This window comes from Herpailurus yagouaroundi, unplaced genomic scaffold (genome assembly GCF_014898765.1).
Source record: "Herpailurus yagouaroundi ecotype Mexico unplaced genomic scaffold, PumYag 159, whole genome shotgun sequence".
Taxonomy (NCBI): Eukaryota; Metazoa; Chordata; class Mammalia; order Carnivora; family Felidae; genus Herpailurus; species Herpailurus yagouaroundi.
The window spans coordinates 54692455-54980812 of record NW_024412400.1 but is presented as its reverse complement, the minus strand read 5'-3'; the positions used below and the strand labels follow the sequence as shown (position 1 = coordinate 54980812).

The 288358-nt window shown below is 38.5% G+C and overlaps 3 protein-coding genes, 3 long non-coding RNA genes and 1 other non-coding gene across 20 annotated transcripts in view; 5 read left to right on the top strand and 2 right to left on the bottom strand.

The window, feature by feature from the left end:
* Nucleotides 1–61232: 61232 nt before the first annotated feature.
* ARL14 (ARF like GTPase 14) lies at nucleotides 61233–62825 on the bottom strand. Its single transcript, XM_040479538.1, has one exon. The coding sequence runs from the start codon at nucleotides 62307–62309 to the stop codon at nucleotides 61731–61733; it is 579 nt and encodes a 192-aa protein (XP_040335472.1). The 5' UTR covers nucleotides 62310–62825; the 3' UTR covers nucleotides 61233–61730.
* A 24989-nt stretch (nucleotides 62826–87814) lies between these two features.
* LOC121033928 (uncharacterized) lies at nucleotides 87815–160343 on the bottom strand. Of its 9 annotated transcripts, none has more exons than XR_005792199.1 (7): nucleotides 159868–160343; nucleotides 156204–156349; nucleotides 115342–115716; nucleotides 112760–112889; nucleotides 112474–112604; nucleotides 109607–109680; nucleotides 87815–88407 (listed from the first exon to the last, which is right to left on the bottom strand). It is a non-coding gene; the product is annotated as an uncharacterized LOC121033928 (long non-coding RNA). The 9 variants fall into 9 exon arrangements; XR_005792201.1 differs by lacking the exon at nucleotides 87815–88407 and adding an exon at nucleotides 88693–88721; XR_005792200.1 differs by lacking the exon at nucleotides 109607–109680.
* Nucleotides 160344–160695: 352 nt separating this feature from the next.
* On the top strand, nucleotides 160696–229331 carry KPNA4 (karyopherin subunit alpha 4). 3 transcript variants are annotated; one of them, XM_040480635.1, is made up of 18 exons: nucleotides 160696–160931; nucleotides 161497–161634; nucleotides 186523–186567; nucleotides 187449–187538; nucleotides 187644–187673; nucleotides 187757–187809; nucleotides 190907–191002; nucleotides 191530–191615; nucleotides 201222–201308; nucleotides 203711–203880; nucleotides 203969–204013; nucleotides 207226–207357; nucleotides 213489–213617; nucleotides 215043–215147; nucleotides 219757–219828; nucleotides 221052–221214; nucleotides 223990–224084; nucleotides 227347–229331. In XM_040480635.1, the coding sequence occupies exons 2-18, from the start codon at nucleotides 161551–161553 to the stop codon at nucleotides 227443–227445; spliced, it is 1581 nt and encodes a 526-aa protein (XP_040336569.1). In that variant the 5' UTR covers nucleotides 160696–160931; nucleotides 161497–161550; the 3' UTR covers nucleotides 227446–229331. The 3 variants fall into 3 exon arrangements, with proteins under 3 accessions (XP_040336569.1, XP_040336570.1, XP_040336571.1); XM_040480636.1 differs by lacking the exon at nucleotides 161497–161634 and having other exon boundaries at nucleotides 160698–160931; XM_040480637.1 differs by lacking the exon at nucleotides 160696–160931 and having other exon boundaries at nucleotides 161511–161618.
* On the top strand, nucleotides 213834–214185 carry LOC121034280 (small Cajal body-specific RNA 7). The gene has a single exon (XR_005792360.1).
* A 38352-nt stretch (nucleotides 229332–267683) lies between the features above and the next one.
* Nucleotides 267684–281944, top strand: LOC121033926 (uncharacterized). Its single transcript, XR_005792197.1, has 3 exons — nucleotides 267684–267824; nucleotides 274466–274545; nucleotides 281430–281944. It is a non-coding gene; the product is annotated as an uncharacterized LOC121033926 (long non-coding RNA).
* A 65-nt stretch (nucleotides 281945–282009) lies between these two features.
* The window catches only part of LOC121033923 (uncharacterized), a 13392-nt gene continuing 7043 nt past the window's right edge, over nucleotides 282010–288358 (top strand). The window contains exon 1 of the long non-coding RNA XR_005792193.1: nucleotides 282010–282027. This is a non-coding gene — a long non-coding RNA (uncharacterized LOC121033923). The remainder of the gene's footprint in view (nucleotides 282028–288358) is intronic.
* Nucleotides 282622–288358, top strand: part of TRIM59 (tripartite motif containing 59) — an 11888-nt gene continuing 6151 nt past the window's right edge. The window contains exons 1-3 of one of the 4 annotated variants that reach the window (XM_040480629.1): nucleotides 282622–282893; nucleotides 283338–283818; nucleotides 284778–284851. The gene's annotated coding sequence lies outside the window, so the exon portion shown is untranslated. Of the gene's footprint in view, nucleotides 283819–283839; nucleotides 284066–284777; nucleotides 284856–288358 lie in introns of those variants that run through there. The other 3 variants (XM_040480626.1, XM_040480628.1, XM_040480630.1) reach the window with 3 other exon arrangements.

The following is a 288358-nucleotide window of genomic DNA, read 5'->3' as shown; positions in this document are numbered from 1 at the left end:
AGTGTTATTATAGAAAGATATGGGTTTAGAGTCATTGTGATGTCTGTATGTTTTATGCTTGTAGTGATGTCTCTGGTACATTGTCCCCCTTAGGATGTCTTGTAGGGCTGGTTTAGTGGCGACAAATTCCTTCAATTTTTGTTTGTTTGGGAAGACCTTTATCTCTCCTTCTATTCTAAATGACAGACTTGCTGGATAAAGGATTCTCGGCTGCATATTTTTTCTGTCTAGCACACTGAAATCTCGTGCCAATTCTTTCTGGCCTGCCAAGTTTCAAAAGAGAGATCAGTCACGAGTCTTATAGGTCTCCCTTTATATGTGAGGGCACGTTTACCCCTTGCTGCTTTCAGAATTTTCTCTTTATCCTTGTATTTTGCCAGTTTCACTATGATATGTCTTGCAGAAGATCGATTCAAGTTACGTCTGAAGGGAGTTCTCTGTGCCTCTTGGATTTCAATGCCTTTTTCCTTCCCCACTTCAGGGAAGTTCTCAGCTATTATTTCTTCCAGTACCCCTTCAGCACCTTTCCCTCTCTCCTCCTCCTCTGGGATACCAATGATGCGTATATTATTTCTTTTTAGTGTATCACTTAGTTCTCTAATTTTCCCCTCATACTCCTGGATTTTTTTATCTCTCTTTTTCTCAGCTTCCTCTTTTTCCATAACTTTATCTTCTAGTTCACCTATTCTCTCCTCTGCCTCTTCAATCCGAGCTGTGGTGGTTTCCATTTTGTTATGCATTTCATTTAAAGCGTTTTTCAGCTCCTCGTGACTGTTCCTTAGTCCCTTGATCTCTGTAGCAAGAGATTCTCTGCTGTCAGCTATACTGTTTTCAAGCCCAGCGATTAATTTTATGACTATTATTCTAAATTCACTTTCTGTTATATTATTTAAATCCTTTTTGATCAGCTCATTAGCTGTTGTTATTTCCTGGAGATTCTTCTGAGGGGAGTTCTTCCGCTTGGTCATTTTGGATAGTCCCTGGCGTGGTGAGGACCTGCAGGGCACTTCCCCTGTGCTGTGGTGTATAACTGGAGTTGGTGGGCGAAGCCGCAGTCAGACCTGATGTCTGCCCCCAGCCCACCGCTGGGGCCACAGTCAGACTGGTGTGTGCCTTTTCTTCCCCTCTCCTAGGGGCGGGATTCCCTGTGGGGTGGGGTGGCCCGTCTGGGCTACTTGCACACTGCCAGGCTTGTGATGCTGGGGATCTGGCGTCTTAGCTGGGGTGGGTAGGCAAGGTGCACCGGGGCAGGAGGGGCAGGCTTAGCTTGCTTCTCCTTAGGTGATCCACTTCAGGAGGGGCCTGTGGCAGCAGGAGGGAGTCAGATCTGCTGCCGGAGGTTTGGCTCCGCAGAAGCGCAGAGTTGGGTGTTTGCACGGAGCAAGCAAGTTCCCTGGCAGGAACTGGTTCTCTTTGGGATTTTGGCTGGGGGATGGGCGGGGAAGATGGCGCTGGCGAGCGCCTTTGTTCCCCACCAAACTGAGCTCTGTCGTCCGGGGGCTCAGCAGCTCTCCTTCCCTTTGTCCTCCAGCCTTCCCGCTTTCTGAGCAGAGCTGTTAACTTAGGACCTCCCAGCCGCTAAGTCGCGCTTGCTGTCGGAACACAGTCCGTCAGGCCCCTCCGCTTTTTGCAAGCCAGACTCGGGGGCTCTGCTTGGCCGGCGAGCCGCCCCTCCGCCCCGGCTCCCTCCCGCCAGTCTGTGGAGCGCGCACCGCCTCGCCGCCCTTCCTACCCTCTTCCATGGGCCTCTCGTCTGCGCTTGGCTCCGGCGACTCCGTTCTGCTAATCCTCTGGTGGTTTTCTGGGTTATTTAGGCAGGTGTAGGTGGAATCTAAGTGATCAGCAGGACGCGCGGTGAGCCCAGCGTCCTCCTACGCCACCATGTTCCTTAACTCTCAATAATAGAACATTTTATAAAAATTTAACTAAGTATGCATTCATTTTTATTTGGCTAGCATTTTTTTAATGAGTTAACTTTTTAAATCTTTAGATCTTAAATATTATCATAAACCCTTGAAAATCTCATGGGTCCTAGCACTCCGACTCTAAGGTCTCATGGATAAAATATCCCTGGATGTGTCCTAAGAAAAGGGAAGGCACTAGAAGGATGACCAATAATATTTGGAAATATATTACCAACCTTGTTGAGTAGGAAGCTCAAACCAGGTTTAATTTAGGAGATTAAAGAAATGCATTTCTTATCTTATCATGGAAATATTCATGACTGAGACAGACACTGAAGACAGTTAATGGAGTGGGTAGAGGCTTCAAAAATTTGAGAAGCCCTGAGAAGATATGAATAGTCACTTTTCCAAAGAAGACATCCAGGTAGCTAACAAACACATGAAAAGATACTCAACATCACTCACCATCAGGGAAATACAAATCAAAACCATGGTGAGATACCACCTCATACCTGTCAGAATGGCTAAAATTAACAACACAAGAAACAACAGGTGTTGGGGAGGATGAGAGACAGGGGAACCCTCTTGCACTTTTGGTGGGAATGAAAACTGGCACAGTCACTCTGAAGAACGATATTGAAGTTCCTCAAAAGTTAAAAATACAACTACCCTACAATCCAGCAATTGCATTATAAGGTATATGCCCAAAGGATACAAAAATACAGATTTGAAGGGGTACATGCACCACAATGTTTATAGCAGCATTATCAACAATAGTGAAGCTATGGAAAGAGCCCAAATGTCCGACTGATGAATGGATAAAGAAGATGTTGTGTGTGTGTGTACACACACACACACACACACACACACACACACACTGGAGTACTACTCAGCCATCAAAAATGAAATCTTGCCATTTGCAATGACTTGGATGGAGCTAGAGTATATTATGCTAAGCGAAATAAGTCAGAGAAAGACAAATATCACATGATTTCAGTCATATGTGGAATTTAAGAAACAAAATAGATGAATATATGGGAGAGGGAGAGAAAGAGAGAGGGAAACAAACCATGAGAGACTCTTAAAGATAGAGAACAAACTGAAGGTTTGGTGGAGGGAGGTAGGGGGATGGGCTCGATTGGTGATGGGTATTAAGGAGGGCACTTGTTATGATGAGCACTGAGTGTTGTATGTAATTGATGAAACACTGAATTCTACTCCTGAAACCAGTATTACACTGTATGCTAACTAGAATTTAATAAAAATTTGGAAAACAAAATTTTTTTCTTTAAAATGTTTTAAAAAAATAAAAGTTTGAGAAGCCATGATCTACTCAGTTCTTGTTCCAAGGGTCTTTAGCACCAAACAAAGGTGCTTATCTAAAGGTGCTAATTAAGAAGGAAGGCTAAGGTGTCTGGCAGGCTCATTTGGGAGAGCATGCAACTCTGGATCATGGGATCATGAGTTCACACCCCATGTTAGGTGTAGATATTACTAAATAAATAAATAGGCAGGATATATAGGATAGCTGATGTGGAGTGCCCATACACCAAATGTAGACTACTAGTTTCCAAACTTTTTAGAATAATTGCACAAATTTTGAAGCGACTCATCTCCAAAAGTAAATATTTTTAAGGGTAGTATGCCTCTTGATTTCAGTGATTTTCAGTATGTATACAAGGCTGTGCAACCATCACCACTATCTAATTCCAGAATGTTTTTATCACCCCCAAGAGAAAGCCTGAACACATTAGCAGTCACTCTCGTTTGCCCTTCCTCCAGCCCCTGTCAACTGCTAATCTATTTTCTGTCTCTTGATTTGCCTATTCATGACATCCATTTAATTGGAGTCATACAATTAGTGGCCATTTGTGCGTGGCTCCTTTCACTTAGCATATTTTCAATGTTTTAACATGTATCAGTACTTCATTCCTTTTCATGACTATATAATATTCTATTGTTTGTGTATACCCATCTTATTTATCCAGTCATCAATCAATGGACATTTTGGGTTTTTCCACATTTTTATACTTCTTGATTTTTTTAAGTTTATTTATTTTGAGAGAGAGAGAGAAAGCACGTGCACATAAGTGAGGGAGGGGCAGGGAGAGAGGGGCAGAAAGAGAATCCCAAGCAGGCTTTGCACTGTCAGCACAGAGCCCATCACAGGGCTAAGTCCCACAAACTGAACCATGAGATCCTAACCTGAGGTGAAATCAAGAGTCGGACACTTAACAGACTGAGTCACCCAGGCGTCCTATACTTCTTTTTTTTAACACTCAAGTTCCATACAATGCCATATCCCTTGAAATACTGTTTTACATCATATTCATATAGTAAAAATTGTATTTTCATCCTCAAAACTTAAAGACATTTTAAACAAAATTATGTAAGAGGAAAGTAATGGTTTATATTCTAAATAAAATTGATAGAATGTCAGAATCATAGATATTTTGAAAAATGTGCAGACTGTCAATGAAAAGGATGTCCCTCTGGGATATTGCTGGAGTTAAGAAATAGATTGAAATATCATAGTCATCTCTAATGCATAAAGTTTATGATAAAAAGTCTTGGGTTAGGTCCCTCAAAAACAGAAACCTGAGACAAGTATTTGAGTGCAAATACCTATTTGGTTAATGATCTGGGAAAAACCAGTAAGGAAGTCAGTATAGAATACACACCTCAGAGTTATTCCACTTGAGGGATAAGTGAGCAACAGCCTTTATCCACCCATTCCCATCAGTTATTGGGGAAGAACTGCTCCAGGAGGGCATTAATTGGAAGACACTTTTTACCCAGTCACAAAGTCTATATCCAGTGGACTGTGAAAACCCTCAGGCAAAGAATCCCAGGTGTTGGCAGCTAGAAATCAGATTGCTGCAGAAAAGGCCAGGGTCACAGACAGTGTCTGCAACTGTATTAGTCTGGGTTCTCCACAGAAACAGAACCAGTAGAACCACTATATGAGGATATATAGGAGGAGATCTCTTGTAGAAATTGGCTCACGCAGTTATGGAGGCCAAGAAATCCCACAGTCTGCCATCTGCAAGCTGGAGAGCCAAGAGAGTCAGGAAAACTGCTGGTGTAAGTCAGTCTGAAGCCAAAGGCCTGAGAACCAGGAGCTTTGATGTCAAGGGCAGGAGAAAATGGCTGTCCTAGTGCAAGAAAAGACAAAGAGAATTCATCCTTTCTCTACCTTCTTCTTCTCTTCTGGCCCTCAACAGATTGGATAATGCCTACCCACACTGGTGAGGGCAATCTCTTTATGCAGTCTACTGAATCAAATGCTAATTTCTTCCAGAAAATCCTTACAAACATACCCAAAATTAATGTTTTACCTGCTTCTGGGCATCCCTTAAGCCAGTCATATTGACACATAAAATCAACCATCACAGCTACATAGAACATGCAAACTGTGCACATTACCGTATACAAAGCAATCATTAGTTAATAATTGCACTAATTTTTTTTTTTTTTTTTTTTTGGTGATCAGAAAGTGATGATTTGTGCAATTTACATCCTAACATGAGCATTTTATTTATTACTTTTAGACTTTTCACTGTGTTATGTTGCATTTTAGGAAATGCTTTATGTTGACCAATAACCATTATGCTTTTTTCCATTTAAAATAATGACAAATAGGGGCGCCTGGGTGGCTCAGTCGGTTAAGCATCCAGCTTTGGATCACGTCATGATCTCCCAGTTTGTGGATTCAAACCCCACATCGGACTCTGTGCTGATAGCTCAGAGCCTGGAGCCTGCTTCAGATTCTTTATATCCCTCTCTCTCTACCCCTCCCCTGCTCGTGCTCTGTCTCCCTCTGTCTCTCAAAAATAAATAAATGTTAATTTTTTTTTTTTTTTTTAATGACAAATAGGACCTAGTTCATGTCTGTTGCACATAACACCTGATTTTCAGCACTGGACGAGTCATGTTCAGAGGGAGAGGCCTATTTATAAGCCAATGCTATACTCTAGGTCAGATCCCAATGTAAAAAGAAACATGCTTAAGGGCTGTAGTAGGTAGGAATCACTTCACTGAGACAGCCTGAGAAGAGAGTGTTCAGTGAGGAGGAAGAGCAGAACACATGCACACGGTGCATGCCTGAAGTGTGTGGGGGTCAGATTATTGTTGAAACTCCCGCCCTGCAGCTAACCACACCATAATCTTCATTGAGCTACCTTTCACGAGTGGGTATTTCCACTTTGTTGAAATGTTCTTGAGACCACAGGAAGTGGTCTCTGTCCATCCGACCATAGAAACTGTTTCCTCAACAATTGTCCTATGACTTTTTAGAACAAATCAGAGAAGCAGACATAGCAATGTGTCAGCTACTCAGTAACTTTGTAACTAATCCTTAGGAAGCCATTCATAAGAGATCCTTTCCAATAGTGCCTTTATAAAATAAACATCAAACAGAAGATATTTTTCTGTCTCCCATGGTCTCACCACTTTCACCACTTCAGAACGCATGAAGGACATGACACATCCCCACCGGTTTCTGGTGGTCTGACCAGTACTTCTCTCCCAGGCAGCAGCTCCCATGGCTGCTAAAAACATCTTGAGTTGGGTGGAGGGGCCAGGACTGGAGGGGGTGGAAGCTGCAGAGAGACAACTCCCCAGGTGATTTCGATACTCTCTCTGTGGCCATGAGAATGCACGTCTCCGACATCAACTATAGCGTAATTGATCACCCTGCACTGAAATCCATTGCTGAGTTTGGGCCAAGGCTAAGGCTTCCCACAAGCTATTCCCAGCTAATGATTGAATGCTGCAGAGACAGTAAGGACGAAGACAGGCCCAGTCCTGGGACACAGGGGACTTCTCTAGCACATGACTTTGGCTCTAGGACTCCGTGACAGCCTTGCCAAACTTCCTTGGGCTGCAGGAGACCTAGGATACTTCCCCCTAACCTTCCTTCTCTATCTCCTTCATTCCGTCAGATATGCATCGTAATGTGATAGCTCTCCCTGCTTATCTGCCTTTTCCCATTTTCTCTCACTCACATGTCTCTCTTAATCTAATCACATTTTGGTGGCTGATTCTCAGAGGACCCAGAATAACACACTTTCTTAATTTATAACCACTGATTTAGATTCTCTTTAACCAGAATTTCTGGACTGCCTTAAAAATAGAAAACGTGTAATACTCAGTTGTGAATGTTCTTCAGAATATTCCTCTAGCCAGGTGGCTGCTTTTCTATGAAGTTGGCCGCTACTCTTTACAATTTGCCCTCAAAATAAGCTCTTCCAGACTTAACTTCTCAGCTTTAATCCAACAAATTAGTAATTATTTTCTAAATGATCCATATCCACAAAACCTTTTTTTAAAAAAAGCAATTAGTTTCCTTATACTCCCCTTTTAACAACATAAGACAATCAAAAATATGTTTATTTTTCTGATACATTTTTGCTTATTTGAGATTTTTTTAAAACAAATCAAAAATATCTCTACTATTTCAAAAAACCCTGTTCACTGACCTGGTGATTTTCAGTCTTTATTGAGCTCAGAGACCATGTAGGGACCCAGCACTCACCCCAGAAAAAGACTTAAGCATGCAAAATTTTACACAAAAATGCTAGGCTGTAGATCTTTCTAAGCTAAGAAGCATTCCAGAAGGTCCTAGTTGCTGCTCTTAATTGAATATGTTTTGCTGTCTAGTCTGAGCAGCTTTTGAAAAGGGAAAGTCAAATTTGTCATCCACACTGATTCTTTGGAATCTGTGAGTAGGTCAGCCTAACAAATGTAAATCTATATTACTTGTATTTCACTGCGGTGATCTATTTCTTTTTTCTCACATAATCTTCCTATCTGAAGCAGAGAGCTTGTGAAGAAGAAGAGTGCAGGAGATAATGTGGGAGTATAGAGGCAAGATGGAGACAGACTTCCTGGGTTTCAACTCCCCACTGCCACTCCTTAAATGCCCTCTCCCGCTCCAGGGTCTTTGCACTTGCAGTACCCTCTTCCCAGGCAACCTTTTCCTCAAATATTCATATGGCTCATCCCCTCACCTCTTCAGCTGATTTCTCAAGTGTAACCTTTTCAGAGAAGCCTTCTCTATAAAAGCCTACTCTCCATCATTCTCTATCCTGACTTTGCTTTATTTTTTCATAGAACTTATGACCATTTCACAAATCACCTGTTTATTTATTTACTGCCTGTGTCCTCCTGAAAGGCTATAAGCGCCATGTAAGCCACACACACACATATATGCCATCAACTCCATGTTAGAACAGTGCCTTACATATGGCAGGTGCTCCAGAAATATTTGTTAAATGCATCAGAGAACCTTCAAATAATATACATTTTGGAATGTTTGCATAGAATGAAGACTTCATCATTTAATTAATAGTGCTATTCATCTTTCATTGAGATAGTTAAATGACTTTTCAAGGCAAATGTCTGCAAAAATACAGTATGAAAGTACACAATGATTTAGTTATCTTGGGATTCCAATAAAGCTTCCTTTGGCAAATGTATCTGAAAGTTAAATGTATCAAATAATTACAGCTAATGCTTAAATAGTGCTTACTGCTTTAAATGGTCTTCATGTGTTAACTAATTACAATTTCTAGCAACCCTATGGCACAGGCAATTATTATCTCTATTTCATACATAAAGAAGCCTAGGCTCAGAAAGTTTGTAACCTATCCAAGATCACCCAGTTGACAAATGGCAGAGCCAGGATTCAGGCAATCAGGTCCAGACCCAAGCTCTTAACCACTACCTTATACAGCCTTTTTAGTACATGAAAGAAGAAAGCTGGAGTTTATGGTCAGGAAAATATCAATGTTTTCCATTACTTGCACTTTCTACTTACAGTGTGAACATAGCACTGCTGTGATTATTTAAAGTGCCCAAATTGTCTTTTCTAAAAATTGAAGAAAAAAAAAAATAAAAGGTTAATTGCTTAAACCACAGACAATCTCAGAGCATTAGGAAAGAATTATCATTGGCTATCTGTTTCCTCCTTTTCCTAAGCAGCTTATTTATATACACATTGTATGACATTGAATTTTCAAAATCACCCTTCCAGTTCAGTCAGGGAATACATTTCCATAATAAAAGCAATTAACTTGTAAAATGGTTTTCTGAGAGAAGGTAGCAAATTCGTTACAGCTGCGGGGCGTGGATAGCGGCACCTAACTAGGAATGTTCCTGAAGGGAGAATCCTGGGCAAGCCAATCCTGGGCTTCTCTGTTCCTAGTTTGTACCACTCTGGTCAAAATGATCAGGACCGCTGAGGGCATCAAGTTCCTTTCTCAAATAGATACCACATTTTTTACTGATTCCAGATGTCCAATAAATTTGAGAACTGAATTTACTCTGATCTATAATTTTGTACAATATGCTGGAATTTTTGCCAAATCCATCTGGGAAAATAAGTTGGCAGTATTTCCAGGTTTCAAAAGCAGGTGTGAAATAGATTTAATGTTTACAGGGTGATGAGTACCTAATCCAGGCTCTCAGATGACCATGGTTTGCCACTGAGCACCGTGTGCCAAGAATCCATGCAAACATAGGCTGTGGATTTCAAGTGCCTCTGCAAATAGCTAGCTGTGTATTCTGCCAATTTTGCTTAATTTTCTGGTGCAAATGGCAGCTGTGGCAGTTAAGTGTCCGTCGATCTGACTAAATTGCATTGCATTCTTTTTTTTTTTTAATTTTTTTTTCAACGTTTATTTATTTTTGGGACAGAGAGACAGAGCATGAACGGGGGAGGGGCAGAGAGAGAGGGAGACACAGATTAGGAAACAGGCTCCAGGCTCTGAGCCATCAGCCCAGAGCCCGACGCGGGGCTCGAACTCACGAACCGCGAGATCGTGACCTGGCTGAAGTCGGACGCTTAACCGACTGCGCCACCCAGGCGCCCCATTTTTTTTAATGCTAGTGTTAAAAAAAGAGAGATAGACAACAAATCCAAATTGGACTTACTTGTGCTAAGCACCACATCAGCAAACCAAGACTGAACGCCTAATTTCAACCAGGAATGTAAACCTTAAACCAGTAAAACTGGAATTTCCTGGTCAGCCCTAATATGGTAATCCACCTGATAGGCCCATTCTTCCCCCTAAAGAAAGATGAGGCAATCCACTCTTCTCTTGTTCCTGTCCCTTTCTGCCTATAAAAAAGTCTTCCATTTTGTATTGGTTCTTCAGACCTCATTTCTATTTGCTGGATGAGATGCTGCCCGATTCATGAATTGTTTAATAAAGCCAGCTTGATCTTTAAATTCACTCAGTTGAATTTTGTTTTTTAACACTAGTAATTTTGGATTTCAGAAAAGTGAAGGTGTTGAAAAGAGTTCACAGATTTTTAAATTTTCCATTAACATTTTTAAAGAGCAAAGAGTTTGACATTTCTCCCGAAGCAGCTGCTTTAAATCACTATTGATTGCCTTGACATCTAGTTCTAGAAATAAATGGAAGTCTTGTCTCACAACTGTTCAAACTAGGACTTAGCAGAGGTTCACAGACAGTCAGATCTGTACTTAGTTCCCCAAGAGTTCACCAAATCTCATGCTTTATAGGTAACCCATGGGCCTAAGTTCATTGGTTATCTCCATCTCACATTCTTTTGAGAGTGAGCATAAGTAAATTTCAAGCACATTTTAAAAAAGTTCATTTGCATTATAGTTCCAAGTCCATGGAGTGGACACTTCATGTTTGGGTCCCAGCATTTCATTTCTCCTATCCAACCTCGAATTTTGATATGGAGACTTCTTGGAAATTTGATTCCATCCCCAGTTCCTAAAACTGAGCGTGTGACTTAAGCTAAGCAGGTGGCTCAACAGAGTTCGAGGGGTAGAATGAGGTCTGAAATAACTGTAAAGTTTTGCCACCATGAAGAAAGAAAGCCTGAAGAAGAAGCCAAAACATAGGGAGGACAGAGTTGAGAACATTAGGCAGGAAAAAAGCCAGATTGCTGATGACCTCAAGAAATCCTAAATCGAACCCCCTGAAGCCTGCCCTACCTCTGAGCCAATGAATTCCTTTTATTGTTTATTCTGAGTTGTGGCTTCTGTTACTTATATTTTAAAACTTTCCAGTAATAGTCTTTTGCAAGGTATAAACTGGCACACAGAGAAAGTTTCTTAATATTGGAACACCATCTGCCCCATTTTATGAAGTGGGATGCTTTTGGCTGCAACTGTAGAATATCTATCTAAAAGTGGCTTAAACAGTAAGATCCAGGACCGCTATGTTGTACAGTGTGAATGGCTCTCCCTGGAGTTGCAGAATATAGTGGCTCTGATAAGGCTATTTATAACATCACATCATAAGTTCAGAGGTAGACCTGAAACAGGGTCAGTCGGTATGCAACTCAACAAGATCATTAAAAACCTAGATTTCTTCATGTTTCCACTTTGCATCCTCAGAGGTTTGGCTTCCTCCCTTGCAGTCCCAAGTTAGCTGGCGAGGAGAAAAACGTTTCGCAGAAGTGTCCTGCAGACTTTGACTCATATCTCATTGACCAGAACTGGACCACCTCCCTACAAAAAAGCAAAAATGAATGCGATTGGGAAAATCATATGTGGGATCCAAGGAATTTAACAAAAATCCCCTCCCCCTAGACAAGCAGAGCAGACTAACTCCATTGTGTGCTACACCCACCATCTCATATATAACCCCCACATGACCTGCTTATTGCTTAAGACACTTCCCCACCCTAGTCAAGCCGCTGAGCACACCCTTACTGGAAACCGGCTCATATAGGAATGTGGAACCCCTAACGGCCAAAGAATGCAAACCCCGCCTTTTGCCCCCCAAACTTGTGTGCCAATTCTGACCAGAGTGATAAGCTAGTTCAAACAGTTACTATAGGGTAAATTGTAATTCAATTGGCCCCTGCGTGTGGACTGGCATGACTATGCAACTTTCTGTGTGTGTTATGATCTCATTGGCCACTGGCCCTATACAACTGCTACACCTTTTAACATAGGGGTCCAAGTCTCTGCTCCACTGTGTCGGGTATACTTGGGCCTAAGCTCGAGCTTGCAAATAAACCCTCGGGCATTTGCATCAGTATCGGCTCCTTGGTGGTCTCTCAGATTCGAAATCGGGGGCATTACACATAATTTGTGTTTTGGGGCTCAGAAGGGATCCCGCCTTCCCTATGTACATTGCCACTTGATAATTTGAAAAAAATCAGGGCTCTTAACGAGGCTGCATTGGCAACTAAGTGTTGTCATATCCACCAAGGGTATCATCAAAAAGATTTGTTACAAAGTTGTTTATGTTCTACCTTGAGGAGAAATATTTCTCTCCAAATACTCAAAGCACAATCATAAAGTGAAAAGAAAAAAGTAAAATTCAGATTCAAGTTTTTAATGTTCATTTTATGTATGTGTCAATTATACCCAATAAAGGTGTTAAAATAATCAAGTTATAATTAGTAGTGGTACCCTAACGGTCATACCTGATCCATGTTTTAATATTAAAACACAAACTCCCTGGACCTCAGTGAATTCAAGATTAAAGATATTAAACAGAAGAGGATGCTCAATTACCCATTGTGCAAGCAAGGTGTGTCAGGTGAGAAAGTTAACACACTCTCAATACCTTCCTTTGAGGAAAATAAGTTGGTAACCAGACAGTAACTGAAATATTTCTTCCAAATACTTGTGATTCAAGATGTATTATTGTAGAACCTAGCTATGCTTTTTAAATTAGAAACATAGTTTAACCAACAATAACTTAAGAAGTGAAAAATAGAAGAAACAGAAAAGATTAAATAGAAAAAAAAGGAAATTGAACCAAGGAAAAAGGGAAATAGAGAAGGAGAAGGAATAACAATGATTATTTTTTAAAAGTTGTATATGCCTGTTACCATTAAAAACACCCAAATATAAGTCATATCTATGTTGCCACAGATACTGCTATCCATTTGATACTATTTATTTTGAGTTAAAAAAAATTTTTTTAATGTTTATTTTTGAGAGAGAGAGACACACACACAGAGTGTGAGGGGGGAAAGGGCAGAGAGAGAGAGGGAGACACAGAATCCAAAGCAGGCTCCAGCCTTTGAACTGTCAGCACAGAGCCCGATGTGGGGCTGGAACCCATGAACCATGAGATCATGACTCAAGCCAAAGTCGGACACTTAACTGCCTGAGCCACCCAGGTGCCCCTCTTTTGAGTTTTTCAATATCATCAGTCCCTCACTATAGAAATACATTTGCCACGCCTTACCATTTGTTTTGCATTAAATTGTTCTAGCAATAATCAACGACATACTGTGAGTTTCTATGAATGTTCTGATGCATGGCTTTCCTTTCATTCTAATATGTTTAGATTAGTATGGTACTTTTCTGCTACCCCAGAATGGATTCTAGTAATGCAGACTTTGGCTTGGCTTCATATTTAATACTTTCACTCTTCTAACAATATGCTCTTAGGCCCCACTCATTTCAACATATGTTTCCTATCTTTTTATTGTTTTGTTGTTTATGATGTCAGTTGCAAACTCTGTGGGGGAAAAATTAGTCTAGTATAGACAAATTCTGTCTAATCCCTCTGGTACATAGTAGTAACAATTGTATTATGGCTACTCTGTTTGATATACAGAGTTTACATTTGTTAATCAAAGTGCAAATTGTTGCTTCTGAGATGCATCATTTTCTAATGTCACATCCTCTACATTTATCTCTCTTTGATGGGAGTTAAATGGACACATGTATCTTTATGTCCTCATGGATTCCACATGGCTGTGATGGGCAGCGTCTTACACAGCTCCTGACAGTCTGCCCCCTCCTGGTAGTCATGAATTTGTGCTGTCTCATCCCTTGAGTGTGGGCTGGACCCAGTGACTCACTTCTGATGAACAGAATATGGCCAAAGTGATGGGATGTTACTTCTAAGATCAGGTTACAAAAAGACAGTGGCTGCCATCTGAGACTCTCCCTCTGAGGGAAGCTGGCTGCCATGTTTGAGTACCCAGTGGAGAGCCTAGATGGCAAAAAGCTGAGGGAAGCCTCCAACTCATAACCAACAAGTAACAGGCACTTCAGTCCAACAACCTATAAGGAACTGAATACTGCGACAACACATGAGTGAGCTTAGAAGTGGATCCTCCCCTAGTTTTCAGATATCACCCAACTGCATCTTGAGCCAGAAACACCCTTCTAAGCTGTACCCAGATATCTGACCCAGAGAAACAATGAGATAATAAATGTTTTATGTTTCAGCCTCTAAATTCAGAGATAACTTGGTAAACAGGAATAAACAACTAATATAGTGGCCAATTCAGTCCTTTTCTGCCCCAAAGACTGAATTGAGAACATTGTAAAATAGACTGTCAGCTCTGAAAAAAGGAGAGTGAGTCCAAGGTTATCAACTCACTTTTCCAAGCAGCCCCACTCCCTTTATTTTAATGGTGAGGTGCAGGTGGAGGGAAAACCACAAGACAACTCTTAGATTTCTCTACCACCATACAGTATGTCCATGATTCGTATTTGTTAAGCATATTAGAGCCCATTTTCATTGCCTCTTTTTCAAAACAGGTTTGAGGAAGCTTATATTAAAAACCATAAATACAATGAAATTAATATTGAAATAAAAAAATCAAGGCCATAAGAAAGAGACCACATTGCATTTATGGAGTGTGATAGTAGTAGGCAAAATAATGGCCCTAGTCCCTAGAACCTGTGAATGTGTTATACTACCTGGCTTCAGGGAGTTAACGTTGTAAATAGAATTAGGTTTGTTGATCAGCTGACCTTAAAATAAAGAGATTATCCTGGATTATCTGGGTGAGCCCAACGTAAATCACAAGAGTCCTTAAATGGGGAACAGAAAAACAAAAGAGTCAGAGTCCAAGGTTTGGCATCAGAAGAAAGCATTGACTAGACACTGCTAGCTTTGACGGTGTGAGGGGGTCTGAACAAGGGAATTATCTTTTCAGAGTTTTCAGACCCTTCTCATTTTATCTGGTCCTCAGACAAGACAATTTTAGGAATAAGTGGGCACCAAGACAGGTTAATAATTTCACACATTACTTCCATCCTCTGTTCTTTCAGTGCATGTTGTGTGCAGGAAAGGCCCAGAAGGTGAGAAGTGCAAAGCATGGCTTCCCTGCTCTGAGAGGCTCAGCTCAGGCTCCAAATCTGTATGCCCTACCCAATCATCAAAACAAAAGCCGCATCACAAAATAAACCACACAGACCTACACATCTTTGAAGGAATTTAGTGATGATTTGTTGCTCCTTGAGCAAGTCTCCTTGGAGGTCTCATAATCTACATTCACTACCTGATAAAAGTGTTCTGGCACATCTTTTTCTCCTGTCTTCCTCCACTCCAGTGGCACTGGCCTCTTTTTTGTTCCTCAAGTGCCTCTGAAGCCTCTGCCTCCTGGCCTTTGTTTTTCTGTTTCCTCTTTGTGGTTTGTTTTCTCCCATTGCTCCCTTACCCTGTAAGATCTCTGCTCAAAGTCACCTTAATAGAAAACTCTTTCCTCTCCACCCTGTGCAAAATGCTCCTCCCATCACTCTTCCCTTTTAATCCACTTTAACTTCTTCATAGCTCTTGTCACTCCCTGGAATTTTCTAGGGTTATTCTGTACTGTTTCTATCCCCCACTAGAATGTAGTCGCCACAAGAGCAGGAGCTCTGGCTTTTTGTTCGCTACTTAACCCCAGCATCCAAGACAATGCTAGGCATACAGAAAGCAAGTAGTGAATATTTAATGAATAACTGAACGAATGCTTTCCAACGACTTTTAGTCATCTCCCCCAGGGAAGTTTTCATAAATCCGCTTTTCTCCATCTTGCTACATTTCACTGACTTACATACAAACCAGCAATTTGGGGAGTTTTCCAGCACCTGGGAAGCTCCTTGTTAACTCTCCACTTACTAGACTTTGAGTAGCCACAAATTTGACTTGTCTATGCTAGCTAGAGTGTCAGTAACATCTACTCTGTTCACCTAGAACTTACTTCTGCCAATTCAAATCTATTTCTCCAACAAATAATAGGTTTTAGGGGTTCCTGGGTGACTCAGTTGGTTGAGCATCTGACTCTTGATTTCAGTTTAGGTCATGATCCCAGGATCATGGGATCGAGCCCCACCTGCTTAAGATTCTCTCTCTTTCCTGGCACAAAAACAAACACTCAGATCAATGGAACAGAATAGAGAACCCAGAAATTGACCCACAAATGTATGGCCAACTAATCTTTGACAAAGCAGGAAAGAATATCCAGTGGAATAAAGACAGTCGCTTCAGCAAGTGATGCTGGGAAAACTGGACAGCGACATGCAGAAGAATGAACCTAGACCTCTTTATTACACCATACACAAAAATAAACTCAAAATGGATGAAAGACCTAAATGTGAGACAGGAAGCCATCAAAATCCTCAAGGAGAAAGCAGGCAAAAATCTTTGATCTTGGCCTCAGGAACTTCTTACTCAACACGTCTCCGGAGGCAAGGGAAACAAAAGCAAAAATGAACTATTGGGACCTCATCAAAATAAAAAGCTTCTGCACAGCAAAGGAAACAATCAGCAAAACTAAAAGGCATCCAATGGAATGGGAGAAGATATCTGCAAATGACATATTAGATAAAGGGTTAGTATCCAAAATCTATAAAGAACTTTTCAAACTCAACACCCAAAAAACAAATAATCCAGTGAAGAAATGGGCAAAAGACATTATAGGCACTTCTCTAAAGAAGACATCCAGATGGCCAACCGACACATGAAAAAACGCTCAACATCACTCATCATCAGGGAAATACAAATTAAAACCACAATGAGATACCACCTCACACCAGTCAGAATGGCTAAAATAAACAACACAGGCAACAACAGATGTTGGCGAGGATGCAGAGAAAGAGGATCTCTTTTGCACTGCTGGTGGGAATGCAAACTGTGCAGTCACTCGGGAAAACAGTGTGGAGGCTCCTCAAAAAATTAAAAATAGAACTACCCTACGACCTAGCAATTGCACGACTAGGTATTTATCCATGGGATACAGGTGTGCTGTTTCAAAGGGACACATACACCCCAATGTTTATAGCAGCACTATCAACAATAGCCAAAGTATGGAAAGAGCTCAAATGTCCATCAATGGGTGAATGGATAAAGAAGACGTGGTATATATATACAATGGAGTATTACTTAACAATCAAAAAGAACGAAATCTTGTCATTTGCAACTACATGGATGGAATTAGAGGGTATTATGCTAAGTGCAATTAGTCGGAGAAAGACAAATATCATAGCACTTCACTCATATGAGGACTTTAAGACACAGAACAGGTGAACACAGGGAAGGGAAGCAAAAATAATATAGAAACAAGGAGGGGTACAAAACATAAGAAACTCTTATATATGGAAAAAAAAACAGAGGGTTACTGGAGGGGTTGTGGGAGGGAGGGATGGGCTAAATGAGTAAGGGGCATTAAGGAATCTACTCCTGAAATCATTGTTGCACTATATGCTAACTAATTTGGATCTAAATTAAAAAAATAAAATTAATTAATGTATATATATCTATAAAACAAAAAAAGATAAGATTCTCTCTCTGTCACTCTGCCCCTCTCCCTCATGCTCTCTCTCGCACTCTCTCTCTCTAAAAAAAAAATTAAAATTAAAAATTAAATTAAAACTAAAAAATCTTTTTAAAAAATAGGTTTTAATGTTGTTGTTTTCAAACTTATTTTAGTCCCAATCCCTTTGTTCAAAGGATGAAGAGTCCAACATGCAAAACTAAACAAAGCAGCTAAGCTCCATTCCTATTCTGAACACTCCTCTGCTGCCTTCAGCTCCCAAGGGGGATTCCACAGCTCCCTACTCTTCTGAGATCACACAGCATGAAGACATCTGTCTCCAGGCATATATTGTTCCTATTGATCCCTCAATTCAGGAGTCAATAACAATCAAGTCTCCTGAGCATCATATACTCTGAGCATTTATTGCCAATTTACTACTATCAGAATCAGGGGAATATGTGTAAACGGTAAGAATTTATGGAGTTCCACAGTCTCTTTCTTTTGGCAGAAATGTCCCCTGGTTCTAGGTAAACTAGGGTCTGCTAATCCTTTCTCAAATTCCACAACATCTGTCAAAAGGCTTAAGATGTTTGAATCCAGGCAACTGTAAGTGAGACAATATCATTAATGAAATGGAAGGAAAGTCCTACACACTCTTTTTTTCCTGTCACAAAAGTTGTACACAGTCATTATAAAAAAATTTTTTTAATGAAAAAATATAGAAAAAATATACAAATGAGTGCATTAGATATAACCCATTTCACCAGGCTGAGATACAACCACAGTGGTATCTCTTTTATTTTCTCTTTAATTACTTTGGCCCCATATTTTCCTACATGCAGGAAGCCCCGTATCTCCTGTCTGAGGCTTCCTCTTCTTCTCTTCATTTGGCCAAGAACGCTAGGCTTACTCAGGCAGAAATATCAAGCTTATTGCTTCCAAACAGAATAGTGTCACCACCAGGGAATAGCTGACCTCTCTTTTGTCTGATTTGCTCATGTTGCTGCCATTCAGGATTGCTGTGAAAGTGGTGACCTGTTGTCCTTGCTGATCAACACTCTTGACAAAGTCACCATGGTTTCTGTATCTTTCTTTTCACAATGTGCACATTCACCTTATGCATGGGGCCAAATGTGGCTATTCAGGAAGGGAGGAAAGACTCAAACAGGAGTTATTCCATAGAGGAGTTCTTAATCTGGGGCCCACAGACCCCTGATTTTTCATTATAATTCATTTTCTTTAAAATTATATGTATTTAGGGGCATGTGGGTGGCTCAGTCGGTTGAGTGCCTGACTTTGGCTCAGGTCATGATCTCACGGTTCTTGGGTTAGAGCCCCTCATCAGGCTCTGTGCTGACAGCTCCGAGCCTGGAGACTGTTTCAGACTCTGTGTCTCCCTCTCTCTCTGCCCCTCCCCCAGTCATGCTCTGTCTCCCTCTGTCTCAAAAATAAACATTAAAAAAATTTTTTTAAGTTATATTTACTTAATTTTATGCTTTAAAAAATATTATTCTGAGGGGCACCTGTGTGGCTCAGTCAGTTAAGTGTTTGACTCTTAGTTTTGGCTCAGGTCATGATCTCACAGCTTGTGAGTTGGAGCCCCACATCAGGCTCTACGCTGGTAGTGTGGAGTCTGCTTGGGATTCTCTCTCTCCCTCTCTCTCTGACCCTCCCTGCTGGTTTTCCCTCTCTCTTTCTCTCTCTCTCTCTCTTTCCAAGAAATAAACTAAAAAATAAAGTTATTCTGAGAGGGTCCATAGGTTTTACCAGACTATCTAAAGGGTCCATAGCACAAAAAATGGTTAGGAGCCCCTTGGAGAGTGACAATTCTTATGCTTAAAAAAAAAAAAATTAAAGTTCTGTATCTCCAGACATCCATCACATGTAATACATAAAAAGTAAAAGTCTCTTGCAATTCTGTTTTTCATTGTCTCCTCAAAACCTGGTGCTCCTCCAGGAGTTCCCATTAAATTTTGGAATTCTTCCTTGACCCCTCCAATGCCAACTCTTGTGGATTATACCTCCTAAATACTTGTTGAATCCATTTGTTTCCCCTCCTCTCCACAGCTATCACCATAAGCCATCATTCATCCTTTCCCAGGAGTATGGCCATAGCCTCCCAGAAAATCCACTGCTCCCTACTAGTGCTCATTCTTGCCCCTGAACTCCTGCCTTTTGAGCAGAGACCTGATGGAGATGAGGGAGCAAGTTAAGTAGATGGTGAGAAATCTGGAAGAGTAATTGCATCCAGGCAGAAGGAACAGCAGGTGCAAGGACACTGAGAAGGAGGAATGCACCGAGACTGGAGAAACAGCAGAGAAGCTAATAGGAAAGGTCAGAAAGGAAGTGGAAAGGTGGGTGAGCAGTAAAAAGGTAGCGGATGGTGGACACATCATTGAGGACATGATAAGACACTGTATAAACTTTGGCATTTACTCAGAATATGATGGAAGACATAGGAAGTCTCTGAGCAAGAGAATAATATGATTCTATCTCTGGTGTTTGTGTTGAGAATGGACTGCAGATGACCAAGGGTGAAATCAAGGAGACAAGTTAGAAAGTCTGGATAACAATAATCCAGGCTGGAAACAGAAATGGTCAGATTCTGCATGTATTTTGAAAATAGATCCCACAGGCTGTGCTCATGGATTAAATGTGAGGTGAGAGAGATAAAGTCAAGTATGATTCTTAGGTTTTTGGTCTGTGCAACTGGTAAAATGGAATTGTCGTTTACTGAGATATTAACCACTACTAACAATGATGTCTATCTTTCTAGATTTGTTTTTTCAATACACAGAAAAAATATGTTTATTTTACAAAAATAAGATCATATTTGCTTTCAAAAGTTCCACTATAAAAGTAACACATCCCCCAGGTAGAAATTCAAGTAGGAAGGATAGGCATACATTGAAAAGTAAGAGTATGCCCCAACCTCACATTTCCACTTACTAAAGGCAATCTTTTTTTTTTTTTAATATATATTTATTTTTGAGACAGAGAGAGACAGAGCATGAACGGGGGAGGGTCAGAGAGAGAGGGAGACACAGAAACCGAAACAGGCTCCAGGCTCCGAGCTATCAGCTCAGAGCCCGATGTGGGGCTCGAACTCGTGGACCACGAGATCATGACCTGAACCAAAGTCGGACGCTTAACCGACTGAGCCACCCAGGCGCCCCAAGGCAATTGTTTTTAAAATACCTTTGGTATCATTTCAGAAAATGTTTTTGCATATATGAATGTTTATGTATATGTTCTTTTTGCATCAATAAGATCATACTATTTGTAACTTACTTTTTATATTCACCTCAAATATCTTTTGAATATATCATATATTATCCTATACTACATACATATATTATCGTATATTATCATATACTTCTTTACTTTTATGTGGCATAGTACACCACTGCATGCATGTACCATTATCCGTACACAGAAATATTTTAGGTTAACTCTAGTGTTTTGCAACTTAAAAAAAAAATGCTTTTAATATCTCAGCCAGGTGATCAACGTCAACATCAACAATGATAATCCCTGTGTGTCTTCCTCCAAAAATCCATAACTCCAGTCTAATCATAAAAAAAAATCAGACAAACTCCAGGTATTCTGTGAAATACTTGACAAGTATTCCTCAAAAATGTTGAGATATTAAAAAACAAAACAAGTCTAGGCAACTGTCAGAGCCAAGAAGAGCCTAAGGAGAAATGACAAGTAAATGTAATGGGGTGTCCTGGATAGGCTCCTAGAACAAAAAAGGACATTAGGTAGAAATTAAGAAAAAATATCAATATGAGAAGATGGATGTTAGCTGAACCTATTGTCATAATCATTTCACAATACATGTAAATCAGACCATCATGTGGCTTTAAATTTATACATTTCTGTGTGTCAATCATTTCTCGGTAAAACTGGAAAAAAACCTAAAGAATCTGAATATATTATAGAGTTTTGTTACTAATAGTGTATCAGTATCAGTTCATTAATTGTAGCAAATGTACCATACTCATGTAAGATGTTTATAACAGGGTTTACTCTCAATACTATATTCATAACTTACCTGTCTGTCTAAAACTGTTCTTTCTCTTTTTTTTTTAATTTTTTTAATGTTTATTTATTTTTTAAGAGAGAGGGAAACAGAGTGCAAGCAAGAGAGAGGCAGAGAGAGGAGACACAGAATCCGAAGGAGGCTGTGCTGACAGCTCAGGGCCTGGAGCCTGCTTCAGATTCTGTGTCTCCATCTCTCTCTGCCCCCCTCCCACTTGCACTCTGTCTCCATCTCTCAAAAATAAATAAACATTTTAAAAATATTTAAAAAACTATTCTAAAAAATGCCTCAAAGATCAGACAGGTATACATCTTTATACATATTTAGAAAAGTATAATGTTTCAGTTAGAGAATTTTTGCATTTAAATTTTTGATAGATGTTGCCAAACTACTTACCAACTTACCCTCCCTGTAGCAAGGTATGAGTGCAACTTGCTCTTTTTTTCTCTTAATGTGTAGTAGCCATGTTTTCATAGATCTATGTTGTTACTTTTAATGGCTGCTTATTCTTTTCTGTGGATATGGTTCTATGAATATGGATATGGATATGGTTCACCTTTGTCCATCTTAACACATGATACTTAGGATTAACTTCAGCAAGTAGAATTGCTGAATTCAAGACCTTATACACTAAAAAATTTCCATATATATTGTCTAACCTTCAAAAAAGCTGTACCAGTTTACATTGCCATCAACAAAGTCTGTTTCCTCACGCTCTCTCCAATGTGACTTTTTCATCTTTGCCAGTCAAACTGGAAATAAAAAGGTCACCTCACTTTAATTTGCATTCCTTTGATTTTTCCAGAGTCGCCATCTTTTCAAATGCTTATTGGTCACTTGTATTTCTTCTTTGAATGGCCTCTTCCTGTCTTTTGCTCATTTATCTATCAAGTGGGTTACCTTTTTCATAATTTACTTGCAAAATAAAGGGTATTCATGATTCATTAAGAGTAATTTTTTCTTGCCACACATGCTTAAGTATTTTTCATATTACTTTAATGTTTTCATTTATATATATAAATATTTCCTATTTCTCCAAATTATTTTAATGGATGATATGAAACAGGAATATATATATATATACACACACACATATATATACACATATACATATATATATGTATGTATGTATATATATACACCTTTTCTCACTGACTGGAAATACAGTGGCTTTATCATGTAGTAATTTATACATATATGTCTATGTGTGTGCATGTGTGTGCATATAAAATTTCTAGATATCACTTTATTTATTGATTCCTGGATCAGTACCACACTATTTAATAAATGTAATTTACAAAATGCAATATGTTTTGATAGTGTGTAGGCCAAGTCCCCCACTACTAATCTTCATCTTCAAAATATTCATGGCAATTTTAATTAATTTATTCTCCCATAGAAATTTTAGCATGCATTTTTCTTTTTTTTTTTTAATTTTTTTTTCAACGTTTTATTTATTTTTTGGGACAGAGAGAGACAGAGCATGAACGGGGGAGGGGCAGAGAGAGAGGGAGACACAGAATCGGAAACAGGCTCCAGGCTCTGAGCCATCAGCCCAGAGCCTGACGCGGGGCTCGAACTCACGGACCGCGAGATCGTGACCTGGCTGAAGTCGGACGCTCAACCGACTGAGCCACCCAGGCGCCCCTAGCATGCATTTTTCATCCCTCTTCTCCACACTCCCCACCCCAGACTCTAAGGTTTGGATAAGGATTGTATTGAATTTATTCGGGAGGATTGTTATATGTAGGATATTGAATGTCATCATACAAGAATATGATATATTTCTCAAATTATTGAAGTCATTTTTTTGAATTCAATATATTTATGTCTTAGATATTCCTTGTTACATTTATTTCCTGGGTATTTCACTTGTTGTTATCGTGAATAGAGTTTTTTTTGTTTTGTTTTCCTCTGGTTTCTTACTAACTGTAGCTAAAGAAAAGCTATTGCATAAATAAAATCGTGTGTGTGTGTGTGTGTGTGTGTGTGTGTATGTGTGTGGTTGGTATTACCATAAACTTTATCAAGTTTTGTGTTCATGAGCGCTAGATGCAACACATCTAACCTGCCTGTAATCTCTGCTTAGTGCAAATGGACATGCTGTATATCCCGATTCTTAAAAAATATATATTTATCTCATATCTGGATATCTGATCTTTCCATTGGCTAAATATGTTTTTAAGTCAACTATCCTAGGATTCCTAGGTATATATAGAGATTATATCATCTGCAAATATTTTTGCTTTTCCTTTCTGATAGTATGCTTTTTGCTTATTTTTCTTATGGCATTGACTAGAACATTCAGAAGAATGTTAAAAAATAGCAAAAAAGATACTGTAATTTCTTTTTCTTTAATGTTTATTCATTTGGGGAGAGTGAGGGGGAGAAAGAGAGAAAGAGAGTGGGAGAGGGTCAGAGAGAGAGAGAGAGAGAGAGAGAGAGAGAGAGAGAGAATCTCAAGAAGGCTCCACGCTCAGCATGGAGCCTGAGATAGGATTCAACCTCATGGCTGTGAGATCACCACCTGAGCCGATACCAAGAGTCGGTCACTTAACTGACTGGGCCACCCAGGCGCCCCATAGATACCCCTAATTTCTAAACTTAACAGAAATAGGTCTAGTCTTGTATTTCACTCAAGTACAATGTGTGTTGTTGGTTTCTGGAACATAATCTTGATATCATTAAGGTAATTGTCTTCTTCTAGTTTACAAAGAGTCAGTTGTAAGAATCAGGAATTAATATTTGATTTTGTTAAATTTATTTTTTCATCTATGTGATTATTAGTATTTCACCCTTAATTTGTTGATATATAATAACTGATTTTGTAATAATTGAAACATTTTTACTTTCCCTTGAGCATTCTCAGTTTTGCTGGTACCAGTACCAGTACTGGCTGATCCAGTACCCTGCCCCTCATCTAGTGATGCATATATGCTGGGATAGTAGATAATACCTGATCAATGCACTTCAGTTCTGTAAGCTGAGCAGGATCTATTGCATTATATGCAACCTGAAATCAAGGGTAGCTATTCCACTGACTGAGCCAGCCAGGTGCTCCTGAAAAGATGGGTTCTTAAATCCAATTACCATATTTTTTCAACTCTAGAATTTCCATCTGCTTTGTGTGTGTGTGTGTATGTGTGTGTGTGTGTGTGTATGCGCGTGCGTACGCACGCTTTTCAGTTCTCTGCTGAAATTTTTGGTCTTCTTTCATTTTCTTGAACATACTAACATAAAGTTTGTGAGTAACAACTTCAATATTTAGATCCTCCATAGATCCATTTGTATTTTGTGTTTCTTCCCTGAATATTGAACATGTTGTCTTGTATCCTAAACGTCCTTGTTACTAACACCAGACAGTGTATATGAAAAATTGTTAGGGAGGATTTATGTTTACTTCTGGTTGGCAGCTGGAGACACAAGGAATTCCAGATTTTAAAAATTCTGATTGAGACTATTTACAGCTGGGCTTCAGTCTGTCTGTTTCTGGTTTATTCTAGGGTATAGCTCTTCCAGATCACAACCCAAAGACTGGATGATTTACCAAGGCCTCCTGGTTTGATGGGCCTTGAACACCATTTTTGTCTTCCTAACTTTAGCAGTCTCTCAGAAGCTCTATGCAGTTTTTGTCCTTTGACTCTTTCTAAAATTGGCAGACGTCACTAGGAAAAAGCAGTCCCAAATGGGCTCACATTTCTATCTATGCTTTCATCTTCTCCAAAGAAATAGGGAAAGAGAGAAAGAAGGAAGGAGAGGAAGAAGGGGAGAGAGTATGTGTGTGTATGAAAAAGGGGAGAGAGAGAGAGAGAGAGAGAGAGAGAGAGAGAGAGAGAGTGTGTGTATTTTTTGAGATTGTTCTAGTCCTCAGTAGGAAGTTTATACCAAGGTTATACTGGGTTTATTATCTAGTTCATCATTACTGTTGACTCCCTGTTCTAAATAGGCACTCACATTCTCTTCCATTTTCCCTCTCTTCCTTTTAAAGTTTTTTTTTTTCTTCTACCGGTTACTGTTATTGCAAAATGAAGCTTCAAGATAAAGCCATAATCTTTGTCAGTACCATTCATTTTTACCCTTCATTATAAGGATAAGGCTTTTACTCCATTTTTATTCTGACTGTGTTAACCTTTAAATGTTAGAAAGAAAAAAAAAAAGGCCAGAGTTAACATTTTATGCCTTTCTTCCAAAAAGATACAAAGTTTATAGTGCTTTTACTTGCCCCTTCTCTATTAAACTTTTGCCCACCTTTGTACTGTGCCAGTTTTCCATGTTTTCTTTCTAAAAATCTAGATCTAAGATTACAGGCTCTTATTTTTAACTTTTTACATTCTTCTTCTTCTATTTCAAACAACCTTTTAAATTACTACATTAAACTCTACAACCACAATTCAAACAATTACTTAATTACTTACATTTAATTATAATTTTACTAGTTTTATTGCTCACTACCATTTCTTGCAAAGCAGACTACATTTTTTTTTCTTGAATTACTTTTTCTGGCTTACATTAATTTGACAAAAATAACTGCCTCAAGTACACTTTTCCTAAAGGAGATATAAGTTCTTGCATATTTAAAGTTGCCCTTTCTTTCCCATTATGTGAATGATAGTTTAGCTGGGTGTAGAATTCTAGGGATTCAACCATTCCCCCCAGAATCTTATAAAAATATTGCTTCATTGTCTTCCAGTACCTAATGTTACAGATTAGAAATCCAGTATGAATCAGATTCAATTTACTTTGCATGGAACTCTCTCCCTGATATTAACATAGCTCCTGCCCTCACCTCCTTCAAATCTTTGTCCAAATTCAACCTGCTAAGGGAAGACTGCAATTACCAACTCATTAAACTACAATCTTCATACTTACATCCCACTTCTTTATGTTCTTCTGTAACACTTAATCTTCTAACATGTCATATAACTTATTAATTTTTGTTCAGTCTCTCTCCTTCCACCAGAGTATAAGCTTCAAGAGGGTGGAGAGTATTTTCTTCCCTTTAGTTTTATCCTTCCATTGAGAACTGAAGCCTGGCTCTAAATGTCAACATCAGGAGGCTGGACTTTTTAGTTGTTAGGGATGCCTCTGATTAATCAATTACTGAAACTTTCCAAGGGATATATAAGCAGGGAAAATGTAAAGAGAATCAATTTCCAGATCCTTAACTTCCAGAGATACTCTTCCCAAAACTGGTATGCCAGAGAATGTGCCTGTGTTCACATCAGCTCTTCTCCCACTTTTAAAATAAAGACACACCTCTCACTCACCCCACCCCAAGTCTTACAGCGGAGCACTTCTTTCGGTGTAAAAACCTCCAGGGGACTAAACAAAGAGTAGACTGCTTTAATGATTAATCAAGTCATAATAAACCCTTAGAGCTTCTTGTCTTTCCTAGTCTTGTATACATTTCTGTTAAAAGGAAAGCATTGTGTTATAAACAGAGTATTTTAGACTACAGAGTCTGTTATGTGGTAGTAAGGTAATGGGAATAATGAAACTTCTCATGTAAGGATTTTGCCTCTTCCATTTCCTATCTACTGACAAAGAAGTAAAGATAAAAAAGCATTATTCTGGGGGCACCTGGATGGCTCAGTTGGTTGAGTGTCCAACTCTTGATTTTGGCTCAGGTCATGATCTCATGGCTCATGAGATCGAGCTTCACATCGGACTCTGCACTGACAATGTGGAGCCTCTTGGGATTCTCTCTCTCTCTCTCTCTTTCTCTCTCTCTCTGCCCCTCCCCTGCTCACATGTGCATGCACACACACACACATGCATGCTCTCTCTCTCAAAATAAATAAATAAACATTAATAAAATAAATAAATAAACATTAATAAAAGCATTATTCGGGAAGAGTTCCATGAAAATAAAGCAAAAAAAAAAAAAAAAAAGAATCAGTGAGGGTTATAGGAGGGGGGATGGGCTAAATGCATAAGGAGCATTAAGGAATCTACTCCTGAAATCATTGTTGCACTATATGCTAACTAACTTGGATGTAAATTAAAAAATAAATTTAAAGAAAGAAAGAAAGAAAGAAAGAAAGAAAGAAAGAAAGAAAGAAAGAGAAAAAAGAAAGAAAGAAAATCTGCAACAACAAAAACAGAAGAATCAGTGAGATATATTTGGTCCTTAAAAAAATGAACACCCCACCATATTTAAACATAAATAATTCTTTTCTGATATTCTAATATTCCTTTCTAGAATTTGTAGTTATTTGTAAAGGAAAGCACCTTAAAAATGCCAAAGTTGAATATATTAGTATATTAGTTATCTATTGATGCATGACCAAATTACCACAAACTTAACAGCTTAAAACAACACACATTTATTATTTCACAGTTTCTGTGGGTTAGAGTTTCTGGTTAGAGTTAGCTGAGTCTTCTGCTTGGGGTCTCACAGGTTGTAATCAGAGTGTTAGTTGGTCTGAATTCTCACCTGAAGGCTTGACTGGAGAAGGATCCACTTCCAATCTCACTCAGGTTATTGGTAGAATTCATTTCCTAGAGTTGTAGGACTAAGGGGCTTGGGTTCTTGCTGACTGTCAGCTTCTGGCAGTCTTTAACTTTTTTTTTTTTTTTTTAGAGAAAGAGAGAGAAAGCACATGCATGCAAGCAGTGAGGGGGAAAGCAGAGAGAGAGAGAATCCCAAGCAGTCTCCATGCTCAGCACAGGCCCAACATGGGATGTGGAGCTTGATCCCATGACTCTGGGATCATGACCTGAGCCAAACTCAAGAGTCAGATGCCTAACTGACTGAGCCACCCAGGTACCCCAGCAGTTTTTAGATTTTTGAGACCACAATCAGCTCCTAAAGGCAACCCATAGCCCCTTACCACACAGGTTTCCTCAATATGGCCAATTATTTCATCAAAACATTAAGGAGAGGTTCTAAAATGTTTCCTTGTAGGACAGAGTCTTATATAGCATTACATGGCCACAGAATCACTTCCCATCACCTTTGCCATATTCTTTTGGTTAGAAGGGAAGGGAAGGGATTACACAAAGGTGTGAATTCCAGGTGGCAGGGATCATGGAGAATCACCTTAGATACTATTGACCACAGTAACTGATTTCATGTAACTAAAATGTTTTCTTGAATTACCAAGGTTATAAAGACTCAGTGAATAAAAATTACCCATAAAACTTTACAGTGTTTTAGAATTGGTGCAATATAGAGGTGTAATCTATTTTTATCAAATTATACAATGAAATATTTCCTTCAATTACAATTAAACTTGATTTTATTTCATCTCAAAATATTTAATATTTTCAATTTTATTTTTTAAAAATAAATGTTAGCTGTTGGGTTGATTTTTTTTTAACGTTTATTTATTTTTGAGACAGAGAGAGACAGAGCATGAACAGGGGAGGGGCAGAGAGAGGGAGACACAGAATCTGAAACAGGCTCCAGGCTCTGAGCTGTCAGCACAGAGCCCGACGTGGGGCTCGAACTCAAGGACCATGAGATCATGACCTGAGCCAAAGTCGGACGTTTAACCAACCAAGCCACCCAGGCGCCCCTGATTATTTCTCATAGAACTATTTATATTTCTTTTTCTTTAAATACATAGGAAGCTTGGTCATGATGCCTAACAAAATTAATGGAGTTAATTCTAATTTTATATATGACTCTTATTTAGTTATTCCCAAAAGCTGAATACCTGCATCTCAGATACTTGTTTTTAAAATTTTTTTAATGTTTATTGATTTTTGAGAGAGAGAGAGAGACAAAATGTGAGTGGGGGAGGGGCAGAGAGAGAGGGAGACACAAACATGAAGCCGGCTCCAGGCTCTGAGGTGTCAGCACAGAGCCCAAACTCATGAACTGTGAGATCATGACCTGAGCCTAAGTCAAATGCTCAACTGACTGAGCCACACAGGCACCCCTCAGATAGTTTTTAATCATACTCTCTATCTCATAAATAGTTATATTTTAAGCTACAAATTACACTGTATCATTATAAATTAAGTAATGAGAACTAGCATTTTGATTTATTACCTATTTATAACTTGTTATAACATTGATGAATTAACCATGTTGGATCTACATCATTTAAAGCTTGACTGCTTTTAGTAATCTATCTTATAAAATATGTTCCATAACCTTTTCCCAGTTATTTCTATACTATTTTTTTAAATGCATAACACATATATTTAAAATGAAAACTGAGGTCAGACTTTTTCTGATAGACAGTAAGTCTGACCGGAGCTGATCAGACTAACAAAGATGACTAGTTTGCCTATTAGACCTTTCTACTATCCAAATAAATAAAATTTTCGGCTCCAAGATTTAGATAAAAGCATAGTTAAATGATGTGATAAGACAATAGCATTTTATAAGACATATAGTATTAGCACAGGTATAGAAAATAAATGACATTTCAGTTTTCCCGTTTCTCCCTAGGTATACTGAATTACTCAAGGTATCTCAAAGTGAAAGAGTAATATGTATAATTAATAATCACTTTTTAAGTCTTGGTAAATCCTTTTCAATACATATCCTACAAATGTGGAAAACTGAATGCCTCTGATGACTGGGCAACAAATCATTTTGCAAGTCGTGTAGCTTCCAATTCATTTCTTTTGCCCACTTGAAAGATGATCTAGTTAAATTGTCAGGTAATAAATGAGTTAAAATAATTGTTATCATTATTTTTAGCACATAATTCAGAAGAAGCTCAAAAAATTGGCTAACATTGTTATTACCTAACTCCTTCCATTTTTGCTACCTGTTTATATAAATAATATTTCTTAGCACAGATGTCTATAAAAATGAAAAAGTAATAGAATTAATTTAAACTCTGTCTGATTCCAGTAGTGAGTAATTATCATTCACAGGTTCATGAACTAATTGTAGGGAAAAACCTAGTTATTTCATTGGGAACTGGATTTCCAATAAAAATTTTGCATTTTTGTATTTATTAATGCCAAAATTTATTATCTTTATGTTGCTTTAATGATTATGTACCGATAATGGTTATAATAACTCAACCCCCAAAAAAAGGTATTAACCCTCAGAACCTTATGGTTTTTGTCAAGAAGACAATTTTCATGAAAAATTTTTTATGAAAATTTTATTTATTTTGTTTTGTTTTGATTTTATAGAAAAATAGGACAGTAAACAACAAAACACTTTCATTTTCATGCTTAAAAACGTATTGAGGGTTAAGTTCTGTGAAAGAATTAAAATGGAAATGTGAGTTCAAGGAAGAAAAAAAAAATGAGGGCAAATTCCAACCATTTTAAAAGATATTGCTCACAAATATGCAAAGACATAGTAGTGGGATATCAAATCATAGCATTTAGGTTCCTCTGGAAGCTTTTGTAAGAGTGATGAAACAGTTTTATTTTAAAATGTTAACATGTTACAAAATGCCAAAAAATACAATTTTTGCAATCATTTAAACTAATGGTGAAACATTTTAGATGCTAACTTAAAAAAATGTGTGCGGGGGGCGGGGGGGGGGATTCATAGTTTCTCAGAATGAATCTGCAAGGTTTTTAAGCTAAAAACTTGAAGACTACTGCTCTCTACAGCCACCAAAGGCTGAGAACGGCTATTGCGCCAACCCCCTACAGGCCCCTCTGGCACAGGCACCTTGATGGTATGCCACCGGCACCCACCTGGATTAAAAATCTGTTGACCACCCCTCGTGCAATTGCCAGGCTGACTGCAAAAAGGAACAGGTCGTCTCCAGTCCCTTTTCTCTTTGTCAGTCAGAGTGGAACGTCTGTCTGCTCCTTCCTTGTTTAGTAACTCATGCTGCTCAGCTGGCATTTTTGGCACCTGGGTACTCTTGCAAGAGCAGGGCACGGACTAGGTCCCTGAAGAATCAGTCTCTTGGGCAGTTACCAAAACAGATATGGCAGGGTCAAGATAAGAATCCATCTGCTAGAACCTGGGTGAAAGGCAAGGACTTTACTGTGGGAAACATGAAAGGCATTTATTATTAGAACTAGAGATACAAGGTCAAGCTGACTTGATGTAAAATAGTCATGATAAGTGCCTGGGCCTTCCGAAATTGCACCTGGCTAAGAACAGAACTTTTCCCTAGCACCTGGGTTAGCAGAAAGCCTACAAACAACAGTGAGAGATACTCACTTGACTAAATGGTACAAAGGTATTTGATCCCAAGACTTCCTAAAGCCAAAACCTCCTGCACGTTACAGATTGTGTCCCCCATAAAGATCTGTTCAAGTCCTAATGTGGGGTACTGTGAATGTTATATTTGGAAATAGAGTCTTTGCAGATTTAATTAAGATATAAATTAAGATGAGATCAGACTGGATTAGGGTGTGCTGTAATCCAATCACTGGTGTCCTCATGATACAGACACACATAGAGGGGAGATAACCATGTGGAGACAGGCAGAAATTGGAGTGATGCAGCTAAAAACTAAAAAACACCAAAGATTGGTGGCAACCACCAGAAGCTAGGAAGAGGCAAGGAAGGATCATGGCCCAGGTAACACCTTGATTTCAGACTTCTAGCCACCAGAACAGTGAGTGAATAAATTTCTGTTGTTTTAAGGTGCCCAGTTTGTGATAATTTGTTTCAATAGTCCTAGGAAATGAATACACCTCCCTATTGAGAGGTTAGAAGAAATCTCAGGAAATCTGCCACTCATCTAATATTAGGTTTTATCCAAGTTTAGCCTTTCTAAAACTCAACCCAGTTCAGCTAAACAAACATTTATTCACTGCCTACTTATACTTGTCACTGCACATTATGTGTTTGCATGTTTTTTATGGTGGTGAAAAAGACAAGACACAGCCAGCTCCTGACCCCAGGGAGCTTTCAGTCTAAAAAGAAAAAGCCTGGAGGTTAAACAAGAAACTATAGAAAACAAAGGATGATATCATGTTCTTTCAATTGATGATAACATGCTCAGTCATTGTTTATCAGATCTGCCCAAGGGTTGTTTGATTCCCTAGAAGAATTTACCTTGTTTGACTTTCCTATTTGCTATGTGATTAGAGCTCAGAATGATAAGTTACATATTAATTTGTAGATTTCTGTTCAGTAGAAAAAAAATAATACAAAAGGTTATAACTTTATTGTCTGTAGGGCATTAACAATCTTTTTTTTCCCAATAACAGATTTTTTTAAATTGAGATATAATTCACATATAACACTATGTTAAGTTTAAGGTGTACAGTATACTAATTTGATGTATTAATATTGCAATATGATTGCCATTGTAATGTTAGCTAACACCTCTGTCACCTCACATCATTATTTCTTCCAGTGATGGAAACAATTAACATCTAGCATCAAGTTTAATGTTTATATAATATAGTTTTGCTGTGTATGATCGCTATGCTATGTATTAGCTCTCTGAGACTTATTTCTACTAGTTGAAAATATATACTCTTAAACATTCTTCCCATTCCCCCTCCCCCAAGCTCCTTATAGCCATCATTTCACTGTTTTATTTTTGTTTTGTTTTGTTTTGAGTTCAGTTCTTTTTAGATTCCACATAAAAGAGGTATCATTTGGTATTGGTCTTTTTCTGCCTGACTTACTCATTTCAAAAAAAAAAAAAATCTTTCTTTGGGGAGCTTAGGTGGCTCAGCTGGTTAAGCATCCAACTTTGGTCCAGGTCATGATCTCGCAGTTCATGAATTTGAGCCCCGTGTTGGTCTCTGCTGACAGCTCAGGGTCTGGAGCCTCCTTCAGATTCTATGTCTCCCTTTCTCTCTGCCCCTCCTCCACTCGCTGTCTATCTCTCTCTCTCTCTCTCAAAAATGAATAAACATCCAAAAAAATTTTTTAAATCTTGCTCTATGTACTACACAAACCCCTCTTCCTCAAATGTTCCTAGAAACCAACTTTGCCATCTTGGGGACACCTGGGTGGCTCAGTGGGTTGAATATCTGACTTGATTTTGGCTCAGGTCATGATCCCAGAGTTGTGGGACCAAGTCCCAAGTTGGCATCCGTGTTCCATGCTGAGTGTGGAGCCTACTTGAGATTCTCTCTCTGTCCCTCTGGCCCTCTTCCTGCTCATGCTCTCTCGCTCTCTGAAATAAATAAATAAATAAATAAATAAATAAATAAACTTTGCCATCTTACTAGTTTATTTGTTGATGAGTTGAATATATTTGACATGTGTTGACTTTACTTTTGTATGAAACTCATGTTTTTTACTTTGAAATTTGTACTTCGACATAGAGCTGTTGCAAAGCTTAAATGATAAAAAGGATTAATATGGTTCCTGGAATGTGGTAGGTATTGAATAAGTGTGAGCTCTCCCTTAGTAACCGAGAAAAGCCTGGGAGATTCAAGAGAAGCAATATCTCAAGGACTCTCTTCATTGCCAAGGGAGCAGGATACACCAAAGCAGTTGTGTTATACACTAATTCTTTCCTTTATTCTCTTCCTACAGCCTCATCTTTCTTGTTCTTGTCTGTTACTAAGGCAGCCATCTTAACAGAATTTTGAAAACATCTTGAATTCCTCTGTGTTGTTGAGAAGTCGAAACCTTTAAGCATATCACCCCTGTGTTCCACTACAGAGTTCTAGCTTGCTTTTGCCGTCTTCCCTACCTCAGGAATTCAATCCTGGTCTAGCTAGCCAACCCACACCTAAGTCTTCTTACTGGTCTTCTGCAGTGACCCCTTGGTTACAAAAAGTCTCCTTTTATTTAGCATCTTTTTCTTAATCTCTTGGATATAGCTTTGTTTAAAGTTACAGGGCAAAATTTATGCCAGAATGTTGGTAAATTTGAAGACAAGTCTTGGAAATCTTTGCTCCAGTGCCAAAGTGGCAAAATCCAAGCAAGATCTCCAGGGGGAGGGGAGGGGATTAACTGAATGTTCCTGATTTCTAAGATACTCAGACTTTCAAGAAAATTAAATTACCCTTGACTTCACTTGGATACCATCACTCCTGAACTTGTAAATAACATTTACTCAGTAACAATTTTCTAATAATAGTGCCATTTTCTAGATGGGTAATGTGTATTAGGAGGCCACTTGTTATGATGAGCCCTAGATGTTGTATGTAAGTGATGAATCACTGAATTCTACTCCTAAAACTAATATTGCATCTGTATGTACTAACTAGAATTTAAATTAAAATTTGAAAATAGAGGTGCCTGGGTGGCTCAGTTGGTTGAGCATCCAACTTCGCTTCAAGTCATGAGCTCATAGTTCGTGGGTTCCAGCCCTGCATTGGGTTCTGTGCTGATAGCTCAGAGCCTGGAGCCTGCTTAGGATTCTCTCTCTCTCTCTCTCTCTCTCTCTCTCTCTCTCTCCTCTCCCTCCCCTGCTTGTATACTCTCTCTCTCAAAAATAAACACTAAAAAACAAACAAATAAATAAATAAAATTTGAAAGTAAATAAATAAATGTAAATAAAAATGGTGCCATTTTTCAGAAGTTAATATGACCTGAAACAGCAATGAATTCAAGCATTGACAGGCCGGTATAAGAAGCATAATGTGCAGTTTCTGCACAGATTAAAGTGGTTGGAAAGAAGAGGGAAAGAATTAAGCCACCTAAGAAACCTATGGAACTTCTTACCTTTGAGAATAAGAAACAGGGCCAGGTGTTTGGGAGGACTCTGGTGATTTGGGGTGAACGGATAACAGAGCTAGGCACCACATGAAGCAGAGATAATTCATTTGTTTATCCACCATTTGCACAGCAGGCAAATTTTATTTTTGCAGAAATCTAGTAACACTCGTTCTCCAAATGCCTTTTAAAGTAAAATGTACCGTGCCATATCTAATACTTAGTGACAGTAAAAATTAAGTTTTATTTTTTTCTCTTATCTTCAGTGTATTATTCTGTCCTTGATACAATGATTTTTAAAATAGACTAATTCTATTCATAAGATATTGCAAGAAGGTATGTACCTGAATTCCACAATAAGAAAATTGGACCACGGTAATTGCTGCCACCCTGTGGGAGATTGAAAGAAATTCAAGATGCCGTTACCTCCCTCAACTCCTTAACACGCTCTGATTTAAACATTCATGTATCATTCATCCTTTCATTCAACATCCTTTCATTCAACATTTACACTGCGCCACACCCTGGCTGGTCTCTGGGGAGGCGAGACAAGTAAGAGGCAGTCTGTGCCCTCATAGTATGTGGAATGCAATTGTCCAGATACAATGTGCTGTTAAAATATTGCCCCAGGAGAAAGCACTCTTCTTTTGAAGGGGTAGTAGAGAGGCCCAAAGACTTTTCCAAAGAGGTATAATCCACAGATTCAGGGATAGCCAGGCTGACTCTTTTCAACGTGACTCTCTGTTATGAAAATAATTTCCTAAGCAGGATTTTTTCTGCCCATCCCAGCTGGTTCTTTCCATTAGAGGAAAAGGAGATGAAGGAAGATGGAATGTCTCAGACTCTTAGAGAGTATGTGGAATATCTTTCCTTTGCCTCTCTGGAAACATTCTCCACCCACCTTCATCCGGCTTTATTCCTAGAAGGCTGACCTGTGTGGACCGCCTCCACCCCCTCTCTTGTACACTGACTTCTAGTTCCATTCAGAGCACATTGGTGGTGAGAAAGCATTGGCAGGAGATCTGCAAAAGGAAGAAGAATTAGATCTTGGTATTTATGTCCAGTTTCCCTCTCATCCAAGGAAGGATCCCTGAATGAGAGGTCTCAATTTATCGGTCTCTTTCAGACCCAGAAAATTTAACAGTACCCAACTGTTACTAACACAAGTGTGCTGCCCTAGTTCTTCTGGTTTTCCTATATTCTGCTCACACCTTTGTAAATAATCCCTTCAAACCATCCTAATTTGAATGTCCTTGGTTTCCCACTTCCTTGACTGATAGAGAAAAAAATTAATAAATATATGATTGAGTATATGAATTTTATGTAAACAAATGATTGAATTCAATAATTGAATGAGTGAAGGCATGAGTGAAGGCATTAATGAATGAATGAGTGCTAGAATAAATGTGTGAGAACTGAATACAGTCATTTGGAGTATATAAATATTTCATGCATGAATAAGTTCATAATGACTAAGCAAATGAATGATAACCATGTGAAAGTATGAATGGAAGCATAAATGAAGAATAAATTCATAAAAACATGAATTAAGATAATTTTTAAATAATCTGAATATTGACTTCACCATCTTCTCAGGCTCCCATCTACTAAAACATATGCAAAGAAAAGAAATGATGAACTTCTTTCCAAAACAGGCTATTATATGGAAACGTAGTTTAGAGAAAGGCATTCAGAGACTAGGTTAGGAAAACAAGATTCAGGAAAGTTAACCTCTAAGGAAAAAGGAAGACAGTAAAGGCAGAGATTTCCCCAGAGGGATAGAAAAAAAAGAATAGAGTAGAAGGAATAAGCTCTCTTTCACTAGAGGAAGTCAACATTGGTTCACAGACTCAGAGACAAAAGCTATGGGATAGGAACCCAGCTAGCAAATATTGCCATGAGGATCAATTAAGCCACATATGGGAGAGACAAGGAAGCATTTAATTGCCACATTTGGATGCCAAGGTAGGATGATTAATTAAACATTTTTCTTAAGACTCAGATATCATCCGTTAAACTACCGGTTCATGTTGCAAAAATCTCTTACCAAAGGATCATGGTCATTAGTATAAGGTCACTAATCTAACTCACTTGTTCTGAACATGAGAACCTGGTCAAGGTTCAGAGTTGCTGTATTCATGCTAAAACATTCAGGGAATGGAATTAGAAGCAATTTAAAAGTCATAAAACACCAAATGGTAATCTAAGCCGATGTTTCTTAACTTTCTTTTTCCCCAAGCTTAAATTTTTATTTAATAATTTAAAAAAGAGATAATAGAACACATTCATATTTATAAGTGAAGTTCAAGAAGGATACAATTTTCGTGCTAGAAAGCTTAAGTAAATTCTGAAAAGTATAAAAGCTATCATTCAAGAAAATGGTCATGACTTTTGCTCTGGAAATCTCATTTCTAGGAATTTTCTTAAGAAAAGAATCACATAAATATAAAAAGATGCAGGGACAAGGATGTTCACTGTAGCACTGTTTATATAAATTTTAAAGAACTTAAATGTTCATTAATAGGAGACTGTAAAGCAATAGCTAATAATAGGTAACAGTTGACAAGCATTGATCTAAGAATATACTAACTCATTTAGTCCTCACATGAATCTTAAGAAAAAAGCATCATGATTATAACCATTTTAGAGATGAAGAAACTGAGGCACCGAGAGTTTAATTTACTTTCATAAAGCTAGAAATTGATAGAATGAACAGTTGAACTCAGGCAATCTGGTGCAATGTCAAAGCTCATAAAACCATGAAATACTGCCTTTATATCATCAAAATTCTCATATACATTTACCTTCATTGTTAAGGAAAGATGCCTACAGAGCACTGATCTAAAAATATAGGTTCCAGAACAGCACATGCAGCCAGATCCCAGGCATGTACAATTATAAACACAAGCACAAAGAGTTATCTGGATGAATGGTCACCAAAATGGTAATTTTTTATAATTAGTATGTGTCATTTTCACAAAAATGATAAAGTTAACATCACAAAATGAAGCAACATCTTAGTTGGATGTTCATCTACCTTACACCTAGGAACGCCATGCTCTTTCAGCCATTGTCATTGATACTGGAGGTTGAGGCTCCTGACTGCCATTCTGACTCCTGACTTCTGATTTGCCTTGTTGCAGTAACTATACCATTTTGCCTGTCTACTAGCTCCTGCTATTCCAGAATCTCAACATCCCCTTTGACATTAAGAAGTTTCTGATCCAAAATATCAATTCTCCAACCTGCAGAGAGCAAATATCAACTCTCCAACCTGCAGAGAGCAGCAATTACCACGTTTTTTGCTTAAAGGCCATTACCAAGTTTTTTGCTTCAAGGCCAGTGGCCTGTCTCTAGTGCATTTCTTATTCTCTTAGTAAAGGGAGTGTCTAGTCTTCCTGGGGAACACAGTTAGGTTATGAGTTCTTAGACCTTGCATAGTAAATCCATTCTAACATTCCTAACTGAGAACCAATTCAATACCATGCCAAGGAAGTTCTGGAAACTCCAATTCCTGTAGGCTTGCATCATGTTCAGGGTTTGAATCATTGAAGAAAACTCTTAGAACCAATTGCAGTGTCTTTGCTGGACATTAAGTTCTAAGTCACCACTGAGTTCTCCTATGTCAGCGAGTCCTCCTTTTTGAGCCTATTATACACTCTTTCCACTGTAATAACACCTTCAAGATCCACTCACATATCTTTTTCTCACCTCCTTCCTGATTATATTACCAAAGTTCTACAATCCCTTTGATGTATAAACTATATATTCCTAGATTAGAGCTCACTTTTTAGTTTTAAAGCCAGGTTTAGAGCTGGCTCTGGTTATAAGCCTGAAGGTAATAAGGAGTAGTAGAGGAAGACCTTGAAGAAAGCCAGTATCATCTTATGAGGTACATGCTTCATGTAAATTCTCTTATGCATACTCTTCAGGCAAGAGAAGACTGTTCTTCAGAGGAAAGATCTCTTTCTGACAGCTACTAAGGCTAGGGAAAATCTGAGGTTTAAGATTCTCAGACTCATGCACCAAAATATCCTTATCCCAGATCTCAAGGGCCCTTTCTATCCCTTTTGGAGCCCTGATTTTGATGTAGGAGACCTGTTGAAGCTGTGCAATAGTCTTCCTTGCAGTTCTGCCATTCTTGTAACCAGATCCGAGCCTGATTTTCAAGACAGTCTGCAGATAGATCTACTTTTGAACTACCATAAAGGCCCTCTGGCTTTCAGAGAATTCTTTAGGTTGGCAATTAACTAACATAAGCCTATTGTTTTCTTGTTCTAAGGCCTCCCATATGGTTACAAAGAAGTATCCCATGAGCACTGAGTGTTATATGTAAGTGATAAATCACCAAATTCTACTCCTGAAACCATTATTACACTATAGGTTAACTAACTTGGATTTAAATAAAAATTTTTAAAAAAGGAGTATCCTATTCTACAATCAACAAATTATCAATGACTCCATATTGATTTCTAAATCAATCCCAAGCAGGGATTGGGCCTCACAGTACCTTGCCCTCCATCTGTACCCAATCTCAGTTAATCATAGAGGAAAGCCTTAGAAATATGCTAATATATATCAAGGGTGATTACCATTCCATTTACCACCAGTGATAAGGGTCTTTACCTACAGGTAGACAGCAATCCAACTTTTAAATCCCAACCTATAGGTCTTTCCTCTTCCCCAACTTGGATTTGTTGGCTGAAGTCCACTCTTGACAGCCATGTGGAGTATTCCCAAGCCAAACCTCCCAGCTTTTGGAAACATGAGTAGGTAGATATCAGGGAGATGATCCTGGACAATTTACATATACTCTTCTTCAAATTCTCAGTTCCATACGCTAGGGTATCTGCCTCCTGAGGGCACGCACAGGTAATTCATGTATGTTAAAAGGTGAATGATGGTCAGGAAGCTTTACAAAAGATGCTCACCTTCACTAGTAGTTAAGAAAACAAAAAATATAACAACAATGAAATGTAAATTTTTCACCCTTAAAAGTGGAAAAACTAGAAAATATTGTTGATATTCAGTATTGGTAAAAATGCAGATAAGGTGCTGTCAAATACAATTGATGGGCACATCAATCATCTCTATCATCGATCATGACTTATCAGTTATGATACATGATTTGGGGAGATATAAACATTTTTGGAAACCAATTTGGTAGTGTCTGTCAAAATTTTACATACCCACGTCTTTTGATCCAATGATGTTACTTCTAGAGATATATTCTACAGAAATATAAGCAAATATAAGATATGCACACATACTCACCAAATAATGCTTATTCCAGCATTGTCCTAAGAACAAAATATCAGAAGCACTCTGACAACCCATCAGTAAGAGAATGATTAAATAATTTGTAGAATATCCATACTATGCAACAGGCAGGCAGAGTTACATATACTGAAGTGGAAAGGTGATAATGAAACGTCAAATAATGAAAAATATGCAGATTATAGTTCTATTTATGCAAAGTCACTACGCACATTTGTAACATCATAAAAAAGTTTAAAGGATATGTACTCAGTCATTAATAGTACTTATCTCTGAGGAAACAAGTGGGATTGGGAAGGGTGGCATTGAAGGAGACTCTTACTTTTCCTATATACACTTCTATGTTGTTTGATTTTTTATTATGTGCATATATTATCATATATATTTTTAAATGTAACCTGTGCTCACTTCCCTTGCAAAATTGTTATGACTGTACTAAGGAATCTAATTATATGTATCTGATTCTGGTGTAGAAAATAGAGAATTCATTATGTTGGCCAATAATAACAGTCTGCTATTGAATTTTCAACTTGTTCCCTCATTAATAACCCAATACTTATTTCTGCTAAAAGAGCATTGCATGCTTTTGTTTTCTAGTGTGAACAGGGGCGCCTGGGTGGCTCAGTCGGTTAAGCGTCAGACTTCGGCTCAGGTCACGATCTCGCGGTCCGCGAGTTTGAGCCCCGCGTCAGGCTCTGGGCTGATGGCTCAGAGCCTGGAGCCTGTTTCCGATTCTGTGTTTCCCTCTCTCTCTGCCCCTCCCCCGTTCATGCTGTGTCTCTCTCTGTCTCAAAAATAAATAAACGTTAAAAAAAAAATTGTTTTCTAGTGTGAACAAAACAAAAGATTGTGTGTGATATGCTCATTTCCCCCAACCAATATTTACCAAATGTCTTCTATGTGCTAGGCACTGTGCTAGGTTTTGGGTACACATGGTACTTGCCTTAAACTAGTGAGACTAAAGATTGTTTTGAATAAACAAGGAAAAAGTAAATAAAACAAAATACATTTTGATATATGGAAAATGTTGTAAAAGAAAAAAAGAGTATTGTAAAGAGTGAATTTGAAAGGACAGAATTGGAGGTAGGATTAGAAACACTGAATGACTCTAAAGTTTGTGTTCTCTCTCATTATAGGGGAGGGAAAATATTTTTCCTTTACCCTTTTAAGTTCTTGGCCAAGACAGCCTGTAATAAAAGACAGATTAACAGGAGGAAAAAACCAAAATGTTAATTAAGTACATAAGTAAGTATGGAAACTTCACAAAGCCATGAGACTCATATTAAATATATATATTATATAATATATATATGACTCATATATATATTATACACACACACACACACACACACACACACACACATGGTTAAGCATGTAAACAGGTCTGGGGCTGAAATGTAAAAATGAAGAGCTTTGTCTCAACATCATGGAAGGGGCACCCCCATCTGGGCCCAGGGGGAGGGAAGGAGGATATGGAAGTGGTCACCCTCATCTTCAGACATGAAGAGTCAGCTCTGGCTGGCAGCCTCTTTTCCTCTTTTGACCTTCTTCTCACAGAGAAGTGATGGCAACACCTGAAACCCTGTGGCTGTTCAAGACGCACGCTGTGGCTTATCACAGAAGTGGTGCCTGACAGTGCAAGAACCGTGTGCCGCCCTGAGGATCATTTGCAGACCTGGGGCAGATGCTTGATCATGAGATATGGAACTCAGAGTTAAAAGGCCTCTTCGTGGTTTGGGCTGCACATGGATTACCGTCAGGTCTGGGTGGACGAGTGCTCATGGAAGGACATTAAGAGACAATTGGTCTTTCTTGGAGACTTTCTTTCAGACAAAGAAATTATGGAAAAGAGGCCTCATATCCTCTACAGGTCTGCTTGCTTTGTCCACAGCCAGAAATCTGGATGATGCAAGGAAATGCAATGCCCCCCTCTGAAACAAATTATGCCTGGCCATGCCATGTCTGCTCAGGGAACCTGTTTCTCTCCTTGACAGGAAACAGGGAGGCCAACTGGATGTCAGTTTGTCTTCACTCATGGTTCATCAGCGTCACAATTTCTCTTTAGAGGAATTGTTGGTACTGGGCCATCAACCTCACTTTAAAAAAAAATTTTTTTTTTAATGTTTTTATTTATTTTTGAAGGAGAGAGAGAAAGAGCATAAGCGGGGGAGGAGCAGAGAGAGAGGGAGACACAGAATCCGAACCAGGCTCCAGGCTCCGAGCTGTCAGCACAAAGCCCGATGCAGGGCTCAAACTCAGGAACTGTGAGATTATGACATGAGCTGAAGCTGGACGCTCAACCGGCTGAGCCACCCAGGTGCCCCCCCTCACTTTTTTCTTTTTGCTAACACAGCCCTGCAGGTACTACACTTGTTACTACATAATGTGGCTCTCAATGTGCACAAAGTTGGAGCCATGGTCTGGGACACCTGGGCCTTTGGAATATGGATTTTTTTAATGTTTATTTTTGTTTGAGAGAGAGAGAGAGAGAGAGAGAGAGAGAGAGAGAGAAAGAACAAGCAGGGAAGTGCAGAGGAGAGAGGGAGATACAGGATCTGAAGCAGGCTCCAGGCTCTGAGCTGTCGGCATAGAGCCTGACGTGGGGCTTGAACCCATGAACCATGAGATCATGACCTGAGCTGAAGTCAGATGCTTAATCGACTGAGCCACCCAGGTATCCCTGGGATATGGACTTCGAGGACTTGATATTGGATATCCAGTGTGAGTCCTGGAATGCAGATGGCAGGGCGACTGTTACAGAGAACTTTACCACCACCTTCTTTTCTTTATGACTCAGGGCAAAATTCACAGAGCTGCCAATCCAAAGGGAGAGATTTAAGCCACATAATAATAAAAAATCATAATTAATGATTAAAATAATTAAATAATAAATATAGTTGATGTCACTAATAATATAATATTTACTAGTAGTATTTAATCAGTGATACTATTAACAGAGTGGTTATTGTTCTAAGTAGCTCGGGTAAGACTGACACAAAATGGTGTGTGAAGAGGGCTCCTTTAAAAGAGCAGACCGTATGTTCTCAGAGGAGGTTGGAGTGGAAGAGATTATTTGGGTCTGGAACACCTGTAGCAGTTCCTTCCAGTCACGGGGATTCCACTTGGACCTTAGGATGGACACAGTTTGGAAACTACCTGCAACAGGAGCCTTTCTTTCCCGATACACCAGAAACTTTCCAAGGACAAGGCCTGTATCTCTTGCTTCCCTCTTCCCTGCTTCTTTGCACTCTAAACTGTGTGTTTCTTGAATGCACAAAATGTTTTGATACTTCCTTGGTGCCTGACCAGTGCCCAGAAAATGGGTGTTGAACTAACCCTGCTGCTCACTAGGGCCCCTTGATTTGGTTAGTAACTATTACTAGTTCAGGTTAAAACCAGATGAGCTATGACCACATTCGTCAGGGCTGTGGTTTAATATTTGCCTGGCACCAGTCTGGGATTTCGCCTTCTCGCAGGCCAGTATTCAAGAAGGACATGTACATGTGGAGGGTGAAGGCAGTATCCCTTCCCGTGGAAGCCTCTGCTGGAGGTCGGAGCAAGATACATTCACACAGTACAGTGAGGGGCAGGGGGAAGACCCAGGGCTTTGCAGAAGACACTACTGTGGCTCCTTATGCTCTGTAGGATCCAGCCATCCTCACATTTGGCCAGGCTCTTAATTGTCTGCTTATACTTTCCAAGCCCCAGTTTTGTTTTGTTCTGTTTTTTAAATTTACCACTTTCTTTTTTTTTTAACGTTTATTTATTTATTTTACGAGAAAGTGCATGCATGCGTGAGCGAGTAGAGGAGGGGCAGAGAGAGTGGGAGAGAGAGAATCTCAAGTAGGCTCCACACTGTCAGCTCAGAACCTGATGCGGAGCTTGATCCCACAAACCGTGAGATCATGGCTTGAGCCGAAATCAAGAGCTCACTGACTGAGCCACCCAGGTGCCCCCATGCCCCAGTTTTTAATAATAGCTGCCCTGCAGAGTATTTGGAAAATTGAAGATTATGGCTATAGATATATTGCAATATATAATAAAGAATTAAGAAGTAGGAGTTACTACAGTTATTTGTGTCTGGGATAGAAAAAGTATTTATGACTGTTGGAAGCACAATGCTCTCCCCTAGAATTAACACAACAACAACAACAAAGGATCATTTAGGGACAGAGGTGCTTCTGGTACCCACGCTTTCATTAGGGATTGAAGGGATAGCAGCTAGGGCCTTTCAGAGTTCTGGGAGCTATGAGGATGGCCCCGGTAATAGGGAATGCCACTGCCTTCACCAAATTCACGATGTCAGTGTGAGGAGCCTGCTGTTGTCAGATCATATACCTGTGCTCACGCACCTCCTCCCCGCCCGCCTGCCCTTCAACACTCTGTCCAAATTGGGGCTCAGGCCATTTGTATACATTTGCCGTCCATCCCTGGGACTGCTGTGAGAAGTCTCCTGCTATGACAGCTAGAGGGCGGGGAGAAAGTGTGCAGCTGTAAAGGGCCCTCATTGGAGAGCTTGCTAAAGTTTTGCTCAGTACTCACAGAGATTCACACACCTACCTTATCAGATGCCTCCATGGTGGTTTCTCTTCTTCCAGCTCTTCACTTCCTGTAGGATGCAGCCCAGAACTGCCCACCATCCAAATCACTACTCCCCATCTGTGCATTTCTTGAAATACTTCCTCGTATTACCTCTCTGTATAGTCCCCACACACAATTAAGGCATTGATGGAGTTCAGGACATACTACCCTCAAATATAGCACTTTGGTATGTTAAATACCTTCAAGTAAAAGAATTTTTAAAAAACAGTAGATGCAGGAAGGTTACTCTGACCTCCCATCTCCCCTCTTCTTCCCTAAAACAGGTCATAAAATTCCCATGTGAGAGGTACCCTCCCTGTACCAGGAGAAGGAAAGACATTCTTATTACCAGAGTCGGGTATTTGGAGCCAAGAAATCTGTACAACAAACCTTGTTCAACTCTTCCTTATCTTCCTAGTTACTTGTACACTATTTACTACCCCTAGCCCAAACCTCTTTATCTTGGCAATTCTTCACAAGTTTATTGTTTCTGTGTCTGAAAGATACAAAAGCTTTCTGCTCTGGTCACTTATTCTGATCGTCATTCTCTTGTGAAGGCGCCCATGCACACATACGTGTAAAAATTCAGTAAGTGTGTACGCTTTTCTCTGGTTAATCTGGCTTTGCCAGTTTAATTTTCAGACCCAGCCAGGGACCCCAAGAGGCCTGCAGAAAACTTTCCCCCCCTTTAGCATCAGAGAGACAGGACTAATAGGAGAGAGATGTTTTAAAGTGGAAACATCTGGAAGGGGTAAAACAGAACAGAAATGGTATGCTGGCATCTAGAGGAAGGGGTAGGAGGCTTTTCTTCCCCATTTCTTTTCTTTCCTTCCTTCTTCCCCAAATATTGGTCCTCATCCTGGGTAGGAATTACCTAAAATTAAAACTGTGAATTGGATCAGAGTGCCAAAAGTCTTGTCCATCTATCTCCAAGAATTTGAGGCGAAAGTTATATTTTATTCTACTGAAACAAGAATCCATCATCATTGTCTTTCTCTTGTTCTAACCCTCACCCTTTTTTTCTAATTATTTTGCTAGGTTTCCCTATGGCAAACAATGCCTCAAATTTTACGTTGTTAGTCATTATACTTATTTGCCTTTAGCAAGAAATAATACCAAAAGTATATGTAAAGAAATACTGCTAAAGGATATATATTTTTAAAGGTAAAAATCATAATTCTTATAGGAATGTAAAATGAATATGTGTCAAAAGTTTTATCTAATTATTTCATTAATGGACAGAGAAATTAGTAAGGTGTTATAGTTGGCTTAAAGGAGAATTCAAAGAGATAGCTAGATAGATGTGTATGGATTGCTGAAATGAATTGACGTGTAGATGCAAAACTGGCTTTTTACATCAGGGAGAGGAGAGAAACCAGTTGCTCCCCCAGTGAACAGAATTAGTTTGCATATTTATAGCCAAAAGTCATTGACCATTGCTCTCAATTATTTCCCATTTAGAGTTATAAAGAGCTCAAGGAAAATCAAAGGAGGAGATAACTTGGAAGGTTGCACAAGATAGAAGACTCAGTAACCTTTTTTTTTTTTTTCCGTTTCAAGGTCTTGCGCAAAATATCCTGAATGTTAAGTCAGGATACTTAATTCTGTGTTGGTAGTGTATAGTTTATATTTGCTAAAAAATAATCTGATACTTCTGGTATGGCTTTTTATTACTTATTATTCAAAATAATGCAGAGAGGAGTTCTAGCTTAGTATTGGAGTATCTAGCTTAGTATTGGTAATTCATTACCTATAAAATTCATGTTTGTCAGAGAAAAAGTGATCACTGTAAAAAATTTTTTGCTAATCTGAATCTGTTTACATAATTATATGCTACTGAAGAATATGACTGTTGGATATATTAATGTTTGAGTGGCCAAATAAAAGCACAGGATTTCCATTTAAATTTGAGTTTCAGATAATGACTTTTTTTAGTATGAGTAAATGTCAAACACTCTAAGAAAAAGAGGAAAAATGGCTGTTGGGTAAGCAACTCTATTTCCACCTCACTAAACTAGGTTTTACTCTGATTTTTCTAACTCCAAGAGATGGTAGTTTCAGAATATGGAATATGTGGAAGTTTGGAGGGGGGGGGCTTAAGCATTACTTTTATTACTCATTATAGGCAAAGAAAAAGTTTTCATTGACCCACTTAGTGTTCCTACCTGGATCTGCAAATGAAAACTACAAAGACAGATCAACAGGAAAAAAGCATTCCAATGTATTTAAGATAAATTTTACAGGACATGGGAGCCTTCATAAGGAAATGAAGATCCAAAGAAAGGGTTGATTCTGAGTATTTGAGTATTTTTATGCCAGGCTGATGAAGAGTGGGTAGTCGTGAGGGAATATGATAGGTCAGACTATGAGGTAAATACCTTGTAAACTATGGGAAGCTTAGCAAGGCCTGTTCCATCAGATTCTTCTCTTTGTCCCTTTGTCTTCAGAGATAAGGATGCTCCTTTCTGGGTATAAGGAGGGACATCTCTCATGAGGGTTTTATGACCTGTTTCAGGAAAGAAGAGGTGGGTGGGGTGTCAGAGTGACTTTCCTGCTTCTGCTGTTTTCTCAAACTCCTTCAATTTAAAATATTCAATATGCTAGCGGCGCCTGGGGGCTCAGTCGGTTAAGCATCCAACTCTTGATTTTGGCTCAGGTCATGATCTCCCCATTCATGACATTGAGCCCTGCATGGGGCTCTGTGCTGACAGCACAGAATCTCTGCTTGGGACTCTCTCCCTCTCTCTCGGCCCCTCCCACACCTCAAAATAAAATAAATAAAATCTTCAGTACGCCAGTGTGCCATATTATTACTATTATTATTATTATTATTAGCGTAGTGTGTCCTGAACCCCATCACTATCCAAGACAATGCTAAGCAATAGTTATTACTCGCATGTCTGTATGAACACCACCAGGCCCAACTGCCCAGGAGGGAAGTGATCTGACCACATTATAACTTTTTTTGAGTCAGGAATAGTGAAGCTGTGGTGACATCCCATCACACCTGCTTATATCACTTTAGGCAGGTTCAATTATGATAACTAATTACAACTTACTTTCAGGACACTGAAAGCCACATTCCTCTCTCTTTTCTCTAAAAAACTAAATAGCTGAGCAAGTATAACTCTTGAATATAGAAGGACACCCTATAGGAATTGGACAAATATGACATGTTTTCTTCTGTATTGCAGTATCATAATTTATCTTTTTGGACAGGGTCACCTAGACCTTGGCTTGCTCAACAGTCCATTTACAGTTAATTCTACTTATTCTGAAAAAACAAAGGAAAAAGCCATAATGTAGTAAAGGAGTGTGTTTCCTATAACACCAAGCAAGGCCATAATTGTGTGAATAAAGAAGAGGGTAAAACTCTGGAAGAGTTTCAGAGGTAGAGTCAACAGTTGATATGTGATTAAATAAGAGATATAAATTGAGGAAAGCATTGAGAATGATGCCAGGCTTCTGGGGGTTGTAGGCAAATGAATGGTAGGGCCATCACTGAGCCCGAAAACAGGCGAGGAGAAGCAGGTTTGGCTTCTATATAAAAGAGACTGTGTAAAGGTGGCATCTGAATTTTGTTACTTTTCTCTGCTGCATATTCCCCTTCCCTTCATAGGGTTTTCCACATTCTAAGACTTTTATTGAACAAACTACTTTAAATTTTAGTTTATTTTGTCTTTTAAGAAAACAGATATCTATATTATCCCATCAGAGCTTTTGATCCACCTAAGATTATCAGTGTTCTCATAATGAATTCTTATAAATTCCAAACCAAAGCAAATAAACATGAAATTTTAATCACCCTGTTGAAAACTGACCTGTGTTTTGGAGCCAAAATATAACGAAAGCAAAGATGGAGTTTGGGATAAAGAGGATCAATAGCTTACTGCTTTGCAGGGTGAAGGAGGCTGCTGCAGGCTAAGGCCCTCTAAACTGCAAGCCCACCAGGAGAGGGGGCGGGGGGGGGGCGAGGTGGTGGTGGTTATAGGGAACCCAAGGAGGGTTATACAGGAACTGTATGGTTTTGACAGGAATTGTGTACTGCTGCCAGCCTCATCTGTCGTGTCTTCAGGGTGGTACTGGGTTCCTGAAACAAAAGGCTAAGAAGGGAGAAAGGGAGGTTTGCAGAAGAGAGGAAAAACATTACTTAGTTTAAAATAGAGCTTCGCTGAAGCAGCCATTTTGATTTTTTGTTCAACTTTATGCATTTAAGCAGTTTCAACCCTACTCAGCCTTGTTAGAGTGAATTGCACACTAACCTGTTAGGATCTCTGGACATACTGAAAATAGCTTGGACACCCCCATCCCCACCATGTACCTGAGTCATGATTAGTGTCCCATAAATGATTGCTGAGAAGTAAGTACATCTTTTAAAATATCTCATTTAGCTTTAATGTACAATTCTAAGATTTACTAGAAACTTCTTTTGTTCTTAATCACCTACTAGTACCAAAATTGATTTTGATTAAGAACATAAGGTTTATTTTGGTTTTCTTACATGACTAATGTTGCCCAATTGGTCAAAATGTTATCTATTATAACAACACTACCAACAGAGGACCATGTCACAGATGAGTTTAAAATCTGTTGGCTTGCTGAATGGAATAAGATTCAAACTGAACTTTACAACCCTTGATGGTTTGGCTCCTATCTACCCTTCCAGTTAATTTCATTTATATTCTGTTCTCCAAAACATGTCCTGAATATACACCTCTGCCTAAAATGCCAGTTTCTCTCCTTTTCATCTACTCATATTCTCACTTTACTCATATTGAAAGACCAAACTCAAATGTTGCCTCCACTAGGTTTTATTTGAAATCATCCAGCATCCAACATAGAGCCTGCTCAAAAACAGAAGCAAATAACTAAAGAAGTGAGTTTTATGTTTCATTCCAAGAAATTTAGATTCTAATATCAACCCAGAATTCTTCTAGATTACAATTGACTTAGGCAATTAAAAAAAGACTTCTAGAATTTGAAAAGAAAATCTTTGATAATATCCTTTGGAAATTAAGCTCAGACATATTCTTTTACTCTTTTTTCATGTACAATAACCAGGTATATTTTGTAAACAAATCTCCCCAAACACTTGTTTTAAATTATTATACCTTTTGTTATGACAATTAACCACTCAAGTTAAGTGATAAAGCTGCAACCAGGGAATGAATAATGTGCTGAACTCATTAAGTGTTCTACCAGCTGAGAATACAGTGGTAAACTGTGTAGATCAGGACTTTTCTTCTTGAATTTACATACTTTCATTTTAATTGGGGGTGGTGAAATGGTTGATAAACAAATGGGTAACTCATATATCAAAGTAATCATGTTCTACAGGGATTTAAAATTTCAAATAGGATGATGGAAAATGGAAGGTCTGGGGAGCCTCTCCGAGTAGGCCATTAAGTCAAGATGAGATCTAAAGATGAAGACAATGCAAAATTCAGGGAAAAGAGCATTCCAAGCACAGGGCTCTGAGGCACAGCAATGAGACAGAAAATGGCAGGTGTGGTAGGTAAAGTCACACATAGATCAAGTAGTTGTAAGCAAGCATAAGGAGTGTGGACTTAAATCTCGTAGACTTCAAGAAAGGGAGCAACACAATCTAGGTTATAATTTTTTGTCGTTTGTTTTATAAAATCACTTTGGAAGCTGTGTGGAGAATGGATTTTGGGGGGTGAGGCCAATTGAAAGGCAGCAGTAGTAGAATCCACAGATGACTTCAGCTCCGTCTGTGATTGAAAATGGAGAGATTTATCCAATTTTGCAAGTTGAGTCAATAGAATTTGATGACCCATTGTATAGATGGGAAGTAAGAGAGATGTAAATTCATTTAAAAATATCTTTCATCCCATTTATGTGCTTCTTGGGAGTCTCTGTAACATCACACAGGTTCCTCACTAATTAATGAGTTAAACTCTTTGTGACACGTATCGATTTTATATTTGTATGTTTGCACACAAATATATTTATGTGATTTTACCTTTTAAAAACAAGCAATTTTTAACAGATAAAATGGGTTGAAGAGTGAATAGAAAAAGAGTACAGGCAACACATGTGTACAACACGTTAAAGAAGTTTGGATTAGGGACCATGTTCTTTTATTACCCTACCAACACTGCTCTGGGGAACTACTCAAACCCTACTGCATGCGGTCTCAGTGCAATAATTAACCAATGCATCCCCTCGGTCCAGATAAGCCCCTTTAAGGAAGCCAAAGCCGTTAACAGTCACTACAGGCTGACGGCACACCGACACCACGCAAGCCCAACCATTCTCAACATCCGCCTGCTGCTCCCGCCCATCAGCTTCCGACATCCTTGCGGAGAGAAGGCGCGAGTGCTGGTGTCAGCGGGCAGCGGAAGTTGGGAATGGAGTGACGTCAGGTGCGAGCCCGGAACCTCGACTAGTTTTCCCTCTTTGCTCCCGCCGCTGCACCAGGTGCATGGAGGGGCTATGCCGCGATGTCATCTCACCCTGGAGGCCTCACCCTTACTTGGGTTCATGGGCTTCCAGTAGGTGTGAGGGGAGGTCTGTTGCACGCATTCGTGGTACGTGCGCTGTCTTCGTTTGGTCTTCTCACAACTCTCGGGCCCTTCCACCACCCCTGAATCCTCACAACCCTCGGAGTAGGTAGTATTCACCTTTCGAAGTGACTTTTCAAAGTCAAAGGACCAAAGGCTCAGAGAGGAACTTGCACAAGGTTACACAGCAGAGCTGTATTCTAGATAGTCTAACTATTCTCTTCACTACAAAAGGAGCATAATCATATTTTACTCATGAAATGTTTTGAGGCACTGCACGTAGAGTACCTGACAACTTCCTCACCTGTGGTGAGTCTGCCCATCCACCCCAGAGCAGGAACCAATTCTGCTTTCCCAGCGCCTCCACCCAGAGGAGAAACAGTACTGAGCAAAAAGGCTGAAGCCAAGAATTGCAGATCTTACCCAGGTAAAGTTGAGGTCAAAATGTAAAAGTCTCAGCTGCAGTCTACCAGTCACACACGCAGGTCCTCATCTGAATGTGCACTTTCTCACCCAGTTTTTAACGTAGTCCACAGTTCCAATAGGTGTTGGCAAGGGCAGTATTCCTTTATGGGGGGCTACCCGGGAGAATCTGTTTCCTTACTTTTTCCAGCCACTGGAGGCTGCACGTATTTTTGGCTTGTGGTTTCCTTATTCCATCTTCAAAGCCAGTAATGTTGCATCTCTTTGAGCATTCTTCCATAGTCACATCTCCCCCTAACTCTGAACTCAGCTGGGGACTCAACTGGGGAGCTTTCTCCGATTTTAAGGATCCATGCAATTAGATTGGGCTCATCTGGATAATCCAGAATATTCTTCCCATCTCAGCGTACTTAATCACTTTCTCCTTGTAAACTAACATTCACAGTTCCAGGAACTAGACACGGACATCTTTGGAGGACCATTATACTGCTTACCACATTCTGGAGTCTTTTCTTGCTCTTCCTTCTAGCTTGGCATTTACCTTTCAGCATCAGCCAAATGAAGTCTTTCCTCAGAAGCATCAGGGGTCTCCTAGAAGTAGGGCAACCATATATGGTCCAAACTCAGACACTTCCAAGAATGAAAGGGAGTGCTACTAACATTTACACCGTGCCAACAGGTATACACTGAACTGACAAGACATGGCAGGATGAAATGGGTGTGTGAGCTGTGGAGACCGTATCCTGAGTTGGGGCAGATTTATTTTGGACTTCTACCCTCTAAACTGGTCTCTTCGAGATCAAGGAGTGTTGGGAGGCTTTACTTTCCTCAGAAAATCTATCCTTTAGGCTGGAGTTGGGACACTTTCTCTGGCTCAACAGACTAAACAGATTTTTTTTTCTCTGCTGCTTTAACAATATATAAATAGTAATATACAAACAGTATAATTTTATGTTAAGGACATTAGACTTCTGTCTATGATATATATTATAAATACTAACTCCCAGTTTGACATTTGTGTTTTGATTTTGTTTATGATGAAGGCTTCTTTAGTGGGTAATTCCAATATACCTTGTAGCTACATGACAAAAGATAAAAATAATTCAGGGTTAGGAAACGGGGGATCTACTCCTATTGGACTAGTCAATGCTAATTTTCAGCTTTGCTGAGAAAGGAAAAAAAAATACTAAAATAAGGATCCTGTAGCTTTCCTTTATCTGACTGATGCTTTCCATTGCAAAGTCTGTTAATACTAGATCAAAGATAGAGCCAGAAGATACTTCAGGAAATCACCTTGTGATCTTAATATACAAATAGGTTAAGTGTTATACCCAAGGTGAGTTCTTACTTTGCAGTTGTAAAATAGTGGCTTTCCAATTCTAGCATGTCCTCTACATTTTTCTGTGTAAAAGAGCTTTCCTTTCCTCTACCCTACACTGTTTCCTTTTCATCTTGTATTTTCCATGAATATCATAATGAACTTACAGCTTTTGTTTTTATTTACTCAATGTGTTATAATTCATTACCATCTGTATTCTTTTTCTGATGCTCAAATTGTCTCAGATTTGGCCAGTGGGAGTCTCTGTAAGCCATTCCTGTAACCTTTGACTTATTTCCATCAGCCTTTGAGTTCTTTCTTGTTCCCTTGCACAAGATATTTCAGGCTTACCTTGTACTTTACCTGCCCTAGATCTGAACTGTCATTTCTCTAAGGAGCTCTGGTTCCTTTCAGTGAGGTATAATATTTAGAAACCAAGATCTGGGCTTTAGGTGTACACATTGCTGCTGGGTGTCATTGCCACTTGATCCTTAGAGTTTTCTGTTGATCTGTCCCTCTTTTCCATTCTTTAGTTTGGTTGAGTAGTATTTCACTAATATATATATGTATGTGTATGTATATATATATATATATATATACATATATGTATATATATATGTATATATATATACATATATATATATATACACACACACACACACATATATATATATATATTAGTGTCCTATGGAAGAACATTTAGGTTATTTCTAATATTTTGCTATTACAAATAATGTCACAATGAATAACCTTGTACATCTGTTGTTTCAGATTTGTGGTTTTGTATCTTCAGGGAAAATTCCAACCAGTGAGATCCCTACATTAAAAGGTAAGTGTAAATGTAGCTTTGTTAGATATTGCCAAATTCTCTATAGAAGTTGTATCATTTTGCATTTCCACCAGCACTAGATGAGATTATCCTTTAATCCACAGTCTCACCAACAGAATTACAGAATATGTTATCAAACTTATATACATTTTTGCAAACAGAATAGGTGAGAAATGGTATCTAAATGTAGTATTAATTTTCATTTCTGTAGTAGTGAAGCTGATGATTTTTTCATTTGTTTAGGAATAATTTGAATATCATTTATTGTTAACCTTATGTCTTTTGTACATTTTTCTAGAGAGTTTTTGGGTTTTTAAAAAATTTTAAGTGTTATTTTACATTGGGAACATAAGACCCTTATCTATGATATACTTTGCAGATATAAACTCCCAGTTTGATATTGGTCTTTTGATTTTGTTTATGTTTAACAAAATTTCCATTTTATGTGGTTGAATATCAATATTTTCTTTTATTATGTCTGTATTTTGAGTCATAGGCAAAAACTACCATAAGTTTTGGCATTAATTTTTTCCTGTCATTAATGATTTGAAATCTACAAACTTATTTATTTTGATGTCTTCAACACATAATACTGTAGTCATCAGTCATCTAGTGACTCAGAGTTTTGCACCTCTTTTTTCCTTCTTTTTAAAGAATTCATTTAGAATAACCTGATTCTGACATTAAAATTTTTTTTTAATGTTTATTTAATTTGGGAGGAGAGAGAGACAGAGACAGAGCATGAGCAGAGAAGGGGCAGAGAGAGAGGGAGGCACAGAATCCGAAACAAGCTCCAGGCTCTGAGCTCTCAACACAGAGCCCAATGTGGGGCTCAAACTTGTGAACCACAAGATTAAAACCTGAGGTGAAGTTGGACACTTAACCAACTGAGCTACCCAGGCACCCCTGATTCTGACATTTTAGAAAGCCATTTGCCAGTATGTATTGAGGCATAAAACTATCCATCCTTGAAATATTGTTGTGGGGAAAAAAATCCTAAACCCAGCACCTAATGCAGCATCTGGTACTTATTAGGTATTCAGGCAATATTTGCTGAATGAAAGAATAAATATAGGGAAGGGTATCAGTAGACACATGGAAGTGTTTGTTGCTGAATTAGTTACATGTGAAATTGGCTGCAACCTAAAAAAACAATAGTAGAGAAATGATTAAACAATAGTATATCTACTTCACTGAAAGTGATGTAACAGTGGGGCACCTGGGTGGCTCAGTCGGTTAAGCATCTGACTTTGGCTCAGGTCACAATCTCACAGTTCATGGGTTTGAGCCCTGCGTTGGGCTTTGTGGTGGCAGCTCAGAGCCTCGAGCCTGCTTCAGATTCTGTGTCTCCACCTCTCTCTGCCCCTCCCATACTCATGCTCTGTCTCTCTCTGTCTCTCAATAATAAATAAACATTAAAAAAAAATTTTTTTAAAGTGATGGTTCTGAAAAATATATAATAATATATAATAATAATAATATGATAAAGATATATATAACATGTTAATGTGATGAGGAATAAAAAAGCAAATTACCAAATTATCAAAAAAGATGTATTGAATATATGCACACACTGAAGAAAAAGAAAGACTGTAAGGAAATGCTAATAAGGAGTTGTATTTTCCTATTTTCCAAACTTTCTATTTCTGATGAAAAACTAAAATTTCTTAAATAACCATTCTCTGCTCCATAGCTGTTCTTAGACTCTGAGTAGAGTGATGGAAGATCGTTTGAGAATGAGAAGTAGGCCATGGCTAAGAGAGAATTAAACTTTTGCACAGAGGTACAGGGTGGAATTCTCACCAAACAACGGACAGTAGGAGCTTGATTGTATACAAAAGACCACTGTAAATGCTTTCCATGATTTTAGGTGGCTGGATGACTTTGAGTCTCAGATCTCTTCTCTGTAAATGGGGATAATGATGGTACTACCCCATAAAGTTAATGTAAAGATTAAACGTGGAAATACACATGATATGCTTAGAACAGAAGCTGGCCTACTGTGAGTGCTCAACACATGTTAGCTGTTTTGTTTTTTGGTTTCTGAGTTTTTTTCTTAAATGATGAAAACTTGGTTACAATAACCCTCATGTGTTTGTACATTGCAATATTTCTGGTATTTAAAAGGATTTCTTATTACTTTAGATCAGTGCATTTGAAATGACAGTTTTAGAGCCATGCATTATCCACTCATGTCATATATAGGCTATGATGATTATATAGCTCTTTTGAAAATAATGTTTTTTCCTTGAATATAAAAATGACACACACTTACTTGGCAAAATTTGGAAAATAATGAGAGTTATAAGGAATTCTAGCTATCTAGAATGCAACCACCCAAACATTTTGATGCCTGTTATATTTTCTATCTAAGTTTATTTATGAGTATTGATATATGGGTTTTATTTTTACAAATTAGGGTCAGTGTATTCTTACACAAGATTAAAATTTAAGATTAGTGTAAAATGTATCTTTTATTTTAAAAAGAGCAGAAAAGTCACTTTAGATAATAAAGCTTATCCCATGGTAAATAATGGCTGGTAGTTTGTTACTACAATCTCTTATGATCCCCTTTAATAAGCAACTACAGTAGATACATTGAACTTGAGTGGAAAAATACTCTCAAAATGCTTTGAAGTGATAGAAAATCCAACCTGATTTAGAAATACAGTAGCACCTTCATATAACTTGAGGGATGTAGGAGAATCAGTTTATTGTACTAAGGCTTTCTTCTTTAACATAATAATGAGTATGGACTACCTTTTTATATAGCTTTTACTTTTGAGGTATGCAGATTTTCTGTTAATTAAAAAATTAAGTCAGAAAGGTAAAGAAGTCAAATCTTAAAATTGAACACAAGTAGCAAAAATCAGCTGACAGTCGGAACACATGCACCCCAATGTTTATAGCACCACTATCAACGATAGCCAAAGTATGGAAAGAGCCCAAATGTCCATCAACAGATGAATGCATAAAGAAGATGTGGTATATATACACAATGGAGTATTATTCAGCACAAAAAGAATAAAATCTTGCCATTTGCAACTATGTGGATGGAACTGGAGGGTATTATGCTAAGTAAAATAAGTCAGTCAGAGAAAGACAAGTATCATATAACTTCACTCATATGATGAATTTAAGATAAAAAACAGATGAATATAAGGGAAGCAAAAAGAATATAAGAACAGGGAGGGGGGCAAAACATAAGAGACTCTTAAATATGGAAAACAAACAGAGTTGCTGGAGGGGCTGTGGCGGGGGGATGGACTAAATGGGTAAGGGGCATTAAAGAAGACACTTGTTGGGATGAGCATGGGGTGTTATACATAGGGGATGAATCACTGGAATCTACTCCTGAAAATGTTACTGCACTATATGCTAACTAACTTGGATATAAATTAAAAATAAGTTAATTAATTAATTAATTAATTTTTAAAAATATTTTAAAACTCAGCCTAAAATCAACAAGATATTTACCATATGACTGCACAAATAATCAATTCAAATAACTTTTGAACATAACACTCTCAATTAGGACAGAAAGAAGTAAAAGGAAGTCTTGAACTTTCCTGAGTGGGTTTATTAGACACAGTGATCCTGAAAATATTTTGTGTTGTAGCATAGAACAAATGAGTAAATATATTGGTGCATTTTGAACCAGAGTTTTTTTTGTAGGATAAGAGATACAAACAGGAATGAGGAAGATAAGGAAAAATCCTATGGTATGCATTCAATTTGGAGGTATCAGTGTTCTTTTAAAATATATATATTTCCTTTTTCTACTGAATGGGCTTATAAACAGTGATACCCAGTAACAATAAGCACAGCTAACTTCATTATTCAATTTCTAAATACCATTACCCAGTGAAAAGAACCAGGGCACCTGAGAAATGGTTAATTCCAGGTCTGAGGCAGCTAAGTAGAGGAAGTACAAGGTGACTCAGTGCTCTTCCAAACAAGGAAGTGCTCAAAGGCTATAGGGACATATCAACAGAACAGAGTGGCTAGCTTGCTGGGGCTTCTTCTGGGAAAATTTGAGCATCAAAAAGAATAATAAACAGAAGTGATTTATAACAGTGTAAATAATAACACAAATTCCAGGAACTTCCTCCACCCTACCCCCTGCCCTGGATAGTCTGATTAATAGGTCTAGGTGGGGTTTGAGAGTTTACATTTCTAGGCAACTTGCAGGTGCTGCTGAGGGTGCTGATCCAGGGACCTTAGTCTGAGTAGCACTGGATTATAAAACTTTGAATTTAAAAAGTATCTATGAGGGGTGCCTGGGTGGCACAGTCGGTTAAGCGTCCGACTTCAGCCAGGTCACGATCTCGCGGTCTGTGAGTTCGAGCCCCGCGTCAGGCTCTGGGCTGATGGCTCAGAGCCTGGAGCCTGTTTCCGATTCTGTGCCTCCCTTTCTCTCTGCCCCTCCCCCGTTCATGCTCTGTCTCTCTCTGTCCCAAAAATAAATAAACGTTGAAAAAAAAAATTTAAAAAAAAAAATTAAAAGTATCTATGAAGAGAGCGAGCGAGAGTGAGTGTGATTGATTGGTTAGGGAGGAGTATAAAAGAAAAAGGTTTTCTTTACAGAAGAATGCCAGCTAATAAATATACAAGGAAAGACAGATTTAGAAAATCACCATTTTGCACTTCCCAGTTTAATAACTGAGTCAGGAAGGGATCGTCAGTGGATGTTAAAAGCATTAAGAGAAAGGCTTTGGGGAATAGAATATTCACACAGTCTCAAAATAAACTTCTCATATCAAATTACTTATTAAGAACAGAGGGGAAAGTTATATTTTCACCACTCCCCTGAGATCTTCCTGAAATCAGAAGATCCTTTTGCCAGTCCTTTAGCATGCTTCTTATATCTCTGTTATTGCACTTAATTTATTCTGCCTGGCTTGTTTTTTAAAGAACCTTCTTAATATAAAAGTATTATATGTTGGCTTGCATTTATTTTTGCCCCAGCTTTATTGAAGTATAATTGATAAATAAAATTTATATGTTATATATATAATATGTTATACGTTATGTTATATATTATGTTATAATACATTGTTATATGTTATATATAATATATAATATGTTATCTATATAATAATATCTTAAAGTGCACAGTGATGATTTGATATATATGTGTGTATATATATATATACATATATATACACATTATAAAAGGATTCCCACAATTGAGTTAACACATCCACCATCACCTTACATAGTTACTTTTTTTTAATAAAGTTTATTTATTTTGAGAGAGAGAGTGCATGCACACACAGGCGCACAAGTGGGGGAGGGGCAGAGAGAGACTAAGAGAGAGAATCCCAAGAAGGCTCCATGCTGTCAACCCAGACCCTGACTTGGGACTCAGTCTCATGAACCGTGAGATCATGACCTGAGCTGACATCAAGAGTTGGACACTTAACCAGCTGGGCCACCCAGGTGCCCTATAGTTACTTTCTTTTTTTAAATGAGAATGCTTAAAATTTACTCTCTTAGCCAATTTCAAGTGTGCAATACGGTATTATTAACTATAGTCACCATGCTGTACATTAGATTCTCAGAACATATTTATCTTATAATTGAAAGTTTGTACCCCATTACCAACCTCCCCCCATATCCCCTTTCCCCCACCCCCAATCTCTGGCAACCACCAATCTACTTCCTGTTTCTATGTTTGGCTTTTTTAGATTCCACATTTAAGTGAAATAATGTAGCATTTGTCTTTCTCTGTCTGACTTATTTCACTTGACATGATGCCCTCCGGTTTCATCCATGTTGTCACAGATGTCAGGATTTCCTGTTTTTATGGCGTAAAAGATTTCATTGTGTATACATACCACATTTTCTTTATGCATTCATCCATTGATGGATGCTTAGGTTGTTTCCATGTTTTGACCATTGTGAATAATGTTGCAATTAAACATGGAAGTGCAGATATCTCTTCAAGGTAGTGATTTCATTTCCGTTAGATATATGCCCAGTAGTAGGATTGCTGGATCATATGGTAGTTTTAACCTAGCCTGGATTTATTTTTTTAAGATTTTATTTATTTATTTTTTTAAGTAGTCTCTGTACCCATCATAGGGTTCAAACTTACAACCCAGAGATCAAGAGTCACATGCTGCAGGGACTGAGCCAGCCAGGTGCCCTTAGCTTGGATCTGTTCTTAATTGTGCACTGTAAGTTCATTGAAGACAGACACCATATGTTATTTATAAAACAATATGACAAGTAACACTACTGGCATTGAAGTTAAACAGATGAGTTTGAATCTTGGCTCTGCCACTCCTCAGTTAAAATACCGAGTAGTTTTTTTTGTGGTTGTTACTGTTGTTACCGTGTTTAGTCTCAGTAATGTCGCCTGTGAAATTGACATAATAATGCTGACTTCTCTTCAGGCAGTTGTGAACATTAAATGAGGAAATGTATGAAAGTAATTACACAATACCTGGCACAGACAAGTATTTAACCAACAGTAACTATTATCATGTGTATGTCTGCTTTATTATTTGAATCCCTACCTTGCAGCACTCCAGTCTTTGCTATAAAGATCATGGCTAAGGTGAAAAGGAAACCATGAGAGTAATTTAGGGTCTAGCACCCTTGGTTTACTGGCCTTTATATTTTCCTCTGTGACCTTAATATTTGAAACACCAGGGACTGCTGTTGGGGATTGAGGCTTTCTTCTAGCCCAAATGAACTTTTTAGAGGTGGGGCAGGAAGAAAAGTGTCATCTCTTAGGACCAGGACTTCCCTGGATGTTCTGAACCTCTCAGGGGAATTCCAATTCAATCTCTAGTTCCTTCTCCCCTCCCCCACAGTGGCGCTGCAGGGTGTCCCAGTGATGGGAACTTCCACTGACTAACCTCCACCTTCATGGGTCCCCAGGAGTTGGGGACCTTCTTAAACACTGCCTCCTACATGAAGCACTTCCTGTTTTCCCAGGTCAGAAAGAGTCTCTCCTGTTATAGTACTTATTGACCTATTCTAGCTACTAGCTTTATGTTGTTTCCTCTTGTGTATTGCAAGGTCTCTGAGATTAAAGTCTGGCTCTGTTTCCTATTTGATCAGTACAGTGAGCTGTACACATACTCCCAAGTAATAACTGTTACACTGAATTGTACCGAAGCCAGTTTTGGGGCTATAGGCTCGAGCTGAGCGATAAACCCAGGCCTTGTCCTAAACTCTAAGGTGCTAGCTTCCCTGATCCCCAGAGCTTTAAGATATAAACTTCTCCCTGTGCTAGTGGCAATTACCAGCCTGGAGTTCATTGTTTAACTCACTGTAGGAAGATCCTGGCAATAGATTTCAAGAGGTTGGTAGGAATTCAGGAAAACAAAACAAAACAAAACTTTATTTAGGGCATAGAGATTTACAAAATGTTAACATCAAACTTTTTCCTCTCCATCATTTAAAGTTCATTTTTTTACTCGCTATTCCATAGGAGCATGGTGGAAATTCAAGACTGTAACAACTGGAAACCATCTGAAAGAATTCTGAATCTATCAGCATTTTACTTAAACTTTGTTCTAGTAGTCATATAAAAATAATAAAACAATAATTTATTTGGTCCCAAACATGATTATTATGATTCATCCAACATGCACAAAATTATAAAATTTTCATTCTCAATTTATCATTAACCACAAAGTTTACTAACGTGCCTGGCCAAAAATAATATTTGCTAAGTTGGTTAGCTGAATTTAGGTGAAATAACATATCTTAGGAAAAGTTTGCTAACTCAGCAACTTGCTTTTCTCACTTGGCATTGAAAAAGAAAATTACCCTCTCAACTTCACCACTAACTCTTTCGTTGTTTGGACCTCAGTTCTGCTTGAAGAATGCCAAGGTGTCTCCTCTTGATTTCATGTGGCTTTTCACAAATCCGGTCAGTTTCCTGAACCCCTCCATCAGCCCGTCCCCACTGATGGCACAGCAGGGCTGCACATACCAGTTCCTGTCACTGCACAGCTTCTTCACTCTGAACATTCTAGTGATGTCCTCAGCAGACAGAGCTCCAGGCACATCTTGTTTGTTGGCTAATAGGACAATAGGCACATTTTTAATGTGCTCATTCTTCAAAATGTGCTTCAGCTCTCTCCTGGAGTCTTCCAGCCGCTGTTTGTCTGTACTATCCACAACATACATAAGCCCATCGGTGTTCTCACAGTAGTGCTCCCACACGGTTCTCATTTTCTCCTGTCCTCCAATATCCCAGACCGTGAGCGAAAGACTCTTTTCCAACTCGATCGTCTCCACGTTGAAACCTATTGTTGGGATGGTCGTGATATCCTTAGCAAGCTTCAATTTGTAAAGGAGGGTAGACTTCCCAGCTGAGTCAAGTCCCAGAAGAAGAATCTGGGCTTGCTTGGTTTGTGGGCTTTTAGAACTCAGTAGACCCATCTTAGAGTTTTTTTCTCTCTTCAAAGACCTTTTTCTTGTGGCCAAGGACAGTATTTATTCTTCAGGTCTCGCAAGAAAATAATAGGAGGAAAGAAGATAGCAAATGCTTCATGTTATATTTTAAGACTGGGAATTTGTGTGCATTTATGTTGCAGCTTATCAACTTGACTATAGGCAAACAGAGTTTATTTGCAGTCCCAGCCAATCCTGAGGAATCTGGTGTGAGTAAGCAGCCAATGTTCTAGTCGCTTAAAGGAGACATTCTTTGGGAGTGAGTAGGACATAGGAGGGGGTAGCATGGTGTGATGCCACAGCTTGTTCTCTTCCAGATGTGGGAAGTTTAGAGGTCACCAAATGTTTATGGGAACATGGTTCAGTAGTAGAATAAAAACTTCCCAAGTGGTTTACAAGTGGTTTATAGAACTTCTCTAGTTACTTGAACATTTATCTTATCCTGGTTGTAAATGAGTAACCAGACTTCTGAAGTCATGAAGAAAGAGTTTATCTCATACTGCCCTAAGAATCTTTAGTACTTTCCCCTTGTCCAGATTACTCAGTAGGATACTTTAACCCACCCAAGATTATCTGAACCTTACTCCCATAATATACAGAAACACTTCTTTAATTGTCTAAAAAATTTACACTATTCACAAGACCAGATTTAGAGGGATGGGAGGGGGAGTTTGTAACACAAACACTTTTGAAATTAAGCAGTCTGATTAAAGGTGGTAAATTGAATACATGTATTTATCTCCTTTCCTCAAGATTTCACCAAAATTATGGTGAAGGAATGAAAAGAACATATAAGCCCATAACAAGGGCAGGAGAGTCCATCAGAGGGCAAGAAATTTCAACAAAATCCTGCAAGGTGGAATATAGATGGAAGATGAGTGAAGTTAACAAACAAAATTCAACTGAGTAAATTTAAGGCTCTGATTGGCTTTATGAAGTGATTCATGAATTGGGCAGCAGCCGCTCTACTAAGTAAAGGGGAGTTTCAAGGAGTTGTACGAAATGGAAGCTTTCTATGAAAAGGAGGATGGGGCAGAGGATGGGCAAAATGGGTTGAAGGGAGTAGGAGATACAGGCTTCCAGTTATCGAATGAAGATGTCACAGGAATAAAAGACACAGCATAAGGAATACAGTCAATGATGTTATAATAGCACTGTATGGTGACAGATGGTAGCCACACTTGTGAGCATAGCATAACATATAGAGAAGTTGAATCACTATGTTGTACACCTGAAACTAATGTAACGTTGTGTATTAAATATATTTCTATTTAAAAAAATAAATTAAAAAAAGAAAGGAAGACAGGGTGAGAAAGTTATTAGCAAAAGAAAAGAAAGGATTGTTTCAGGCAGTCATCTTCACTTAGGGAGAAGGGCAGGGGACCTTTGTATGTTTATTAAAAAAAAATTTTTTTTTAGTTAACATATAGTGTCATAATGATTTCTGTATTCTTATGGTTTGCCTCCCTCTGTTTTTATCTTTTTTTTTTTTTTTTGCTTCCTTGCCCCTATGTTCATCTGTTTTATTTCTTAAATTCCACATATGAGTGAAATAACATGATATCTGTCTTTCTCTGACTGACTTATTTCGCTTAGCATAATACTAGTGCCATCCACATTGTTGCAGATGGCAAGATTACATTCTTTTTGATCACTGAGTAATATTCCATTGTATATATCTACCACATCTTCTTTATCCATTCATCAGTTAATGGACATTTGGGCCCTTTCCATACTTTGGCTATTGTTGATAGTGCTGCTATAAACACTGGGATGCATGTGGCCCTTTGAATCAGCATTTTTGTATCCTTTGGATAAATACGTAGTAGTGCAATTGCTGGGTCATATAATAGTTCTAGTTTTAATTTTTTGAGGAACCTCCGTACTGTTTTCCAGTGTGACTGCATCAGTTTGCATTCCCACCAACAGTGCAAAAGGGTGGCAAGGAATCTTTTTAGACAGATTACCTCATTTTCCTTTGGGGGATGGAGAGAGCCCATGTGACAGATTATCTCATTGGTGCTGTTCAGAAAATTTCTGATTGGCAGGTGAAGACCTATTTCTGGGGGGAGGTTGAAACTGCAGTTAGGTTAGGAATTAAGCCCCAGTTTGGTGACTTAGCCTGTCCCAAATGATTCCATTTTGAGCCTGTGGTTTTCTTTCTAACAGTGGTAATTGGTACAGCAGGATAAAGGTGAAGCTCGGAGTGCTCATACACAAGATACAGAGGGAACAGATGAAATGAGGGACTAAAAACATAGGGGGTGGGTAAATAAAAATCTGAATAAAGACCAGGAAAAAAAAAACACATGTAAATGCACCTCTGCTGGCTGACCATTCAGCAATAAGATGTCATTCTAGACCAAAAACAAAAAAATTTTTTAAAGAAATTGAATGGTGTTGGGGGGCCTGGGTGACTCCAGTTAAGCATCCAACTCTTGGTTTTGGCTCAGGTCATGATCTCATGTTTCAAGACTCCAAGCCCCACATCAGGCTCCATGCTAACAGTGCAGAGCCTACTTGGGATTCTCTCCCTCTCTCTCTGCCCTTCCTTGTTCGTGATCTCTCTCTCCTTCTCAAAATAAATAACCTTTAAATTAAAAAAAATGTTTTAAAGAAATTGAATGGTGTCAGAAAAAAGACCTCCAAGTTTTCACAGTTGGGAGTTTCCACATCATAATGCCTAACTCAATATTTAATTAACCTATAGCCAACCTGACAGTTGGCAAACATTGTTCATGTACACAAAATCCCCAATCAGCTTTTCAGTGCACAGAGGTTCTCATACTTAATAAATGGCATGCCTGGTTTCATTGATCTGTTCTACTGGGTTTTTTTTTTTGGTTTTGATAGCATTAATTTCTGCTCTAATCTTTATTATTTCCTGTCTTCTGCTGGTTTGGGGTTTTATTTGCTGTTCATTTTCCAGCTCTTCAAGGTGTAAGGTTAGGTTGTGTATCTGAGACCTTTTTTCCTTCTTTAGAAAGGCCTGGCTTGCTATATACATCCCTCTTATGACCACCTTTGCTGTGTCCCAGAGGTTTTGGGCTGTGGTGTTATCATTTTCATTGGCTTCCATGTACTTTTTACTGTCCTCTTTGACTTCTTGGTTAGCCCATTCATTCTTTAGTAGGATGGTCTTAGGTCTCCAAGTATTTGTTACCTTTCCAAATTTTTTCTTGTGGTTGATTTCTAGTTTCATAACGTTGTGGTCTGAAAATATGCATGGTATGATCTCGATCTTTTTGTACTTGTTGAGGGCTGATTTGTGACCCAGTATGTGGTCTATTCTGGAGAATGTTCCATGTGCACTTGAGAAGAATGTGTATGCTGCTGCTTTAGGATGAAATGTTCTGAATATATCTGTTAAGTCCATCTGGTCCAGTGTGTCATTCAAAGCCGTTGTTTCTTTGTTGATTTTCTGTTTAGATGATCTGTCCATTGCTGTGAGTGGGGTGTTAAAGTCCCCCACCATTATGGTATTATTATCAAGGAGTTTCTTTATGTTTGCGATTAACTGATTTATATATTTGGGTGCTTTCACATTTGGAGCGTGAATGTTTACAATTGTTAGGTCTTCTTGGTGGATAGACCCCATGATTATGATATAATGCCCTTTTCATCTCTTGATACAGTCTTTATTTTAAAGTCTAGATTGTCTGATATAAGTATGGCTACTCTGGCTTTCTTTTGGTGACCATTAGCATGATAGATGGTTCTCCATCCCCTTATTTTCAATCTGAAGGTGTCTTTACATCTAAAGTGGGTCTCTTGTAAACAGTATATAGATGGATCTTGTTTTCTTATCCATTCTGTTACCCTGTGTCTTTTGATTGGAGCATTTAGTTCATTGACATTTAGAGTACTGAAAGATATGAATTTATTGCCATTATGTTGCCTGTTGGAGTTTCTGGTGAAGTTCTCTGGTCCTTTCTGGTCTTTGTTGCTTTTGGTCTTTTTTTTTTCCCCTCTTTTCTCCCCTCAGAGAGTCCCCCTTAAAATTTCTTGCAGGGCTGGTTTAGTGATCATGAACTCCTTTAATTTTTGTTTGTCTGGGAAACTTTTAATCTCTCCTATTTTGAATTACAGCCTTGCTGGATAAAGAATTCTTGGCTGTGGGGCGCCTGGGTGGCTCAGTCAGTTAAGCATCCAACTTTGGCTCAGGTCATGATCTTGTGTTTTGTGGGTTCGAGTCCCATGTCGGGCTCTGTGCTGACAGCTTGGAGACTGGAACCTACTTTGGATTCTGTGTCTCCTTCTCTCTCTGCCCCTCCCCCACTTGGTTCTGTCTCTCTTTGTCTATCAAAAATAAATAAATGTAAAAAAATTTTTTTTAATTAAAAAAAAAAAGAATTCTTGGCTGCATATTTTTCTGATTCAGCACATTGAATATATCCTGCCACTCCTTTCTGGACTCCCAAGTTTCTGTGGATAGGTCTGCTGCAAACCTGATCTGTCTTGCCTTGTAGGTTAAGGATTTTTTTCCCCTTGCTGCTTTCGGTTTTGTTTTGTTTTGTTTTGTTTTGTTTTGTTTTGTTTTGTTTTGTTTTAACGTTTATTTTATTTTTGAGACCGGGAGAGACAGAGCATGAACGGGGGAGGGTCAGAGAGAGAGGGAGACACAGAATCCGAAACAGGCTCCAGGCTCTGAGCTGTTAGCACAGAGCCCGATGTGGGGCTCAAACTCACAGACCATGAGATCATAACCTGAGCCGAAGTCAGATGCTTAACCGACTGAGCCACCCAGGCGCCCCTCCCCTTGCTGCTTTCATGATTCTTTCCTTGACTGAGTATTTTGCGAATTTGACTATGATGTGCCTTGTTGATGGTCGGTTTTTTTGAACCTAATGGGAGTCCTCTGTGCTTCCTGGATTTTGATGTCTGTGTTTTTCCCCAGGTTAGGAAAGTTTTCCACTATGATTTGCTCACGTAACCCTTCTACCCCTTTTTCTCTCTCTCTTCATCTTCTGGGACCCCTATGATTCTGATGTTGTTCCTTTTTAGTGAGTCACTGATTACTCTAATTCTTAAATTGTGCTCTTTTGCCTTGTTTCCCTCTTTTTTTCTGCTTCATTATTCTCCATAAGTTTGTCCTCTATATCGCTGATTTGCTGTTCTGCTTCATACATGGAATCCATTCGAGATTGCTGTGGCATCCATTCAAGATTGCAGCTCAGTTTTAGCATTTTTTATTTCATCCTGATTAGATTTTACTTCTTTTATCTCCACAGAAAGGGATTCTAATCCATTTTCAACCCCAGCTAGTATTCTTATTATCGTGATTCTAAATTCTGGCTTAAACATCTTGCTTGTATCTGTGTTGATTAAGTCCCTGGTTGTCATTTCTTCCCATTCTTTTTTGGGGTAATTTCTTTCATTTGGTCATTTTGAAGGAAGAAAAGGAATTAATAAGGTAAAAAAATTAAAATTAAAAAATTAAAAACAGCACACACACACACACACACACACACACACACACACACAAATCAAGCAAATGATGCTAGATCCTAAGTGTGTTTTGGTCTGATTGTTGAAAGGAGCTTGACAGATTAGAGGAAAAAGGGAAAGATACTCAATGAAAAAAAAAAAGGAAAACATTTGAAAATTTGAAAAAATGAATACAGTGAAATAGAATAAAATGAAATGATGGAAGTAAAATAGAATTTGAAAAATTCACAAGAAAATAAAAAATATAGTAGAAAAAATTAAAGAGAAACATTTTTAATAAAAATGGAAAATGAAAATAAATTTTTTCTCTTTCTGTATTTAAGGATAAGAAAAGAAAAAGAAAAAATTTGAATAGATGGATCAGTGAACAGACTGAAATATGATTGAAGTTACATAGGTTTCCCCTAGGAGTCAAACTATGAAGGACTTTATAGTCTGTAAACTAAGCAGGCGGAGAGACTTGTGTTTGTCAAGAACGCTGTTGGCCCACTTGGGCAGGGTTTAGTGTAGCAGCTCTGTTCTCCACTAGATGGTGCTGTTTAGCTTACTGGGGTGGATTGTTGTGGAGCATGCAAGTGTGTATGCACATGCATGGGAGGGGTGAAAATGGTGTCACCCAACTACCCAGCCTCTAGTATAGGAACTCTGTTCTCCCTGATGAGCAATGGCATACCCCTCCTTTGTCTCTGGCTTCCATCTACTTCCTGCTTTTACACTGTCTGTGACCAAGCCATCAGGTTGCCAGGCAGCACCTCCCTCCTGAGTTATATCTCAGACACAGCTGTGTTTCCCAACCCCTCAGTTCTGAGGGACTGCTGCTTTGACCTGTTCTGACTCTCTGGGGGAGGGTTTCACTGAGCAATGGCCAGATGCCTACCTGCCCCCAGGAATGTTCACAGGACCGCGCTGCTGCTGATGCCTGGAGACTGTGGCTGGGTGCCAGCCCGCCCCAGAAAAAGTTACGCAATCGTGTAGCAGCAGCAGGTTTCAGGGATTATGGTAAATCACAACACACATCTGGCACCAGGCTTCCCCCTTAACAACCTTGTTCCACACCAGCAAATGTGATTGTTCTCCAGGATCTGCTGGGACCTTTGCCTGTGGGGTGGCCACACAGCCTCTACCAAATGTCCTCCCAGCAGAGGAAACTTCTCCCCGCCGTGTGACCCGAGGACCTTTTTTCTACTCTTGGGGATTCACCCTTCGCACCAGAGCGCCGCCACATATCAAACTGTGGAGTTTCAGACTCTGCGCTCCCCCTGTTTGTAGGGTCTTAATGGAATTTAAACCCTCTCCTTTCTCCCTTTTTTTGTTTAGTCTCTTGCGTACTCTTTCTTTTCTCTCCAGCTGCATTTGGGTGTGTATGGGGGGGTGCTTTCCCTGAACTCCCCCCCCATCTCCATCCTCTCTCCACAAGCAAAAACAGCTCCCTGCCCTCTGTGGCTTCTCTCTTCCCCAGTTCACCTCTCTGCACTGCATACCTGCTGAGGTCTGTGGTTCAGGTTGTGCAGATTGTTGTGTTAATTCTGAAATCAGTTTTCTAGGTGTGCAGAATGGTTTAGCATTGATCTGTCTGTATTTCAGGGACAAGAGACGCAAAAAAACCTTTCATACTGTTCCGCCATCTTGGCCCCTCCTCCTCAAGTTGATTTTTGAAAGAGCTTAAAAAGGCATATGATATATAGGTTTTATTTTTATTAAAACTAATATTTTGTTTATTTTTTAAAAATATATTTATTTTTGAGAGAGAGATTGCAAAAACAGGGGAAGGGCAGAGAGAGGGAGACACAGAATCTGAAGCAGGCTCCAGATTCTAAACTGTCAGCACAGAGCCCAATGCAGGGCTTGAGCTCACAAACTCACAAAGAGATCATGACCTGAGCTGAGGTTATACGCTTAACCAACTGAACCACTGAGGCACCCCTAAAATTTTATTTTTTAGAAAAATTAAGTAGACTCTTCTGGATGTAGAAAGAACATTTGTGAAGAAATTATCTTTTTTCTTTTCAATTTTTTATTTAAATTCCAGTTAGCATACAGTGCAATATTGGTTTCAGAAGTAGAATTCAGTGATTCATCACTTACACACACCGTCCAGTGCTCAAGTGGTCATCACAAGTGCCCTCCTTAATACCTATCATCCATATAGCTCATCCCCCTATTCATCTCCCTCTATCAGCCCTCAGTTTGTTCTCTATCTTTAGGAGTCTCTTATGGTTCGTTTCCCTGTCTCTTCACGCACCCCCCCCCCAATATGGTCTTCTGTTTTGTTTCTTAAATTCCACATATGAGTGAAATCTTATGGTATTTGTCTTTCTCTAACTTATTTCACATAGTATTATACACTCTAGGTCCATCCATGTCCTAGCAAATGGCAAGATTTCTTTCTTTTTGGTGGCCAAGTAGTATTCCATCGTATATATATACTACATCTTCCTTATCTATTCATCAGCCTATGGACACTTGGGCTCTTTTTACAGTTTGGCTATTGTTGACAATTCTGCAATAAACATCGGGGTGCATGTACCCCTTCTCTCTGTATTTTTTATCTTTTGATAGTGCAATTGCTGGATTGTAGGTTAGTTCTATTTTTAGTTTCTTGAGGAACTTCCATACTGTTCTCTGGATTGGCTGCACCAGTTTGCATTTGCACCAACAGTGTAAGAGTATTCCCCTTTCTCCATATCCTCACTAACAGCAGTTGTTTCTTGTGTTGTTAATTTTAGCCATTCTGACAGGTATGAGGTGGTATCTCATTGTAAATTTGATTTTTATTTCCCTGATGGTGAGTGATGTTGAACAACTTTGCATGTGCCTGTTTCCATGTGTATGTCTTCTTTGGAAAAATGTCTATTCATGTCTGTACCCATTTTTAAAAAATGTTTATTTTTTTTTTTTTTTTTTTTTTTTTTTGAGAGAGATACAGATCCCAGGCTCTGAGCTGTCATCACAGAGCCTGATGTGGGGCTTGAGCCCATGAACCATGAGATCATGACCTGAGCCAAAGTTGAAAACAACCAATGCTTAACCAACTGAGCCCCCTAGGCATCCCTACCCATTTTTTTAACTGGATTATTTGTTTTTGGGGTGTTCAGTTTTATAAGGTCTTTCTATATTTTGGATACTAACCCTTTATCAGCTATGTCATTTGCAAATATCTTCACCCATTCTGTAGGTTGCCTTTTAGTTTTGTTGACTGTTTCCTTCACTGTGCAGAAGATTTTTATTTTGATGAGGTCCCACTAGTTTATTGCTTTTATTTACCTTGCCTCAGGAGACATACGTAGTAAGAAGTTGCTACAGCCAAGGTCAAAGAGGTTACTGCTGGTGTTCTCCTTTAGGATTTTGATGTTTCCTGTCTCACATTTAGGTCTTTCATTCATTTTGAATTTATTTTTGTGTATGGTGTAAGAAAGTGGTCCAGTTTCATTCTTCTGCCTGTTGCTGTCCAGTTTTCCCAGCACCATTTATTAAAGAGGCTTTTTTCCATTGGATATTCTTTTCTGCTTTGCCAAAGATTAGTTGACCATATATTTCTGGGTCTATTTATGGGTTTTCTATTCTGTTCCATTCATCTATGTGTCTGTTTTTGTACTGGTACCATACTCTCTTGGTGACTACAGCTTTGTAATATAGCTTGAAATCTGGAATCATGATGCCTCCAGATTTGCTTTGCTTTTTCAAGATTGCTTTGGCCATTTGGGGTCTTTGGTGGTTCCATACAAATTTTAGAATTGTTTGTTGTAGCTCTGTGAAAACTTCTGGTGTTATTTTGATAGGGATTGCATTAAATGTGTAGATTGCTTTGCATAGTATAGACATTTTAACAACATTTCTTCTTCCAATCCATGAGCATGAAATGTTTTTCCATTTCTTTTTGTCCTCTTCAATTTCTTTCATTAGTGTTCTATAGTTTTCAGAGTACACATCTTTTACCTCTTTGATTAGGTTTGTTCCTAGGTATCTTAAGGTTTTTGTGCAGTTATAAATAGGATTGATTCCTTGATTTCTCTTTCTGCTGCTTCATTCTTTGTGTATAGAAATGCAACAGATTTTTGCATGTTGATTTCATATCCTGTGACTGCTGAATTCATGTATTAGTTATAGCAATTTTTGTTGGAGTCTTTTGGATTTTCTACATAGAGTATTATGTCACCTGTAAATAGTGAAAGTTTGACTTCTTCCTTGCCCATTTGGATGCCTTTGATATCTTTTTGTTGTCTGATTGCTAAAGCTAGAACTTCCAGTACTATATTAAATAACATTGATGAGAGCAGACATCCCTGTCATGTTCCTGACCATAGAGGAAAACCTCTGTTTTTTCCCATTGAGGACGATATTATCTGTGGGTCTTTGGTATATGGCCTTTATGATGTTGAGGTATGTTCCATCTATACTTAATCTGTTGAGAGTTTTTATCAAGCAACACACTGATTGATTCATGAATATTGAACCACCCCTGCAGCCCAGGAATAAATCCCACCTGATTGTGGTGAATGATTCTTTTAATGTACTGTTAGATTCGATTTGATAGTATCTTGTTGAGAACTTTTGCATCCATCTTCATGAGGGATGTTGGCCAGTAATTCTCCTTTTTAGTGGGGTCTTTGTCTGGTTTTGAAATCAAAGTAATGCTGGCCTCATAGAATTAATTTGGGAGTTTTCTTTCCATCTCTATTTTTTGGAACAATTTGAGAAGAATAGATATTAACTCTTCTTAAATGTCTGGTAGAATTCCCCTGAGAAGCCATCTGGCCCTGGACTTTTGTTTGTTGGGGGATTTTTTTTTTTACATCTATTTATTTATTTGGGGGATGGGGAGAGAATGAACAGGTGAGGGGCAGAGAGAGAGGGAGAGAGAAAATCCCAAGCAAGCTCCACACTGTCAGCGCAGAGCCCAACATGGGGCTCAATCTCATGAACCATGATATTATGACCTGAGCCAAAATTGAGAGTCAGAGGCTTAACCAGCTGAGCCAGCAGGTGCCCCAACTTGGCAGATTCTTTTATTACTGATTCAGTTTCTTTGCTAGTTATGGGTATGTTCAAATTTTCTATTTCTTCCTGTTTCAGTTTTTGTAGTTTGTGTGTTTCTATAAATTTGTCCATTTAGTACAGATTTCCCAGTTTGTTGGCGTATAATTGTTCATAGAAATTTCTGTGGTGTTAGTTGTGATCTCTTCTCTTTCATTTGTGATTAGATTTATTTGGGTCCTTTCTCTTTTCTTTTTGATAAGTCTGGCTAGGGCTTTATCAATTTTATTAATTCTTTCAAAGAACCAGCTCTTAATTTTGTTGTTCCGTTCTACTGGTTTTTTGTTGTTGTTGTTTCTATATCATTTATTTTTGCTTTAATCTTTGTTATTTCCCTTCTGCTGACTTTAGCCTTTATTTGCTGATCCTTTTCTAGCTCCTTTAGACGAAAAGGTAGGTTGTGTATTTGAGACTTTTCTTGCTTCTTTTTTTTTTTTTAATGTTTATTTATTTTTGAAGGAAAGAGAGACAGAGCATGAGCAGGGCTGTGGCGGGGGGGTGGGTGGAGGGGGAGAGCGGCAGAGATAGAGGGAGACACAGAATCCGAAGCAGACTCCAGGCTCTGAGCTGTCAGCGCAGAGCCTAATGTGGGGCTCGAACTCATAAACCACAAGACCATGACCTGAGCTGAAGTTGGTTGCCTAACCAACTGAGCCACCCAGGCACCCCAGAGACTTTTCTTCTTCTTGTTGTAGACCTGTATAGCAATATATTTCCCTCTTAGGACTGCTTTTTGCTGCATTCCTAAGGTTTTGGACTGTCGTGTTTTCATTTTCATTTGCTTCCAAGTACATTTTTGTTTCTTCTTTTATTTCCTGGCTAACCAATTCATTCTTTAGTAGAATGTTCTGTAACCTCCATGGATTTGTGGTGTTTCCAAAATTTTTTCTTGTGCTTGACTTCAAGTTTCATAGTCCTGTGGTTAGAAAAGATGCATGGTGTGATCTCAGTCTTTTTGTACTTGTTGAGGGCTGATTTGTGACCCAGTATGTGATCTATTCTGGAGAGTGTTCCATGTGCACCCAAAAAGAACGTGTATTCTGCTGCTTTAGGATGAAATGTTCTGAATATATCTGTTAAGTCCATTCAGTTCAGTGTGTCACTCAAAACCATTGTTTCCTTGTTGATTTTTCTGCTTAGATGCTCTGTACATTGCTGCAAGTAGAGTGTTACATTTCCTATTATTATTAAATTATTATCAATGAGTTTGCTTATGTTTGTTATTAATTGATTTATATATGTGGGTACCCCCAAGTTGGGGGAATAAATATTTACAATAGTTAGATCTTCTTCATGGATAGATCTCTTAATTATGATGTAATGCCCTTCTTCATCTTTTGCTATAGGCTTTGGTTTAAAATCTAGTTTGTCTGATGTAACTATGGTTACTCCAGCTTTCTTCTGATGCCCATCAGCATGATAGATGGTTGTCCATTTCTTCACTTTCAACCTGCAGGTGTCCATTTACATTGCTCATTTACATTGAGAGTGATATTGATAGACATGAACCTAGTGCCTTTGCGTTACCTGTGAAGTTGGTATTTCTGGTGCTATTCTCTGTTCTTTTCTAGTCTTTCTTGCTTCTGGTATTTCTTTCCCACTCAAAGAGTCACCTTTAATATTTCTTGTGGGGCTGGTTTAGTGGTCCTTTAGGTTTTGTTTGTATGGGAAACTGTTTATGTCTCCTATTCTGAATGACAGCCTTGCTAGATAAAGTATTCTTGGCTGCAGATTTTTCCCATCCAACACGTTGAATATATCATGCCACTGTCTTCTGGCCTGCCAAGTTTCTGTGGACAGATCTGCTATGAACCTGCTCTGTCTTCCCTTGTAGGTGAAGGCCTTTTTTTCCCCCCTTGCTGCTTTCAGGATTCTTTCCTTGTCTATGTATTTTGTAAATTTGACTATGATATGTCTTGGTGATGGCTGGCTTTTGTTGAATTCAATGGGAGTACTCTGTGCTTCTTAGATTTTGAGGTCTGTTTCCTTCCCCAGATTTGAGCAGTTTTAAGCTATAATTTGCTCAAATAAACCTTTTGCCCTTTCACTCTGTCTTCATCTTTTGGGACGCCTGTGATATGAATGTTATTACGCTTTAAGGAGTTGCTGAGTTCCCTAAGTCTACATTTGTGATTGAATACCTTTCCTTCCCTCTTCTTTTCAGCTTCATTATTTTCCATAATTTTATCTTCTATACCACTGATTCATTCCTCTGCTTTGTCCATCCTCATTGTCATGACAACCATTTGGGTTTGCATCTTGGTTATAGCATTTTTAATTTCAGCATTAGATTTTAGTTCTTTATCTGTGCAGTAAATGATTCTCTAGTATCTTCTGTGCTTTTCTCAAGCCCAGTTAGTAAACTTATAATTGTTTTAAATTCTAGTTCAGATACCTTACTTATATCTGTATTGATTAAATCTCTGGCCATTATTTTTTCTTTCCGTTCTTTTTTTTTTGGGGTGAATTCCTCCTTGTCATTTTGTCCAAAAAAAAGTTAGATCCTAGGTGTGTCTTGGTCTGCCTGTTAAAAGAAGTCAGATCCAAAAAATAAAAATAAATATATATGAATAAAAATAAATCAAATTAAATTAAAACTTAAAAAATTAGAAATAAAAATAAAAAGGAAGCTAGATCCTGTTTCCCCTAGAGCTGAAGGTTTGTAGCACTCAATGATCAGTAGACTTGGTGTGTGCAAGGGGTTTGTACTAGTCTTCTGTGAGAGGGGCCTGTTGTGCTGACTCTTAGGTGGACTTTCCCTAGTAGAGATGCACCTGTAGGGTGCAGCAGGATGGGATTTTGTGTAAGCACCTCCAGTTCCCACTTGTTGGTGCTGTTTAACTCACTGGAGTAGATCAGTGCTGATAGGTGCAGAGCAAAATAGTGTTGCCCTGGTCTCTCGTCCCCAGAGTGGAGAGCTCATGCCTGCCACTCTTCAGCAAGCCCTCATGGAAGAGCAATCACCCCTCTTATGTTCCTGCCTTCACCCTCTCTGTGTCTAAGCAGTCACCCTGCCAGGCAGCACAGTACTCCTGTGTTTTTATCTCAGACACATGCCTGGGTTTCTAAACTGCAAATTTTAGGGACTCCTGTGGTGTGAATGCAGACTAATTCTCTGGGGGAGGGTCTCACTGTGCTTTTGCCCTTTGCTGGACCACCCCAGAAAAGCATTCACCAGACTGTGCAGCAGTTCAGAGTTTATGGCAAAACACAACAGATAGCTGGCACCAAGGCTTACTTTCCTCAGCCAGGATCTCCACTCTTACACCTGGGAACAGTAGAGTACGTTGGTGCCACCAGTTCTGTCCCTGGAGAGGTCTTGCCACCACTCCAAAATACATTCCAAGCAGCATAACCATTTCTCCTGGTGCGACTCAGGGGACCCTCAGACCATGCTGCCTACTCCCGGGTCTCCATCCTCCTTCTCTATAGGAGCACTGCTAAGCCGGCCAGGCACAACTCCAGGGATGGCAGACTCCTAAAACTTCAGATTTTGCACTCTGTTACTTATAATAAGTTGAGGTGTTATTATTAAGTTGAGACCCTCTGTAAACAGGGCTCCCTCCCCTCCACAGCAGTTCTTATCTACCCCAAATCAACTCTGTGCAGCTACTACCTTCCCTGAGGTGGTCGGATTTCTACTTGTAGACTTGCAGCTTTTTTCTCTCAGTCCTCAGATCAATTGCTTGGGTGTTCAGAATGATTGATTGATTGATGAAAATGATTGATATTTATGTAGCTGTGTTCAAGGCACAAGGCAAGCTTAGGATCCCCCTGCTCCTCCACATCTTAACTCTCCCGTGAAGAAATTATTTAAACTTTTTTTAAGTTTTTATTTTAACTCCAGTTAGTTAACATACAGGGTTATATTAGTTTCAGGTGTACAATGTAGTGATTCAGAAATCCCATACATCAGCTGGTGCTCATCAAAACAAATGCACTCCTTAAGCCCCATCACCTATTTAACCCCCACTCCCACTCCCACTCCCCTTACTCCAGTAACCATCAGTTCTCTGTAATCAGAGTCTGTTTCTCAATTTGTCTCTCTCTTTTCCCCCTTGGCTCTTTTGTTGTGTTTCTTAAATCCCACATAGGAGTGAAATCACATGGTATTTGTCTTTCTCTGACTGACTTATTTCCCTTACCATTATACTCTCTAGCCTTTATCTATGTATAATAGTCCATTATATAATTGAATCTTCTTTATCCATTCATTAGTCAATAGACACTGGGGCTGCTTCCCTGTCTTGGCTATTATAAATAATGCTGCTATAAATATAGGGGTTAATGTATCCCTTTGAATTAGTGTTTTGTATTCTTTGGGTAAATACCCAGTAGTATGATTTCTGGATCACAGGATAGATCTATTTTTAACTTTTTGAGGAACCTCCATACTGCTTTCCAGAGTAGTTGCACCTTTTTGCATTCCCACCAATAGTGCACAAAGTGTTCCTTTTTCTCTGCATCCTCTCCAAATGTCTCGTTTCTTGTGTTGTGTTGTGTCTTGTGTTCTGACAGGTATGAGGTGCTTTCTCATTGTGATTTTAATTTGTATTTCCCTGATGATGAGTGATTTTGAGCATCTTTTCATGTGTCTGTTGGCCATCTGTAAGTTGTCTTTGGAGAAATGTCTGTTCATGTCTTCTGCCCATTTTTAACTGGGTTTTTTGTTTTGGGGGTGTTTAGTTTTATAAGTTCTTTATGTATTTTGGGATACTAACCCTTTATTGGGTATGTTTACCTTTTAGTTTTGTTGATTGGTTCCTTCACTGTGTAGAAAGGGTTTTTTTTATTTAATTTTTTTCATGTTTATTTATTTTTTTGAGAGAGAGACAGAGTGAATGGGGGAGGGGCAGAGAGAGGGGGAGACACAGAATCTGAAGCAAGCTCCAGGCTCTGAGCTGTCAGCACAGAGGCTGACATGGGGCTTGAACTCATGAGCCATGAGATCATAACCTGAGCCAAAGTTGGCCGCTAAACCAACTGAGCCACCCAGGTGCTCTGTTTTGTTTCTGTTTTTGTTCTTGTTTTTAAAGAGAGAGCATGAGCAGGGGAGAGGGGCAGAGAGAGAGAGAGAGAGAGAGAGAGAGAGAGAGAGAATCTTAAGCAGGCTCCATGCTCAGCACAGAACCCAGTGCAGGGTTTGATCCCATGACCCTGGGATCATGACCTGAGCTGAAATCAAGAGTCAGATGCTCAACCAACTGAGCCATCCAAGCACCCTTGCAGAAGGTTTTTATTTTGATGTAGTCCCAAAAGTTTATTTTTGATTTTGTTTCTTTTGCCTCAGGAGACATACCTAGAAAAAAAGTTACTGTGGCTGATGTCCGAGAAATTACTACCTCTGTTCTCTTCCAATATTTTTATGGTTTCAGGTCTCACATTTATATCTTTCATCCATTTTGTATTTATTTTTGTGTATGGTGTAAGAAAGTGGTCCAATTTCATTCTGCATGTTACTGTCCAGTTTTCCCAACACTATGTGTTGAAGAGGCTGTCTTTTTCCCATTGTATATCCATTCCTCTTTTATCAAAGATTCATTGACCACATAATTGTGGGTTTATTTCTGGGTTTTCTATTCTGTTCTGTTGATCTATGTGTCCATTTTTGTGACAGTACCATACTGTTCTGATTACCACACCTTTGTAATATAACTTGAAATCTGGAATTATGATGCCTCCAGTTTTGTTTTTCTTTTTCAAGATTGCTTTGGCCTTTCAGGGTCTTTTGTGGTTCCATACAAATTTTAGGATTTTTTGCTCTAGTTCTGTGAAAAAAATGCTGTTGGTATTGTGATAGGGATTGCACTAAATCTGTAGATTGCTTTGGGTCATATAGAAAGTTTAACAATATTTGTGCTTCCAATTCATAAGCATGGAATGTCTTTTCATTTCTTGTGTCATCTTGAATTTCTTTCAACAATGTTTTATAGTTTTCAGAGTACAGGTCTTTCACCTCTTTAGTTAAGTTTATTCCTAGGTATTTATTATTTTTGGTGAAATTATACATGGGATTGTTTTCTTTCTTTTAAATTTTTTTAATGTTTATTTATTTTTGACAGAGAGAGAGAGAGAGAGAGAGAGAGAGAGAGAGACAGAGCATGAGTGGGGGAGGGTCAGAGAGAGAGGGAGACACAGAATCTGAAGCAGGCTCCAGGCTCGGAGCTGTCAGCACAGAGCCCGATGTGGGGCTCGAACTCATGAACCATGAGATCATGACCTAAGCCAAAGTCAGAGGCTTAACCAACTGAGCCACCCAGGCACCCCAGGATTGTTTTCTTAATTTCACTTTCTGCTGCTTCATTATTAGTGTATAGAAATGCAACAGATTTTTGTACATTGATTTTGTATCCTGAGACTTTACTGAATTCATTTATCACTTCTAGTAGTTTTTTCTTAGGGTCTAGATGACAGTTTTTGATAAAAAACTCCAAAGGGAATTTTTGAGTAAATAGGTGAAAGGAATGTTAGGATAAGAAAGGGAAATGTTAACACATTTAAAGTGACAAGTGATATAAAAAGGCCACCGAGAGTTAGGGCAGCCCCTCAAGTTTCCCTAGGCCCAGTCCCATTGCTGCAGGTTTGGCTTTCCAGGAATGCCACCAAGGGTCAGATGAGAAGAAATTATTTTCATTAGACTTTGCTCTTGCCCTTCATTGATAGCCTTCTTTCCTCAAATAATGCAGCGGGAGGTGCACAACTGGTTTAAGGACACAGCTAAAATTAACTCCAGAATGAGAAACGTCAGGGTATAGATTAAATACTCTAGAAGCAAATCAGAGTATTTGGTTGGGTACAGGGTCAAAGTATTAAACTGTGAAGATTTAATTAGCTTAGCACAGACTCTGAAATCAGACATACTTGACTTCCAGTCACAACTATACCGCTTTTATTTTATTTTATTTTATTTTTTTCTGTATAAACCTGAGCAACTTACTTCTCACCTTAATTTCTTCATCTGTAAATTGGGAAATAATATTATCTACCTCTCAGGGTTATTGTAAGTAATAAATGATGTATAAGGCAGTCTTGTATGTGACACATGGGACACACTCAGTAAATGGTATCTGTTATTATTTTATTATTGGTCATAGGAGAGCAGATAGCTTTATATTTGTTGACCAAATGAGATTTATTGTTAGCAGCTTTTTGAAAGGGAGTATAAAATTTTATCTTGACTCTGTGGGAAAGAGTACTGTTCTCCATTACAAATGTCTGTGGGATGGTTAATCTTATGTGTCAACTTGACCAGGCTAATGGATGCCCAGAAAGCTAGCAAAACATTGGTGTGTTTATGAAAGTATTTCTGGAAGAGATTGGCATTTGAATCTGTAAACTGAAAAGAAGGTCATCCTCAACAATGCATTTGGGCATCATCCAATCCTTTGAGTACCTGATAGAAGAAAAATGCAAGAGAAAAGTGAATTTGCTCTCTCTTTGATCGGGGACATCCATCTTCTCCAGCCCTCAGACATCAATACTCCTGGTCCTCGGACCTTCTGATTCAGAGTGAGACTTATACCATTGACTCCCATACTTCTCAGCCCTTTGGGTTTGCACTGGAATTATAACCCCTGCTTCCCTGGCCTCCAGCCTGCAGACCACAGATCATGGGACTTAGCCTCCATCACATGAACAATACCTCATAATAAATCTCTTTCTATATATCCACATCTGTATGTGTTCTTTTCTGTGGAGAACTCAAATACAGTCTATTATGAGTGTAGGAGTGGCATAGCGTCCTATTTGCCATTCTTAGTTGCTGCTATCAGACACAATATGGTTCCCAAGCCTGCAATCCCTCATACCCATAGATGAGGCCACTTGATTCTCTTTTAGAATCTAATTGTAGCCTCAATCCTGATCTGAGACATCAAGTACTTAAGCAGCTCCAATCCTCCTTTCTTTTTTTTTTTTTTTTTTTTTTAATTTTTTTTTAATGTTTATTTATTTTTGAGAGAGAGAGAGAGACAGAGCATGAACGGGGGAGGGTCAGAGAGAGAGGGAGACACAGAATCGGAAACAGGCTCCAGGCTCTGAGCCATCAGCCCAGAGCCCGACGCGGGGCTCGAACTCACGGACCGCGAGATCGTGACCTGGCTGAAGTCGGACGCTTAACCGACTGCGCCACCCAGGCGCCCCTCCAATCCTCCTTTCTAAGACCAGCATGGAGTTATCCTAACCACTAACCTAGTCATAACATGCTATCCTAATTTTAACAACTACACAATTGCCTTTTTAATTCAATTTTTATTTTTTTGCATTTTTAAATAAGTCTTAGTCCCAGCTGTTAAACTCAGGTCTGGTAATTAGGTTTCTTATACTCCAGTCCCTTTCTAAAACAGGTACCCTGACTCACATTTGCCATACTCTTTCTCAAGCTAGCATCCCTAACCCTTGAAATCTAACTTTCTGGATAAAGCTCTTTTTAACCATTGAAAACGTGTTTATTGTTGAGTATGGACTTCTCATTATTGCCCACTCTGTATGCTCCATTAGTTTTTTATCCAACTATGTGTTGGGACATCTTGCTGCACCAGCTCTTTACTGAATACTTGCCAAGTCAAAAAGATGCACATAAGTTTGCATGAAAGTATTTATAGAAATCTTAGTATAAAATGTAAATACTCAGGGCACCTGGGTGGCTCAGTCGGTTAAACATCCAACTTCTGCTCAGGTCATGATCTCACAGTTCGTGAGTTCAAGGCCCGCATTGGGCTCTGTGCTGACAGCTCAGAGCTCGGAGCCTGCTGCAGATTCTGTGTCTCCCTCTCTTTGTTCCTCCCCCGCTCATACTCTGTCTGTCTATCTCTCTCTCAAAGATAAAATAAACATTAAAATAAAAATAAAATAGAATGTAAATACTCAAATGAAAGAAGACTTTTTAAGTTCACAGAAAGATTATATGATGTGGCTTTCTCTCAAATTCGGTATGGAAAATTTTTATTTTTTAATTTCATGGATTTACAGAAATGAAATGTATTTATTCAGAGGATATCTTTTTGCCAGCAATTAGACAAATATTTATTAACTGTCATATGCCAAGCACTGTGCCAGGTATGAAGGATAGTGGGCACAGAGGCTACTAAGAAGCTTAGTGAAACAATCTGTGACTCAGTCTTAGGTCCAGGGAGCTGCCTCCCCAGGACAGCTGTGTGGTTCTGACTCTGAGGCCCAGTGAGTCATGCTAGTTAGTGGCAAAGGGTAACCCATGATCTTCCCAGAAGATTTGGGCCTTTTTGGGAGAGTCCAGATTATGAGGGCCCTTCATGGAAGCTACAGCTTTTTCTTCCATCAAAATATTCCTTCTGAGACACCTGGTTGGCTCAGTCAGTGGAGCATCTGACTCTTGATTTCAGCTCAAGTCATGATCCCAGGGTTGTGTAACTGAGCCCCACATTGGGCTACACACTCAAAGTAAAGATTCCCTTTCCCTCTGCCCTACTCCCCAGCTCACACTCTCTCTCTAAAATTTAAGAAAGAAAGAAAGAAAGAAAGAAAGAAAGAAAGAAAGAAAGAAAGAAAGAAAGAAAGAAAGAAATCCTTCTGTGGAGTCTGCTTTCCTAAGGGTTTGGGCAAATGGACTTCTCATTATTGGGATAGAATCTTCATACTTTCTCTGTTTCAGCTACACATGATGAAGAGGCTTTCAGTCAACTCAGAGTGAACAGGTATCATGAGCATGAAATTAAACTGTTCTTGAGCCCTCCAGAGTCTAAGTTTGCTTGTTACTGTTGCACAGCGTGCTGTGCACAGCTAGCTTGCTGGTTGATACAAGGAGATAGGGTAACGAACGTCCCCAAACCATGTAATACTGTATAACATCAAAAAATAATGAGGTAAGTGTCCATATATTCAGGAAAAGCTTGCTAAGAGATGTTAAGGGGAAAAATAAATTCTAAGATAGTACAGTTGGTATAATATCACTTATGTTAACCCCACCTCCCAAAAGACAAACTACATATTTATTTCTGAGATATGTGTGTTAATGCATAGAAAAAAATTAGAAAGCTACACATAAAACTAATGAGTTTATCCTCCTGTGGAGGAGGCTTGGTTAAAAGATTTTTGCTTTATCTATGTTGTCAAAATTTTTTAACTTTAAAAAATGTGAAACACCACAATATGAGAGATTATATAACATACGTACATTTTAAAGAAGAAGAGAAGTAAAAATTTGAAGTGTCACCAATGTCTCTTCCACTCAGCTAAGGACATAGAACACCACCAATACCATTGAAGACCTCTACATGCCCTTAAATGATTGCATCCCTCTCCTTCCCCAGAAAAATAACCATTAACCTGAAGTAATGTTACTCATTCCTTGCTTTTGTTTTTAGCCTTTCATTTCTATAGAAAAAATACTATATAATATATAATAAGTGACACTTATTATGTACTTCTAAGTAATATTACTTAAGCAATATTTACCAAGTAAGAAGATCTAAATAATGTATTACTAATATATGAAAATAACATGTAACTAAGTAGTATATTATTTATTCTCTACTTCATTAATTTCTGTTTTTATCTTTATCATTTCCCACATTATATTTTCTCTGCTTTGTCTCCTGTTGCTTTTGTTGTTTGTTTATAATAGCTGATGGTGAATTCTCTTTTATTCTCAGTCTCATTTATTATCAATTTTTTTCTTTTCCATATAAGCATTGAAGTCTATAAATTTTCCCCAAAGTATCATTTTATCTACGTGCCACACATTTTTTTACTCATTACTTGTATTAGTTACTTTAAATACTTCCTAATTTCCATTACACATTTTTTAATCCATTAATTATTTAGAAGTATTTTTCTTACTTTACACATATATAGAAGTTTTAAATTCTTTTTAAAATTTATTTCTAACTTAATTTCACTGTGGCCAAAAATACTGATTCTTGGACATTTATTGAGATGCTTTATATTCTATGTGGTCACTTTTTATAAATATTCCACATATGTTTGAAAAAAATGTGTATTCTTTAATACTTATGTACAATATTCTGTATCTACTAGGCCAAGTTTGATCATTGTTTATTCAGATCTTGTCTGCCTGATTTATTAACCAAAGAGGGAGCAATGTTAACATCTTGCCAACTAGTAGTGATAGGATCATTTCTGCTCGTACCCTTGACAATTTTTGCATCCTGTATGTTGAAGCAATTTTATTAAGTGCTGACAAGTTTAGAATTGTCATATCTTGCTGGTAGATTGAGGTTTTTTTCTATAGCAATGACCCATTTGATCTCTGGTAGTATTTTTTTTTCTTGACCTTGAGTTTGCCTATTTCTAATATAGCCACCTCAATTTGGTTAGTGTTTGCTTCTCTTACCTTTCAACCTTTCTATGCTCTTATGATGAAATGTATTTCTTGTTAATAATACAGAGATAAAATTTTTTTTAAATTCCATTTGACAAATCTTTGTCTACATCTGGAGAATAGAGTTTCTTGACATTGACTGTTATTTATTTATCATTTTATTTTATATTTTCTTTATCCCACTTTTCAATGTTTTCGCCCTTATCTTTGTTTCAATTGACTGTAATTTTTTCTTCCCTTATCCTTTTTTCACCTCTAGTGATTTGGAAATTATAGAATCTAATTCAGTTTTTTAATGGTTACTGAAGTAGGTCAAATTCAGATAGCCTCCAAAATTCTCATCTTGTGGGTTGTAATTCCCTTTCTATGAGTGCAGATGTGACTGTGAATGTGATGGATGTTACTCTCCTCATTAAATTTTATGACAAAGGTAAAGAAACTTTTAAGATATTAAGGTCCCATATTAGTTGACTTTGAGTTGATCAAAAGGGAGATTATCCTGGGTAGGCCTGGCCTAATCAGGAGAACCTTAAAAGGGATTGGACCCTTCTTGAAAAGGGAAATTCGAAGTATCAGATTTTGTCCTGCTGGCCTGAAAGGTAGCAGTCATGTTGTTAATTGCCTATCAAGGGGTAGCCCTAGTAGCTGAGCCCTCAGGCTTGCAACCACAAGAAACTGAATTCTGCTAGTAACCTGAATGAGCTTGGAAGAAGACACTGAGCTCCAGATAAGAATCCAGGCCTGGTCAGCACGAGATAATAGCCTTGTGAGACCCTGAGCAGATTCAGCTATGCCTGGACTCCTGACCCGTAGAAACTGTGAAATAGAATTATATATTACTTTAAGCTGCTAAATTTGTGGGGATTTGCTGTGTAGCAATAGAAAATTAATACACTTACTTTAGAAATCTTAATATTCATATGTAACTTCATGTCTGAAGATAATAAATATCATTAGCCATGTTTAGGAAAATAAAAGGACCTCAAAATGTTTTAACTCCCTTTTACCACTCTTTTATTATACATACTAATGTTGTGTGAGAATGTCTAGCTTGACTTATTTAACCCTCAAAGTAAACCTTATTATCATTGGTTTATTCAGTAAATGCTTGCTTAGATTTATCCACGTTTACCATGTTCTTTGCTCACCATTTCTTCTTATACTCAGACTTCCTCCTGTATTTATTTACCCTCATCCTGAAGTACACTCTCTTAGAAAATCTTTTAAAAAAAAGTTTGCTATAAAAGAAAAAAAGTGCTCATTTTTTTTTAGTCAGAAAATAACTTTATTCTAACGTCACGTTTGAAAGATTATTTTGCTGGATACAATAGTACAGTTTGACATTTATCTTCTCTCAGCACATTAAATGTACCATTCCACTGTCTTCTGACTTCCTTTGTTGCTGTGGGAAAATAACCTGTCAGTTTAAATATAGTTCTTTAATAGATACACTGTCTCTTTCTCTAGGTGCTCCTAATATAGTCTCCTTACTTTGGGTATTCAAAAATTAAATTTGGGTATTCAAAAAAATCAGCTAGGCGATTTCTTTTTATTTATTCTTTTTGTAGTTCTGTTTTCTGAATCTGTGTTTCTCATCACTAGAGGCAAAGAAGAAATTTTGTCTACAAATTTCAAGAAATTTTCAGCCATTATCTCTTTAAATAGTATTATTCCTCCCTTCATCTATGTTATCTCTTCCTGGAACTCCAGTTAAATATTTGTTGGAGTTTTACCTCAGTGTTCTCCATATCTCTTAATATTTCTTTTGTAGTTTCATTCTCTTTGTCTTCTTTTCTGAGTTTAATTCTTTATTATTCATCACGAATTGTCTCTTGAACTGTGCTTAATCTATACCTGCCATTGAATTTCTCTATAGTATATTAGTTCTACTATTTCTTCATATATCTGCAGTCATAATCCTTGAAAATGTATATGTGGAGTTGAAGTTCTTTTATTATTTATTTATTTATTTATTATTTAGCAATATAATTTATTGTCGAATTGGTTTCCATACAACACGCAGTGCTCATCCCAACAAGTGCCCTCCTCAATTCTAATGACTGTTCTTTTGAAGAGGATTTGGATTTGTTTCCTTTAGCTATTGAGGAATGCTACCAACTACATTTCTGACTTGAGGCTTTGAGGAATGTACAGTTAATATGAATTTGAGTTCTAAACATATCGTAAGGTAGCCTTATAATTAAGTCTTTTTCTTCTTTGTTCTGCTCTTCCCAGAGCCCAGATAAGATTGGCAAAGATCACCATTAATGCTTTCTGCTGGGTGGGGTTTTTCTAGTTCAGCCATGGAGTCATCTTTGAAGCTCTAGCTCATTCTAATTCCCACCTTGGTTAGGACCCAGTCTTTATTCATCTGCCCTGGTACAATGAACTCATTAAAACCTAGGCTGGTGGCCACTAGGGATCACATAAATACTCAGGGCTTTGCCTAACTTTACAGATTGTTGCTTTCTTTTTTCCCTGGCCTCTGAAAAATTCTCTTAATTTCTCACCAGCTCAGGCTCAGACAAACATATAAAAAATGTTTACTGGATTTTTGTTTGAGGCTTTAATATTTTATACTGTATTTTTACATGTGCTATTCTGAGAAAGGTTTTACTTAACATGTACTTTATCGTATTACCAGAAATTAAATTTTCAGTTAAATTTTATTTTAGAATTTTAATTAAAAATACATTTAAAATATAATAAAATGTTAGAAGAAAATATTGAAGAATGTGTTAATAACTTTGATTATAGTTGGCCTTCTTAAGCTAAAATTGCAAAATTGTAAAGTCTATAAAGAATTAATGTTGATTAATACATTTAATTATATAAGAATTTAAAATTCTTGTATGGGGGCACCTGGGTGGCTCAGCTGGTTAAGTCTCAGACTCTTGATTTTAGCTCAGGTCATGAGATCAAGCCCCCTGTGTCAATCTCTTTGCTTTCTCTCTCTCCTCTCTCTACCCCTGCCTTGCTCTTTTTCTCTCTCTCAGGATAAATAAAACCTTTAAAAAATAAAAATAAATAAAAATAAAATAAAATAAAATAAAAATTTTGTATGAAAACAATACCTTAAACAAAATCAAAAGACCAAAAGAAGCTAAAAGAAAATATTAACAATGTACGATGATAGATTTATATACGTAATATATAATTGACTCATACAAATCAATAAAGAAGACATACAGAATCAATTAGAAAATAAGCAATGGGGGCGCCTGGGTGGCTCAGTCAGTTAAGCATCCACTTCAGCTCAGATCACGATCTCGCCATTCGTGACTTCGAGCCCCACGTTGAGCTCTATGCTGACAACTCAGAGCTTGGAGCCTGCTTCGGATTCTGTGTCTCCCTCTCTCTCTCCCCCTCCCCCACTCGCACTCTGTCTCTCTCTCTCAAAAAAAGTAAACATTAAAAAAATTAAAAAAAAAAAAGAAAAGAAGCAGTGGATAGGAACAGATAATTCAGAGAAGAGGATACATGGATGGTCAAAAATTATGTAAAATTATGCTGAATGTCATTGGTCATCAGAGAAATGCATATTACACATATTACACTAGTAAGATACCATTTTTCACCCACCAGATGATAATTTAAAAGATTGATAGTATGTTAGACACATTCAATATTAGTGGGAGTACAAATTGATACAGGCTTGTTGGAGGGTAGTTTGGCAATATATCTATTAAGATGCAAGTCTTGAGGTTTATCACCTTGGCTATGACTTGGTGACTCATTCTCTTGATCTGACTCACTCCCCTCCTTTTGAACAAGATGATAGACAGGAATGGAATCCAGTAACAGCATTTCTTTCCTCATTTGGAGTACTGAAGGCAGCTTCCTCTACTCATTAGCAGAGGTATTACAAAGTAGCAGGCATGCAAAGATCCTTAAGACAGGAAGTAAATGTATGGGAAAGGACTTAGAAGGGCACTTCCCATACTGCTATGCGGTGGAGGAAGATTGCCATGGTATGTCAAAGGGATGTTAGAGGATATCATATAATGTCTATGGTCATGTAATTTACATAAATTATCTCTTTGGACTGGAACAGACTAAGTCTTGCTGTGCCATCTGCCCTAGTACAGTTTAGTAAGTCCATTTGGTGTTTAAGTAAGGAAACACTGTGGTAAATGGCCAAGAAAGGCTCTTCCCCAGGAATGTCCCTCGCACCTGCATGTATCTTTAACTCAGCAAGTCGTCCTCTAAGAATTTATCAGAAAAAAACATTTGCACATGTGTCCAAAGAAGCAGCTATACAGGTCAATGTTCATTGCTTCATTGTTTCTGGCAGTGAAAAATAAAAAATAAAAATAAAAAAATAAATTTTAAATGTATTTGGCTTGCACTATAGAATATTTTATAGCAACTAAAAAAAGAATGAGGAGGATGAATGTACACTCACATAAAAGGATATCAACTTGGGGCGCCTGGGTGGCGCAGTCGGTTAAGCGTCCGACTTCAGCCAGGTCACGATCTCCCGGTCCGTGAGTTCGAGCCCCGCGTCGGGCTCTGGGCTGATGGCTCAGAGCCTGGAGCCTGTATCTGATTCTGTGTCTCCCTCTCTCTCTGCCCCTCCCCCGTTCATGCTCTGTCTCTCTCTGTCCCAAAAAAATAAACGTTAAAAAAAAAAAAAAAAAAGGATATCAACTTATTAAGTGGGGATGAAAAAGTAAGTTGCAAAATAGTATACAATCATTTAGGCTAAACATATATTAATATTTAATATACATTAGCATTCACATATTAATATACTCACACATATATATCTATTTTAGTAGATATACATTGCATATATAAAAATGCATGGGAAAAGTTTTAGAAGGCTGTTCCCACAGTACTAAACAATAGACGGTAGAATTGCTATGGAGTGGTGATGGGCATTTAAATTTTCTTTGTATTAAAAATAAATAAGGGGTACCTGGGTGGCTCAATCAGTTAAGCATCCAACTCTTTATTTTGGCTCAGGTCATGATCTCCTGTTTCATGAAATTGAGCCCTGCATTGGGCTCTGTGCCAACAACATGGAGTCTGCTTGGGATTCTCTCTCTTCCTCTCTCTCTTCCCCTACCTGCTCGTGATCCGTGATCTCTCTCTCTCTCTCTCAAAATAAAAAAAATAAACTTTAAAATAAATAAATAATTTTATTTGTATTATTTTATTATTTTATACTGAGAATATCGTCATATAGTTCTTGGGTAATGAAACAAGTTTTTAAAAGAATTTACTTTTATAAAGAAGAGGAGAGGTTGGTTAAGGTGAAAGGAGCTGGAGGAGAATGCCTGACCTGTGTCCAGGCCAGCAGAGAAAAGAGGTAGGAGATGGCCTGAAGTGAGGATCTGTAGGCAGAACTTGTAGGATTCATGCATTCATTTTGTTTCATTTCCAAAACTTTTATTATACACCTATCATATGGTAGGCATTGGGTAAGGAATATTCAGAAACGAAACCTATGATTTCCTGCTTTCTGAAGGTTCACAGAGAAGCAAGCAGACATTTATAGTGCAGTGAGATGAGCAGTAAGGCCTACTTAAGCCTGGTGAATCAGAAAAGTACAAAGGATGGAAGAAGCCAGCCATGTCCATCCAAGTGCAAGACTTGGCTTTCTGCTTCCCCCAGGGACCACCACAGCCCTGTGTGTGTTGTATGTGTTATGTCAGAAATCATTGGACTTCAGGATCTGTTCTGGGGATGGGTAACAAGGTCTCCTCCATAGCTAACAAAATGAGCTCTAATGAGATGGACAGCAGGATTTTAGTCCTTTAACCACCTCTCTCCACCACTACCATGCAGCTTCTATGATACTTTCAATTCCTTTAACAGAAAATATCTTTCATTATTGAAGATTTGAAATTTTTAATGCAAATGCTATCTGAAAGCTATTCATACTAAAAAATACATAAACTGTAGGCAATAAGTACAGAGCAAATTAATGAGAGACCAAATAAATGAAATCAGATCCTCCCGAGTTGTGATTGAAAGGAAAAAAAAGTAACTGCTATAGCAGATTGATATTTTGATATTAACCAATGTATATTTCATTTTCTGTATTTCCCTTTTGCTATGTGACCTTTTCCTCAACTTCAGGCAGCAGAGATTAGCTGTTTCTATGGCCTTGGGGGAAGAAAGGTCACAAACAGACAACACAGAACTAAAGAGTCCATTTCTCTCAGCTTTTGAGTTTCAAACTAGATTTTAAAAATTCTTGGCATAACCAATTGGCTGTGAGAAAGGGTTTTGAGGATCTAAAGCTAAAATTAATGCTGTAACCATTTAATTTTGGAAGGATACATGATATCGGAATGAGTTTTTCTCGCTGTATTAGTCTGCTGAGGCTGACTAATAGAATACCATGGATTGGGTGGCTTAAACAACATAACAGAATTCCATGGATTGGGTAGCTTAAACAACAGAAATCTATTTACCCATAGTTCTGGAAGCTGGACATTCGAAATCAAGGTGCCTGGCAGGGTTGGTTTCTGATGAGTTCTCTCTTCCTGGTTTACAGACTGATGCCTTCTCAGTGTGTCCTCACATGGTCTTTTTTCTGTTTGTGCTTTCCTGGTGCCTCTTCCTGTTCTAATACGGGCACCAATCCTACTGGATTAGGGCCCCACCATCATGACCTCATTAAACATTAATTACCTCCCTTAAGGTTCTATCTCCAGATACAGTCACATCGGGGATTAGGACTTCAACAGATAAACTGGGGAGAGGGGAAAGGCAGCATACAATTTAGTCCATAACACTTCCTCAAACTTTTTACATGAGCTCTGTTCAAAACAAATATCATGTAATTAAAATTTTTCTAGTAGCCACATTTTTTCAAAAAGTAAACAGAAACAAGTAATATTAATTATAACACTGTCTCTTGTCTATTTCAGCATATCCAAAATATCATTTCAATGTATAAACTATAATGAGATATTTTATGATCTTTTCTTCATACTAAGTATTTGAAATTCGCTTCAGTACATCTCATTTTGGACTAGCCACATTTCAAGAGCTTAGCAACCACATGTGACTAGTGGCTATCATATTGGACAATGTAGTGTCAGGTAATTCTCTAAGCTGAAGAGAGAAGTCAAATAAGAGAGCAAGAGAGAGTGGTCCCAAGAGATGGCTGATGTCCCAAGAGAAGGGGTTGAGAAGGAGTCATGATGACTGATAGAATTCCCAGGCAAATGTTGGGAATCTGAGAGCAGAGGGACCTGTGCTCACTTCTCAGGTGTTGACATGGTAAACAGAAAAAGGTAGAAGTGGCATCCAGATGTGTCTAATACAGCCTCCCCTCCCCCCTGACAAGTCTTCCACGGTGCCCATAGTCTCCAGAATGGCACATCCAACAATTTTCCAATCCCTAAGAAGGATGAAGACATGGCTCTGGGAGAGTCATCACAGTCAGGGAGCTACAGGTTTCCAGGACCAAAGATGATAGTAATGTCATAGACATAGCCATGAATGGCAGCCTGGAGGGCCATTAGCGTCCAAGAACCCAACATTTCACCCTATGTCCCTAGAACTTAGATGCCACTCTGGGGAGAGAGAAGGGAAAGGACAAAATTCTAAATTCATGGAGTCTACCAGAAATGATGAAAGAAACCAGAAATATGCTTATCTGCAGTCTACTGAACTATATTTCTGCTATCAAACAGAATGGATTCTTGAAATAGAAATTTAAGTTGAGTTACAAGTTAAGTTCCGTTTTGTGAAATAAAAACATAGGTCTAGCTACCCTGGACTCTGTGCAAAAGAGAACAGTAACTACCAAGAGAGTGAAAGCATCCCTCAAAGCACAACCAGCAGCTTTAAAGCCACCTGGCAAGATGCCTCCATCAAAGACCCATGCCTAGCTCAGCAGAGGGATTGTTGGCGTAGGAGGAACACCATGACTAAGTCTTTGCATGCATAATTCATTTTGACCTGGCCTTTTTTTCCCCCCTCCGTTTCACACCTATTTCTTTTCTGCAGTCTCCATTCTGACTCCTGGAATTGTCCCTTCCTCTTTGTGGGTGCTCCTGGGAGAACAAGGAATTAGCAGGGAGAGATTTTACAATTCCTGTGAAACTCCTGGATTTTTGTACCTGAGATTAGAGATAGGACACAATAGAACACAGAGAATTTCTCTGTCTAGCTCTCCTTTTGATTTGATTGGCTTCTCTAACTTACACTCCCGGCTTCAAGATTCCCAGGTTTGTGGCTGGTTTTCTGCTTGACACAGACCTTGTTAACACCTTTTTCCAGGGCCAGATTCCTTGGGTACCAAATTCAAGGAGGCATTCACTCTCTGGCTGCCCCTGAGAGCAGGCACCTTCTTAAATTTTGCATCCCACGTACTCACTGCCTCACCCTCACCTAGGCCCTGTCACTTTCTATTACCTAGAAATAAAACAGCTTCTGGCACCTGGCCTCTCCTGTAGTCTATCTTTGTGGACAGCCTTGTTCCCACCTCAGTGTCCCAGGTCTCTCCCAAGCAACCACATCCCCCTGGAACAATGAAGAAATTGCAACACAGTCGCAGGTCAACTCCGGGTAACATCCACTGGGTGGGATAAGTAGAAATTGCTGGGAGAGCTTTTTTCCCCCCTTTAAATTGTAGAATTTGGACAAGAAGAGGCTTTAATAATCATGTAATTAAAAAAATTTTTTTTTCAACGTTTATTTATTTTTGGGACAGAGAGAGACAGCATGAACGGGGGAGGGGCAGAGAGAGAGGGAGACACAGAATCGGAAACAGGCTCCAGGCTCTGAGCCATCAGCCCAGAGCCTGACGCGGGGCTCGAACTCACGGACCGCGAGATCGTGACCTGGCTGAAGTCGGACGCTTAACCGACTGCGCCACCCAAGCGCCCCAATAATCATGTAATTTTATGTGTCTGCTAATATTCTGGATTTTGAGACTTTTTGTTTGTTTTACTTTGGAGATTCTCAGAAGTACTTTTAATGAAGGTATTTCTGTAATGGGTGATTTAGAAAGGAAAAGTCATTCCCAGGACCGTTACCAGTTGGGAAGACCATCAAATTCATACAACCAAGTCAGTCCCAAACTGGAGCCCCCAGTAGTCAGTGACACAATAATCAGAGCATTGGTAATAAAAGAGTCATAGACCAATATGTAGTGGACCCATTTATGTTTCTCTGATTGGATTCAAGCAAATATCTCCCTGACCACAAGGATTGGATGGGACCAAAAGAAATATGAAAATAAATAATTCAAAGTTAAAATTACGAAATCTCCAGGGGACCAGTTTGAAAGAACCAAAATAAGTCAAGTAGAGCATGTAATTCTATATCCATGCTACATTAGAGACTGACATATTATTGCTCAGGGAGTCTAGTATAGCAGTTTTCCTCCAAACACTAGCAACTGGGCTCTATATTTAGCTAAGTAAGTTTCTCAATCCTAGGAAATCCATTCAAACATGACAGTAATGAGTGAGCAGTTTTTTAACATCTATCTACTCTATATATTATGATCTAATAACGTTCAGGACTTGCAACCTTCAAAGTATTTTGTAGTTACTTGATAAAATATCCTTCACCAGCCACCTAAGTCTATAAATTACAACATTAGCTTGGTGAGGATCTGATACACCCAGTAATTCTGGATCCCAATCCAATGACTACTGCATATGGACTGCCTCACTCCCTGTGCCAAGAAATGAGTCAATTAGATAATCTGGTGACAGAAACAACATTTTATTAATTCAATTTTTTCCTTGCTCTATAAAGACTAAAGTGCATCACACTAGAGCCATCAAACAGAAATGTTTGAATTTGTGTTTACACTTTAGATATACATGTTAAGTTTCTCAGCTGCATAAATTTATTTTCACTGATTCCAGATTTCCCCAAAAATCTGACCTTCCATAAATATTTTCAAAGACGTAATTTAATTCAAAAGATTAAATAAAACTAGTTGTAAAATAGCATCATAATTAAGAAAACATTCTTAGCAGACAGTTCAGAGAAAAATCATCTGCAAGGAAGACTGCCAATATTTGTCAAGTAATGAAATTCTCTGTCTTCCAAATTATACTTCAGAGAAATTAGCAAATATCTCATCTGTAAAATTACCAATAAATCAACCTAAAGATTATTGCTCGGATTCTACCTAATAAAACAAACTAGTGCTTCTGTTCCTGGAGTTTTATTTTTCTGCTCCTAAATGAACAGGATGACACAGCTTCTTAAATAAACTCTGTTGGTGCTCATTTCTTTTGTAGCTATCAAAATTATTGTCAAATTGTCATATGACCTAATATGAAATTTTAAATAAAGTTGGCATTTCATTTATAATATGCTGGAGAGTCTGCTTCTTAACTACAAATTCAAAGCCTCATGAAATCAAATATAAAATGCCATGGTCTTATTTATTAGCCACACAGCAAAGATTCACTACTTTCTCTTAACTGTATTATTTTTCATCCAAATCAAAGACATTTTCAGCTTAGTCATCAGAAAGGTTAAAAGATGGAAGCTCCTCTGGCCAAGAGTGAGCAATAAAGTGAATTTTAAAATATTGATTTAAAAACAGAGGCCATGTTCAGGTGGATCTGGCTAGAAGTCAAATACAGGAGGACTTCTGTTTCTGGGGACAGCAGCAACTTTTCTCTCACATTTATTTAGTATCAAGTCTTATGTTAACACAAGAATTTGAGAGAGCAAACCAAAATAGTAGCTAGGAAGTCTATTGTACATAAAATAGCATTGTGTCTCTTATTTTAAAATCAGTGCACAAATTATGGGGCGCCTGGGTGGCTCAGTCAGTTAAGTGTCCGACTTCAGCTCGGGTCCTGATCTCCTGGTCTGTGAGTTCGAGCCCCTGGTCTGTGAGTTTGAGCCCCGCGTCGGGCTCTGTGCTGACAACTCAGAGCCTGGAGCCTGCTTTGGATTCTGTGTCTCCCTTTCTCTCTGCTCCTCCCCCACTCACAGTCTGTCTCTCTCTCCCAAATAAATAAACATTAAAAAAATTTTTTTAAATCAGTGCACAAATTAAAGATAAGGATGAAGACCTAAGGCAGCTTTTTATCAATTAACTCAAGGACAAATACTTGAAGAGTAATTGGAAAATAAGGTGAGTCGATTCTGGGTAATAAATTGGAACTCTAGGGTGTTTTTGTTTTTGTTTTTGTTTTTTTTAAGGCACTTCTATCACTGATTTGTTTGTGAAGTGGGTTTTCTGCAATCATGGGATGAGTGCAACTGTTAAATGTTATCATCCAAGGAGCAGAGTTTCTGTCCTAAAATCGAAGACTGCTTCAGCTCTCCCTTGGCTGTGTCTGCAGAAAGTCACTGTGTCACTCTGGCCAAGGTAATTAATGTATCTACATCTTATTTTGCGTTTCTGTAAAATGTTGGTCTCCCAGACTAGAAAAATGTATTTGACAATAATTGTAAAAGGCCTTGCAAGTCTGATGTGCTAGTTGCATGCTAATAATAATGATTACAAATGAGGATCCTTCAAAAGAAGCATAGAGAAAAAAGGAAACTACTTTGGGGTTCACTTGAGAATGATTGAGACCCAGAAAGAAAGTGATTCAAATGTTCATAAGCCGCTAGGGATTCAGGGGGGAGCAAACTCTTCTTTACCTCATTTCAAAAAGCTACATGGGAAAAACAGAATATAAAGGGAATTATTTATGCCCTAAATATTGATGCCTTCCACTAATGCCAGTGTATATGCATGTGTGTGTGTGTGTGTGTGTGTGTGTGTGTGTGTGTAAGTGTAAAATGACTACATTTTAGTTAATATTATATTTTAAACTTTATTTGGAAAATCACCTCTATTCTCTAAGTGACTTTGCTCTTTTTGACCACATCATTATTAGTTTTGATAACTTCACAAGAACTGTTATAACAGGAATATCAATATTAATTAATTCCAGTTAGAGAGCTATGCAAAAATAGGTTGGGATTGAAGGAGTGTGGACTTTGGAGTCAGACAGACCCAAGTTAGGAAACTGGCTCTGCTGCTTGCTTGCTGGCTTCATGGCTTTGGACAAAATACTTAACCTCCTGAGGCTCAATTTCCATGCCTGTAAAACAATCAACAATACCTCTGGCATTGGGCTGTTGTTGAGGATTACATAAGATTACGTTTGAAAAGTAACCTATTCAGAGCCTGGCTGTCCATTAGTCAGTTAAAAATAGTAACTGTTCTCTTTTAACTGCATGCTGTACCTACATGAGCCTAAATGATCCCATTTGAGACAATCTTGCCCAGCAGTTGATTGGCATTTAGAAGCAGATCAAGACTTCTATCACTGCAAGTGCTATCAAGAACTCTTAGGCACAGTCATTCTTCTCATGATAGATTCTAGATTAGTACTTCGTGAATTTTACATGGGATCCCCATTTTGTCAGTTTTCTCAACGCAGTATCATTTTTGTGTGTGTGTCTGTATGTGTGTGTATAAACATACACACATATAGTAAGTACATATATGTTTATTATTATTTTTTTGATAGAGAACCACTGACAGCCTGTGGAATATTTCATTATTTTCAGGATCTTACAGATAGGAAATCTGAGCTTAACAACTTTTCTTCACAGATGAGGAAACCAAGGCCCAGAGAGTTTGGGCATGTTCAAAGTCACACAGTGCTAGACTTGTGAAAACTCTACCAATCTAATGTTCTTTTAGTGCCTTTAAATAAAACTTAAAAAACATATTGCTGCTTAAGAAAAAAAGTTTTCTGATCAGAGATTTTACATGTCCCCTTGGCAGAAATCATATGTTATCGTTTTGTTCACACAGGAGTTAGCAGAATTCTTTGGAATAGTGAGTGCACAATACATATATTTCAAATGAATTAATGGATTTTTCTTATGGCTATAGTGTGTGTGTGACTTTTTCTTTTGGGAAGTATAGTTCAACAAAATTGGATTTTGTTGTATATAATGGTGACAAATTATACTAAGTTTATGATGACATAAGCAAATGAATAATGGAGAACAGTTATCTGGAATTTTAAAAAATTATCTGGCATTTTATAAAGGAAGACTGGCTGCCAGCATGGATGATACATACTAAAAGCACCTTATTCTAAAGAGTGAACGTTATGTTTCTGTACTTAAATGAAACAGTTGCCTGAAAAATTTTACATTTCTTTTCCTATCTACACTGAGTCTTAAACTATATCTCTGTGAGGTCACACATCTTGATGAAAACAGGAAAATAAGAAACCATCAAGATGTTGATATAATCACAACATAAATGAAAAACTAAGCATACAACTGCAATCAGAAAAGTTATACCTATTGACTTGTGTCACAATATTATATTTACATAGTAAGTTCACATAGTGGAGCCATTCCAACTGTTGCAATACTGAGCAGCCTCTAACATTCATGATTTTGAAGATAATGTGGCAACATGAGGAAAAATGTTTGTGTTTTAATATTTCACTAGGAAATCAGTATTCACTGTGACGCAATTTTATAGAAGAGAATTCTGCAATGAAAAGGGACAAAAAGGAAATATACCAAAATAACAACAGTAGATGTGTTAGGGTGGTGGCTATATGAGTACTTCTTTCTTATTCCTAGTTATATTACCTCTATAACAAAAAAAGAAATTTACAAGTGCACAGAAAAGGAGTTCTATAAAAGAAAGTATAGTAAACATCTGGTATTTGTAGCAGTCCTAAATTTTTTGAAACCACCCCACATTTTGATAGATTCCCACATGTGACTTCTGTCTTCCCAAAGTAAATTCTAAAATTAAACATTTCCTGGGGCACCTGGGTGATTCAGTCGGTTAAGCTTCCAACTCTTGATCTCTGCTCACACCGTGATCTCAGGTTCATGGGATTGAGCCCGCATAGGGCTCTGTGCTTGACAGCACGATCCTACTTGGGATTCTACCTTACTCTCTCTGCTCCTTTCCCACTCGCATGTGCGTGTGTGTGCACGGTTCCTCTGTCTCCCTCTCCCCCCATTCTCTCTCTCTCAACATAAATAAATAAACTTTAAAAAATTAAATTAAACACTTCCTAATCTCCCTTGCCTCTGAGTCTAGGGTGAATTTCTAGAACTTAGTTTTCTGGCTCTCCATTGCACATATCAGAACTACCTGAAGAACAGATAGTGTCCAGATAACCTTCTGCCAGCACAGGTGACTTCAATGTCATTGTTCGGGGGGCAACAGTGGGAGCAGTAGCTTCCCCATTGCAACAAAGACAGTTAGATTCTAGGTGGTAGCTCAGCCTGGCACCTGTTCCTCCAGTCTTTCCAATGATTACTTGGGTTTTCGGATTTCCTTTAATAAGTCCCTTCTCATTTAAATGATTTAGAGTTGATTCTTTTGTCTATACCTAAGAATGCTAACAGATAGAAAAGTGGGACTGGAATCACCTGGGAAACTAGAATTCACCTGAGAAAAGGTGAATGAGGGGTAACGCAATTAATGAGAAGATCATTCTGAACTTGAAAAGAACACTGTGATCAAATAAAAGATCTTTAACATTTAAAGACTGTGTAGAAGAGAGCTCCCCACTGATCCAAATAGGAGTTGGATGTAATGTGAGCAAGAAATAAACCTCTGTTATGTTAGGCCACTGAGATTTGTGAGTTAATTTGTTACCATGGCATAGCATGATAAATACACAATGGAATCTAAAATGGGATGTGTTTAATGATCAAAATAAATAAGTATATAAATTCAAAAGTTTTGTATGGCTAGGAAACATTTTATCTAATAAAGCTACATCAAATAAAGAACGGATTCAGGATTTGTCATCGTTTTGCATCAAGTAAAGATATCTGGGCTTACCTGAAAGCAACAACAAAAATGTAACACATTATAAAAAAAAATGTAACACATTCTAAGAAACTTCAAATATTAAATGATCTTAAAAACAACAGATAGGTTATGCTTTCCAATTCTTACACTACAAAAGGTAGAATTTGTGATGCATATTTCCTTAAAATAATCCTCCAAAAGCCATATACAATAGTAAAAAAGCAAACCATATTTACTTATTGTGAGATTCTTGATTGTCTGAAGAAAGAAGTGTGAGAAAATTGCTAACAGGATTTGTTGAAATTGCTTCCAGCAAAACTAAAGGAGACGTGAATGCTACTCTCACTTGAACACATTCATCAATGTCTACTTGCTTTTGCAGCCCTTTTCCTTTTCAAATGTCTATCTGGACTGTACCACAATAGTTTTTTCTACTCAGTAGTAAATGACCTTTATTTCATAAAATGTGTGGTGTTCTTTCACCTGAAATAGCCACTGACAAGGTTATTTTTTATTTGTCCATTATACCCTGCACCACCCTGACTGCACTAAGTGATCTGGGCCACTGAGCCAACACTGGCAGAAGGAATCATCATCACAGTTCTGTAGTTTGAATATTCTCAACGTTCAAATGCCCTAATAAATGATCCTTTACTATGTCTTAAAGAGTGTAAAGGGTTTTTGTTTTGTCTATGGCACAGAAAATCAAATAAGAGAAAATGGGATTAAAGTAGGAGAGATTTCTATTAGACATAAAGAAGAATTTCCAGACTGCCAGAGTGAAAAAAAGACTGGAGTGGATTATTGAGGAGGAATGCCTGGTCTTTTGTCACATACCTCATTAAGAAAGACTAACTTTTCTTAAAGGCAGAAGACTAGGTTAGATACTCTCCCACAGTCCTTTCTAGTTCTGTGGTTTTATGATAATAAAATCAGTATGATCATAATAGCACATCAGAATTATCTTGGTTTCTCTGGCTTTCATTTATATCATTCGTTGTCTCTCCTATTTGCCATTGACTGGTATTGCTGGGGGATGATCTATGCCCCTTCCCTGCCAAGTGAACACACACATGCACACCACAGAAGGAGTGTCAGATAATTCTGAACTCGAGTATTTCCATAGACAGATTCCAAACTGTATGACTGTGGTAGAGGAAAGAAGTACACCACTGCCCTCCTTATCAAACCGATTCATCCCTGAGCATGGTCCATGAGCATAGGCCTCACTGACCATCCTTTGAGGTTGTCCCCCCATGGATGTTCCCATGAGGATGGAAAGCATCCCCATAGATGCCTTATCTGTCATCATACCACCCTCTTCTCCCCCATCCCTATGATGCTCTCACTTTGTTTCTCCCTCTGTGTGGTCCCCACCTTCCCTCTTCAGCAGTGGCCCTTCGCCAACACCATCAAGCTTTTGCCCTCTTCCTGTGACCTGGAAGTCCTTTCAGTCCCTGCCATAAGCAGGAGTCACCACCTTTCTTTGTTCTACTTGTTCCTGCTGCTGGATGGGAAAAGAGGGAAGGTCTACGGCCTGAAGGTAGACATGTGGTCAGAAGGACATGGGCTGCCAAGATTTCTTTTCTATTTCTAACCCCTCACCCTCACCGCTTCTCTGCTTTGGCCATTTCATTTAAAAATTCAGACATCTTCCATCAGATTATTAATCTTCTTCCAGTACTTCTCAACACATCCATATATGGGAGTCATATTCCCCTTGCTACTATAACGTAGGATCTTATCAGTCAAAAGAGAACCATTTTTCTCCCAACTTTGTATAACATTGCATGACCCTCTTTTATTAACTAGTCTTGGGACTAGCCATTGCCCTCTTCTAAGAGTCGAAGGTAAAGCAACCATGCCACATGTGTAAGGTATTATGTAAACTGCAGAAGTCAGCAAACTGTGGCTTGTGGCCTGTGAGCCACATCCAGCCCACTGCCCATTTTATAAGTAAAGTTTTATTGGACACATCCATGCCCATTAATTTACCTATTGTCTATGATTGCTTTTGCTCTACAACAGCAAAGTTGAGTAGTTACAGCAGTGACCATATGGTCTGCAAAGACTAAAATATTTACTCTATGGCTCCTTATAGAAAATTTTGCCAACCCCTGATAGAGTGTATCACATTTACAAGGAAGGTCACCTCAACCTAAAAGATTGCTCTGAGCTGCTGATTTAAGGGGTTTGGATTGTTTCTTCTTCTTTTTTCTTTGAATAGGAGATTTATCCTTTTGAGAAGTTCATCTTTCATTTTTCTTTCCCTATATCCTGCTTGCCTTTATTGTAGCTAAAAGAGTTATCATATTTAAAATGACAGACTCTATCAAATCAACATTTGTCATTACCAAATGTTTAACTTAGATGGCCAAGTTCACAAACTTAAAACCTTGGAGTGTCTCGGGACCCCCTTCTCTCATCTCTCTATCCATATCCAGCTAGTCACTAAGTTCTATTGAGTCTACTTTCTAAATGTCTCCAGCATTAATCCCCCTTTCTATACCCTACTTAAAGACCTTATCTCTTACCGAACTCTGTCAGTGGCCTCCTCCTCACTCTCCCAGCCTCCAAGCCATCCAACCCCCACCAAGTCATTCTCATTTTATGCATAGTGCTCACTCACCCTCCCCAAACCCTCACCACAGGTACAGCTCTTTCCACCCACACTAGTCATTCTCACCACATGCCTACCACTATTCTCAGAATTAGGGCTTCTAGATTATTAAATGGCACCACTGTTTACCTAGTCATGCAAGCCAGGAACCTAGGAACCATCTTTGATCTGTCATTTTCCTTCATATTCCACACCTAATTAGTCACCAAGGCCTGTCAGCTCTATCCCCTAAAATTTACAGTCATTCTAACAGAGATAAAGAGTTAAAATGACACATTCCCGGCCCAAGTTAAGTATCAACTGAAAAGTAAACACAGAAGTCACACAAACATCAATCAAAAGATGGCCTTTAAAAATTTTTTTTAATAAAAAAAATTTTTTAATGTTTATTTTTGAGAGAGAACAAGAGACAAAGCACAAGCGAGGGAGGGGCAGAGAGAGAGGGAGACAAAATCCAAAGCAGGCTCCAGGCTCTAAGCTGTCAGCTCAGAGCCCGACACAGGGCTTGAACTCACAAACCTTGAGATCGTGACCTGAGCCGAAGTCGGACGCTTAACTGACTGAGCCACCCAGGCACCCCAATATGACCTTTTTTAAAATATTTTTTTTACGTTTATTTTATTTTGAGAGACAGAGCACACACAAGCAGGGGAGGGGCAGAGAGGGAGAGAGAGAGAATCCCAAGCAGGCTCGTTCTGTCAGTGCAGAATCCGACATGGCTCAATTCCATGACCTGTAAGATCATGACCTAAGTGAATATCAAGAGTTGCATCCTGAGCCACCAAGGCACTCTAAAAAGATGACCTTTATCTTTATCAGTAAAAGAGCTGTTATTGATGACTCATGCTATCTGCAGGTTGAATGCATCCTAAAATTGTGAACCTGCAGCTAGACAGCCTTCCTACCCAGTCACAAGCTGTGTGGGCCACCTTAGACCCCCTGTGCAGGGCAGAGAGCTGCTCTTGGAATACTCACAGAATGCAAAAACAGGGTGGAACACATGTGTGCAACAGGCAGGCAGATCTCCAGGAGCCAGGAGGAGGGAGACGGGGGAGGAGCCTGCTGGCTGGGCCAGCACTGATCACGCAGGCAGTGGCAATAAGTCTGACAAGTTCTGGGAGGAGTGAGTGATGATGAGGAAAGACCAGAAAGTCATAGGAAAGAAGATTCCCCTCCTCCAACGTTCTCCACATTTTTCTTCTCTTACTCCATTTAGTTTAACCATTAACCAGTGGTGTGGCTGCCCTCTGGAGACAAAGTTAACAATCTACCTGGGCAGTCCTCGTCCCGGACTTTCAAAAGACTATTCCCCCAACACCAGCTGCAGCTCTTCCGGGATGCTGGTGGGCAGTGTTTTATTTTTAACTCCGGAAGGCTCTAAAATGGGTCAGAATAACACATTAATTAAATTAATTCTAAAACCTGCATCCAAGGCTAAAAATTCTTTCTATATTCTATTTCCCTTCCCAAATTATCCCAGCCACATTGTCCAGTGTAGTTTATCAAAGGTTTGGCAAAGAAATAAAATAACAACATAAACACATTTCATAAAAATGTCATGAATATACAAAGTCCTAAATTTAATCTTAACTGCCTTTTTTAATGGATTTTCCTGGGAGGAAACTGAAGTTAAAAATTAAATTCCATGCAAATTAGTCCAAAGATTTCAGAGGTCAAAAGAATTAAAATGCAAAATCACATTCTCCTGCACTTATAAGTTAAAGATCCAAAGAAATTGAAGTCCAGACTTCATCCTCTCTGATGTCTTATTTCTGTCTACTCTCAGCTAGAAGGGTCTTTGCTGCCAAGTAGAGCTGGGGTGTCTTTGGCAGCTACAAGCTGGGCTATGTTCTGTGGAATGGATATAGATCCTCTAGGGTGCATACTGACTGCGTCTCCAGGATGTCCTGTATTTAAAGGCTCCAAGACTTAACAACACAAAAGACTATCACAGCAACCCCCAAAACCACCAAATTTAGAAAAACAACTCAATCGCCTTATCACAAGTAGGATGATGTTTCCAGAGCCCTGAGTTAGTGTCACTAAAGACCCTAGCAGAGGGATGCCTGGATGGCTCATCAGTTAAGTGTGCAACTTCAGCTCAGGTCATGATCTCACAGTTCATGAGTTGGAGCCAGGTGTTGGGCTCTGTGCTGACAGCTCAGAGCCTGGAGCCTGCTTTGGATTCTGTGTGTGTATCTCTCTCTGCCCCTGGCCCTCTCATGCTCTGTCTCTCTCCCTCTCTCTCTCTCATAAATAAATACACATTAAAAAAAATTTTTTTTAGATCCTGCCAGAGATTCAGTAGTAGTGGACAAAAGGAAGTGACATCAAGAAAATATCTTAGTTTAACCTCTTCATGATGCCAGTGAGTCCAGGCTAGTTATCTGAAGTATCTGGTATCTGAATTTACACGGAATCAGGGTCAAACTCCCATCTGGGAGTTCATTTTGACGCTATGTAGTGTCATATAGGAGGGGTGCTGAGGCTCTGCTGATAGTCTTCTTTTTAAGATAGTAGCATTTGGGACATTACAATCTTGCAAGGTTAGAAATTTGTGTTGATGGCAGCCGGAATCACCAGACTTTGTTTGACATGTCCCTGCCTTTCTACATGTTCATAATCTCTGATTTCCTGTTCTCCCTTAGCTCATGTTTCTGGCATCCCTATGCCGAACTAAGTGCAGGCCTCATCAACAACTCATGAGCAGGACTTTTTTGGTCCTACACCACAGGAAGTGCTTCTATAGCTTCTTGCTATTAAATTGCTTAGGATTATAAAATCTCTCTAGGAAAGAGATTTTTGCTTAGTTGTCATATTTGATTCAGCTGAAGAATTACTCTTAGATTCCCGAACCAGATTATCGTTGATGCTTCAGAGCTTATGTTTCTCGTGGTCTGTAGGAATCAATTCTTCCCCCAATGGGTTCCTTGATTCGCTGTTTCCTCAACTTTGGTATGTTCCAGGTCTTGAACAGCATTTGCATCTGGGACATCTTTAACTGATGCACTAGTATATGCCTATACTGCTTCATTCCCCTCTGCCATTACCCTGCTGCTGCCACAGAGACTGTAGAATCTCTGAAAGTTTAACTTACTTCTTAAATTGAATCCTCTCCTTTTCTAACACACACAGGGCTAAAATTGAGGGCCTTCCTTTATTTTCTCTTTGCCTTCTGGCCCAGAAAATAGTTTTTCTAGCATATTCCTCTGGCATTTGATATATAGATGATCCCTTAGTGAGGGATATGAAATCCATAATTTCTAAGGCAACCAGAAGCTTCACCGTGTAAACAAATCTTGGCCACCTTCTCCTGCCCATGCTGAATAGTTGCACTTGGAAGATATTTTCCCATCAAATCAACATCTAATCTGGGCCTGGGGGCACCTGGGTGGCTCGGTTGGTTGAGCACCCAACTCTTGATCTCAGCTCAGGTCTTGATGCCAGGGTTGTGGGATCGAGCCCCACATCGGGCCCTGTGCTGACAGCATGGAGCCTGCTTGGAATTCTCTCTCTCCCTCTCTCTCTCTGCTCCCCCCCCCCCCCCCCCAATAAATAAATAAACTTAAAAAAATTTATAATCTGGGCCTGGACTCTATCGATTATTATTCTGTTTGACTTCCATTTTTATGTTTCATCTCAGACGAGCCTTCCCTTAGAATGCCAATTCCCTAAGTTTCTCTGACATGTGCCCTCAAGGTATAGGCAGGACCTACTTGCCACTTATATTAACTGTCTCTGAATCAAACTCATGTACCAGTGACTTGAATATATTATGCTTATCTTCCTGGTCTTCCCCTCTCAAATCTGTCCCCATTCTTTGTGACTACTTGGTAGAACCACCCCGGTCTTCAAAAGGTTATTCTTCAATGCTTTTAGTGTGGATTCTTCATCTGTTCTTTTCAGAGGAGCCTCTCAGTTCATTCTTGAATTTGGTTTCTTAGGAGCAGGGACTCAGAGATTTTACCTCTTTTTTTTTTTTTAATGGGCCTAGTCATGACTCCTAAACTAATAATAATTAAAAACATCTTTACCTTTTCTAATACCCTTGTTACGAACAATCAGCCCCCCCACCCACCCAGTATACCTCCTATTCCTTTGGCATATATCCATTCTTGTTGCCAAGAGCTTATGTTGATCTTCCTATATGTCCAGTCTCTCCACTGAACTCTCATTCTGTTTCTACTGTGGATTGTTTGTGTCCTCCCCAAATTCATTTTAGATCCTAATGGCCAATAAGATGGTGTTTGGAAGTGGTCATCTTTGGGAGGTGACGAAGTCATGAGGATGGAACTCTTCTAAGTGAGCTTAGTGCCCTGTCAAAAAAGGCCCCAGAGAGCTCCCTTCCACCATGTGAGATCATAGTGAGAAGATGGCCGTCTATGGACCAAGAAGCGAGCTCTCACCAGACACCAAATTTGCCAGTGCCCTTATCTTGGACTTCCCAGCAATCAGAACTATAAATTTCTGTTTTTATAAGCCACCCAGTCTATGGCATTTTGTCATAGCAGTCTGAACAAAGAGAGTTTCCTTTAAAAGTTTTTGCTCTTATAGTCAGACTAAACCATAAGTTTCAAATTTCCCCTTTATTGTCTGAAGGGACTTCATTACTGGGGATGGAGGGCCCAGGCACAGGCCTTTGAGTTGTTTTTGTACCTCAATTCCCAAAATAGCACACTCTCTTTACTTTAAGAGTTCCCATTCCTGTATATGAGCTTATTAATAAAATTTAGCATCTTTTTATCAGTGAGATTCGCAGTTTGGATCTCCAAAATCTGTAGCCATGGTCAGGACTGGTGTAGTAAATCCAGAGCCACTTGAAGCTACATGATAAAGCTGATTTTTAAGTCTATGGATGAGCCACATGAATATTAGCCACAATTTTCTCTCTTGGGCTCAAAACAATATAAAGTATAATATTTCAGACAGTTGACCTAGCACTGCATACTTAGAGCTGCCAATGATGATGTAAAGCCGGAACCTTTTCTACCATCCAAGTTATTGTCATCTCTTGCCTGGAGACAAGAGATAGTCTTGTCTGCAATAGTTCCCAACTCATCTCCCTGCCACCATTTTTGCTCCCTAATAGTCTGTCTTCCACATAGGTGCCAGAATAGCCTTATATAAAGTCACTAAAAACTTACATGAGGTCAAAAAAAAAATATCAAGAAATGAAAAGATAAGCCATAGAATGGGAGAAAGTTTTTGCAGATCATATGTCTGAGAAGGGCCAAGTATCTTGAATATAAAAAGAGCTCTTACAGCTCAACAATAAAAAGACAAATAACCCAAGAAAAAAATGGACAAAGGACTTAGGTAGACATTTCTCCAAAGAAATATACAAACAACTAAAAAGCACATGAAATGACTCTCAACATCATTAGTCATTAGAGAATTGACAAATCAAAAGCACAAGGAGATGTGACTTTATACCTACTAGGATGGCTCTAATCACAAAAACATAAAATAACAAGTTTTGGCAAGGATGTGGAGAAATTAGAATCCTCATACATTGCTGTTTGGAATATAAAATGGCTCTTTCTCAGAGCAGCCACTTTGGAAAGGAATTTGGTAGTTCCTCAAGAAGTTACATACAGAATTACACACAAAATGATCTAGCAATTCTACTCGTAGGTATATACCCAAGACAAATGAAAGCACATATTCATAAAAAACTTGTACACAAATGTTCATAGCAGCATTATTCATAAAAGCAAAAAACTGAACCTGCCCAACTGTCCATTAACAGATGAATGGATAAAATGTGGTCTATACATAAAATAGAATATTATTCTGTCATAAAAAGGAATGAAATACTATTGCATGCTACAACATGAATGACTTGAAATATTATGCTAAGTGAAAGAAGGTTGGCACAATAGGCTCTATGATTCCATTTATGTAAAAATGTCCAGAATAGGAAATCCATAGATTTGAAAAGCAAATTACTGTTTTCCCAGGGCTGGGGAAAGGGGAGTAACTGCTAACAGGTACGATGTTTCTTTTTGGAGTGGCAGGAATGCTCTGGAATTAGTGATAATGGTTGCACTCATTATGACATGCTAAAAACAATGAATTGTACACTTTAAAATGATGACGTTTGTGTTATATGAATTATATCCTTTTTAAATGTTTATTTATTTTGGGACAGAGAGAGAGAGAGAGAGAGCACGTGCAGGTGGGGGAGGGGCAGAGAGAGAGGGAGAGAGAGAATCCCAGGCAGGCTCTGCATTATCAGCACAGAGCCCGACCTGGGGCTTGATCCCATGAACTGTGAGATCATGACCTGAGCCAATATCAAGGTTGGACACTCAACTGACTAAGCCACCCTGTGAATTATATCTTAATTAAAAAAAATACTAGTTAGGAAAAAAAAACTTAGATCATGATTTTCCACTGGTTAAACTCTTCAATGACTTCCTATGGCACTTAGGTAAAATTGAACCTCCTTACCTAGCCCTACAAGGCCCTATATGGTATGACCCCTGCCTGCCTTTCTTATCTCACCCCCCATCACTTCCCTCACACCCATCCTCCATTTATATTACACTGCAGGTTAACTGGCCTTCCACTTCTGGCTCAGGTCTTTACACTTAATCTTCCTCCTGTGTAGAATATTCTTTGCCCAGGGCTTCTCATGGCTGCCTCTCATCATAGGGTCTCAGATTGTCACCTCTTCATCAAGGCTTCCCTTACCATCCCCATCACTGCCTTATTTTCATCACAGCACTTATCACGATCTGAAATTATTTGTTTAACATAAATTCTGAGAGCAGAGATTTTGCCTGCCTAGTTCACTGCTATCACCCAAGTTCTAAGAATAATGCTTGACATAGAGTAGATGTTTATAATATATTTTGGATGAATGAACAGGACCTAATTTGTGTACATCAGATATTTAGACATTTTGGTGGTATTTGGGGGCTGTCAGAGCTGCACCTGATTTGAATGAGAACCTCAGGGGGCCCCATTGAGGCCAGGTGTACAGTATCTAGGGAGGGGAGAAAGAAACAGGAGGAGTGGAGAAATGTGCCTCATCATCACTTCCAAATACCCAAAGACAAAATTTTGTAGAAACCATGATAAAACTGCCCTAAGTTCATGAAATGAGTTATAGAAATCTTGCAGTGTAATTCACGGTTCTGTTTATTCCCTGAGAGGAGATTTGGGGCATACATGCTTGATATGAATTCACTGGAGGACATCAAAGGGAGGATGACTTATGAGATAGCACCATGACTGTTCCTGTGATTGCAGCTCAGCCTAGTTTCTGGCTTGGGCTTTGATCCTGGAAGGAGGAGTAATAAAGACCACTGCTTCTGAGCACAAAGCACATCTGTTTTGGGGCCCTGGAAGAGGGTAGGCCAGGAAAGAAGGGTGGGATGACAGCCATTAAGAATGGAATTAAGGTGGGGTGCCTGGGTGTCTCAGTGGGTTAAGCATCCAATTTCGGCTCAGGTCATGGTCTCATGGTTCATGGGTTCGAGTCCTGAGTCAAGCTCTATGCTGACAGCTCAGAGCCTAGAACCTGCTTCGGATTCTGTATCTCCCTCTCTCTCTGCCCCACCCACCTCGTGCTCTGTCTCTCTCTCTCAAATACAAATAAACATTAAAAAAAAAAGAATGGAATTAAGGAGTAAGCATGAATATGCCTATGTTGAGGAGGTGTCAAGGTAGTGGGAACCACAGGGCTGACCTTAGGAGCACAAATGAGGATGACGAGAGCCAGGAAAACACCCTCTGAAGCAGACACCCTAAAGTTTCTATGAAGGATCTGAGGACTGAGATCTCTGCATTTTGCTAGTACAGACTGAGCCACACGCTGCTATGTCATCAGTATGACCTAGGGAAATGTGGTTACACGTATAACATAGGGGAAAATACTCATATTCCCTCATTCAAATGAGGAACATATTCTGCTTTTATCCTGAGATCATCAGTGAATCATATATGACATAAACTAAATGGAAGCAACATTGGGAGAAAATCCATCTGTCACTGTATCTTTTTGTGAGTCTAATCATTAGGCAAAAGGAAATGCTTACCTCTAAACTAGGCCAGGTGGAAAAAGGATATACAGATAATTTAGATTTAGACGATGAAATGAGGAGAGAACTTACTGAGGCAGGAAAGAAAAGGCTTGGAGGGATGAGAAGGTGAGGTGATGCAAGGAAATAAAAGGCTAGTTCCAACCCTGTAAAATGGAAAGAATAGACGTGTAAGCTTGAAAATACTTTATTTAAAATCACTTTGAACAATTACATATAAAGTATTGAAAATAAAAGTGATTTTTAGATGGCTTCAATATAAGAAAGTCAGAACATGATGTGGCCCAGCTTGCCCAGACTCACTGAGGTAATATCTAAGGATGTCTTAGATTATGAATTAAATGCATTTCAGGCTGTAAGAAGGAACCCAGTACTGGCTTGTGCAGATTTGAATTTCCAGAACAGCCTGCCGGGTGGCCTCCACTGTCAAGCCATCTTGCACACTCCATTGCCTAACTAATCTGCCTGAAACAAGCCTGTAATCACTATAAAACCTTCAGCACCTTCCCATGTCTTACTAAATCCACTCTGAGCTCTGCCTGGCCCTCTAGTCCGACCTTACCTGTTCCGTCTTCCTTCTTCCTTTCTCTCCAGCACACACCCCTCTCTCAGACCTGTCTCTCCACTTGTCCTGCTTCGGGACCTTTGTCCAAGAGGCTGCTTTGGTCAGAAACATATGCTGTCTCTTATCTGCCTGGCCAGATGACATCCTTCTGTCCAGGTTGAGCTTCCTTTTCAATTCCTCCATGGATCTTTCTTGATTGTCCCTTTCTTTGAACTCCTAAAACACAACTGTTCAATTATGTACTGCTATATATTAGTCATTATTCTTTCTTTTTTGAAAGACAGAGAGAGAGAGGGAGAGAGAGAGAGAGAGAGAGAGAGAGGGAGAGAGAGAGAGAGAGACAGAGAATGAGTGGGGGAGGGGTAGAGAGAGAGGGGGACAGAGGATCTGAAATGGGCCCTGCACTGACAGCAGAGAGCTGATGCAGAGCTCAGACTCATGAACTGAGAGATAGTGACCTGAGCCAAAGTCGGATGCTCACCCAAATGAGCCACCCAGGTGCCCCATATTAGTCATTATTCTTTTACATGTTAGCACCAGGAAATGAAGGAAAGAGAAGAGAGAAATCAATAACAGAGAAGTGTGAAATCCCCATTTTAGATTCCAATTTGGAGGTGGGACTTTGGCAGAGGATCGAGGAAGTACAGCAGAGTGGTCCCAGAAGCCTTTGGTGCAGGAAAGGAAGCAGAGACAGTTGTAATGAGCATCCTGCTTTCCATATCACTTGGCAGTAACATCTTTTTTTTTTTTTTAATTTTTTTTCAACGTTTATTTATTTTTGGGACAGAGAGAGATAGAGCATGAACGGGGGAGGGGCAGAGAGAGAGGGAGACACAGAATCGGAAACAGGCTCCAGGCTCTGAGCCATCAGCCCAGAGCCTGACGCGGGGCTCGAACTCACGGACCGCGAGATCGTGACCTGGCTGAAGTCGGACGCTTAACCGACTGCACCACCCAGGCGCCCCTTGGCAGTAACATCTTAAGTTTTAAGTTCAGCATCACGAGGAATAAGAAATTTAACCTGTGAATGTTCTAGATAACGGAAGCTTATCATGCAAATTATTGGGCCCCATTCCAGACCTACTGAATCAGAATCTCTGAGGTTGGGGCCCAGAAATCTGGGTTTTAATAGCACTCTAGGCAATTGTGATGCACAATAATGTTTAGAGAACCAGTGCTTTAGAGCATAAAACCTTAAACATTACTCACTATATAAAACTATTTTTTTAATGTTTATTTATTTTTGAGAGAGAGAGAGAGAGAGACAGAGTGAGACACAGTATGAGCAGGGGAGGGGCCGAGAGAAAGGAAGACACAGAATCTGAAGCAGGCTCGAGACTCCGAGCTGTCAGCACAGAGCCCGACACGGGGCTTGAACTCATGAACCATGAGATCATGACCTGAGCCGAAGTCGGACGCTTAATCAACTGAGCCACCCAGGTGCCCCGCATATAAAACTATTTCTATAATATATGGCAAACATTACTCACTATATAAAACAACTTCTTTAGCATATGACATACTTCCTTGCCTTCTGGAACAGAACAGGCTAAACACAAAGTGTTTGTTTCTTGTGGGGCCAGAGTCACTAGGACGAACATTACTTCTTGCCCAGTGTCATTGTAACAGGCAGCACACCAGACAGAAAACTCAGGCACCATGCTGTTAGGGCCCCAGCCAACCAGGTCATCTCATTGGAGCAACTCACAGCAACTGTCATCTGAGTCCACCATCTGGGCCATTATCTACAGCTTGGGGCTCTATGAAAATAATATAGACTAATAGAAACTGACTGAATCACAGTATAAAAGAAAATGCACGTGGTTCACTAATTATGCCCACACCAAGTAGTACAATGAATACAACGCAGAGGTGTTTTGTGTGCCATATTCCAGTGTCTCTACACCAAAGGAGTGGTGGAAGTTCTTAGTCAACTCTTGGGAGATGTTTCTGTTCTCAACTGTATTTCACTTACTCACTTACGATCTAGGCTTTACTGATCTTCCTCCAAGGAAAGCCATTCTTGCTACACACCAAGTTTGCCTAGGAAAACTCCTTCCTTACAAGTCATTAAAAGTTCTAAAAATCATGGGGCTCCTGGGTGGCTCAGCCCGTTGAGTGTCTGATTCTTGATTTTGGCTCAGGTCATGATCTCACAGTTGGTGGGATCAAGCCCCAAGTCAGGCTCTGCCCTGACAGCACAGAGCCTGCTTGGGATTCTCTCCCTCCCTTCTTTCCGCCTCTCTCAAATAAATAAACTTAAAAGAATTCTCAAAATCTGCATCTGCACTTGCTCAAAGTTCAGATTTTACTAAGGTATCTCCCTGGATGATGGCTATGGGGAGTTAGCTTTCCTTGAACACATTGTGCTGACCTGCTACCAGCTTCTTACTTCCAGGGAGCGGCAGCTTTTCCACACTCACACCTTGGTGGGTACCTCCGACCAGCATCTTCATGCTCTGCCCCTACTGAGGGCTTCAGCGAGATTTACATCCAGTTCAGTTCCTTTTGGAAAGAAACAACTTCCAGTTGAGTCCAAACTAAGCAAGATTTCCTTGGATTTGAAGGTAGATGCATATGGAAATTTGACAGATACTGCCAAAATGCCTCTCAGAGGAGTTCCCCAGAAATGTAGTTTGCCTGTTTGCCCACAGCCTTACCAGCAGAGACAGAAATTTCTTTTTCCTGTGGATGTCATGATGCCCTGTGACATCTTCACATAGTAATCGCCATTAGAAGAACTTCAGTCATCTCTCTTCAGATGCTGACTCTTCCTCTCATTTTCTTTTTCTATTTAATTCAAAGAATTGAATTGAAAACTTACTTTGAAACTAGTTCTCACAAGTATAAAATCACAGAACTTGCAACTCGGCTATGATATTTCTCATGACCTCTGTTCTTTTTCTCCTTGAAGATGAGTCAAGAGTTTTAAAATCAGAAGGAAAAGAAATTTTTAAGTGATCTAGCACCTATTTGTATAATAGACTTTGGAGTTTTGTTGTTAATCTATCTCCATATTCCAAAACATCTCTTTATTTCCATTCATAGAAAAGCATTGTCATTTATTGGGAGTCAAAAGGCTCCCTTACCACCCAGTACTGTCCTATTATTCATTTCTAGGACAGCTGAAGTTCAAAAGTTAATCACTAATGCAGATGTTAATCATAGGGGACACTGGGTTGGGGGTCAGGAAGAGTATATAGGATCTTTCTGTACTTCCTGCTCACATTTTCTGTAAATCTAAAACTGCTCTAAAAAAGAGTCTAAAATTTTTTAAAGTAAAAAACAGAATAGGTTGTGTAACAAAATGCTGTTTTTGTAAATGAGAAATGCATGCATAGAAAACAACAAAACACATTTTACCAAAGTAGATACAAAGTGAATACACTCATTCAATACATTAGAGTGGTGGTCTTTGTGCGCAGTGATAATGGAAGTGCAGTATCGTGAAAAAAATGAAATTAACAAACTCAGAGAGGGACATTGCATGGACCAATGATGATAGTATGCCATGAACTGAGTATGATCAAGTGTGTCCTATGAACTTGAAATCTAAATTAAAAAAAAAAAAGGTAGTGGTTCTCAACTTGAGCAGGGAGGTAGAGTTTAGAGAGATTTTATTTTTTTATTTTGGGAGGGGGTGCGAGCAGGAAAGAGGAGGAGAGGGAGAGAGAGAGAGACAGCAGGCTCCACACTCAGCATGGAGCCCAATCTGGGGCTCAATCCCACGACCTGGGATCATGACCTGAGCCTAAATCAAGAGGTGGAGACTCAATCAACTGAGCCACCCAGGCGTCCCTAGAGAAATTTTAAAAGAACACACATGCCTCAGTCCCATTTCAGACCCAACTGCATCAGAGGCTCCAGACTTGGAGCCCAAGTATGTGCATTTTGCAAAAGTTCCTATATTAGCCAGGACACTTTTACTTACAAAACCCCAACTCAAATATGTATAATGAATATAGGGGCTGTATTGGCTCATGTGGCTTGGAAGTCTGGGGAGTAGTGTAGCTTCAGGCACAGATGAATCCAGGAGCTCAAGCTATCCAATCATGCTCTCTCCCACTGCTGTCTGTTTCCAGCTCGATCTCCCCTATTGTGACAGGTTCTCTTTCCCTGTGGTAGGGAAGGTTTTTACTGACATTTATAGTCATGTTGAGGGAGGAAGGGGATGGAGTAAAATGGAACACTGTAACTGACAACGCCTCAAGGGCCACAGGAAGTGAAGTAGGAGTTCCCCAATAGAAGGGATAGGTGATTATCATATCTCCCCAGGAATATAATTCAGAATAACTCAAACATTCCCTTGTAGGATGACATGGATCTTCATGACTAAAAAAAAAAAGAAAGAAAGAAATATTTTCCAGGTTCCCCATCCTGGTCTCTTGCTCACTTGGGCTCAGCTGCCATGTTCAGTCTAGTCTTGAACATGCCATCATGTTCAGTCACACCTTCCCCTGTCCCAGAAATACAAAAGCATTTAGTCAAACTTGCTATGTGTCTGACTTACAGCTCTCCTGGATAAGCTTAGAATAAAAAATAAAGATATTTAGTGCAACTATGTGTTCAGCAATATAGATGATGAGTCTAAGAAGGAAAAAGACTGGATAAGTTATCATATCCAAGGTCACAGCAAGCAAAAGTGACAGTTTGAATTTGAGCTCAGATTTTATATCTCCAAACCTCATGCTGTGTCCAAAGTGCAACACTGAACAGGTAGTATTAATAATAAAAATGGGGAACACGGCTGGCTCAGTTGGAAGAGTATGTGACTCTTGATCTTGGTGTCATGAGTTCAAGCCCCATGTTGGGTGTAGATATTACTTAAATAAGTAAATAAATGTTAAATAATAATTATTCTTATTACAATAAAAATTGCTACTATTTATTGAGTTTTTGCTATGTTCCAGGCAGTGTTTTATAAACATTATCTCACTAACTCTCATAACAGGCTATGAAGAAGGTATCATCCCCATTTTATAGATGGAATTGTATAGCTCAGAGAAGAACTGAGCTCAGAGAAGTAATAATCCTGATTACATAGCTATTAAGTGTAGAGCCAGGACCTAAAACCTGAATGTTTTAAACCATTCAAAAAAAGGTTTATTTCAGAAGAACAAAACCTTAATAAATTAGCCAATAAATAACATCAAGCCTACTTCCAGGGGAAAAATAAAGTATCTAATTTTTGAAGATCATAACTAATTAGTTAAAGTTGACTTACTTGTTGGAAAACATAGACCTTAAAATATAATCATTCAAACATAATAGAAGCTTTATTTCTCTCTAACGAAATGGTTCAGAGGGGTGTTTCAGCTTGGAAGGGTTCAGCTCCATGAACTGCAGGTCATTCAGGGACTTGGCAGAACAGAGTTTCTGCCATCCTAAACATATGGCTTCTAAGGTCACTCTGCTTGTCACCATCCTGGCCCATAAGAAGGAGGAAAGGTGCACAATGTCTAGTCCCTTGAAAGCATAGTCCAGAAGGGCACAAATAGCTTCTGATGCATTCCAGTATCAAGAGCTCAGTCACATGAAACACTCCGCAGCAAAGGAGGCTGCACAATGTGGCTTGTGGTTGGACAGGCATGACCTACAGCCATGATAGTTAAGGCTGCTGTGGAAGAAAAAAGAACAAATTTTGGTGGTGGAGCTGTTGGTAGCTGTCTCTGCCACAACAATCTAGTAGACTTAGCCATTAACATAGACAGAGACCTATTTATCATAAAACTTATGAAACTTGGGGCACCGGGGTGGCCCAGTTGGTTGAGCGTCCAACTTCGGCACAGGTCATGACCTCACAGTTCGTGAGTTTCAGCCCCGTATTGGGCCCTGTGCTAACAACTCACAGCCTGGAGCCTGCTTCGGATTCGGTGTCTCCCTCTCTCTCTGTCACTCCCCCACTCACACTCGCTCGCTCTCTCTCTCTCTCAAAAATAAATAAACGTTAAAGTTAAAAAAAAAAAAACCTATGAAACTCAAACTTCTAGGCCTCTCACTAGCATGGCCTCTTCCAAGGCCCTTTTAGGGGCCTGTATTACTTAGCAATTTTTGGATAACAAATTACTCCAAAACTTATCAGCTTAAAACAATAACCTTATTATCTCACACAATTCCTGAGAGTCTGAAATCTGGGAGCTGCTTCTCTGAGTGGCTCTGGCTCAGAATATTAAGCTGTCAGCCAAAAATGCAGTTATTTAAAGGCTTGACCAGGGCTGGAGGATCCACTTCTGAAATGGTAATCACATAGCTGTGGGCTGGAGGCTTCAGTTTGTCACTGCATGGTCTAATCCACAGGGTTGTCTGATGGTTCTCAAGACATGGAAGCTGAGTTCCCCCAGAGTGAATGATCTGGGAGAGAGGGGTAAAAGTCATAATGCCCTTTATAACCTAGCCTCCAAACTGACATCAATGCTACCTAATTCTGTTGGTCTCACAGACCAACCTCAATGCAATATGAGAGAGGAGGTACACCAGGGCGTGAATACCAGAAGAGGGGGATAAGAAGGGGGAAATCTTCATATATGAGGCTGTGTATCAATAGGCTCTAGCAATACGTTCACCAATACGTTTTGTAGTATTGGCAAAAGATTTTTTTATGCTCTTTTTTTTTTAATGTTTATTTATTTTTGAGAGATAGGGAGAGAGAGAAAGAGAGCAAGCAGGGGAGGGGCAGAGAAGGAGGAGGACAGAGGATTCAGTGTGCCCCGCACTGACAGGAGAGAGCCCAATGTAGGGCTTGAACTCATGAACCATGAGATCATGACCTGAGCTGAAGTCGGATGCTTAACTGACTGAGCCACCCAGGCACCCCTGTTATTTTTCTTAATGAGTTCTCCCTAGTTGTATAAGCTTATGGCACCACAAAACATGAATCCTTTTTTTATACGACCTTGCTTGACAATTATTTAAAATTGTTAAAATTATTTTAGAACATGGTGAATTTATTCCACAAACCAAAACTGTAATAACTAAATTCTGAAGGAATGAAGTACTTTTTCAAGAGTGTTTGTTTTCATTGTTGTTAATATTATATAGTTTGTACACTGCTGATTTGTTATCAATGCCACACAAGAAGTTAGGATATCTGGGTATCAATCCAGATTCTACCTCTAACAAACTGAGTGATCTTCCTTCATATGCTGCAGCCTGCTCTCTGAACTGGCTTTGTCTCTACAATAAGCAGTTGCATTAACTAGTCTGTACAGGTGCTTCTAGCCAGGTCTTTAAAAGTATGTCTGTCTATGCTACAAATTTTTCATCCATAAAATGGGAATAACAGTATCTACTTCACAGAGGTATAGTGATGATCAAATGAGGTAGCCTACATAAACTATCCCAAATATGCCTAGCAAGCAGTGCATATTCAGTATATATTAGCCATTCTTATTATTTTATGCCTGAAAACTAACCAACCTCAGGAAGCCTATTTTGAATAATTTTATAGTATCGCAGTAATTCATAATGTCAGTTTTCATCTCAGATGATTGTGTAAATTTTTATAAGTGAGTGAAAGTTAATAGGAAGTAATATCAAGGTTGCAGAACAATGGGGAACTCTCATACATTTATTGATGAGAGTATAAGCTGGTATAATGACTTTGGTAAAACATTTAATAATATATCCACTTAAGCTAAACTTATACATATCTTATGGCCCAGCAAATCCTCTCCTGTCTAAACTCAACATATATTAGTGCCATGTCCACCAAAATTTATACATGAGAATATGCATCATAGCTTTATTGATAATATTCAAACTTGAAACAACCCAAATGTCTTTCAGCAATAGAATGGAAAAGTAAAGCATATTCATACAATGGAATGAAAATAACAATGAAAAGAACAAATCTCACCAATATGATATTGAGCAAAAGAAACCAAATACGTAAAAATCCATCTTCATGATCCCATTATATGGAGTACAAAATCAGGCAAGCAAAACTGGTAATGGAGGTCAAAAGAATGATTATCTTTGAAAAAATATTGATTGGAAGAGAGGGTAAGGGAGCCTTCTGGGGTGCTGGAAATGTTCTACATATTGATCTGAGTAGTGGTTTCACAAGGTGTGTACGTGTGTAAAAAACCAGTCAAGCTTTAGATTTAAGATTTGTACATCTCATTGTAAGTTGTACCTCAATGAAATATTTTTTAAGTTGGTAATGGTATAAAGAAATCCATTGCTGATATCATTGTAGGAGAAGATATAGGCTTATGCAATTTTGTTTCATTTTAGCTAAATTTTTGACAATTATGGTTCTAGGTAATAATTAATGAACAATTAATTATTACTCTCCTATCATATACTACCTTATTAATTGTTTCCATTTTTCACTCATTTCACAAATATTTAAGTGCCAGATGCTCTGCTAGGTGATGGGATCATTAACAATGAACAAAATAGACACAGCTCTTGCATCCACAGAACTGGTGTATCAGCAAGACAGAGAAATAAATCAGAAGTTACAACTGTGGAGTGAGAACGGAGTGCACAGGGATACAAACAAGGAGAACATTTCCCCAAAGCCATGCTGGGAAAATGAGAGGGGCTGATTTTCTTGAGTTTTGGAAACCAGCAGTGCTCAAAGACAGGAGTCTTAGAGGTCAGTGGCTGTCCTGGGATAGAGACCTGAGGGTGCTGCCCTACTCCTAGAGAGAAGGCAGGCAAGCACCCCAGGGCGATCTAAGGATTGCCTAAGGTGCATGGAAAGAGACCGTTCGCTCTTCTTAAAGTATATCTGCAAGAAGTGGTGTTCACAGAGATGCTTCTCTGGGGAAAAAGAGCCAGTGGGTGCCATTTCCTTCCCCTGCCTTTCAGCATAGGTGCAAAGACACCAGCTGAAGGCAGCTAACCTGGATACTGGCTGTTTAGCCCACTTACTCCAAATGCCACACCCCTGCACTCTGGCTTGACTGCCATTCTCCATCAAACCTACATCCATCCCGGTGTGTAAGACCATGCCCTAGAAGACCAGCACAGGCCCTGCCACAGCAGGTCCCTAAAGTTTGGAGTTTTAAAAGTCAGCAGGCCTGGCTGGGTTAGAGCCCAAAGTGCACTGTGCTGCTCCAGACAGGCAAGTAACCCAGAGACAGACAGTGTGAAATCAGCAATCTGAAACCTCCTGGAACACACAAGGAGAAATTATTTGCTCTTTTGGAAGGGATTCCCTGAAAGTAGCAAGCACAGAGACCCCTCTTTGGGGACAAAGAAATTCTGGTACCATTTCTCTCTCCCACCCCTCAGCATAAACTAGCTTCGGTAAACAGCACAGTGCCAACACTGGCTGTCTAACCTGCTTACACCAAGTCCTACCCCCTGCCCCCAAGCTCTGCTGGTACTGCTTTTCTCAGGCAAGTGTTCCTAAGACCCAGAACAGTGGGCCTCTCCCACAGAATACCAGCATAAACCCCTGCACACACCACATCTATCCACCAGAGATTTCTGCAAGGCTTCAGTTCTAGTGGAAGTAGCATCAAGTCTTTCATTTAACTAGGTATACACACCTCGGACAAAATGCCAGGATGGAGGAATTCAGCCCAAAAGAAAGAACAAGAAAAGCTCATGGCCAGAGACCTAATCAAAACAGATATAAGTAATATGCCTGGTGAAGAATTTATGGCAACAATCATAAGTATACTCGCTGGGATTGAGAAAAGCATGGAAAACGTCAGAAAGACCCTTACCACAGAGATAAAAGTTAAAAAAAACAAGCCGTCAGAAATGAAAAATACAATAACTGAGATTCAAAACTGACCAGATGTAATGACCACAAGGATGGAAGAAGCAGAGGAATGAATAAATTATATAGAAGAAAGAATAATGGAAAATGATGAAGCTGAACAAAAGAGAGAAAGAAGAATTATGGATCACAAGAATAAACTTAGGGAACTCAGTGACTTCATCAAACATAATAACATTCATATCATAGGAGTCTCAGAAGAAGAGAGAGGAAAGGGGGCAGGTTTATTTGAGGAAATAATAGGTGAAAACTTCTGGGGAAGGAAACAGACATCCAAATCTAGGAGGCACAGAGAACTCCCATCAAAATCAACAAAAGCAAGCCAACACCAAGTCATATTATAGTTAAATTTGCAAAACATAGTGATAAAGAAAAAAGTCCTAAAAGCAGCAAGACAAAAGAAGTCCCTAACGTACAAGGGAATACCCATAAAGCTAGCTGCAGATCTCTCTACAGAAACTTGGCAAGCCAGAAGGGAGTGGCATGATATATTCAATGTGCTGAATGGGAAAAATCTGCAGCCAAGAATACTCTATCCAGCAAAGCTATCTTTCTGAATAGACGGAGAGATAAAGAGTTTTCCAGACAAACAAAAGCTAAAGGAGTTCATGACCACTAAACCAGGCCTGCAAAAAACATTAAAGGGGACAGACTGAGTGGGAAAGAAAGACCAAAAGTGACAAAGACTAGAAAAGAACAGAGAAAATCTCCAGAAAAAAACAAAAAAACAAGTCATAAAATGGCACTAAAAACATACCTATCATTAGTTACTCTGAATGTGAGTAGACTAAATGCTCCAATCAAAAGACATAGGGTGTCAGAATGGGTTAAAAAAAAAAAAAAAAGACACATCTAATCTGTTGCCCACAAGAGACTGATTTTAGACCTAAAGACACCTACAGATTGAAAGTGAGGGGATGGAGAAACATCTGTCATGCAAATGGATGTGAAAAGAAAGCCAGAGCAGCAATACGTGTACCAGACAAAATAGACTTTAAAACAAAGACCATAACGGGGCACCTGGGTAGTTCAGTCAGATGAGCATCCGACTTGATTTCAGCTCAGGTCATGATCCCAAGGTCATGGGATTAAGCTCTGGACTGAGCATGGAGACTGTTTGAGATTCTCGTTCTCTCTCTCTCTCACCTGTCTGCCCCTTTCCTCCACTTGCACTCTTTCTCTCTAAAATAAACAAATAACTAAATAAATAAATTAAATTAAATAAAGACTACAAATAAGAAACAAAGAAAGACACTATATAATAATAAAGGAGACAATCCAACAAGAAGATCTAACAGTTGTAAATATTTATGCACCCAACATAGAAGCATCAAAATACATCAAACATAAAGTTACCAACTGATAGTATTACAATAATAGTAGGGGGTTTTAACACCCCACTTACAATAATAGATAACATCTGAGCAGAAAATCAACAAGGAAACAATGGCTTTGAGTGACACACTGGGCCAGATGGACTTAACAGATATATTCAGAACATTTCATCCTAAAGCAGCAGAATACACATTCTTTTCAACTGCACATGGAACATTCTCCAGACTAGATCACATACTAGGTCACAAATCAGGCCTCAAGAAGTACAGAAAGATTGAGATCATACCATACATCTTTTCTAACCACAAGACTATGAAACTTGAAGTCAACCACAAGAAAAAAATTGGAAACACCACAAATACATGGAGGTTAAACAACATGCTGCTAAAGAATGAATGGGGAAGGGCACCTGGGTGGCAGAGTTGGTTAAGTGTCTGACTCTTGATTTCAGGTCAGGTCATGATCTCATGGTTCATGGGTTTGAGTGCCACATTGGCTTCCATGCCAATAACGTGGAGCCTCCCTCTCTTTCTCTGCCCTTTCCCTGCTCATGAGGGTGTGCTCTCTCTCTCTCTCTCTCTCTCTCTCTCTCTCTCTCTGTCTCTCTCTTTCAAAATATATAAACTTAAAAAAAAAAGAATGAATGGGTCAACCAAGAAATTAAAGAAGAAATTTAAAAAATATATGGAATCAAATGAAAATGAAAACAAAGGTCCAAAATCTTTGGGATGCAGCAAAAGCAATCATAAGAGGAACGTCTATGGCAAGACAGGTCTACTTCAAGAAGCAAGAAAAATCTCGAATAAACAACCTAACCTGACACCTAAAAGAGTTAGAAAAATGACAATGAAGCCTAAAGTCAGCAGAAGGGAAATAATAAAAATTAGAGCAGAAATAAATGATATGGAAACTAAACTAAGCTAAACTAAACTAAATTTAGTTTAAAAAAAAAAACAGTAGAACAGATCAAAGAAACCAGGACCAGATTCTTCAAAAACAAAATTGATAAAACTTATAAACTCCTAGCCAGACTTATCAAAAAGAAAAAAGAAAAGACCCAAATAAAATCACAAATGGGAGAGGAGAAATAACAACCAACACCACAGAAATACAATTACAAGAGGATATTATGAAAAATGATATGCCAACAAATTGGACAATCTGGAAGAAATAGATAAATTCCTAGAAACATATGAACTACCAAAGCTGAAATAGGAAGAAATAGAAAATTTGAACTGACTGGTAACCAGCCAAAAAATTGAATCAGTAATCAAAAATCTCCCAACAAACAAGGCTAGGGCCATATGGCTTCAGAGGGAAATCCTACCAAACATTTAAAGAAGTTAATACCTATTCTTCTCAAACTGTTCCAAAAAATATAAATGGAAGGAAAACTTCCAGATTCATTCTATGAGACCAGCATTATCCTGATTTCAAAACAAGACAGAGACTCCACTAAAAAAGAGAACAGCAGGCCAATATCCCTGATGAACATAGATGCAAAAATTCTCAACAAAATACTAGCAAATCAAATCTAACAGTGCATTAAAAGAATCATTCACTATGGTCAAGTGAGATTTATTCCTGGGCTGCAAGGGTGGCTCAATATTTGCAAATCAATGTGATATAAATTAATAAAAGAAAGGATAAGAACCATACGATCCTCTCAATAGATGCAGAGAAAGCTTTTGACAAAATACAACATCCATTCATGATAAAAAAAAAAAAAAACAAAGTAAGGAGAAAGGGAACATACCTCAACATCATAAAGGCCATATATGAAAACCCCACAGCTAATATCATCCTCAATGGGAAAAAAATGAGAGCTTTTCCTATGGTGAGGAACAAGACAGGGCTATCCATTCTTGCCAGTTATTTAAAATAGCACTAGAAGTCCTAGCCTCAGCAATCAGACAACAAAAAGAAACAAAAGGCATCCAAATTGGCAAGAAAGAAGTCAAACCTTCACTATTTGCAAAAACATGACAATAGAAAACCCAAAGACTCCACCAGAAAATTGCTACAACTGATACACAAATTTGGGAAAGTCACAGCATACACAATCAACATATAGAAATCTGTTGCATTTCTATACATCAGTAATGAAGCAGCAGAAAGAGAAATCAAGAAATCAGTCCCATTTACAATTGTACCAAAAACCATAAGATATCTAGGGATATAAACCTAACCAAAGAGATAAAATATCTGATTCTGAAAACTATAAAACACTGATGAGAGAAATTGAAGAGGACACAAATAAATGGAAAAATATTCCATACTCATGAATTAGAAGGACAAATATTGTTAAAATGTCTATACTAACCAAAGTAATCTACACATTAATGCAATCCCTATCAAAATACCCCCAGTATTTTTCACAGAGCATAACAAACAATCTTAAAATTTACATGGAACCACAAAAGATCCCTACTAGCCAAAGCAACCTTGAAAAAGAAAAGCAAAGTTGGAGGCATCACAATCCTGGACTTCAAGTTATATTACAAAGTTGTAGTGGGGGTGCCTGGCTGGCATGCGACTCTTGATCTTGGGATTGTGAGTTCGAGTCCCATGTTGGGTAAACAGATTACTTAATAAAATCTTTAAAAAAGAAAAAAGCAAAGCTATAGTGATTAGGACAGTATGATACTTATACAAAAACAGACACATAGATCAATGGAACAGAATAGAAAACCCAGAATGAACCCACAGCTGTATGGTCAACTAATCTTCGACAAAGCAGGAAAGAATATCCAGTGGAAAAAAGACAGCCTCTTCAACAAATGGTGTTGGGAAAACTGGACAGCAACATGCAGAAGAATGAAACTGGACCACTTCCTTACACTATACACAAAAATAAATTACAAATGGATGAAAGACCTAAACATAAGACAGGAAACCATCAAAATCCTAAAGGAAAACACAGGCAGTAACCTCCTCGCCATCTGTTGTAGCAACTTCTTACTAGATATGTCTCCAGAGGCAAAGGAAACAAAAGCCAAAATAAACTATTGGGACTTCATCAAAATAAAAAGCTTCTGCACAGGGAAGGAAACAATCAACAAAACTAAAAGGCAACCTACAGAATGGAAGAAGATATTTGTAAATGATGTATCTGATAAAGGGTTAGTATCCAAAATATATAAAGATCTTATAAACCTGAACACCCCCCAAAAAACAAATAATCCAGTTAAAAAAAATAAGCAGAAGACATGAATAAACATTTTTTCAAAGAAGACATACACATGGCTAACAGACACATGAAAAGATGCTCAACATCAGGGAAATACAAATCAAAAGTACAATGAGATATCACCTCACACCGGTCAGAATGGCTAAAATTAACAACACAGGAAACAACAGGTGTTAGCAAGGATGCAGAGAAAGGGGAACCCTCTTACACTGTTGTTGGGAATGCAAACTGGTGTAGGCACTCTAGAAAACAGTATGGAGGTTCCTCAAAAATTTTAAAATAGAACCAACATATGATCCAGTCATTGCACTACTGGGCATTTCCCCAAAGGACACATAAATATATATTCAAAGGGGTACATGCACTTCAATGTTTAAAGCAGTATTATCTGCAACAGCCAAATTATGGAAAGAGCCCAAATGTCCATCAACTAATGAATGGATAAACAAGATGTGATACTTACACACACACACACACACACACACACACACACACACACATAATATACGATGTATATATATATGTATCATATGTATATATATAAATGGAATTTAAGAAACAAAACAGATGAACATAGGGAGAAAAAAAGAAAGGCAAACCAGGAAACAAACTCCTAACCATAGAGAACAAACTGAGGGTTTCTGGAGGGGAGGTGGGTGTGGATTAAACTGGTGATGCTTATTAAGGAGGGCACTTAATACCCTCCTTGTGTTGTAATGAGCACTGGGTGTTGTATGTAAGTGTTGAATCACTAAATTCCACATCTGAAACTAATATTTCACTGTATGTTAACTAACTAGAGTTTAAATAAAAACTTGGAAAAAAAATCCTAGGCATGTGCTGGGGTGTGAATACATGTCAGCCATCTACTGAACTGAGGCCAGGAGGGGATTTGGGGCTCTAAATACATTTAAATAGGCATTCAATTGTTTCTTCTGTTTTTATCTCTACCTTCACATCCATTTTCAGAAATACTAATTCTTTTTTTTAATGTTTATTTATTTTGAGAGAGAGCACACATGAGCAGGGGAGGGGCAGAGAGAGAGGGAAAGAGAATCCCAAGCAGGATCCATGGTGTCAGTGCAGAGCTGGAGACAGGGCTTGAGCTCACAAACCATGAGACCATGACCCGAGTTGAAATCAAGAGTCTGATGCTCAAGCAATTAAGCCATCGAGGTGCTCCCAGAAATATTACAAATTCTTAAAGGTTTGGGATCTTCTCTAGAAAAAGTTAGCTGCTTCTCAGCTTTTCTTTTCATACATTCAGAAACCATTCATGGTTAGATGTAGGGTTGAGGGTTAGGGTGAGGGTGCCTGGTATCCTGCAGTTCAGAGACCTCTCCTGAGAAGTCTCCTTAGACTTCTGCTGGGTGAGAATAGACATGGCTATATACTTTTTTAAAAAGTTACAATTGCATGTCACAAATGTATTATGGGAAAGTAGAATGCACCACCCTGCTATTGGAGAACAAAGCAGAGGCAACAACAACCCAGAAGGGAAAGACTTGCTAAAGAAACTAGTATCTAAGCTGAAATTAGTTCCTTTAGAGCAGGGATAGCATGCTGTTCCACAGGCCAAAGAGGGCATGGAATATCTACCTGAGAGAAGTTGAATATGTAAGGACATAAAGTATGCTGGAGAGGGAGCAAGGAATGCAATAAATGATACTAAAAAAGCCAACTCATGGAGGACCCTGTGAACCCTGTGAAAGGGGGAAAGATTTTATTATGTGCATAAGAAAAAGACATAACTTGACATATATTCTAGATGCATTAGAATGAACATTGTGAAGAATGAACTAGAGGGAGGCAAGATTGGAGGAAGAGAGACAGGTTGGGAGGCCATTGCAGTAAATTAGCTGGAGATAATGGTTTTTAAAACTAAGGCAGTAGAGATGAATTGAGAGATATTTGGGAAAGTAGAAATAGTGGGACTTGAAGATTGTTTGGCTAAGCAATGAAGAGTGAAAAATGAAGGTTGACACCCGGTTGCTGGCTTAAGTCACCCTGTTGACAATGATGCCATTCACCGGGATAGGGAATATAATAAGGAGTATTATTTTTCTAGTTTTCTAGTTGGAGAGGTTTTGAGGAGGAAGCTAATGAGTTCTGTTTTGTCTATCCTGTGTTCAAAGTGCTTGAAGACAGTGAAGTAGAGATACTCAGAGTGCAGTTGGTGCTTAAGAGACATAACTGTCCTGGAGGCATAAATTTGGAAGTCAGCATTGTACGGATATTAACTAAAGCCATGAAGTAGAGAAAATCTAAAATCACCCCTAAATAATAGGTAGAGTTAAAAGATTGACAGATTCAGTATACAACACAGGGGAATACTCACCTTTAAATGAAAAGCAGAAGAGAAAGAAGGTCCCTCAAAGAATACTGAGGAGGAACAAAGAAAAAGGAAGAAAACCAGAAGATTGTGTGTACAGAAGCTAAAGGAAGGGAGATTTTTCCAAGAGTGTTAGGTGGGCAACAGGGTCAAATACTGCGAAGAGATTATATCAGGGAAGTCTTGGTGATCTTAACAAGATGAGTAGCAGAGGGGGTAGCTGCCAAATTGCAGTGGTTGAGGACTGAATGGGAGGTGAGGTGGTTACTGTGTCTGATTCTCAAACACCCACTCCCTCTCCAAAATTGGAGAATCCTAATCTTCTGGCTACTGACTAGTGTACACACATAATAATTACAGTACAGTTAAACCTTGAATTGAGAGTAACTTGTTCTGTGAGTGTTCTGCAAGATGAGCAAACGTTTCTAATAAATTTTAACTTGATAAACAAGCAATGTCTTGCAATATGAGTAGTGCGTGATGCAGGATGTCACATGATCACAATTGAGCCAATGATTCTTCTCTCTCTCTGTCTGTCTGTCTGTCTCTCTCTCTCTCTCTCTCTCACTGGAGATTGTGGGTAACTGTCACCCATGCTCAGATGCTCGGTCTCAGGCTGTGATGTTTAGCAGAAATCAGTGATTTTTCAGAACGTTGGGAGGTGTCCACAACTGGCACTCATGTATTTTCTGTCACTTCGAAGTATCTGTGGACAGTCCTTTGCTTTTCCATACAAGAGTAAGCTTAGGGATGCTTTGCTTCATTCTAGGTCAGGCTGCCTGCTGATTTAGACCCTTTCCTCTGCTGCCTTATTGCCAATTACTTTAAATACAGTGTATGAAAAGAGTTTATTAATACTATACTGTAGTCAATATCCGTGTAAGTGTATACGATGGCCCCCCACGCAGGAAAAGATTCCATTGAGTCAATAGATAGCAGTGATTCCATTAGTGATAGTGAAAGTCATCCTACACAGTAACCATCCTCTCTCTTGTCTCCCTCACACCAGCCACAAAGGTTTTCAAAGGTAAGTGCAGGTTAATTTTTTTCTTTATATTTTGTATTTTATTATTTTGTATTATATTACAGTATTGTAATCATTTTTATATGAATATTTTGGGTTGTGGAATCATCTGAGTTTCCATAACTTCTTACGGGGAAATTCACTTTGATATACAAGTGCTTTGGATTGCAAGCATGTTTCAGAAATGAATTATACTCGCAAACCAAGGTTTTACTGTACTAGTTTTACACAGCACAGTACACACTCACTAGTTTAAATAGAAAGAGATTTATTCAAGGGTCTTGGTTAATTTACAGTATATCTGGGAAGGCCAGCAAACCAAGCTCGGTTGTTGTATGCTCATTGATAACACAGCCATGAGAAAAGCCCAGCCACACCATGAAAACTTTCCAACAAAAAAGTTCTTGTTGTCACCACCTGATGCCTGATACCCATGAATCAGGATCTGGTCACTAGAATCTCTACAACAGCTGCAGTAGAAAAAACAAAAGCCTCTACATCTATGCTTCCCAGAACTACGTGGCCTCTGCCTCGTGATGCTCACTTCTGCCTGCCAAGTCTGGCAGGGGTGCATCTGCCTGACAGAAAGCATGAGTAACCCTCGCTATACTTCATGGGAGCCCAAAAAGGCATGCTGCAATAGATAGAAAAGGTGTAGAATGAGACAGTTGGTAATGTTTGCCACTGTCCATCCCTTTGGTTATTCAGCATCTGTTCATCTTTCTCCCCTTAAAATTGCACACCACAAACATATAGATCCCTGAGGTTTTTCCACTGGGCACAGTTGCCTTCCTTGTGTGGTAGAAGCCCTATCTCCCCTTTAAAATCTACATCAAGCACTCCAGCCAATACATGCAATCCACCTTGCCTTGTTCATGAAGCATGAGGAATCCAAAAAGACCAGGTGTCAGTCTCAACCTCCAGTTCACTGTAACCACTTTTGTGTTTTCCAATGAACTAATTCCTCCCTTGGATAGTAAGACTATTAGACCAGCAAAGTTGAAAGTTGCAGGGATAGAGAGAAAAATTTTGAGAGTGGGTCATTAAGCTTATTAGTGGGAGGTGTCACTCTTACTTCACATCCATTGGTTTCTGACCCTATGTATTGTGGCCATGAAAGATATATATGGAGTGCATCCTGACTGACAGCATTACAGCCTCATGGCTGGTATCTTAATTGGGCCTCCCAAAGGATTGTCTACCTTTCTAAAAGCCCACCTACTTTTGGGTGATGGGATACATGGTAGGACCAGTGAATCTCAAAAGCATTAGCCCAATGCTTTATTTCATTCACCCATAAATAGATTCCCTGGTCAGAAACAATGGTTAATAAGATACCATGACAAAAAAAAAAAAAAAAAGATACCATGACACTGAATTAGGTACTTAATAGGACTATAGATAAGGATACAGGTAAAATTTTGGCATGCAGGGAAAGTAAACCTGTATTTATAGTTAATATGTGTTTGCACTGAGAAAAATTGCTGCCCTGTCCATGATGGAAAGAGGCCTATGTAGTCAAACTGGCAGTAGGTGGTTGTTTGATATTCCAGGACTGAGGGCTAGATCAGGACCCAGCTGTTGGTCACTGTGGCAGGTATGTTAGGCACTCAGGAATTGTAGTAGCCAAGTCAGTCCCAGGGAGGGGTGGTGGTGTTAATATTGAACCTAGGAATAATCTCCTTCCTTGCCATTATCAAGACTTTAAAAGCTTATTGAACAAACACTTAGATGCCTGGGAAAAGGCCAGTTTGGGAACATTGAGAGTATCCTCCGTAGTAGTCCTTGACAAGCATCCATGGGACACAGTTATTCTCGTAGTCTGGACACAATCTAAAGATGTCCATCTATGCATTTCTTTCCCCATATCTCCTGTTACAGCCTTTCAATCTGTTTTTTTTTCTATGACCTGACTTAGTTTTTCCCATGAGCCAGTATAGATCCACACCTCAGGGTGTCTCCTTCCGGACAAAAAAGACCGTGATACATTCCTTCCAAAACTTGCATGAGTGCATCTGAAAACCTTGATGATGATTTCTTTTCCCCCATGAAGAAGAGGCAAAGTCACCTGCTAAAAGTGAGGGAAGAAGGGCATCTGGGTGGCTCAGTCAGGTTAAGCATCCAACTTCAGCTCAGTTCATGATCTCATGGTTCGTGGGTTCGAGCCCTGAGTCAGGTTTTGTGCTGACAAGTCAGAGCCTGGAGCCTGCTTAGGAGTCTCTGTGTGTGTGTCTCTCTTTGCCCCTACCCTGCTCACACTCTCTTTCTCTCAAAGATAAATAAACATTTAAAAAAATTTTTAAGAGTTTCAGTTTAAAAAAAAAGTAAGGGGAGAATGTGACAGAGTCAAAGATGTGAGAAATTCAAAAGTTTTAAAATACCCACACATGAGAGAGAGATGATTTGGGGACAGTTTTGAAGATGTCAAATTACACGGTTATGTGATTTTTCTCCAGGAGCAAAGTCACTGCAATGGATAAAATATAGCATGTTACTGCAGCCTCAAGACTATTCTTTCCCCTATGTTTAAACATAATTGCCAGTTCACAAAATTAATTAACTGGTAATTCTAGCTAAAGTGGGGTTATTATTTAGATATTTTATTTGTTAATAGCATCTTTTGTCCAAGATATAAGAAGAATATATAAAAAATAAGTATTATTTGGAATAATCATCTTTTAAAATCTGTAAAATCAACTGATAACAATCATTGCCTTTGGAAAGGGGAATTAGGTGGCTGAAAGATAAGAGTAGAGGGAGGTTTACTTTCCTTTCACTCTATATCCCTTGTAGCTTTTGAATTTTATATCTATTCATAAAAAATATCTATACAATCTCTTGATGTGTCCAGCCTCACTTGATAAAAGTATGTTTCTCTGAGAGTTCAGGTCTGTGCATCTGTGGCCTTCTGCCTGTTAGTTCTACTCTATACCAAAGGGCACGTGGAGATGATTTTCTAAGCTATTTCTCAACATCAGCTACCCAGAAGGACATTTTCCAAAATCTGTGTGATGAGTATGTGAATTATTTATTTTTCCCTGTATTTTGTAAACTTTCTATAATGCACATAGTCAGGGAAAGAACTCATAAATATTTGTCATGTATCCACTCATTCACTTGTCCATGTATTCAATTCTTAGCAAGGTGTGTGTGTGTTTTCTTAAAACCCTTATGTGATGTGTTCTAGGAAATATAGAGCTACAAAGAGAAAGCCTCTAGTTAGTCACCTCAATCTTTTTTAATGGGGCATAGTATAAATAAGGAGTATAAATACCTTCCAGGTATTTACAGACAGATATGTAGGAAAGTCCTCAATAGAACAGGATGATCTAAAAGCTCTGTGTAACAAACATTGTGTTATGGAAGTGTAGAAGAAACAATTCATCCTGGGCGTATCAGGAAAAGTTTCACAGGGAAAGAAAAAAACAAAACCCAACACATATTTGAGCTATGTTTTGAACAATGATTAGAATTTTGGAGAAGAAAAAGACATGGAAAATGCATTTCAGGTTGAGGAAACAGCTTGAGCAAAGGCATAAAAACACGAATATGTGTGGCAAATTTGCAAAAATGGTCACCATCTAGTGAGATAAGAATGCAGTGTGCATGGAAACACTTATGGGAGCAGAATGTCAAAAGGAACAGACAAGTCATGCTGCCTGAGACATGTCATACAAGATGCTGAAAATTTGTGAAAAGGAAGGAACAAGTCTCACTCATGTTTTAGGAGGAATTATATTTAGGCAGTGTGATAACATAAAAATCATAGCCTTTAAAAGTTAAGCAGACGTAAATTTGAATCTTATCTTGTTCTCACTAGCAGTGTCATCTGGGACAAGTCACCTAACTTCTTTGTTCTCAATTTCATCCTGTCAGATGAAAGCTGACAAATGAAAAGCCCTCAACACTTGCATGGCACACAGGAGAGGTTAAATAAATTATAGGTATTTATTTTTATGGCAATGTGGATGGTCTATCAGCAAGGTAGGATATTGAATATATGGGCTAGTTTAGGGACTGAAATGGAATCTAGGGAAGGTGATGAGGGCCCTAAGTTAACAACGACTATAGGAACAGAAATGGCAGAACATAAGACATCAACATCTAGTGGACAGAGGCCAATGATCCTACAATGTATAAGACAGCCATCAAAAACAATTATCTGGCCCAAAGATCAGTAGTGCCAATGATGAAGAAACCCTATATTAATGGAAAGAAATCTAAAAAGTTGAATGAACTTTTGTCAAAAAATTAAAAAAATTTTTTTTAATTACATTTATTTATTTTTGAGAGACAGAGCACAAGTTGGGGAGGGGCAGAGAGAGAAGGAGACACCGAATCTGAAGCAGTCTCCAGGCTCCAAGCCATCAGCCCTGAACCTCATGTGGGGCTCCAACCCACAAACTGTGAGATCATGACCTGAGCCGAAGTCAGATGCTCAACTGACTGAGCCACCCAGGTGCCCCTTTCATCAACATTTTTAAAAATTGGGGCACTTGGGGGCTTAGTCGGTTAAGCATCTGACTCCAGCTCAGGTCATGATCTCATGGTTTGTGAGTTGGAGCCCCACATTGGGCTCACTGCTGTCAGTACAGAGCCCACTTTGGATCCTCTGTCCCCCTTGCTCTCTGCCCTTCCCCTGTGCTCTCTTTCTCTCTCAAAAATAAATATTTAAAAAAAATTTTTTTAATTATACACTATTTAAACATATTTAAAATATAATAAATATCCACATACTTACTACTAAAATTTAAGACATATTCATAACATGGTTTATCCACATCAAGGAGAAAGAGACAAAGCCATGAGTCTAGATCATTCTTGAGAAACACTCTAGCCCTCTATAACTGAGAACGAGTTGTATCTGATGAAAGAGTACTTAATAATCTTCAGGTAAAGGTCCTTTGTTCCTCCTTCACAGAGCTTTAAAATGGAAAGTTTCTGAAAGGAATAATTTATTACGTTAAGAGTAACAGTTTTCTCTTTGGCTCATTAAGCAATTTAACGAATATCATTAAGATAGCATAATATCTAGAAAAGAAAGAAAAATTGGCAGTATGCTATGAAGAAAACTTTCAACAAATGAAGCATGACATTTCATGGGGACTTTGCTTAAATGGGACCCGACAGAAGAACACAATCTAGTCTTACAAGACCCTCATAGCTCCATCAAAATGTGACATTGGGGAAGGATTCAGTCTTAGCACAAGCATGCCCCCAAGTCTGTATATTCACTACACATGTGATCTCTTCCTTAAAGTGCCACAAACATAAATGATAAAAATCAAGTGACTCCTTCAGGCTTTTAGTGAACATTAACACTTGTGAGATAAGTACAGAAATACAGACAAGGGAGGTCAGACAGGCTTAAATACCAGCAAAGGAACTGGTGCCATAGTCAGGCCAATTCAAATTCACACCACAGCAAATTTATAAGAACTACAGCAAATTCACAAGAGTCACTCTTGGGCAAGTAATACTACAAATATAAAATCTTCACATGCCAAGGACCCATTGCGCAACTATTAAATTAGAGTACTTACCCTTCTATAGGTAGGCTCCCTTCTTTGATCCATGCCTACCTACCCACTCAGATCTTATATTTACATGTGTATATAGGATATGCATTTTTAATCCAAAAGAATCCAGCTGCCTTAAGCAGAATTTGTGTGGATTATTGTTTGTCTGTGGTTTAACATGCTCATGTAAAGCTCTAAAGCTATACTGTTCAATACATGCTGCATGTGTTTACGGAGCACATAAACCAAGATTAGTCTAAATTGAGATATGCTATGAATGTAAAAAACACATGAAACTTTGAAGACTCACTGAAAAAAAAAGGAAAAGATCTCATAAATTTTATTACATTATTACACATTAAAATTACACTATTTTGGATATCTTGGGCGAATAAATTATATTCTTAAAATCAATCTTACCTTTTTCTTTTTACTTTTTAAATGTAGCTCCTAGAAAACTTAAAATTCATATGTGGCTTGCATTATATTTCCATTAGACAATGCTAACCTACAACTTACACTATGCATCTAGCCATTTTTAGGATCAGATAGATTCTAATTCAGACACACTGCTAATATAATATACATGGCATGGAACCAAACATTCAGCCATAAGTTTTCAAAGAAATATCTTTTTTTTAATGTTTATTTATTTCTGAGAGACAGAGAGAGACAGAGTGCAAGTAAGGGAGGGGCAGAGAGAGAGGGAGACACAGAATCCGAAGCAGTCTCCAGGCTCTGAACTGTCAGCAGAGAGCCTGATGTGGGGCTCGAACTCACGGACTGCAAGATCATGACCTGAGCTGAAGTCGGACGCTTTAACTGACTGAGCCACCCAGGTGCCCCTCCAGAGAAATATCTTTAGACTGTACACTCAACAAGTGGCATTGTGTTAGATTACACTGTGCTAGAATAGGAGTTGTCCTACTCATGATGGAGGTTTTATCCAGGAAGGAGTAGTTGTAGTCTTATTTTCTTGAAATGGAAACTGATGGAGTCAATTATAAAAGGTATTATTTCTGGGGTGCCTGGGTGGCTCAGTTGGTTAGGCGTCCAACTCATAATTTCGGCTCAGGTCATGATCTCACAGTTGGTGGGATGGAGCACCCCCCCCCCCCCACTGGCACCCCCCCTCCCCCACTTGTGTTCTCTCTCTCCTTCTCTCTCTGTCTCTCAAAATCAACAAATAAACATTTAAAAATTAAATAAATAAAAGGTATTACTTCTGAATATGTACATATACGTGATCCCGGGGAACAGAAGGAATGATTCTAAGAATTCTTAAGGCAAAAGTCATACTTGATTAGACATTTTTTGTAGGTAAATAATTAAGTGTAGAAAAAGGACTCTATAATATCTATTTTCTCAAAATTCATTGTGACCAAATTCCATGTTGAGAGATATTAGTAAATGGATGGGAAAATAGTATGTCAGAAAAGCATTTCAGTCAAGGATGGACATATTCATTAGTTATCACTACATAACAATATTAGTGTAAGTTTAGTGGCTTAAAACAGCATACATTTATTATCTTTGTTTTGTGAGTTAAGTTTTGGAGTACCGCTGAACTGGATTCTCTGTAAGATGCAATTAAGGTGGTGGCTAGGCCTGGATTTTCACCTGAGATTCAACTGGGAAGGGATCTGTTTCTATACCCATGGTTGTTGGCAGCATCTAATTTCTTCAGGATGCCAGTCAGAGATCCTCAATTTCTTGCTGGCTGTTGGCTGGAGGCTGCCATCAGTTCCTTGCTTTATGGTCCTCTCATTAGGGAAGCTCACAACATGGCAGCTTGCAAAAAAGCCTTCCAGCAAGACCGATGTTACAACCTCAGTAGGTGATCACATCCATGGGGCACCTGGGTATCTCAGTCAGTTAAGCAACCAACTCTTGATTTCAGCTCAGGTCACAATCTCATGGTTTGTGGGATGAAGCCCCATGTAGGGCTGAATGCTGACAGCAAGGAGCCTGCTTGGGATTCTCTCTCTCCTTCTCTCTCTGCCCCTCCCCTGGGCACGTGCCCCTCCCCTGCCCCTCATGTGAACACATGCACATGCTCTCTTTCAAAAACAAATAAAATAAAAACTTAAAAACAAATGAAGTAATCACATCCATGTGACCAAGTACACCCTGTCACCTTTACTGTGTTCTACTCATTAGAAGCAAGTCATAGATCCACCCACACTCAAGGGAAGGGGATTTCACAGGACATGAATACCAGGAGGTAGAGATCATGGGGCCTCCTTAGAGTCTGCCCTATGTAATAGGGAACTGGCTTAGGGATAAAAACTAGGGAGAGGTACCACAGTGGTGCCCAAAGGAACTATAAGGACCATTTTAGTTATATGTTTCAAATGATCTGGAAGAGAAGAAAAATAAAAGAATTTCCTAGTCTTCCAAAGAAAATAATTTTCTAGAGATGTCATGACATTGGGAACAAGTAAAGAAAGACTGGTAAATGGAAATCACAAGCAGCAACAGTAGCAACGTCATTGGCAAGCTGTATGTGGACTTACATCTGATAACGAAGACACAGAAGCAACAACTAAAACAGTCTTGGGGCGCCTGGGTGGCTCAGTCAGTTACGTGTCCAACTTCAGCTAAGGTCATAATCTCAGAGCTCATGGTTTTGAGCCCCACAATGGCTTTGGGCTGACAGCTCAGAGCCTGGAGTCTGCTTTGGATTCTGTGTCTCCCTCTCTCTCTGCTCCTCCCCTGCTTGTGCTCTATCTCTCTCTTTCAAAAATAAAAATATATTAAAAAAAAATAACTAGAACAGTGTTGGTGGAATCTAAGAGTAAGACAAGGTACTTCCCCTCAGGAAGTTCTGGTAATGTTGCCCCGAGAGGTTAGCAAGAGTGGAGGAAAACATTCTGGTCAGCACCACAGCAAGAGAGATGTGGGTGCATGGTGAAGTTTCTCAGAGATTCAAAAAAACTTTCCAGTAAAAGGCCAGACAAGATAGACAGACTCTGTGACTGCTTTGAAAGGGACAGGGGCATGCCTGGGTGGCTCAGTTGGTTAAACGTCTGACTTTGGCTCAGGTCATGATCTCATGGTTCGTGAGTTTGGGCCCCGCATCAGGCTCTGTGCTGATAGCTCAGAGCCTGGAGCCTGCTTCAGATTCTGTCTCCATGTATCTCTGCCCCTCCTTTGCTCGCTCTCTGTCTCTCTCTCTCAAAATAAATAAATAAATAAATAAACATTAAAAAAAATCCTTTTAAGAGACAGAAAGATAAAAAGACAATCTGTATTCAACTCAACAATACAGGGGTATTTGACTTGTACAAAACTGACTAGGCCATAGTATATGGCTATCAAAGCTCAGAAAAGATAACTGATTAATTTCTTTACTGATTCAGTTGATTATAGATGCACTTTAAACAAAACTCTCATAAATTAAACTCTGTTGTGTTTTGATTATCTACCCTCATTTGTTTCCAAAAAATATTTATTGAGCAGTTATCATGCTAGGAAATGCTATAGGTACTTTGAATAAAATGTGACAAAAAACAGGTGAGGTCTCTGCTCTCATGGAGTTTATAATAGTGGAAAAGATGGACACTGAATGAATAATTACACAAATAGCCATATAGTTATTACTGGTGACTGTTATAAAGAACAGGAATAGAGTGCTTTGAGAAAAATACAACAGGGGAACCCAATCTAGCCTGCCAGATCAGGATTCAAGGAAAAGTGACATTCAAGCTGAGACCTGAAGGAGGGTTTCTCCACCATGAGGATAAGGCAACAGAGGAAACAACACATAAGAAGGCCCTGAGATGGGAAGGAGTTTGAGGGATATGGAAGGAGAAAGGAGGTCTATATGGCTGGGGCATAGTGAGTGAGCAAGAGCTCAGAATGACAGTAACAATTACGTAGGACCTGGGAGGTCATGTTAAGGATTTTTAAATTTTATCTTAAGGGCAATGAGAAACCACTTAAAGATTTTAAGCAGAGAAATGACTGGTATGGTCACCCCTCCCCCCAATTCATGTATAGAATCCTAACTCCCAAAGATGATGGTATTAGGATGTAGGGACTTTGGGGGTGATTAGATCATGAACCCCCCTCCTGAATGGCATTAGTGCCTGTAGAAAAGAGACTCCAAAGAGATCTCTAGCCCTTCAAACATGTAAGGGCATTGTGAGAAGTTGCCAGCTATGAACTGGAAGAAGTCTTTCACCAGAAGCATCTTGATCTTGGACTTCCAGGCCTCCAGAGCTGTGAGCAATAAATTTCTGATGTTTATAAGCTAACTGGTCTGTGGTATTTTGTTACAGTAGCCACAACAGACCAAGACAAATGGCATAACGTGATCTCTCTTTAAACTGTCACTCTCATAGCTGTTGAGAATTGGATTGGAGAAGGCGCAAGTATGGACATGGAATGGCCAGTGAGAAGGTTTTCACCATCAGCCAGAGAGATACATTCGTGGCTTGGACTAGGGCAATGATAATGAGATGGAGAGAGGTGGACAAATTCAACAAGTATTTTGAAAGTAGAAAAGTCACTGATTGGATGTGAAGTACACTTCACAAAAAGATGGAATTTTCAAGCATGACAACCACATTTCTACCACAAGCAACTGGATGGACAGAGCTACCATTTACTGATAAAAGGAACAACTAACTGGGAATAGATTTGAGGACAAATTCTAGAGGCTTCAGTTGAAAGATGCAGGATGCTCCTTTCTATTGCCTGTGGTGGTGGTAATAATAATTTTAAAAGATTGTAGTGATTAGGTAACAATTGAACCACATGATTTTTGCTTTTCAATACAATATACGACTTAAAAGTTAGGAGATAGAGTGTATCTACTACAGAAGCAGACCATGATATTACAGAGGAACCTTAGACTTTTTCTACAATTTATTCCTGAATGGAAGTGCAAATGACACTGTCTTAGTTTGGCAATGTTCTCCATAATCAACTCTAGCAAGTTAGTACTAAACAAACCAAGCACCCCCAGTTCCCCATACTGGGAGTAGCTACCAGAAAGTAAAACTTTTTGAACTAGGATGAAACAATTCTTTCAGAGTTTGTATGACACAAATTAAAATCATGAATGACCAAACATTGCTATTCTGAATATAACAGAATAACATTTCTGAGCTCTTGTCCAATTATCTGAGGATAGCAAGTGACTATTTCTCTAAGGGTAAAGTGTATTCTGCCAACATTATTATTATGTTTCACCATGGTGTCCTGATTGTAAGTGTATCTTCTGTATTAACATTTTCTAAAATTGATTCGTTCAAGTGTGTTTTACTGTTCCATGTTGGTTGGCTTCTCAAGCCAAACACTGTGAGACAGTTAAAAATGGCACTATGTCTGGGGCGCCTGGGTGGCGCAGTCGGTTAAGCGTCCGACTTCAGCCAGGTCACCATCTCGCGGTCTGTGAGTTCGAGCCCCGCGTCAGGCTCTGGGCTGATGGCTCAGAGCCTGGAGCCTGTTTCCGATTCTGTGTCTCCCTCTCTCTCTGCCCCTCCCCCGTTCATGCTCTGTCTCTCTCTGTCCCAAAAATAAATAAACGTTGAAAAAAAAATAAAAATGGCACTATGTCTTATCCAACTTTGAACCAGAGTGCATATTCAATGAATGTTTACTGGATAAAGAAATGAATGTTTATTGTGTGGATTGTAAAATGTAGTGACGATCAATAATGGCTGTAAAAATGCAGAAATATGACAACTGAATTCAGTGTGGACAAGTGTTAAGAGAAATATATTGGAAGAAAATAACTCAGATCACACTAATGAAATATTGGGTTCTGGGCTATCAAAATACAACCAAAGAAATAATCTAGAACATAAATAACTTTTTTATAGAAAATATCTATTCTATATTCTCTCTAGGATTGTAGCTTAATGCAGTGAACTGTAAAGGGAGACTATATTCACCATAATTTAGAAATGTAGTTTTCAGATATCAAAGATAAGCAGGTATTAACCATGAAAAGACAAGGAATTTCTTATGTGAAAAAAATATATATCAAAGAGCGGTGAATGGGGGCGCCTGGGTGGCTCAGTTGGTTAAGCATCCGACTTCAACTCAGGTCATGATCTCACAGTTTGTGAGTTTGAGCCCCATATGGGGCTCTCTGCTGCTAGCGCAGAACCCACTTCATATCCTCGGTCTCCCTCTCTTTCTTCCCTTCCCTCACTTGCTCTCTCTCAAAAATAAATAAACTTTAAAAAAAAAGAAAAAGTGGTGAATGAAAAGATAAATATTTATAATTTGGCTTGTAAAAATGGATTTATCTTTAGCACATCTATCTCTTTGAAAACTATCAAGGTAACAATTACTTTAATGTTTATTTATTTTTGAGAGAGAGTGAGAAAGAGACAGAGTGCAAGCAGGGGAGGGGCAGAGAGAGAGAGAGAGAGAGAGATGGAGACACAGAACCTGAAGCAGGCTCCAGGCTCTGAGCTGTCAGCACAGAGCCCAACACGGGGATTGAACTCACAAACCATGAGATCAGGGCCTGAGCCGAAGTCAGACACTCAACCAACTGAGCCACCCAGGTGCCCCTGGTAACAATTACCTTAAACAGTCATTCAGAGTCTGTAACACTGAGGGAGGGGGAATATTCCAAACCATAAGTTAAAATGAAATTGTTATAAATCTCTGATGCATGTTTTACTTATTACCATTTATTTCCATAGTTTGGTTTCTTTACCAAAGAAAAGGTAGGTTAAACTGTATGGTTAGGATGGTTAAACTGTAACCTGAACAGTATCTATTCAATGATCCACAACAGGGCATTCTAATTTTTATTGTGCGATCATTTGTAAACTGTGGATCGTATCCACTTTGCGTGTAAGCAACACCAGTGATGACTCTCAGGAAACCAATGCTGTGTGGCTTTTTCCAACGGTGCAGTTTCATAGCCCAACCTGGTTTTTTAAGTCTTTAAAAGACTAAGATTGAGTTGCAAAGGGATTAATGCACTACCTGCTCATCAATCTTAGCTTCAGAAACTGTTACAGTCTTTTTTAGAGGGAACCTTGAAGACTGGGGAGCAGATCTGGGAGAAAGATTTGTTTTTTTGCTTGATAACTCCCTACTGTTTGATTTTCTTTAAGTATTTTTACCACATGCATTATTGATTACCTTACAATAACCACAAACCACAACTTAAAAAAAAAAAACAGCTACATTTTTTTAAACTACAGAAGTAGTTTTTTGTATCTGCTTTGGAAATGGTGCTTTCCCCGAAGTTCCACAGAATTTACTAATATTGTTACTATAAAATTCTCTATTGTATTTTTTTGATATTACCTATTTATTTTGAGAGAGAAAGTGGATGCACGCATGCGAATGGGGAAGGGGCAGAGAGAAAGGGAGACAAAGAATCCCAAGCAGGCTCCCCACTGTCAGCTCAGATCCTGATGCGGGACTTGATCCCACGAACTGTGAGATCATGACCTGAACTGAAATCAAGAGTCAGACACTCAACCAAATAAGCCACCCAGAAGCCCCAAAATTCTTTATTGTATTATGTAAAAACAAAGCTGAATGTCTATATAGCCAATAAGAACAAATTAATTATCGTATTCCCAGGGTCATGGTATCAACAATAAACTGGACTCTTCAAAATTCAAGTCTCACTTTAATCAAATATTTTGATCATACTGCAACAAACTTTATGTTAAAAGCTGCTAACAAAAAATAAAATGGACTGAGTCAAATTGAGTTAAATATTCTCATCTCTTAACCTCCAAGCTCCAATGAATGTGCCATGAGCAGTGAAAATGCTTTTTTTTTTTTAATTTTTTTTTTAGAAAAAGGGCAGAGAATTGGACAAGTCATGAAAGGATTCAGTCACTGGGCAAGAAAGAAAGAATTGGCTGTGTTAGGCTCTGAGACTAAGGTGCTAGGAAACAACACAGGCACAAGTCACCTGGAGTCCAGGGTCCAAATTCACACTGGAAATGAGCCCCAGATAAAGTGGTTAATGTTACCTGTGCTCATCTGTGGCTCAGTTGTACTAGTAAATTAACTTATTATGAACAGTGGGCAAAAAAAGGTCTAGTTCGCCTTCATTTCCCTTCTTGGTAAGGAAGGCCCACTTGGAGATCCAAAGACTGGATTTGAAATTGTCTTCGAGAAGTCCTAGGACCTCTATGTTCATCAAAATCCAGTTAAAACATTTTTTTTTCCTTCAGCTCTATGTTGGCTCAAAGAAATGAAACCAGTTATGAAGAACTTAAAAACAACTTGCTGACAAAGCCATCCCTTTTAAGATTTTTCAACATGCATTTAACTTGATGTTTTATGTAACCAAATTTAGAGGTTGGAAAAATTTCCATGATTATCTATGCTAGAATACACAACCTCTGCACATAGTCCAAATATCTCTCCAATTCACCTTAGTATTTCATATTTGTGGTTTTCAGTTAGGGCAGGATGGGCTTTACTGGGGTACTCTTAGTTTGGAAAATCTACCACAGTGATTTGAATATATTCAGTCTGTATACACCTCCAGTGTACTCTTTACACACATGCGCACACATCAGGGTCTATATCTCTATCTGTCAGACTTATTCTATTCCATTATAGTGCCTTCTCATGGTTGAACAACTCATCCACCAGCAGAACAGATTTTATCAAGCTCAATTTTCTTGGGTTGTATTAGGAGAGCAATAGTCATATTTAATTCATTTCTTAAAATTGCACATGGTCTCCCACCCTGAGAATGATTGTTCTAAGTTTACCATTCAGTTCTGCTAACAGCATCCTTTTCCTGAACATATTCCTCACACCTTTATGATGGTAAAATTCCAATTCATAATAACGCATTACAAAGGATTGCTCAAATAAATTTTGAGTGAGTTTTTACATAAGTATAATGTCTCCATAATATATTGTGACATTTGCTGCCATTTATTAACTGACATTGCTGCCACTTTTATGGTTCTGGCTTCCAAAAAAAATGTATTCACTTTTCACAAAATTGCATTTAGTATAGTAAGGCACCACAATCTTTGGATTGAAACCACAGAGTCTAAGATTGAAATTCTCATTCTCTAGTGATGCACCCATGATACGATAAAACAAAAGGTTCATATTTTATTTAAAATAATAATTTTTACTAGAATTACTCAACATTTATTATTTAAAAATATTTTAAGGCGACTTTTGAAAGTAAAGAGATTTAGCAGCTTTATTAATAAACCTGGAGGCAGCTGCCCCAGGAGCCCTGTGCTGGGTCTAAAGTGCAGGAGCCCTGGAGCCAGGCTCCAGAGTAGGAATTTCAGCTCTGCTACTTTAATTTTGAATTCTTTCTTGAGGTTTTGTCATTTCCTTTTTGAATTCCCATTTATTTTGCTCTTTCATTTCTTATATAATTTTCTTCATGTGGTTTAACTTCATTTTGAACTAAAACAGTGCTTTGGACCTGCTTTTTGGGCCTGTCTTTCTGGTATGCTTTTATTGTCTATATGGCTGTTATTTAACTCCTTATTCTTTTTTCTTATAACTTCATCTGGCATCAGATCGTGATTTTTTTTATTGCTCATTTTTATGTGAATTTCGTTTTCCTGAACCTTAAGCAGGAAGACAGGTTCAGATAGACATTTATAACTTTGATAAAAAATAGGGCAGTTTGCTTTCCGAGGCTTTCTGAGTGTTTCCCTTTCCCACATTAGTCTGGATCTTCTCTTTGCTTCTTCACTGTTCCATCCACCTGAATTTTGACTGTGCTTGCAGCCATTTATCCTCAGCATGAGACCCTAGCCTCCAGGTAAAACAAACGGGTCAGTCTTGAGAGTTCTTGGGTCTAAACTACCCTGGGTCCTATAGGTGTTCCCTTGAGATTCTCAGCTTCCCAGTCACCCGCTAGCTGCGTGACCTTAGACAAATTGCTCTTACCTCTCTGTGCCTCCTCTTCCTCATTGGTAAAATGGGAAAAATAATAGCCTAATGAGGTTTCATTCAAAGTAGTTAAAACACGATTTGACAGGCTGTGATGACTTTTTGAAAGTTGGTTTAATAAGTAAAACACCCATCTGCACCTTCTTTATGAACTTACTTTAAGTTGTAGAAGCTCTCAGGTCAATTGATGGCAACTATCAAAAATCCTGAGTGCCTCAGGGTATCGACTCATGTGATAACCATAGTTAAAGCTTTGGTTTACCTGGTTAACATACCTCACACTATTTTGGTTTTAATAAAAACTATCAAGAGAAAACAAAACTGCTTAGGGTTCTCCTACTAGGAATGCAATTCCTGCCTCCAGAATTTACTCATTTCTCATTATATCTACTTCATTTTTTTCCCTCCTTTGACTCTCTAGGAACTAAGGGGTCACTTTATTTGTTTATAATCAAATAGGACTTCTTAATACATGGTACCATTAGCAAATGTGGCAATCTTTTTAGAAAGGCCCTGAGAAGACTTTTCTTAAAAGTCCAGAGCATTATTAAAAGGGTTTTGATATTTTTATTTTTTACAGCTTATGATTTACTGCTTCAAATTTCTATTATTTATAGTCAGTGTGTCACTTCTTTAACCTGTTGGATCTTATTTTTTTCCTTTTTAAGCAACTTTGCTTTAAAAAAAAAAAAAATACCAAAAAAAAGGTAACCAACCAGGTTTTTGAAATTCAGGTTGCCAAAAGGTTTTTTGTTTTTTGTTTTTTGTTTTTTTTTTTTTTTTTTTTTATCAGCTTAGAATATATCTAGGAAAATATGACCAACAAAAAAAGTGTGTGTGGTTGGGGGGAACTTACAACAACTAAATATAATGTGTAACCCTAGTTTGAATCCTGAACTGGAAATTTTTTTCTTCATTTTCTATAAAGAAAATTATTGGGAAAATTAATGAAATTTTAAAAATGTGTAAAAATAATTTTATATCAATTTTCCTGACTTAGATAAATACACTGTGATTCTATAAGAGAATGAACCCAAAACATTTGGGGTAAAGAGGCATCATGCATATAACTTATTTTCAGAGTTCAGAGAAAGAGCAAGGATGTTAAAGCGAATGTGGTAAAATGCAAACATTTGGGGAATCTGGGGGAAGGTATATGAAAATTCTGTGTACTAGTCTCTTACAACTTTAGTGAAAGTCTGAAATTATTTTAAAATAAAAAAGGGGGGGGGCGCCTGGGTGGTTGTCGGTTAAGAGGCTGACTTCGGCTCAGGTCATGATCTCGTGGTCTGTGAGTTCGAGCCCCATGTCAGGCTCTGTGCTGACAGCTCAGGGCCTGGAGCCTGTTTCAGATTCTGTGTCTCCCTCTCTCTGACCCTCCCCCGTTCATATTCTGTCTCTCTCTCTGTCTCAAAAATAAATAAACGTTATCAAAGTTATCAAAAATATATCAAAGTTATCAAATATCAAATATCAAAGTTATCAAAAATCTCCCAACAAATAAGAGTCCAGGACCAGATGGCTTTCCAGGGGAGTTCTACCAGACGTTTAAAGCAGAGATAATACCTATCCTTCTCAAGCTATTCCAAAAAATAGAAAGGGAAGGAAAACTTCCAGACTCATTCTATGAAGCCAGTATTACTTTGATTCCTAAACCAGACAGAGACCCAGTAAAAAAAGAGAACTACAGGCCAATATCCCTGATGAATATGGATGCAAAAATTCTCAATAAGATACTAGCAAATCGAATTCAACAGCATATAAAAAGAATTATTCACCATGATCAAGTGGGATTCATTCCTGGGATGCAGGGCTGGTTCAACATTTGCAAATCAATCAATGTGATACATCACATTAAGAAAAGAAAAGATAAGAACCATATGATCCTGTCAATCGATGCAGAAAAGGCCTTTGACAAAATCCAGCACCCTTTCTTAATAAAAACCCTTCAGAAAGTTGGGATAGAAGGAACATACTTAAACATCATAAAAGCCATTTATGAAAAGCCCACAGCTAACATCATCCTCAACGGGGAAAAACTGAGAGCTTTTTCCCTGAGATCAGGAACACGACAGGGATGTCCACTCTCACCACTGTTGTTTAACATAGTGTTGGAAGTTCTAGCATCAGCAATCAGACAACAAAAGGAAATCAAAGGCATCAAAATTGGCAAAGATGAAGTCAAGCTTTCACTTTTTGCAGATGACATGATATTATACATGGAAAATCTGACAGACTCCACCAAAAGTCTGCTAGAACTGATACATGGATTCAGCAAAGTTGCAGGATACAAAATCAATGTACAGAAATCAGTTGCATTCTTATACACTAATAATGAAGCAACAGAAAGACAAATAAAGAAACTGATCCCATTCACAATTGCACCAAGAAGCATAAAATACCTAGGGATAAATCTAACCAAAGATGTAAAAGATCTGTATGCTGAAAACTATAGAAAGCTAATGAAGGAAATTGAAGAAGACATAAAGAAATGGAAAAACATTCCATGCTCATGGATTGGAAGAATAAATATTGTCAAAATGTCAATACTACCCAAAGCTATCTAACACATTCAATGCAATCCCAATCAAAATTGCACCAGCATTCTTCTCGAAACTAGAACAAGCAATCCTAAAATTCATATGGAACCACAAAAGGCCCCGAATAGCCAAAGTAATTTTGAAGAAGACCAAAGCAGGAGGCATCACAATCCCAGACTTTAGCCTCTACTACAAAGCTGTCATCATCAAGACAGCATGGTATTGGCACAAAAACAGACACATAGACCAATGGAATAGAATAGAAACCCCAGAACTAGACCCACAAACATACGGCCAACTACTCTTTGACAAAGCAGGTAAGAACATCCAATGGAAACAGGACAGTCTCTTTAACAAATGGTGCTGGGAGAACTGGACAGCAACATGCAGAAGATTGAAATTAGACCACTTTCTCACACCATTCACAAAAATAAACTCAAAATGGATAAAGGACCTGAATGTGAGACAGGAAACCATCAAAACCCTAGAGGAGAAAGCAGGAAAAGACCTCTCTGACCTCAGTCGTAGCAATTTCTTACTTGACACATCCCCAAAGGCAAGGGAATTAAAAGCAAAAATGAACTACTGGGACCTCATGAAGATAAAAAGCTTCTGCACAGCAAAGGAAACAACCAACAAAACTAAAAGGCAACCAACGGAATGGGAAAAGATATTTGCAAATGACATATCAGACAAAGGGCTAGTATCCAAAATCTATAAAGAGCTCACCAAACTCCGCACCCAAAAAACAAATAATCCAGTGAAGAAATGGGCAGAAAACACAAATAGACACTTCTCTAAAGAAGACATCCGGATGGCCAACAGGCACATGAAAAGATGCTCAACGTCCCTCCCCATCAGGGAAATACATATCAAAACCACACTCGGATATCACATCATGCCAATCAGAGTGGCCAAGATGAACAAGTCAGGAGACTATAGATGCTGGAGAGGATGTGGAGAAACAGGAACCCTCTTGCACTGTTGGTGGGAATGCAAATTGGTGCAGCCACTCTGGAAAACAGTGTGGAGGTTCCTCAAAAAATTAAAAATAGGCCTACCATATGACCCAGCAATAGCACTGCTAGGAATTTACCCAAGGGATACAGGAGTGCTGATGCATAGGGGCACTTGTACCCCAATGTTTATAGCAGCACTCTCAACAATAGCCAAATTATGGAAAGAGCCTAATTGTCCATCAACTGAGGAATGGATAAAGAAATTGTGGTTTATATACACAATGGAGTACTATGTGGCAATGAGAAAGAATGAAATATGGCCCTTTGTAGCAACGTGGATGGAACTGGAGAGAGTGATGCTAAGTGAAATAAGCCATACAGAGAAAGACAGATACCATATGTTTTCACTCTTAGGTGGATTCTGAGAAACTTAACAGAAACCCATGGGGGAGGGGAAGAAAAAAAAAAAAAAGAGGTTAGAGTGGGAGAGAGCCAAAGCATAAGAGACTCTTAAAAACTGAGAACAAACTGAGGGTTGATGGGGGGTGGGAGGGAGGGGAGGGTGGGTGATGGGATAGAGGAGGGCACCTTTTGGGATGAGCACTGGGTGTTGTATGGAAACCAATTTGACAATAAATTTCATATATTGAAAAAGAATTAAAAAAATTTAAAAAAAGATGCTTAAAAAATAATAAAATAAAATAAAATAAAATAAAGTAAAATAAAATAAAATAAAATAAAATAAAATAAAATAAAATAAAATAAAATAAACAAAAAGGGTTTTAAAAGTTGGGGAGATTAAGAGCAGAACGATAGCAAGGTCAACGTCCTAAGGGTTTATTTGAGCACTTACAACATCCTTCAATGTTACACTCGGAACACAAAATCCTTATTTTGAAAGAAAAGGTGGGAGCTTAGAGTGCCTCAAATATTTGGCTAGGAGACCTCTACAAAATCTCTCCCTACCTAAAGGTACTCACTTTGATAGATAAACTTCCATTCCATATTAGCAGAATCAATGAAATCCTAGTGAGCTAATCATTCAGGTTAATGCCATTAGAAATACCAGCACTATCAGATTGGCAGAGGTGAATCTAAATTATTATGCTAGCATGTGGGGCAATCATGAGCATCTGCTTATAATCTGTGGGTGGGATTTAGATTGATATAAACTAGTGCAATCTTTTGAGGAACAACCAGGTAGTATGTATCACATTTTAAATGTTCCTACCCCTTGGCGGTGGGGGTGGGGTGGGGCGCCACTCAGATGGTTAAGTGTTCAACTTGGGCTCAGGTCATGATCTCAGGTTTGTGAGTTCGAGCCCCACATCGGGCTCTGTGCTGACAGCTCAGAGCCTAGAGCTTGCTTGGTATTCTCTGTCTCCCTCTCTCTCTGCCCTTCTCCCACTCTCTCCTCAAAAGGAAAAAAAGCCCTTACCCTTTGACTCAGCAGTTCTACTTTTAGAAGTCTATCCTAGGTAAATAGTGGGCAAGTGAGCAAAGATGTATACTCAAGGATGTTCACTCTGTCGTTGCAAAGAACAGGAGATATATGTGTCCATCAGTAGGAAGTTAAATAAATTATGATTGATAATACAAAACAGTATTCTTCAGTACATCCATAATATATTAAATGAAAAACAAAACTAGTATGTATTTTCCTATGTATATTTACATTACTTATTTACATTTGAAATAGAAATATTTTATAGATCTTTTTATTTTTTAGATTGAAGGAATACATGCTAAAATGAATTGTGGGTAGGTAGGTATTTAGAAGAATATACACTTCATTATCCATGGCACACTACATAATTTGCAAGGCCCAGAGCAAAATGAAAATGTAGAGCCTCTTGTTAAAAAAATAAAAAATTTCAAGATGGTGACAGCTGAGCATTCAACCAGGTATGGGGCCCTTCTAAGTGCAGGGCCCTGTGAGACTCTATAAGCGGTGTGCCCTTGAAGCTGACCCTGGCTATATGCTATGCTTTCCACTTAGATATATGCTACACTGTTCTATCCATTACACTATATGATATACACTAAGACATACACTGCAGTAGTGGTAATATATGGATAGGTGGTTAGAGATATACACATTGTCTATCTCTGCCCCACCCCCCTCCTGTTGTTATTTTGGGTATTGTAATAAGAGCAGCACTTTGTGATAAGGGCAATCCAAGGTGTGTTTAAATTATTCCTAAAAAGAGCTAACACATTAAGGGTGCTGAGATTAACAATGTGCCGGTGTACCTCTTGGATCACTTCGCATGCCACAAGAGTGCCTTCCAGAGGACTAGCAGATATTCAACAGAGATGTGCAGCCCTCCAAAGAGAATTCTGTGGCACGTTTTAATTACTTTTAATGAGGTTCTATGATAATGACTATCAGGACAGATAAGTGGTAAATGATAGGTAATTTCTTTCCTTTTTTCATGTGTGAAGTAGAAGTATAAGAAAAAAATGGGAATAAAAATATAACAGAAATTTCTGATTTCTAGGAATTAAATAGCTCTCCTGGGCCACCCATGTATGGATATTTTTCTACAGCTCTAAATGGTTCTGTGATCTCCTTGAATTAACCAAATAATATTACTAGTTATTAGTTGACTTCATATGTCCACAAGTTAAATGCTTCCTCTGATGCTTCTATTTATAAGTAGAACTAAAAACCAAGAGATCTAATTTGGGATCAGCGTGGCAGCTTATGTTCTGCCATGTAGAATATCAAGGTTTGATTAGGCAGATCTTAGAGTTAAAGCCAAAATACAAGAGAACAAGACATTCTAATACCTAATGGGCTCTAAATAAGATGGTTTAATCTTACCAGACTCTGATTTTCACTAAAGACAAAAACTTTTAACAGGGCCTCTGATGATGCTGGGATAAGTACATATAGGTGAGAGGACAAAGGTTTCCAGGATTCAACCAAATAGGGAAAGGGTGAGAAAAACATTAAAAGATTTGTTGTTAAATATTTTTCTGCAGTCCATCATACGGTAATCAGAGGTCAAAGTCTAAATTACACACCAGGAGCTACAGACCTTTGACTTCATAGGCATCTGGAGAATGTGTTGAAGCTATTTGAGTTCTCCAAGACTTCAGGGTGTTGTATAAGATAATGACAGAACTGTTAAGTAGAAAGCTGATAAATCCTATGAGTTGTGAATTTCAAGACTAATTTCTGTACTTCAAAGTCTTCAATCTTATTTTTTAATTCATCTTCCTGAATTATATGTGTATATATGGTACTATACGTCACATATAATCTATGCTCAGTAATGGATAAAAACCACTAATATATACATGAGAGTCCTCCTTATGTGTAATTATCCATGGTGGTCATCTGTTTTAGGGTATCAGTTCTGTCTCTATTGAAACTACTAAAAATCACTCATATTCTTGAGAATTTTCATCAGGCTGCCTAGCACTACTATTCTCAAAATTCAAAACAGGACCCATAATACAGGTATAAGCTATTACAGTTGATAGAAATCTATCATTTTCACAAATGCAAAAAATAGCTCTATTTAATGCACTTTTCCTTTGTTTTCTGTATACTTAACTGCTTCTACCTTAAATATTACAATGACTTTCTTTTAAGTGATATTATATACACATGTGTTTGACATAAAGAACTTTGTAATGATATCCTATGAAGACTGAATGGGCTATGATTCAAGAAATATTGAGTTCCCCATTGATAAATGTGTTGCACATGATGAAACTGTTGAAGCAAGAATTCAAGGACAAAATAGGTGGTTGGACAAGATAATATTTGTGTTCTCTTCTAACTCTGAGACATCATGAACACAAAACAATTCTTACCGGTCTTGAACAAGACAGAGGATGAGCAAAGAATGGAAAGGAGGCAAATGAGAGAGACACCATAAAGATATTATATTTATTTAATACAAGTTACCACTGTTTGAACATGGAACCCAGGAGAAAATAATAAAATATCAAAAACACTTAATATTTTCAAGTGCGCCTGGTCACTCGGTTGAGTGTCCGACTCTTGATTTCGGCTCAGGTCATGATCCCAGGGTCATGGGATTGAGTCCCGCATTGGACTCTGTGCTGAACACAGAAACTGCTTGGGATTCTTTCTCTCTCCTTCTGCCCCTCTCCCCCACTCTCACATGCACATGCTCTCTCTCTTGCTAAAAAAAATTTTTTTAGCAATTAAAAAAAACACCAATATTTTCAGCTTCAGAAACTACTTGTACATTAGCACCATTAGGTTTTTCTTTTTTTGTTGTTTTGAAAGAATCCACTCTGAATAGGGTGCCTAAACATGGAGAATACTGAACTTCTTTGTTGGTATCAGAGATGGTTCCAGGAGATCAACCCGGATGTGGCAGGAGACTGCACTCCTGACTGTAACTGTGAGGGCATGGCCCTGAGGCAGAGTTTTGTAGACGTAAACCAGAACGTCTGGCAAATGGGCTGGAATTGAGCAGAGGAAGAACCGTTAGGAGACACATTCTGCCTCTTGGAATTCACTCAAGAACTGAAGACAGGCCTGAGCCTTCAAGGAACTAGGGAAGGCACTGGCAGAGGATATAAAGTTTAAGCTAAAAACAAGGAACTCAGACTAGATGTCACAGGCTCAATGGAGTCAGTCTTTTTGAAGAATGCCATCAAGAAAATGGCATTTGAGAGGTACCCAGGTGGCTCAGTTGGTTAAGTAGCTGACTCTTGATTTTTGGCTCAGGTCATGATCTCACCATTCATGGGATTGAACCCCACGTGTTTGGGATTCTCCCTTTCCTTCTCTCTGCCCTTACCACCCCCTCTCATAAATAAGTATTTGTAAAAAAGAAAATGGCATTTGAGAAAACTCAGGAGAAAAACTAGAGGCACAAAGGGACCTGGGAAAATATTACATAAATCTATTTAAAAAGTGAAATGGAGGGGCGTCTGGGTGGCTCAGTCAGTTAAGTGTCTGTTCAGCTCTGATCATGGTCTCAAAGTTCATGAGTTCAAGCCCCGCATTGGGCTCACTGCTGTCAGCGAGGAGACCACTTTAGATCCTCTGTCCCCCTGTCTCTGCCCCTCCCCTGCTCGCACTCTCTCCAACATTTTTTTTTTTAATAATAAAAAAATAAAATAAGATAAAAAGTGAAATGGGGATACTGACTCTCAATCTTGGCTCAGGTCATGATCTCACAGTTTATGAGATTGAGCCCCATATCAGGCTCCGAGCTATCAGCACTAATCTCACTTGGGATTCTCTGTCTCCCTCTCTCTCTGCCCCTCCCCTGCTCGCTCTCTCTCTCTCTCTCTCTCAAAATAAACAAACATATATATTTTTCAAAGTGAAATGGGAGGCACCTGGGTGGCTCAGTCAGTTGAGCATCTGACTTTGGCTTGGGATATGATCTCAGTTTGTGGGTTGAAGCTCTGCATGGGGCTTCTTGCTATCAGCACGGACCCCACTTTAGATCTTCTATTCCCCCCTCTCTCTGTCCCTCCCCTGCTCATGCTCTGTCTCTCTCTCTCTCTAAAATAAAGAAAACATTTTTAAAAAGTAAAATGGAATTGGCTATTACTAGCCTGTAAATTTCTTTCCTTGAAACATTATTTTGTACATTTTTTTAGTGAGAGCTATATGACCATTATTTCACATGTGCAATGCTTTGAAATATTGTATAACACATCACATCTGTTACTGTGAAGGCTGTTTATCCTTATTTTAATTCTGTCCTTACCTTAGACTGAAACCACTTCATACATGAGATATAAGTCTGGATCTAGTAGTTCTCAAATTATGTTCCAGGAAAGAGTGCCATCAGCATTGAGTGTGCACTTGTTAAAAATTCAAATCTTCACATGCTATCCTAGACCTACTGAGTTAGAAACTAGGGATGGAATCCACCAATCTGGGTTTTCAGTCTTCTTGCTGGTTCTAAAGCACTCTATAGTTTGAGAACCATGGCCTCAGGCATTTCAGAACTAGATGTCTTTAGAGTCTGTTTAGGAAAAAAATACTGTTCTGTTTTCTGTCTATTCACAGTCCTATTCTCATTTCTGATTACCAATGTGTGGTAGTTTTTTTCCTATACCAAACAATTGTGTGACACCAGCTGAGTGAGAACAATTTAACTCAGTTCTTATACTACCTGGAAATAGTTTAGACCCCACAGGTTAAGAGCTCAGCCCCACAAGACTAAGCACTGCAGACACTAAGCAACTTAAGACACCAATCACAAGTTCAAGTTGTCACCTGTACATTTGACCGACCAGCTATATGTCAGAGATTCATATAACCCCCTCCTGGGATTTGGGGAATTTGCTAGAGCAGCTCATAGACCTGAGGAAAACAGTTTACCTACTAGACTACCAGTTTATTATAAGAGGATATAACTTGGGAACAGCCAGATGGAAGAGATGCATACATAGGGCAAAGTATGGGGAAAGGGGCACAGAGCTTCCATGATCTCTCTGGCTTGACACCCACTCAGCACCTCCACATGTCTACCAACCTGGAAGCTCTCCAAATCCATCCTTTTTGGGTTTTTATGCAGGCTTCATTAAGAATGCATGTTTGATTAAATCATTGGCCATTGAGTCAACCTGTAGTTCCTCTCCCCTCACCAGAGGTCAGAGTGGGGTGGGACTGAAAGTTCCAACCCTCTAATCACACAGTTGGTTCCCCTGGCAACCAGCCCCCAGTATCCTTAGGGACTTTCCAAAAGTCATTGTATTAATATAAATTCAGATGTGGTTGAAAGGGGCTTGTTATGAATAACAAAAGACATCCATTTCATTCTGGAGCTATTTCAGAAGCTGAGAAAGAGAGATGCCCCTATAACTCTTATCACTTAAGAAATTACAAAGGTTTTAGGAGTTACTTGCCAGGAACCAGGGAGGAGGACCAAATATATATTTCTTAATATAAACCATAAGATCACAGAGCTCCAGGAGAGAGCTGTATTATAGGCCAGGGAGGCAGCATGGTGGTTTTGTCTGTTCAGGCTGCTATAACAAAATACCACAGAGCAGTGCTTCTAAAAAACAGAAATTTCTTCTTTCTTTTTTTCCTTCTTTCCTCCCTTCCTCCCTTCCTTCCTTCTTTCCTTCCTATTTAAGTAATCTCTACACCCAAAGCAGGGCTGGAACTCACAACCCTGAGGATCAAGAGTCCCATATTCTTCCAACTGAGCCAGCCAGGTGCCCCCAGAAATTTATTTCTCACAGTTCTGCAGGCTGGAAAGTCCAAGATCAAGGCAGTGGCCAATCTGGTGTCTGGTGAGAACACATTTCTTCATAGACCCCACCTTCTCACTAATCTCACTTGGCAGAAGGGATGATGGATCTCTCAGGAGCCTCTTTTCTAAGAGTACTAATCCCATTGAGGGTTCCATTCTCATGACCTAATTACTTCCCAAAGGCCCCACCTCCAAACATCATCACACTGGGGATGAGGATTCAACACATAAATTTTAGGAGGACACAATCATGCAGTCCAGTAATGGTCAACCAGAAACAGTGGGGGTTTTACAGCTAGTCAGACGTGGAATCAAACTGCGGCTCCAGCACTCGTCAGCTGGGTAGGGTTTTGAGCGAGTTGCCCAATCTCTCGGAACTTCAGGTTCCTTATTTTAAAAATGGAAAGAATAATGCCTACCTTGAAAGGTTACTATGAACACTATGAAGTTTATGTGCCTACATGGTAATCAGGAATGCTGGCTCTGGCATCAGGCCCAGTTTAAATGCCAGCTTTTCTCCTTACAGAGTGTTCTTGGACAAATTACTAATCCTCTCTGTGCTTCAATTTTCTTATCTGTAAAGTGAGTTATGCTATACTTGCCTTACAGGGTTGTTGTGAGGGTTTAATGAGTTAATATGTATCAATTGCTTAGAAGACTACCTGCCACATAATTGCTCAATAATTACCTGTTTGTAAGACTAGAAATGCAAATAAAAACAATGATAATAATAAAATATTACATGTACATAAAACACCTAGGCCTAGAGTTTGCTAAGTATTCAATATAATTATTACTGTCATTACAACATTCTTTCTTATAAAGCATAGCGTTATAAGAGGTTCCAGTACATGGGCAGCCCTTGACACTTTCATACATTCTTTATATTCTAATGTCTTTCCTCCTGTCTGAATAAGCTCTGTGTATTGTATTAATATCGATCTCCTAGTTTTGATAGTGTATAATAGTTATACAAGATGCTACCAATAGACGGGGGGCTGAGTGAAGGGTATATAGGACCTCCTTGTACATTTTTTTTAACTCCTGTGAATCTGTAATTATTTAGAAATTAAAAAGTGAAAAAAAAATAGGGGTAGGGAGTTTACCTAAAGTGAGAAGTGTTGGGGCAAGAGGTTGGGCACCTCATCCACCCCCAGTTCCTTATTTATCAGTCCCTAGAATCCTAACCTTCCTCTTTACCAATGTGGGCTACTGGAAGCCAGGGGAGTCTGGTGAGAGCTAGGCCAGGCTCCCATAATATCAGGTAAGGTATGAACTTGGAGAATGTCTGATGCATGGAATTCTAGTGTAAGGAACACTGTAATCCCTGTAACTTCATTACCTAACACAGTTCCTTGTGCACAAAGGCAAAGACAAAAAGATGTGCTCTTCTGGATCAAAATTGTAAATCCAAATATTTTCCTCATAGGAATATTGCCACATAATGTGATTAGGTTCTGTGATGTTCACATAAGTACTTTATAGATTAAATAAATAGGCCTTTGTGGGGGCTCCTGGGTGGCCCAGTCGGTTGGGTGTCAGACTCTTGATTTCAGCTCAGGTCATGATCTCACAGTCATGAACTCGAGCCCCACACTGGGCTCTGCTGACAGTGCAGAGCCTGCTTGGGATTCTCTCTCCTCCTCCTCCTCCTCCTTTTCCTCCTTCTGCCCTTCTCTGCCTCTCTAGATAAATAAATAAACTTAAAAAAAAAAAAAAAAGCCTTTGTGGACTAACCTGGACACCTACCCACTAATTGTGACTATGTTCTATGGACATATTTCAAAGAACTAATCTTCAAGCAAACTTCTGAAACACTACCAATTTGTAAGTTATTATACTTAGTTGATGCTATTAACACAAAATTTTTAAATTGAGTGATAATGATCATTCTAGGCTCACTGATTTCAAGTTTCCAAACAGTGTTCTGCTTAACACTAATGTCTTAAAGTTCCCACTGCCACCCACTCTCTAAGTTCCTAAAATTGTTAGACCAAGAAACTTTTTTTAAACAAACATTTACTAAGTTTGGGGAGTTCCAAAAACTCTGTTTGAGAAACACTTCTATATCACATGATCAATCTTCCTGACTATTTGGCTTCTTAAATGGCTGTAGTAGTTATTTTTTAAAAATTAAAAACATATTTTAGGCCCAAATAAAAAAGCTTTAGGTAATCTAACCATGTTTGCTTAGTAGCAATACAAATAGATATCCACTAGTCATCAATGACTTATACACATATTAATTATAAGTTTCCTCCAATTAATTAGTAAAAAATAAACTTAAAAACTAAGTTAAAGAAAAACTATGTGGTTCATTTCTCTCAATCAAATTAACACCAACAGCTAGCTTTTTAATTCATCATCTCTTACCATTCAGGAACTTCAGTCCAAGTAAAGAGGTAGTTTTTTGCTTATTTGCTTGTTTTTTCCTAAGCTCCTTAAGTTGTAAGTCAGAAAAGTCTTGGCAATAAAGAGGAATGAATGAAGTCTCCCAATTCTTGATGAACTATGTTTTCCTAAGAAAATTAAGGTATATTACCAAAGGTCCAGTGTTTGTCTTTCAAAAAAAGAACGAGTCTAACTATAAAAAACACAAATTACATTTTAGTTAAGATTTAGCAACAGGGGCATCTGGGTGGCTCAGTCAGTTGAGTGTGAGACTCTTGATTTTGGCTCAGATCAAGATCCCAGGGTTGTGGGATGGAGCCCTGTGTTGCACTCTGTGCTGAGCATGGAGCCTTCTTAAGATTCTTTCTCTCTCTCCCTCTCTCTTTCTCTCTCGCTCCCTCTCTCCCCAGCTCACACACTCTCTCAAATCTAAAAAAAACCTGATTAAAAAAATTTAGCAATATATATAATTGCTTCCTGTTTCAGCAAATACTACCCAGTACATAATTGTATGTACCCAGTACATAACCCAGTATATAATTCCACAAACAGAAACCATAAGATCCATATTATAAAGAAACACTCTGCTAACTTCAATTTAATGTATGTATCATGAGAATACTCCAAACTTCTTAAATGAAAGAATTATCAATTATAATTCTTTTTTTTTTTTTCAACGTTTTTTATTTATTTTTGGGACAGAGAGAAACAGAGCATGAACGGGGGAGGGGCAGAGAGAGAGGGAGACACAGAATCGGAAACAGGCTCCAGGCTCTGAGCCATCAGCCCAGAGCCTGACGCGGGGCTCGAACTCCCGGACCGCGAGATCGTGACCTGGCTGAAGTCAGATGCTTAACCGACTGCGCCACCCAGGCGCCCCTATAATTCTTTTTAAAATTACATTTGATCAACTAAAACTTGTGTAAAGCTTCACAAATCCTTTCACAAATCTCTGCTGCAGAACAAAGAAAGTTTTTTATTCTGAAAGTGACTAAGGAGAATTTCATGATACATTCATGCTCTATAATATTTTAGACTTTTTTACACTAAAGTAGTAACAAGTCAAGATATGAAGTTAGCAGACATTAAATATCCTATTTAAAAACAGGTGTTATATATTATATATAAGTTTTGTAGTTTGATTATGACTATATTTCATATACACAAAAACATTTGTGAAACAGTCTGTTGAAATTGTATTAATGGCTGCATATACTTCCTTAATTCAGCAAATTAAATTTCTGAAATCTCCTAACTACAGTTAGAGCTACCATATCTTGCCAATTAGGTTGCCAATCTGCATTTAAGAACTATTACCAACTCTTGGAGGAACTTCTTTACCCGTCTGATGAATTGTGTGTATTCTATTTAGGAAGGGCTGGAAGTACAGAACAGGTAGTTATAATTTCAAATGAAAAATTTAGGCCATCAAACAGACTACCTAAGCATTATAATTAAGGATAATTGTTCCTCTTACCAAAGTGTGTCACAACTATTTTTAAACATGTTGGGGGGTCTGTTCTGAAACCTATGTCTGATCTACTCCCTAAGCTTTATCCCTGGAAGAAGCAGATACCAAATTAAGAATTCTTAGGAAGGACCCAGTATAAATTAAAAGCAATAACAACTCAATCCACATTCTTTTTTAAAAAAATATTTCATTTATTTGAGAGAGAGAAAAAGAGAGAGAGGGCACGGGCCAGTGGGGGATGGAGAGAGAGAGAGAGAATCGCAAGCCAGCTAGGTGCTCTCAGCCTGACACAGGGCTCAATCTCACAAACTGTGAGATCATGACCTGAAGCAAAATCAAGAGTGGGATGCTTAACCAACTTAGCCATCCAGGCACCTCTCAATCCACATTCTTTTTTTTTTTTTCAAGTTTCTTTATTTATTTTGAAATAGAGTGAGTGGGGGAGGGGCAGAGAGAGAGAGAGAGAGAGAGAGAGAGAGAGAGAGAGAGAGAGATACTGATAGTGCAGAGCCTGATGCAGGGCTCAAAGAACCAGGAGATCATGACCTGAGATCAAATTGAGCACTTAACCAACAGAGCCACCCAGACGACCCTCAATCCATTTCTTAATCAAGAAGTGTTAGCTTGTTTTTTAACTTATGGAATATACATTCAAAGAAACTTAGATTCAAGTCCTCTATTTGTCAAAGTCACTGAGGGCATACTATGTGCCAAGCACTACTAGTTTCTGAATACATGATAGAGAACAAAACACATTCGTTCCTTGACTTCGGAGACATGCCAAAGACCTCCGAAAGACATTAAATAATAATAATAGAAACTAAATCACTTTGTGGTTATTCCCTATTTGTACTGCCTCTTTTACAGTGGGTAACTGTGGTCACACCCTTCTCTTAGGAGTATTCTGCAAAGAGTTTTGCGAAGTTGTTTAACTACCGGAGACAATCAGTTGTAGCTGCGAGAAATAAAGACATAGAATGATAGACGATTTCATAAACTTTATCTTGAAAGCTATCATGGAATTTATTCCAAGAAGTACAAAATATTCATCTATACATGCATATTGACAAGATAACTTCTATTCATAGCGTGGGAATTCACCAGCAGGTTTTCTAGAATCCTGCTCATGACAAAAATCCATAATGGTGACACACACATATATTCCAGCTTTTCAACTAACCTTATTTTGAAAACACCAGTGCTCCAGTGTGCAATGTTACTTCAATTAAATTATTCTTTGGTGAATAAGGATCTATGAACTTCATTTATATTTTAAGATCGGCAATGAACTTACATTCAAGTTAACCTTCAGGGTGAATTATTTCCAGGTACAGCTTCTGTTTGCCTAGGCGGTTGAAAGTATACAAAGTACTGAGAACTTTGCAAGTATTATTCTCATTTTAAAGGTTTTATCTCGGGGCGCCTGGGTGGCGCAGTCGGTTAAGCGTCCGACTTCAGCCAGGTCACGATCTCGCGGTCCGGGAGTTCGAGCCCCGCGTCGGGCTCTGGGCTGATGGCTCGGAGCCTGGAGCCTGTTTCCGATTCTGTGTCTCCCTCTCTCTCTGCCCCTCCCCCGTTCATGCTCTGTCTCTCTCTGTCCCAAAAATAAATAAACGTTGAAAAAAAAAATTAAAAAAAAAAATAAAGGTTTTATCTCTCAGTACGTTGTTCTACTCATATATATACATATACATATATATATGTACATTAGTAAAGAAGTAGGAGGGAAGGAGGCGGGCGAGGAGTAAAAGTTCTCGAAAGAAATCCCCATACCTTGCCAAATTTAAACGCGCCCAAAACTCCTACACCGCCCCCTTTCCTTCCGACCTGAGTTGCTTGCTGCTGCCTACTTCGTTTCCCTGCACATTTGAGGCGCTATTCGTTGGTAAACGTATTTTTAAACCATTTCCTTCTCCCATCTTCTTAAGCATTTGAATACGTTCCTTTGTAGTTTGTGTTATTTCTGCCTATAGTAATAACATTCCTGATAGAAATGTATTTCTTTGGGAATTCATTTCATTTCTCAACAGTTACAACACTATATTATGTCAGGTGCCACAATCCCCGTCTTCCAGAAGTTAGTACTTTGTGGCCAAGTAGCTTCTTAAACTTTCTAAAACGAAATACCTAAGAGGCGGTACCATCACCGTATCATCTGCGCTTCCAAGTTCCTACCTGTTGCGGGGACTTGGTCTGAAGAGATGAATCAGATTTGTCAAATGCATCCTTTCCCTTTTCCACCCACTGCCTTTCTCGCTTTCCGCTGCGACTCCCGAACGCACGTCACCCCTGCCGGTACAAACCCCTGCCGGTCCAAACCCCGAGGCCCAGCCCTCACACAGCGGGAACCCCCCAACCAGGGAATGGAGTTTGGTTTGGGGCCGGCTGGGGGCTGGGAGGACGGGAAGGCGTGTCCCGGCGAACTGAGCCGAGGCGCAGCTCCCACTTCCTGTAAAGCCAATAGAGCGCGAAAGGAATGCCCTAGAAGCGAGGGCGCACCCGATAAAGAAGTATGTACTTAACTCTGCTGCAATCCTGGAACACAGAGGTCTGGGGCAGCCCCGACAAGAGCAAACCAACTCCTACCCCGGCCTCCCCTTCCCCGCCTCCCTTCAAGTCGTCCAATTCTCTTTCGCTTCCTCCGGGTTGCTCCGGAGGCACGTGGTCCCTCCCCGCCCTGCCCCCGCCGCGCCCCTCCCAGCCTTCCAGTCCTCCGGCCCTCCCTCCCGGCGCCGCTCTCTTCCCCTTTCCGTTTTCTCTTCCGCCCCCGCTCTCCATCGTCCTTTTTGATTGGTCGAGCGCACGGGAGCCTGGCTGACCAATCGGCGAGCTGGGCTGGCGGTGATGGGCGTGGCCGCGACTCCGGGGCCCTCAGATCGAGGCTGCCTCCCCCTCTCAGCCGGCAGCACATTCCGCCGCCGTTGCCGCCGCCCGGCCCCGCAGTTGTCTTCTCTGGAGCTGCCGTCGCGCTGGGGTTAGGGCGGGGGGGGGGGCGGGCGGGGAGAGGAGGAGAAGGCCAAGGCGGAGGCAGGTGAGAGGAGGAAGGAAGCGGCGGCCCGGCGAGCATTGCAGCTCAGGCGGCGGCCCGGTTCCTGGGAGTGTCGGTGCGGCGTGGTGGTTGGGGCGGATCCCGCGGGGCCCGGGCGGGGGAAGGAGTCACCGGCCCGGCCATGGCGGACAACGAGAAACTGGACAACCAACGGCTCAAGAATTTCAAGAACAAAGGCCGCGACTTGGAGGTAAACTCGGGGGCGCCGGAGGGGTGGGGGCTTTGGGCCTCGGGCCGATCTCCGCCGGGACTCCCAGTGTGGGGAGTAGGGGCGGGTGCCGCCGCCGGGCCGCGGGGGAATGGCGCTGGGGGCCGGCCCGTCCGTGACGCCTCTGTGAACGCGCCGGGAAGTTTGTGTCGGGCCTGGTCCACCTCCGCCGGGGAGCGAGGTGCTGGGGTACGGCCGGCGCGGCCTAGGCCTGCCGGGGGGAGCCGGCCCGACGCGGGTGCGAGGGGCTGGGCCGCGCGGCAGGGAGGCCGGGCGCGGCGAGTGCGGAGGAGGCGTGCGTGTGCCGCGCCGCTTCGGCCGGGCTGCGGCCCCAGCCCCGGCAGCGGCGGAGATCCCGGCTCTCCCCCGGGCCCCGACGTCTAGCGCCGCGAAAAGGAGGGCGGTGGGAGGTGGGGGGACAAGTGTGTGGCGACCGAGTGGGGCTCGGAACTTCCCCTGCGGGGTCCGCGTCTCCACTTAAAGGCATTTTTTCTGGTCTTCCCGACTCCCGCTTTACCCCTGCCTCCCCCCAATATCCAAACTACAGGAGTCAACTTCTCCGTTGAAAAAAACACCCCCGGCGTGAGAGGCCATCCTGGTGATGCTAACAGTGCCTTCCAGCGGCCTGTGTTTTACTCTGGATATAGCTGATTCAAGATGTGGCTCACGGTGTGCCCTCTTCCAGGCAAAGAATACCCCTTATTTCAGCTTGCTCACAAATCTCTTTATCCCCTCCTGAGAGACCACCAGCTGCATTCTTATATATAAAGTCCACAGGGTTATACAAAGCTGTCATCCTCTAGTCTACAGTATCCTTTCCCTCCACCTGCTGGTGGTGGTAGTGGGGGGATGGGGTGGGTTATGGAATGGCACCATAACGTTTTATTATTTTAAAAGGGCGAAAAAAAAAACCCACCCTTCATTATCTTCGATACAGCTGCTCCTGAGGTTGTTAGGCTACATGAAGTGTGAGGGTGAAATCATACACACACAACACAGATTTTCGATAGAAGACTTCGCTTTAGTTTTAAGAGTCTAAGTAAATCGAGGTGGGTTTTTTTTTTTTAAATAGTTCAATCCTGCGTCTGAATCAGGAATTTAGCTTTGAAAAGAAAGTGAAGTATTTTTTATGTTGTTCCTCAGTACTTTTTTATACTGAGATCTTCAAATTCCCATCACCTGTTTCTGAACTGTGAGCATTTGCTTGACTGAGATAGTAACTATTTTCTGGGCTTTTCACAAAGCCATTCAGTCTCTAAAGTAGTTGGTGCTGTTTTTAGTCGTTTTCATAGTTTGAGGAGCTGTGACTGTGGCTCTTCATTCTGTGAGTGTTTTAAGGTTAACGTGAGACATTATCCTGTGATCCCTTTTTTTAAATGAAAATTTTTAACATCTTTATTGAGGTAATTCATATGCTATAGTAATCACCATTTTAAGTGTCCAGTTTGTGATTTTCTTATTGTTTACCTCGTTGTGTAATCATGTGAAGGAAATTTTTTTTACTAATACCAGTATTTAGAACGAAAAAAAATTACAGAATTTAAAAGTATAAATACCACTAGTGACAGAATCCAAAAAAATAGCAATTAGATGCTTGACAGGTTCTAATCCTTTCCCCTCTACATTTCTGGCAATTTTTTTTTAAACAACCTCATTGAAATGTAATTCATATACCACACCATTCACTTATTTAAAGTGGTTTTTGGTGTTTTCACATAATTGTGCAACCATTAGCACAATCAATCTTAGAACATTTTTATCGCTACAAAAAGAAATTCTAACTCATGAGCAATCTCTATTTCCCAGTTACTCTCTGTGTCTCTAGATTTGTCTATTTTGGACATTTCCTGTAAATGGAGTTATACAGTATGTGATCTTTTGTGAGTGGCTGCTTTTAGGTAGCATAATGCTTTCAAAGTTCACACATGTAACGAAAATGTAACAGTGCTTCCTTCCTTTTAGTGGCTGAATAATTGCTAAATAATATTCCAAACTATGGATATATCACATTTTGTTTATCCATTCATCAGTGGATGGCCATTTGCATTGTTTCCACTTTGTAGCTATTATTCATAACGCTGCTATGAACATTTACTTACACATTTTGTGAGGAACTGTGTTTTCATTTCTTTTGGTTATATACTGAGGAGTGGAATTAATTGGATCATAGGGTGACTTTATGTGTAACCTTTCTTGGGATTGCCAAAATGTTTAAAGTGACTTTTTTTTTGTTTGTTTGTTTTGGTAAATTGATGTTTCCTCTTATCGTGAATCTCTTATTTAGTCAGATTGTGCTGTCTCTATTCAAACAATATTATGAGTGATTTTTAAAAGTAACCATAAATAGGAGCACCTGGATGGCTCAGTTAGTTGAGCATCCAACTCTTGTTTTTGGCTCAAGTCACAGTCCCAGGCTCGTGGGATCAAACCCCACATTGGGCTCCTTGCTGAGTGTGGAGCCTCCTTGAGAATCCCTCTCTTTCTCTCTCTCTCTCTCTCTCTCTCTCTCTCTCTCTCTCTCTCTTTTTCTTCCTCCCCTCTCCCTCCCTTCCATGCTCTCTTTCTGAAATAAAAAATTTTTTTAAATAAATGTAAATTAACCAAATATTTTTGAGAAGTTTATAGTGCCTTAAATGCATCCTTTGGTAACTTTAATAACCATGTGTGTACAAAAGGAAAGTGATATTTTCACTTTTCCACCTAAGGAAATGACATTAATGGAAAATCATACTTTCTCCTCACTTCTTTAGTCACATCACCTGTAGTGAGATAGAAACATCTTTTATTATCCTTGGAGAACACTAGAATGGCCTGTTTTGTGTATTTATTAATTACATATATGTCTGTGCCTCAGAACAATTACTATGCCCATAATCTTCCCCTACAAATTGGTTACTATGTTTTGCTACAATGGTTTCTAAGAAAATACTGCTTTTTGGTTTAGGTCTTAATGATGCCATCTGTTTCACTGGGAGGTTTTTAATGAAGAAGTATAGACCAGTGCTAGTCAATACATTTTGTTTAATCCAGTACATCCAGAATACCAATATAACATCAGCAATGTAAAAAAATATTGAGATATTTTATATTCTCTTTATCCAGAGTCTTCAAAATCTGGTTTGTATTTTACATTTAAAGCATATCTCAGTTTGGACTAGCTACATTTCAGATGCTTAATAACCACATGAGGCTATTGGCTGTCTTATTGGACAGCACAGAAATAGAATAGCATATAGAATGAGATAATTGTACCATTTTTCAGTTTGATCTAACATTGTTTGATTTGAAATTAATAGGGTACAAAGTTTTAGAGTTTAGTGCAATCTCATATTCTGTAAATTTGTGTGTGACCTTGAGAGAGTCAGGTTTATGAGTCTCTCATCTGTAAAACTAGAGGTTCCTAACATCTGCTTCATGAGTGTTGTGAAAATTAATGGGTTAATGTTAGGAAGATGCCTAGCAGTTCTCTGAGCATTTTATCTCTTTTAGCTGTTCTGCTAGGGGGTTAGGGTGACTTAATAGGATTCATTGTAATTGATTCTTTTATTCCCTAGTTTGCAGTTGGCTCTTTGTTTTTCCTCCGTGTCCATACAGAATTTAAGTTACATTGAACTTATAATTAACAGGGAAAGTTTTTAAGGTAGAGATCTGTAATTGCTCATTGAAGGGCAGTTTGGCCACAGGGAATTATTGACCCTTCTAAAGTCATAATTTCTAAGTTTTAGAAGTTGAAACTGATTTAGAGATTTAAATACGACACTGATTCTTACCTTTCATCCTACCATTCTGGCTGTTCCAAAATGTGGTCATGCTAACTTCTTGAAACACAAAAGCATTAAAGAAAGCATATGTCAGTATCCATGTAAAATAATTTATAGGAATCTCAGGTAATATTCAAGACTCAGATGCTTTCTTGCAGTGTGGCAAAGGATCATCATTATTAGTTTAAGAAAAGTAACCATAGAAAGAGTACACTGAATGCAACACAGGAAATGTGTAGTGACCAAATTTCAAATAAAGTATATGTCAAAATATAGCAAATTAAGCTCATCTAGTTTAGGTTTTAAAAGTAGAGGGTCGACTCTTTTGTAGACTTTCCAATAAATCTGCATGATTTTTATACAAGTTCTGAGAGTATCCAGGGCCTAATAGAGCATAAATTCTGTTAGAAAATAATTAGATCTTATAAAAACACAATTAAAAAAACCCTAAATATTAAAGAATAATAAAATGTTATGTGATTGTAAACTTGTGATTGTCCACACAACATAAAGTATGAAGTCAGCTTGAACTTTAGAAATAAATAGTTGTTTGGTTGGCAAGAGTTTAATAAATTGATCAGCTATTTTGTTGTTGTTAAATGGCTTTGGTAGTTTGTAACTGTACAGAGTGAAAAGCATTGTTAAGCTATTAAGTCTTGTTAACTTTTAGAGACTGACCTCTCTCATCACAAATCTTGGAACATATTTACTATACTTAAAATAACTACTGTCTAATTTTTCATATAATAGTCCAAGCATGTGACAATATGAAACATCTGATGGAAGTATAGTTAGGAATTAAATAATTGTTTTTGTGCTTCCTGCCAGCTTTCCTGGTTTATAAGACAGTCAATTTCAGAATTGCTTCATTGATAATCTTTCAGATATCAAAATGTCTTTGTTTTTCATAGTCAAATGAATATACAAGATTGGGAAGAATTTTAGGAGTGATTTAGCTGTAAAAGAATGAAATTACTTTAGAAGAAATGTGTAGGTAGTTTTTAGGCAGTGATGTCTAATACCTGTTAGTGACTGTGGGTCCTCAGTATTTTTAAGTGTTTAATGGAGCAGCATTCATATACTTAATTAAGGCCTATAGTGATAAAATGACAACTTGTGGTCAAGTCTAACCTTGAATGATGATTTTGGTAGTTGCTGGTTTAGTTTTGGAGCAGAGAAGTATGATCGAAGAGAACTGACTTTTGAGCACAGACTGTATATGCTTTTAATTGTATTCTCATTTCTCTCAGTCTAATAAGTAGGAATTAATTATTCATTTTATAGAAGAAAAATCTCTACAGTTAAATGACTTAATAGCATCACACTTAAGGAATGATTTTAATTCAGGTACATGTCAAAGTAAAGTGTGTACTATTTATACCATACCATATTACTTGTCTTTAACTTCTCTCAGCCTTCATACAGGTCTGAAAGTTGATTAAAAGGCTATATGTAAAAGCATAGTCAAATGGGTATAGTAGATATTCAATAAGTGTTTCCTTTTCTCCCAAAGAGAGTTTTGGAAATAGTATATCTAATGTGACCTTTAAACTCTAGAGAACACATTTATAGGCTATTTAGATTTAGTAAAAGGGCTAGAGGAGACTCCTGGTTTTTTTACAGTTAATGTGAGAACAACCTCTGTATTGGCACCTGTTAAATAAGGACAGATATATACTGTATGTGCTTCTAAGGGCCTCAGTTCAAAAGCTTTGGGAGCATAAGATGTGTTTATGCTGTTAAAAATTAAGAACCTCAAAGAGCTTTGTGGGTTTCTATCAACATCATTTCAGAAATTAGAACTAAGAATTTTAAAAAATATTAACTCCTAAAAAATCATGAAACTATTGTATAGAAACATAAATTTCTAATGAAATAACTTATTTCCCAAAACCCAAAAAATTTGGTGAAAAGAATGACCATGTTTAACTTTTTTTGAAGTGTATCTTATGTATGGGACAAGAAAAGATAGTTGGATTCTCATGTCTGTTTCTGAATTCAGTCTTTTGTGCTAATGTTGGTTGAAGTTTATGAAGAGTATCCAACTTCACACAGATAGGCAGTTGGAAAGGGAGGATGTTTTAATAGGCTTTTCAGATAATTATGGAAATTTTTGTTTTTGATTCTATACAGTAACTCCACAAAATAGTTTCTTAAGGGTTAGTTGCAATATGGAATCTGAAGCCACATCAGTGAACCTTTCATACTCTGTTATGTTAGAATTTATAGGTCTGTCTTGCACCTGGAATGTATCTTTTGCCCATGCCTGATTTTGTAACAGCATGTATTGGTCATTTGGAAAATATTAGTTCACAGAATTATATAGATCTTCCAAATACTGACACATTTTATTATATAATGAAAATTCACAATTATTGTCAGTTAGTGTCACCAAATAGGTTATCAGAAAAATCTTAAATATTAGGCATTTGTGAAGCTCATAGTGGTGGATACAGGTTTTCCAAAATTCTTATTTTCATTTGAAAGCTTAAATTTTATCATTAGCAAGAAACTCTGTAGTTGTTTCCCTTGAAGCCATAAGCTCACTTTGCTCATTTTTGTGAAAACATCTGCCAGACTCTGTCTGAATAGCCATAATTTGTCTGTCAGTCGTTCTTTCAAGTAAAAATGGTGTTCCATGAAAAAAATGACTAGTTCAGTTTGCAAATCAAGCTCACAAAAACTTTCTCCTTGAGACAGTCCTCGTATGGCAGAAGTGGGTATTTTGCAGAAGAGGTTTATGTGTAATCCCCATTTTATCACAAAATTTTAGAAAGTCTGGTTTTTAATTAAGGTAATTTTTTACTGTTTAATCAAGGACATTAAGTGAACTGGCTTTTTTTTTGACTGAAATACAGTGAGTACTTACACAGCTTGGTGACATTGCCTTTAATTCATGCTCAAGCACCAGCAGTTTCACCCGCTGCATTGCACTGCAGTGCAAATATTAGCACGATAATATTAGTAGTAAGATGAAATAGTTTTGATCTGTGGACCCTCTGAAAAGGTTTCCAATGTCCCCACAGGGACCTATTGATAACACTTTTGAGTACTGTTGTCTTTGTTGATTAGCGTTACTTCTGTAAGAGGTGACTGTCACTTTTAATTAATAAAGCTCTTAAAAGACTTTGTAGTATCACAGTTAAAGAACATGGACTATAGAGTCACACCAGGATATGAACCCTGTTTCTTCCATTTAATAGTTATGGAAGTTAACTTAATCTTTCTAAACCATTTAAATGCTTAATAGTGCCTGGCATATAGTATATGCAGAGTGAATGGAGGCTTTTTTTAAATTTCTTCCAGGTTGCTTCATCGTTCATTTTATCCAGATAACCCCTTGTGTTCCCTGTCAGAATAATATTTTGTTTGCAGTTCCTTTTTTACCACTGTGTACCATAACTCAAATCATATCACATAAATTGGGGAAGGCTTCCTTTTCCCTTCATTAGCACTCAAGTGAAAGCCTTCTCCTGTGTGCTTCAACCAAATTGTGGCAAAATTACTAGTTTCTGACTTCATTTCTTTAATTCTGTGTTGTAAGTAGGTTAGTAAATACTTTATGTAGTTTGTAACTGTTTTTCCACAAGATTGTAAATTTAATCAGAAAATAGTTCTAATTCACAGTGTTTAGTACCTGTGATGAAAAATGACTTAAGGTGATAGACATGCTGGTGATATAAGAGTAGCATGACTATTTAAAATCTAAGCTTTTTCGGGGCGCCTGGGTGGCGCAGTCGGTTAAGCGTCCGACTTCAGCCAGGTCACCATCTCGCGGTCTGTGAGTTCGAGCCCCGCGTCGGGCTCTGGGCTGATGGCTCAGAGCCTGGAGCCTGTTTCCGATTCTGTGTCTCCCTCTCTCTCTGCCCCTCGCCTGTTCATGCTCTGTCTCTCTCTGTCCCAAAAATAAATAAATGTTGAAAAAAAAATTTTTTTTTAAATAAATAAATAAAAAAAATAAAATCTAAGCTTTTTCTATTACTGTTTATTTACTATTAGAACAAAATTTTATTGGCTGTCACTTTTACCGTAAATTTACTGTACATGAAACCTGACATAAATTACAATTTCAATAATTTGTTTTGAGAAACCTGTATTTTATTAAACTTTTATTAACAAAAGTCAGAATCCTAAGATAATATGGTGTTTTATAATTTGGTGGTAGACATATTTTTAATATTGGAAAGCAAATCATATTCTCCGTTTCCTTTTTTTTTTTAATGTTTATTTATTTATTTTTGAGAGGGAGAGCTAGTGAGTAGGGGAGGAGCAGAGAGAGGGAGAGAGAGAATGCCAGGCAGACTCCACGTTGTCAGCACAGAGCCCATTGTGGGAGTCAATCTCACAAACTGTACATCATGACCTGACCTGAAAGCAAGAGCCAGACGCTTAGCCAGCTGCACCACTCAGGCACCCCATCCTATTCTTTTATGAAAAGTTTAGTTCCGGGGCGCCTGGATGGCTCAGTCGGTTGAGTGTCTGAATTTGGCCCAGGTCATGATCTCACGTTTCGTGGGTTCGAGCTCTGCGTTGCGCTATGTGCTGACAGCTCAGAGCCTGGAGCCTGCTTTGGATTCTGTGTCTCCCTCTCTCTGCCCCTCCCCCGCTGGTGCTCTGTCTCTGTCTGCCTCTCAAAAATAAAGAAATGTAATTGAAAAAAAAAGTTTAGTTGCTCAGTATTTATTCATAATACTTGTTTTAGTTTTTTTGTTTTGTTTTTGTTTTTTTTTTTTAGTTTATTTATTTTGAGAGAGACAGAGCGAGTGGGGAGGGGCAGAGATGGGGAGGGAGAGAGAATCCCAAGCAGGCTCTGGGCTGTCAACACAGGGCCCAGTGTGGGGCTCAAACTCACAAACCATGAGATCATGACCTGAGCAGAAACCAAGAGTCTGATGCTTAACAGACTGAGCCACCCAGGCACCCCAAGTACTTCTTTTAGTTTTTATAGAATGTCTTTGTGATTCCTTAAAGTAGGTATTACATAAATTTATTTAGTTAATGGTAATTATATCCTGATAGCTTTACAAGTAGTGTCTGCTTGGTTGTACTGAATGACTCTATCCTCTTTGCCACCCATCCTGCCTTTTTACCCTGGTCCTTTGTACTCACTTTCAGCTGTCGCTGGTCCAGAAAAGCAAGGAAAATATAGTCTTAATATTTTCAAGTAATTGTTACATTATTCTTGGCTCTTTAGTAAGTATGAAACCCAGTCTTTTTTTACTCTAAATAGTGGCTTTAAGGATACCCTGAACTCTTTCTTCATAATGTTGTTAGTGTGAAAAGTTAAGTCTGATAGCTTTAGGTCGAGAGAGCTCATTTTTATACTATGTAGTTATGTTTTAGGGAAAAGAAACCCAGTTCACATTAGTTGAAACATAAGCTTTCATAACCCAGTAAGTCCAGGGCCACAACTGACATTAATTGTGATAAGAGTTCTAGTGAAAGTCTAGGGAAGACTGATTGATCAAGATTTGATTGCATGCTTATGCCTCAATCACTTTGGGTAGAGAAATATGGTTCTGTGATTGGCCAGCAAAAAGTCACATGTCATGTGTCCAGGTGTGTGTGTGTGTGGGGGGGTAGATGGGGAGGGATGTTGGTAATTTCACTTAACCCTCAGATTTGTCACAAGAACAAGGGGTCTGTTAAGAGTAAGAAAGGAAGAAAAAATTTACTGAAGACAAAATTATAAAGCAGCACCATTCAATACAGATGTAGAATGGTTCCTTATTTTGCCTTTGAATATTATGTGGGAATGTTTGTTGTATTACAAGCGTATCTATAAAATTGAACTCATTGTTGATCAACTGTTTTCTCCAAAATTTTGAGTGTTCACATTTTTTCTCTTGATGTCTCGAATAATTTTTCCCAGTTCCCTTTTGTTCTCCTGCTTTAAAATAGTATTCTCCTCAAATGATGGAAAAGCTTAATTAGGACCAATAAACAAATACAAAAAGACCAACATCGTTACTCGTTAGGGAAATGGCAGATCAAAACCATAATGAGATACCATTTCAACCTGCTAGAAGGGGTTCTTTAAGTATGAAAATTAAAGTAAGTAAACAAAAACAATAAAAAGTGTTGGTGAGGATATGGAGAAAGGGCACCCCTCATACATGGCTGATTGGAATGTAAAATGGTGCATTCCACCTTGGAATGTAGTTTGGCAGTTCCTCAAAAAGTTATACAGTTAACATGTGACCTAGCAATTCCACCTCTAGGTATAACACCCAGGAGATTTAAAAACAAGTGTCTGCACAAAAACTTGTATATGAATGTTCCTAGTAGCATTATCCATTGTAGCTGAAACGGAGACAACCCAAATGTCCATCAACTGATGAATGGCTAAACAAAATACGGTCTATACATACAATGGAATACTATTCTGCCATTAAAAGGAATGAAGTACCACTGCATGCTATACCATGATGAACCTTGAAAGTATTATGCTACCTGAGAGAAGCCAGTCATAAAGGATCCCATACTCTATAATTTCAATTATATGAAATGTCCAGGATAGGCAAACACATAGAGACAGAAAGTGCATTAATAGTTCCCAAGGCCTGGGACAAGGGGCACATGGAGAATGACTGCTAATGGGTATGGGGGCTTTTTATGGTGAAGACAGTAATTAGATGTAATTAGATGGTGGTTTATGTGCAACTTTATAGTAAAAAAAACCACTGAATTGTACACTTTAAGTGAATTGTATGGTGTGTGAATTATATCTCAATAAAGCTGTATGTCTTTTTATTTTTTTATTTTTTTTTTCAACGTTTATTTATTTTTGCGACAGAGAGAGACAGAGCATGAACGGGGGAGGGGCAGAGAGAGAGGGAGACACAGAATCGGAAACAGGCTCCAGGCTCTGAGCCATCAGCCCAGAGCCTGACGCGGGGCTCGAACTCACGGACCGCGAGATCGTGACCTGGCTGAAGTCGGACGCTTAACCGACTGCGCCACCCAGGCGCCCCAAGCTGTATGTCTTTTTAAAAAAGCTTACTAGAAGTAAATAGGGACTGTGACAACGTTCCACTAACGAAGGGTCACAGGTGAACTCCTGTTATCTCTTTTTACCGACTTCTCCATCTGCCCTTCTCTGTGTTGAATTTATTTGTTCAGCAAATATTTATTCAGTTCCTGTGTCTGAGGTTCTGTTGTAAGCAGTGAGGATAGAATAATGAATAACACTGGCTAAATTATCATGGAGTTTACATTCTAGCAAGTCAAGATTTCTCAGATTCCTGCTCTAAACTGACCCTGTGGGGATATTCAACCTAACATAAATTGAGCTGGTGTTGTGGTAGATCTCTTATCTTTCTTTCCTAAACTCAAATTCGCCCCAAACATGAACAGAAAAGACATCCTAAATGTTTACTGTCCAGTAACTCTTCCTTTGAGGTTTGTGGAAATGCTGGATTTTTAGAGTGGAAAGACCTAGGGTTACATTTTAATAACTGTATGCCATTAGGAAAGCTTAATAAATTTTTTTAACCTCAATTACTGTAAAATTAAAATCCACCTAATAGGTACTTGCTTTGATTAAGCTTTTAAGAATGCAGAGAACACCTTTTATTCGGACCAGGTCAAATAAGGTGGGATGTTAGGAAAATTAAGGAGCCAATTCTCACATTATGCAGCATACCTCAGGTAAGAGTGTCTTGGTGGTAGGAATTCATGGATACTCTTTGTGCTGCTCTGCCAGCCACTAACCCAGTTGCTAAGTTTTATTTTTCCCAGGTATCAATGGTCTTATTAGTCTTTATGTAGTTTTGTGTTCAATTACTGAGAGAATCTGAACTAATACAGCTCTGCCCAAGGTGAAACAGATTGTTTTTACTGGCCTGCTTATGGATTGGCTTTTCCTGAGTCAAGTGCTTTCCCTTCACCCCACCCCAGTCAGCAGTGATGTGAAAGGGGGGGTATCACATGATAAAGAACAGCCTTTGCTTGCTTCTGCAGCAGCATCCCTGGAAAGAGAAATTTCTCTTAGACAGGGTTGTAAGTATGACATTATTTAGCTAATGTCACTCCATTCTTACTTTTCTGTTAACTTTCTACTCACTTTTAAAAATCTGGGGCACATGATTTACCTCATTATTAATCTCATCTCCACAGTGATTGCCTTATTTCTGCTTTTGCTCTTGTCCAATTCATAAAACAATCAGCATGGTTCTTTTAAAAAATGAAATGATGCCCCTCCTCTGCTTCAGTAGCTTCCCACCACATTTAGCTTCCAAACTCTTTACTGAGACTTTCAAGGCCTTGTCACATCTGGTCCCTATCTATTTCTCCTACCTCTGTCACTTTATTTTCTCCCTTAGTTATTATACTCTCATCTTCTTTTCAGTTTTTGAACTCTTAACACTTCAATAGCTCTCTCATCTTTAGGCTCTTAACACATGCTGGTCTATCTGAATGCTTTCTTCACCCCCTCTACCTGCATCCCCTTTCCTTCACTGCTTGGTTATTTCTCATTCTTTGAGTCTTCAATGTAACTTACTTAGAAATGCCATCCTCCCAACTCCCCACCCCCCACTGAGCTAATTGAAATTTAACCCCCCTTGTTGTTTTTCTTAAGAACACTGATGATAATTTGTTAGTGGGTTCACTCACTATTAATTTCTCCCATCAGACTAGAAGCTCTGTGAGAGTACAATCTTTGTCTGTTTTGTATACCACTCTTTTCTTAATTCTCATTACAGGGCCTGGCATGTAAGTGGCACTTAAGTAAATACTTGAGGGAATTAATTGAAACTTAAAAAAAGATGTGTGTGTGCACTCTGATTAGAATTGATGGCTAAATCAAAAAATTTTTTAAGTCAAGGTAATTTTTGTCTCTTGAAATGGTAATGGCATGGTAATTATAGAAGTCTTTCAGAAAAATGGGAAAATAAAGTAATCTTCCATAATCTTACTGCTATTAATCTTTTAGAATGTTTCCTTTTCCTTGTGTACAGCTTTTCAAATATATTTGGACTTAATTTGGGTTCTTATGAGAATAACTCATAGTAGAATACAGCCAAGTTTCTCCACCTTGACACTAGTGGTACTTTGGGCCAAATGATATTTTGTCGTGGGAGAACCATTCTGTGCATTGTAGGATGTTTTAGCAGCATCCCTTGCCCCTACTACTAGATGCCCGTAGCATGCTCCCTCCCAGTGTTAACAGCCAAAATTGTCTCCAGAAATTGCCAAATGTTCCCTGACTGGGAAAATCTCCCTGGATGAGAACTGTTGGGATTCACTAAGTTCAGTAGATTTCCCAGAACACCATTACTTCAATGAATTTCTGTTGTCTATAAAGTCAGTCAAAATTTTTTAATAAGTCACATATTTCAGGCTGTCAGTTCGGTTTAGCAGATATCTGAGTGTTTCCTACATAAATACTAGGGAAGGGGCAAACACTAAACAGCAAATTAATTCTTGGGGTGCCTGGGTGGCTCAGTCGGTTGAACGACCGACTTCGGCTCAGGTCATGATCTCACGGTTTTTGAGTTGGAGCCCCGCGTCAGGCTCTGTGCTGACAGCTCAGAGCCTAGAGCCTGCTTTGGATTCTGTATCTCCCTCTCTGTCTGCCCCTCCCCCGCTCATGCTCTGTCTCTCTCTGTCTCAGAAATAAATAAACATTAAAAAAAATTTTTTTTAAATTCTTACCTTTTTAGTTTATAATTCCCCCATTTGTATAACTTCATCTTAGACTCTTCTGCCACTTGGGCAGGTAAATCCACCTTAACTTTAACACTCAGTTTTGCTTGTCTTATCTTTGCTTTTAGTGGATCCCTTGGAAACACCTTCTTGTTTTCCTTTTACTTTGCCATTTCTGATTTATATTTCTAGGTTGCACTGAAGCCTCAGTTGAATTGGAGGCGTCGGTTCAATATGGACTTTGTCTATTTTTTTTTTTAATTTTTTTTTTCAACGTTTATTTATTTTTGGGACAGAGAGAGACAGCATGAACGGGGGAGGGGCAGAGAGAGAGGGAGACACAGAATTGGAAACAGGCTCCAGGCTCTGAGCCATCAGCCCAGAGCCTGATGCGGGGCTCGAACTCCCGGACCGCGAGATCGTGACCTGGCTGAAGTCGGACGCTCAACCGACTGTGCCACCCAGGCGCCCCTGGACTTTGTCTATTTTGTATACTACTCTAAGTTCTCATCACAGAGTCTGGCATACAGATTTTCCTCATCAACAATTTGTATTGATCACTCATTGAACTCTTAGACTAGTTATTTATGTACCCACATTTAGTATTTCCTCATGTAAGGTAATGTTTTCACTTGTGTGTTTTGTAGAGAAAAGTATTGCAAAAGGGTATGTATGACTTATACACCAACAAATTGGATAACCTAGATGAAATGGATATATTGCTAGAAACATACAATGTACCAAGACTGAATCTTGAAGAAACAGAAAATCTAAACAGACCTATAACTAGTAAAAAGATTGAATCACTAATCAGAAATCCCCCAACAAAGAAAAGCCCAGGTTCAGAGGACTTCACTGGTGAATTCTACCAAACATTTAAAGAATTAACACCGATCCTGTTTAAACTTTTTCAAAAAACTGAAGAGAAGGGAATACTTTAACATTCATTCTATGAGGCCAGCATTACTCTAGTACCAAAGCCAAAGACACTACCAGAAAACTGCAGACCAATATCTTTGATGAATAGTGTTGGCAGAAATTTTCAAAAGAGTAGCAAACAATTCAACAGCATATTAAGAGGATTATATACTGTGGCCAAGTGGGATTTATTCCTGGAATGTAATGTAATGATTCAATATATGAAAATGAGTGTACTATATAACACATTAACAAGAATGAAGAACAAAACCACACATGATCTCCATTGATACAGAAAAAGCATTTGACAAAAATCAGTACTCCCTCATGATAAAAACCCTCAACTAGGAATGGAAGCAAACTACCTCAACATAATAAAGATCAAATATGAAAAACACCAGCAGACAACATATTCAATGATAAGTGAAAGCTTTTCCTGTAAGAATAAGAATAAGACAAGGATGCCCACTTCTACCAATTCTGTTCAGCATAGTCTTGAAGTCCTAGCCAGAGCAGTTAGGCAAGAAAAAAGAAATAAAAAGCATCCAAAGTGGAAAGGAAGAAGTAAAACTATGTTTGTAGATGGCTTGATCTTTTTATGTAGAAAACTCTAAAGATCCTCCCCAAAAAATGTTAGCAGTAATTAATGATTCAGCAAAGTTACGGGATGTAAAATCAGCATACACTCCTGAGGAACAATCTGTAAAGGAAAGTGAGAAACATATTTAGTTACAGTAACATCAAAAGGAGTAAAATACTTAGGAATAAACTTAACCAATGAAGTAAAAGACTTTTACATTGAAAATTACAAAACATTGCTGAAAGAAATTAAAGAGGACATAAATAAATGGAAAGGCATCGCATGTTCATAGGTTGGAGGACTTACTGTTAAGTGTCTACAAAGTGATCTACAGATTTAATGCAGTCTCTATCAAAATCCCAGTGGTGTTATTTGTAGAAATAGAAGAGTCCATATGGAATTGTAAGGAACGCTGAATAGCCAAAACAATCCTGAAAAAGACAAAAGTTGGGGAGGTCTCACACTTCCTAATTTAAAACTTACTCCAAAGCTATAGTATTCAAGACAGTGTGGTATTGACACAAAGTCATACATAGACCAGTGGAATAGAATAGGGAGCCCAGAAATAAACTCTTGCATGTAAGATTTTTTTTTTTAATGTCAGATTTTTGACAACAGTGCCAAGACCATTCAGTGGTAAAAGACCATCTTTTCAACAAATGGGGCTGAGAAATTTTGATATCCACAAGCAGAACAATGAAGGTGGACCCTCACCTAACACCATATACTAGAAACTAAACTCAAAATGGATCAAGGACCTAAACATACGACCTAAAACAAAACTTAGGGAAAAAACAGGTCAAAAACTTCATGACATTGGATTGGACAGTGATATCTTGGGTATGACACCAAAGACGTGTGTGTGTGTGTGTGTGTGTGTGTGTCTTGTACAAAATAGGTGAATATAAAAAACTAGAAATGCAATTTTTTTCTGTTCTTTATTTTCTGACTTTTCCAAAGAGATATGTATAACTTCTGAATTTAATACATTTCCCTATTCAAATATTAGATAGTGAAGCTACTGTAACCCCATTCCTTGGAGTTAACAACTGTTAATAATTTCTTAACTTTTTTTGTGATTTTTAAAGTATAATTATGCACTAATTATTTCCGTGCTTATAATTTAGATGTGGATCATTTAAAATTTTCTTTTTAATGTTTTTTATTTTTGAGAGAGAGAGAGAGAATGTGAGTGTGGGGGGTGGGCAGGGCAGAGAGAGCGGGAGACCCAGAATTCAAAGCGGGCTGTCAGCACAGAGCCTGATGCGGGGCTGGAACTCATGAACTGTGAGATCATAACCTGAGCCGAAGTAAGACGCTTACCTGACTGAGCCATCCAGGCACCCCTAGATGTGGATCATTTTAAAGTATTATTATTTTTAGTAGAATTCTTTTTAAAAACTGTTACTGTAGCTTGCCACAGTTAAATCTGGCCTCCTGTTGAATTTACTTTCAGACTTACACTCAGTCTTGAGTTATCTTTTTATTTGTTAGAGGTAAGAATATGATTCTCTTATGAAGACTTGCCCATCACTAGTGGTGCTAATTAGAATTTTACTACTATTAATAAATACTATCTCTGAGAAATTGCTGTTTTAGTAAGCATTTAACATTAAGCATTTAAAATGTCCCTTTTAGATCTCACAGCTCATGGGTTCGAGCCCTGCGTCAGGCTCTGTGCTAACAGCATGGAGCCTGGAGCCTACTTCGGATGCTGTCTCCCTCTCTTTCTGCCCCTTTGCCACTCACACTTTCTTTCAAAAATAAGTATTGAAAAAAAAATTTTTTAATGTCCCTTTTATTGTCATAAATGTAAAATTGGAATTTATTTGCCAGCATACATATTTAGCAAAGGCATGGGTAAGTACCATGATGACTCCTCCTGGAGAGATCAGCAAGTGGAAATGAAAGGAGGTAGAAATAGGAAAGGAATGGGAAAACAGACTTTTGTAGTTACACATTTTAGCATTTGGTTTACCATGTTTATTGGGTCGAACAACTGTTGTACCTACCAGGTATGTTTAAGATGTGATGATCATTTGGGTTGAAAATGCCAGTAAATTGCTTTTCTCTGAACTGTTGTGTAGGTTAGCTTTATATGATGTGATTGATTTGGTTCCTTGCCTACTTTTCCATTTCTGGCTTCTGACATTCTTCAACAGATCCTGTGTGCACCATCTTTTATAATCCTCTCTTTTTGTATATGCTATATTTTCTACCTGGAATGCCTGTCTCTAGATCAGTTTTCATTTATTCTAAATATTCAGCTTATATTTCATCTTCAGTCTTTCTTCGCTTACTTTAAACTTTTTACTGTCAAAAACAGTACATGCATAACACATTTATTAGATGAGTAAAGTCAAGTAATGTGTTTTAAATGGTGTTTGGCACCAAATGTTTGCAAAATGTTAGACTTTATTAAATTATATTTTTCTGTCATAAGAACTGCCACCTTAAAGCCATTGATAATGCTATCTCTGATCCGCCTTTGTATTTCTAGTGCTTGACAAGTAGGTGATTAATAAATATTTGAATGAGTGAATGCTTCCCAGCAGGCTGTAAATAATAATACTGTAGAATCTCATGCTACAAGGGGAGGGGAAGATTATGTATGTTTGTGTATGTATAACTTTTTAAAAATTGTTTTATTGAGATGTAATTTATTTTGCTTAAAACCCATTTTGAGTGTACAGTTCAATGATTTTTAGTAAATTTTCATAGTTTTGCAACCATTACTACAATCCAGGTTATAGAATATATCCCATCACCCCACAAAATATCTCATGCCTGATTAATCATTTAACTTTTTATTTTCTCTTGGTTTTTTTTTTGTGTGTGTGCTATGTTAACATCCCTGGGGTATCAAGATAGGCTGGATAAAATAAAATCACAGCATTATATGCCATATCTTCTGTATAACCAACTTTAGAATTTTTCTTCAGTGAGGTGAGTTGAGCCCTTACTAATTAATCTAAACCCTCATATTTTACTCAAAATTTAAGGTATTAAAATTTCATACAGTATAACATCATCACATCTTAAATTACTAGTTTTTAGAGTTTTTTTTTAAAAAAAAACTATACATTGGTAAAAAGTGACTTAGAAATTAAGTAGGCACTAGTTAGAAATCAAATAGCTATAAATTGGAAAAGGAAGTACTGAACCCTGTTCTCATAAGAGGAAGGTGTTTAATCCCTAGAATTATGATAGTGATGAACACTATCATAACTATTTTTAATTTGTTAAATTAAAAAATTATCTTGTGTTCTGTAAGATTCACTTGTTTGAATTTTTTTTTGACAATTTCTTGTCCCCTTTTGCCTGAATATAGGATTTTGTAACTATATTTATTACAAGCAAAGAAATATAAAAATTCTGGGTTATCTGCCTAAACTATACTCCTTACTCAGCCTTTCTCTGCTTCTCTCCCCATCCCCCTATTGACTGCCTTTGTCCTTTAGATAGCTCTTTGGCCTATAAATAAGTCTTTGGCCAGTTTGTCAGCCTTTTGGAATTCTAATTGACAGCTCACTGTATCAGTGTAAGTCATGTGATACCACAACTATTATATTTGCATGTAGTATATGAAAACTCTTTAAGATAAGACTTAGAAAAATAAGCCTTCTATACCCCTTTCATGGGGCCCCAGAGAAATAAAAGTCCTTTATTTGAGATGGAGTTGTGACTTGTAATTGTCTAAATATCTAATTCCACTTTTAAGACATGGTTTTTTTGCAATAAAAAACGGGTAAATGCTGCCACACTGGTGCATAGGAAGTCTTTCTACTAGTTCATTCGGTCTTCTCTTTACCTTGAAGGTAATAGCTTTTTCTCAAGAGAAGAAAATTCTTTCTTGCTCTCTTGCTGTGTAATAGATTGTCAAATCTCCTATTTTGTAAATAAATTTCTGTCGGTAGTAGTAGCCTAAGGCTTGTGTCACTACTAAAATGTTAAAATTGGTTTGATAAATCCTTTATTAATTGTTCCAAATTATCAGAAACTCCAAATTTAATAAGATGTACTGTAATGGGAAAAATTCTTTGAGTGTAAATAAAATATTTGTGTAATAGTGTATATTTAATATTTTATTTTTTGTGCAATATTTTGCTTTATTGAAAAGAAGTTAAAGCCCATTATAACTTAATTCTGCTTATTTATTAGATGGAATACTTACTAGTTTTTATTAAAACCTCTTTTGACCACAAATATCAGTCCCTCAGAAGTCTATTGTATAATCTGTTAAGTAGTACAGTTTACAGTTTTATTTTCTGTCTGTGAGACATTGGACCTAATTTTTTAGGACCAAATTTTTGTTGTTGTTGTTTACCAAAATTGTTTGTTGCTATTGTATTGTGAGACAGTGCAAAGCCCACGGTCTTCATGATAGTGCTTTTTCTTTAGTATGAGCCATAGGCTCTAAAATTGGCTTGAACTGTATTTGATTTTAAGACTTGAGGAAAACTGTATGGCTTAGTGGTTAATTGGCTTTGTATGAGACTGTCTGAATTCTGATCCTAGCTGTCCCACTATAGCTGTGTGGCCTTGGCCAATTAAGTAATTTAACTTCTCTAGGCCTCAGTTTCCTTATTTATAAAAAGAAAGAAATGTTTTGTGGTTGTGGTTGTTGTTTTTATCTCTTAAGGCTATAATAATTAAAAGATAGTGAATGTTGAAATTCTTATGATAGTACTTGGCCAAGTATTTTTATTCATTTTGCAGCCTTATTTGTATTTTTTTGATCTTGGTATTTTTTTAAGGGCAAAAGATTCAGAAGGACTTTCTGAATGAAAATATAAGATAGAAAAGAAACACATGAGAAGTTCAGTATCATTAATCATCTGGGGAAATGAAACATCTACATATGTATTAAAATGGCTACATGAAAAAGACTGACCATTTCAAATATTGATAAAAATGTGAAGGAAACTCTGCTGTTACTGGGATGGACAGTTATACAACCAGTTTGGAAAACAGTTGGCAGGGATTTTGGTTTTTATTTTTTTATTCAAACATAATCAACATACAGTGTTATATTAGCTTCAGGTGTACAATATAATGATTGAACAATTCTATATACTTTTCAGTGCTCATCCTGATAAGTGTACATTAATCCCCTTAACATGTTTCACCTGTCAGCCACCTCCCTCTGGCAGCCAGCAGTTCTCTGTATTTTCTTTTTTTTGTCTCTTTTTTTTCTTTGTTTCTTAAATTCTGCATATGAATGAAGTCATGGTATTTGTCTTTCTCTGACTGACTGACTTCTCTTAGCTTGTACTCTAGCTCCATCCATGTCCTTGCAAGTGGAAGATTTCATTCTTCTTTATGGCTGAAAAATATTCTGTTGTGTGTGTGTGTGTGTGTGTGTGTATATATATATATATGTATATATATGTGTGTATATATATGTATATACATACGTATATATATGTATGTATGTGTGTATATATATGTATGTATGTGTATATACATACATATATATATACACACCACATTTTCTGTATCCATTCATCCATTGATGGGCATTTGGGCTCCTTCCGAAATTTGGCTATTGTACGTAATGCTGCAGTAAACATAGGGGTGCTTGGATTCTTTTGAATTAGTGTTTTTGTATTTTGGGGGTAAATAGTAGTAGAATTACTGGGTTGTATGGTATTGATATTTTTAGGTTTTTGAGAAGACTCCATACTGTTTTCCACAGTGGTTGCACCAATTTACATTCTCATCAACAGTACACACAGGTCCTCTTTTCTCCACATCTTTGCCAGCACTTATTCTTTCTTGTGGTTTTGATTTTAGCCATTCTGACAGATGTGAAGTGATATTGTGGTTTTAATTTGCATTTCCCTGATGGTTAGTGATGTTGAGCATCTTTTCATGTGTCTGTTGGCCATCTGTATGTCTTTGGGAAAAGGTCCATTCAGATCCTTTGCTCATTTTTTAATTGGATTATTTATTCGTTTTTGGTGTTGAGTTGTAGACTTTTTTTTAATATATTTTGGATATTAACCCCTTATCGGATATGTCATTTGTCAATATCTTCTATTCAGTAGGTTGCCTTTTTGTTTTGTTGATGATTTCCTTTGCTGTGCAAAACCTTTGTATTTTGGTATAGTCCTAGTTTAATTTTGCTTTTGTTTCCTTTGTCTGAGGGGTCGTACCTAGTAAAATGTTTCTATGGTTGATGTCAAAGAAATTACTGCCTGTGTTTTCTTCTAGGGGTTTTATGGTTTTAGGTCTCACATTTAGGTCTTTAACCCATTTTGAGTTTATTTTTGTGGATGGTTTAAGAAAGTGGTCCAGTTTGATTCTTTTGTTATTTTTAAATACATATCTGTATCAAAGCTCAAATGATCATCAAAAACTCACTTAAACAGAGATGGAATAAATTGGTTTGGTCAAAAATTGAGGTAAAGATTTCTGTACATATAAGATTACCCAATACATTTTGAGAAGGAATATTTATTCCTTATGTTATTCCCTATATATGGAATTTATATTCTAGTAGGGAGAGGGTAAAAATTAGTAAAATTATATATAGCATATTAGAATGTGATAAATGATATGGAGAAAAATAAGGCATAGAAGAGGAATAGAGAGTACCCAGTTGGAGAGTTGCTGGATGGTTAGGAAGGGGAAGACCTTACCATGGAGGTGACTTCTGAGAGATTCAAACATGAATGTGGGCACTGCAGATAGTGAAGGAACAGCGTTACAGCCTGAGGAATTCACAGTAGCAGTAATAATAATAGCTAACACATATATTGCTGTGTGACAGGAGCTGTTTAAGCCCTTTACATATATTAACTTATTCAATCTTTATATAGTATCCTATGCCATAGGAATTTTTACTATCCTCACTTTATAGATGAGAAAACTGAGGCATTGAGAGCTAGTAAGTAGTGTGGCTGAAAATTAAACCCTAGCAGTTTGGCCATGGAGTCCATTCTTTGGAGTTGCTGTAGAGTCTATTAGTGAAGGCCTTGAAGAGAGAAAATTTCTAGTGTGTTAGGAGAATAGTTAAGTTAGTGCAGATACAGCAAAGTGAATCAAGAAAATGATAGAACCTGAGGTCTGAAAGGTGGTAATTGAAAAACAGTTAAGGTTAGAGATTTGAGAGGACTTAAGCCATTTTAATGACTGGGCTTTTACTCCAAACTGGACAGCCTTTGATAGTTTTGAAAAGGGAAATCACATCATCTGGCTGACTTTTTATTTATTTATTTTTTATTTTTAAAAATTTTATTTTTTAAATTTACATCCAAGTTAGTTAGCATATAGTGTAACAGTGATTTCAGGAGTAGATTCCTTAGTGCCCCTTACCCATTTAACCCATCCCCCCTCCCACAACCTCTCCAGTAACACTGTTCTCCATATTTAAGAGTCTCTTAGTTTTGTCCCCCTCCCTGTTTTTATATTATTTTTGCTTCCCTTCCCCCGTGTTCGTCTGTTCTGTGTCTCAAAGATCTCATATGAATGAAGTCATATGATATTTGTCTTTCTCTGACTAATTTTGCTTAGCATAATACCCTCTAGTTCCATCCACGTAGTTGCAAATGGCAAGATTTCATTCTTTTTGATTGCCGAGTAATACTCCATTGTATATGTATACCACATCTTTATCCATTCATCTATCAATGGACATTTCGGCTCTTTCCATACTTTTGCTATTGTTGATAGTGCTGCTATAAACATGGGGGTGCATGTGCCTCTTCAAAACAGCATACCTGTATCCCTTGGATAAATACCTAGTAATGCCATTGCTGGGTCGTAGGATAGTTGTATTTTTAATTTTTTTAAAATTGTTTTCCAGGGTGGCTGTACCAGTTTGCATTCCCACCAGCAGTGCAAAAGAGAGATCCTCTTTGTCCACATCCTCACCAACATTTGTTGTTGCCTAAGTTGTTAATGTTAGCCATTCTGATTGGTGTGAGGTGGTATCTCATTGTGGTTTTGATTTGTATTTCCCTGATGATGAGATGTTGAGCATTTTTTCATGTGTCAGTTGGCCATCTGGATATCTTTTTTGGAGAAGTGTCTATTCATGTCTTTTGCCCATTTCTTCACTGGATTATTTGTTTTTTTGGGGTATTGAGTTTGAGAAGTTCCTTATAGATTTTGGATACTGACTCTATCTGATATGTCATTTGCAGATATCTTCCCCCATTCTTTTTGTTGCCTTTTAGTTTTGCTGATTGTTTCCTTCGCTGTGTAGAAGCTTTTTATTTTGATGAGGTCTCAATAGTTGATTTTTGCTTTTGTTTCCCTTGCCTCTGGAGATGTGTTGAGTAAGAAGTTGCTGTGGCCAAGGTCATAAAGGTTTTGCCTGCTTTCTCCCCAAGGATTTTGATGGCTTCCTGTCTTACATTTAGGTCTTTCACCCATTTTGAGTTCATTTTTGCGTGTGGTGTAAGAAAGTGGTCCAGGTTCATTCTTCTGCATGTCGCTGTCCAGTTTTCCCAGCACCACTTGTGGAAGAGACTGTCTGTGTTCCATTGGATATTCTTTCCTGCTTTATCAAAGATTAGTTGGCCATACACTTGTGGGTAAATTTCTGGGTTCTCTATTCTGTTGCATTGATCTGAGTGTCTGTTTTTGTGCCAGTACCATACTGTCTTGATGATTGCAGCTTTGTAATACAATTTGAAGTCCGTGATCTGGCTGACTTTTTAGAAAGGGGTCCTTTTACTGGGTCCTTCCTCCCTTGGAGTCTATAAGTAGAATTCAGGAAGGCCTAGAAACTTAGAAAAAATTACATCTTTATTTTTCACTAACTTCTAACTTCTAACAGTGTTTCCTTCATTTAATAATGTAGCCAGTAAACTGCAGCAGTTATTAAAGTTACCTGTAATTTTTTGTCACCACCAGTAAAACATTTTTGCAGAATATCTTTATTATCATCACTTTGAAATTATACTCGTTGTTGGACTCACTGCTAGAACCTGTTTAATGTAATAACGAAGTACATATATTACAGTTTTTTCATGCTTAAATATTTTGGACAACTGTATGTCAATATACTTGCTTTTCTTTGTAACCTTATGTATTTCTTATCTGTATTTAAAAACACCGTGTGGAAGGTGTTCATTGATTTCACCAGCTGTCAAAGGAGACTGTGGCATTCAAGAATTAAGATTCCCTGTGAGGATTGCTTTGGTTGTTTTGATAAGAATGAACTGGGGGAGAAGGCAAGCAAGAGCAGAAAGAGGGATACAAGTTGAGGCTTTTGCAATAATCTAGGTGAAGGATAATGGAGAGTTGGACCAGAGTAGTGGCAGAGAAGATAGTGATATGTAGTTGGGTTTTGGATAAGTTTTGAAGGTTGAACCAGAGGATTTGTTAGCAGATTGAATGTGTAACATGAGAGAAGAAGAAGAATCCAGGATTGCTCTAAAGTTTTTGTCCAGTGCTCGCTTCGGCAGCACATATACTAAAGTTTTTGTCTGTGCATCTGGAAGAATAGAGTTGACATTTACTGAAATCTCTTTGAAATTATCAGCAGATCTATAATACTGGATATGTCATAAATTTTTTAAACAGTAACATAAGGCTTATAAAAAGGTACAAAGAATAAAAGAATTCATGGTCTCACCCCCTATATGAACCATGTGAGATCAGATAGAGTTATGTATGTTTGTTAAAAATCAAAAGTTTGGCTTTGGATATAAGTTTGAGATCTTTATTAGACATCTGAGTATTTGTGATTTTGCTATTTCTACTTGGTATGCCCTGACCTATGCAGTCACTAGAAAGAATGAGGGGAACTTATACAAAAAGAACATAAACTTCTGTTGTTCATCTGAAGGTTTGAATGTTTTACAGTGAACATGTATCCATGTGTTAGGTAAGTTTAAAATGAGAAAAATTCATATTAAAAGAATAAGAAAATAGTTACAGTATGTGATAAAAAATTATGTGGTCATTAGAAATAACGAAAAAGAGAGGTGCCTGGGTGACTCAGTTGGGTAAGCTTCCTACTTTTGATTTGGACTCACTCAGGTCATGGTCTCAGAGTTGTGAGATCCAAAATCCAGCTCCACTTCAGGCTTGGTGCTGGGTGTGGAACCTGCTTAAGAGTCTCTGCTTGCCCCTCCCCTGTGCAAGTGAATGCATGTGTTTGTGCACTCTCTCTCTCTCAAATAATAATAATAATAATAATAATAATAATAATAATAATAATAGAAGATATTTGTATATACCACCATGGAAGGGCTCTAAACTCTATAAATTAAGTAAACAAAAATAAGGTGAAGACAAAATAAATCGATAAGTGTGTCAGAATCACAGTAAATCTAACACTAGTCACCTTTAGAGAAAGACCTGGATTGACAGGTAGATGCCCCCCACCCCTCCTTTTAAGCAGTTGAGTTTACTAACCTTGTACATGTATTACTTAAGTGTTGTGGTTCATATGGGAGGCGAGCTTATGGGTTCTATTATTCTTTGTATCTTTGTATTTTTATAAATGCTACAGTTTTAAAATTTTATATTTAATATAGAAAATCATATATATATACTATGATCTTTATTATGAGTAAAATGTGACTATGTACATATATGACTAGAAGAAAAGATTATGGGATGTACATTAAAATGTTACTAGTGGTTTTCTCTGGGTGATGGAAATTGGGGTGTTTTTAAAAACATATTTTTCTTTAATTTCTTGTAGACTATGAGAAGACAACGAAATGAAGTTGTAGTTGAATTAAGGAAGGTGAGTCTGATTAATATTGGGTACTTTCAAGCATAATTCTAACAACATTATAGCATATATGGAAGGTACTAAATGTATATTAATCTCAAGTGCCTAGCATTTCTTTTTCTTTTGAAAACTGAAGGATTTTGACTAAACTTAGGCTATTGAAGTTGGCAAGATACAACTTGTCCACTATCCAGAAATAGAGATAAATGAATTCTTATGTGGTGTTTTTCTTCTGTAATTTTTGATAATTTATATGAAGTGTAAGTCATAACTATACAGTTTTACTGAATAATTCTGCTATTTACAGGTGTAAATATGCCCTGAAAAGAACTTATTTTACTTACAAATTTCATCAACTTTTCAAGTATTAAAATAAGTTATGTCTGTAAAAAAAGAAAAATGGGTTATAGTTGGAAATATATATCTTTAAATTTGTCCCACACATTTTAAGTGAAATTTAAGTGGCCCTTGATTTTTGTGAGGAATTGTTGATTTCTGTCTGATTTTGAACTGCCCACCTTTTGCTTTGACTTTGTTTTTAGGTGATAAAGAGAAGCTCCCAGATGATGTATAAAATGGTTTAGTACTTTTAAATAAATATGTATGTTTGGTTCTGGCTTAAACTGTACACTATCTTTTTTAATCAGAATTTTTTGTTTTTCAGTTTGTTTTTATATAGTTCACGGTTCATTAAAAATGTAGTATTTGGGGTTTGGGTCTCAAATTAGTGTTGCTTAAGTGTTTGATTCACAATTTGGTTTAATTTTTCATTTGCGTTTTACTTTTAAAAGGCACTTCCTGTTTCATTTTGTAGGACAGGATTGCATAACCTTTGTATGAAACTATCTTTTTATTTAACTAAAGTTCTTTTTCTGATTTTTTTGTTTTTTAAGAATAAAAGAGATGAACATCTCTTAAAGAGAAGGAATGTACCACATGAAGATATCTGTGAAGATTCTGATATAGATGGCGATTATAGAGTGGTAAGTTATCATTATTCTGGTAACATAAAACTACGAATGAAAGATTTTACATAAATAATTTTAAGGTGACTTTTTAACTTTGTTTTCTCTGTAATTTTTTTACAGCAAAATACCTCTCTAGAAGCTATTGTTCAAGTAAGTTGAGTGTTTTCCCGAGTCTTCATTTGTATTTCTAATTACTGTGTATCTATATCAAAAATTGTTTTAATTTTTTATAGAATGCTTCAAGTGATAACCAAGGAATTCAGTTAAGTGCAGTTCAAGCTGCTAGGTAAGTTAAATTTTGAGGACATATTTAAATTTCATAACTTACACAGGAGTTCTGTTTGACTTTTCACTATGTAATACTACTGTGACTCAAGTTTGATGACAAACAATAAAGAACAGTCCATAGACTAACTAAATTTACTTAAAAATTTTTTTTCTGGTTTAGTGTATTGATAGCAGTTTTTTCTAAACTCAGATAAAGTTTCAAGTTGCAGAATACATAGATGCTAGGAAAGAGTTGATTTGACAGGTTATTGCTAGCAACTAATAGAAAAGCATTATTTGGGGCGCCTGGGTGGCGCAGTCGGTTAAGCGTCCGACTTCAGCCAGGTCACGATCTCGCGGTCCGTGGTTCGAGCCCCGCGTCGGGCTCTGGGCTGATGGCTCAGAGCCTGGAGCCTGTTTCCGATTCTGTGTCTCCCTCTCTCTCTGCCCCTCCCCCGTTCATGCTCTGTCTCTCTCTGTCCCAAAAATAAATAAACGTTGAAAAAGAAAAAAAAAGAAAAGAAAAAAGCATTATTTATTTATTTTAATTCTTTTATATGTTTTTATTTATTTTTGAGAGAGCACAAGTTGGGGAGGGGCAGAGAGAGAGGGAGACACAGAATATGAAACAGGCTCCAGGTTCTCAGCTGTCAGCATAGAGCCTGACGTGGGGCTCGAACTCATGAACCCGTGAGATCATGACCTGAGCCGAAGTTGAATGCTTAACCAACTGAGCCACACAGGCACCCCAAAAAACGTTATTTATAAAACTTCACTTTTTATTAATAGGTTTAATTTTATAAAAAGGTTTTTCATCTCCTGCCCAGGTAGCTAATTCTTTTCACAGTCCTTATTTTAATCAAACAATAAATTGAGTTATAAGCGTACTATAGCAGTGTACAGGCAAGTGACATTAAGATTGAGGGCTACAATTTGCAACTAGGTGGATGGAACTAGAGGGTGTTATGCTAAGTGAAATTAGTCAGAGAAAGACAAATATCCTATGACTTCACTCATATGAGGACTTTAAGATACAAAACAGATGAACAAGGGAAGGGAAGCAAAAAATATAAAAACAGGGAGGGGGATAAAACATAAGAGACTCTTAAATATGGAGAATAAACAGAGGGTTACTGGAGAGGTTGTGGGGGGGGGATGGGCTAAATGGGTAAGGGGCATTAAGAAATCTGCTGAAATCATTGTTGCACTATATGCTAACTAACTTGGATGTAAAGTTTTTAAAAATAAAAGATAAAAGATTGAGGGCTACAGAGTTTCCCAGTGGATTTCCAGGTAGGAATATTATGTTATTTTGTGTATTTCTGCTGTGAAATCTGTGGTCTAGAGGTTTATGCTCCTATGTTTTAAGAGGGGAACCAGAAAAACTTGTTTCTGAGACCTTTGTATTAATGAATAGGTTATTAGTTTTCCTACTTTTGTGTATTTTAAAAACCCTAGAACAGGTAGGAAAATTATAGAATTAACACTATTGCCCACTACAGGTAAAAGAACTTCGTAGAGAGGACTTGGTTATGTAGGAAGAAAATCATAGGAGTATTCACATCTCAAAATGGCAAATTATGTTTATAGATAGAATGATTATGAAATTTGAGGGGTACCTGGGTGGCTCATTCGGTTGAGTGTCTGACTCTTGATTTGGTTCAGGTCATGATCTCATGATTCATGAGTTCAAGCCCCGTGTCGGGCTCCCGTGCAGAGCCTGCTTGGAATTCTCATTCTGTGTCACTGTCTCTGTCTCTTCCTCCCTGCCCCCCCTCCCCAAAGTAAATAAATGAACTGGAAAAAATTGATACATTATGCTCACCATTTTTCATTGTTGATTATTTGATAGTTTTGGAGCAACTCTTCTCAATAGGAGTTCTACAAAATAATTAAAGCCCTAAGGCCCCTAAAGCAGATATTTTCAAATTCGGGTCTTTGTTTTTTTGTGTTTTTTGTTTGTTTGTTTAATGTTTATTTATTTTGAGAGTGAAAGGGTACACCTGTGTGTGTGTGCGTGCAAGCAGGAGAGAGGAAGAGAATCCCAAGCACGTTCCACGTTGACAGCCCCAATGGGGGCTCGATCCCAAGAACCATGAGATCATAATCTGATCTGAAATCAAGAGTTGAGCACTTAACCAACTGAGCCACCCAGGCATCCCTCAAATGATGGTCTTTGACTCTCTAGGAGATACTGAGACAACTTCGGGGAGTATACAAAATCAAACTCATTTATCAAAAATACTAAGACTTTATTTGCCTTTTTTAAATATGCTAACAATTTACAGTGATGTTGTAAAAGCACCTGTGGTAAAACTTGATGGTACCTTAGCACAGATCAAGACAGTAGCATCAAACTGATCTCATATTTTGTAGATACTGTATGCAACATTATGCACTCAGAAAAAAAGGACATTTCTGAATATTTAAGAACGTCCTCAGTGAAGTAAAATGAAGTAAAGTAAATGAAGTAAAATTCTTTTATTAAATCTAGAACCTCGATTAAGAAAGACTGGGTTATTTTCTACTTTGTGTTAAGAATTGTGCCATGTTGTGGAAAATACTGTGAAAAGCATTTAGTATAATTCTTGCTATGTAAAAAGTTTAGAACCTAATTGAGAAGGCAGCGAAGTGTATTAAAAATAGCGATACTTAATAGCAAATGTAAGCATATGCTGTGTAAATGTTCTTGGAATTCAGAGAGGGTACTGTGAAAGCATACAACTTGAAATGGACTTTGAATAGGTAAGCGTTTGAATAGATGGAAAAGAGGGCATTCCAAGTGTAGGGACTAGGATGTGAAGGGCCTGGAAATGAGATTGAAATGGTGGGACAGACAACTGATCTATTTTTGAATTACAGAGAATGAGATTAGTTAGGTAAAATGGAGCCCACTTGTGGAATGGTTTAGGCTAGGGCAAAGAGTTTTCATTTATTGGGTAGTAAATAAGTAGCCATCACTTGGTTTATATAGAGGAATCATCTGATTAGCTTTTATAAAATTGCTGTGCAGGGTATTCAAATGAGTGAGGATTTGTGTCATCCCTATGTCAAATATGAATTTGAATTTAATTATATGTCATTAAATTTCACAAGGGTATGTGTGTCTCTTATAGGAAGCTTTTGTCCAGTGATCGAAATCCACCAATCGATGACTTAATAAAATCTGGAATATTGCCTATTTTAGTCCATTGTCTTGAAAGAGATGACAAGTAAGTACATTATTTTAAGAACTAATTTAGAATCTATCTTTTGCAGAAAACAAGATTTTCTAGTAGTTAGTTTGATCTTTAAAGAAAAGGGCTATAAGATGGAACTGAAAAAGCCAAAGGGAAAAACAGTGCAAGGTGTGTTTACACCAAGAGGTGAACATAAAGGCTAAAGAGGAACTTGAGAATGATACATTTAACTTTTAAGCTTTGAGAATTGACAAGTAGTAGCTTGGCCGGTAAGTACTTAAGAAAACTGTTGGGTAGTAATATATAGGTATCTTAATAAAGAGTTTTTACTAAAAATACGGACACCCAAGGAAATTGGATGCTTTTTATACTGAAGAGATACTGTAAATAGTCATTGGAAGTTTAAACAAAAAAAAAAAAGGCTAGATGTATAGGTACCTTTTGAAACAAAATATTTAATACTTTAAAAATGCTCGAGGAGAGGAATGGTTGGCAGATAGTGTATTTGGGCCAATGTAAAAATCCCTACTGTTTCATTAAAATTATTTGTTTTTTTGTAGTCCTTCTTTACAGTTTGAAGCTGCATGGGCTCTGACAAACATTGCATCTGGAACCTCTGAACAAACTCAAGCAGTAGTTCAGTCCAGTAAGTTGGTGATTGACGGATAAAATTATGGTTTCTAACAAAGAAGTTAGTAAAAAAAAATAGTGATTCTGTTAAAAGAATATATTATAAAATAATGTCTATCCAATAACGGAGTAGTTGAAATAGGCCAACTTAAGTATATTACTTTGATCATGTTGTTCCAATGACTGACATTTTCTATTTCCAAAAATTCATTTGATGCTAAATCTGACATTTCCTTAGTAGCGATTATATTGTTGTAGTTTCACTTTATTTATAGGACCTCATACAAATACGAGTGTTTTTTCCCATTGCCTTACTACCTCTTGGCCTCTCTTAATGAGATTTTCATCATGCGATTTAGAATCTTTTATAAAGTAGTCCTGTTGAAAAATAGCTTGAAATTTGTTCATTGCAATTTTAATAGGATTGTTTTTCTTTTATGTTCCAAAAGTTGTAAGTGGAAGATTATTGGAAGTGATAACCTGAGTATTGTTTTCATTAATACTATTTAATTCTCTTATCAAACAAAGAAATTAATAATTTTAAAGAAGGTACTTCTAAAATGCTTCTCAGGTGTGTAAGCAGGATGCTTGTCTAACTAAGCCTCTTAAAATCTTAAGCTCTAATTTCTACATGATTTTAAAGGGGAACAGAGGTTTTACCCAAGTAAACATTTTATTTTGTAGACATTTCTGTTCCTATATTACATAGAATATTAATACTACCTTAAATCATGATAAAATTGGCTTAATTTGAGGTTTAAATGGGTTTTGGTTTTTATGTTTGGTTTTATTTTGTATAATTGACTAGTAAATTTTATTATCTCAAGATAATCTTTTAGTCGCTCATTTTGCTTCCTAAGTCCTTTTTCAAGATTAGAAGGAGGCTTAGAATTGGTTTTAACACTGTCAGTCTGTCTTATTTTACCAAATAGAATAGATGAATGAATGATTTTTTATGAGTAAAACATGACCTACATGTACTTAAATAGCATTTTTCAAAGTAAAGTAATATCAGAAGAAAGAAAAAATGGAAGAATCATGTGTTCAATGCAGTATTACTCTGTTTAGATACAGATTTTTCTCTGTTTCCCATCCTTGTTCTAAAGCAACAGAACCACTTTTTGATTCAGAAGGGCTATGTGGTACAGGAGTCACTGGCCTGTCTAAAGACACATGTGAAGTTTGTTTTTAATTGAGGTGTAATTGACATAAATAACATTAAATTAGTTTCAGGTGTACAACATAATGACTCAAAATGTATGTATATACACCAAGGGGTGCCTGGGTGGCTCAGTGTTTCAGTGTCCGAACTTGGGCTCATGTCATGATCTTAAGGTTTATGAGTTCAAGCCCCACATTAGCCTCTGCACTTACAGTGCAGAACCTGCTTAAGGGTTCTCTCTCTCCCTCTCTTTTTGCCCAATCCTGTCACACTTGCTGTCTTGCTCTCAAAAAAAAATGTATACATCAAGAAGTGATCACAGTAACTCTAGTTTCCCCATCTTCATATCAAATTACATAATATGCATTACAGTATTATTGACTACAGTTACCATGTTGTACATTTCATTTCATTCCTGTGACTTGTTTTATGACCAGAAGTTTGTAACTCTTGGCCCCCTTCTCCTATTTCACCCACCCCCAAAAAACCCTCCCCTCTCTCAACCACCAATCTGTTCTCTGCATCTATGAGTTTTATTTTGTTCATTTGTTTTTTAGATTCCACATGTGAGTGAAATCATACATGGTCTTTCAGACCTGTTTCACTTAGTACCTCAAGATCCATTGACATCATAATGGACAAGGATTTATTTATTTATTTTCTTTTTTTAATGGCTGAGTGGTATTCCATTGTGTGTGTGTCTGTGTCTATGTGTACGCATGTGTGTGTATACATATGTACATGTACACACATCTTGTAATCCATCCATCCATCATTTGACACTTTGTTTCCATATCTTGGCTACTGTGAATAATGCTGTAATGAACATAGGGGTGCATATATCTTCAAAGGTTCCAAGCGATTTCACCGTAAGTATCTTTGCTGAAAACACTTCCCCCACAAACGCATTGGCTGTAAAGCAGTTTTGCCATAAAAGGTATCAGAATAACTGGTTTACAGTTTGATTTGATAGTGTGTTTGTTTCATCAAATAATTGACAGTTTGCTTTCATTTCTCCATTGACACAGTACTCCCATTTTTATATTAATCTTAGCTAACCCTCATAATAGTGTATACAGTGGCACAGAGTTTTGAACCCACATTTCTCCTAGAACTTTGAAACATCTATCAACAGACGTGTGACAGCATGCTGAGAACAGAGAACAAGGTAGAAGACTTTCACAGTGCCATACAAAACTGTTACAAATATGCATGCATCCTTGTATTTAGAAACTTAATACCTCCCTTAAGGAAAAAATTTTAGTGAAAAAATGAGAAAAGGTGATGCCAAATGAAGAGATGAATCAATAAGGAAAAAAATGTATATTATGAAAGAAAGACTTTGAGGACAAGTGCTTACTCTGCAAAATAAAATCAGTTATTTGCATAGAATTACATGAATCTACACACATTTTAAATGTATTCAAATGTTGTATTTTGCAATAAAGTCTTTTTAATTAATGCATTTTTCATTTTGCATTATGTCCTTTTATTTATTTATTTATTTTTAATTTTTTTTTTTTTTTAACGTTTATTTATTTTTGAGACAGAGAGAGACAGAGCATGAACAGGTGAGGGTGAGAGAGAGAGGGAGACACAGAATCCGAAACAGGCTCCAGGCTCCAGGCTCTGAGCTGTCAGCACAGAGCCCGACGCGGGGCTTGAACCCACGAACCGCGAGATCATGACCTGAGCTGAAGTCGGATGCTTAACCAACTGAGCCACCTAGGCGCCCCTCATTATGTCCTTTTAACTGAATGCCCCTCTTTTATGGCATAATTGCCTTATGGCCAATTAGTTATAGGGTGAAAGTGTTTGTGGCAAAGATACTTGTGGTGAAAATACTGGGTACTCTTCTTAAATTTGTTTTCATTTTGCTCAGATAAATACCCAGAAGTGGAATTACTGGATCATGTGTTTTTAGTTTCTTCATTAGCCTATACACTGTTTTCCATAGTGGCTGCACCAATTTACATGCCCACCAGCAGTGCACCAGGGCTCTCTTTTCTCAGCATCCTGTCCAACACTTGTTATTGCTTGTCTTTTTGATTAGCTGTTCTGACCAGTGTGAGGTGATACCTCCTTATGGTTTTGATTTGCTTTTCCCTGATGGTTCGTGATGTTGAGCATCTTTTCATGTCTGTGGGCCATGTATATGCCTTCCTTAGCAAGATGTCTATTCAGGTTCTATTCCCATTTTGTAATCAAATTTTGGGGGAGGGGGTTGGTATTCTTTATATATTTTGGATGTTAACCACTTACCAGATACATGATTTGCAAATATACTCTCATTCAGGAGGTTGCCTTTTTATTTTGTTGATAGTCTCCTCGGCTGTACAGAAGCTTTTAGTTTGATGTAGTTGCATTTACTTTTGCTTTTGTTGCTAATTGCATGTGAAGTCAGGTTCAAAAAAAATACTGTCAAGAATGATGTCAAGAAGCTTACCACCAGTGTTTTCTAGTAGAAATTTTTACAGTTTCTGGTCTTATATTCAAGTCTTTAATTCATTTGAGTTCATTTTTGTATATGGTATAACATTCTGGTTTAGTTTCATTCTTAATGCATTTGGCTATCCAGTTATCTCAACGCCGTTTATTGAAGAAACTGTCCTTTCCCCAATGTCTTTTCTTGCCTCCTTTGCTGTAAATTAGTTGATTATATGTACATGGGTTTATTTCTTTTCTGTTGATCTACATCCCTGTTTTTATGCCAACATAGGTACCATACTGTTTTGATTAATGTAGCTTTGTAATATAGTTTGAATCAAGGAGCGTGAGGCCTCCAGTTTGATTCTTCTTTCTCAAGATTGCTTTGGCCATTCAGAATCTTTTGTGATTCCATACAAATTTAGGATTGTTCGTTCTATTTTTGTGAAAACTGCCATTGGGATTTTGATAGGAGCATGGAATATTGTTCCATTTATTTGTTTTTATTTGTTTCATCTGTTTCTTTCATCAGTGTCTTGTAGTTTTTTGCATAGGTCTTTCATCTCCTTGGTTAAATTTATTCCTAGGTATTTTCCTCTTTTTGGTGAAATTGTAAATGGAGTTGTTTTCTTAATTTTTCTAATAGTTTGTAGCGTATAAATATGCTACAGATTTTTCTATATTGACTCTGCATCCTGCAACTTTACCAAATTCATTTATTCTAGTAGTATTTTTTATGGAGTCTTTATGGTTTCCTATATGTATCATTATGTCATCTGCAAATAATGGCAGTTTTCCTTCCTTCCAGTTTGGATGCATTTTCTTTCTTTTTCTATTTGCTCTGACTAGAACTTTGAATACTGTTTTGAATAAAATTGGTGAGAGCAGACATCTTTGTCTTAGTCCTGATCTTAGAGGAAAAGTTTTTAGCTTTTCACCTTTGAGTATGATACTAACTATGGGCTTATCATATGAGACCTTTATTATGTTGGGGTACATTTCCTCTGTACCCACTTTGTTGAGAATTTTTATCATAAATGGATGTTGAATTTTGTCAAATGCTTTTTCTACATCTGTTGAAATGATCATATGATTTTTATCCTTCATTTTGTTAATGTGGTATATCATAATTGACTTGCAGATGTTAAACCATCCTTGCATCCCTGAAATTTAACGATTTTTTAAATGTATTGTTGAATTTGGTTTGCTAGGACTTCATTCAGGGTGTTTGCATCTGTATTCATCAAAAATTTTGGCCTATAATACTCTTTATTTGTGATGTCCTTGTCTGAATTTGGTATCAGAGTAATGCTGGCCTCAACTGATTGGAAGGGTTCCCTGCTCTTCACTTTCTAGGAAGAGTTTGAGAAGGATAGGTGTTAAATCTTTGAATGGTAGAATTCAACAGTGAAGCTGTCTGGTGCTGGACTTTTTATTGAGAGATTTTTGATTACTGATTCAATTGCGCTTCTAGCAATTGGTCTATTTAGATTTTCCATTTCTGTCTTGGAAGATGGTAAATGTATAGGAATTTATTCATTTCTTTTAGGTTGTCCAGTTTATTGGCATGTAATTGTTTATAGAAGTCTCTTATGATCTTTTAATTTTCCTTGATAACAGTTGTAACTTCCCAACTTTAATTTATGATTTTATTTATTTGGACCCTCTTTTTTTCCTTAGTCTAGCTAAAGGTTCACCAGTTTTTGTTTATCTTCTCAGAAAATCAGCTCTTAGTTTCATTGATCTTTTCTATTATCTGTTTAGTCTGTATTTCATTTATTTCTGCTCTGATCTTTATTATTTCCGTTTTTCTACTAACTTTGAGCCTTGTTCCTCTTTTCCTAGTTCTTTTAGTAAAGGTAGATTATTTGAGATTTTTCTTGTTTCTTGAGGTAGTCCTTCTGTATCACTGTGAGCTTCAGGTTTAGAACTGCTCTTGTTGCATCCCATAAACTTAAGCATGTTGTACTTTCATTTTCGTTTGTCTCAAGATATTTTTAAATTTTTCCTTTGATTTCTTCCATGACCCATTGATTGTTCAGTAGCATGTTGTTTAATCACCACATATTTATAATTTTTCCAGTTTTGTGATTTTTATTTTCATACCACTGTGTTCTAAAAAGATGTTTGATGTGTTTTTGGTCCTAAATTTCATGAGGTTTCTTTTGTGGCTTAACATGTGATCTGTCCTGGAGAATGTTCCATGTGCACTTGAAAAGAATGTGTGTTCTATAACTTTTGAATGGAGTGTTTGTGTATATATATGTGAAGTCATTCTGGTCTAATGTGTTGTTTAATGCTAATGTTTTCTTACGGATTTTCTATCTGAATGGTCTATCCAGTGATGTAAGTGGGGTATGAAAGCCTCCCCACTATTTATTGCTGTCAGTTCCTCCCTTTACATCTGTCAATATTTGCTTTATATATTTAGGTGCTCCTATATTGGATTCATAAAGACTTACAAACATTGTATTTTCTTGCTTGATTGACCCTGTTAGCATCATGTAATGCCCTTCTTTGTCTTTTATTGCAGTCTTTGTTTTGAAGTCTATTTTGTCTGATACACATAGCTGATACACATGGGATAGCTACCCCATGTTTCTTTTGGTTTCCATTTGCATGAAACCCTTTTATTCTATCCCTTAACTTTTAGTCTGTGTGTATCCTTACATTTGAGGTGAGTCTCTAGTAGGCAACATATGGATGAGAGTTATTTCCTATCCATTCAGACATTCAGTGTCTTTTTATTTTTAATGTTTATTTCTTTTTTGAGAGGTGGGGAGAGAGAGAGAGCATGCATGCACGTGAACAGGGGAGGGTCAGAGAGAGAGGGAACAGAGGATCCGAAGTGGGCTCTGCGCTGACAGCAGAGAGCCCAGTGTGGGGCTGGAACCCACAAACTCTGAGATCATGACTTGAGCTGAAAGCAGACGCTTAACCAGCTGAGCCACCCAGGCGCCCCAGACATTCTGTGTCTGTTGATTGGAGAATTTAATCCACTTACATTTAAAATAATTATAGATAAGTATGTGTACTTACTGACATTTTGTTAATTGTTTTCTGGCTGTTTTGTTGTTCTCTGTTCCTTTCTTCTCTTGCTCTCGTCCCTTGTGGTTTGATGCCTTTTCTTGAATGTTATGTTTAAATTCCATTCTCATTATCTTTTGTGTATCTACTACCGGTTTCTGCTTTGCAGTTACCATAGGGCTTACATATATAGCTTTTACATATACCAGAGTATTTTAAGTTGATAGCAGGTTAAGTTTGAACACATTCCAAAACTCCATTTTTACCCCCTGCCTCACATTTTATATCTTGTTATTTTGTATGTCCCTTTAACTGATGGGTGTAATTACAGTTATTTTTACTACTTTTATTTTTTAATCTTCATGCTAGCTTTGGAAGTAATTAGTCTACTACCTTTACCATATATTTCCTTTGTCTACTGATTATTTTTCCTCTCATATTTTTTCTTGTTACAAGTTAATGTCCTATCCTTTCAGCTTAAAGACGTCTCTTCAACATTTCTTGTAAGGCTGGTTTAGTAGTAGTGAATTCCTTAGTTTTTGCTTGTCTGGAAAACTGTTTGTCTCCTTCAATTAATAATAACTTTACTGGGTAGAGTATTCTTGGTTGGGAATTTTTTCCTTTCAGCACTTTGAATATATCATGCCTCTGTCCTGTAAACCATATCCTGAAAAATCTACTGATAACCTTATGGGGCTTGTCATATACGCATTAAGTTTTTCTGTTGTTTCCTTAATTTACTCTTTTTATCTTTAACTCTTGACATTTTAATTATAATGTGTCTTGGTGTGGCTTTTTCTGAGTTCATTTTATTTGGAACTTTTTGGGCTTCCCTGATCTGGATACTGTTTGCTTCTCCAAGTTAGGAAAGTTTTTAGTCATTATTTCTTCAGATTAATTTTCTGTACCTTTCTTTCTCACTTCTCCTGAGAGCCCATTATGGGAATGTGTTCCACTTGATGTTATCCTGTAGGTCCCTTAGCTGTCTTCACTTTTTAAAATTTCTTTTTTCTCTTGCTGCTCTGTTGGGGTGCATTCCATTGCCCTGTCTTCCAGATCATTGATCCTTTCTTCTGCTTTATCTTAACCTGCTGTTGAATGCCTCTCTTGTATCTTTCACTTCAGTTATTGTGTTCAGCTCTCTGACTTTTGTTTGGTACTTCCTCGTATTTTCTGTTTTGTTGAAATTTATTCTATATTCATCCATTCTTCTCTCAAGATTGGGGAGCATCTTTATGACCATGTTTTTGAACTCGTTATCAGGTAAATTATCTTCATTTCAGTAAAGCTTTTTTTCTGGGGTTTTATTTGGCTCTGTTCTTCAGTTTACTTACTTGACTTGACTTTCTGTGTTTGTTTTTTATGTATTAGGTGAAATGGCTCTCTCTCCCAGTCTTGAAGGAATGGTCACAGGAAGACAATGTTTTAGGCAGCAATCTGTGCTATGCTGTGGAGGTGGAGCCTGTCAAAAGTAGTCTCAGATTGTCATTTCCATGGAACCCCAAAATTTAAGACACCCCCCACCCCACCCCAGTGACCAGTACCAGGCATTCAGGGAGTATCCCCTATGTGGACTTTGTGCTCCTGCCAGCTTTGGCAGGTCCACAGGGGAGTGCTAGGCCAGGATGAGCCATCCCACTGGGTTTGGTGGGGTGTGGCTACAACAGTGCTCAGGGCTGGGGTGAAGGGCTGGTGCAAGTTTTGCTAGCAAGGTAGTATGTATAAAAAATGGCACCTGCCAGCACTTCCATCCTTGGAGAAAGTTCCATACGACCCTCATCCCTTAGGCTTTAAGCTTAGCCAATGAACCTCCTTTACATATGCTCTAGGTACTTTTCTACCTACTGCTTTTGTGCTGGGTCCTGGGGCAAGTGAATCTTTTAACAGATTCTTTTAAGAGTGTACCCTTGGTTTCCTACAGCCCTTTGGGTCTCTTGGACATAAGCTCTGTTGGTTTTTAAAGCCAGATGATTCGGGGGTTTGTCTCTGGTGTCGGTCCCAAGGGTTTGGGTGCCTGATTTGGGGCTCTAACCCCTCCTCAGGGATATGTTCCATATTTATGAGATCCATCCCACTTGTGAATCCCTCCTATTGCAGTGGTGGGCAGGAGTCGGGGGGGGGGGCGCATGGCTTTGTAAGGAGGGAAGTCTCTGACTCTCTTATCTGTCTCAGTGTGATCTTTTTATCTTTTGATACAGAGGACCTGTTCAGCTAGTTCTGTAGAGAGCATTGTTGTATATGTAGCTGTAGGTTTGATGTGCCATGGTGGAAGGTGAGGTCAGGATCTTACTATGCCACTGTATTGAACTGCACCCTCCTGTTATTTCACATTTCCACATTCAAAAGTTATTTCAACAACTGGAGTCCTTTTTATTCCTCCAAATTTGAGAAAAATGCTTAATCTGTAAGGAATTTATTTATCTGTTTGTTTATAAGGATTGATTTTTAATTTGGAATTTTATCCAGGTTTAATTATGAATGAAAATTTGCCAACTTGTTACAATATTTGTATGTTGAAACTGCCATTTTGATGGTGAATTAAGTGGTCTGCTAGTTAAAATTTTTCCATTATTCTTACCCTAGTAAAAAAAAATTTAAGAAATACATTTTTAAAATATATATATATATATATTAATTTTTTTAAGTGTATTTATTCTGAGAGAGAAAGAAAGCTGAAATCAAGGAGGAGCAGAAAGAGAGAGGGAGAGACAGAATCCCAAGCAGGCTTTGCACTGTCAGATGGAGCCTAACATGGGCTTCAAACTCATGAACTGTGAGATCATGACCTGAGCTGAAGTCAGATGCTTACCCAACTGAGCCACCCCAGGCACCCCAAATATATTTTTGATAGCTTTCTTTCTTCTTAGGTTTCAGCAAAAACAGATTGATTTTTGGTTTAGAGCATAGTATCTTTAGTCCCTCCCCCCTTTTTTTAATCAATATTATTGAAATTGAGCTCTAAAACTATTTTTAAACTTAAATGTAACTTACATTTTCCTCCTTTAGATGCTGTGCCACTTTTCCTGAGGCTTCTACATTCACCCCATCAAAATGTCTGTGAGCAGGCAGTGTGGGCACTGGGAAATATCATAGGTTTGTATAAAACTTGTAATGCTAGTCCAAAAATTATTATCATATACTGTGTAATAAAAATGACTACAAATAGTGAAAAATGAGAAACAATTTGTCATTATCAGTACTGATTTTTGTGAAATAATTTATACAAATTAAGCTGTTTTAAGTGTAAACCTATGGTAAATAGAATGAGTTTTTTGTTGCTTATGATACGGTAATATCTTTTTATATATACACAGCTTTTTAAAAAAATATATGGTCAATCTTAGTTATTTGAGTAATTATGAAATATGTATCTCCTTCCTTTATTGTGTTGATGTGTCCATTTTATTCCTTAACTCTCCATTGTCATAGAAACTACTAAGAAAAAAGGTGGTACAAAATAAACCAATAAGTTTTCTCCATAATGGCAGTTCTAAAAAGAGTATAAATGGAAATTTTTAGTATTTTTTATAGATTTTAGTATGGTAAAATACAATAATGTTATCCATTATTGTGAGGTCGTCATCCTACAGAAGGTATTTGTAGCTTATAGACTGTGACATTAAATGTTGAACACCATGATTACCATACCTTTCAGTTTTTCTTTGACATAATTGTAGGAAGCATAAAGACAATTCTAATATTTCAAGATTTAAAAAAATTTTTTTTTAATGTTTACTTATTTTTGAGAGAGAGAGAGACAGAGTGTGTGAGAAGGGGAAGGGCAGAGAGAAAGGGAGACACAGAATCTGAAGCAGGCTCCAGGCTCTGAGCTGTCAGCACAGAGCCCAACACGGGGTTTGAACCCACAAGGTACGAGATCAATACCTGAGTCCGACACTTACCCAACTAAGCCACCCAGGCGCCCCTCAAAATTTGTTTTTAAACTAGATCTGAGCTTTACTCAAACTCCAAAATTTAAAAATCTGTCCTCCAGTGAGTGGAGAATGGAAAAAAACTGGAATCTGAACTGTATTGTGTCCCTTAGTATTAAAGTCTATTTTTGGGGCGCCTGCGTGGCTCAGTCAGTTGATCATCCGACTTCGGCTCAGGTCATGATCTCATGGTGTGTGAGTTCGAGCCCTGCTTCAGGCTTTGTGCTGACAGCTCAGAGCCCGGAGCCCGTTTCGGATTCTGTGTCTCCCTGTCTCTCTGACCCTCCCCCGTTCATGCTCTGTCTCTCTCTGTCTCAAAAAAATAAATAAAGGTTAAAAAAAATTTTTTTAAGTTTGTTTTTGCCACAGACCATTGTTCTTGCATGGAAGTAGTCAGTATTACTTTATTGTACCTCTTCTATATTACCCTTTGGGGGGACCAAGATAGAATGCAGAGGGATGGTTAGTGTCCCACAAGTAGGAGTTTTAAAATGGGAGAATTTCTCCGTAAAGTGTTATTCACATGTGATCTGTTGCTGTTAAGAATGCTATCTTTTGTGTATTCAAATTCCTTCACCCCTTTGCTTTTATACTAAATTTTAGATTTAGAGCTATTAATGCAGTATCTTGATCTTTGGTTTTCAATTCCTGTGACATCGTAGAATAATTAGACTACATGGATGCCAAAAGAACAGGGATTTTATCTCCAAATATTGCAGTGCAAAGAAAAGGGTTTTCATTTGTGGAATGTAATACTTAACATGACTTTCATGCTAGAAATTACGGCAATACTCTAGATACAGAAATTCCATTTGGCAGTTCTCTAAGGCAATGATTCTCAAACTTTTAACTGTTTTCAGTATCCTATGATAAGGGCTTGAATTCTTGACCCAGAATTCTGAATTCATAGCGTTTGTTTTAACAGATCTGGGATAGGGCCCAAAAATTACTTTGGGAACCACTGCTCTAGGGATCTTGGTTCATTCCTTCACCCACTCCTTTTTTTTGACATAGTTTTTTATTTTTTAACTTTATTTTTGACATAGTTTTTTTTTTTTTTAAATATGTCAAATAATTTGTAGTTAATACTTTTGGTACTCTGATATTAGGTCACAAGTATAAATTCTACAGATTTTTTTTCTAATAGTATTTTGATGTGTGTACATATACATATGTTTTTATTACATGAAAGTGTGTTAAACTGAGTACCATTGTGAGAGAAGGTAAAAGCAGCAGTTCTCTGCTCACAAAGTATTCTAAAGAATCCTTAGGCTTCTATTTTTGGAATGCATGAAAACATAGGTGAACAATTTATAAACCTGAATATGTAAATCATGTACCAAAAAAATATTATTACTTTATGTTGCTTCTCTTGGCTAAAAGACCTAAAATGAGAACTTGGTTGTTGTTGTCTAAAACTTCTTTGTAAGACTAAATAGCTACACTTTTATATAAAACTAATAGTTAAAAATCTAGAAAGCAGCATATGGAACCCACTGCCGTATGTTTTCTGAATTGCTTATTGTCAGTGTATTTTATTGAATTAATCGTTCCTTCCTACAGGTGATGGGCCACAATGTAGAGATTATGTCATAAGTCTTGGAGTTGTGAAACCTTTACTTTCCTTCATAAGTCCATCTATTCCTATAACATTCTTAAGGAATGTTACTTGGGTTATGGTCAACTTATGTCGCCACAAAGACCCACCACCCCCAATGGAAACCATTCAGGAGGTAAACAGGTGTTGTGTGTTTTCTTTTTTGTTTTTTAACTAGATACCATTATGTATATGTTTTTAAATCTGTATATTTCTCTCTTCAGATTCTTCCAGCTCTTTGTGTCTTAATTCATCACACAGACGTAAATGTGAGTATTTTTTATGTGTATATGTATGTATGTCTAGGGCTACCTCTGTGACATAGGGAAGAAAATCTTATGCTGAACATGATGTTAGTATACTCTATCAGATTTTTCCATTTCAAGAGCTGTAATAGCTTACTATTACTGTGTTTACTTGGTGTTTTCCTGTATCATAAAATATAATTGACAGTGAAGAAATCAAGCCTAACTATATTTTGTTTTGGGCAATAACATGTTGGAGGGGGAGTTAAAAACTCATTTTGAAAATTCTTAAAGGTGTGTGTGTGTGTTGTGTGTGTGTTGCAAAAACTCATTTTCGAAGTTTTAAAGTTGCCAGTTAGTGATCTCTCCCATGAAGATTATATCTTTGATTGGTCAAGAGCTTTTTATGGAAGCTCATTTTAACAGCCTGACCAGTGTTTGAGAGAATACATAGGCCTAATTGTACTTTCATTTTTTGAAAGATTAAAAAAGAGAAATATTTGTGCCTTTATGTATGGGTTTGTATTCATAAGATTACATACATCAATTTAAGAACATCAGTTGCTCTTTAATTTCATTTTCACTATATTTTTCCATCTATGGTGACTTTTTAGTGGCTTCACATGTTTTAGAGAAAACTCATAAATATCCAAACAAGAAAAAAAGTACCTGCAGACTAGATTTTTAAAGTAATCAATATACCTTATTCATTCTCACCAATACAGATGGCAAAAGAAAAAGCACCTCAGGAAGTATGATGAGGTGGGAAACTGCCCTGACTGCTTACAAAACCAGCCTCACCTTCAGTGTATTAGAAAAGCTAGAAATATAATGGGTAAAACACAGGGATACAATGCACAGCAACATTCAGGAACTTAACGTGGTTCCTTAGAAATAGCTTGGTGTGATGACCACTGTTTGATAAGCTGCTTCATTCCTTTACAGTTTCCAGGGTAATACCATTTTTCCAGGATCTGTCTAAAGCATATGGAACAAATCAAACTTAGAATTAATACTACATCAAAGAGTGACATATGTACAAAATTCATTAAATTAACATGATCTTTGCTCTAAGGATACTTTGTTTTCAATCCTAATAGTCCAAGGTGTTGTGTTGTGTTTTGTTTTGTTTTGTTTTGTTTTGTTTTGTTTTGTTTTAAAGGAACATATAAGCCATTTTTGAGTTTGGCTCCTGTAATACCAAGTTTTTTTATTAAATTACAATTTTTAATACTTTTAAAAAATTTCCATGGAAAGTTAGTCTGAACATTTATACCTCTCCCAGAAAACCTGACAACTTGATTGACCTTATTTCAGAGATGTATTGTGTTCTTTCCATTTACCCCAACCCAGTTGAAATTGTAACTCCATCTTTCTTGCTTTTAATATATCTTAAATTTCTCAAGCTAGTCTCATTATTCTTTAGTAGCATGTTTGCTAAGTAATATTGTTTACTATATAATAATATTTATTAAAAATATAATCTTTTTAGGTAAACTTAACTTAGCAAATTCTTAAATCAGACCATGAAAAAAAAAATAAAAAACTGCTTCCACAAAGCATAAGTGAAACACTGAAATTATACTGTAGTTATAATTAGTAAATTTATTATAGAACACTAACTTTAATACAGAAATTATATAGGATATCAAGTCTGTTTAAATTGTGATTTTGATGTGAGCATATTAATGACATTTAGTGTTGGGCCTTTTTTTTTTTTTTAAATTTTTTTTTCAACGTCTATTTATTTTTGGGACAGAGAGAGACAGAGCATGAATGGGGGAGGGGCAGAGAGAGAGGGAGACACAGAATCAGAAACAGGCTCCAGGCTCCGAGCCATCAGCCCAGAGCCCGACGCGGGGCTCGAACTCACGGACCGTGAGATCGTGACCTGGCTGAAGTCGGACGCTTAACCGACTGCGCCACCCAGGCGCCCCTAGTGTTGGGCCTTTAAAAAAAAAAATTGTACAGTCATGGACAAGTAACTTGAAATTCTTTGCCTTTATCAACCAATTTTGGCATATGTTGGAACTCCAGAAAAAAGATTTACATTTGTAAGTTGAAATTTAGTTCTTTCACGTATTTCAATACCACCTTATGTGTGTGAATTCTTTGATTTGGAGTCTTCTTTTTACATTAAAAATAACCAAAGAGCTCTCTTTAGTTTTTGAAAGAAACAATAGCAAAGTGTTGTTTTCTCCTACCAGGAGATTCTCAGATGTTTCAAACATAATGTTGGTTTAGAATTTAAAAGGTTTCAAATGTTCCTGGCTTGTCTTTTGACACAGAGTTCATATTCCAGAAAGGCTTCGGAAGTAAAGTTCCAGGCACAATTACTTTTCCTGTGTCTTTGTCAATAACTGTATTATTTATGCAACAGTTCAACAGTTGCCCTACTTCCTTTTGGACGTAACTACTAATTAGACTTAATACAAAAGAAAGATGAAACACGATGGGCTTCTGAACTTCCGAATATAACATTAAAAATTATAGGTTAAATTATAGTATAATTTAGCTACAGAGGGTTTTTTTTTTTTTAATAGGTAGTTTTGGCACATGCTGTAAATTATGCATTTTCTTTTTTTACTAAAACGTTTTTGATTATAGATCACACAGATTGACCTATGGTTGTTTTTAATGTCTCAATGTGCAGCTTTGGGACACTTCATTATTAGAGAAGTTGCCTCCAATTTTATAAGGCAAAGCAAACTGGTTGGAAAAGATGAAATTGCTATTAACTCCTAATACTTAAGTACTGGCTCGTGACATACCAACATGATGCCGGTGATACTAGAGAACACTTGAACATCTACATCTAGCCCAGATGTTTTGAATCGCTGTGTATGTTGGATACTTAATAGTCTTTCCAACTCTGTGTATTTACTACAATATCTTTGGACTTATTCTGCATCAGTGTGAGTATTTGAGAAAGAGAATGTCTTTTTCTCCTATTTCCTGTATGGTGTACTGTGTATCTTAGTGAATTAAGATTAGCTACCAACCTGTGGTCAGGATTATAATTAACTGAAGCATACTGAATATGGCTAAAGGATTCACATACTTGATAACAGACATTGATAGATGATGTTGTTTAGTATAATAGAGATTAAGATTTCAGTGAATTGAGAGAAGAAGAAAAAAGGCAGTGGAACAATCATAGATTAGTCTGTATGGTTAAGAATTATTAAAGTTAGAAAATATTCAAAGGCTATTTGAATTTTCATTTTATCCCTTAGATATTGGTAGATACAGTCTGGGCCCTCTCTTACCTTACTGATGCTGGCAATGAACAGATACAGATGGTAATAGACTCTGGAATAGTCCCTCACTTGGTTCCTCTACTCAGCCACCAGGAAGTCAAAGTTCAGGTGAGTTTGTTGTTAATAATACAGTATTTTTGTTTTGTTTTGCTTTTTTACCACTAATTTGCTTTAAGCATGGCATTTAAAAATGGCCAGTTTCATTAGTTCAAAGTATATTTCTAGCCTGATAACACATCTTTATTTTAATCTATTTTTTTATTGAAGTATAGTTGACACAGGGTCACATTAGTTTCAGGTGTACAACATAGTGATTCAACTTCTCTATATGTTATGCTGTGCTCACCACAAGTGTAGCTACCATCTGTCACCATACAATGCTATTAAAATACCATTAACTGTATTCCCTATGCTGTGCTCTGTATTCCATGACTTATTCATCCAGTTACTGGAAGTCTGTTTCTCCCACTCCCCTTCACCCATTTTGCCCATCACCCCACCTCCCTTCCCTCTGGCAACCATCAATTTGTTCTGTGTTTATGGATCTGGATCTGTTTTTGAGTTTTGTTTGTTCATTTTGTTTTTTAAATTCCACATATAATTGAGATCATAAGGTATTTTGTCTTTGACTTATTTCACTTAGCATGATCTCTGGGTCCATCGATGTGGTTGTAAATGGCAAGATCTCATCTTTTTATGACTAATATTCCATTTTATGTATATACCATGTCTTTATCCATTCATCTATCGATGGACTCTTGGGTTGCTTTCATATCTGGGTTATTATAAATAACACTGCAATAAATATAGGGGTGCAGATATCTTTTTGGAATAAAGTAAGAACATATCTTTGAAAGGAGTAAGGTATTAATTATATCCCCATATTTAAAAAATGTATATTATTTTTGAGAGAGAGAGAGAGAATGTGAGCAGGGGAGGGCCAGAGAGAGAGAGGGAGACAGAGGATCTGAAGCAGGCTCCACGCTGACAGCAGAGACCCCGACGTGGGGCTCGAACTCACAGGCTATGAGAGCATGACCTGAGCCAAAGTCAGGTGCTTAACCAACTGAGCCACCCATGTACCCCAATTATATCCCCATTTTAAAGATGAAGAAATTGAGGGGTACCTAGGTACCTCAGTCAGTAGAGCATGGGACTCTTGATCTCAGGGTCATGAGTTCAAGTCCCATGTGGGGCATGGAGTCTACTTAATAATTTTTAAAATTTTTAAAAAGAGGGAGAAAATGAGGTAAGATTACTACAAGTCAACAAGAATCTTTCCCTGTCCCCCTATTCCCACCCCACCAAAAACCCCATCCCAGGTCAACTCCTTTGTTAATTACTGATTTCTAAGAATTTCTTAGGAAATTTTATGTGATAACATGGTGGCATCTGAAATAAGTACTGATATTTTAATTTTTTCTTTTTGTCCTGTTTCTTTTTGCCTACTCTACTCCTTTTTTTTCCCTTTTTATTTAACTGCCATACTACACCTGGCAAGTTTAATTAATGCTTAACTTCATTGGCACTGTGATAAAGGCTTTGTACTGAAATACGCTGCTCAGGAGCTTCCTAAATTGTTTCCTTTTAATTATTTCAAATTTTTGTTTTCTTTGTAATGTTTCTATTTATTTCTGAGAGAGCGGGGGAGGGGCAGAGAGGGAGAGGGAGGCAGAAGATCCAAAGCTGGCTCTGAGCTGACAGCAGAGAGCCCAATGTGGGACTCAAATTCATGATTCACGAGATCATGACCTAAGCTGAACCTGGATAGTTAAGCCTAACCAACTGAGCCACCTAGGCACCCCTAAAATCTTCTTAACTTTTTATCCTTTTATTATTTTTAAATCCTTCCATATAAATATTTATGCCAAGCCATCTAGAAAGAGCCAAAAAAGAGAGGGTGAGAAGTTCACACAAATATTATGAGCAGTAACTGTCAAACTGCAGTGGTAAAGGGAGATACAGCAAGCTCTCTCCCTACCCTTCTGATGTAAATAGAACGCTTTCATCTTATGATGACTTACAGTCTGGTCAATAATAGCATAAGGAAAACGGTTAACGCACTATTTCTCAACCCTGGGTGGACATTAAGATCAACTGTGAAGCTTAAAGAAAAAAATTTTTTTTTTATTTCCCTTGCTTGACCCTTGGTGATTCTGTTTTAGTAAATCTGGGATATTTCCTAGAAACCTGGGCTTTAAAAAGCTCTTCAGATGTTTCTCATGTACAGTTAGAATGGAGATACACTATCTTAAAATGTAAAGCACTTTAAAGAAAAAGGGAACACTGAGCTGAATTCAGAAGAAATTAATAGAGTAGTTTTCCATTTAGGGTTATTTGTGGTTCACTAAAGTATTCTTACTAGGGCACCTAGCTGGCCCATTCAGAAAAGCATGTGACTCTTGATCTCAGAGTTGTGAGTTTGAGCCCTATGTCTGGTATAGAGATTACTAAAAAAAAAATAAACTTTAAAAAATAAATATTCATATACATATCTATTATTAAGCTTGCATTTTTTTTTCTTGAACTTTTTTTAATGTTTGTTTATTTTTGAGAGAGCACAAGTGAGGGAGGGACAGAGGGGGACAGAGGATCCGAAGCAGGCTCTACACTGACAGCAGTGAGCCTGATGTGGGGCTCAAACTCACGAACCACAAGATGATGACCTGAGCCAAAGGTAACGCTCAACAAACTGAACCACCCAGGTACCCTTGAGTTTGCATTTCTTAAGTGCAATACTTATATCTCGGTATGGGTGTTTGGTCTGTTTTTTGTTTTCTTTTTTTCCGAATGCATCTTTAGTTTTAATATTGGACTTCATTCAAAAATAGGGCTGGAATTTTTCTTTAGCCAGCTTTCAAAGTTAATGTTGTAATACTTGTAATGAACCTCCATGTAGGTTTCCTCTATATTCCTACTTCCCCCATCAAATTATTTTGACATGTCCCAGATAGTATATAATTTCATCAGCTTTTCTTAAAAAATAAGGCTGTATGTTTTTATATAATCACAGTACTGTTAGAGTATCTTTTAAATCTTAGTAAAATCCGGGGCACATGGGTAGCTCAGTAAGTTAAATGTATGACTCTTGGTTTCAGCTCAGGTCATGTTCTCATAGCTTTGTGGGTTCGAGCCCCACATGGGGCTCTGTACTGGCAGTGTGGAACCTGCTTGGGATTCTCTCTCTCATCCTCTCTCTCTGCCCGGCGCCCCCCCCCCCCTGGGACGGTTTCGGTCTCTTTCAAATAAATAAACTTAAAAAGAAAGTTAATATTAGAATCCAATTAGTATCCAAATTTTACTGATTGCTTCATTTTTTTTTTCCACACTTTGATGAAATCTATATCAAAACAAGGTTCACATTGCATTTGATAGCTTTGTTTTTATGTTCCTGTTACTCTACAGTTTTATTTTTCTTTCCCCTCTTAAATTTATTTGTTAAAGAAGCTGGGTCACTATGAAACTTTGTTTATTCATTTTGAGAGAGAGAGAGAATGTGAACATGAGCAGCTGAAGGGCAGAGAGAGAGAGGGAGAGAAAGAATCCCAAGGTGGCTCTGCGCTGTCTGCTTAAAGCCTGACACAGGGCTTGAACCCATGAACCGTGAGATCATGACCTGAGCTGAAACCAAGAGTCAGATGCTTAACCGACTGAGCCACCCAGCCACCTGACTAGAAACATTTTTAAAACAAATTAAAGACTTAACTAAATAAATGGAAAGACATCCACATTCGTGGAGTAGAAGACAGTATTGTTAGAATGATAGTGCTCCCCAAATTTACCTACAGATTAAATTCAATTTCTGTTAAAATCCCAGGTGCCTTTTTGTAGAAACTTACAAGCTAATATTAAAATCCATATGAAAATACAAAGGTCCTAGATATAGCAGAAACAAGCTTTAAAAAAGGACAGTTGGGGACTTCTCACTTTCAGAACTTACTGCATAGTTTCAGTGAAAAAGACTTTGTGATACCGGCATAAGGGTAGACATATAGATCAGTGAAATAGAATCAAGAGTCCAGAAAACCCCATACATTTATGATCGGTTGATTTTTAACAAAGGTGCCAAGAAAATTCACTTAGCAAAGAATAGTGTTTTCAAGAAGTAGTGTTTCAACTACATTTGTACAATGTAGCTGAGACTTACTAAATATATACCTATAAACAAATGAAATTAGACTCCTGTATATAAAAATTAGCTCAGAATAAACACCTAAATGTAAGAGCTAAAAGTGTAAACCTCTTAGAAGAAAACATAAGCATAGATTTTCGTGATAATCGATTATGCAGCAATTTTTTACATATGCTACCACAAGCATAAGCAATCAAAGAGAAAAGTAGATAAATTGGACTTCACCAAAATTAAAAACTTAAAAAAAATTTTTTTAATGTTTATTTTTGAGAGTGTGAGTGGGGGAGGGGCAGAGAGCGAGGGAAACACAGAAGCTGAAGCAGACTCCAGGCTCTGAGCTGTCAGCATGGAGCCGGACGCGGGGCTGGAACTCATGAACTGCGAGATCATGACCTGAGTTGAAGTTGGACACTCAACTGACTGAGCTACCCAGGCGCCCCAAAATTAAAAACTTCTGCTTCTAAGGACACCATCAAGAAATGAAAAGACAACCCAAAGAATGGAAAGGAATATTCGCAAATCATATATCTGAAAAGTGACTTCTATCTAAAATACATAAAGAACTTATACAACTCAACAATAAAAAGACAAATAACCCCATTAAACGTTGAACATTTAAATAGTTATTCAGAAAGATCTACAAGTGATCAATAAGCGCATGAGAAGATGTTCAACATTATTAGTTATGAAGGAAATGTAAATCAAAGCTGCAATGAAGGGGCACCTGGGTGGCTCAGTCAGTTGAGTGTTCGACTTCTGCTCAGGTCATGATCTCATGGTTCGTGAGTTGGAGCCCTACATCAGGCTCACTGCGGTTAGCGCAGAGCCTGCTTTGGATCCTCTGTCATCCCCACCACCCGCTTGTGCTCTCTTTATCTCAAAAATAAACCTTAAAAAAAAAAAAAAAACAACTGCAATGAAATACCACTTTGTATGCACCAGGGTGGTATAATCAAAAAGACAGTCACAAGTTTCATCAAGGATGTAGAGAAAGTGGAATCCATATACCCTGCTATAAAAACGTAAAATGGTACAGCCTCTTTGGAATACGGTTTGAATAGTACCTCAGAAAGTTAGATATAGAGTTACCATATGACCCAGCATTTTCCATTCACTGGTAGATGCCCAAGAGAACTGAAACCACCTGTTCACCCAAAAACTTGCGCACAAATGCTTATGGCACTATTATTTGCCATAGCCAAACAGTGAAAACAATCCAAATGTTCATCAACTAATGCATGGTTAAATAAAAGGTGGAAATGGTGGTATGACATATCCATACAGTGGAATATTATTTGGCCATGAAGAGGAATGAGGCATCGATACATGCTACAACATGAATGGACCTTGAAAGTATGATGTTAAGTGAAGGAAGTCAGACCAGAAAGGCCACCCACTGTCGATTCTAATTATATGAAATGTCTGAAATAGGCAAATCAACAGAGATGTCTCAGGCATACTATAGTGGCTGTCAGGAACCCCTGGGGGGTGAGGGAAATGAGAGTGACTACCAGTGGGTACAAATACTCCTTTTTGGTGTGATAAAAATGTTCTGGAATTCTATATTATGGTTGTACAACTCTGAATGTGTAAGAACCACTGAATTGTACATTGTGAAAGGGTAAATTTTATGTTAATATGAATTATATCTCAATTGAGGGTTGAAAACGGAGTCATTTGTCTTGTAAATATTAAAATTAGCTCCTCCTGCCCCCCCCGAGAAAACTGTAACTTGACAGAAAATGGTGTAATACAACAACAGAAAAATAATTGATAATTCAAAATTCGTACAATACTGAAATCTCGTAGTAAGCAGCTTTCCTTCAGAAGAGCACTGTGTTTTTGTTTTGTAATTTATTGAAACACTGAATCAAAAATATAAAGTACTCTCTTCCTGTCTTTATGGCCCTAATTTACTATCCAAAATTATCCTTATTTGTTTGTTGACTGTCTTCTACAAGAATGTAAACTCCCTAATCCTGTCTGTCCTAATCACTCCTCTGTTCCTAAATCTGTATCAGACACAACTTGCTCGAAAAGCATAGTTGGCGTGAATGAAAGAATGTATCTTTCATAATAGAACATCTCATTAAATCTTTTGTTGCAGACTGCCGCACTTAGAGCTGTGGGCAACATTGTTACTGGAACTGATGAGCAAACACAGGTAGTTTTGAACTGTGATGCTCTTTCACACTTCCCAGCACTTCTGACACATCCCAAAGAGAAAATTAATAAAGTAAGTATTTTTAAATACTACTTAATAATAATAATGTATAAAGTATCAGCAGTTTTCATTTATAAAATTAGGGATTCAGAAGTATCTATAATGATTACTAATATAAACCATCAGCTAGATATCCAGAGAAGATACAATATTTTTCTCTTTATATCATGGATCTTTATGATTTTCTGTATATAAAACTGATAGTAAACAGTGCAGATTTGGCTCTCTTGGAAATGATGAAATAGAGATAATTGGGTGTTGAATGTTGTGTGATTGGAAACTTTTGATATGTAAGTTAAGTAATTAAGCTTAATATTTTATAGATAATAGAGTGTGTGTGTGTGTGCCATTTGTGTGTGTGTGTGTGTGTGTGTGTGTGCGTGCACTCATGGAGGCTATTGAAAGGGGGCACTGACTGGTGATGCTGATATTGGAGTGCATCTGAGGCTGTTGTAAAAATACATGGGTTGTTGATTACAACGTTGCCGATGATTATAACCCAAGAACAGCTCACCTAAGTAGCCTAGCACCCTAAAATCTCTAACAGGTTCATCAAACATGGCCCTGTGATCTGATCCAAAAGAGCCTACCTCACACTAGCTAATACTAATAGTTTATGGAGTAAAACTTGATTCCTAATTTTTAACAGAGAAAATGTTTCCCTTTACATTGATAAATATAATAAATTTATTAAGTTTGATAAATTACCATAATTTTTATAATATCCTATGTAGGGTAGGTAGGTAGATATTTTGTGTCTTATTTCATGCTAACTAGTTTTAGTATGTATTTATTATGTATTAATTTGTGAAGCACGTGACTACCATCATCTTGGCAAAAGTAGCAGCACTGTAGTGTAAAGGGTAGCACACAAAGATCATTAAGGTGGGCCAATGAAGCAATCAAACATTTGGTGCCACATTAGCTCTTGAGAGAAATAGCACAGTGAATGACTTACAAATAAGTATACTAAAACAACCCACTCTTTCAGCTTTTGTGTCTCCATCATCATGGATAATTGAGATCTCCCAACTTTGGCGAGCACTCTCGATCACAATAGAATAGAGAATAAAGCACATTATGTGAGGGGGATGCTGAGTCTCATTTACAGTAGTTTCAGGATTTGTATCTGTATTACAGCTCATCAGTTCCTTAGTATTTGTTCAGCCAAGCTTCTTTCGAGTCCTGTGTTTGGGAACATTGCTTAAGAATTCTTCAGAAGGGTTAGGTTAGTTCATTATGACTTGGATCAGGGCCATAAACAGTTTGTCCAAAGAAAATATAGGAGGGGATAGAGGAGTTGAGATTCCTAAAATTTTTATTATGGAACTCAGTCCATAATAAAATCATTTGGACATTGTAGCAAACATACTGAATTTAGGTCAGATGCAGATTTTAATTTTTAATGAGAAATATTGACAGAGTCTTGTTCTGCAGGAAGCAGTGTGGTTCCTCTCTAACATAACTGCAGGAAATCAGCAGCAGGTTCAGGCAGTAATTGATGCCAATCTTGTACCAATGATAATACATCTTTTGGATAAGGTAAGAAAATCCTCTTGCATGCATCTGGGTAAGAAGAAAAGGGTTTGAATTTAACAAATACACTCTTCTGTTTAATTAGAACCTATACAGTGGCATGAATAGTATAGTTAAGTAGTATTAACATGAAAACTTTGAACCCATTGATTTTTATATATAAAAGACATTTTTTAGGAACCCCTGACCCTTCTTCTGTATCATTCTTTTACCAAAATTACCATCGCCCTGGGATTTATTAAAAATACATTATTATTACTACTGATGATAATGTTCATGGTCATAATTATTACTGATTGTAAATGCTTACATATTCTCATCACTCTACATATATTACTTCATTTAATACTGTAGCTCCAAACTATGGTATAGACCAATAAATTTGCCCAAAATCAAACAGCAGGTAAGTGTGCTATTTAATTGGATGCTATATCATCTCTCATACTTACTTTAATGTTTGGGAAAGAGACCACAGTCACAGCATGAGGGTTTTTTTCTGAACACTGATCTGTAATTAAAGAAGAAGATACCTGTCTTCTTTCCCTCCATATTTTCTACAAGCTGATAGTAAAGGCTTAGTTTCCTGTAGACTGGTAGATCAGGTTCAGTCTTTTAGGCAAGGCTTAATGCACTACTCTGTATTTCCTAATGATTCACATCAGAAGACACATACTGTTTGTCCCGTATCTCCAGATGTCCTAGATCTCCTGTTCAGATTGATGAATGAGCTCAGGTGTTCTCAGCCTACTGCAATTGATTGTTATAAACCTATTCACCAATCTTTTGCCTAGGGGTTTTTAGGCAATCAGTCATTGATGATCATTGCATGGATCCCTTTATTTTACAAGGAACTGCAAAATGGTGACATTCTAATTCTATCATACTTTATGTATTACCTGTGATTTTTCAATAAGAAACTATCAGCTATTGGTTTACTCTAAAATATGTTTCATATGAGAAAGACAAGATAAATTCTCATTATCACTCAGTTTTTAGAATAACATGGTTCCCTAACAACGTCAAAAGTTGACTAAGGTGGAGTTTTTAGTGTCCTTAGGAAATTACGAATTTATATTTTGTAGTTATTTTTTTTAACACTCAAATTGTCCCTGACCAATGGGAACCTCTTAAATTTAGTGCCTGTGTCTTTTTTACATCTCCTCAGTAGTTTATGAGAGCTTCCTACCCTTTGAGTATGACATGATTCTCAAGCTTATTTTGTGTATTTTCTGATGTAGACTCTCCAGGATGCCCTTTTAGGTAGCAGATAGTATTTAAGGACCATAGTTCAGGTCCTAAAGATGACCATTGTTATGAGGTTGTCATTGTTTTTAGGCCTGAGTGAACGAAATAGGTGATCAGGGGTGTTTCTTTGTTGTTGTTGTTGTTGTTGTTTTTAAGTAGAAGATAGGGGTGCCTGGGTGGTTCAGTCAGTGGAGCATGCGATTCTTGATATGAGGGTTGTGAGTTTAAGCCCTACATTGGGCGTCGAGCCTACTTTAAAAAAAAAAAGTAGAAAATATATAGTATTTTTGTGAACATGAGAATTCATAAGAAACGAATCATGAATGAAAGGAAACTATCAGCTGTTACTGGGTATTTAGGGTAAACAGTGTTTTTATTTTCTCTTCGATTTTATATTTTTATCTCTTTTATGCTGGAATCTTTATAAAAAGATTGCAATATATATTGAGATATATAAAATTTATCAAAATAACAAAATCACATTGCCACTAACAACATGACTACTCCACTTCTAAGATTTCCTTGACGGTTTTTTGTCTTTAGGATATTTTCCATCAATGATGTGCTTAAAAGTAATATATCACTTGAAATGATTTTTTGCATGTGTGGCTAAGTCACCCAACATGAAATACAATTAGATTATTTCTGTTTTCTTTTGTTTGCAGAGTGGGTCAAGACTCAGTTTATTTTATTTGTTTTAAATCCAAGTTAGTTAACATACAATATAATGATGATTTCAGGAATAGAATTTAGTGATTATCACTTACATTTAACACCCAATGCTCATCCCAACAAGTGCCCTCCTGAATGTCCATCACCCATTTAACCCCACACACTCCCCCTTCAGCAACTGTCAGTTTGTTTTCTGTATTTTTTGTTCTTTTTTTTATTTTGTTCTTTTTTGTTATTGTTGTTGTTCTCTGTATTGAAGAGTCTGTTATGGTTTGCCACCCTCTTTGTTTTTATCTTACTTTTTCTTCCCTTCCCCTGTGTTCATCTGTTTTATTTTTTAAATTCTACATATGAGTGGAATCATATATTTATCCTTCTCTGCCTGACTTATTTTGCTTAGCATAATAAACTCTAGTTCCATCTGTGTTGTTGCAAATGGCAAGATCTCATTCTTTTTGATAGCCAAGTAATACTCCATTGTATATATATGCCACATCTTTATCCATTTGTCAAGCACTGGACATTTGTGCTCTTTCCATACTTTGGCTATTGTTGATAGTGCTGCTATAAACACTAGGGTGCATGTGCCCCTTCAAATCGCTATTCTTGTATCCTTTGGATAAATTCCTAGTAGTGCAATTGCTGGGTTGTAGGGTAGTTCTATTTTTAATTTTTTGAGGAATCTCCGTACTGTTTTCCAGAGTGACTGCACCAGTTTGCATTCCCACCAGCAGTGCAAAAGTGTTCCTCTTTATCCACATCCTTGACATCTGTTGTTTTCCTGAGTTGTTAATTTTAGCCATTCTGACAGATGTGAGGCAGTATCTCATTGTGGTTCTAATTTGTATTTCCCTGATGATGAGTGATGATGAGCATCTTTTCATGTGTCTTGTTATCTATCTGTATGTTTTTGGAAAATCATCTGTTCATGTTTTTTGCCCATTTCTTCACTGGATTGTTACTTTTCTTTGTTTAGGGTTTTTTTGGTTATATAAAGCAAATGGTTATATAGTTTCCAGGTAAAAAATGTATGCCTTATTTTAAAAGTACATACACAAAGATCTAATTTCCATTTCTTTCACATACTCTTCCTTCCTTTACAGATAATCATCTTTATTAGTTTTTGGGTTATTCTATTGTTTCTTTTTAAATATCAGCAAATGCTTATGTATTTGCTTATTCCCACCCTTTCTTACACAGCTGGTATTGCTTTTTTTTTATTAAAAAATGTGTATCCCAGAGATCATTCCCATAGCATTATATAGAGAGCTTCTTTAATCCTTTTTTATACCTACGTATGATACTCCATTATATGGATGTACTATAATGTATTCAATCACCTTAACTATTTTATGATATTTGAGATGTTTCTAAGATTAAGGTTTTTTTTTTTTTTCAGTATTTTACTAGGGAATACTAGAATTACAGATAGACATATATGTAAATTTTGCTGTGTAATATTCATCCCTGTCTGTAAAGATTGTACTCTTTTACACTCCTACCACTGACAGATACTTGGATTTTATCAGTCTGATGTATAAAAATAGATGCCCACTGCAACTTTAATTTTTATTACTCATGTTTACATAAGTTTTTTCTTAATTACAAGCATTTTTCCAGATTGCTAGTCTTTTTTTTTTTTTTTAACGTTTATTTTTGAGAAAGAGAGAGACAGAGTTTAAGTGGCAGAGGGGCAGAGAAAGAGAGACACAGAATCTGAAGCAGGCTCTAGGCTCTGAACTGTCAGCGCAGAACCCAATAGGGGCTCAAACTCACAAGTGGCTGGAACTTAGGAACTGCAAGATCATGACCTGAGCCGAAGTCAGACACATAACCAAATGAGCCACCCGGCTGCCCCGCTAGTCTTCTTTGTGTTTAATAACTGGTTATTATTCCATTTAGATTTTTTGTAATTAGTTATTTCACTGTTGAGAATTTTAGTGGCTTTTACTTTTTGACTAGTGTGTGCTTCTAATACAATATATATATATAGAAAGATACATAGTATTACTTGGTTTTAAATTATTTTCTTGGTAAATTCTCAAAGGTTCTCACCTATGAGAACTTCATATTATTAAGTATTACTAAGTATATTGCTAAATCATATGTATGACTGGTTAAATGATTTTTAAATATATTTTAATGGTGGACATTATCATTTTTAAAACTATGTTTAAAAGGATAATTTAACTTGACATTTCTTTGATTAAAGTGAAAAGCACATTCCCCTCCCTTTCATCATTGACTTCATTTAATCTAATTGAACAGTAAAATCAAGTCAGTTTGTTGCTAGGAGAGACTGCAAAAGCGAGTCTACATTTGTTTAGGGCAAATTGAGTTGAAAAGCTTTTCTTAAATGAAAATGATGGGGGCACCTGGGTGGCTCAGTCACTTAAGCACCCACCTTTGGCTCAGTTCATGATCTCCTGGTTCATGAGTTCAAGCCCCTCATTGGCTCCTCTGCTGTCAGCATTGGAGCCTGCTTTGGATCCTCTGTACCCTTCTCTCTCTGCCCCTCCCCTGCTTGTGCATGTACTCTCTCTCTCTCAGAAATAGACATTAAAAAGTTCTTTTAAAAGTTATGTATGCATATAGAAAGGCTAGAAGAAAACCTGGGGAAATAAACAGTTGAAAATAATTTCAGACAACATTTTTTCCCAATATCCTAAACTGAAGTTTGTATCCTTTGATTTTACAGGGGGATTTTGGCACTCAGAAAGAAGCTGCTTGGGCCATAAGTAACTTAACAATTAGTGGGAGGAAAGATCAAGTAAGTTCAGCTCTTATTTATTTCTCAAAACTGGTAAAAATAAAACAGTACAGATAATTCTAAGATTTAGATTTCAGTTAAATCCTAATTTAAAATAATAGCAAGGTAACAGGCATTCTGTAATTTTTTTTGCCCCATATAAAGTGTCACCTTGACTTCCTTTAGTTATATTTCATAGATGAGAAGTGTTCTCTTTATACCATCTTAGCCTCTAAGAATTTTCTAATCCATGGTAAGATCAAAGCACATGTAGTCAAGATTTTGGTTTTTTATTTTTAAACAGTATTAGGGAAAAATAGGACTTTTTAGGTTAATAGGGCAGACTGAAACAACTTCACAGATTCTCCTAACAAGTGAACATCAACAATAAAAAGAAAGCAAACAACAAGAAAAATTTATCAGCAGCAGACAAAGCAAGGAAGGCAGGGAACTAACCAAAACCAAAAAGCTGAGACTAGAAATTAGGGAAAGGAATGTGAGGTGCCTAGGTTGTAAAATTTAAAGAGGCACTCATTCTAGAGTTGTGTGGGTGACAGAGGTTAACATTGTGCCACACTAGAAGAATAAAATGAGTTTTAAAGATTTCAGATAAATTTTACAGATAGGTAAAAAGGGTGAATTTAGAGCTGATACACAATAAGCTGGTAATTGTCACAAGTGAGCTGTAGACTGGTGGTGAGCAAGGAATCCAGAGCAGAATATAAGTAATAGAACATGGTAATAACAGCATAACAAAATATAAAATGATTGAAAAATATTATGAAAATTGAATTGAACCAATTGAATAGTGAATTGAAGGTGGCTATGAGGGCACTAAATGTTGTAGCACTCTCACATTGAATACTCCAACAACGAACAATTGTAGCTTTAAAAAAAATCCAGCCTTTTAACAGATTTCATTATTTCTTAATCTTAAAGGGGAGGAAAGGATCTTTGAAGAAAGTACTCTTTATGGCATATGTTTCATATGAAGCTGAGTGATTCCTTCATTTTCACTTTTTTTCTAAGTTCAAGAAAAGTAAACACTATATTTAAAAGAGAAGGAATCTAATAATAAAACCATCTAACAATAAAGTCATAAAATAGTCTAATGTAGTCTAACATAACCTGAAAGATGAGGTCATGTTTCCTACTCAAAATTTTAAAGTCAAAATTATTTCAGTGAGATCATTTGGTAGGTACACAAAGTTCACTTATTATGTCATGGTGTTTTTATTCTTCAGGTGGCCTATCTAATCCAACAAAATGTTATTCCACCTTTTTGCAACTTGCTGACTGTAAAAGATGCACAAGTTGTGCAAGTAGTACTTGATGGACTAAGTAATATATTAAAAATGGCTGAAGATGAGGCAGAAACCATAGCCAACCTTATAGAAGAATGTGGAGGTAAGTTACAGGCTATTATTTCACATTTTAATGTTCTTTTTGTAACTACTTTTATTTTCTGACTAATGTAGCACTTCTGTATTTTTCTCAGATAATCAAGTAACAGAATAAAGTAAATACTATATTCTATATGTACAGTCCTGCTCAGCTTCTTGCATATGCTTAGGTAATTGAATTGCTGCCATGCATTGAACAGGCACTGTGCTAAGGTACTGGGAAAACAGTGGTAAACAAGACACAGCCCTTGCCCTCAAGGCATGTAGTCTAGTCATGGAGATAAATATGAACTGATTTAATGTGCTAATTACCCTAATAGAAATGTACAACAAAATGAAATACCTTATCCATCCTGGAAGAAGCAGGAAGTGACACCTGAGCTGGATTTTGAGAGATGAATAAGGATTAATAAAGTAAAAAGGGATGAAAGGTGTTCCAGGCAGAGATAACACCATGAGCAAAGTCTGAGGTGAGACCTAGCATTCAGCAAATAATAAGTAGTTCACTGTTGCTGAATCACAAAGTACGGGGTAGATGGCTGCTTAAAGATGAGGCTGTAGGGGCGCCTGGGTGGCGCAGTCGGTTAAGCGTCCGACTTCAGCCAGGTCACGATCTCACGGTCCGTGAGTTCGAGCCCCGCGTCAGGCTCTGGGCTGATGGCTCGGAGCCTGGAGCCTGTTTCCGATTCTGTGTCTCCCTCTCTCTCTGCCCCTCCCCCGTTCATGCTCTGTCTCTGTCTGTCCCATAAATAAATAAAAATGTTGAAGAAAAAAAAAATTAAAAAAAAAAAAAAAGATGAGGCTGTAGATACAGCCAATCACCAGGCGTCTACAGTCTTACAGAAGCTCTGTAGCACAGCAGATTCTTTATTCTATAGGTCAGTGGTTCCCAAACGTGACTGTGTGCCAGAGCCACCCAGAATGTAAACAGCATGTCTTAGCTTTCAACTCTTAGAATTGCCATTTAGATAGAACATGGAAGTCTTGAGTGTAGCCGTGGAACAAAATGTAAATGTTACCAACGTGGATGAGCATAAAAGGAAAGGGATTTCTGACAAGTGGAGAAGTAAATGAAAGGAGAAGTAACTAAGAGTAGGAGAACCAAATCTTCAGTTTGCTTGGTGTGGAGTTCAGAGGCTTGAAAGTCAATTTAATAAGAAAAGCATGTTTAAAGTTACTAACGTGACAATTAGAGCAACAGAAAAATAATGCCTAACTATCAAGTTAGAAACAGAAGAGGGAGAATAGTGTTAGGGTACCTAATTAGGAAGTTGAGTACCAGAAAAATTAAACACAGTTAAAAAATTTTTTACTACTTTTTTTTTTTTTACCATGTAAACATTGTAATTATTAAAAGTTTTATTTTTATATATTAAAATTAAAATGTAGATCAGAGCCTTGCCTCCATCACTAGACGTAAGGCCAGGAATCTGTATTTTTAAGTTTCTCCATTGGATTCTGCCCCAGGGTATTATAAGCCATTGAAAGATTTTACCTGGGGGATTGGTATATTTAAATAGAGCATGGATAGCAGGAAGATTGGGACCTTTGGAGACAAGAGGCAGGAAGCCAGTTAGGAAAGTATACAGCGGTTGGGCCATAATAAATGATGACATCAAGAAATGGATAGACTTTGAGGTTTTGAGATTTGATGATAGAGTATGGAGGGAAAGGGGTACTTGGGCTTTCTCTCAGATTTCACGTTGTTTGTTATCACCAAGTAAGAATACAGTAGGTCGAACAATTCAATTGAGGAGAGGCAAATAACAAATTGTGTTTTGGACATTTTAAGTTTCAAGTACCCATGAAACGTCTGGTGGAATTATCATACAGGTGTTTTAATTCTATGCATCTAAAGCTCAGAAAAGAAATGAAGTTGTAGATTTGCAGGTCCTCACCTATCTTAGTAGCTAAATTTTTTTCAGATTTTATTTATTTTTTAAGCTTTTATACATAAGCAGTCGCCATACTCAACATGAGGCTTGAACCCACAACCCTGGGGTCAAGAGTCACATGCTGTACTGACTGAGCTAGCCAGGCCTCCTAGCTAAATTATTTTCACTTGGAAGTGCAGGCCCACAGAGTGTGTGTAGAGTGAGAAATGAGCCCATAACAATTTCTCCCTTGTAAGCATTAAAGGAAGAACACTCATGAAAGGGCAATTTCACTTTATTTCAGAAGCCTTAAAATTATTACTCCTGTCAAACAAAACAAGATCCAATTTGCATATCACTTTGTATATATTCTTTTCTGCCTGTGATTTAAAAAACTCATTAATGTTTATAGGGAAGATTCTCCTTAAATACTGTAGTTCATCTTGATCATTTTCTATAATGCTTAACAGATGTCTTAACATTCGTATTTATTAATCACCAGTATTTTCATTGTTTTTATACATGGTCATTATAAAAACTTGACAGAGGCTAGAAAGTAGAGAGAATCTGCTTTTAACTTGTAACAAACAAAAGCAGTCCATGTTGTTATTCCTTATAAACATTGGTTATGTAGTATTCTGAATAGAGGTGCCCCTTTGCTTGCTTAAACATTTACATGCGTTTAAACACTCAAGTTGTTAACTTTTTAAGATAAATATGCTGCATCTTGGTGCATAAAACCTTTTTATTTTTAAGATTCACCTTTAGAATAGATTCCTTAAAAATCACAGATTTACAATCCAAAAATTGAGATTATGTGGTCCCAAGAGTAATGTAATTTTTTGTTGTTGTTGTTACTGAATTTTAAATATTACTTTTGCTTCACTTCATAAAATTTCTTGCAGGACTGGAGAAAATTGAACAGCTTCAAAATCATGAAAATGAAGACATCTACAAGTTGGCCTATGAGATCATTGACCAGTTCTTCTCTTCAGATGATGTATTTAATAATTTTATAGTTTTCTTAGTTTTATGTATAAACATAAATCTAGAAATATAGTAAGGTCATACATGTATATATTTTTTTGGAATGGAATGAAGTATGTAGTAGTAAGGTCACCTCCAGAAACATAAATATTTCAGTATTTTGAAGTCCCTCAGGGGCGCCTGGGTGGCTCAGTCGGTTGAGCGTCCGACTTCGGCTCAGGTCATGAACTTGGGGTTCGTGGGTTTGAGCCCCGCATTGGGCTCTGTGCTGACAGCATAGAGTCTGGAGCCTGCTTCAAATTCTGTGTCTCCCTCTCTCTGTGCTCCTCCCCCACTCATGCTCTGTCTCTCTCTCCTTCAAGAAAAAAAATAAAGAAAAATAAAATTTTTTTAAGTCCCTCAGGGCATTAAAATGTAGTACTAGTTCTAAGGGCAAAAAAAGATAAGGATTTTTTTTTTATTTTTTTACAAATTTATTGACATTAATAGTTAAAAATAGAATGAAATGTTCTTATTTTGCAGTGATGCTGAAAGGTTTGCTTGTAAAGTATCTTTGTTGTTTTTTTTTAAATCTAATAACTGGAAGTTTGTACCTTTTGACTACCTTCCTCCACTTTTTTCTTCCTCCTCCCCCCACCTATGGTAATCACAAGTTTGATCTTTCCTATGAGCTTGTTTTTTGTTTTGTTAGATTCCACATATAAGTTAGAGCATACGGTATTTGTCTTTCACTGTCTGATTTATTTAACTTAGCATTAATAGCAGGGTTTCCTTTTAGTCTGAATAATACTCTGTTGTGTATATATACCACATTTTCTTTTTCCGGTCATCTGTTGATGGACATTTAGATTATTTCCATGCCTTGGCTGTTGTAGATGATGTGCTATGAACATGGGGGTGGAGATGTCTTTTTGAGTTACTGTTTTTGTTTTCTTTGAATATATTCCTAGAAGTGGAATTGCTGAGTCATATGGTAGTTTTATTTTTAATTTTGGGGGGAGGGAATCCTCCATATTGTTTTCCATAGTGGCTGTACCAGTTTACAGTCCCACCAACAAAGCACAAGGTTTCCCTTTTTCCATATCCACACCAGCATTTGTTAACTCTTGTCTTTTTTGTGATGGCTATTTTAACGTCTGTGAGGTAATATCTCATTGTGGTTTTAATTTGCATTACCCTAATTACGAGTGATACTGAACATCTTTTCATGTATGTGTATACCTTTTATATTTCTTTTGGAGAAATGTCTGCTCAGGTCTTTTGCCCATTTTTTAATTGGGTTGTCTTTTTGCTATTGAGTTATGATAAGGATTTTTTTTTTTTTTGACACTGAACAAGTCAGAATTTATTTTCACTTGACATCCTTATAGTTAATAGCATAACATGTTTGTAAACAAAGCAGTGACACTAGTATATTCTATAATGTTTATGACAGGAATTAGTTAACCCATACTGAAAGATATTGTCACTATTATTTTTAGTAGGTGACCAAAAATAAATATGAGGATAGATAAAATGGAAACAATAAATCATTAAGAAAGTTAAGTTACTGTATAATGTAAGGTGTAGTATACAAAAGTATCTTCATTTTGTCAGTATGTGGTAGTTGAAATTAAAGTATTAACTTATTTTCAGTATTGCCTCTTTGGAAAAATAAACCTAAAGCAGTTATTCCTTTAAAAATTTTAATTAGGGGCACCTGAGTGGCTCAGTCGATTAGGCATCTGACTTCGGCCTAGATCATGATCCCGCACTTCATGGATTCCAGCCCCATATCGAGCTCTGTGCTGACAGCTTGGAGCCTGGAGCCTGCTTCAGATTCTGTGTCTCCCTCTCTCTGCCCCTCCCCTGCTTGCACTCTGTCTCTCTGTCTCCCAAAAATAAATGAATATTAAAAATAATAAATTAAAAAAATAAAATTTTTAAGAAAAAATTTTAGATACAGCCACCAGTGGATTTTTTTTTGATGATTCTCAACTTTTCAAAGAATAAGTCATAATGCCCCCAACCTTTCCACATTATCAAAAAAAAAAAAAAAAAATTCAGTCTTAATGAAACATTTTGTTAAGTATATATGGTTTGAACATTAACCTGACAAAAACAATACTGGAAAAAAAATTTATAGACTATTTACCTACAAATGGTCAAGCTAAGTTCTGTTTAGAATGTAATGCCATTTAAATAAATCAGAAAAACATACTCTCTTAAGGGTATCTTGTATCACATGTCTTAGAATTGGATTTTTGGAAGTCCTAATTTGCAAATAGATACACACAAGACCTTATGATTTCTAATACCTCAACATGAAGTTATTTGTTACTCTCTTACATTGTGAAAAGAATAATTCAAATCAAATGTGTATTTATAGGAACTGCGCTGTAAATCAGTGATTTTGTGGTATTTCAAAAAAGAACCTTTAGCTGTAGAGCATATAGAATATTATTTATTCATTATAGCATAGCTATTATTTTACTGTTTTAAGCCCAAAGGTCATTTGTCTCCAATTGCTAGTAGAAAAGTATCTAAAGATTACATTTACTCTGAAAAAGTGACAGCATTAATTTCTCTTTTTTTAATTTTTTATTTAATGTTTGTTTATTTTTGAGAGAGAAGCAGAGAGACAGAGCGTGAGTAGGGGGAGGGCAGAGAGAGAGGGAGACACAGAATGCGAAGCAGGCTCCAGGCTCACAAACTGTGAGATCATGACCTGAGCCAAAGTTGGACACTTAACTGAACCATCCAGGTTCCCCTAATTTTTTTAATTAAGTCATCAACTTTTATCTATTTGCCCAGGTAAAAGAGAAACTATACATCTCAGTTTGAGATATAAAAGACCATCTCTAATTTCTTATATTTCACTGTTTTGGAAGATACCTATCTTGCATATTCTCTTAAGTTCCCTCTCATTTTGATGTCCCTTAAGAAAAAGCCTTTACAAAATATTCACTTTCTTTTCCTTTTGTTTTCTTTTTTTAAGTTTATTTGTCTTGAGAGAGAGTGTGTGTGCAGGGGAGGGGCAGAGAGAGAATTCCAAGCAGGTTTCGATCCCACGAACCGTGAGATCATGACCTGAGCCGAAATCAAGAGTTGGGCGCTCAACTGACTGAGCCACCCAGACACCCCAGAATGTTTCAGCTTTCTAAAGAGATGGTAGGACAGTGTTCACTCTCCTCATCTTTCTCATACTTTTTTTTTATGGGAAATGAGAATATTTCTATAATGCTATTTATAGCCTTTAAAACTAATTATCACTTGCTTTTTCTCTTTTCCTTTAGATTGATGAAGATCCTAGCCTTGTTCCAGAGGCAATACAAGGTGGAACATTTGGTTTCAATTCATCTGCCAATGTACCAACAGAAGGGTTCCAGTTTTAGAAAGATGTTGTGGAAGTTAGGTACAATGCAGCACTGAGATATATATATATATATACATATATATAAAAAGGTTTGATCCATCAAGCTTGGCTCATGGGATCTGCTGCTGCATTAAATCGGGAAAGAAAATGTGAAGATTTCATTTGGAATCACAGAAAATGCCCAAATGAGGTCAAGATGGCGAGTGGGTGCGAGTGAGAATGAGTGGCAAAATGTAACGAAAACTTTACATGAATGCTTATTTAGGTTGTTCAAAGTAAAAAGGGCTACAGGTCACAGATCTTCCGTGCCTGAGAAGGAACATTGACTTACTCTGTATCAATTGAGGGGAAAGTGCAGTACTGTCATCTTCAAGCCTTGTAAGCATAAAAGAGGATATGATGCCCATATAAGTCAAAGGAAAACGAGCCCAGGCCTTGCTATGAAGCAATGTGTGAATGGACAATGTTGAATGAATGTCTGGCTCAGTGATAGGGAGTCAGGTTCATCTTTCAAATCTAGGGCTCTTCACTCATGAAGCAGACTCCTAGTCCTGGAGTGACTGTGTACGAGAGTATGGTTGTGGTGCTGTATGTGAACGCATGCAAGCTTGATTCGCCTTCAGGGGGCTGATAACAAACCTAGTAAATCATCAAAGTGAGATCATAAGTGTTAATGTACACTGGACATGAAAACAAAAACCGGTTTAGCAGCAGACATTGGTTTACTCTGCAGCCTGTGTTTTCTATTCCCTCTCTTCCCTTTTCCCACCCACCCTCCTTTTTTTTTCTTTTTAGTTTTTATTTACTTTACCTAGTATGGCTTTTTAGTTGCTTCTCAAGTCAGAAAACTTTTCAGGAAGGTTTCCCTGTGCATTTGCACCAGATGAATGTTTGATGCTATGAAAAGCTTTCCATATCATCAAAACTAATTTGTGTAGATTTTTGCATGAAAAAAATCATAAATTTCCCTCAAAATAGACTGTGTTGCAGTACACAAGTTACCATAATAGTATAAAACAGTAAAATGTGCTTTAAAAAGCCATCCTTTTCATTTTCAGAGACAACATAAAGATCTTTGCATGAGGTAAATCTACAGCATAGTTCATTTTTAGATTTTGTTGAGTCCTGTAAAGAAGAAGAAGAAAAAAGTTTCAGTTGTGGTAGAATACCGTGCTGTGTTTAAATGTTACTTGTTTTCAAACTTTGTTTTCTATGAAAATGATATGGAAACTTCTAAAATGGAATTTGGTGCATATGTACTGCTGAATAAAGACCGATGAAGAGGTTTGAGTAGATGTACAAATCAAGTAATGGTTTGAACACCTTTAATAATATGCCTAATCTGTTCAATTGTTTTAGAATCTTTTTATCTTAGATGTAGGCAGCCATGAACAATCTATTTTGAGCCACTTTAGGGAGAAAACTTTGTATTTTTAAAACTTGCATAAAAGTTATGCAAGTGGTTTTTATAAATTGGAATAATACCTCAGTTTTGAGGTTATGCACACTAAATTAAATGTGACATAAATTAATTTGTACAAAAAGAACTCTTTATAAGGTGGCTCATTGTAGGAAATCCTGTGCCTTCCCCTTTGAGCACAAGTGTTGCATGAACAACAGTTTGCTATAAGAAACATACCAGATTAGCCACCATTAGCATCTATATCTACTTTGTGTTTAAAAATCAACTGGTAATTCTGAAACACTGTAGAATGGATAAAGATTATTTTGTGATCATAACTCTTTGTTGAACTAGAGTATTTTTGCAGCATTCCTTGTCATCAGAAACATGGTTAAAGTTTAAAACTAGAAGCAGCAGAAAACTAGCTTGTAAAATTTATCCAAGTAGAATGCAGGCTAGGCTGTCTTGGGGAAATAAACATTAAAACTTAAAGCAATGTTTTACATGGGGTGTGTGTGTGTGCTGTTTGGATTTTTTATATTACATATATATTAATGTAAAGTTAAGAGTATAACTGATTGGCTTGTTTTAGATTGTCTGTAAGCTTTTGACCTAGAACCAGAATAACAGAAGAAATGTCTTTTAGTACAGACTTAGTAATATTCTAACCCGCTGGATTTGTTCAGGTGACACTATCTTTGCTTCTGCTGTCCAACCCAAGATTTTGACCTTTCTTCATTCTTCCAGCAAAATGGACTGAGAAAGACAGCTTGAACTATATTTTACATAATACTCTTAACTTCAACACGTGGCTCCAAATGGCAGATTACATACAAAGCTTGTTTTTTACAGAAGGCTTAAATTAACAAAAGGTGAACATAACGGTATTGTGTATCATCCATGTTTCTTAGTAAGCAAAAATCTGGCTCAGAGTAAGCCAGTAAAGTTATAAGAAGCCAAATGATTTTATAAAATAGTTATTTCTATAATACCTCCTAGGTGTGGATGATATCAACATCTGAATACAAGGGCTACCTGATGACCTAAATATTTCATTTCTACCTATGGTCTCATATAGGACATTGATTTTCTAATAGAATTCTTGGAAGGATTTTTCGGGGTCTGAAATTTGTTTCAGCACAGTTAATAGTTCACCACAGTTTATGAATTTAAACACAACTCTTTGGGGCGCCTGGGTGGCTCAGTTGGTTAAGCATCTAACTTTGGCTCAGGTCATCATCTCACGGTTCATGAGTTCAAGCCCCTCATCAGGCTCTCAGCTGTCATCACAGAGCCTGCTTTAGCTCCTCTGTCCCCCTTTCTCTCTGCCTCTCCCCTGCTTGCGCTCTCAAAAATAAATAAACATCAAAAAAAAGTAAACACAACTCTTTGTTTTATTCTCTACTGATAAAGAAACTGATTCCTTTTTAACATAGAGCATTATTTATGGTGAGGGGAAAAAATGGACTAATGGACTAAGCCCTAATGTTCTTGACTTTTCACATCTTAAACTGCCGTTTGGAGCATTGAGCCCATCTCATAAAATAAGAATATTCTATTATAGAAGTGTGAGTAGCCCTAGTCTAAAATATATCTTTAAAGATATTTTTTCCTTTCTGTTTTGTGTTCTGATGGAATTAGTACTTTCCACATTACTCTGAACCAAAACCAGACATTTTGTATAACTAAAATTATTGACTAATGATTAAAAATACTCTGGAAGACCTTTTAACTTTTAGTTTAGGCTTACCTGGTAACTGCATTTCATAGGTTTTTTTTGTTTCTTTAAAGGTATCCTTGCATTGTAAAATGATGGGGTTAATTGTAACATCAATGTAATTTGTGGAACACCCTATTTGCATTCTCCATTGCCTCATTTCCCTCAAGAAAAAGGAGAAGTTAAGCTTTGTATTTTAAGAGAAGTGATATATATTCTGTTGCTCTATAACAAATTATTACACATTTCTGGCTTCAACCAACATGTATTTATTATTTCACAGTTTCCACACGCCAAGAGCCCAGGTACAGCTTAGCTAGATCCTGTGCTCAAGGCTTTACGAGGCTGCAAAGTGTCAGCCAGAGCCACAGCCTCAAGGTTGGGGGTCCTGTTCCATGCTTATATGGCAGAATCCATTTCATTTCAGCTGTAGAACTCAGCAGCTTGCTACTTCAAGGTCTGCAGGAGAATCTGATTTCAGAGCAGGCCCTAACCCCCCTTTTAGAGGGTTCACCTGATTAAGTCAGGCTCATCCGGGGTAATCTCCCTTTTGATCTCAGAGCCAAACTGATTAATACCTAAGTTACACCTGCAAAATCCCTTCCCTTTTGCTCTATGTCGCAACCTATAACATCCATCATACTCACAGATTCTGCCCCACTTGAAGGAAGGTGATTATAAAGTATGTGCACCAGGGAATCTTGGGAGCCTCCTTAGAGTTCTGCCTACCACAAAGGACTATCAGTCTTTAGACCCTGGAACAATTTGGAAGTGATCCCCCTAATATAGTGCAAGTTTGGTTTGGGACCACCTATTGGAATTGAATGAAAACTCTGGACCAGCTTACTCCCAAATGCAGAAGCTAACAGCTTTTTAGGGAATCTGTAGGAGTCCATGAATTTCAGAGTATAAATGAATGATCTTAGTGCGCACCCCCCCCCCCCATTTTAAATGATTGCCAAGAGTCCCACAGCTACTAAGGGCTAGATGAAAGCTTTATCTCAATTCCCTTGTCATTGGAAGCTGCACTTCAGCCATTGTTCTAAGTTCATTTAAATTTGTAAACCAATGCATAAAATGATGCAGCCTTTTCTAACTTTTGAGGAATGGTAACACTTGTAAAAGCTTGAGTATGAATTTTGAAATTATTTTGAGTTTTCAAAACAATTTTCCATTGTAGATATTAAGGAGGTGAACTAGAAACAGGCCAACCTAGCTTGAATCAAAGGCAGTCACAAGTAACTTTTGAGGTTTGGTGAATTATTCACCTAAGTATAAAGTTAACATCATAAGTATAAAGGTTGAATTGACTATTTTGAAGGTCAGGGAATCTGGTAAGTTTTTGTACCTCTTCTTGATTATTTTACTAATTGGCAAAATCCATTAAATATGAACTAGTAATTTAATACTGACTAGGAAAGAAAAATTTGCCCAGATGTTTGTTTCAGTATTCCCAAACTAGCAAATCCATACCTAGCCAACTTGATATTTTGAACATTTAAACATTTAACTTGATATTTTGAACATTTAAAACTTCCTTTTAATAAGCACATTGGGCCACCTAACTGGCTCAGTTGGTGGAGTACAGCTCTTGATCTTGAGGTCATGAGTTCAGGCCCCACATTGGGTGTAGAGATTACTTAGCAATAAAAGAGGGGTGCCTGGGTGGTTCAGTCGGTTGAGTGTCTGACTTCTGCTCAGGTCATGGGTTTGAACCCTGCATCTGGCTCTGTGCTGACAGCTCAGAACCTGGAGCCCCTTTCAGATTCTGTCTCCCTCTGTCTCTGCCCCTACCCCACTTGTGCTCTCTCAAGAATAAATATTAAGAAATTTTTTTTTACATAAAAGACCCATACTTTAAAAAATTTAAGAGTTTACCTACAAACCTTTTTTAAAACACATTAGTAAAATGTTTTTTAATATAAGTACAGTAAAAAAGTTATGTTTAGATGCCTTTAAGCAAAATTAAGGTGCACGTTGACAGCCTTAAAATCCAAATTCCTAAATTGAAGGAAGATGAAAAAAAGATTTGTCAAGTCTGTATTCCAGTGTGACAAGAAGCAACTGTGGGCTGACTATCGTGTCAGGTATCAACAGAGAAGATAGATTTAGTATTTTTTCCCTAAGACCTAACCTAGCATTTCCATTAATTTTTAATACTCCCTTTAAATTCAGGCCCCTTAGGTGACAATTTTGGTTCAGAATGTCCATGTTGAGTTGTACTGTTTATAAAACTGACAGCTGCTAACTTGTGAGTAAGGGCAGCAGAATGTGAAAATTACTGCCCTACAAATTCTTTCTAATCTGCCTCTCACCAGAGGACTGCACTAGTCCCTTATCATTGCTTGTATTTTTACCCCAGTTTCTCCCTTCTCTCCATGAATTTTTTATTCTTCAGTTCTAAATATGGTCCTTATTCCAGGTTATTTAGCTTTCCCAGACTATCAATTCTTCCAGTTTTATTCTTCATGAAGACATTTTTTACAACATTTTCCACTTTAGTTTTTCTTTCTGTTATTCTTCAAAGCATGAATCTTACTTTCCCTGCCCATGTCTTCTGTTTTGTGTAGCTGATGGATTCTTTATTACTCTCTAACTTTACCTGAGATTCCCCATCTATTTTTTCTCCAAACAACTGTTAAAAATGTTGGGGCGCCTGGGTGGCGCAGTCGGTTAAGCGTCCGACTTCAGCCAGGTCACGATCTCGCGGTCCGTGAGTTCGAGCCCCGCGTCGGGCTCTGGGCTGATGGCTCAGAGCCTGGAGCCTGTTTCCGATTCTGTGTCTCCCTCTCTCTCTGCCCCTCCCCCGTTCATGCTCTGTCTCTCTCTGTCCCAAAAATAAATAAAAAACGTTGAAAAAAAAATTAAAAAAAAAAAAGTCTAATAGTCTGCTTAAATCTGTATCCTTTTTGTGATGCTGTTAATCTCCAGTTACCTGCCCTGCCCTCCAGATAATTAATTCAACATCCTGTCTTCTCCATTCCATTCCTCTGTTTCTGAGCCTTGCGAGCCATCTTTCCCCCACCCTTTGTACATAGTTACCTTTTCGCTCTTTTGACGTACTATCAATGCTAAATATCCAACTCTTGGACTCAGGAGGATTTTTCTTAAAAAACAAAAACAAAAAAACCCTCCCCATCTTGGCTCATAATTGTGGGATTGGGAAGGAATCAACATAGGCTTATTTTGACTTGCTGTATTACCACACTTCTCGTTTTTTACAAGTCATCCCCCTGTTCAACTCATTAACACAAAACTTACCTATTGTAGGTATTTACTACCTCCAGTTTCCTTTGTACTTGCCACTGTGGTGCTCCATGAACAGTTAACACTCTGCCTCAAATCAAGTAGCTCCCAGTGCAGTCACCTTTGTGACTATATAACTGGTGCAGAAAAACTGGTTTTTATTCTTTTTCTAAGTTTATTTTTTGAGAAAGAATGTGAAAAGGGGTCAGAGAGAAAGGGAGAGAATCCCAAGCAGGCTCCACACTGTCAGTGTGGAGCTCATCGTGGGGCTCAAACCCATAAAAGGCGAGATCATGACCTGAACCAAAACCAAGAGTCAGAGACGCTCAACAATCTGAGCCACCCAGGTGCACTGGAACTGGTTTTTACTTCCTTTCCCCCCCACTTTGAACCTATTTAAAATGGTTAGGACAGCTGTTAAGGTACTTAGATTTAGTAACTTCATTCCAGTCTGAGTCAAGTAGTGCTCAGAAGTGCTAAGAGAACTGAAAAGTCTGTTTTCCTGTTCTCTCTATCCCCATATTCCTCATTTTGCAATTCTGCCCAGCTGCAGAGAGGCAGCAGGTAGGAAGTGTCTTGTTTGCATCCTGGTTTTCTCAACTCCACTCTTTGTATCTTGAATTTTCCAGATCTCTGTCTTCTTCAGGAAGCCAAGTATGCCCAGTACCATCTACTACCCTTGCCATCTCCATCAACTTATTTTGCAATTATGTGCCTTACATTTATGGTAATTTTTCAGTCTGTAGAGACTATCAGTCATTGCTCTTATCACATCTGCATTTCTCCATCTTTCTTTCCACTAGATTGTAAGTTTCCTAAGGGGGAGGTCTGCATATAAACAAAGCTCTGTAAACCCCATGAAAGTGTCATGAGTTCTATGGGGACTCAATAAAGGTTTGCAGTAATAATGATGCATCCTCTCTGATAAAATGATTGTAGGGGCTACTTCTAAAAATCAGTCTTCGATTAGAATTTAAAAATTTGCCTCATTGCACCAGAGGTTTAGAATGCTTCCTATCAAAAGGAAAGATATTTCATCCCTTGCTAGATGAATGGTCATTTTAAAATTTCCTTTTCTTCATTTTTGATGTCATACCCAATATCAGATCTGGATATCTGACACTCATAAGATAGTGAAATGGATCTTCATGGGGTTTTCAAATAACAGTTTTACATACTATGAAGCAGGGGCAACCTACTATCTAATACTATTGATGCAATTAATGTTTTTAAACATGTATTTTGTTGAAATAACTTTGCATCATATCAGTAGGTGTTTTACAAAGAAACTATCCAAATCATAAAGGTAAGTGATTGCTATCTTAGTCGATCTGTAGTACAAAATTATTAAAATGATTTTTTGGTTGTTGCGCTGCTCATTGATTAAAATAATTACATAGGCTTTCTTCTGCCTGAATAGCAATTACACAAATTTTGGTTGCTAGAAATAATTAGGAGCAAGCACAAGGAACTCCCTCAATTTTGTCTAATCCCAATCTTAATCTAAACAAGTCTGATAATCCCTGGTTTTTACTCGTTTTTTTTACTGCTATTGTAGAGGCCTTTGGTACAAATTCAGACCTTGGCACATTTGATAATGTGGCTTCAAATCCTGGCTCTGCCTCTGAATTTTTGTGGGACCTTGCAAACTTATCTCTATGTTCCTATTCATCTGAAAAATGGAAAGTAATCGTAATGCCTACCTCAGTGGGTTATTTTATAGCCTGAAGGAGTTAATGTATGTAAAGCACTTAGAATATTCTAGGTAAATAAATAATAGGTACTCATAGCAGCTAGGGAAAATTTCCTTCAAGTTTTACTTCAAATAAAGGCAGAAGCTTTATTCATTTTTATATTTGACAAATATCTGGGAGCCCACATTGGATTAGGCCTTAAATCAGGAGCTAGAGATACAAAGCCAATTAAAATGTAGCACTTGTTCAGGGTTTATGGGGAGAGAGACAGTCATAACCAGATAAAAAGTAAGTACAATGATAGATGTACATGATACTTTTGTTAGACCCCACTGTTTTGGGACAGTATCAGAGTGTTGGATGGAGCACACAAAAAATTTAGGCTTAGTATCTCTAGATTCAGTATCTCCAACTTCAGACTTTCTTTACCTATTCAGACTTAATTTTTTTTTGCAAACCCTCAATCCCCACTTCCTGATTCTTAGTAGATGTCTTTTCCTATTTCCGTGGGGAGAGATGGCAAAGAGAACTGTATGGGAGGAGGAACTGCTCAGCTCACTTCCAGCTTAGAAATTCACATATATAACTCATCCACTCCTTTGTGCTCCATTTAAGAAGATATCTTTCCTCATAACCGTGGCAGTCCTATTGTCTTAAATTCTATTTCTTACTACTTCTCAGGAATCCCACACTACGCATTAAGGCTTTTCTCTTTTTTTCTATTCAACTATTCCCCTTCAGTGTGATTCTATTAACATTTGAACATGCTCAATTACTTCCTATCTTAAAATGCAAGTGAAGCACTCCCCTTCCAGCTCCCACCCCATCCTCTCCTTACCATCAGAACCAAAGTTCTGTCTTGAGGAGTTTGCTTGCTCCCTCCAATTGCTCAAGTCTCATTCACTTCTCAACCCATTACAATCTTGTTTGCCCCATCACTCCTTAAAGCCCTTGAAAAATCGCCAGTGCCGATATTTCACTAAATTAAATGAACAATTTTTTCTCTTTATCTTGGCTCAGAAACATTAGACACTTGACCACTAAATCTCACAATATCTCATTGTTTTTCTTCTTTGGTCATTGCCACCTCCTTTTCTCATGTCACCCCAGACGCCTACCCAGCATTTTGTCTCCTTTCTAACACATTCTTCTTCCTGGTAATTAAATGTTTAAAGAGTTCATTCTTGACCCAAATTCTTTTCTCACATTAAACTCCCCTTAATCTGTCAAAATGGCCACACTTAAACCATCATCTGTGAGTGACATGCCACTAATCCTCAAGTTAGCATCCACTTTCTCTGAAATCTCCATACTGCCTCCTTGTTCCCATTGTATAGTCTTTTCTCCTTTGTCGAAGGTTAATTGACCATATAATTGTGGTTCATTTCTGGGTTTTCTATTCTATTCCATTGAGGTATGTGTGTATATTTTCATGCCAGCCAATACCATACTGTTTTGATTACTACAGCTTTGATTGATTTTGTATCCTGCAACTTTACTGAATTCATTTATCAGTTCTAATAGTTTTGGGGTGGAGGTTTTCTATATATAATATGTCATCTGCAAATAGTGAAAGTTTTCCTTCTTCCCTACCAATTTGAATGTCTTTTACTTCTTCTTCTTGTCTGATTGCTGTGGCTAGGATTCCAGTACTATGTTGAATAAAAGTTGTGAGAGTGTACATCCTTGTCTTGTTCCTGAACTTAGGGGGAAAACCTCTCAGTTTTTCCCCATTGAGTGTGATGTTTGCTATGGATTTTTCATATATGGACTTTATTATGTTGAGTTATGTTCCCTCTAGATCTAACTTTGTTGTGGGTTTTTATCACGAATGGATGTTGTACTTTGTCAAATGCTTATTCCACATCTATTGAAATAATCGCATGGTTTTATCCTTTCTCTTATTGATGTGATGCATCATACTCATTGATTTGTTTTAGTTTATATATTTATTTGAGAGAGACAGAGACCATGCAAGTGGAGGAGGGGCAAAGAGGAAGGGAGAGCAAGAATCCCAAACAGGCTCTGCACTGTCAGCACGGAGCCCAAGTCGGGCTCGAGCCCACAAAGCCCTGAAATCATGACCTGAGCTAGAACTAAGAGCTGGGCATTTAACCAACTGAGCTACCCAGGTGCCCCCATACTCATTGATTTGTGAATATTGAACCACCCTTGTAAAACAAAGCAAAACAAAAAATGCCCTTGAACCCCAAGGATAACTCCCACTTGATTGTGGTGAATGATTTTTTAATGGACTGTTGGATTCGCTTTCTTGGTATTTTCTTGAGGATTTTTGCATCTATGTTCATCAGAGATATTGCCTGTAATTCTCTCTCTCTCTCTCTCTCTCTCTCTCTCTTTTTATGGTGTCTTTGTCTGGTTTTGGTATCAGTATGATACCGGCCTTATGGAGTAAATTCGGAAGTTTTCCTTCTTCTGTTTTTTGGAATAGTTTGAGAATAGGCATTAACTCTTTAAATGTTTGGTAGAATTTACCTGTGAAGCTGTCTGCTTCTGGACTTTTTGTTTGTTGGGGGTTTTTTGATTATTGATTCAATTTATTGCTGATAATCAGTGTGTTCAAATTTTCTATTTCTTCTTGCTTAATTTTTGGTAGGTTATATGTTTCTAGGAATTTATCCATTTCTTCTAGGTTGTCCAGTTCATTGGCATGTAATTTTTCATAATATTCTCGTTCAAGGTCCTTGCATCAAACAGTTAGTCAAGGTGTGAATGCAAAGGAAAAGTTCTTGAAGGAAATTGAAAGTGCTACTCTAGTGAATGCACAAATGATAAGAAAGCAAAACAGCCTTATTTTGAGATGGAGAAAGTTTTAGTCATCTGGGTATAAGATCAAACCAGCCACAACATTCTCTTAAGTCAAAACCTATCCAGAGCAAGACCCTAACTCCCTTTAGTGCCCTGAAGGCTGAGAGAAATGAGGAAGCTGCAGAAGAAAAGCTTATGCTAACAAAGGCTGGCTCATGAGTGTTAAGGAAAGAAGCATCTCCACTACATAAAAGCGCAAGATGAAGCAGGAAGTGCTGATGTAGAAGCTGCAGCCTATTATCCAGAAGATCTAGCTAACTAAGGTCAGTAGTAAAAGTGGCGACAGCGAACAACAGATTTTCAGTACAGATGAAATAGCCTTCTATGGGAAGAAGATGTGATCTAGGACTTTCATTGCTAGAAAGAAGTCAATGCCTGGCTTCAAAACTTAAACGGACAGGCTGACTCTCTTGTTAGGGGCTAATGCAGCTGGTGACTTTAAGTTTAAGCTAGTGCTCATTGGCGATTCCGAAAATCCTGGGGCCCTTAAGGATCCAGTTAAATCTACTCTGCTTGTGCTCTATAAATGGAAAAACAAAGCCTAGATGACCAAACATCTGGTTACAACATGGTTTACTGAATATTTTAAGCCCACAACATTTGTTCTTCCAATCCATAAGCATGGAATGTCTCTTCATTTCTTTGTATCATTTTGAATTTCTTTCATCAGTATTTAAGTTTTCAAAGTACAGGTCTTTCACTTCTTTGGTTAAGTTTATTCCTAGATATTTTATTATTTTGGATGCAGTTCTAAATGGGATTGTTTTCTTAATTTCACTTTCTCTGCTTCATTTTTGAGATATACTGCTCAGTAAAAAAGGTTCCTTTCAAAATATGTCTGCCCATTGACAGCACCCAAGAGTTGATGGAGATGTAAAATGAGATTAATGTTGTTTTCATGCTTGTGAACACAACATCAGTCCTTCAACTCATGGATCAAGGAGTAATTTCAACTTTTAAGTCTTATAATTTAAGAAATACATTTTGTAAGGCTGTAGCTGCTATAGATGGTGATTCCTCTGATGGATCTGGGCAAAGTAAACTAAAAACTTTCTGGAAAGGATTCACCATTCTAGATACCATTAAGACCATTTGTGATTTATGGGAAAAGGTCAAAATATCAACATGAACAGAAGTTTGGAAGAAGCTGACTCTAACCCTCATGGATGATTTTTAGGGGTTCAAGACCAGTGGAGGAAGTAACTGCAGATGTGGTGGAAACAGCAAGAGAACTAGAAGGGGAGCCCAAAGGTGTGACTGAATTGCTGCAATCTCATGAGAAAACTTTAAGGGATGAGGAGTTGCTTTTTTTTTGTTTTATTTATTATTTATTTTTATTTATTTTTGAGACAGAGACAGAGCATGAGCAGGGGAGGGGCAGAGAGAGAGGGAGACAGAATCTGAAGTAGGCTCCAGGCTCTGAGCTGTCAGCACAGAGCCCGATGCGGGGCTCGAACTCACAGACTGTGAGATAATGACCTGAGCTGAAGTCGGACGCTTAACCGACTGAGCCACCCAGGCGCCCAAAGAGCTGCTTCTTATGGATGAGTAAAGAAAGTGGTTTCTTGGGCTGGAATCTCCTCCTGGTGAAGATACTGTAAAGGTTGTTGAAATGGCAACAAAGGGGGCGCCTGGGTGGCGCAGTCGGTTAAGCGTCCGACTTCAGCCAGGTCACGATCTCGCGGTCCGTGAGTTTGAGCCCCACGTCAGGCTCTGGGCTGATGGCTCAGAGCCTGGAGCCTGTTTCCGATTCTGTGTCTCCCTCTCTCTCTGCCCCTCCCCTGTTCATGCTCTGTCTCTCTCTGTCCCAAAAGTAAATAAAAACGTTGGAAAAAAAAAAAAAAGAAATGGCAACAAAGGATTTATTAGAATATTACATAAACTTAGTTGATAAAGCAGTGACAGGGTTTGAGAGGATTGACTCCAATTATGAAAGTTCTATTGTGGGTAAATTGATGTCAAACAGCATCACATGCCACAGAAAAGTCATTCGTGAAAGGAACAGTCAGTCAATGCAGCAAACTTTAGTGTTGTCTTATTTTAAGAAATTGCCACAGCCACCCCAGCCTTCAGCAACCACCACCCTGAGCAGTCAGCAGCCATCAACATTGAGGCAAGACCCTCCACCAGCAAAAGGATTAGGACTAGCCGAAGCTCAGGTAATGGTTAGCATTTTTTTAGTAATAGAGTATTTTTTAATTAAAGTATCTACATTTTAGACATAATGCTATTGCACCCTTAACAGACTTCAGTATACTGTAAACATAACTTTGATGTGCTTTGGGAAACCATAAAATTCATGCAACTCACTTTATTGTGATATTTACTTTATTGAGGTGTTTGGAATGAAACCTGCAGTATCTTCAAGGTATACCTATAATCATTTTTACTCTAAAAGTTCACATCAGGGAGTGGTGGGAAGGGATGAGAACAAGCAACATATAATATGTTTTATTTAGGGAGAGAGACTTAGGGTTTTTAAGAGGGAGAGGGTCCTTTTCAGATTTTTAAATAAATCACTGTCAACTTTGTTGAATGTGGATTTTAGGAAGATAAGAATAGAGCCAGGAAGACCAATTAGAAAAGTTTTAGAGCAATTGAGCACGAGATAAGGAGGTCTTGAACAGGACAGTGCATAGTAGAAATAGAAAAGAAGGAATGGCCTAAAAAATATTTAGAAGCCTATCCGTTATTACTTGTCTCTCAGCTCCAAATCTACCCATCTTTGCACTACTTTGTGACACTGGAGCTGGACCATAAATATTTTTCCATTACCAGCTGGCACAATGTTAGGCTTTGTCAATACAGAGCACTGGAGTGACACCACAGAACAATTGTGGGAAGAAGACACTTCTGGATGCCAGTTGTCCGTGTTTATGATTTACCCCTGGAGCCCAGTGACCAGGGGCCGGCTCCTGCTGTGCCTTCAGGCCATGCTCTCTCAACATGGCAGCTGCTTTTAGAGCAGCTCCAACAGGCCTCTTCCATGGCATTGTATGTGTGTATATAGAGTATATAATAAAACTAGATTCACAGTAACTTTTATCTAAGGAATAAATTTTATAATAAATGTACCAGATTAAGGTGAAGAGAACTTAAAATATTAATGCAGGAAATCAGTGTAATTTAAAAATACATAAGCTCTCAAAACAATAAGAAAATAACCCAGTTTAAAATGAGCACAAATTTGTAGACACTTCATGAAAGATGATACATGCATGGCAAATAAACACATGAAAAGATGCTCAATGTCATTAATCATGGGGGAAATGTAAGTAAAAACTATGAAGTACTAGTACCTATATTAGAGTGGCAAAAGTTAAAACAAAAGCAAAAACAAACAAAAAACAGACTGCCAAGGACTGATAAGGATGCCGACCAACTGGCTGTCTTACATTCCCGGTGGGAATGCAATGTAGGCCGGTCACTGTGGAAAACAGTTTGCAGTGTCTTTTAAAGCCAAACATAGACTTTACCCTACAACTAGCACCCCTGCTCTTAGGTATTTATTTACTCAAGTGAAATGAAAACTTCATTCACACAAAAACCTGCACATGAATGTGTATAGCTGCATTATTTGTAATCACCCAAAACTATAAACAACCCTAAAGTTCCTTCACCTGACAAATGGATAAACTGGCTCATCCATCTAATAGATTATTATCCATCGATAAAAATACAACACACAACATGAATGAATTTTCAGATGCGTTCTGCTACATTTAAGGAAGCCAAATTCAAACACTGTTTGATTCCAATCATATGATAATCTGGAATAGGCAAAACTATAAGGATAAAACATTGATTAGTGGGTTGCCCAGGCCTAGGGAGGAGAAAATATGACTATAAAAGGGCACAAGAGACATTTTGAGAGTGATCGGAGAAGTGCTGTATCCTTAGTGTAGTGGTGATTACACAACTATATTCATTTGTCAAAATTCATAGAACTGCCCACTAAGTAGGATGAAATTTACTGTAGGTAAATTATATCTCACTTTTTAAAAAATGCTATGGTTGGGAGTGCCTGGCTGGCTTAGTCAAAGGGGTGTGTGACTCTTAATCTTGAGGTTATGGGATTGGATGTATCCACATACATCCACATACATCCACATTGGATATGTATCCACATACATCCACATTGGATGTAGAGATTACTTAAATTAATAAATAAAAACTTTTAAAAATGCTGTAGTTGAACACAAACATTTAATTAAAAGTTATAATTTTTTTTAACTTTTTTTAAATGTTTATTTTTGAGAGAGAGAGAGTATGAGTGGGGTAGGGGCACAGAGAGAGAGGAAGACACAGAATCCAAAGCAGGCTCCAGGCTCTGAGTTGTCAGCACAGAGCCTGATGTGGGGCTGGAACTCATGAACCACGAGATCATGACCTGGGCCAAAACTGGATGCTCAACCCACTGAGCCCCCCTGGAGCCCCCCAAAGTTGACCTTTTAAAAGAAAAATTTAACTGTAAAGAGAGGAAGATTTTTCTGGATATAATACAAACTTTCAGAAGCACCATAAACAAGAAACTGATAAATTTACTTACATAAAAGATCATTATCTGTGCAGGAAAATCTTCATAAGAAAACTTCAAAAGAAAAACAACTAAAAAGATAATTCTAATCATTCTAGACAAAGGGCCAATTATTCTAACATATGAAACGTCCTACAAATCAACTTTTAAAGACTCCATGGAAAAATGGATAAAGCATATGAACAGTTTAAGAAAATATAAATGACTTTGTTTTGAGTTGAACTGTGTTCCTCTAAAATTTCTATGTTGAAGCCCTCACCTTTAGTACCTCAGAACATGACCTCATTTGGAGAAAGCATTTTTTAAAACATAATCAAATTAGCTCTAATCCAATATAACCAGTGTCCACATAAAAAGAGAAAATATGGGGGCGCCTGGGTGGCTCAGTAGGTTAAGCATCCGACTTTGGCTCATGTCATGATCTCACTGAGTTCGAGCCCCACGTGGGCCTCTGTGCTGACAGCTCAGAGCCTGGATCCTGCTTTGGATTCTGTGTCTCCTTCTCTCTCTCTGCCCCTCCCCCATTTCACACTCTGTCTCTCTCAAAAATAAACATTAAAAAAAAAAAAAACTTTTTCAAAGAGGAAACATGGACACAGACCTGCACAAAGAAAGAACACCATGTGAAAATGAAGGCAATCAGAAAGATGCTTTTCCAAGCCAAAGAACACCAAGGATTGCCCACAACTCACCAGCAGCTAAGGAAGAGGCATAGATCCTTCCTCACGGCCCTTAGAAGGAACCAACCTTGCCAACACCTTGATCTCAGACTTCTGGCCTCCAGAGCTGTGAGACAATCAATCTCTGTTGTTTAAGGCACCCACTTGGCAATACTGGGCTACAGCAGCACTTGCAAACTAACACAGGCTCTTAAACATATGAAAATATACTCAGCATCCCCACCCTCACCATAAGTGAAATAACTGCAAGAAGCCATTTGCAGTCTACCTGATTGTTAAAGACCAAGAATCCGGATGACAAAATGTGTTGTCATTAGTTTGCCCTGCTGTTTGGAGTACAAACTAATACAAACTCTGTAGAGGGGACTTTGACCAATTCTCTCAAAATTATAAATACACATAGCCTTCCCAAAATGTGAGAAATGGCATACCTACAAATGTATTCATTTCAACGTCATTTGAAAAATCGAGAGACTGGAATTAACCATCAAGAGGGTGTTGGTTTAAATCAATCAATCAACATATGTACAAAGGGAACATCATACACCTACTAAAAAATTAAGGAAGTCTCTTTGTGTATTGATATAGAAAAATCCCCAAATATTAAAAGACTAAAAATGCAAAATGTATATAGTATTCTATTATTTGTGTTAAAAATATAACTACAGATACACATTTGCTTGAATATGCTTAAAATCTGTGTGGAAAAATATTCATAAGAAACTATTAACATTGGATCCCCTGTGGAGAAAAACCCAGTTTCTGAAGGACAGTGTTGGAGAGACACTTTTCATTTCATGATGTTTTAAAATATATTTTTTGAATTTTCAACCACATGGATAATATAAACAAAAATAATTTTTACATAAAGTTTCACGTTTCCTGCCACAAGGTGGCAGTGTTAATGGCTTTATGGAAGAACGCAGTATTTTTAAATTAGTCTCAGGACAGAAATGTTTTCATTTGGCCTGTAATTTTCAGGGATCCAATTGAGGATTGAAAATATCTAAAATTTATTTTTCATACAAAATAGCATATTTGGGGAGCTGTGGTGAATACTGTCCCTTCATTTCCCTAATTTTATAACAATAGTCTATAGTATTATTTCAATAATACACATCTCTCTAGTTTTATCAACTTTAAATAGTACATGCTCCTTGTAATATGAAAGACAAAGACGTAGCTCACTAACACCTTACACTTTCATTCTCTCCTCCCAATTTTGATACATTATTTTTGAATTCTTCTAATGGTTATCTTTATGCTTTAAGTTGTTCATTAAATCTCCATTTCTAGTTCTATCCATTTTCTTTTTTTTTTTAATTTTTTTAAATTTCATTTTAGAGAGATTGGGGGAGAGGCACAGAGAAAGAGAATCCCAAGCATTTCAATCTGAAATGTTGAGGATGTCAGACTGAGGATCAGCGTCCTCTCCACATACCCTAAGGCAAAGTCTGCAGTTGACAAGAACTAGCCAAAGCATGCAGAATTCTGCATCTTGTCAGCTTAAGGAAAGCCTATTGAGGAGGGCACCTTTTGGGATGAGCACTGGATGTTATATGGAAACAAATTTGACAATAAATTTCATACATTAAAAAAAAAAGAAGAAGAAGAACCACATTCCACTGATCAAGTAAAACCACATTGTTTTCAAAAAAAAAAAAAAAAAAAAAAAAGGAAAGCCTCTTGGGGAAAAGGACCTACAATGCAACAGCAGAGAAAACTCACACTAGCTACCTGGCACAACCAGTCTGACCCTCCATTGTTAAAGATGAAGAGAAAATGAAAGACCACTACCCACATGAAGACCAGTGGCAAGAAAGATAAGGGTCAATATAAGCAAGACACCCGATCACAGAAAAAAACAAAACAATATGATTCAGGAAAAGAGGAGGAAATAATCTTCAAATTAATATTTAGAGAGATGTAAGAAGCCAGTAACCCATAAAACAAGAATAGAATGTAAGGAAGAAGAAACATTCAGAAACACAAATTAAGCTACTGAAAATGAGATATACATGTGATTGCCAAAGTAAAAAAAGAAATTAATAAAAGGACCTGTGGATAAAGTAAAAAAAAAAAAAAAAAACCAACTTCCTAGAATGTTAAGCAAAAAAAAAAAAACGGGGGGGGGATGATAAGTAGCATCCAAGGTTTAGCATGTATGTTCCAAAAAAAGAGACCAGAGTAAATGGAGAAGAAATTATCGAGAAAATAACAAACATTTCTAACATCTAAAGAAAAACATGACTCTGCCAAATATGATAAAAGAAGCAAGATCCACGCTAGATATAGCATCATAAAGTTTCAGAATGCCAAATATAAAGAGATCATTAAAAGGCTCAAAGAGGAAAGGATAAATAGACTACCAATAAAAGAATGAGAATCAATTGTCATAAAAATTATCATCAGTAATATTAGGTGCCAGAAGACAGTGAAGTAACTTCTTCAAGGCTTTGGGAATTCTAGATTTGAATGCAGAATTCTATATTTGGTCAAATTAATGTGAAGGTAAAATAAAGATATTTTCAGACACACAAAGACTTCAAAAATTTGTTGAACTAATTTATATTCAAATTAGTTGAATATACAACTAAAGGAATAAACAAGAAAGAGAAAGATGGGATCCATGAAGGAATTGATCAATTCCTGGATTACCACTTGCAATGAGTCTACATTATAGCAGATGGTGGAAGGCTCTGGAAGGGATGCCTCAGGGGAAAAAAGGTGATTATGAGGTTAGTTTTATAGAGAAGTAAATAAAATCTTAGCAAATTATTTTGCTCTATAGTAAGCAACATGTCCACAATAATGTAACCTTATTTGTTATTTTTCAACTTTTAGAATCAATCCATAATGAAGGCAGATAAAGCAATTATGGCTACAGAATAAAATGAAAAATAAATCTAAGTTTATGGCAACATTATTCGTAAGAGCAAAAAAAAATGTGGGTACAACCAAAATGTCTATCAACTGAGACAGACCAACAAAATGTGGTATATCCTTACAACAGTTTACTATTCAGCAATAAAAAGGAATGAAATACTGATACATGCTAAAACATGGATGGCCCTCAGAAACATTATGCTAAGTTTAAAAAGTTGGTCACAGAAGACCATATATTGTATGATTCCATTTATATGAAGTGCCTAGAGTAAGTAAATCTATAAAGGCAGAAAGCAGATCAGTGGTTGTGTAAGTCTGGAGTGGTTGCAAATGCGTATGGGAGTAATGAAAATGTTCTAAAATTACACTATGGTGATACTTGCACAACTGTTTACGACTTTGGCTCAGGTCGTGATCTTGCAGTTTGCGAGTTCGAGCCGCACACTGAGCTCACTGCTATCAGCCTGAGACTGTCAGCACAGAGCCTGATCCTCCTCAGTCCTCCTCTCTCTGCCTCTCCCCTACTTGTGCGCGTGTATGCTCGCTCGCGCGCTCTCTCTCTCTCTCAAAAAATAAATAAAACTTAAAAAGAAAACATTGAATTGTACATTTTAAATGTGTAGAGTTTATGGCATGCAAATTATATATCAATCAAGATTTTTTTTAAGTAAAGCTAACAAAAGTTGTGAGGTGGAAGAAGGGCACAGGGGTGAAGAGTGGAAGTGATAATACTCTTCTTACATATCAGGGGGTTAAGAAATATTGTAGAAAAGGGATAGAATAAGGGACGCCTGGGTGGCTCAGTAGGTTGAGCATTCCACTCTTGATTTCAGCTCAGGTCACGATCCCAGGGTCGTGGGATCAGGGCCTAGGTTGGAAGGGGAGGAAAACAGAGGAAGCCAAAGTTCTTCCTAAGCAGATCGTTTTCTTTGGCTAAGAGCCCACTTGTTTTGCTTTTCCTTTTTTTTTTTTTTTTTTTTTTGCCCTCAAGATAAATGTCAATTGTTTTACTTGCACATAAGGGTAGGGAGGGGAGTTTAAGGGGCCAAAGGTCAACCTTCAGTTTATCCTTGTTTTCAGACCCCTTCTTCATCTCTCTATCTACCAGCCCACTCTTGGCCTGGAGCCTCTTCCTTCAGCTTTCCAGGTCAATCCCCATCTGCACTCCAGTCTCCAGACTTATGAGCAACTTCCATTCTGACCAACCTGTTCCTACTTTTTTTTTCCCCTGAACTCACTTGATACCTCTCATCTAGTGATTTACTCCTTCACCTAATCTCCTTACTGCTAAGGGTTTATTCCTTTATGTGCTCCTACATTTTCATTTCAACAGTTTCCCACATGGAAATACAGAAAATACACATTTCATCACCATATTGAAATGGAATTTTCTGGTGATAACTCGTAGTGTTGCCTTTTATTTCCTTTCCCCAGATTTCATATGTACGTGCGTGTGTGTATATGTGTTTATAACAGTTTATAACTATAATACATACTCAACCTCTAAAATTTGGAAATATGGGAAAATAAATTTCTGTTATCCACCAAACAAATAATTACTGTTACCATTATGATGTATTTCTTTTTAGTCTCTTCAGTATGCATATGGTGTATTTTTTAAAAGTATACTTGATAATATACCATGTCGTTTTATATCCTGCTTTTTTCACTTACATCATGACCAGTTTCTCAAGTCACAAAATTTTCTACTCCATGATTTTTAATGGCTATATAGTATTGCAGTGTATGGATAGACCATAATTTACTTATAAATTCTGTTTTGGGGCATTTTGCTTGGCCCCAGATTTGTTTGTTTTTTAATCTATTATTATAGACCATGTCATCCCTAGCCTTTGTCACTCACTGCAGTTCAGAAATGTACTCTGTTTGATTTAAGCAACAAGGAATTTATTGAAAGGAAAGCAAACAGCCCACGGAATCACCATAAACCATATGAACTTATGATTTATCAACTTCTGTGTATACAAGTTCAGGTAAGGGCTTCTCTTATTCATTGAAAAGTAGCACCCATCTACCATCTGTTTTCCAGAGCGCTATGAGAGATACGCTTGGGCCACTCACGGTGGAGCTCGCTGCTAGCCTTTCTCCTTGATGTGCTGATCTCATTCCCCACCAGTTCCTCTGCCCCTTCCCTTTCTTTCTGGTCAGGCCTGGAAGAAAAGTACAAACTTGAATCAGTATTACTTATGTCTAATTATTTAAATGTTACAAATTAAGTTTTAAAAAAGAAGATGTGTTGTGTCTTCCTCTCCTGACCTTATAATGGGGGGGGGGGGGGGTGCCAGGGGGGGGGGGGGTGGAGGGAGTGGCCAAGGGTGGGTGCGATGGGGGGCTGCATCTCGCGGTCCCTTCCTCGGAGCAGAGCCGGAGGTGGTGGAGGAGGCTGGGCTCAGGGCCCAAGGTGCCCAGCTAACCAGCACGTGCACCCTTTGGTGAGGCCTGCGAGCCGGCAGGTGCAGCCTGGGAGCAAAGCCGGATGAGCTCTATATCAGATATATTAACTATTAGGCATTGCAGTTGCAACTCTAAATCCAAGCCAAAGAGTGTGAAGGGTCTGAGGAAGAGGTTAACAGGGTCAGCATAGGGCCATTGTTTACACTGGCAGCTATGGGCCTCCCGCCGTTCTAAACTTGCCATAAACATCAAGGGGGGGACCACCTCAGGTCCACCTGCTCACCTCTCCTACTGTTCCATCTTCTTCCTGCAGGCCTTTCCTTAGAGAGTTGCACTTCCTTTTTTTCTCTCTCTCTCTCAGTTTATTTATATTGAGAGAGAGAGCGTGTGTGTGAGTTGGGAAGGAGCAGAGGGAGAGAGAATCCCATGCAGGCTCTGCACTGTCGGTGCAGGGCCCAATGTGGGTGGGGGTGGGGCTGTATCCTACATGCCCTGAGATCACGACCTGAGCGGAAATCAAGAGTCAGATGCCCAACTGTGATTTTTCCAATGACTATTTTGATTACTCAGTCAAATCCTGTGGTGTCTTGAGTTTGATTTTGAAAACCTAATGAAGGCTCCTTAACATGGTCCCTAGCAGTTTTCCTAAAAGTTGTTTAGCAACTACTGAGAACACGGACAGTCTCCTGGGTACACTGGATGGTCTTTATTACTTCTGCTTTCCCTCAAATCCTTCAAGTGGAAACAAAAAGGAAATAGGGAGGGAGGAAGATGGACACACAACTTAGTTCAGACTCGTGGAAGGTACCCCCGCCTCAGGCTGCCTATACCCACAAGGGAACTTCCATGTTAGTGCAGTGACCAGCACAGCTGGATGGAAGCAGGTTAGCTGCCACTCTCTGCTCCCACGCAGGACAGACAAGGAAGCAGGAGCTGCAGGTCTACACTGAGTCCCAGCGAGGCAGAGCAAGGTGACTCACCCTCATCCAGAGCCTGGGATGGAGAACAAGGCTAAAAGACTGGAGAGTGAATATGGCAGACTCTGGGGTCTGCAGGCCAGGGAAAGGTCTGGGAAAGCCAGGCAGCTAGGGGAGCCGGGGGAGCACTGCCTACACTGAGAGAGCCCAGTCCCCACTCACACCAGCCTCAGACTTCAGCCACGAAGTCCAGCTGCACAGAGAGGGACTGAGTAGATGATGGATTTTGCAGAGCCTCCAGGTACAAAAGCAAAACCTGAACACGTTTCTAAGGACCTTGCCTCTTCCCCCAACTGACTGCACAAAGTTACAGAGGAATACTTCTCTCCTTATCATCCAGACCCACCTTAGAGAGAGAAGGAGCCTCAGCAATTGTTTCTCCAAGACCAAACACTACCTAAAGAGACTTTTTAAATGATAAGATTGAACTAAACTTCAAATTGGAATTTTATTTAAAAATATTGTTTTTGTGGGGCACCTGGGTGGCTCCGTCAGTTGAGCGTCCAACCTTGGCTCAGGTCATAATCTCGTGGATCGTGGGTTAGGGCCCTGCGTAGGGCTCTGTGCTGACAGCTCGGAGCCTGGAGCCTGCTTTGATTTTTGTGTCTCCCTCTCTCTCTGACCCTCCCCTGCTCATTCTCTGTTTCTCTCTCTCTCTTTCAAAAATGAATAAATATTTTTAAAAATTTTTAATAAAAATATTACATTTGTAACAGGTGGGTGGAAGCTCATTGGGAAGATCACCAGATCTGCTAGATAAGCTAGAGATTAAAATAAAGAAGGTACATTTTCTCTGCATATCCAAGTTATAGGATATTATATTAGGGTTCTCCAAAAATACAGAACCAATAGAGAGAGAATGTGCGTGTGTCTGTGTGTGTATACACATAAATACATATATATGTACAGACACACACACATACATATATGTAGAGAGCAAGATTTACTATGAGGAATTGGCTCAGTAGATTATGGAGGCTGATAAGTCCCATGATCTACTGTTTGCAAGCTGGAGGTCCTGGAAAACCCATGGTTTAGCTCTAGTCCAAGCCTGAAGCCTGAGACCAGGAGCCAATTATATAAATCCCTGTCTGAGCACAGAAGACTGATGTTCCAACTCAAGCAATTAGACAGGGTAAATTCTTTCTTCCTCCCCGCTTTTGTTCTTTCTATTCAGGCCCCCAGTGGATTGGATGAGGCCCACCGACATTAGAGAGGGCAATCTGCTTCACTCTGTCTACTGATTCAGATGCTAATCTCTCCTGGAAACATCCTCACAGACACACTCAGAAATAATGTTTAACTAGATATCTGGATATCTCATGGCCCGCAAGATGCTACACAAATTAATGCATCACAGATACATTTTCTTTTAACGCTGAAATGGGAAAGGGTCTACTTTGTGGTCCTTCCTCTTCCTCTCTGGACATCCCACTCATAAAGCTGGCCAAGTCTGATCCTTGATATGCTAATGGGGGAGATAAAATATTTGTAGATGCTTTGTTTCTCTCAAGACTATAGTGTAGCATGTCTTACAAGGCTATTCTCTTGTTTCAGAATTTTATTTTTGAATGTCAGAAGCTAATATTACCAATAATATTCCTAATTTCTCTTCCAGGCAAATGGATGTCCAGGGCTAACTCTAATGGTCATATATTCACAAAGCAAGGTATAATGCATATTAGTCATTTTGAAAATATGGTTTTAAGTATAAATATGTATTCTTACTTATGTAAACTCCTTTTGAAGCAACTTTTGCATTCAGCAGTCCTTATTCCAACACACTCTTGGTCTGAAGGCAGAATCATTACAAAGTGCTATAGGTAGAAAAAGAAAGAAAGAAAAGGAAGAAAGAAAGAAAGAAAGAAAGAAAGAAAGAGAGAGAGAGAAAGAAAGAAAGAAAGAGAAAGAGAGAGAAAGAAAGAAAGAAAGAAAGAAAGAAAGAAAGAAAGAAAGAAAAAGGAAGGAAGGGAGGAAGAAAAAAAGAAAGAGGTAGCTTCTATGGAAGTAGAGACGGTCTACCAAACCCTGTGTATTTTCAGACACTAAGACTTTCTGATTCCTTGCTTAGACCTTAGTGCAGTGGAAAGAACATGGGCATCTGTGTTCAGCAGGCCTGAATCCTACCTCTGCTTTACGTACTAGACAAGAAAAACTACTTAATCTATCCAAGCCTCAATTTGTTAATCTGAGAAAAATACATGTGTTCTATCTCATGGTAGGATTCAATGAGGTAATATATGAAAGTGCCAAGCATCCTTTCTGGAACATAGGAGGAGGAAGAGAAAAAGGAAAAAGAAAAAAACATAGTGAAAAGTGGCTACCAAGAATGACCATGGTTAGTCATCTCACAGAATCCCTCTTAGTTCTGTCTCCTTTATGTCTTAAATATTACTGCTAAGCTTACCTTCTATATTTGCCATTTTGATTTCCCTTCTTTCTTCTTCTTCTCTTAGCATAGGCCTGAAGGTTTTTAGGAAATTGGACCGGATAGAATTATGGAACTTAAAAATCCTTCTGCATATAGAGTTGCTGAAAAAGAAAATATTCCTATTTAGTTTCACTTTTTTTTTTTCCAGCTTAAAACGACATACACAGTTTCTGTTGGTCAAGAGTCCAAGTGTGGTTTAACTGGGTTCTCTGCTTTGGGGTCTCACCAGACTCAACTAATGTGTTGGCTGGGCTATAATCTCATCTTGAAGTTTGACTGGGAAAGGGTCCACCTCGAGGATCACTCAGTTCCTTGAAGCTGTCAGGCCTCCTACAAGCTACCTGCAGATCCTTGCCATGTGGGCCCCTTCAAAGTTCATAACATGGCTTCTTCAAAGCCAGCAGGAGATGGAGAACAAGCCTGCCAGCAAGTTGGAATCTTAGAAACATAATGTAATCACAGGAGTGCCATCCCATCCCCTTTGCCATAGTCTTGATTAGAAGCAATCAGGGCACCTGGGTGGCTCAGTCAATTGAGTGTCCAACTTTGGCTCAAGTTGTGATCTCACAGTTCATGGGTTTGGGCCCTGCGTCGGGCTCTGTGCTGACAGTTCAGAGTTTGGAGCCTGCTTCACATTCTGTGTTTCCTTTTCTTTCTGCCCCTCCCCTGCTCATGTTCTGTCTCTCAAAAAAATGAATGTGTTAAAAAAAAAAAAAAAAAGCAAATCGCAGGTCCTACCCATACTCAGGGGAGGGAAGCAATCATACACAAGGGTGAACCCAGACAGTTGAATACTAGACACTTCAACTTTTAAAATTGTTTTCATATTTCCCTCATGTCTAATGACTTCCTCAAGTATCAGTTTTAAAATTGTGGATTAAGAATGGTGGTTTGGGGCGCCTGGGTGGCTCAGTCGGTTAAGCGGCCGACTTCGGCTCGGGTCATGATCTCGCGGTCCGTGAGTTCGAGCCCCACGTCGGGCTCTGTGCTGACAGCTCGGAGCCTGGAGCCTGTTTCAGATTCTGTGTCTCCCTCTCTCTGACCCTCCCCCGTTCATGCTCTGTCTCTCTCTGTCTCAAAAATAAATAAACGTTAAAGAAAAATTAAAAAAAAAAAAAGAATGGTGGTTTGCCTTAAACCCTTTGGGAAATGAGATGGGATGTCCATATAAATGCAAAAATCAAAATGACATGTTCTTCATATATGGAGGCACCAAAGACTATTCATTCAAGATGGATACTTGGAGTTATTTCTCAGTCACCTTCATGCTTTTCACTGCTAGCTTCCCTTGACCACAGGCACATACTTCTGAGGGAATAATTCAGAGGGACAATGGCTATTAAAAAAAAAAAAAATCTCTGAGTAATGAGCATCAAGTAGATGTCAACCCGCTGGCCTTGATCCTTTAGCACCAACTAAGATTTGGTTTATCCAAAATTAAGTCAGCAGCTATTTATTATTAAAACTAACGTCCATTTTAAAATATTTATGTAATTTTCATCTTCTTCAGTAATCCCAAACAGGAGTGATGGGGTTACTAATTTGATTTTTTCCTACAAATAAAATTACATATAGTGATTCCCTAATGACTCCTTGGATTCAATTTAATGAGGAGTCCACTCACTACATATACTTACATGCTTTTGTACTTTTGTGTGATGGAATATGAAGAAACCATTAGGTGTTAAATAAGCCAATGTGTTGCCATTAAATAACTAGTGTGATGACTAGCATGATTGTTTGTTTTTTCTAAATGCTGTTCCTATAATTTGTAATAATTGTTATCTATTCATAGTAGCCTTAGAAGGATCTATCTACCCCTTCCACTGTGTATTTGGCCTAAAAGATTAGTTTTTAATCATAAATAAATAATTAATGATAGTTTATAAGACACTTAACAACTTTTAATACTTGCCTTTGAAATAAAGTTCATTTTAGAAAAACATTAATATAGAAATGGTTCTATTAAAAAAATCCTCTATTCTTTGAAAGCTCACCTAACTTAAGTGGCTCTAGGATGCAAAAAAGCTTTCCAAGAGTACTGTGAAGCCATATAGATTAGAGGAAGCACAAGGAGGAGTGCCTGATTGGCTCAGTCAGTTGAGCCTCCAATTCTTGATTTTGGCCCAGGTCACAATCCCAGGGTCGGGGGATTGAGCCCTGCACAAGGCTCCACGTGGAGCATGGAGCCTGCTTAAGATTTTTTTTCTCTCTCTCTCTCTCCCTCTCTCTCTCTCTCTCCCTCCTCTACTCACACACTCTCTCTAAAATAAAAAATAAAAATAAAAGAAGAAGAAGCATAAGTACCTAAGCAATATGTACAAAAATAGAGATTACCTCTCTCTAGGTAGAGTCAAAATGTGGTGGTAGAGATGTTCCTGTAGCCTGAGTCAGAAAGGTGCTTTCTATAAAAGTGAGATTTCTGTTGTACCCTAAAGGAGAAGGGTGATTGTGCCAAAGATAAATGAGGGGTTTGTTCATAGATGAAGATTCTGGGCGATGTATGAGACCAGAGAAGAGATTCTGTATCAAGTTTAACCACACTGGAGATTAGAATGGGGATTTTGGACGGCCCATGCAGTGATGGCCAAAGGACAGTAATGTGACTTATAAAAGACCTTTGTATGACAACAGATGAAGAAAGTGGCTACCTGTGTAAACCATTATTCTGGAGAGCAATCAAGCGGTTCTGTGCTTCGTGACCTGCTCTGAGAATTGCCCCCACCCTTCCACTCTTTCTTTCCCTCAAATTCCATAGCAGGAAGTTGTTAATCCCAACTAGTTCTGTTCTAATATGTAGAGACCCACTTTTTTTTTTTTAAATGATGTTTCTTCCTTCATTTGTCTACTTCCTGCCACACCCATAGGAAAACACATTTTGACTTCCAAACATTTAAAAACACCTGTTTCTCCCCTACTTGTGCTCTTTCTCTTTCTCTCTCACAATAAATAAGTAAACTTAAAAAAAAATTTTTTTTAAATGGCCGAGTTTCTCTTCCCTTGCAAAACTGACCTTTCTTTTCTTCTTGAGTTGGGTCATTTATTAGCTTCATTTTCAATTTAGAGTCACTGCCCAATACAAAGTGTAGCATGAATGTGACCCATTTTCCTCCCGATGACTAAAGCTTTTTGTTTGGTGACTATGGTCTGAGAAGATCAGTATAATCTTGAAAGGACTTACAGAAGAGCCTGCCCCTGACCTTGTGTTACTTACCTTTTCACCTCCTTCGCTTGGATCTTACTTCACAGTCAGCGTTGAGACCGATACCGTATCTATTCTTTCCTCCAACCAAATGAACTGGGCAGAGGAGTGAGGGGAAGCGAATGAAAGCAGGAAGAGAGGAAGCACAGAGACTCTGACACCCTCTCTCCTCCACAGTCACAACCTTATGTCCTCAAGCTGAACCCCAAACACTAGGAGTTTGGTGTGGTGGGGGTGGGGGTGGGGGGCAGGTGGGGAAGCCAGGTATTGCTGACTTCCCCCAAATGTGGAATTTTTAAAAAGTATTATAAAAATATACTGTTTACATCTAGTTACTTTCCAGTTTCTGCTGGTGAGGAAATTTGTAGCAATTGTTACAAATTTAAACCTCCATTATTTGCAAGGGTCAAGAGTTAGGCAGTTTTGTAGAACAGCTGGGATCGGAGAGCCCTTGGGGAGCACAGGCCTTTGAAGCTGGGAAGGAATTCAGAGACCAGTCCTCTCGCTTGATGGATGAGAAGACTGAGGCCCAGATGGAGGTATCTAGGGTGGTGTAGTGGGTCAGAGGCACAGCAGGGACCCAAGTTTCTCCTCTCTGGTTTGGTGCTTTATCACAAAAGCAGACTCATGCATTCACTCACACGCTTCAGGAAGTGTTTAGGTTCTCACTGGGTGTCAGGCACAGTTGTGGGCATAGTTCCTGCCCTCCATGAATTTCCTTGCTGGACGGCAGCAAGTGCCAGCCTTAGGGGAGTACAGGGTGTTACGGGAGAGGCCAGGAGCTGCAAGTAATTTTGGTGTGATTGTGATGAGGGAAACAGAGGCAAGAGAAATGTAGCTTAAATTAAATTACCTAACAGCTTGCAGCCCACAGATACACGCCTGAGACAGGCGGAGCGTGACCTTCCTCAGGGACATGGCTACCTTAGTGCTTTAATGTTTATGTTTTATTAACGACTAAAAGTAAACTTGTCTTCACAGCAGTTAGCTCCTCAAGGTCCTGCAAGCCTTGCTTCCAAATTCCTTAGGCACTTATGCTATCCCTAACCCCCACTAATTAAAAAGTATATAATCAGTCACTCCTTACAACCCCAGTGCAGCTCTTTCTGCCCAGGGGTCCTGTCCCTGTGCTATAATAAAAAAATCACCTTTTTGCACCCAAAACATCTGGAGAATTCTTTCTTAGCTGTTCACTCTGAACCCAAAATTTCTTAATGTCATCAACTGGAACACAAGGAAGGGGATGAGGAGAAAACAAGGGAGGAGGCTAGAGAAGGAGGCAGAGACAGATCGTGAAGAGCTGTGTGAGCTGATGGAATCACAGAAGGATTATGAGCAGGACAGTGACCTGGTAAAGTCTGTGCATTAGAAGGCCCACTCTGACTGCAGAAGGGCTTGCCCTGTTTGAAGGGGTGTCAGCCCCCTCAAGCTGGGAAAGCACTCATGTCCCTCAATCCAGACAGCCATTGCTGCTATAGTGTCTCACTGGTATTTAGTGTCATTTTTTGAGGCTGGTCCTGCATTAGCATAGACTATTACTGTTGGCCTCTGAGTGATTGTGCCCCATGAACCCAGGTGGGCCACAAGGCTAAGTGACCCTTCCCTCGGCACTAGGCTTAGCCAAGGAAGGGCCTCACTTGGGGATAGCTCCCAAGTGCCAGTCCCGAGCTCTCATGTCTGTAGGACCCATGGGGGACATTCCCTGCATCGGAAGCTGTGTTCTGGCACTCACCCCGGGGGACCCAGACCGCTGTTCCCATTCCCTCTAGGGCGGTCAGTTCTAACCCTTGAAGCCCAGGAGACTGATGCCCCTACGTCCTAGAAAACAGAGCTCTGGGCCCATCCTCCTGCAAGCAGCCACCCTCGCAAGGCGGGCTTATCGAAACAACCCTGGCACCCCTCACTCTAAAGCCAGAAGAAAAATCATCTTATCTGCAGGGGCACATATTGTGAAATGATAACTGGCTGAAGCAGGAACACATTTTAACTTGCACTTCCTTCCCTCCTGTACTGTTCTGCCTGATCTCATTCTCAGGTCCCACCCCCAAATCTCAAGTCCTGCCTACTGCTCTATTCGATGTATTAGGAAAATGTTCAAGAAGCGAATGTGAGTGAAGGTGAAATACCACTGTAAAAGCAAAAGAACTATAGAAATGAAAATAATCATTAGGAGGAAATTTTAGATTAGCCCAGAGCTTCCCAGTGTGGCAGGAATCACATTAAAGAGAGCCCAGATTATGAACCTTTTAGCTTTGGGGACAATAGGCAAAACCTGGTGGTTTCTTCGAGAAGCCTCAAATAGTTATCCCAGTATGCTATACAGAAGTTGTCATTTTCCATGAGTCCTTGATGAGAAATGGATTGGAAAGCATGGCCTTGGAGGAGAGCAAAACTCTAGGTGGGGAGCCCCATTACATAGGCAATCCAAGAGGGAATCATATTGACCTGAACCATGAGGTCAGGATTTGATTCCTGACTTTGTAATTCATGGTCGTAAAGCAGAAAGTAGGAATCAGGGCAACCAAATGGGGCCATGTGCAGGGATGGGAACAAAGGCAAAAAGCTACTGCGTGGGGAAGGGCTGTGGGTTAGGACATGTTAATGATAAGGTATCTGGAAGGCATCCAAGAAGAGATAGATGTCCAATGAGCAGGAAAATATGCAGCTGTGTGGTGGAGAAAAGAGTCCATGCTAGAGCTGTAGGACAAAATCCTCAGCCTACCTGTGGTAATGGAAGCTGGGACAATAAGTGTGGTTGGCAGAGAGATGCGTGGAGCGCAAGGAAAGGGGGTCCCAAGAAGGGAACATGGACCTGTAGACACGGGCACAGAAAAGGACTCCCAAAAGAGAAGACACGGCCAGAGAGGAGGAGTTAGATCAAAGCATGTGGTATCCTGAAAGCTGAAACTGAGATACTTTCTAGAAGATAGAGATGCTTAAGGGTGTAAAATACTGTAAAACTTGCCATTTGGGGCTGTGAATAAGCCCCACCCCCTGGAATCCATTTGTATCTCAATATGCATGGATGGTTTTAACTTTTTTTTTTGTCTAAAAGAGGAAAAAGAAAAAAATGTATTATGTAAGGTGATGTATGTTGTTAACCAGCCTTCTTGTGGTCATCATGCAATATATACATATATCAAATCATCACTTCATACACCTTACATTTACACAATGCTATTTGTCAATTATATCTCAATAAAGCTGGAGAAAAAAACAGAACAATAAAACGTAGGAAAAAGATACTGTTGTCTGGGTGTGTGGGAGATGGAGAAAGATGAAGAAAATGGAGACCCTCAGAGGTTTAGGTAGAAGCTGTAGGACGGATGATGAGGGGCCTGTGAGACTTTGGGGTTTGCAGATGGGGCCTCACTTCTATGCAGCACAGAAGACCGCCGGCTGGGCCCAGAGACCAGCAGGCAGTGTGTGTGGGGGTGGGTAAGGGGCAGCATGAGGACCAGCCTCTAATGGCCTGAGAAGCAGTGAACTCTACGTAAGAGCTCGGATGGAACAGCAAGAGTACATGTGAATGACCCCTCTGAGGCCACAGCACATCACTGGGGAAGCTTTGGAAGCTGAGGGTTTGCTGTTGTTGGGGAATGAAGGAGCAAGCACAAAAAGTGTTCTCATCTGTGTCCACGGCTGGTGAGAGGGGGCCCAGGTACCTGGGCGTGGGAGAGAGCAGAGTTCTCGGAGGGAGCTGCAGGAGACATGGCTCCTCTGGGAATAGCCAGTTCCAGAAATGGAAAGAACTTTTAGTGGAAAAGAGGAGTTTATAGGAGAGTTTGTTTTCCTGGAAACAGAAGTTCCAGAAGTCACAGGGGAAAGGAAAGTTCTGGAGGGAGTGGAATGGTAGAAAATTAGGTCAGGAAAGAAAGACCAGAAGAATAAGGTGGTGAATATGCATAAGAGGAGGTCTGATGAGAGATGGAAGCAACCAAAGATAATCAGGACTTGAGGGGTGAAGAGGCAGACTGAGAGGTGGGAATGAGAAAGCAAATCCGGATCTCATAAAGAACAGCTGGGTTTCGTAGGAGGCAATGGCCCAGAGAAGTTCAGGCCTCTTTCCATTCTCTGGAAAGACCATCAGTCTGTGCAGAATAGGGTGTCCCCCACCTCTTGGGGGAATTTATTTATGACCTGGTCTGTAAGCTTCTGGGCAGGATGGGGTGGGGGAGGGGCTGCTCTTCCCTTCCCATTTCTCCTCTGCTCCTCCAAAATAACTCAAAGCCTTTAAGTTAATTACCTGTTAGCTAGGGGGAGTGCTCCTAATTTATATTAGCCTTTCAACCTCGCATCTTAAAGTTTGGTGTTTGCTGGTTAATTCTATGCACACCTTGCCCTCACCTAAGTGTCCTATTGTGAATCCCCTGCCTATCAGACACCCACGGGCTGGATCCACCCAGGTTACTCTGGAGTGGCTTGGCCACTCGGTGAATCAGGCTGTGCTCAAAGGTCAAAGGGACGGCTGGTCTCAGGTTCCACCTCCCTCCAGAAAGCAGAGAAGGTATCTGATCAGAGGGGAAGATTGAGACAAGCAAGAAGCAAATGTATTATGATGGATGTGGAATATAGTGAGACAGGGACATTCTTATTCTCTCAGTAGCTGGTGTGAAAATTCCTCTTTTGGTGGGGGGGTGGGTGTTCCTTTATTCACAAAATAATTTTACAGGCATATATGGGGTAGCCTTAAAACCCTGGATGTGAATGCAGAAATGCTTAAAACTTTAGCATGCATTGGGGCGCCTGGGTGGCGCAGTCGGTTAAGCGTCCGACTTCAGCCAGGTCACGATCTCACGGTCCGTGAGTTCGAGCCCCGCGTCGGGCTCTGGGCTGACGGCTCAGAGCCTGGAGCCTGTTTCCGATTCTGTGTCTCCCTCTCTCTCTGCCCCTCCCCTGTTAATGCTCTGTCTCTCTCTGTCCCAAAAATAAATAAACGTTGAAAAAAAAAATTAAAAAAAAAAAAAAAACAACTTTAGCATGCATCGACCCCCCTGGAGGGCTTGTTAAAACAGATTGTCAGTTCCTGCTCCCAGAGTTTCTGATGTGGCAGATCAGGGATAGGGCCTGAGAGTTTGCATTTCTAACACATTCTTGGGTAGTACTGATGCTGCTGACCCTGAGAGATTCAGGTAGAAGCTGCAGGACTGGATGATAAGGGACCTTGTGAGACCTTGAGATCTAAGGGGCACAGGGCTGGAGATGGAGCCTCATGTCTATGCAGCACTGAGGACCACTGTCTAGCTGGGCCCACAGAGCAGTGGGTAGTGGGGAGCAGGGGGTGGTGCAGCACCAGGACCAACCTCTAATGGCTTGCAAAGCAGTGAACTCTATTTAAGAGCTTGGAGGGAACAGTTTGGCCTCCCCAAATTTTGGGAACCATTGGCTTACAAGAAACAGGAGATTGCCTGAATAACTGAGGGGGGGAAATTTGGGGAAGGGAGGTTCAGGAGGAAAGGAGGGCAGAGGGAGGCAAAGGAAGTGGCAGAATGCTGGGTACTGTACGATGCCGTCCTCCAAACCCTGGTAAGGACTTTCAAACATAACATTCGTTGGGTGAAGAGATTTCTTGTGCAAACCAAAAGTGGGGTTGAGCTCTGCCTTCTAGGATGACATGGGAGGTGAAATAGAGACATCACCCATGGGGACAAGGGGACTTAAAGCTAAATGCATGGCAGTTTTCAGAAATCTTAAGGAACCTTGAGAATTTTCCCAGGTGTTGGAAATTGAGGGTGGGAGGTAGTTTAAAGGAATTGCACTTAAAAAAAAAAAGGTTTTTTTTTTTATTTTGGGGGGGGGGGGGACTGAGGGACTGAGAGGGGGAAAGGCAGAGAGGAGAAGAGAATCCCAAGCAGGCTCCGTGCTGTCAGCACAGAGCCTGACGTGGGTCTCAAACTCATGAATTGTGAGATCATGTCCTGAGCTGAAATCAAGAGTTGGATGATTAACTGAGTAAGCTACTCAGGCACCCCAGGAATTGCACTTTAAAACTCAACGGACAGGGGCTGGGGAGAGGGGGAATGGGTGATGGGCACTGAGGAGGGCACTTGTTGGGATGAGCACTGGGTGTTGTAGGTAAGCCACGAATCATGGGAATCTACCCCCAAAACCAAGAGCACACTGTATACCCTGTATGTTAGCCAACTTGACTTTATATATATATATATATATATACGTATATATATATATATATATGACCTGTTCACAAAGTCCTTAAGTATGTTAAGTGCACTCTGCAAGTCTCCACTCACTGCATCTTTTGGTGCCTGGGAGAGACAGTGAGGCTTCCACTCTGAGTCCATTTCCCCCCTTATTTGTGAATGTTGCCATGTAAGAAGATTTCTATACATCTCATACTATAACCAGTGGTCACTCTAAAGGATAGGATTATTACGTTTTCTACTTTCTTCATTTCTGTACCAATGATTTTTTAAAAATGGGGAGTTTCATTACTTTTGCAATCAGAAAATATTTTTAAAAAGCCGATTTTATTTCATACTTGAGTCTTTGACCGTCTCCTGATCCTGGAGATTATTTTCTCACTTGAAACAGGAAAAAGGGTAAAACAGCTTTATCACATAAAGGTGAAACGGAAATAAAGTTTAAGTTTGCTGTGTTGATACTCAGCGGGTGCAGAGGAGTACCTTGCACGTGTGTGTTTGACATGGAACTGAACTAACCTGTTTTGTAACAAGTTTATTTTAACAAGCTTCTGACTGAAACTTGTGATGGCTGCTGCTGTGTGGGCACACAGACCGCCCTTCCTGATGGCTGTGTCACCTTGTGGCACCACATGGCCCTCGGCTCACTGGCTCACAGTTCGGGGCTGGTTGCTAACAAAGATGAGAACATTTCAGTAACATTCAAAATGGTTCTCACACGGGACAGTTAGCACGTATAAATCCAGTTCAAGCAGGGACCGATGCTGACTTTGCTTTGTATTTCCAACTCCTTCAAATTTAAATGTTCAGAGTTTTCTTGTAAGAAACAAAATTGGTTTCATTATTTAGTTTTTTTCATCAGAAGTCCAGAAAATGTCTCGTTCATAAATAGCCTTCTTTCAAAACTGTATGTACATGTATTTTTAAATAATAATTTATATTGGAAAGGCTATTAGGGTCCATCCTGGCCCCCTTGGCTAAGAAGACAGCATATAAGAATGTTGAGGAGTTTCTGGAAAAACTTTTCTTCCCTGGTAAAAGAGACAGCCATGACTGGCACTGCCCCTTCCTCCCTTTTTTTCTTTTTTCTTTTTTTTAAGTTTATTTATTTATTTTGAGAGGGAGAGAGAGAGAGTGTGAGCAGGGGAGGGGCAGAAAGGACAGAGGAGAGAGGGGGAAAGAGAGAGAATCTTTTTTTTATGTTTATTTTTGAGAGAGAGAGAGAGAGAGAGAGAGAGAGAGAGCATGAGCAGGGCAGAGGCAGAGGCAGAGAGAGAGGGAGACACAGGCTCTGAGCTGTCAGCACAGAGCCCAACGTGGGCTTGAACGCACAAACCGAACCGCAAGATCACTGAGCCGAAGTTGGATGCTTAACCTAATGAGCCACCCAGGCACCCCAAGAGAGAGAGAATCTTAAGTAAGCTCCACAGCCCAACAAGGGGCTCCATCCCACAACCCTGGGATCGCGACCTGAGCCAAAATCAAGAGAGGGACACTCAACTGACTGAGCCAGGTGTCTGAAGCTGGACCATCTTCCTGCCCCCCGAGGGAGAGGCTAAGAGAACTGCAGAGCGCTGGTCCCCATGTCGCAAAGCTGAGCCGCTGAATGAACACAGGCCACCACTTACCTCCAGGTTTCTTGTTATACGAGTAGATGAAAACCTTACTTGTCTAACACTTGTTAATCCTTACTTGGGAGCTGCTTTTCTGTTCCTTGCAACCAAAATAATTCCTAATTGATTTAGAGTCACATATGGGTGTTGTGGCAGACGGGAAAGCAAAGCGAGATGAGAAATGAGTAATACCCTTGGGTCCGGCAGGCCAGGAGTTGGTGCAGAAAGCTTAGCAGCAGGGGTGTCAGCGGCAGGATGAAAACTCCAGGGGAGTCAGCAGGGTGGGAGGCAACTGCTTCTCCAGACACAATTACACACAAAGGCATAATTCAGAGAAACGGCGCTTTACCTGCATTTTCCATCCCTCACTCTTTTCCCTCCTTTCCTACCTATGCCCTGTACACAACCAGCCAATGACTAGTTTCTGGATTACATTTCCTGTGTTTCTTTTTGCACAAATGCGACGACACATGAATATTCTTAGATCCTCTTCTTTTTTTACATGAAAAGTAGTGTACTGTAGATATTTTTCTGAGCTTTGCTTTTTTCATTTGATGTTATATCCTGGAAATCACCATATATCAGTTCATAAAGATCTTCCTCATTCTTTTTTTACAGCCGGTTACTACTCCACTAGATGGACGTTCTGTAATTTATTCAACCACTCTCTGTGAATAGGCATTTAGGTTGTTTCTAGTCTTTTGCAAATACAAACAACTGCTAATTGCCACAACATACAGCCTTGTACATATGTGTTTTTATATTGTTGGAGGTGTCTCCTGAAGTAAATTCCTAGGATTGTTGGAGCAAAAGGTAAGTGCATATCTAGTTTTGTTAGATATTGCCATATTATGCTCCAAAAGGATCTGCATTCTCATCAGCAGTGTATGAGACTCACTAGAGCCTTATCACAGAATGTGCTGTCATAACTTTTAATTTCCCATGATATTTTACAGATATATACATGAGAAGTGTTATACAGAATTTGCATTTCTTTAAGTATGATTGACTTTGAATATCTTTTTTATGTGTAAGTGCCATTTTTATATCTTTTATGTGAATTGTCTGTTCGCATCTTTTCCCCAATTTTCTATCAGATATACGGTCATTTGTCCCTCAAATTTTAGTTCTTTATCTGTGAGGCTATTGGCCCTTTGTCTATGAAATATGTTGCAAATATTTCTCCCAGTTTTGCAGTTGTCTTTTGTCTTTGTTTATGGTGGGTTTGCCATGCCAAGTTTTTTATTTTTATGTAGTGAAATTTATCAATATTTTCTTTAATTGCCTCTAGATTTCGAATCATTAGAAAGCCCTTCCCTGGGGTGCCTGGGTGGCTCAGTCAGTTGAGTGCCCAACTCTTGATTTCAGCTCAGGTCATGAAGATCTCACTGTTCATGAGATAGAGCCCCACTTTGGGCTCTGTGCTAACAGTGCAGAGCCTGCTTGGGAGCCTCTCTCTCCCTCCCTTGTGTGCTGTCTCTCAAAATAAATAAATAAACTTAAAAAAAAAAAAGAAATATTCTTTTAAAAAAAGGAAAGCTTTTCCCTGCTTGGAGTATGAAGAGATATTCACCCACATTTTTGTGTAATACATGCATGGTTTAATTTTTATTTTATTTAGACTCTTAATCCATTTGGAATGTATTCCTATGTATGATGAGAGGTATGGATATAATTTTATCTCTTTCCAATTGGCTAATTAATTGTCAGAGCAGCATTTATTTAAAAATCCATCTTTGCCTCAGTAATTTAAGATGCCAACTTTATTATATACTAAATTTCATATGCATCTGAAACTATTTCAGGACCTTCTAGTCTAGGTGTCATCAAACTTTTTCTTCAAGTGCTACATAGTAGGTATTTAGGCTTGTAGGCCCTTAAGTCTCTGCTGTTTTAGGGCAAAACCAGCCATAGACAATGCCATAACATTGTCTATGCGAAAACAGCCATAGTTTTCTGACCCCTGTTGTAGATTATCCCACTGGTCTATTTGTCTATTTTTGCATCATAATTCATTCTTTTAATATAAAGACTTTTTAATATGCTGTAATGTCTGGTAGGGCTAGTTTTCCCCTGCTGAATTCTTTTTAAAAACAAATATAAGGGATGCCTGGGTGGATCAGTTAAGTTGGTTAAGCATCAGACTCTTGGTTTCAGCTCAGGTCATGAAGATCTCACCATTTGTGAGATTGAGCCCCACATTGGGCTCTGTGCTGACAGCACAGAGCCTGGTTGGGATTTTCTCTCCCTCTCTCTCTGCCCCTCCCTGCTCGTGCTCTCTCTCTCTCTCTCTCTCTCAAAATAAATAAACTAAATAAAATAAAATAAAATAAAATAAAATAAAATAAAATAAAATAACAAATATAAAATAGACCAGTGGAAAGATGCACCTATTTAATGTTTTTGTTTTTTGTTTGTTTGTTTGTTTGTTTTTTGGTCTAGTTCATAGACCTTTTTTTTTGTGTGTGTGTCCTTTGTGTCTACTTTTTAGATTTATTATGGCTTGTTTTTTCTAACTTCTTTTTTTTTAATATGAAATTTATTGTCAAATTGGTTTCCATACAACACCCAGTGCTCAGAGGTGCCCTCCTCAATGCCCATCACCCACTTTCCCCTCCCTCCCACCCCCATCAACCCTCAGTTTATTCTCAGTTTTTAAGAGTCATAGACTAACTTTAAAAACAGTTTCCAGAGGTGTCTCAGTGTCTCAGTCGGTTGAGCGTCCAACTTTGGCTCAGGTCTTGATCTCACAGTTCGTGAGTGTGAGCTCCGCATCAGGCTCTGTGCTGACAGCTCAGATTCTGTGTCTCCCTCTCTCTCTGCCCCTTCCCTGCTCACACTCTTTCTCTCTCAAAGATAAATAAACACCAAAAAAAAAAAAAAAATTATGTGTAAAAAAAAAGTTTCCAAAGAAGAGTTCCATAGATGCTTTGAGCAATGTTAGTGTAATCACTCGAGTCTCCCGAGGTAACTTAGAGGCCTGGCACTGATCTGAATGCATCTGGTATGGATTGTTAAAAAGTTAAGTCATACAACCTACTTTATGGTTACAAATGTTCCATGCATATTTAAAAAATGGAAGTAAAAAAGATCTGCTGAGAAAATATTTTGCAATGTTACGGTAATCATCGAGGAAATCTGAAATATTCTGGGATGTTACAACCAGAGCTAGAAGGAGCTTTGGCAAGAATTTCTCCCCCTGTGGTAACTACCTTGCCAGCTGCAAATGATATGTCATTCTTCATAATCTAAGATCATTTGAGTTATAAAAATAATCCTGTCAATCATCTCTGACTTACTAATGGATCATTCTTCAGGTGAATAGTTTTAAATAATAGGAAGCTTCCCAGTTTTATAAGATCCAGATCCTTGTTCTGTGGGAAATGTTAGCTACTCGTTTTTGGTAACCTGGTCGTAATATGGCGGTACTTACTTTAGTCAGTCCTGCAGCTGGATTGAGTAGGTTTTAAGAACAGGGATTCAGAAGTTGTGAGTGAATAGGAAGTTTATATAACACACTAAAAACTGCTAGGAACCAAAAGCACTGAACTGTAGTCAAGCACGGTCTCTCCATATATGTGAGTTTCATGGTTTTGACAGCTATGTAATTTTTACTGAAAAGGAAAAATTATCTTTATAAAGGCACAAAGTGGGTTATTTTTTATAAATGCATGACTCACTTTTGGTTGCCATCACGTGGGTACAGGATGAAAACCACAGTGTCCCTTCAGTTGATGCCAGGATTACTTTTAGAGAAGAAACGTTTTATCACTCATTGTAGGAAAAGTGACTTATTCTGTGAGTAGGGAAGTCAGAAGCTTATAAAATAAGAAATGGCTGGAGTGCCTGGGTGGCTCAGTTGGTTAAGCGTCCTACTCTTGGTTTCAGCTCAGGTCACGATCTCATGATTTTGTGAGATCAAGCCCCACGTCGGGTTCTGAGCTGGCAGCGTGGAGCCTGCTTGGGATCCTCTCTCTGCCCCTCTCCTGCTCACGCTGTCTCTGTCTCTCTCAAAAATAAATAAACTTAAAAAAAAAAAAAAAAACGTTTAAGCTGTTCTCTATGCAGAAAGTGAGTAGATGGTGATTGGAAGTGAGGTCCAGTGAAACCAGGGAGGCAAGGCCATGTGTGGTGAACAGGGCAGCCTACTGAAGCCATCACAAGCTGGCAGACATCACTGCCAACATTGTGCCCCTGGAACAAACATCTTTTTGTTTAAGAGTAATAGATCTCCAATTGTTCATGGAAGGTGGTAGAGATTGTGACTTTTGTTTTCAATGCAGCGTGACTGATAATTTGAACAGGAACGTATCAACGACATAGCAAACTTAAAAAATTTTGTTCTTTGGGGAATGTTCCTTTAAAATGCACTCAGTGGGGAAAGTTCTTCCCATGGTCCTGGAGGAAAATGCCAATAGGCCTGAATGTTCTGGTTGGCTACACACACACGGTTTGGTACCAAAAGTCCTGGGGTTCCTTTAAATTACAAAACACAGTCTCATTTCAACAATTAGTCCCATTTGTCCAAGTTTCTAACTTCCGTTGAAACTGCAAGCTACTCCCTCCTCCTCCGATCCTGCTCCGTGAGGCCCGGTGACTCCTGGGAAGGTACAGGGCTGGCTTCTTTATAAATTACCTCCTCTCACCCACCTCCACCCCCAGCTATGTACTATCTCTAATCTTTCCTGTGTCGGGGCTAGGGTGGAAGGGAGGGAAAGTTCTCACCTGACTGATGCTATGGGAAACCTGTGAATTCTCTGGGCCTGGGAGATGTTTGAAGCGGACTCTTCTCATGGAGACTCTTTTGCAGCTCTTTGGAGACTTTGGAGCTCTTTCATCAGCTCTTGATGAAAGCTATCCGTGGGGGCTTCTCACAGGGACTTTGCTGGGCTGGTGGATGTATTCCCCTCTAGCTCCTCGTTTACTCTTTCTGCAGCCTCTAGGAGTGCCAGGACACTTCCAGCCTTTCCCTGCTGAGATTCCTCTGCCCGTCCGGTTGGCACAGTGGGCAGGACCTTAGGCAACCCCGTACTGGCTCCTCTGATCCTCGGGGACACTTGTGCTCCGTATCGCCCACCACCTCTGAGACGGCAGCCCAGTTCTTCTCATGCTGGCGGTCACTGCTCAGATTTCTGTGGGACTTAGTAAATGCCAGTCCACTCCCTCCCTGCAGGGCAGGGCATAGTTAGCCCTTCTCACCAGCTTGGTGCTGAGGGGCAGACACTAGGTGAGAGAGGCATGTATCAAAGTAGCCCCACAGACCTTTATAAAGGGAATCCTCACATATCATCTCCCAGCCCTGCACACCTTCTCCGGAGGTGAGAGGTTAATACTCCTCACCAGTTCTCAAAACCCCTGTATTCCCTAAGTTCTCCAGGGTGGTCTGCCTCCTGGTTCAGTTTGGTATTTAATGTCTTGTATCTTGAAGCTATAACTGAAATTTCTTTTTTATGTTTACTTATTTATTTTGAGAGTGAGAGCGAGAGCGAGAGCGAGAGCGAGAGCGAGAGAGAGAGAGAGAGAGAGTGCGCACAAGTAGGGGAGGAGCAGAGAAAGGGAGAGAGAGAGTCCCAAGCGGGTTCTGTGCTGTCAGCACAGAGCAGGACGGGACTTGGTCCCACAAACTGTAAGATCATGACCTGAACCAAAACTGAGAGTTGGACACTTAATGGGTCCACCCAGGCACCCCTGAAGCTGTAACTGAAATTTCTAATACAGGGGCGCCTGGGTGGGGCAGTCGGTTAAGCGTCCGACTTCAGCCAGGTCACGATCTCGCGGTCCGTGAGTTCGAGCCCCGCGTCGGGCTCTGGGCTGATGGCTCAGAGCCTGGACCCTGTTTCTGATTCTGTGTCTCCCTCTCTCTCTGCCCCTCCCCCGTTCATGCTCTGTCTCTCTCTGTCCCAAAAATAAACGTTGAAAAAAAAATTTTTTTTTAATAATAAAAAAAATAAAAAAAATAAAAAAAAGAAATTTCTAATACAAAAGCCATTTCAGGGAAAGTAATTTTTTGGTTGGGGAAGAGGAAATTGGTCAGATTCGGACCTAATACCTTAGCAGCCAGCCACAAATAGATATAATTATTTAACTTTCATAGCTATGTGAACCATAGTCTAGCTGTGGAAAAAAAAACTTTTTCCCAGGCCTGAGATCTGAGAGAAATTTGCCACAGAGACGTACTGATCATTGTTTTTAACAATTTTTCTAGGTTTATTTTTATTTATTTTGAGAGAGAGATAGAGAGCATGTGGGGGAGGTGCAGAGACAGAGGGAGACAGAATCCCAAGTAGGCTCAGTGCTGTCAGCACAGAGCCCGACGTGGGGCTGAAACTTATAAACTGAGATTCTGACCTGAGCCAAAATCAAGAGTCAGTTGCTTAACTGACAAAGCCACCCAGGCACCCCCTGATCATTGTTCTTTTTCGCTTGTTTTTATTTTTATTTTATTTTTAAAGTTTAGTTATTTTTGAGAGAGAGAGAGAGAGTGTGTGCACAAATGGGGGAGGGGCAGAGAGAGAGAACGAGAGAGGGAGATACAGAATCCAAAGCAGGCTCCAGGCTCTGAGCTGTCAGCACAGAGCCTGACACGGGGCTCGAACCACCAAATGTGAGATCATGACCTGAGCCGAAATCGATGCTTAACTGACTGAGCCACCCAGGTGCCCCCTGATCATTGTTTTTAATCATGATTCTTTGACAGATGAAAACGTTTTTAATTACACAATGATGTATATTAATCATCCTCTGATGATGTGAAATGGCCTTTGGATGGGGCTTCAGAAAGTTTACTGTGGCCTTGAATCTGCTGTGAACTTGCTGTGTCACCTTGAACAAGGCACCTCTCTTTTGGGCCTCACTTTATTCTGCTGAAAATAAGAGATGATCCCTGGGATTCATTACCTAGTTTTCTGTGAGTCTGTGAAGCCCTCAACACTGTATATGTGACAAGTACAATGTTCAGGGATCTTAGTAGGAAGGTATGGTGGGTTAACATGTGCCCACATCTTAGCACCCAGAACCTGAGAAATGTGACCTAATTCGGAAAAAAGGTCTTTGCAGATATAATTAAGAATCTTGAGGGGCGCCTGGGTGGCTCAGTCGGTTAGGTGTCCGACTTCGGCTCAGGTCATGATCTTGTGGTTCACGAGTTCAAGCCCTGAGTTGGGCTCTGTGCTAACAGCTCGGAGCCTGGAGCCTGCTTCTGATTCTGTGTCTCCCTCTCTCTCTGCCCCTCCCCCCATTCATGCTCTGTCTCTGTCTCAAAAAATAAACGTTAAAGAAAAAAATTAAAAAAAAAAAAGAATCTTGAGATGAGGGTGCGTCTGGGTGGCTCAGTCAGTTGAGCACCTGACTTTGGCTCAGGTCATTATCTCACGGTTCGTGAGTTCCAGCCCCATGTCAGGCTCTGTGCTGGCAGCTCAGAACCTGGTGCCTGCTTTGGATTCTGTGTCTTCCTCTCTCTGTGTCCCTCCCCTGCTTGTGCTCTGTCTCTCTTTCAAAAAAATAAGCAACTATTTTATAGGGTGGAAGAAAAGAAGAAAAAGAAGAAAAGAAGAAGAAGAAGAAAAAAGAAGTAAAGAAGAAAAAAAATAGTAACTATTTTATAGGGTGGTTGTGAAGATGAAGTGAGATACTAAATGACTTCGTCCAGTGCCTGGTTCAGAGTCCTAGTCCTTCTCCTTTAAAAGAAAACAGGGCAGTGTCTCAGAGGAGGATTTAAACAACAGGGGTGTGCTATTCCCTGCCTCTAAAACTTAAAAGATGAAAGTTTCTTGATTTTTCAGCTGTGATGCCAGCTGCGGTGGGAAGGCGTCAGCCAATCCCAGACTTATCTTGCCATTCTGAGTACCAGTGACAGAGACCATAACCTGGAAAGGTTGTGTAGTACAGCCATGATTCAAGGAGATCTAACTATCTCCTTGAATAGTCGCGGCCAGCCACTCTGATTTGTGTCTACTGTAGAAACCTCTCTCTGGATCACATACGTGCAGCTCCAACTACCTGGTCACCAGTCACCAGCAACCTGGGGCATCCTGCAGCGTCAGGTCTGGGCCCCTTGGATGATCGCTGTACATTACAGTTTATCTGATACTACATTTAACTCTACTATATCTGTGTATTAGCTTGTTTAGGCAAATAGGACCTGTGTTCTTAGCATCTTGCATGCTGTACATTTATTAGGCAAATAATAAAAATTAGTTTGGTGAAATTAGAGAATCATACAAGACTGAAGCAAAATCAAAATTAAAATTCTATGAATGAGTTACAGGAAAACATTCTTAAAATTAAAGAAGTTTGGATAATGAAAATAAACGTGATGATGGCATAACAATTACAAACAGAATGTCCTAGAAAGGTGCCTAAATTAAGAGATTTCCAAATTTATGTAAGGTTACAGACACCCTTTAAGGTTAAAATTGAGCATTTAAGAAAAGTTAGTGGCATATGGTCCACTTCTGGGTATCTATGTGAAGAAAACAAACACCATTTCAAAAAGGTATCTGTACCCCATGTTCATTGCAGCATTTTTTACAATAGCCAAGGTATGGTTGCAAACTAAGTATCCGTTGGTGGATAATGGCTAAAGATGTTATGAGATATATAAATATATAATGGAGTATTATTCAGCTATAAAAAAGAAGGAAATCTTGCCATTTGAGACAAAATGCATGGATCTTGAGGGCATCATGCTAAGTGAAATAAGTCAGTGGAGAAAGACAAATACTGAAAGATCTCACTTACATGTGGAATTTAACTCCCCTCCCTCCCCAAAACACAAACAATCCCCTTGAAAATGCCAAACTCATAGATACAGAGAATAGGTGGGTTGTTGCCAGAAGTAGAAGGTTGGCGGGGGGATGGGGGGGGTGGTGCAAAATGGGTGAAGAGAGTCAAAAGGTACAAACTTCCAGTTTATAAAAAAATAAGTCCTGGGGATGTAACATACAGCATGGTGACTATAGTTAATAATACTCTATTGTGTATTTAAAAGTTGCTAAGAGAGTAGATCTTAAAAATTCACATCGTGGGGCGCCTGGGTGGCTCAGTTGGTTAGGTGTCCGACTTCAGCTCAGGTCATGATCTCGCGGTCTGTGAGTTCGAGCCCCGCATCGGGCTCTGTGCTTACAGCTCAGAGCCTGGAGCCTGCTTTGGATTCTGTGTCTCCCTCTCTCTCTGACCCTCCCCTGTTCATGCTCTGTCTCTCTCTGTCTCAAAAATAAATAAACATTAAAAAAAAATAAAATAAAATAAAAAAATAAAAAAAAATTCACATCGTAAGAAAAAAATCGTAACTGCGTGGTGATGGATGTTAACTTATTGCAGTGATCATTTTGCAATATGTGCAAATATTAAATCATTACATTGTACACCTGAAACTAATATAATGTTCTATATCAATTATATCTCAATTTTTTGAAAGCTGATGGCCCCCAAAAGGTGGCATTTGAAATAAAATTCTTCTTTTATTTTTTACGTTTATTTATTTTGAGAGAGAAAAAACATGAGAGGGGAAGGGTCAAAGAGAGAGGGAGAGAGAGAATCCCAAGCAGGCTCTTGATCTCACGAACCTTGAGATCATGACCTGAGCAGAAAACAGGAGTCAGACACTTAACTGATTGCGCCACCTGGGCACTGCTGAAATAAAATGATTCTTAATGATAAAAAGTAAATGAAAGGGAGACTAATTAGGATTAATTAGAGATACAGCTGGAAAGGGCTGTGTGAAAATAAATTCTATGTCTGTCTGAGTGTTTAAAATTGCATAGGTAATATCTTTTTAGGTAGTAGTATTAACTTTGGGCTCAAACTCAGCATTAAGGCCATCATAAAACGATGCCCACATGGTTGGTAGATTTTTTTTCTCTGAAAATGAGGTTTTGCAGCTAACGTGAACTTCTCTGGACTGTTAGGAAACCCTCCTCACTCTTGTCCTCAATGCGCTGCCGCTGTAATCACGGTACCAGCTGCTGCTGCGCTTTCCTTGAAGACCTAGAGACGAACCGCAGGTGCCTCCCGACGTTGGGAAATCACAGGTTGTCTTTATTATAACACTGATGAGGGCAATGCAATGGGAGACAACAGGGGGCTGTTTAAATTCTGTAGCTATTAAGATCCCAAATCAGAAAGCGTTTGAGCTCGCCTGTAAGGCACTTCTCTGTGACTGCGGCCTTCTCTTTTGGTGCTTGAGACCGAGAATGTCTGAGCAGGGAACCTTAACTTGAGCACCAAAGATTGACATAAAGTTCATGTTTCATCGCTTCCTCTTCAGATAACCTGTTAATAATGGCACAAATTTATCATCTTTGATCCTTTTCCTGTATTCTGTCAAAAGGAGATTGATGTAAGTATATAGGCAGAGACCCAAAGAAGCTCAACTTTCTCCCTCCCTCCCTTTTTTTTGGTAGGTGAGCACTTTATCACCTCAGATTTTTCAGCTTATGGATTTTAAGTACGTACTTCTGCATCTGAATGTTTCCTTCTATCCAACCTTTCCAGGCCAACATTATCTTGTGTAGAGTGCACGGGGCACAGCTCACAAATCCAGGTATGGCAAGTTGACTGTCACTGCTGAGGCTGCCATTGTTTGGCTCCTAAAGCTCTCTGCCACTTCCCGGCCGTGCCGAGTTACAGAAATCTTTGGCAGAGTTGGGAACCCATGGGCCTCTAAGCCAGTCTCCCTGCAGAAATGGATGTAGCCCTTTTAGTTTGTAGTTTAAAGTGGCTGTCAGACTTCTTTCTGCTTCTCCCAAACATTCAGCCTCTTCCCTTATACGTTATTTTCCTCAATGGGCTGAGACTCTGGAAAACAGAAGCCAGTTAGGTCTAATAGGAGCTCCTTCTGCTCTCTTGCTGTAGAATTCTTTTCAGGTAAGGAGGTAGAGGGAAAGACACAGGTGGAAAATTGAGTAGCTCAAAGCACTATTTAGTCACAGTAACTAATTCTAGAGATAATGACACTAAAAATTAAAAAAAAAATTTGATCAAGACTGTTATCCGTAGTTTAGGTTCACAGCAGAATTGAGGGGGAGGTACAGAGACTTCTTGTATATTTCCTGCACCACACCTACCATACATAGCCTCCACCATTACCAACATCTTCCACCACAGTGTTAGTGATGAGAGATAGAAGCAGAAAAACGTTCACCTTTAGCCCAGTTGGCTGACCTGTAGCCACAGGTCCTGTCCCTGTGCTACGTCAATAAGCTTACTAAGGTGCACCATACAATGTCTTAAGAATTCTTTCTTGGCAGTTGTGCTCCACAATCCCACAGTATTTTGGGTGGCCCGTATGGGGACAACGGGGTGACTCCAAGAGCATCAGTGCAACTTGGTAAGTCTTCTTTACCCCGTCTTTGTTTCCTTCCAGTTTTTTTTTTTTTTTCTTTATCAGAGATGTCCTGAATAGTTTGACCCTTTGGAACATGTCTTGTTTGAGTGCTCAAGAGAGAACCTCTTGCCTGTGGCCACACTGTGGGGAGGAATGGACTCTTGCTTCCTATTACCTCAGCCCTTAACAGCGCTAAGCTCAGAAAGCAGATTCTCCTTGTTTTTTTTTTCTGTTCTTTTAATGCATGTATTCTTGTCAGGCACAGGACAGCCACATGTGTCATTAGGATGTCCACCTATCTCAAGACTTCTGTGTAAGGTTTCCTCCTAAATAACTCGATGAGCATAAAATCCGAGATAGGTCTGACTGCATGCTTCCCAAAAAGGATTGGCCAGAACTATTACCCAGTTGGGACACTCACCCAATAGGGGACTGCTCCCTTGGGACTGGATCATGGATAAAGCTCATGGATCATGGATAAAGCCTGGATTAGATAGAAGTTCCATACTTTTGTTTTTTTCCATGTCTCTCATTTGTCCTTACCCATGGGTTGTTTGGCGTTCTTGATCCTGCTCTCTAGATTGAAAGTACTTCTAGCTTAGATACAGGATAACTTAATATGATGTAAAATAGCTGCCCCTTCTTGGCAAAGTCCAGGACCTTTACCCCATCCATTAGTACTAGATCTAGAGGCTTACAAAGGGTATTATTATTGGTCATCAAATATATCAACTGCCCCAAAATGGAAAGAGGCAGCCCCAGTCTCTACGTAGTTTCAGTCCATTCACTGGCACCCATGGTAGTCTAGAATGCAAAGGGGAAGTGAAGGGAGGTCGACATCCCTTCTCATGTAGTACAAAGTTATCAGAGTAGTTGAGAAAGAGGGATGCCTCCCACCACTTGGAACCCCAGGACCTTTGGCAATATTCCTAATGGGATCCAGTCAGAAGCTGAGGGGGATTTTGGTAATGGACTCCTACTTAGTTGACGTACTCTCCTAGTTTTGTAGGAATTGACTATGGGATCAACTTCCTCAATTTCAATTCCCCTTTGGGCCGTCTCCTAACACATTGGAGTCAAGTTGGACAACAGGATTTAAAGAAGAAGTTCCCATCTTCTTTTGTAATAATGCCTGGCCTCAATATTCTCTGGAGGATGATGAAAAATGGCCCATTAATGGGTCCTTAAATTTCAATACTATTTACCAATGGGACCTTTTTTTGTAGGTGTCAGGGAAAACGGTCTGAAATCCCATATGGTCAGGCCTTTATGGCCCTGTACCAAAACCTTGATCTGTCCATAGTCCTCTAGGGGGCCTAAGGATACCCCCTTATCCTTAGGGATATGGATATGACCCTCCCGCCCTGAAGCCACCATCAGCTCAGCTGCCTCAGGCCCTTCTACTTCTGTTAATCTGCCACCTTCTCTGTGTTCTGTCCTGTTCTCTCTGTGTCCCACCCCCTGCCCAGGTTGCTGCTAAGATCCTGTACCTGCCTCCCTCTGTTTTTGCCGAATCACTCATCTCCTCTTTGTTTGCTTCTTTCGTGTGTCAAATCTGGAATATATCTTGAGAGGACTGGATGAATGTTGCCTGACTCTTGATATACATGGGGTTTCCTGCCTCCTCTATTTTCCAGGCTAATGGCTATAATAATTGGAGTCGAATGTCTGGTTAGTCTACCTCGGGACAGGGACTTTAAGGAATATTCCCAAGCAGATGCTGAAACTCTGTTCGTTTCCTGGAGGTTCCCTGTCTTCTCCAGCCTGGCATGGATTGCTTATTTTCACTTTTTGTGTGTGGAAAGAAAATGTGTGTCTGTTCATCTGTCCAAGCTGACAAGCTTTAGGACCATGAGTCCTCTTTCTTGGCAGCCCCCCTGCCCCCCCCCCCCCGGGGCTTTTATTATCCACCTCCCCACCTCCAGCCTTCCTGGCCTAACCTCACTTCTTCTGCAGCCCCTCCCCCTCCCCTCATTTCTGCACCATCATGCACGGGGCTTGCATAACCTGCTCCTATACCATCCCCAGGCCTCCCGTGCCAATGGCTCCTGCTCCCCTACCCTCGCTATCAAGGAACAAAGAGCACCCCTCCCTGCACTTAAACTGCCCACTTCATTTCCCTACTGGTGCCCCAGGTGAAAATTCATAGTGAGGAACAAATTGATTAACTTTTAGCTGGCCCCAGGTGCAACATAGTAACCTAATTTAAATTTGTTAGTTTAATTAAGATAGACATGTCTTTAGAGTTACCAGCATTAAATGTAAAACTTTTATCCTACCAAGGCTTACTAAAGTGCAAATAAGCTCATGTTATGTCTGTTGCAATCTGTCAGGAAAAGATGGCTTACTACCATAGCTAAATTTGTGTGTCTCGAAGTTCTCATGGGTAATCGTTAAAATAGCTGTCAGGGGCGCCTGGGTGGCTCAGTCGGTTGAGCGGCCGACTTTGGCTCAGGTCATGATCTCGCGGTCCGTGAGTTTGAGCCCCGCGTCGGGCTCTGTGCTGACAGCTCAGAGCCTGGAGCCCATTTCAGATTCTGTGTCTCCCTCTCTCTGACCCTCCCCCGTTCATGCTCTGTCTCTCTCTGTCTCAAAAATAAATAAATGTTAAAGAAAAAAAAAATAAAATAGCTGTCAAAATATTTGGGAACTTGGAACTTTAAAGTTTGTCTAAGTTAGATGACAAATTGGGTTAAACACATTGGATATCTAAGTCTTTTCCAAATAAGACAGAATACTAAAGTATTGGTTACTGATTGTAGGTTTGTCTGCTTTTAGCTTCTTATTGCAGAGAAACTGAGGATACTTGGGTCTGTTGGTAAACATGCTTTATGCTTTATTGAGAGATCATAGTATGGAAGAACATGTTTTAAGAAATTATGAAATATATTTACAAATTTCATATCTAAAGAATTCTGGTATAGCAGTTTGCAATTGGTTACTACTTAATTTTCACTGGACACTAAAATTTCTAAGAGTTAAAATTCTGCTAAATGTCATGAAGACTGATGGAAGTAAGAGAAGCAACTCTGTGCAAGAAAAGATGTGTTTTTAATAAGAAAGACAAAAGGAGTGGAAATACATAGGACATAGGAAATACTTAGGACAAAATCTGAATGAAAAAGGAAGTTGTAGAAAGTTTGTAAGAGAAATCTTTGGAAAAGAATTTTATATGTGGTCAGTACTAAGGTTGAAATGAATGGATTTTAAAAGTATACTGGTGTAGGATTGAAATTCTGCTTTTCTCTCTCTGTTAAAATGACAGTTTTCAGAGCTCCTGGGTGGCTCAGTTGGTTAAGCATCCAGCTTCAGTTCAGGTCATGACCTTGCAGTTTGTGAGTTCAAGCCCCATATCGGGCTCTGTGCTGACAGCTCAGAGCCTGGAGCCTGTTTCAGATTCTGTGTCTCCCTCTCTCTGATCCTCCCCTGCTCACACTCTGTCTCTGTCCCAAAAGTAAACATTAAACACATTTTTTTTTAAATAAAAAAAATAAAATGACAGTTTTCTTAGATTGTTGGACTGCTCTTGATAAGAATATGTAAACAAAGTTTTTTCTTCTCTTTACTTCATCTGCCCAGAAAACCAAACTTCTATGTTTTGCCTTTTTAGGTCTTTGATTACTTAAGAAAGTTAAAACTTCTCAATGTTAAAGGAGTTAAGTTTTACTAACAATTGTATAATCTTTTGTAGAATCCCTTATTGCCACCTTGGTTAAATGTAAATATTGAATTTTTAATGATCTATAATCCAATTGAGGCATTCGCTTTAAAACTTTCTGAGGTTTTTAACAAAATCCCCTCAGATTTGAATTGTAAATGAAGTCTTTTTTACTAAATAGGCTTGTTTATTTGGTATGTTAAGTTACTTGGAAAGCACTGTCAAACCAATAATAATTAGTCTTAGGTTGTTGCTCCAACTATTCTAGAAAATATATGAAATTCCTGAAGTTTTAATATCTGCTGGTATAAGGTCATTACTTGAATTATTGAAATGTGCACTACAGAAATAACCGGATTTCCTTTTCAAATGAGCTCTCATATCAGATCTTTAACTGTGTCCATTTCTGAGTTGTTTGTGTGTTTGTTTTTTGGTCATTTATGGTTATTGTTCTGATGCACTTGCAAAATCTGTTTTGTCTTCAAGGAGATTCATAAAAAGGACTTTTGACAAATACAGGTTTTTGATACCTGTAAAATCATAAAACTGAACTGGGTAAGAATTTCCAGAAGTAATGGGAAAGTTGCATTCAAACTGAGCAAAAATTAATAACATAGGACTGAATGAACTGAGAAAGATGATAAAATATTCCATTATGGACAAATGGAAGCATTTAATTTTTTTTCCCTACCTGAACCTTCTAGAATTCAGAAACTGAGTATTCTTTCTTCCATGGCAATTATAATTATTTTTGTACATTGAATAAGCATCTATTCTTCTTGTAATAGTACACCACTGGAAACATTGGTTAGATTACCAAGGCTTTGACTGGAATGTCATATTTGAGAAAGACATGCAGAGACTGAGGTATGACCAGACAGCTCTAAGGAATTAATGCTGAGTTTATGGAGCCAATAAAGCTCCTTGAGAATGTTAGCCTGATACCTTGCATACAGAGTTCCCAGCAACCTTAACAGGTGAGTAGAGAATGTTACTTCCTGCCTGTGCAAGAAACCTCAGGATATTTTGAGGACCTTGAGAAGAGGGATACACCCAAATCTATAGGTATTGCAGGAAAGTCTGATGGCAAATATTTAGCTTGGCTCTGGCTTCAAGAGGCTATTAAAAGTTTAATCTAAAGATTCCTTATAGGGGCACCTGGGTGGTTTAGTCAGTTAAAAGTTTGACTCTTGCTTTTGAGTCAGGTCATGATCTCACAGTTCATGGGATTGAGCCCCCCATCAGGCTCCCTGCTGACAGTGTGGAGCCTGCTTGGGATTCTCTCTCTCCCCCAATCTCTTTGCCGCTACCCCACCCATGAGCTCTCTCTCTCAAAATAAATAAATAATAACAAAAAAGGATTCCTTATATAAAGTCCTAGCAAAGCAGATTTTAAAGAATCTGTGTGATCAATCACTATTGTTGCTCAGCTTGTGTAAATAATCAGGCCAACCTTGTTATAACTGGACTTGTTTTACAAATGAATTAGTCTTGATTTTGCCCTCTCTAGAAATAAGGGTGAATTTAGAAATATTATCTTTCAATAATGCATCCTTATGGATGTTAGATTCTAGGTTTGATTAATTCTCTTTAAATGTTTGTTGTTTGCCTAAGCTGGACTACTTGAGGAGAATTTCAGACCTATGGCCATAATAACTCATATATAATCTTTCTGCTTATTACTCTATGGAGATAATAAAAGGGACATCATGGGCATATGACTATTTAAACAGCTGGACAATGGGATGGACTCCCCAACAAATGAGTAACTCAGCTATCACCTTGATCAATTCTATGTGGCTGGAATAACAAAATTGCTCCTTAAAAGTCAGAGCATACCCCACTCCATGGAGTTAACTACGAACTTGCGGAGATAATGGATGGCCCCCACCTTCCTTATAATTGGATTGGAGAATGCACTTGGGGATGCCCTTATCTCCTGGGACAAGTCATCTCCCACTTGCCAGCAATTCCTTGTAATTAGATATTAAGGCTAGACACCAGGCAAAGAAGGCTTCTTAATGGTTTTATCCCTTAGTCCTATTTGTCCCAGGAGCCACCTCTATTGATGTAAAATTACAAGCAGAGCCTCTTGCAAAGCATACAGTGGCCATCTTTAACCACACCCAAGAAGTCACCCCCATACCAGCACATATAGGCATGTTTCTATTACTAAAAAGAATATTTCTTGTTGGCCTATGATAAATGTTACATGGGACTCTCTGAGCCATTGGAGGCCTTTCTCTTATCCTCAAACTCTCAAAATTTTAACTGAATATTCCAACCCACAAATAGGCTCATGGAAACAAATTTCTTGACTACATAGTCCTTCTTATTGATACACCCTGGAAGGATTATATCAAATATGGGATAGATATATGTAGCTTACTCCTATGATAGGACAACTAAGCCAAAAGGTCCTTTTATGATGGGAACAGAAAAACCATACCCCTGATTCATGGTCCGATAGTACTTGCCGAATGGAACGTCTCCCCCCAAGAAGTCTGTGACCATACCATTATTTTATAGGCAATATTTTGGTTTGCTACTGATTAGACAAGGCAACCAGGCATCAGATAGCTTGCACCTAATGAAACACAATGGATATCAGTGGTTATGTGACCCAAATTTGTGGCCCTGGCTTCCACCGGGCTGGACTGGAAGATGTACTATAGGTTATGCCTGGATGCACGGCCATAGCACTAGGACTGTCATAAGTCCAGCTAATCTTCCATATTTAAAGCAACGATGGAAAAGATCCATGTTCCATTGGTATGAGCATCTGACATCTATTTTTCTTCCATCAGTAGGTTTAGAAGATGGCACACAGAGGCCCTTAATAAATACACAATTAAGGCCTCAAATGATTCTCAAAATAGCATTACATTATTAAACACTAAAGTAACTCAAATATGTAAAGCAATTCTACAAAATAGAATGGTATTAAATGTCTTAAGAGCAGCACAAGGAGGAATGAATGGCATTATTAAAGTGGAATGTTGTGTCTATGTTCCAGATTTTAACAAAAATATAACAGGATTACTTACAGATATCAATAGTCAAACTATTCCTTCTGAAGACTCTACATTGCCACTTAATGACTGGTTATATTCCTGGTCAGGAAGTGGACTATGGTCTATGCCAAATGGTCTTCTCATTGCTCTTATTTTCATTATAATATTAATACTAATGCATTGTCTCATTTGCTTTGTTCTGTCCTATTGTCAAGATACAAGCAAGCAATTCCTGACTCCTTCACCCAGCTGACAGCTTACTACTGCCCAGATGTTCACTGTGGACTCTACAGCAGTGGCCTTCTGTAATCTACTTGTAGAAACAGATAGTGACCAATTTCAGTCTATAGGGACATCTCTACAACCATCTTTTTCTGTCAGCTTGAAGAAGTTCAGAAGATGAGCCCTTCACCCTTCAACAACCTTAAAGATTTAAGGACCAAAATTGTTAAGGGGAGAAATGAGGGATAGAAGCAGAAAAATGTTCACCTTTAGGCCAGTAGGCTCACCTACAGCCTGCATAGTTTTGATAAGGATCAAATACATGCTGGTTGCTACATTCTTAAAGGGTTTCATGACTGCCTGTACATCTCACCATTAGTTAATATTGAGCTGAATGATAAGTACCAGAGAAATCTTGGGAAAGTAGTTTTAGGAGTAGAAATTTAAAGAAAACATTTATTAAAAAAAAATTTTTTTTAATCTTTATTTTTGAGACACACACACACACACAGACTGTGCGAGTGGGGGAGGGGCAGAAAGAGAGAGAGACACACACACACAGAATCTGAAGCAGGCTCCAGGCTCTGAGCCGTCAGCACAGAGCCCAACGTGGGGCTCGAACTCACGGACCGGGAGATCGTGACCTGAGCTGAAGTCGGACGCTTAACCGACTGAACCATCCAGGCGCCCCTCAAAGAAAACATTTATGATTTAACACTCTATGTACATCCCCTCCCCCTTGAGGACTAAGCATATAACCACCACCATCATAGAGCAAAAGTGCAGATTTTTCTGCCCATGGGTCCTGACCCCAGCTACTTAAATAAACTTACTAAATTGTACCACACAATGTTTCAAGAATTCTTTCTTGGACTTTGCATTCCAAGATCCCACAATAGTACATTTGTTACAAATGATGAATCTACATTGACTCATCATAATCACCCCAAATCCATAGTTAATATTACCGGTTCAGTTCTTTTAAAGAGAATAATTTTTATAGAAGTATAGTGCATTTATTGCTAAGGAAAGATATCCATATTATTTTCACAGAAAACTAAAAATCTATCAATGACACCAGTGTTTAGATAGAAAATGTATATGCATAATAAAGCTGAAATGAATATATACCATCATGTAACGGTGGGAATCTTGGGATACTGGCAGAATCCATACATCATAAGCAAAATTTTCAGTAACTGGATTGGTGAAGACATCTGAAATTTGGGACTCACGCTATTATCTTGTTTTATGTTATGTTTAATATTTTTCTATAATTTAATGTATGAGAGCCTAATACCTGAATGTATTGGCAATATACAGTATACCAAGGCTGTTTTATTTGGCAGAGCGGTAAATGACTTCTCAGTACAGTTAAAGAGATGGAAGCTGTGATGAGTCTTGAGCTACAGCTGGATAAAGTTTCTCAAGAAAAAAGGGAAGAGGACTACTGAACTGTATGTTTTTTGAGTCTAGGGGCTTAAGAAGATGAAATAGGGTGAAGAGATTGAATCAGAAATCAGGAATTCTGAGCAAGAGTCACCTTTAGTCGATTAATTTCATGAAGTTGGAAAAGGAGGTGGGGGACACTAGGGAGACGGTCTTTGATGAGTCCTGTAGTCCCACTAGCTGTCACAGAGTAAGTTCTCTTTAAGAAAACTGTAGGTAATCAGAAGACCCCTCCCCTAGGCTCAGCCAGGTACTCAGTTAGGGTCCAGGTCCGACTGGAGGGCGGGGGGACGGAACTTGCGCACCGGTGTGCGTGTGCCCTCAGGGTCGGTGACGTCCCGCTACCGGGCACTTGTGAGGTAACAAAGGGAGACGCTGCGCGTCAAAGTCCAGAATCTGGACGTGCCGGATTGGCTCCAAGTAAAACACAGTCCTATGAAACGTTCTTGTAGAAACTGTCAGCCACCGCCAGGCCCCACCTCTCCCGGAGCCGCGGACATCTCACCGCCCCAAGAGGGAGCCCAGCCCACGACTTTGGCCGCTAGAAGCGCCCGCACGCACTAAAGCGCCTCCTACCGCGTGCCTCCGGAGCTTCTGAGAGGCGGGCCCGCGCCCACTGCGCAGGTGCAGGAAGCTGGCCCAGAGTTTGGAGCCAGGCCCTCGCAATTACGTCTCTGCCTCCGCAGGCGCTGCGAGCAGTTTACTTTTGAACAGGGGCCCCGCGCTCTTTCCCATTGGCGGATGCTACGCAGTTGAATGTTGCCAGGAGACTGCGCCTGCGCCCTGAGGCTCCGCGAGGCCCCGCCCCATCTGGGCACCTGAAATCCCTCAGGGCGGAGGAGGGCGGGGACGCAGAGCATCTCGGGGACGCCTAGCCTGGAGGCCGTAGAGCTGTTTCTGCCTGTGGAGTAGCTCTGTCTCTTCCTCCCCGGGGTGAGTCTAAGGAGCGTGCCTTTGGGTCCGAGAATACGACTTTGGGTCTCTGTTCTTTCCCTGTAGCACAGGCTGGTATACTGGGTGTATTTGGAGGAGAGTCCAGGGGCTTGCTGATGGAGATGGTGGGCATGAGTACTGCGTTTATTCTCTCTTGTCCCAGGTGGGGAGTTTGGGGAATCTCGTGTTCCTCCCTCCGGTATGGAACTGCATTTCTCTGTGAGGGAGCAGCCCTTTGTGGTGGAGGGTGAGAAGAGCGGCACTCCACAGAACTGGTCTGCCTTGCGTGGCTGGGAGGCGAAGGGCGCCGGGGCGGTGGAAGTGCATTAGGAGGGAGGCTCGGGAGGATTTGTCGTTAACCTTCGAGAAAGAGAAGGCTGTTATTTTGAGGCCCTTCGTTGTGAGAGATTCTCCTGAGACTTAACAGAGTGGGTGTAATTATGCCCATTTTACAAGTGTGAAACCTCAGTTCTGAGAGGCATTGGGAAAAACTGACCCAGGGTCCCACAACATTTAAATGGCAGAACTGAGATGTACGGAAGTAATAATGATGGGATACCCTAAATCAGAGTTTATTATTTTAAGCTGGCAAGATCTTTCAGTCCCATGGATGTTTCTTGTCTTCAAGTTAACTTTAAGCAGTCTAAAATGAGCGTGAATGTTTGCTCCGTCATCACCATTGTTGGCTAACATTTTTAAGAGCTCGTAAGATACTTGACGTTACAAAAAGAGGTCCTTTGTGACAGTTTATTTGGTCACAGAATTGTTGGGCTTTTCAAGGTACAGATGATACCTCTCCTGCACCAACTGTTGATATTTGTCACTATTTTTATAAAAACACAATGAGGCATAGAGGAGATAAACATTAGAGTGAAATAACCATTCCTATGATGTCATATTTAATACATTTTTTGAGAATGTAAATTGAAAACATTCAGATAAAATTATTTTAATTTTAGAATACGAATAAAAGAATCTGAAAAAGTTGGAGAAGATAAAGTATATTCAGTCGCTAAGCCAGAAGATCAACAAAGTAGGCAAGCTCTGAACCAGTAAGTGAATACAAAATAAATTTTCAGTAAATTTTTACTAAGTGTATGATTTCAAGTGTAAGTTGAGATTCTTTAATTAAAAAAAAAAAAAGACGCGTTGTATAAAATTCAAGCCGTCTAGGAGGAGCATAAAATGAAAAGTAAACAACTCCTTCATTTGACTTATAACTTGAAGTTAGTCACTTTTGTATACTCTTTCAGAAATTTTACAAGGATTTGTGTACATCTAAACACACAAATGGTATCATCTTATGCATACAGATCTGCAGGTTGCATTTATTGTTACCTGGACACCATTTTACTATCCATTTACATACTGGTTTGCATTTTTTTGATGATTATATAGCTATCCTTTGAAGTAAGGTACCATAACTTAACCTAGTCTGGCAAGGTGAAATTTTGATTTTAGGTAATGTTAAGCATTGCCTTTCAGCAGACATATTGCTGGATGTTTTCCACCAAATAGATTTTCACTGTGAAAAGTATTATGGAATAAGCAATGAAAACCTTAATTTCTCATTTCAGTTCCTGGTTAAATTGCATATATATATATATATATATATATATATATATATATATATATATTAGGTTGGGGAAATAGGTTAATGTGAAAATACAAGAACAGTGCAAATGGGCAGAGTTAAAGTCCTGTCTGACCATAGGAATTTTTTTTTTTTTAATTTGAAACTGTTATGGGAATCCTTCATTATTTTTGTATGTTTATGTGTATAAAAGTATTTTTAAAATCTTGCCCTATGTATATAGATGGCGCAATTGTAGTATTTCTAAAGTAATCTTTTTTTTTTTTTTAAAGCATTTATTTATTTTTTAGTTTGGAGAGAGAATGCAAGGTGGGGAGAGGGGCAGAGAGAGAATCTTAAGCAGGCTGCACGTTTAGCACCGAGCCCAATGTGGGGCTTGATCCCACAACCCTGGGATCATGACATGAGCTGAAATCAAGAGTCGGATGCTGAACCAACTGAGCCACCTAGGCACCTCTAAAGTAATCTTAAATTGCATTACAGATGCATAGTATCAGGGCCAAAATATGTGAGACCCAATCAAAATTTTTCCAGACTTATAGCTGACTCACACTGTAAGTTCTAGAGCAAGTCACTTAACTCTATAATGTGGTAAACATAATTTCTCTTCAGAGGTTGTAAAATGTAATGGATGTTTTATTACTGTTCATGTGTAGAGATGAAAGGCATTATTAGTGAATTAAAACTTAAAAAGTAGTTTACACACTAAACGGTTAATAGAATGGAAAATATTTTTTTTTGTATTGCTTAATTCTCCATAATCTATTATGTGTACTGACCATCCATAATATGCTAGTTGGACATTGTGGAGGCTCCATAGGAAATCAGCTTTCTGGAGAAAGACTGCATAAAAAGTTTAGAAATTCAGAAGTGTTTATTTTTGACACTGAAAGACAAATTTGTGAAATGACTTTTAAGTAGATGATTTAGCCTCAAATTTTTTTCTGAAAAAGATTTATTATATTTATTTCTTGGTGACTTTAAAAAGGGAAGCAGGAAATCTGGAAATAAGTTATTAGTGTTTTGGGGGGTTTTAGTACTCACTGGAGGAAAAGAACATTTTACATGGGTTACTTTTATTTTACTTCTTTGCTTTCTAAAAGTGTAAAATAATATAAATAGATTCTACAATTAATTTGGCAGCGGAAAGACTAGATAATAGGCAAAAACTTGAAAGTTTTTATTGTGTTGAAAATATGCATAAAATTTACCATTATAACCATTTTTAAGTATACAGTTTAGTGGCATTCATTACATTCACATTTCTGTTCAACTTGTCACGATCCATTGGCGTCAAACTTCTTCCATCTTCCCAACCTGGAACTAAACAATAACTCTCCATCTTGTCTCCCTCTAGCACTATTTCACTTTCTATCTTTGTGAATTGTTTACTATCTTCTATTATGCGTATTGTCCACATCCTTTATGATCATACAGTTTTTCTCCTTTGACTTAATAATTTCCTTTTTATTAAATTAATTTTACATTTCTGGGAAGAACCTCATTTTGGTCATTGTTCTGTATTCTTTTAATGTACTCTGGATTTGTTTTTGCTAATACTGTGTTCGGGATTTTAGAACAGTATCCATTTTTGAAATTAGTTGATTTTTAGTTTGTGTTTGTTAGGTTTTGGAGTCTTGTTATATTATCTATCTTCAGAACAAATGGCAAACTTTTTTTTTCTTTATTTTGAGAGAGATGGTGGGGTGGGAGGCAGAGAGAGAGAATCTGAAGCAGGCTCAAGTAACGTGGGGTCTTGATTCTACAAACCATGAGATCATGACCCAAGCCAAAACCAAGAGTCAGGTGCTCAGTTGACTTAGCCACATAGGTGCCCCATGTAATTCAGTCACTTTTCCCAAAATTTAGTTTTGTCATTACCTCTATGTTCAGATGATAGTTCCATTTCTCAAAGACCTTCCTTTTGGATCTGTCATCTTCTTCCAGATGACTTGTTCCCTGTACTTGCTGCACAGTTGTCCTGGATTTAATTTCACCATTAACGGAGTGAGAATTCTTGCTTTTCTTATTTCCCTGAGGTAGATTCTTTAGAAAGGGTAGATGAGTGTTCATTTTTAGGCCTCTCATGTCAACTGTCTTCAGTCTACCCTCAAAATTTATTCTTCTGGGTATAGAATTTTAGGTTGGAAGCCATTTTTTCCTGAGAACTTTGAGGCCATTCCTTCACTGCCTTCTAGTTTCCAGTGTTGTATCATGCATACAGCATAGCTAAATCTAAGATACTCATCCTAGAAAATATACATAGGTGAAGTTTTTTTCTCCTCTCCACCCTCCCCAAAAGTCTGGGCTGGATATGGAAAACTTCTGGTGCATAAAATGCTGTACTAGTTTTTGGAAGAATTAGCTTCTAAGCATGATAACCACCCATATCTTATGTTTCTCAGGCAATAACCAGTTATTTTACAGAGTTATTTTCAGCAAGGCTTGCTTCTGTTAACCAGTTCTGACTTGTCATAAATTTATTGTCTAAAACCCGTTTTTAGTAACTCAGCAAGAGGGTAGTCTTCCAAATTCCAAGAGTGGAATTTGATTTATGTATCTTCAAGTTATCCACAAATTTCTAATTATATGAAAGTTAACTTTTGAGACCATATTTGCTTTCTATGTGAACTCAAGAGCTGACATTTTCTTTCAATAATGTTGTGAATATCTTCATTCTAAACGAAGTTGAGCTTTTGGGGTCCCCAGATGGGTTCTCAGGGAAAATGTTTTCTAGCTTTTGACAAATAGGGGACTTTGGAGGGAAGGGTTAGATTCTGTTTTAGGCCTAATTTTGGTACTTAAAACATTAAATAATAATAAATCTAAATTGAATATGTGTCTACTGCTCAAATGTTATTTTTTCCCTGCAAAGTGCTGTTTTGTTTATTCCTTCATTATGAATTCTGACATCACTAAAGTCCTCTGAGAATAGGTTTGTTTTTC

Bases quoted from the DNA above. Each gene is read 5' to 3' on its own strand.
- ARL14 (XM_040479538.1), bottom strand. From the start codon at position 62,309: ATGGGTCTACTGAGTTCTAAAAGCCCACAAACCAAGCAAGCCCAGATT.
- KPNA4 (XM_040480635.1), top strand. From the start codon at position 161,551: ATGCTAACAGTGCCTTCCAGCGGCCTGTGTTTTACTCTGGATATAGCT. The intron at 187,674-187,756 runs GTAAGTTGAGTG...AATTTTTTATAG, and splicing joins CTCTAGAAGCTATTGTTCAA to AATGCTTCAAGTGATAACCA. The intron at 219,829-221,051 runs GTAAGTTCAGCT...TTTATTCTTCAG, and splicing joins TTAGTGGGAGGAAAGATCAA to GTGGCCTATCTAATCCAACA.